Source organism: Pinus tabuliformis, chromosome 2_2, assembly GCF_031772625.1.
Source record: "Pinus tabuliformis cultivar Carrire ecotype Pingquan chromosome 2_2, CPIR1, whole genome shotgun sequence".
Lineage (NCBI taxonomy): Eukaryota > Viridiplantae > Streptophyta > Pinopsida > Pinales > Pinaceae > Pinus > Pinus tabuliformis.
Genome location: NC_142300.1, coordinates 739,085,699 through 739,374,056, shown reverse-complemented (window position 1 = coordinate 739,374,056; position 288,358 = coordinate 739,085,699). Strand labels below are relative to the sequence as shown.

The following is a 288,358-nucleotide window of genomic DNA, read 5'->3' as shown; positions in this document are numbered from 1 at the left end:
AAAGAAATTCAAGGATTACCACCCAGGAGAGACACATATATTTCAATTGAGTTAGTACTAGGAGCCACAGTAGTGTTCAAACCACCTTATAAAATGACCGTGCTTGAACTTATGGAGCTGACAATGCAGTTGCAAGAGTTATTGGATAAAGGATATATCAAACCAAGTGTTTCCCCTTGGGGAGCCCCAGTGCTATTTGTAAAGAAAAAGGATGGGACTTTTAGAGTGTGCATATATTACATACAGTTAAACAAACTGAAAATTAAAAATAAATATCCTTAACCTCAAATAGATGACATGTTCGATCAAGTCAGAGGGGAAAAAGTGTTTTCAAAAATAGATCTCAAATCAGGTTACCGTCAGTTAAGAATAAAGAATGAGGACATTCATAAGATTGCATTCAGAACAAGGTATGGACACTACAAATTTTTGGTACTACCATTCGGTCTTACCAGTGCGCCTGCAATTTTTATGTGCCTAATGAATCGTGTGTTCAACAAATATCTAGACAGGTTTGTATTAGTTTTTATTGATGATATTTTGATATATTTGAAAACCAAGAAGAACATGAATAACACTTAAGAATAGTGTTACAAACCTTGAGGGAACATCATTTGTACGCTAAGTTTGGCAAGTGTGATTTTTATAAAGATAAAATTCAGTATTTGGGACATGCCACCTCTAAGGAAGGCATATATGTTGACCCTGAAAAGGTCAAGACCATTTTAAACTAGCTAGTACCAAAGAATATAACAGATATTAAATCTTTCTTGGGCATTACTAGGAATTATAGAAGATTTATAAAAGTATTTTCTAAGCTAGCCTATCCCATCACTTCTTTGTAGAAAAAGGGAGTGAAATTCAATTGGACACCAAAGTGTCAAGAAAGTGTTGACATATTAAAGTACTTATTAATAATCCCCAATCTTAAAAATTGTTGATCTAGAAAAAGACTATTGTATGTACAGATGCATGACTCGAGGGGCTAGGAGGTGTGTTAATGCAGGAAAATTATATGGTTACTTACAAATCAAGAAGATTAAAGACTCGTGAGAAAAACTATGCTATTTATGATCTTGAATTGGTTGTTGTTATACATACATTAAAAATGTGGAGGCATTACCTATTAGGAAAAAAGTTTAGTCTTATTAATCACATAAGTTTAAATTATTTTTTTAGCCAATCATACCTGAATGCTAGACAGACAAGGTGGATGGCCTTCTTGAGTGAATTTGAATTTGACATCAAGCATATAAGAGGGAAGGAGAACGAAGTAGCAGATGCTTAGAGTAGAAGTACAAATCAAATAGCTGAAATTGTTGTTAGTAGTGCAAAGACAAACTTTATAGAACATATAAGGACAACAACATTAAAAGATGAAGTTTATGAGTGGTTACAAAAAAAAGTACACCATGCAGAGTTGCAGAAAACTAAGATGGATTATTAACTTTCAGGAACAAAATATATGTTCCAAATGAGTTTTCCTTGAAGTAGCTAATTTTGAATGAACATCATCGGAAACCTTTATCAAGTCACCTTGGATATTAGAAGATGATCATAGATTTAATAAAGGAATTTTATTGGCCAGGCATGAAGTGGGAGGTGGATGAATATTTGGCCAGGTTTTTAGAGTGCTAGTAGGTTAAGGTGGAACAATAACACCTACCTAGACTACTAAACTCTTCACCCATTTTAGAGTGGAAATGGAAATTCATTTCGTTGGATTTTATCACAGGTTTGCCTAGAACCAGGCGACAACATGATTCAATTATGGTGGTGTTGTGCTATACAACAACCCTCCCCATTTCAAAAAATTTCATATAAGACTTTAATAAGAAATGGGTCCCCTATAGAATATAAATAAAATCAATAAAACGTTTGAAAACATATTTTATTAATAGGTCATATAAAATTTTGCTTTTAGGGTAGGTTAGATCACAATCGCAATTTGCAAAACTTTTGAACCCATGGAAGTCCTTTTACGAAAACCCAATCCGATTTGAGTCATAATAAAACCTTATTGTAAAAATCTTTATCAAAGGAAATAATTATAAAAGTGAATAGTCGCATCGCACACATCATTTATCTCAATAGTGGACTTGAAGTGTTCCATTGAGATCCACCGATGCGATAACTCTATCGAAAATCGCATATCGCTACTCATTAAGAAAACGTCCCAAGTGTTCCATGGAAAACCTCCGATGCGATAAGCCAATCACAATCGTGCATCACTAAAATGATAAGACACATCCCAAAAGATCCTTTGAAATCTTTCGATGTGATTTCATTATCGTATAGTGCGCATTCGATAAAGGCAAAATATGAAATATTACGAACATGTGTGGTTTAAAATTATAAGTCAATTATAAGGAAAATTTAAACGATTTATTGATTTAAAAGCATGCCGCCTCCCCGTGCCAGCTCACTACTGATCGCAATCGCAACCACGCAAAGGAACCATTTAAGCATGGCACTTGTAACTCCCGATCTCAGATATGCGATTATTGCTAAACGCCGATCAGAAAGTCATGATACCCATTCTAAAAACGATCGTTATAAATTTATGATGCGACATAACATCACGACATTAAAGTTTCACGTTGGAAGTTACGGGGAAATCATTAAGAAGCAGTTATGGTTGAATCCTTCAAGGATTTCATCCATGGTGGCTTAATATATCATAGATCCGTAGCTTAATTGTTGTTAGTCTTGTGCATTGTGTATTAGATTTTAACGATTTTTTCCACTGTTATGTCCTTCTGTTTCATTTTGCAGAGCGAATCTGAAAGCATCAGTCCAACAAAAATGTCTAATAAATCTCAGAAAGCAAAGGTATCTGTCATAACAAAATATGAACCAGCAAAGTTGGTGCTAATAGTTGATACTACCTGTCTAGGCCTCGGCAAGATTTCATGGGATGGCATATATAATCTACTTGAAGCTAAGGATCCAACTGAAATTGAAGAAGAAGGAGCAACGACTAATGCAAGTGATAAATCAAAAAATACTCTTAAGGATTTAGCCAACTCCTTCCTCCACAAAATAGCAGCCCGTGCGAAAGTGTTACCATACAATGACCTGGTGAGATGGGTAATAGAGAGTATCAACATAACCGACAGAGCATTCTATACAGCTGATGGAAGGATGTTTGGGACATTCAAGGCAAAAGATGTCAAGAAGATGTATCATTTTCTGAACCCCTAGAAACATTACAACAAGGCATTTTTAGAAGCTTTCGCCAAGGAGAACGATGTAGAGTCGGACCCTATCAAGCAATGGAGACATTTCCCAAAAAAGCATAAGCATGAATCCTCTGGTATGTACTCCATGGACTCCTTAGCATCTCCCTATTGCTATGTTGGTGCTATGATATGTAGACTCTTTGGAGCCTCTGATTCAGCTAGATTTTCCATAGAAATGGTGCCTTTAATGGAAGCAGCAATTAACTCTTTTATCATGGATTGGGCAACCATTTTATCAGATAAAATGGCCAACCAAATCCTTGATTATAGAAGAAATAGGTATGTAACTACCCGGATAATACCCCCATTCTATATGAGCACCTACATTATGGATACCATCTGTTTCAATTCTGACTTCCCCATTCTAGGTTGGAAATGGACTCCTCAAGACCCAACTCCTATTCACATTTATCATAAGTATTTGTGGAAGGCCCATTATAAAGATCATATATATAGAATTTGCCATGGTTTTGTTTTACTCGTCCATCAAGCCATATTCAACAGACATGCTCCTCGGTTATCTGATGAGGCCAGCATTGACCTAACATCAATCGACAATTGGTTTGGTGAAGAAAAGTTCACCTATGTTAGACTTTTTGGTAGCACCACAGATCCACATGTTCTCCCATTTTACATTCCTAATAAGCTATTGGCCAGAGAAATAGATTACCAGATAACGGAGAAAGGAATGTCCAGGAACCTCAAAGAGTCCAAGAAACAAATGTGGCCTGCATTTCCCCTCTGCTGTGGTACTTATTCACTGCATGATTGCAAAAATACCGAGAAAGAAGCAGAGAAGATAAAAATTCTGAAGTTAGGAGTCATCCTTAAGAGACAGTATGACCTAAACAAAGTGGCTTACAATTTTACCACTCAGGTGAAACTTGCCAAATTTGATCATGAGAAAGATGACTATGATGACTTGTTCACTTCGGCTAAGTTGTTTTCACAGGTAAAACATCTAGCAGGGATCAAATTGGGAGCAGGGGGGATAGATAAGTTTATGCAATTCAGGACACAGAGGTTACAAACACTACCTCTGGATTTATTGATCATTACCCCTATGGTGCAACAAGAAGGCCACAGTGAAGAACACATTACTGAGAAGACTCCCAAAAAGAAGCAGACAAATGAAAAGACCAGCAAGCTCCTAGATACCAATGTGCATATTGATGCCAACTTAATCAAGGAATGGGAGCAATTCGATCAGCAGATCAAGAACCAGAATGACTCCCAAAACATCATTATACCAAAATCGCCCGCAACACAGGAGCCTATTGTTACTAGTATAAAGGGAAGTCGGCACAGTTATATCTCAGCATGATATTGAAATAATTCCAGAGAATCCTTCTGAAGAGATTGTATTGAAGGTTGAGGAAATACCACCCTGGATGTATTTTACAGTCCAAAGCATAGGGTTGTGGTTAAAAGACAGAGAAAAATGAGGAAAATTGACCAGGGAACATTCTCAACTCCTCAAGATGAACTTATGAATGTGGTATGGAAAGACTCAAAAGTCAATCCTTCTGAGGATTTAACTAAGTTATCACAATATGTAGGTGCCTATACAACCGCTACAATGGACGAGGCCTCCAAAGTTAGCCAACTGATCAAAGAAAAGGATCTAAGGATCACCCAAATTGAAGAGAAAACGACAGTGGAAAAACAGAGGATCGGTCAGCTTGAGCAACAGCTAGCAGAGCAAAAACAACAAAATGAGCAACTGAAAGAACAGTTAAATCTGGAGAAACAAAAGACCGATCAGCAGGCTCTCCAGAAACAACAAAAGTTGTCTAAAGAACTTAGAAATCTTCAAGTGGCACCCCAGCAGGAAAAGAAGGCCAAAGAAGAACAAATCGCACATCTACAATTACAGGTAGAGAAATTCAAAGTCTATCCGAAGATTGATGAATTCAAGAAAGAAGCCTTGGAAGTAACTAAAGCCTTATCTAGGCAACTAAATATCCTTTGCCATAAAATATCATTGGTTGACCCATCGTGCATTATCACTACATCATTCATTGAATAGGCAATTGACACCAGGCTAGAATTTGAAAACGCAGATGATAAGGTCACAAAATTTCCCTCTTGGAAAAGTTCAGAAGAAGGCATGGCTGCTAATCTACCGAAAATCCAAGAATCAAACAAAGAAGTCTTGATTTCGGAGTGGGAATCACAATTAATAAAGGCTAAAAGAGCTACTTCCAGTGCCAGGGCTACAATGAATAGTGTGATAGAGTTGGTAAATGATAGCTTATATGGAGCTAACTTGATCTCTGATTTCTCTCCAGGAAATCTCCCGAAGGCAAAAGCACTAGAAAATCAATGGAGATAGGATCTGGCCAGCAGAGAAGAACAAATCGGAAAAGTGAAAAACTTGACTTGGGATGCATTTTGGTTCTTCCTAGTCAAGCCGCACAGCCAGCAGATGGCCACCAAATGCCTTGCCGACGCTGTCAATCACATGGTTCCCGAGCTTTTAGATGCCACATATACAGGTCAACTACATTCAAGGCTGAGTCATCCTCCAGAAATTCGAGAAATTCTCTCAATTTTTCAGTTGCGAGTGCAAGAGGAGAAGTAGATACAATGAATCAATTCAAAGGCTATTGCACTGTTATTTTCATAAATCAAATCCCAGATTTTCATGTTTGTAGTTTCAACAGCTCAAAGCGATTTTTATTGACAGTTAGTTTTTATTTTATTATTTAAACCCTTTCATGTCTTTGAAGAAAGGGTCCTCAATTTGTATAAAATTTGACTTGAGAAGTTACACTTTTGTACTTCTGAATATGTTTTTATCAGTATTGGATCAAGGCTCTACATTTTTGTGAAGAAACTTTTTCAAGACCTGCACTTTTGTATCTCCCGGAAGTTTTCTCAAATAAGAAAGTGGAATCAGAGTGTTATTTACATTGGAAAGATTCAAATGCATGCAGTATTTATATCATTGTTATTTTGTCTTGTTTCCTTACGTGATGAAGCATTCCTTCTGAAAGTTTCTATTGTTGATATATGTATGCACTTATAACAATCCTTTATCATGTCATTTCTGAATATTTATAATTGTTATACTTTAAAGATATATGTCAACAATATACATTGTTATGAATGCAATATGTTTTTTATAATTACTTTGTTTAACTTCCTAAACAAAGTAATCATTATATATGAATGCATCTTTCTATTGATATGTAAGCCATATATATGATAATTTGTCTATTAGGAATAATCAGAAATCGCATTGTTAATACCCTACCCGGGTTAGACAAGTATATTTGCATATTTTTGGGTTATAGGTTAAAGCACTTATCATCTTTATTATACATTATAAAACAATCATCCACCAAACCATTCATTATATGGGAAACTGGTCCCATAATATCCAGTTGGACCCAACATACCAAACGGAAAAGGAGTTGTACTAAGGTCCAGACAGGGTGGTTATCCCCAATGTTGGTGTTAGGATTTTAGAGGCATCAACATTTTTGGTGCTATAAGGAGGGCGCAAACTGTGAATGGAAAGTGAAACCAAATCCATAGGCCATTCTAAGAGTAAAACTCCCTCACCATTTCCTCCAACTTCTCCTTCGCATTCTAAATATCCTATTTTTAAGTGAGAAGTTGAAAATGAAATACAACACCCACTGCTAAAAACTTAAACACACCTGACAATTCTTCTCTTGAACCCCCTGAAGTACAGTCCTTGATTTATAAACTCCAAGGGGTTTCGATATCCCAAGAACAGTCTGTGTTATCCCAAGGCAGTGTGAATTTGCAATATATTCCATCCCAGCCTCTTACTAGAGCATAGAGTGAAAAGCTTGGTATTCCACCAACTGAATTTCCTCTGCCAAGTAGAAAGAAAAAGAGCTAGGAAGATGCCTTTAGAGTCTGACAGTGAGATTCTTTCCTCATCATCATCCATTCCATATAAACCATTACAAAGTCATCCATCTGTTTCACAACTCCAAATCATAGTCCAAAAGGGTACAGGTACTCCAACATCCTCTACCCAATCACTTTCAACTTCCTCCTCACCTTCTTCTACCGTTAGCACAACAATGGCACAACCTCAACCAAGGCCATGGACCAATCCAGGAGCTGTCGCAATGCCTGCACCTTTGAGTCAATTACCAGCCCATCCTGAAAAATGGTTACCAAAATTTAATCCTAACATTGGCATATTAACAGAAGAACATATAAACAATTTCATGTTGTCAATAAACTTGAATGGGGTAACAGAAGAAGACATTGTTGTTAGACTATTTCCATACACTTTACAAGGAGTAGCTGGATCGTGGTATTTTTCATTACCACCAGGATCCATCAATAGCTGGGATGCTTTTCAGGAGCAATTTTTAACCAAGTTTGGAGACGATAGGTCCACAACGACTTTGATTAATGACCTCTCCAATCTGAAATCTGAATCAAAGGAACCCATCAAAGACTTCAACTCCCGATTTAATAAACTGCTGAATAAAATTCCTACAACATCTAAGCCTAGTGAAGAAGTCCGAAGCGAATGGTATATTTATGCCTTGCCTTCAAACATAGTCATCTTCATTGATAGGATTGTGAAACCCACATTAGCAGAAAATATGAAGGAAGCGATCGTTGTTGAAAAACGTATCATTGCTTTGGAAAAGAAAAACACTCTTGAAGAAAGAAAATCCAAAAAGGTTACTTTCAAAGATGATTCAAAAAAGAAAGCAGTTAAAGATCCATATGACATGGAAGGTTTACAAAAGGTTCTGAAAACTATGTCCAATGAAATGGTGGAAATAAAAAAGCAGGTAGCTGAAACTTCTACTAAAAAACCATTTAGAAATTTTAGAAGAAATCAGTCAACTGACCCTAAACCACCTAATGTTATATCCAATGCAGAATCAGATCTAGATGACGATGAAGATGAAGACACAGTTTTATCATCAGAGGAAACGGAAGAATATGAAACAATTGAATGTCATGGAATGTGGGACTTTATCTTGCCTAACTATGATAATGAAAGTGAACAAGAAGCTCTCCCAGTAAATACCAGAAGTAAAAATGCAGCAGAGCTTGTTCAAACAAATCCAAAGCAGAAAAATTCAAGCCCTGTTACTAAAGATAAAGCTCCCATGAAGAAAACTTCAGTTGTGCCTACCCAAAATACCATCATCCTCTAATCCTCCATCATCATCACGTTAGTAGTTTCCGACACTATGGATTATAACATTGTGGAAGACATGAAGAAGACTCGACCAAATTTTTCTTTACATGAACTTAGCAAGCTCAAACATCAATAGAAGTTGTTACTAAAAGAATTGAATGCGGTACCTTCTTCTCCTCTTCCAACTAGTGTATTATCCAAGGCAGCTAAAGGATCAGGTAAGCCACCATCGGATAAAGTAGATGCTACTGATGCTGTTTTGATTGGAGATAGGTCTAATTCTCATACTCCTCCTTTTATCTTGACTTATGAGATCTATAATAGAAATCTGCATAACTGCCTGATAGATTCATGGGCTTCATCAAACATAATGCCAGCCTCAGTTTTCTCCAAATTAAACATTGAGCCCTAGAAATCTGCAGTTCATATTGTTCAATTAGATCGGACTAAAGTGAAAGTTTTAGGAGAGATTAATTCAGTTACTATTAGATTATCAGCTGATCTCAGAGTAGTTCAAAGAATTGATATATTGATTGCTGACATCCTTGAGTTTTATGGTTTAATTCTAAGCAGGGATTGGTCTGAGAAACTCCATGGTTACATTTCCATTGATTGGTCTCCCATGTGGCTTCCCTATAAAGGGAAATCAAATCAAATCAAAATAGATCGGGAAAAAAACATGACTCATACAGTAACGGAGTTTGAACAAGAAAACCAGCCTGTAGCTTTCAATAACAACAGTCTCGGAAATTACTCAACTAAGTCATTCTTTGGAAATTTTAATGCTCAACAATTGCCTTTTCCTATTAATAATATCGCATCACAAATTGAAAATTTCTCTCATACTGATACTTCAAGATGTGTTGGTATTGCTAATGAACTTATAAATAAATATGTAGATAAGCCTTTATTTTGGTCTTTATATTTTGATGGATCAAAATCCAATGACGGTGCAGGATAAGTGTGTATTTTAGTTAGTCTAGAAGGGGAAAAAGTTATGCTATCATGCAGACTAGAATTTGAGTGCACCAATAACACTGCTGAGTATGAGACATTGATTCAAGGGCTCTATAAGGCAATAGGCCTGAATATTCAATATCTAAAAACATTTGGTGATTCTGAAATTGTCATCAAACAAGTAAGGAACACTATCCATTGTCTCTCATGACATCTCAAACATTATCAATCCCTTGTTCAAGATCTCATAACTCATTTTCTGGCATTCAACATTTCTCCTATTCCTAGATCTCAGAATGCAGTAGCTGATTTATTGGCTAATGTTGCTTCTAAGCTCCTTCCATCCGAGGATTATAGTCCAAATAGGTTTTCAATTGAATTAATTTTTCGGCCATCTATCCCAGACAATGTCACCAATTGGAGGGTATTTAATCATGATGAAGACATCTTAAATTTCTTGACTTCTGAAAAGTCTTATGATTATCAGATTATCGATGAAAATGATCATGATCTTCAACTAAAACAAAGAATAAATGAGAATTTTATTCCTAAATCTGTGGTCAAGCTAGAAGATCTCTATGATATCAAAGATAGATTCAAAAAGGTCACTAATTCAAAACTTCAAAGTTCTACTTTAAGGTTTGAATTAGTAAATCTTGGAAATGAGGCCAAACCACAAAATGTCAATCTAGGACTTGAACTCACATCAAAATAAAGATTTTTTTCATCAGATTATTAAACAAATACAAAAATGTTTTTGCTTGGAATTACGAAGATCTGAGAACTTATGATACTTCTATCATTCAACACAAAATTCCAATGACTTCTGATGAGAAACCTGTACAACAAAAGTTAAGGAAAATTCACCCTAATCTTGAAAGTAAAATCAAAGCAGAGTTGAATAAACTTCTGAAGGCCAAAATAATTTTCCCGATCTGACATTCTAAATTGGTTTCAAACTTGGTACCTGTAAGAAAAAAGAATGGTGATATTAGGATTTGCATAGATTTTAGAAATCTCAATAATGCATGTCAAAAAGATAATTTCCCATTACCAACAATGGAACAGATACTTCAATCAGTAGTTGGTTCAGAGTTAATGTCCTTTCTTGATGGTTTTTCAGGATACAACCAAATACTGGTGCATACAGATGATAGACTAAACACTACATTCATAACTAAATGGGGAACATACGCTTATCAAAAAATGCCTTTCGGTTTGATAAATGCTGGAGATATGTTCCAACGAGCCATGGATATAGCCTTCAAAGGTTTGATCAATAGGTCAGTTGTTGTTTACTTAGATGACATAATTGTCTTTTCCAAGAAAAGGGCCAATCATCTACATGATTTAAAACATATCTTTGAACGATGTAAAAGGTATGGGATTTCTCTAAATCCCAATAAATCATTCTTTACTCTTAACGAAGGTAAACTCTTAGGGTTTATTGTATCCAAAGATGGCATATATATTGATCCTGATAGGATAAAAGAGATTTATGATATTCCTTTGCCACATAATAAGAAATCAATGCAATCATTTTTGGGACAGATAAATTTTGTAAAAAGATTTGTTCCTGATTTTTCTCATATAGTCTTACCTTTACAAACTATGATTAAGAAAAAATCAGTTTTCAAATGGGGACATAACAAAAAAGAAGCCTTTGACTCAATCAAACAGGCAATCATTAATGCTCTTGCATTGAATACTCCCAATTTTTCTAATCATTTTATTTTGTATACTTTGGCCACTGAAACATCTTATGTTGTTGTTTTAACACAAATCAATGATCAGCAAGTAGAAGCACCTATATCCTTCTTTAGTTCCAATTTGCAGGGTGTTGAACTCAACTATTCGGAAGTAGAAAAACAAGCTTTTGCTGTGTTTAAATCTATCAAACACTTTAGACCATTTCTCCTAAAAACACACACAAAAGTAATAGTCCCATTCTCCATAGTGAGGCAATTGCTAGTGCAAAGGGAAGTAGGAGAAAAGAGAGCTAACTGGGTAACAGCTTTACAAGAGTATGATATTGATATTAAACCAATGAAAATTGTGAGAGGGCAAGGTTTTTGCAAGTTATTAGCAGGAGCTTCTAATATTCCAGAACGAAGATTCAGATAAGACTCTTCAAGTGAACGAGATAAGTATCATAAATTCTTAATCTTAGTATGCTGATCTGATATTTTACTTGAAAAATGGATATGCTCCCCCTGATTTCAGTTACAAAAAGAAACGTGCTTTAAAATTAAAAGCAAAACACTTTGAAATCATTGATGACGTGTTATTTAGAAGAAATTATGATTCAATTTTATTAAGATGCCTTGAAAAAATTGAAGCACAAAAGGTTTTGCAGGAATTACATGATGGTCCAGCAGGTGGACATTTTGGAGGAGATACTACAGCTCACAAAATAATACATGCTGGATATTATTGGCCCACTTTGTTTAAATATGCCCATGATTATGTCAGGAAATGAAAGATATGCCAAACTGCTAGTGGGAGACAAAGGAAACCAACCTTTCCTTTACAACCAGTAAACATTGAGCAACCATTTGAACAGTGGGGGCTTGATATCATAGGAGAGATTGTTCCACATTCTTCCAAGCAACACAGATACATCCTTACAGCCATGGACTACTTCACAAAGTGGGTAGAAGCAATTCCATTAAAGGTAGTCAATTCTGATGCAATCATTGAATTCATTAATCAATTCATCATTACGAGGTTTGGTGTACCTAATGCCCTTATTTTTTATAATGCATCTTATTTTTCTGGGAGTAGTATAGTTGAATTTGCTCTTAAGAAAGGTTTTAAATTAAAATATTCTGCAAATTACTATCCTCAAGGTAATGGTTTGGCAGAGTCAACTAATAAAAATCTCATTAAGATTATTAAAAGAACTGTTGATCAAAATCAAAAGAATTGGCATAAATCTTTAATATTTTCATTATGGGCAGATCACATAACTTAGAAGGCCTCAATAGGTACTTCTCCTTTTAACTTAGTGTATGGGAAAGAGGTTGTAATACCTTCAAACTTAGCACTTCCATCTCTAGCCCTAATACAATTTATTGAAGAAAATCCTTCTTCCTCTATCCAATTAAGATTTGATCAAATCCTGAAATTAGATGAAGAAAGAGAAAAGGCCAAAATCATTCATGCTAAACATCAACAAGTCATTAAATATTCTTTTGATGCAAGTTCTACTGGCTCAAAAACATTACAAATTGGTGATCTCGTGTTAAAATGGGACAAAGGACATGAAGACAAAGGTAAACATACCAAATTTCCAAAGATGTGGCTTGGACCATTTCAAATTATTGAAAAGATAGGCTCATCAACGTTCATACTGCAAGGTTTATCAGGAAGGAGAGGTTCTCTTCCTTTGAATGGGCATATCTTAAAGAAATTCTTTTCTTAAGGAGGTAACCCCTTCTTACCTGTATATATTCTTTATGCAAGTTTGTTTATTTTTAAAAATAATGTTGTAAATAGTCTTCCATTGGCCTTTTTACAATTGAAAAAACTCTTTGAGAAAATATTGTGAATACTTGCTTTCAATAGGTGGAAACTTTTAAGGAAATGATTACAGTTTTGGAAAGTTGAATAAAACATGAAACTCTGAAAACCTCTTTAAAGTTTGTAAAATCTTCCAAAACATTGAAAATATTGTAAATCATTCTAAGTTTTATAAAGTCAAGAAAGGTTATTCATAAAAAGTAAAGACTTTTCCAAGCTTAGCATCCATAACTCTAAAAATGTCATCCATAACTCTTAAGGAGAAAGTCATTCACCCCATCCACTAAGTTTATGATTTTTCAGAGTGTAATTCTAAAATATGTTTGATATAAAAGATAAGAGGTCTCATCATGAGCCTATTTACCATGATCATAGAGAATTAATTAAACTGACATTACCAATACTACATATCAAGATAGGGTAATGGCTTATAATCATAAGACAAGGAGTCTCAGTATGAGCCATCTTGTTTAGTTCAATTACAACTAGTGAATGGCATTGTTATAAGCTGGCTCCCAAACCAAGCCAATGGCTTTTCATCTTAAAAAAGTTAAAGAATATAAAATATATATATAAACATATCTTTATGAATTTATCTTTAAAAAAAAAGCTATACTCTTAGATGGATGGGACAATGAATGATTTATGGTCAAAAGGTAACCCTATCGAGAATGTAGATGTTTGCTGGCAGTAGAGGTACTACCTATAACAAAAGAGTAAATTTAAAAGCTAAGTTGGAGGAGCCCCCTACTTTATCTTTATCAACCAATCAATGCTGGAAGAAACTAAAAATGTTTTTATTTTTAAGGGATTGTAAAAGAAATTGCAAACAATTGTTATTTTATTCAGAGTTAATTTTTATTTAGCTATTATTAGATTATTTTTTTTATCCTCAATTATTTCTAAACTAAGAAAGTTATAGATATTGCATTATTTTTTTAGAGATAATTGTTTCTCCTAGTGAATCGCCAATTATTGTGCTATACAACAACCCTCCCCAAATTTTTCATATGACTTTAATAAGAAATGGGTCCCCTATAGAATATAAATAAAATCAATAAAACGTTTGAAAACAAATTTTATTAATAGGTCATATAAAAATTTGCTTTTAGGGTAGGTTAGATCACAATCGCAATTTGCAAAACTTTTGAACCCATGGAAGTCCTTTTAAGAAAATCTGATCCGATTTGAGTCATAATAAAACCTTATCGTAAAAAGCTTTATCAAAGGAAATAATTATAAAAGTGAATTGTCGCATCGCGCACATCCTTTATCTCAACAGTGGACTTAAAGTGTTCCATTGAGATCCGTTGATGCGATAACTCTATCGAAAATCGCATATCGCTACTCGTTAAGAAAACATCCCAAGTGTTCCATGGAAAACCTCCGATGCGATAAGCCGATCGCAATCACGCATCACTAAAATCATAAGACACATCCCAAAAGCTCCTTTGAAATCTTCCGATGCGATTTCATTATCATATAGCGCGCGTTCGATAAAGGCAAAACATGAAATATTACGAACATGTGCGGTTTAAAGTTATAAGTCAATTATAAAGAAAATTTAAACGATTTATCAATTTTAAAGCATGTCGCCTCCCCATGCCAGCTCACCATTGATCGCAATCGCAACCACGCAGAGGAACCATTTAAGCATGGCACTTGTAACTCCCGATCTGCGATATGCGATTATCGCTAATCGCCGATTAGAAAGTCACGATACCCATTCTAAAAAGGACCGTTATAAATTTGCGATGCGACATACCATCACGACATTAAAGTTTCACGTTGGAAGTTACGGGGAAATCATTAAGAAGCAATTATGGTTGAATCCTTCAAGGATTTCATCCGTGGTGGCTTAATATATCATAGATCCGTAGCATCTATTACGCTTAATTACTATTAGTCTTATGTGATGTGTATTAGCTTTTAACAAGTTTTTCCACTGTTACATCCTTCTGTTTCATTTTTTAGAGCGAATCTGAAAGCATCAGTCCAGCAAAAATGTCTAAGAAATCTCGGAAAGTAAAGGTCCTCATAACGAAAGATGAACTAGCAAAGTTGGTGCTAATAGCTGATACTACCTGTCTAGGCCTTGGCAAGACTTCATGGGAGGGCATATATAATCTACTCGAAGCCGAGGATCCAACCGAAATTGAAGAAGAAGGAGCAACGACTGATTCAAGTGATAAATCAGAAAATACTCTTAAGGATTTAGCCAGCTCCTTTCTCCACAAAATAGTAGCCCGTGCAAAAGTGTTACCATACAATGACCTGGTGAGATGGGTAATCGAGAGTATCAATATAACCAACAAAGCATTCTATACAGTCGATGGAAGGATGTTCAAGACATTCAAGGTAGAAGATGTCAAAAAGATGTATCATTTGTCGGACCCCCAGAAACATTACAACAAGGCATTTTTGGAATCTTTCACCAAGGAGAACGATATAGAGTCGAACCCTATCAAGCAATGGAGACATTTCCCAAACAAGCATAAGCATGAATCCTCTGGTATGTACTTCATGGATGCCTTAGCATCTCCATATTGCTATGCTGGTGCTATTATATGTAGACTCTTTGGAACCTCTAATTCAGCTAGATTTTCCATAGAAATGGTACCTTTAATGGAAGCGACAATTAACTCTTTTATCATGGATTGGGAAACCATTTTATCAGATAAAATGGCCAAGAAAATCCTTGATTATAGAAGAAACATGTATGTAACTACCCAGATAATACCCCCATTCTATATGAGCACCTACATTATGGATACCATCTGTTTCAATTTTGACTTCCCCATTCTAGGTTGGAAATGGACTCCTCAAGACCCAACTCCTATTCACACTTATCATAAGTATTTATGGAAGGCCTATTATAAAGATCATATATATAGAATTTTCCATGGTTTTGTTTTACCCGTCCATCAGGCCATATTCAACAAACATGCTCCTCGGTTATCCGATGAGGCCAACATTGACCTAACATCAATCGACAATTGGTTCGATGAAGAAAAGTTCACCTATGTCAGACTGTTAACTTTTGGTATGTTCTATGCTTATAACAGTTTACATATTTTTCTTATTATATTCCACAAATTAGCAATCCCATGTACATAAAGTAAAGTGCAAATAGAACATTAAACGATTGACAGAAAACAAGCCAAGACAAGAGACACAAGATGTGGCGGCTAGCCAGGGACAAACCCCACAATATGTGGGGAACCCTTTGATCAAATCTTCTTTTATCTTCAATAATTTAGCAAAGAGAAATAGTACAATAAATCTGATTTTTATCAGCAGTAGCAAACCCTAGATCAGCGGCATCAGCATTAGCAGCTTCATCATCAAAACTAGGGCAGTCGATATCTCACAAACCAACCGTCGGATCGGCTTGATTCCACCACCAAAAGTTGCAGCCTTCAGAGGAGGTTTAGATGAACCTACAACACAGATCAGATGAGGAGATATTCTGGTCCACGCAGGTAAAACTTCACTTCTACAGTTGCAACTTCAGTTTCAGCAGCTTCCTTCAAACTAGGGCAGTCGATATCTCGTAAACCGTCCACCAGATTGACTTGATTCCACCACCAAAAGTTGCAGCCTTCAGAGGAGGTTTAGATGAACCTACAATGTAGTTCATATGAGGAGATATTCTATTCCACGTAGGTCAAACTTCACTTCTGCAGTTGCAACTTCAGTTTCAGCAGCTTCCTTCAAACTAGGGCAGTGGATATCTCGCAAACCGTCCGTCGGATTGACTTGATTCCACCACCAAAAGTTGCAGCCTTTAGAGGAGGTTCAGATGAGCTTACATCATAGTTTAGATGAGGAGATCTTCTTGTCCACGTAGGTTAAACTTCACTTCTGCAGTTGCAGCTTCAGTTTCAGCAGCTTCCGGCTTCACATGTGTGAGAGAGAGACCCTTTTCTGCGCAGTAGAGAAGAGACTCTTTTCTGTGCAGTAGAGAGAGAGAGATGTGATTAGATGAGTGAGTGCAAATGAGGAAAATTCCTTCTGTGTTTATACACAACTATTGATGTTTGAATAGATGCGACTGTTGGTCTTCTGAGCCTACATGAGTTGTAGGTCGGCTTGATAATAATTCCATAATCAAATTAAATTCATATCTCCATGAATACTTATCGGAATCGGATGATCCTCAGATCAATCCCACACCTCTCAACGAGAGGAATCTAATGAACATATTATCATCCATGAATAAGATGACCCACATGAAGTTTGGCCCTAGTTTCCAATTTTAACACAGACTTTTTGGCAGCACCACAAATCCACATGTTCTCCCATTGTACATTCCTGATAAGCTATTGGCCAGAGAAATAGCTTACCAGATAACGGAGAAAGGAATGTCCAGGAACCTCAAAGAGTCCAAGAAACAAATGTGGCCTGCATTTCCCCTCCATTGTGGTACTTACTCACTTTATGATTTCAAACATGCCGAGAAAGAAGCAAAGAAGATAAAAATTTTGAAGTTGGTAGTCATCCCTAAGAGACAGTATGACCCAAACGAAGTGGCTTACAAGTTTACCACTCAAGTGAAACTTGCCAAATTTGATCATGAGAAATATGACTATGATGACTTGTTCTCTTAGGCTAAGTCATTTACACAAGTAAAACATCTAGCAGGGATCAAAGTGGGAGTAGGGGGGATAAATAAGTTTATGCAGTTCACAACACAGAAGTTACAAACACTACCTCTGGATTTATTGAACACTACCCCTATGGTGTAGCAAGAAGGCCACTGTGAAGAACACATTACTGAGAAGACTCCCAAAAAAGAGTAGACAAGTGAAAATACCAGCGAACTCCTAGATACCAATGTGCATATTGATGCCAACTTAATCAAGGAATGGGAGCAATTCGATCAGCAGATCAAGAACCAAAATGACTCCCAAAACATCATTATACCAAAATCGCCCGCAACACAGGAGCCTATTGTTACTAGTATTACAATTGAAGGGGCAATCGACATAGTTAACACTCAGCATGATATTGAAATAATTCCAGAGAATCCTTTTGAAGAGATTGTATTGAAGGTTGAGGAAATACCACCCCTAGATATATTTTACAGTCCAAAGCATAGGGTTGTGGTCAAAATATAGAGGAAAAGGAGGAAAATTGACCAGGGAACATTCTCAACTCCTCAAGCTAAACTTATGAATGTGGTATGGAAAGACTCAGAAGTCAATCCTTCTGAGGATTTAACTAAGTTATCTCAATATGCAGGTGCCTATACAACCACTACAATGGACAAGGCCTCCGAAGTTAGCCAACTGATCAAAGAAAAGGATCTAAGGATCACCCAACTTGAAGAGCAAACGACAGTGGAACAGCAGAAGATCGGTCAGCTTGAGCAACAGCTAGCAGAGCAAAAACAGCAGAATGAGCAACTGAAAGAACAGTTAAATTTGGAGAAACAAAAGACCGATCAGCAGGCTCTCCAGAAACAACAAAAGTTGTCTCAAGAACTCAACAAGCTTCAAGTGGCACTTCAGCAGGAAAAGAAGGCCAAAGAAGAAAAAATCGCACAACTGCAATTACAGGTAGAGAAATTCAAAGGTTATCTGAAGATTGATGAATTCAAGAAAGAAGCCCTGGAAGTGACTAAAGCCTTATCTCGGCAACTGAATATCCTTTGCCATAAAATATCATTGGTTGACCCATTGTGCATCATCACTACATCACTCATTGAACAAGCAGTTGACACCAGGCTAGAATTTGAAAACGCAGACGATAAGGTCACAAAATTTCTCTCTTGGCAAAGTTCAGAAGAAGGCATGGCTGCTAATCTACCGAAAATCCAAGAATCACACAAAGAAGTCTTGTTTTCGGAGTGGGAATCACAATTAATAAAGGTCGAAAGAGCTACTTCCAAAGCCAGGGCTACAATGAACAATGTGATCGAGTTGGTAAATGACAACTTATATGGAGCTAACTTGATCTCCGATTGCTCCCCAGGAAAGCTCTTGAAGGCAAAAGCACTAGAAAATCAATGGAGACAGGATATGGCCAGCAGAGAAGAACAAATCAACAAAGTGCAAAACTTGACTTGGGATGCATTTTGGTTCTTCCTAGTCAAGCCGCACAGCCAGCAGATGGCCACCAAATGCCTTGCCGACGCTATCAATCACATGGTTCCTGAGTTTTCAGATGCCACATATACAGGTCAACTACATTCAAGGTTGAGTCATCCTCCGAAAATTTGATAAATTCTCTCAATTTGTCAGCTGTGAGTGCAAGAGGAGAAATAGATACAACGAATCAGTTCAAAGGCTATCACACTGTTATTTTTATAAATCAAATCCCAGATTTTCATGTTTTCAGTTTCAATCACTCAAAGCGGTTTTTATTGACAGTTAGTTTTTATTTTATTATTTAAACCCTTTCATGTCTTGAATAAAGGGTCCTCAATTTGTATAAAATTTGACGTGAGAAGTTACACTTTTGTACTTCTAAATATATTTTTATCAGTAGCGGATCAAGGTTCTACATTTTTGCGAAGAAACCTTTTCAAGACCTGCATTTTTGTATCTCCCGGAAGTTTTCTCAAATAAGAAAGTGGAATCAGAGTGTTATTTACATTGGAAAGACTCAAATGCATGCGGTATTTCTATCATTGTTCTTTTGTCTTGTTTCCTTATGTGATGAAGCATTACTTTTGAAAGTTGCTATTGTTGATATATGTATGCTCTTCTAACAATTATTTATCATGTCATTTCTAATGATTTAGAATTGTTATACTTTTAAGATATATGTCAGCAATATACATTGTTATGAATGCGATATGTTTTTATAATTACTTTGTTTAACTTCTTAAACAAAGTAATCATTATACATGAATGCATATTTCTATTGATAAGTAAGCCATCTATATGATTATTTGTCAATTAGGAATAATAAAAAATCGCATTGTTAATACCTTACTCGGGTTAGACAAGTATATTTGTATATTTTTGAGTTATAGGTTAAAGTACTTATCATCTTTATTATACATTATAAAACAATCATCCATCAAAACATTCATTATATGGGAAACTGGTCTTATAATATCGAGTGAAAGCCACCATACCAAATGGAAAAGGAGTTGTATTAAGGTCCGGACTGGGTGGTTATCCCCAATGGTGCTAGGATTTTAGAGGCATCAACAGGTGGTGGTGGAAAATTTAAGTAAGGAAACCCACTTTATATCTGTTCACTCCAAATTCAAAGCAACACAGATTGCATAGATTTTCATGAAGGAAATTTTTCGGTTACATGGTAAACCCAAAATAGTTATGTCAGATAGAGATGTTAACTTTACTTCAAATTTTTGGAAGACATTGTTTAGAGGAATGGATACGTAGATGAACTTTAGTACAACCTACCGTCCTCAAATAGATGGTCAAATAGAAAATAAAAATAAAAAAATACAGGAAGATATGTTGCAATTGTATGTTATGGATCAGACCACCAAGTGCGAATATTATTTAAATCTAGTGGAGTTTGCTTATAATAATAACTATCAATCATCTATAAAAATGAACCCATTTTGAAACCTTGTATTGACGGAAATGCCACACTCCCTTGAGTTGGAGTCAACTAGAGGACATGTTAATTCTAGGACCTAATGCTCTGCAAGAAATGGAACAAGTGGAAAGGAGAATCAGAGAAAATTTGAAGACTGCCTAAGATAGGCAGAAAAGCTATGCAGATAAGAAGAGAATACACAAGGAGCACATGGTGGGAGAACACGTATATATCAAATTTAAGCTAAAGAAAAGTAATTTGAGACTAGGAACCTCTACTAAGTCAGCGCCAAGGTTCAATGAATTGTTTGAGATACTAGCTAGAGTTGGGTCAGTGGACTACCAACTAACACTGTCACGTCATATAAAAGTGCATAATTTTTTTCATGTTTCTTTATTGAAAAAGTATGTTCATGAAAATAATCATGTGATTGATTGGAATGTTGTGTATTTCGAACTTTAAAGAGAATTCCAGGTCGAATCCCCTCAAATATCAGATTGGAGGGAAACCATGCTCTGGAATCAAGTCATCACCCAAGTTAAAATGCAATGGAAGAACTTCGGCCTGGAGGAAGCTACCTAGGAGATGGAGGATAAAATGCGTGAAGCATTTCCTACTTTTTTCCAAGAGAAAAGGAACTGAAAGAAGAACACTGAGGACAATGCTTATTTTGTGAGGGGGAAGATGTGACACCCTTATGTTTTGATTTTTGAAGACGTGATTATTTTAGACTATTTAATTATTTTTTAACTTAATGACCATGGAAGCCAAGATTGAAATTATTTGATTATGTAATTAAATTTAATTGATGAATAAAATGAGTCGTCTGGGAATAACCGGGAAAGAGCATATGAGTAATAGAGACTTCTTGTTATTTTAGAAAACAAAATTGTTAGTGGTCAAGTCCACATGGTGGACCCTTCCAAATATTCTCCTAAAAATCCCAAGGAGAAAATTGTCAATTAAAAAAATAACATAATGCGAGAGAAATACTATGTTAAATACTTAGCAGGAGAGAATTTCTATGTTGGGTAAAAGAAAAAAACAAAAGCACAACAGGAGAGAAAGGTGTGCTTGTTACACAACATTTTGTCACTATCCCTGTACTCCCCGTTCCATGATCCTGGAGGACCTCTACAGTGAACCCTACATGATTCCGCTTCATGAAGAAGCTCCCATTGTGTCCCTCTTCATGAGCAAAACAATTCCCTTTTGCATTATTTCCCACAAATCTTATGTTTTTCCAATTTACAAGACCGACGCTAATGACCCTTGTTCTCCTCGCACCGATATGCAGGGATTATAACTCTCCCTAGAGCTGACCAGAGTGACTGAGCCTTGTTCCAGTCATGCCAATCCTCTTTTGGAAATTTTTTAAATAAGGAGCCGAAGCTTCCAGCTCTAGAAGCTTCTTAATGAAAGTCTGGTAAATAGTTGGGCCGGATGGAGTCGAGGATGTCAATTTGGGCTCTTTTCCCCTATTAGGATGGATCTACCTAAAGAGATAAGACCTTCTCCCATGAGAAGAGGAACCATATCCCATCCATTTATGCTATATAAACCTCCCTTTTTCCCAAGCACAAGCTAGTGTTAATGTTGGTGTGCTAGTGCTAATTAAGTTTGGAGTAATCAACAAGCTATTCATAGTTGTATCTCTCTAGTTGTGTGTGAGGGAGAAGTGTGAATTTGGTTTAGTGTGAAGACTAGAGGGAAGAGCCTTAAAACTATCATTGTTGAGCCCATCATGGAATGCTAATGAAAGTGTGTGGGAACCAGGGTTTGTCAAAGGAGAACAACAACGTCAAGATAACGGTTGTAATCTCTTCTTGATTTAATATATATGCAACTATTGATTGATTTCCTACATAATGTGTCATCTCACATGTTTATGGATTAATGCTTCTTGACTTGTTAAGTAGGTTGAATTACAATTTGTCTATTATCACGGTTGTTGTTTGCTGTTGTTTACTTGTTTCAAGTGTTCAAAGAAGGAAACGGGAGATAGTTGGAGCAAGCAAGCAAGGTCATCACCAAATAGGATAAGCGTACTAAGAGGTAGGCCCTCTTAATTGGTTCTAACCTAAGGAAATCTTCCATAGAATGTCTTGTTTGTGGCTAGACCCGTTATCGGGCTAGAGGAATTGTTTGTGTCTGCACTTAGAATTTTACTTCACAATAAATTGGCGACTCCGTTGGGGAGACCAATCCTTCTGTTTGCTTGCTATAAATGTCATGGTTTTGTGTGAACTTTTCTAGTATCACCATTTCCATTTAGTTCTATATACTCTGCCTTGTTTACTATTATGGGTCTGAAATTTACAGTAGCAAGTATGGTCTCAACCTTTAATTTTTTTATTTTTTTTCCTTGCATCCTTGGTCAGCGTGCTTATTTCGCTGACAGTCACGCCGATTAGCATCATATACTCAAAAACAGTCGCGCCGACCCCCTTCTAGCGCTTGTTGTTAGTTAGGCAGTCGCATCGATGCCTGTAGGTGAAGATTAGGGTTCACCCCAGATCTCGACTAGTGTGTCTTGCTCTCTTGATTTATGCCTTGTAGCTTGTTTAGGTTGTGTTCTCCCTGACTAGAAAGCTTCATTTAGCTTGGTTTGTGTGCTTGCTTGGTTTATCCCACCCTCTGATGTGTTAAGTCTGGCCCTGTGTGAAGTTCTTTTTTATTTTTTCTTTGAATCCCTCAATCAGCACTAGTTGTCAGTTAGGCAGTCGCGTTGATCAGGCCATCAACACTAGTTGTAGTACTGGCCAGTCATACTGGTCGTGCCTATCGGTGTTGTTAGTGTCAGTCTTTGAAACCTTCCACCAGTAATCAAATATGCTCTTACAAAGTGGTCTTAAGGTGTCAAAGTCAAATTTTGTCATTTCAGTGAGTCTTCAAGTAAAATTTGGTCACTAGGTATTAGGTCTAGGGTTTGTTTTCACTCTTTCCAAAGTTTTCCAAGTGTTGGTCCATGTCACCATTCAGCTGAGTGTACCATCGTTCAGAGAGTTTTCATCATCATTTCAGGTTCCAATGGGTCATTTTACACCTTGTTCGTGCTTCAGTTGTACTTGGGTAAGGCCCATTTCCCTCTCCTAGGGTTTTGAAGGTAATTTCTCTTGGATGGTCAAATCATCAAAAAAACTTGTATCCTGACGCCAATACACCTTCCCCTATCCTTAATGTACCTTCTTAAGCACTTCCCATCACTGATATCCCTCAAATTCATCATTTTCCCACAAACCCTAGCTTGTTGCTACAATTTGATAATTTTCTAGGCTAGGCCTGTGTTTTGACCTTTTGGACCCCTTCCCCTAACTCAATATTTGAATTTCACTTTCCCCTGATTCCTAACATCCCTCCCTACTTCCTAAAATTTTCTCAAGAATTTAGAAGCCCCTTATCCCCTTCATTTCCACAAATCCCCTGTTCCACACATCGGGATAGGTTTTATTCAAATGATGTTTCTGAGTAATAAAAGATGAATTTGAAAAACGTGAGAGAGGTTTTTTTCCACCATTGACCCAGGAAGAAAAACCTCTTTCATTTTTTACACTGGTTTCATGGTTTGGAAGAAATGTCGAAAACATCATTGGCCTCAGGAGGATTGATGCACTTCTGGAGTGACCTTGGTAAAATCAATATTTCTCCTATTCTAGTTGGCCAAATGACTTTATTGATGAATCAACTAATAACTAGACAAAGATTTCTTTCCAATGAGATATCATGAGCTCAATTTGGAGTTGAGGAAGACCTTCAAAAGTTGACTACAACAGCACTTTGCATTTAGGAAGTCTCATTCTGCACATTTTGACCAGCCTTGGGAGATTTGACTTTTGACATGGAAAATGAACTCCAAATTGAAAAATTCAAGATGCTCTAGAAAATAGACTAGGCAAGCTTTCCAACGAGCTATCACACGCCCAATTTCGACATTGGAAAGGCAGTCAAAACTCACTTTGAAGTTGGCACTACGCACAAGAACAGTGGCACTGCGCATCAGAGGGTTGGCGCTGTGCATTAGAGGAGCGCTGCGCATCAGACAATTTTTGCCAGTGTTAAATTACACAGGCACTGCGCATCAGGCAGGCACTGTACATTAGGTGCAAGGCACTGCGCATTGGCCAGTAACACCTGAAAACCCTCAAATTTCACCTCCAATCACTCTCATTGCTGCTTTTCTCCTCCAAGCAAGTAAGTAAACTCTATTTTGATCTCACATAGGGTTTTTAATGCTTTGATGGTGGTTTTAGCATCCTAAAATCAAAACCTTAATTTGTCTCTAAAACTACCTCATACACTACAAATTACAGTTGTTTATTCCCTATTCCCTAATTTCATTTGCCCAAAACCTATCTCCTAAACCCATCCTCCCTAACTCCTTTTCCTTTCTCCTATCTCCCAAACCCTACCCTTCACATATCAAACCCTATACTCATATACCCCAAACCCTATCATACTCCCAAACTCTATCATTATTCCCAAACCCTATCATTACTCCCAAACCCTACGTCAGTCATTAACCTTACCTATTCCCCTCATCCCCTTCCAATTCTTGTTCACCCTCACTTGCTTTCCTTTTTAAATCTCTTCATACTCCTCTCAGTCATCACAAGGGAAACAACTATAAAGTATGGAGAAGGATAGTGAGTATGACTATGAGAGAGAAACCCTTAGTGACAGTTCCATGGAGAGACTTAAGGAGAAAAAAGGAGCATGATAAGCTAAAGATCTTGGTTGAGGCTTCACTAGCCCAACAAAGCAATCAATGAGGGACCCATGTGCCAAATTTGGAGAAATTTTGGAAAAATTTGTCATTTTACAATTTTGTAATTAAAAACACAGGGATTTTCAGCTGATGCGCAACGCCACCGGCGCTGCGCATTGAGTTGGCTCAGTATTTTGCAAAATGGCTTGCAGTTTTGGATTCCTCATGGAAAAACAATGAAACCCAAAAAGTTTCATAAAATTTGGAGGAGATCTAGGTCACTTAAAGGGCAAAAAACACTCAAAAAGTGCCCTCTCTGCCACTTTTTGGACACATAGGAACCAGTCTTGGGAGAATCCACTTTTGAAGGGGTAAATCAACTCCAAATCAGAAAATTCAAAGTGTTCCAGAAACTAGACAGGCATAGCTTTCCAACAAGCTATCTTGGGCCTAATTTGGTGAAGTGGAAGGCCTCCAAAATCAGCCTTGAAGTGGCACTGTGCATCAGGAAAATTTTTGCCAATTTTGCCTAAAAACTCATAATTTCACCCAGTTTGACTATCAGTTGACTTTTTCTCTTCTCCTTGGTAAATTTGTGATGGTAAATGATGTAATATGATGTAAATATGATGAAAAATGACTTGAGGGGGTAGATACATCAGTTAGAGGTGGTTTGAGGTTGAATGAATCAGTTTCCATAGTTTTAGAGGCAAGCTGTTACACTGCCTATTTTCTAGTTCCTAGTTTAGATGTTGTTGAAACAGCTCCTTGACTCATGGATTCGACCCCTGATGGCTAGCATAGGTGGTTTGATGCCTATATCTTGTACTTTCTTAGTCATTTGTCAAGGTTGGACTCTTGTGGATGCATTGAGCATTATTGTAAATCACTTCTGCAGTTTGGCAAGGAAATGAACCAGGGTTTTGCAACATTTTGTGGGATTCTTGTGGTAATGTGTCTTGCCATTTTTTTATCTTCTGTAATTTAGTTTATCTTATGTGTATGTGTTCCAAAATCTATTTCATTCTTCATAACTAAATGAATCAATAGAATTAGGTAGAATCCATTGATATTTAGTGCTTTGCCTAGAGGATACATTTAGTTCTTAATGTTTTCTGTTGTTTGAAGAGGACTCATGGACTTTGCATGCCCTCTCCAACTCCTCGCCAGTCTTTAGACTCACCATCACATTCATTTCAAAGTGCTAAAACACTTGCCTACCTCGCCCCGTAGAAACCCCTACCTCGCCCCGCAGAAACCTCTGCAAATCTGAGTTGATTTTCCGGACCCAAAGCTGCCTTCCTCATTTCATCCAGCAAGCAACCATTAAAATCAAACAAAATCCTCTGAACAAATATACCTAGCCTAAAATCAGCATTTACTTTCAATCATCTCAAGCCTAAGTTGCCATATCCTAATTGAGATTGACAAGGAGAGAGCCCTCTCCTGACCTGGTAGGGCTAGCTACCAGGTTAAGCGTGGTTTGATGTTACCCTAGACCTGCCTTCCTTTAGCCTGAGGTAGATTTAAGCACTAACAGGTGCTAGTTGTGAGTTAGGCAGTCGCTCCAGTCTCTGAGTTAAGAAAAAATCAAAATTTTTCCCATTCTAGCGCTAGTGTGTCTTGACCCTCAGACTCTCTTCTTCTGCCTAGAAGTGACTAGGATGCTTTGTTTGCTTCATTTTCAATTGAATGAGTGAAAGAGTCTCATTTGTTCTCTTATTTCGAGTGTCTCTTTTCTCATTCCGTGCATAGATTACATTTCTTGGTTTGTCGATTGAAGCATTTGTGTGTATGGTCTATTCGATTCAGGGAAGCAATTGCTTTTAGTTTCATTTATCATGCTTTGGGTTTTATCGATGCTTGTTTGTTCGGAATTGTGAAATTTTTCATTAAAGTGCTTTATGTGAAATATTCATTTTTCATTTTATGAAAAGAAGAACATCATTCTAGTTTACTTAAGCGAAAATATTGTATTAGTAGCGTCATTGAGAAGCTAGAATTGCATCATCATAAGCATTGGAAATGAAATGAAACTTCTTTTGTTGTTAAGGGAAGATTAAGTGCATTTAGGAGATTTATTAAAGAAAGATTTCATTCTTTGATTGTTGCATTGATTTTGTGTTCCCTATCTCTCAATTAGTGTTAACTTTCATCAAACAAAGATCTATTTTCTCATATAGCTGCATGTAGGAGTTTTGTCAGATGACAACGATAGGGCCTTGAAATTGAAACCTAATTCAAGATCAACCGTTAAAATCTATTGAATTAACCTAGGGAAGCATTGAAACTTAACGCTTACATTTAGTGGTCTAGGCTAGAGACGTGTGTTGGCATTATGATACAAGTGTTGTCCTTGATGGCAACTCACTCAGAGACAGGTACAAGTGATGGCAACTTGATCAGAGGACAGATCTCAGTACATCAGGACAAGAAAGAGATATACGCAGGTTCAGTAAGGAAAACCAGCGTGTACACGCAGGTTGGCTTCAGGAAAAGTGCGTACATGTGAAAAGTACCTTTGGTCCGTGGCGGTTAGTCCTTGGAAGTTGTGCCTATGGTTCTAGACCATGGTGTCTTGACGGGCGTGTCGATCCCTAGTTTTGAAGTTGATGGTATTATGTTACTATGGTTTTGGACCGTGGTATTGTGAAGGGCCTAAGGCTATATAAGGAGAAGATCATTAGGCAAAGAGAAGCAAGCAAGGAGTGAGAGTGTGTGAGTGACGAATATCTGATGAGGTGAGAGATCCAAATGCTGGTTATGGGTTGGTGATCTGAACCAAGGTTTCACTCATGTGGAGGATGATGATGAACGATGGAACGGGATCTCAAGGCTTGGAAATATTATCTTCATATGGTTTGACTGTGAATATACTAGATCTATTGACGCATGTTTATTGTTATGATCTGGGTATGTTTTGATGTCTGATATAGTTGCAGAGTTTTAAGGTTGAATTTACAGATCTGTACGCGGGTTGTCTTTGGTAAAAGAGCGTATACACGCAGGTTGGGTTCGTCGAAGTAGCGTATACAATGTGAAGTATGAAGATGGAGTTGGATCTGGTTGTTGTTATGTTGTCTGTGTTCTTGACAGGGTTTCAGTGATTCAGTATTGGGTGATTCAGAGATTGATGATGCAGGTTGTACTACAATGGTGATTGTTTCATGGATCCAGTATGAAAATGTATGAAACGTGGTCCCGGGAAGATCGTAGGCCGGCACCTACGTACTGGTAAACATATCAGCCAGTACAAGAGCCAGGGGGTTGTAGCTCCCTTCCAGGAGCAGCTGGAAAACGAGTAAAGGTTTAAGCATTCTGTAGGTAGGCACCTACGTACTAGTAAATGGATCGGCTAGTACAAGAGCTATGAGGGTTGTAGCCCTCTGCAGGTTGTAGCCTGCGTACTGGTAAAGGACTGCACCAGTACATTGTAAAAGAAGTTTCTTATTAAAGGAAGATAGAAACAAATTGCAGCAGGTGGTTTTCACCCACATTGGGTTTCCACCTTATATCATGGTGTTCATGTGTGTGGCTTCTGTGTGATGATCTGTTCTGTTATACTGCACCTGTTTACTGTTAATATGGTTAATAATGTTCTGATTCATTTACTGAAGATAAGCTAACTGAATCATAAGATTTCTAGATATATGCTAGTTGCTTTAGACACAGTAGCGTGTACACGTGGGTTCACTTAACTGAAGTAGCATATGTGTTTCTGAGCATAAATTGAAAAGTTTTATTGATCTGATAATACTGATTCACCCCCCCCCCCTCTCAGTATTATTTCCAACAACGTGTTCCAACATCTTTAAACCTAGCAGCTGTCATTCACTTCAACACTAGACAATGCTAGTATGGACTTGTGCTCCCCATATCGTCGTGTATATGGAGGGAGACCCCACTAGGTCTGCAATACTTTATCCATAGGAAGCCAAGTTTTCTGGCTTGTAAACGTGATACACCAAACACAACATTCGGGGAGATTTCCTGCCCATACTTCTCGGTTCGTCGGGAGGTATTCTACAGTTCACAGTTACCTGGTAATCCTTTTGCCTAGAGTACGTTGAGTAGTCATTTTTTATCTTTCCTTACTCTTTAAATTTGAAAATATAATCGAGCACTTGTCCTTTCGATCTCGTTAATTCCGAAAGTGAGTAGAGTCACCTTTCATCCTTTTCTCGACTCTTAAAATATGAAGAGGCAAAGTTTTGTTTCAGTGTTCTAAAATTAACTTCCCACGAAATATTCCTGGTTAAAGTTATATTCCTTAGTAATTCTTTAGGGTCGATTCCAATGGCAACATTTATAGAATCTACCAGTCAAAGATTTCCCTTGGATGGGAATCCCGATCCTTTTCTTTCTTTTGGAAACGTTGGTGCTCCTTATGTGGCAACGTTGTCCCTTCTTGGGTTAACCATTGGTCTACCTGTCTGGTTGTTTTCGACCTTGGTGGTCCCGAGTGTCCCGAATCCTATCCAAACGTCCCCTTCATTTGAATCACATCACGATGATTCTAAGGTTGAACTCTCCCCTTCTTCCCCTGTTTCTTCCTCTTCCTCTTCTACTTCGCCTGGTGAAAGTTTGAAACCCAATAACCAGGAGGCTAAGAAGATGAAGAAGAAGAAGTCAGATAAGCAAGAGGCCAACCGTGCAGCTGTTACTCCAAATGCACCTCCTGTAGACAAACCTTCTGATCCTCCACGAAAGGTTAGATTCCCTTGCAAGCTGTGTAAGGGTGACCATCTCCTTCGAGATTGTCCTGGCATTCCGAGAGTCTTAGAGGTATGGTCTCAATACCTGAACTGACCATCCCCGTCGACCTCTGGAGATCATGTTGATGTTATGCCTTCAGCTAATGATGGTAAGAAGAAGAGAACTCTTAGATTCACATGTAGTTTATGTGAAGGGATGCATCTTCTTCACCTTTGTCCTCTTATGGATAAAGCTTCCAAAGTTTTGGAAAACCCTACAACTCCTCAACCCCAACTTCCTATTGGTTATCTTAGGTTTTCTTCTAACCCTCTCCTAGTTGTTAAAGAGATTGACTTGGATTCATCTCTTACCCACACTACTCTTCCTGAGCATGACCCTTTTGTGTCTTTTCCCGACCAACCATTGGTCAAAGGGAGTGTTGACTTGACTTCACTTCCAGTTACTCACTCTGTTCCGGAAGAGAGTGGTGATCATATTGCTCATGTTCTTCTCGTCTCCTTAGATTCTCATGAATCGAAGAGTGATCCTCCTATCCCAGTTGTTCAGGAGAGTCTTTCTCCCTCTCCAACAGGGCATGGGGGCAATCATATGATACCCCCACCAAGTAGTTCTGTAGTTTCTTTTGATTGGAGCCAATTGACTGCATTTCGCCTTCCATCTTATGTGCCTTTCTAGATCACATTACAAGCCTATAATATTGTAGTACATGGCACTATATTAGATGAAGGCATGCCTATTAGCATCATGTCTTCTACTACTTGGCAAGATTTGGGCTCCCCACAGCTTGTGCCTGTCACTCAAAATCTATTGGCTTTCAACGGAGGAACCAGTCAACCCTTAGGGATCCTTCCAAAGTTCCCTATTACTTTGGGGGGAAAGACCGTCTATATAGACGTAATGGTAGTCCAAGGTCCCTTGGATTTCAATCTTCTCCTTGGACGCGGCTATGTTTATGTCATGGGAGCTCTTGTTTCTTCACTTTTTTGTGTGGTTTGTTTTCCACATGAAGGGAGAATAGTGACCATTGATCAATTGTCATTCATTATTCACCAGGCACCTCCTTTGCAACCATTGTCCCCTTATTTGCAAGCAGTACCTTCCCCGCCACAGGTCAATTATGTGGCTACCCGTTATGTCTCTTCATCTACTGATGATCACACAGATGGTATTGTACATTATGTACTGGGGGCACTGGAACCTAATCAATCTTTGGTACCAAATGACATGTATTCCTCTCGGAGCGTGGTTCTTCTGTCTAGTGAAGACCTCTTGGGAGCCATGTTCTCATATGGTTCATGAATAGATGTCGTGAGGATAGTTCCTGGTCTTGTGTCAACCTCGTTAAAAAATGAAACAAGGAGTCATGAGCATAGTTCCTTATCTTGTGTCAAACTCGTTAAAAAATGAAACAAGGAGTCATGGAGCAGAGTTCCTTATCTTGTGTCAAGCTCCTTAACAAATGAAACAAGGGATATGAAGATAGTTCCTGGTCTTGTGTCAACCTCATTAAAAAATGAAACAAGAGGCGAGCATAGTTCCTTGTCTTGTGTGAAACTCGTTGAAAAATGAAACAAGGGTCCGAGGACAGTTTCTTCCTGTATCTACCTCGTTAAAAAATGAAACAATTGTCTAAGGATAGTTCTTTTACTGTGTCAACCTCATTAAAAAATGAAGCAAATCCCTTTTCCAAATCGAGTCTTTGACTAATATCTCGTAAAATCCTAGTCGAGTCTTTCCATGATCTCGAAAGTGAACCTTCATTCCATCTACCTAGTTGACTGAAATGAAGCTTGGGAGGCATGTACCTCGATTGAGTCATTATGTTAGGGGCATGCAAACTTATAGCAAACATTGTTTTTCGTTTCAAGCTTGTGTAAACATGAAAACGAATACAAGCAATGTTCTCCATGGTTCAAGCTTGTGTAAACATGAAACCGAATCCAAGCAGTGTTCTCCATGGTTCAAGCTTGTGTAAAAATGAACCCATGCCCAATTTACATCTCATGATTGTCATTTTAATCAGCTGATTTCTGCTGGATGAGCCTTAGTTGTTTTATTCCATCGCCACCATCTCTTTAGCCGATCATGTGCTTTCACTTGGTTGTTTTTTCCTTTCCCGAGGAACCACATTAATGAGTAGTTTTATTAGCTAACCTCTTGACCATTACATGTTTTGAGCAGGTCCTCCATTGCCAGAAGCAGTTTCCACCCTTTATGCCACTCGTTCCTCCAAGACGAGTCCCATTTAAGCTCTTTTCTTGGTTCGTAAAACTTGTTGAAAATAGCAACAAGAAATGCTAAAAATAGCATTTCAGGATATTCCAATTTTAATTTGTCCTTGAATTAAAATTGAGAATTAAAATTTGAATTTAGTCTCACCAGCGGTTTGAAAAATAATTAATTAATTCACCTTAAGTTAATTAGTTGGAGAAATTCAAACATGAAGTCTTTGTGAAGTCATGCAATAGTTATCCCTTAATTAAGGAGATAAGGATGAGTTGTATTTGAGTTGTAATTAGTTAGCTCAGTTAACTGAGTTAAGTCCAGTTAGATTAGTTCCAAACAATTTGAGGAATTGATTATGAGTTCAATTAGTTAATGCATGCATGCATGCAACTAGTGTACTCCAGATAACTGAATATTCTCTCATAAATAACTCATGCATGTCAATTCAGACAAAGACCCAGTTGAGATTAAAGGCAGGGAAAATGTATTATCAAACTTGCATGGTTGAAGGTGAATCATCCCAGAGGAACAACACAAGGATATAGAAGGCTTGGAGGATAGAGGAGAAGGCATATGTGCTGTCTATTTTGTCTATGAGCAGCAGTGAGGGATTGTACTGAGAGCTGGATAGCTGTGACAGCTTAAGCTTTGTGTAATCCTAATATATTTCCACTTGTATGATAATACAGATAGCGCGGTTTTTAGTTGAGGCTTTCCCCAGAGTATTCTTCTATGTTTCACGTGTATTGATTCTTCTTCTCTGTTATATGTGTTCTGTTTGATCTTGCTCAAATATATTAAGCTTCTTCAAGTTTGATAGTAGAATTATATTAAGTACTTTGGCTTTAGTACATTGCATAATCAAATTAATCTACAATGAGAGTTTCTACAAAACTCAAATGAAAAGATCGCCGAATATTTTTCCCTTTTGACTCATATGCTTTCAATAGCGGTTAGGTTCAATGACTAACCCAACTCTTGAAATAGCGGGTTCAATGACTCACTCTTGAACCTCCCTTTATAAGAATAGAGGGTTTGGCTAACTCATTTAATGGCTCGCCCCGGCGCTGGCACATAAGAATTCTGCTCACTATCTAGGATATCTAACACATTCGCTATACTCAGGACTTTCGTAAACCTCTCGTATTGAAGAACCAGAGCATAAGCCTGGCAACACATCCATTACTGCAATGGTTGGGGAACAACGAGGCTCCCGTGCAACTCTTATTAATGTGTCGGACTCGACCATTCTTTCACATGAATAAAGTGGACCTCCACAACATGCTTTCAATTCCTTGGTTATGACGTGTGTAACAATGATACATGTTGGGGTTTAGAGCCAACTAGCATAAATCTTTCGATTAAAGATTAGTTGGGGAATCTCCAACTTAAAATTCCATGATTTCTTGTCGGGTCGATCTCCTCCCCTCCCCAACTTCCTTTTATTGAATAACTCTGGCTTGGGGCTACCTTAAGTGTTGGGGTTTATCTCTTCTAGTATTTCCTGCATTAAAGGTTGCTTGAAAGGTGGGTCTATTAAAGAAAATAAAATGGGGAGGTATTCTTTCAACTCTTTTCCAACATTTTAAACACGAAAATATTGCCGAGTATTTTTCCCTTTTGACTCGTAAAATAGAATAAAATGATGGGTCTGCTTTCAAGCTCTTTTCTGACCCTTTACACACGAAAATATTGTCGATCTATTGTCGTTTCGAACTCATTAACGGCTGTGAAACGTTGTGCACCCTATATAAATTTACCCATTTTTCGGGCTGGGATGCACTATTTACGAAAAAGGTACTCCTTGACTGAAATGGTCAAGCGGTTCTCTCAAGTATCATTTTCTACCTTTTTCGGCTCGAGAGACACAAATGTATGAAAAGGGACTATGTGGAGTTTTCTTTTTCATGTCTTTTTCAAACTCTCTAAATATGAAAAAGATACCGAGTTGCACCTTTGTTAGACTCGTTAAAACATACAATGACATCGGATTCGTCACCATGACAAACATGAGCTTCTCCTTCCTAGGGCTCGTTAAACTTACTATGTCGGATTCATCTGAAGGATGGACTTATAGTGTAAGCATATGCTATCCCTTTCAAGTTTGCGATTAAAAAATAATTGGGGTACCTGCCAGAAATGGTGGGGGGAAATTTGGAAATTCAATCAGTCGTGTCAGTAGCTCACTCTTGAACATGACACTTTCTGCTTCGTATCAGGTTGGGATATCCTCACTTCATCATTGACATTCCTAGTTTGGGCCATTCATTTTTTCCATCCATTTGATCTCTGTCGCGTCATCATGTCCACCGATCTTATGGATCCAAAAGCTTCCAAACTCCGAGTTGTGTCGCTGATATGTTCAAGAGTTGTCCTTCTGCAACTACACTTACACCTGATTCTCTGTATCATCTAAAATCATTTTGCATCCCTTTATCTCGTGTCGATGATTTGGGATACATTATGGCCCTCCTTTGACACAATCGCTTCCTTTCAACTTCAACTCATTATCTAGGAAGTTGACGGAGAGACTCCCTTCCAGTACCTTAGATCTTGCATGCCCTAATGGAAAGTTCTTCGCACTCGACAACAAGTTCAAATCATTGGCTTTCGATCGGGTAATTTCACAAGTGTTCAACTTCAGTCCCTTTATTCACATTCGGTGAACTGTGCTGATAGTACCTTAAGGACCATTTTCATTATTGGTGGTTTCTCTCGCGCTTGTTAACAGTTTACATCATTGACTGGTAATCAAGTGATTTTCTAGCATGTTCGACGTCAACACATCTATTCACATGTTAGAATTTGTACTTTGATCGGGTCGTGTTGGAGCGCAAAGACCCTGGGCTCAAATTACAATAGTCCAGGTTTCACAACAGTGTGACATGATTGTGCTGATATGCATTTCTATTTTAGATGGGTGGTTGCAACCATATCATGAGTTGTCATATGTGATCCTTCTCATTATTGGATGGTTGTGACCATACCTTGGTTTCGATATGATCCTCTTTATCGAATGGCTGCACCCATAACTGGATCCATATACATGATCATTTTCTAGATGGTTGCATTCATACCACGATTCATGTATCTTTTGACAGAGTTTTCAGCAATGTATGTGTATTTGTACTTGCTTTCAGGCTTTCCGACGACAGACTCCGGCTCCCCGCACTGATTCATAAATCATTTCACCCCTCATTCTAGTTTGACCTTCACGCTTTAAGGGGCATTTGTTACACAACATTTTGTCACTGTCCTTGTACTCCCCATTCCATGATCCAGGAGGACCTCTATAGTGAACCCTACATGTTTCCCTTTCATGAAGAAACTCCCATTGTGTCCCTCTTCATGAGCAGAACAATTCCCTTTTGCATCATTTCCCACAAATCTTCTATTTTTCCCAGTTTACAAGACTAGTGCTAATGACCCTTGTTCTCCTCGTGCCGACCGGAGTGACTGAGCCTTGTTCTAGTCATGTCTATCCTCTTTTGGAAAGCTTTTAAATAAGGAGCTTAAGCTTCCAGCTCTAGAAGCTTCATAACGGAAGTCTGGTAAATGGTTGGGCCAGATGGAGTCAAGGATGTTAGTTTGGGCTCTTTTCTCCTATTAGGATGGAACTACCTCAAGAGATAAGACCTTCTCCCATGATAAGAGGAACCATCTCCCATCCATTCATGCTATATAAACCTCCCTTTTTCCCAAGCACAAGCTAGTGTTAATGTTGGTGTGCTAGTGCTAATTAAGTTTGGAGTAATCAACAAGTTATTCATAGTTGTAGCTCTCTAGTTGTGTGTGAGGGAGAAGTGTGAATTTGGTTTAGTGTGAAGACTAAAGGGAAGAGCCTTAAAACTATCATTGTTGAGGCCATCATGGAATGCTAATGGAAGTGTGTGGGAACCCGGATTTGTCAGAGGAGAACAACAACGTCAAGACAATGGTTGTAATCTCTTCTTGATTTAATATATATGAAAATATCGATTAATTTCCTACATAATGTGTCATCTCACATGTTTATGGCTTAATGCTTCTTGACTTGTTAAGTAGGTTGAATTACAATTTGTCTATTATCACGGTTGTTGTTTGTTGTTGTTTACTTGTTTCAGGTGTTCGAAGAAGGAAACAAGAGATAGTTGGAGCAAGCAAGCAAGGTCATCACCAAACGGGATAAGCGTACTAAGAGGTAGGCCCTCTTAATTGGTTCTAACCTAAGGAAATCTTCCATAGAATGTCTTGTTTGTGGCTAGACTCGCTATCGGGCTAAAGGAATTGTTTGTGTCTGCACTTACAATTTTACTTCACCACAATGTTTTACAGAAAAATAAAGAGTTTTTATTATTTTAAAATAAAAGCCTAGGTAATTAAGGGGTGCAAAACCTAAAAGCATGATGTTGCTAAGGAAAAATATATTGGGAAGAACTTGTTAGGGTCCTATAATTTTTACAGGATTGTTTGATTATTACTGATGATTATTATGTTTGAGATGTTGTAAATAATATTTCACCCTTCAAATTATTTCCAAAGAGAGACGAGTATTAAATTAGGGAAGAGATTAGCATGGAAAAAGTCGAAAAAATACATGTTGCATTCTATGTAATTTATCCTAAGTACCATGTCAAAGTCATAAAGGTATGAAAATAAAAAAGGGGTCAGCGCACATGGTTAAATAAACTGTATCAAACAACCATCCGATCACCTGACGATCAAATCAACGACCATCGTTGCTTTTCGACCTCCCCTACCCCTCCTACCTTTATCGGCGGAGGGGGGTTCAAAAAGATGTTTACCACTTTGGGTCCCACCCCTACGTGTCACCTCCGCATTATTTCACACCCCCCCCTCGCATACCGTTAACCGCTCCTACCCCCCCTCTGAAAACCACCAACCCTTGTCCCTGTTGACCACCTACTCTCGCGCCAACGTTCACCCGCCACATCCCTGCTCCTCCACTGCTATTCTGCCACGCATCCTCCTCCCCTAATGTTTTTTCCTCCAACCATATTCCTCAACATTATCAATCACCTCCATGTCACCTCTCGCCTCCATGTCATATGTTCGTTTCATGGTCAGTTAAAACTATGTTTTTTCCCCTATACAGCACAATAATTTCAAACATGGTTTACAAACATCCAAGACGAATTTTAAAAAATTGAAAGAGTTCTTTTTTTTTTTTTTTTTTTTTTTTTTTTTTTTTTTTTTTTTTTTTTTTTTTTTTTTCTGATAACATACTCATGTACAAAAACCTCTCTCAATTTTCTAACAACTATTATGGTTTGGGAGATTCGGATGAGCCTTTACAGACATATTTTCCCGAATTTTCATGTTTTTAGACAGTGTTTTCAAATACCGTTTCCACGAATGTGGAAATGAATTTTCAAAAACTGAAAGAGTTTATTATTTATAGCATCATCATTTACAAAAACCTCTCTCAGGTATCTAACATCAATCATGGTTTGGGATATACAAAGGGATCACAAGACCTTATTTTTCAAAAATTCAGGAGGAAAAAGCTCAAAGACAGTTAGTGACTTGGAGGCCACCTCATCAAATAAGAGTTGCTATCAAATTCGAATTGCTCTTGTTTTTCACCAGCAATCTTCAAGGATAGTTCCAGAACTCTTAAAATAGTTTTAGCTGTCTTTATTTGTGTTCTATTTTTACAATCAGTTTAGGATATTTTGAAATGAATCTTGAAATTTTAAATCAAGATATTTTGTAATAATTTTTTATAAATACTTCATCATTTGAAGTAAGAGATGTTGGTTTTGTACAAAAGAAAACTATTGTATGTTTTTCAAGCCTTAGTGGACGTATCAGTAATAAAAATGACATTCTTCACATGATTCATGTGTTGGACTATTTTGTGAAGTACTCCTTGCATTATCTATGTGTTATTCCTTCGTTTCCATGTTTATGTTTTCTTAAAAATGAATTATCTCACAGAAAGTTGATGAACATAATTTGGTGGAAAAGACGCTATGATTTTGGCTGTAGATAATTTCAATGTTTTCCTCTGATATCATGTCAAGGAATTCTTAATTTCTCTTTAACTTCAATTGAACTTATATCTTTTCCTCCACTCCATTTCATTTTAATATAAAGGATCAAGTTATTTCAGCTACCTTGCCCTGTGAAACTCCTTTTTAAATCTGAGACAGATCCTAGTTAAGTTTGTAGACTCCATTTCCCAATGGATCTTCCCTTGCTATTCCAACCAAACCAATTTTAAAATCAAACTCTGAACTATCATAACTAGCCTAATATCTAAATACAACAAAAGTAAATCTCACGGAGAGATCCCTCTCTGAAGCTGGCAGGGCTAATCCGAGCTTCCAAGTGGTTTTGTGGTTACCTCTACAATTATTTCTCAACCTTATTAAATTATAGAGTGCTAACATAACTATAAGAAAACCACTCAATAATACAAAGATGTCGTTGATTCGTTAAGGCAAGAAGTTTGAGCTCAGGGGAAATTGTTGGTTGCAATTCTTTGGTTGAGAGGAACACACTCTCTCCCCGATATTCCTAAGCGACTAGATACGATTAGATGAAAGTAATTTTATGATTTCTTGTGGAACTAGGAGTTCGTTAATGTGATTATTGTTATGAATTTCTATTGAAAACTGTTAAATTTTATAGAGAACTACCATGATAGTTAGACAAAGTAAATGATTATGAATAGAAATTTTAAGTTATTATGTGCATGCTTAGTTAGAATAGTCACTATGATTAAAATTGTGTAGCATTACAAAGATTTTAAGTGATTTGATAGGGTTAAAGGTGCGACCTAGGTAAAACTATTTATCTAATATTATGATAGTGCATGCATATAATCATATACATGCTTATGAATTGTGAAAAGGATTCTTACATGAATCTAAGAAGAATAATTTAAGTAATTAGGTTCTTAGAATGTTTAAAATAAATAATATGAGGTTAAGGTTTAATGTGAAGTAAATAAGAAAGAAATAAAGACAAACTTCTTTCACAGAAGTGAATTGGAATTAACGTAAATGGGAAGCTGTGGAGAGTTACTATATATGGAAATAAATAAATAAATTCAGGTCAGGAAACATGGAATACCTTCATTGTTATTGTAAACTTATTGGCACACAAATTTGTGTGTGAGCCTAGTTGAATTTTTTTTATTAGGTTGAAGAGGATATGTGTGTATTTGTGTTAGCAAACTCTTTAAACAATTTATCTCCCTAGATGTATCACATTAATTTATAGTATGATGAATCAATAATTAACTCCCTAGATGTATCACATTAATTTATAGTATGATGAATCAATAATTAACTTTAAGCACTCCTCGTGGATGTAGATAATTAAAAACAATCCATAAAGTCGAAATTCGAGATAGGAATAATAATGTAAGGGTAGTATATTAAATATTCCTAGACTCTATTACAATTTCGAGGATGCATCATGAATTGTTATCATAAATAAGAGAGTGAAGATGAATGGTATAGTCATATTCGAGCCTATGGACTATAGTGGATTTTAGAATTCAGTAAATCACCTGGAATCTTAGGTTTAAATATCAAATGATAATTATTGTTCTAGTGAAGTAAATATAAACAATAAAATACAATTGTTCAGGGTTGTTCAACGTAATATGCTAGATATTGTTAATAGCTGATAACTAACTAAAGTTAGTATGTGAAGACAGGTTAAGAAAGGCTAAATCCGAGACAATATGAATTGAAGGTAAGACTATCCTTATATTACTTTAACTCAGAACAAGTGATGTATGTTGTACGAACTATAACCAAAGGAAAAAGAACCCATACTTGTAGTAGAGTAGTAATGGAAAGGAAATAATAACAGTAAGGCACAAATTGTATAAAGAGACATATAAGATAGATAAACTTGAGATTTTCATTCATTATATCAATAGATACAGTTACATAGTCTCTTCCAAAGGAAAACCATATATCAAGTTTGCTAACAAAATAATTTTAGGAGTTAAATTAAAAGTGTAGGCAAGAGAAAATGCTGAAGAAAAATTCTATGGTACATTAAGGTATACAACCTTGGAATAAACCCTAACCCTCGAAAGATTAGAAACTATAGTAAGAAAACCCTGGCTTAGGTTTAAAAAATAAAGATATTTAGTCGTTGTTACCGAGCCAAAGAAATTAACATCAAGAAGATATTGAGCAAAACAAATGTTGCCAACCTGAGATAAGAAGGTGGTTAGTTTAGTCATTGTGGGCGAGGGTTAGATTGTATTAAGCATAAAGCAAACAACACGCTTCCTCGAACCATACCTACATTCGAGAAGTAACACTGAATTATAAACCAAAAATGAAGTTGCGAGGATGAAATTATGGAAATGAATGAGAAATTAAACAAAAGAAAGAAAACCCAATTGTTTACTTGGAAAATCGAAGATACTTCGTCCTATGCTAGCTCTGTAATATCCAGTGGAAAATCTAGTTAATATAAATCCTTGAAATTAAAGATAATATATGAAGTTATGAATCTAAGAGTTAAGGAGCCTAGATGAAATTAATAAATTGTACAAAAAAATATGTACACCCTAAGACTTGCAACGGTCATGTGGAATAGACTGAAATTAGACCTAGAGTTTCATATCTAATGACGTAGGTTTAGGGTGAAGACCCTGAAGAACCAAAAATCACATTCGAGCATGGCTATACCCTTGTATACACAAATTTTCGCAACAAAACATCAAGGTTTTAGAGATAAAACCCCATATAGAAAAATGATCTCTACTATGTAGAAAAAATGTAAAATGGAGGTGGCCTTGAGGCTTACTCAAGATTTTGTGAGCCAATAATTTGTATTGATATGACCATGTCATTACCACGGGAACCTCACTCAATGAACCTATGGAATATCACATGCGTTCGCGGCATACTAAACAATACCCCTAATTTGACTACATATTGGAAAATACCTCTAAAAACCACATTATTTAACCCCCTACCAATACAAACCAAATACACCTTCCCAATTTAAACAACCCCTACTTTCACTAGATATTGTAGGTATCCATTTTTTTATTAACATTTTTTATACCCCTTTATAATTTTTCATTAACTTTGAATTTCATTTTTTATACCTGCCAATATAAAAACCCTTTAACCCATATATATCCCCCAATATATTATGTCATTTTTTCCTGAATAAATATCCCCCAATATGAACACACGTGCTATGGTATTGCTCCCCTAGTGAAGCCCTCGTGGTCATTACCAACACACAGTGAACCATAAATGTTAGAATAAACCCTTAGTTATCTAAGTGTAGAATGAAGCAAAGGAAAAAGTAATCTAAGAACAAAATAATATGGAAAGGATGCGAATGGAGGATTCATGCATGAGGAGAACATCGTAAAGATAAATTTGAACTTCTTCTGGATGAAAGTCCTTTTTATGCCACAAACCTTTCGTTGAACACGTACGAATAAGTGACCAAATGTATAGAAGACAAAAAAAGGATTACATTATAAAAAGAATGAAGAACGAGCTGCAATATAAAACTTTACCAATCTTCTAGTGCATTGATAGATATACCCTTTTTTATGAATATAATTCACAATAAAATAATAAATGTAAATATAAATATAATAATAATAAAGGATAATTAATTAACTAATGATTAATTAGTTAGTAATGAAGAGGCATGTCTTAGAGACATGGCCATTCGTGAAAGGGCACCTACCTAGGGTATATAAGCGGGCCCTCATTCTTATTTGTAATCATCCTACATCAATTCTTTATACAATATACAATTTACAATTATTGTCCTACAAAGGATGTCTTTGTCTATGAAGTATTTTAATATTTCCGTTGTGTATACAACTTTTGGTTGCTACATTGGTATTAGAGCCATGTTTGGCTGATCAACAGGCCTTTGGTCATCAACCTATTGTCAACCCTGTTGTCGTCATGATTTAGGCATTTCACCAGTCTTGGAGATTCTCCATTCCACCAGATTCGTCATGAGGCCTTTGGCCATTACAATATATATATATAATACCTGCACTTTAACTTGTGGGCAAGCAAAGAAATCCACAACAAGACCGACCACATCAGCCAACACCACCCTCCGCAGTGCACACCATTATGTCTACACCTACTGGGTCCACGTCCTTCGCAACCATCCAACCTTCCGCCACACTTGTTATTTTATCGGTTGTCAACCACCCCACAAAATCTCCATCGTACAACCAATCGGTCAGTTAATTAAACACCCGCCTTGCCAAGTCCTTCATCCCCTCTGTGTCGTCTTGTTTATGTCTGTTGACTATGCCAAAATATCACCACAGGCTCGTTCTCCCACCTAAGTCGTTGTCATTTTCCCTTGCCATCGTTGTCTTGTTTCCTACAGCTAACCCTGCGTTTAATCCATTGCTTTGCATCTCCCCGTCCCCGTCGCACGCCTCTACTTGCTCCTTCGTCCCTGCTGACCACATCGTCAAACTCTATTTTCCCCGCGTCGGCTTAGACCCACACCACGTAACCCTCTGCACTCATCGTCCGACGTTAGAAAGGATCATGTCTCAGGCTGTTGTGACCATGGTTGTGGCGTCACGTTTCGTGGATGGGCATTCTGTGGTTGTTGGGCGTTGTTATGCTTTGGAAAGAAACGTGATGGGCACCACATCCATTGGAATCACATTTTTTTCGAGATTAATTTGTTTTATTAATTTAATTAAATTATAATAAAAATATTAAAAAATTTGTTATATTTAAAAAAATTATATATATATAGTATTTAAAACCAAAAAAAAAAAAGAGGAGGAAAAGGAAGAAGAAAAGTGATTAAAATAAGAAAAAAAGGGTTATCATTAAACTGTAAGCTCTTTGACGAACACAAAAGAAGCCCATTTTTGAAGAACATATCAATGTCGATGACGAAAAATTATTGATAAACAAAATAGAGTCTAATTAAAAAATGATGAAGGAAAGATGATTTTCCTATAAAGGTTTTTCAGTTACGGATCACAGAGTAATTACATTAAAAGGAAGTATCCGAGGAAGAGAAATTAATATCACTATCAGCACAAGCAACGATAAAAATTACATCAATGTTAACTTGGAAAATCAGCTATTAATTCTAGAGCCAAGCATTGGTGCAAGGAAAAATAATTTTGACCAAAAAGAGTATAACATTAGTGATTTACAAGTGACAGTAGGTCATTATGAGTACATATCTCAATTTCATATTGTAAAGATGGATATTGACAACATACTCGGTCAACCTTGGTTTAAGAATTTGGGTACATTCATGTTAAAGATAGAGAAACAAGTTTTGACATTTCCTTATAAGGGGAAGATGGTCACATTACTCAAGACTTTGTGAGCCAATAATTTGTATTGATATGACCATGTCATTACCACAGGGGCCTCACTCAATGAACCTATGGCATATCACATGCGTTCACGGCATACTAAACAATACCCCTAATTTGACTACATATTGGAAAATACCTCTAAAAACCACATTATTTAACCCCCTACCAATACAAACCAAATACACCTTCCCAATTTAAACAACCCCTACTTTCACTAGATATTGTAGGTAACCATTTTTTTATTAACATTTTTTATACCCCTTTATAATTTTTCATTAACTTTGAACTTCATTTTTTATACCTGCCAATATAAAAACCCTTTAACCCGTATATATCCCCCAATATATTATGTCATTTTTTCCTGAATAAATATCCCCCAATATGAACACACGTGCTATGGTATTGCTCCCCTAGTGAAGCCCCCGTGGTCATTACCAACACACAGTGAACCATAAATGTTAGAATAAGCCCTTAGTTATCTAAGTGTAGAATGAAGCAAAGGAAAAAGTAATCTAAGAACAAAATAATATGGAAAGGATGTGAATGGAGGATTAATGCATGAGGAGACCATCGTAAAGATAAATTTGAACTTCTTCTGGATGAAAGTCCTTTTTATGCCACAAACCTTTCGTTGAACACGTACGAATAAGTGACCAAATGTATAGAAGACAAAAAAAAGGATTACATTATAAAAAGAATGAAGAACGAGCTGCAATATAAAACTTTACCAATCTTCTAGTGCATTGATAGACATACCCTTTGTTATGAATATAATTCATAATAAAATAATAAATGTAAATATAAATATAATAATAATAAATGATAATTAATTAACTAATGATTAATTAGTTAGTAATGAAGAGGCATGTCTTAGAGACATGGCCATTCGTGAAAGGGCACCTGCCTAGGGTATATAAGTGGGCCCTCATTCTTATTTGTAATCATCCTACATCAATTCTTTATACAATATACAATTTACAATTATTGTCCTACAAAGGATGTCTTTGTCTATGAAGTATTTTAATATTTCCGTTGTGTATACAACTTTTGGTCGTTACATTGGTATTAGAGCCATGTTTGGCTGATCAGCAGGCCTTTGGTCATCAACCTATCGTCAACCCTGTTGTCGTCATGATTTAGGCATTTCACCAGTCTTGGAGATTCTCCATTCCACCAGATTCATCGTGAGGCCTTTGGCCATTACAATTTATAGATATATATATATATATATATATATATATATATATATATATATATATATATATATATATATATATATATATATATATATATATATAGATATATACCTGCACTTTAACTTGTGGGCAAGCAAAGAAATCCACAACAAGACCGACCACATCAACCAACACCACCCTCCGCAGCGCACACCATTATGTCTACACCTACTGGGTCCACGTCCTTCGCAACCATCCAACCTTCCGCCACACTTGTTATTTTATCGGCTGTCAACCACCCCACGAAATCTCCATCGCACGACCAATCGGTCAGTTAATCAAACACCCGCCTTGCCAAGTCCTTCATCCCCTCTGTGTCGTCTTGTTTATGTCTGTTGACTATGCCAAAATATCCCCACAGGCTCGTTCTCCCACCTAAGTCGTTGTCATTTTCCCTTGCCATCGTTGTCTTGTTTCCTACAGCTAACCCTGCGTTTAATCCATTGCTTCGCATCTCCCCGTCCCCGTTGCATGCCTCTACTTGCTCCTTCGTCCCTGCTGACCACACCGTCAAACTTTATTTTACCGGCGTCGGCTTAGACCCGCGCCACGTAACCCTCTGCACTCATCGTCCGACGTTAGAAAGGATCAAATCTCAGGCTGCTGTGACCATGGTTGTGGCGTCACATTTCGTGGATGGGCATTCTGTGGTTGTTGGGCGTTGTTATGCTTTGGAAAGAAACGTGATGGGGCACCACATCCCTTGGAATCACATTTTTTTGAGATTAATTTGTTTTATTAATTTAATTAAATTATAATAAAAATATTAAAAAAATTGTTATATTTAAAAAAATTATATATATATATATATAGTATTTAAAACAAAAAACAAAAAAAGAGGAGGAAAAGGAAGAAGAAAAGTGATTAAAATAAGAAAAAAAGGTTATCATTAAACTGTAAGCTCTTTGACGAACACAAAAGAAGCCCATTTTTGAAGAACATATCAGTGTCGATGACGAAAAATTATTGGTAAACAAAATAGAGTCTAATTAAAAAATGATGAAGGAAAGATGATTTTCCTATAAAGGTTTTTCAGTTACGGATCACAGAGTAATTACATTAAAAGGAAGTATCCAAGGAAGAGAAATTAATATCACTATCAACACAAACAACGATAAAAATTACATCAATGTTAACTTGGCAAATCAACTATTAATTCTAGAGCCAAGCATTGGTGTAAGGAAAAATATTTTTGACCAAAAAGAGTATAACATTAGTGATTTACAAGTGACAGTAGGTCATTATGAGTACATATCTCAATTTCATGTTGTAAAGATGGATATTGACATCATACTCGGTCAACCTTGGTTTAAGAATTTGGGTACATTCATGTTAAACATAGAGAAACAAGTTTTGACATTTCCTTATAAGGGGAAGATGGTCACATTTTGAGACATAACAAGTAAATCAAAATCGATAACATCTTCAATAGAAGACTTCAAGGATGTCTCAGACTTTAAGTTTTAAGATAACAAAAAAAAGAAGCAAAAAGAGCTTGAAGAAGCCATCTGCAGTAAAGACAAAGAAATTTTGTGCCTCAGAGATCACAATGAAAAACTACTCAGAAGGAACTCAAGAAGCGTTTATTAGAACAAGAGGAAGAAAATTTACATTTTAAGAGCCTTAATCAGACATTATTAGAACAAATCAAAAGTTTAACAGATGATGAAGCTACTAAGAATAAAGTCAACAATTCAAAAAAGGTTGAGCTTGTACGTTTAAGGAATCATAACCAAACCCTACTTATGCAAATAAAAAAGCTTAAAAATGACAAGAAATCACTGAATGACAATCTAGAACAACTTCAAGGTGAAGTATTGAAGTCATCAATCGTTTCAGTGCAAGTTGAAGGTAAGGGAATAACTATTGATCCAGTCAATATCACAAGTAAGGAATAAGAGGAATCTAGAGAAGTTAAAACATATGCAGAAGCTGCAATCCAAACAATGGACATTCCAAATGATGATTCAGTTGCCAACTTAACAACAACAACGCCTGAATAAAATCAAGAATCAACCACTAATATGATAGAGGAAAGCCAAACCAAAGGAGTTATGTATCGACATCCAAATCATAGGAGCAGACTTTCCAATCAAGCTACGTACCAATATTTCTTAGAAAAGAAACGACAAAATTATGTTCCCAAGGATACTGAAGTTTGTAGAATTCAATCCTATGATAACTATTCATCACAAAATTTGATTCCACGGAGGATCAATCTAGGATGGTCTGATCCTTTTTCAGTGCGATAATTTTGTTTGTCACTTAGAGGATCATATCAACTACTATCAACGAAGATGACAATGCCGAGACAAGAAGACATTCGAAACAAAAAAAGATATCAAGTCTTTCATCAGTAAGCTTTGAAGAAAAATATTTTTGAAGGGGAAGGCTATGTTATGAATATAATTCATAATAAAATAATAAATGTAAATATAAATATAATAACAATAAACGATAATTAATTAACTAATGATTAGTTAGTTAGTAATAAAGAGGCATGTCTTAGAGACATGACCATTCATGAAAGGGCACCTTCCTATGGTATATAAGTGGGCCCTCATTCTCATTTGTAATCATCCTACATTAATTCTTTATACAATATACAATTATTGTCCTACAATGGATGTCTTTGTCTACGAGGTATTTTAATATTTCTGCTGCGTATACGGCTTTTGGTTGTTACACCCTTATTTATGCATGGTTATCTATGCTTGGAAAGTAATCAACGTAACACCTGTAAGAGCAAGATAAGGGTGTCAAGGAAACCCTAATGTGAAAAGAAGGGTCAAGCGATGCTCTAGTCTTAATTTCAAACAACCAAATGAATCCAATGACTCGTAGATTAGGGTGTTTACCCTCTTTGAAAACCCTTGGTGCAAATACACAGTTGGATTAAAACATTAAATCTCAATTGTTCATGGTGCGCTTGGAAAAAAGGACCATGTGAAGTCACATGGGTGGTAGCCTATGTGGACATATGTGGGCTATCAAATATGTTGCCATTTGTAATGGACGACCCACCTAAGGAGTCTTGCGCCTTCAACCATAAGAAGGAAAGATTTATTATATAAAGTAGTTGCATATAGTAGCGATCGATATGGTGCCCACATACGACTTATGGTGTGGGTATATATATACATAACCTTGAACCATGGAAAATAACCATAGTATAAAATACATGGTTGATTAAACTATGATTAAGAGGATTGACTTCTAAGGCCTTATATTCATATAAGGATCCATGCAACCTATGTATACATGAATAGAAGAATAATAATGGAATAAAGGTTATTAAATTAAGAGTTTTCCTTGTATTGTTTGGATTTATAGGATATATGAATAATATGTATGGATTAGTCATGAAGTCTCATTCATACATTAATAGGCATTGTATGTGTGCATGATCAGGTGAACAAATAACAAGCCTTATGATTTATACATAGTGTTTATTTATTTGACCAAGTATCATAACCTTGTTATGAATAAAGTGGCAGAGAAAATAGTAGATACCTTAATTATCATACAATGAAGACAATGGAATGATGAGAGGTATAGAGTATTTAGAAATAATATCTCACTTGCTATTTATGTCAAAAAAATTTATAGCGAATAAGAGTTATGTTACAATATATGAGGTACAATTGAGTATGGGTTGAAATATACTCAGGGAGATGGTGTTAAGTTGATTGGCTACACTGATGCAGATTGGGCAGGTAATGCAATGGACCAGAAAAGCACTTCAGGGTGTTATTTCAGCATGGGATTAGGGCTTGTTTGTTGGTACAATAAGAAGTAGAAGTCAGTTGCATTAAGCTCTGAAAAAGTAGGGTACATGACAATATGTGAGGCCATGTGGCTTCAGAAGTTGCTAGTGGCACTACTTGGTTAGAATATAGAGTTGACCATCATTCACTGTGGCAATTAGAGTTGCATCAAGCTATCTAAGAATCCAATATTTCAGATTCTAACCACCCTTTTTTTGCTGCGAGTGCGCTCTACTGGTAGCGCGCGCCAACCCTAGGAAGATATCTGCTGCGCATCAACGCGTTTTGGGCCTTGGCCCTTGCCATGGCCCCTCTAGATCAGCCACAGGAGGACCTCGATCCTCAAAGAGCTTTCTCGGATCTGATCAAATCACTCCCTCCTCAGCAACCCAAGCCAACAACTTCGAAATTTGTGAAAAAACTTGACATTCTCCAGGAAGTTCTGCTGCCTCCAACCCTCCCCCGCATGGCAGCAATTTCTCTTGCAGAGAAAGGTCTTATAGGACAGTTTACAGGCCTCTGGCCTTCGCCAAGAACAGTTCAGAAATGGGTCGAACGAAATTGGATGGACAAGATCTCAGGGAAGATTTCGATCAAATTTTGCGGAAGAGGGTATTATACATTCCATTTTGAAACCAAAGCAGACAAGGATCTGATATTTAGAAATGGACCATACTTCATGGATTCCAGGGGTCTCTACCTCAACAAATGGACCCCGGACTTCGACCCGGAACTGGATATCCCCAATGATGTGCTAGTCTGGGTCCGTCTCCCTCATTTGCCTCTTCATTGCTGGGGAGATGAGTCGGTGCGAGCCATAGGGAACGCTGTCGGCAAATACATCGATCGTAGCGAGCCCAAGGACAACATGCAAGCCTGTGCTAGGATATGCGTTGAAGTGGACCTTGGTCGAGGACTGCCGGAAGCAATAATGTTAAAAGTGGATGACTGGAGCCACATTCAGCAACTGGATTACGAACAGATACCGTTTAAATGCAAGGTATGTCACGAGTACAGGCATTTTGCTAATAGATGTACTAAAATTGTAAATGCAGAGATGGAAGAGCAAGATGGACAATGGGAACCTGTCAAAAAAAAGAAATCAGCCCCTCCTCTTAAACCATCCAAGGACTCTGGCAATCCTGGGCCATCTGTTCAACGCCCCTTCTCCCCACCCTCCAATCCCTCTGAAACCCTTACACCTGATCCTCCCCTTCCCCTCTCTTCCAATCCTTTTTTGATCCTTTCCACAGATGACTCCGCCCCTGATATTCCTTCTTCCGAGCCCCCTCCTTCCCTTCAACCTCAGACCACCTCTTCTCAACCCCCCTTCGAGTCCCTTTCCTTAAGGATTACCAGAAGCTCCTCTAAGGAGCATGGAGCACCCAGCGATTCATTCAAAAAAACAGGCCCAGGTAGAAAAACCGCTAAACAGCATAGGGAGGAGAATGCCCAAAAGGACATAGCATTGGGAACACAAACTCCAATAGAATCTTTTATCCATGGACATCAAGAGAAAGAAATAAGTGGTAAAGACCAAGAGAGGCGAGCACCTCTTCACACGCCCAATGCGCCATGTTGAAAATCCTTTCATGGAATAGCAGGGGTTTAGGGCACCCCTCTAAAATTGCAGCCCTCAGAGATCTGATTCACAATGAGAAGCCAGAAATAATGCTGATACAAGAAACAAAACAAGATCAACATGAAATGAAAAAAATTATAGAACAACAGAAGAGATTCTCGGGCAACATTAGCGAATCTAGAGGAGCCTCGGGAGGCATTGCTACCATTTGGGACAGCAGCAAATGGACTTGCACTGCAGCAAACTCTCATCAGAACTAGATTAGAACTACTCTCGACAGCAACACAGGCAGCCAGACAGTGACCATTTACAATGTTTATGTTCCCAACCACTATAGAGAAAAGGAAACTTGTTGGGATGACTTGAAAAATAGCATTGATGGAGAAAGCAATCCAAATATTATAATTGCAGGTGATCTTAACCTAATACTGCATGCAAATGAAAAAAGGGGAGGCACTTTTACTACAGATCCGTTTAGAGAGCGCCTGGAGGACATCATCCAGGACAACGATTTAGTGGATATCATTCCCAAAAATCGCAGATATACCTGGAGCAATCGCAGAATTGGCAGTGGAAATATTATGGAAAGATTAGACAGGTTTTTAGTTAATATATCGCTCCTCTCAAATTTCTCTGTAGGATACTCTAATGTCCTCAGCACATCTGCCTCTGATCATTACCCAATCACCTTAACTCTGGAAAACCACCGCCCTCTTGGGCCCATTCCATTCAAATTCAGCCCTCTTTGGAATCAGATACCTGCGGTCAGAGAAATTGTTAAGGAAACGTGGATCCAGCATGTGGAAGGCTCGCCAAGTTTCATTTGGGAAACGAAATTAAAAAGAACCAAGAAGGCTTTAAAAGATTGGGCCAAAGAGAGATACCAAGAACCAGAGGAGAACAAAAAGAGAGTTAAAAATGAGCTAGAAGAAGTGCAGGCAAGAATTGAAGAACATGGATTAACACACCAAAGCAAAGAGCAAGAAAGTGAATTATATGAACAGCTGAGCAGAATAAATAGGGAAGAAGAAATCAAATGGCGCATAAAATCCAGACAATTATGGCTTCAAGAGGGAGATAAAAACACTGCTTACTTTCACAAACAGGCCACAGCCCGGAAGCTTAGAAACAATGTCAATACAATCCTGGACAGTGAAGGAAATCAACATAATACTCAAGAGGCTATAAAGAAGGCAGCTTCTAAACACTATAAGGACCTGCTGACTGAGGATAAAGGAATAGAAGACTATGCCGACTTGCTTAAGCACATGCCCAAAGGAGTTACAAAGGAAATGAACGATAGCATCAACAAAGATATCGAAGAAGAAGAAATCAAAAGAGCAATCTGGTCTTTGCATCCTGATAAATCGCCAGGGCCTGACGGTTTCCCTATTTGTTTCTACAGGGAATACTGGAATGTGATAAAAAAAGACCTGTCTAAGATGATCCGATGGGTCCAAAGAAAAAGGAAGATTGGAGGATTCACCAACTCTACATTCTTAGCCCTCATCCCCAAAGAAAACCGCCCTTCTTCCTTCTCCAGATTCAGACCCATATCCCTTTGCAATTCTTCATACAAAATCCTAACCAAAATTTTAGCCACAAGATTAAAACCCCTTCTTCCCACCTTGATATCTGAAAACCAAGGAGGCTTTTTGCCGAACAGACATATCACTGACTCCATCCTTCTCGTCCAAGAAGCCATCCATTCAAGTCTATCCAGAAAAGAAAAAGGATTTGTCTTAAAGCTTGACCTAGCGAATGCCTTCGACAGAGTTAGGCATTCCTTCTTATTTGTTGTCCTTACAAAGATGGGCTTCAGAACCTCCTTCATTAATCTCATTGCAGCATGCATATCCGGTCCCTGGATATCCCCCTTGATCAATGGTAGACCATGTGAAGCTTTCCAATCCTCTCGGGGTCTAAGACAGGGATGTCCTCTCTCCCCCTACCTTTTCATTCTTATGGCAGAATCTTTCAGTCAAGCTCTGGATCACAACAGGAGAGTTGGACTCATAACTGGCATCAATTATGGGACTGGAGTTAAAAATATTAACCACTCCCAGTTCGTTGATGATACCTTGCTAATAGGAGGCGCCTCCATCACAATTGCAAAAAGGTTCAAGAAATTACTAGATCAGTTTATGGATTACTCGGGAGGACTGGTAAATCAGCTCAAAAGTTGTATCTATGGATGGAATACGACAAATCAAACTATCCACAGCATTGCCAACATTTTCGGGGTTCCTTGTAAAATCGATTGGACCCATTTCTCATACTTGGGCATGCCAGTTAGTCTGGGACCTTTGAAAGCTGATACCTGGAATGGGATCATAGATAAAGTAAAAAGGAAAGTGCAGCAATGGGGAACAATATGGCTCAATCCTGCGGGCAGACTCATTCTTCTTAAGTCAGGTATCACCTCCTTACCTCTTTATCGTTTCTCTTTATACCAGGCTCCTGTCATCTTCCATGATAAATTGGAAGCTGCCCTTCGCCAATTCCTATGGCAAGGGGGCAAGAGCGACAAAAGCAAGTTCAGTTTAGTCAAATGGAAGCAGGTTATACAGACTCAAGAAAGAGGAGGACTTGGTATAAGAGCACCAAAATTCCTGAATTTGGCTTTTGGTGCGAAAATTGTTTGGAGGCTAATAACAGGGCCTCCAATGTGGTGGAAAAGAGTATTGGAGGTCAAATATCTAAGCTTTCCCAGGCAGCAGCTGCTTGAATCCAATATTCCAAATAGAGAATCAACCAAAATCTGGAGGTTATGCAAACAGTCTCTACCTATGATGATCCAGAATATATCGAAAGTCACAGGGGGAGGAGATAGCATAAACTTTGGGGTTGATAAAATATTGGGACACCAGCCTCTGAATACGCACAAAGAAGCCAAGCCAATCATCAAGTTTCTTAACGAGGAAGGTATTTACAATCTAGCCCAAATCTCCAGTTGGGATCCTCACTCCCGTACCTGGATAGGCTGGACCTTCCCTGAAATTCCTAACGCTTTAGAGCCCAGCCTCAGCTGCCTAAAGACCCTCCTTCACAACAAAGCCCCTATTAAAGAAAATGAAGCAGATGGCTTCCGTTGGGACTCTTCTGGGACCGAATACACAGTCAAAGCAGGCCATCAACAAATTTGCAGCAACACCTTCCAATTCAATATATGGCCTCATTGGAAATTAGCTTGGAGAGCAGAATCTATCCCAAAAATAAAATTCTTCATATGGCTTCTTCTGAGAGGCAAAATTTTAACAGCAGAAAATTTAAGAAGAAGGGGCATCAATGGACCCTCCAGATGTCCCAACTGCTGCCAAGCTGAAGAGATGATGTATCATCTATTCATAGAATGTCCATTTGCTGCCGATTGCTGGAGAAAAATGTCTCTCATTGGAGCTATAAACTGGGACCCTCAAAATACCATAACAGAGACAATATAAAAGTGGAGGAAAAGTTGTCCTTGGAAAGAAAAAAGAAATCACTTGGTGAAAAGAGTATGGAATGCTCTTCCCCACACCTTGCTGTGGCGAATCTGGCTTGCCAGGAACAATTTTTTTTTTCAAGATAAGAGTACAAATACTCGAACCACATGCAACAAAGCCAAAACTCTTGCCTTGGAAACTATCTCAAACAACACCAAAGACAAAATCGATGCCACACAGTACAGTGTTGAGGAGCGAGACATAATTAGTTACATCTTGCACAAGCAATGCAAAGTACCAGAAGGCAATAGGAGAGAAGCTCAGAACAAAGAAGAAATCAAGTCTTGGAAAATCAGACTAAAAGAGTAGGACTTCGCCAATTGGATTCAAAAGAGTAACTGCTATTCCCTGTTTTTCGATGGGGCTTCCAAATCGAATCCTGGGATAGCTGGAGCAGGGGGATTGATCACAAACCCCAAAGGGGAATGCATCCTCCACTACGAGTGGAGTCTTGGGGAAGTCACGAACAACAGAGCTGAAGCTGTGGGTTTGTTCCAAGGTCTAACCCAGTTAGGCAAAATGGGAATTAAAAAAGTTCAGGTATTTGGGGATTCCTCAATCATAATCCGATTAATGGCGCAGCAACAAAACTCCCCCAACATTCTGCTTCAACAAGTAAATAAACGAAACCATATCCTTCATCATATGATGGATGACATCAAATATTTCCATATCCTTCGAAATCTCAACAAAAAGGCGGATGAACACGCCAACAACGCGTGTGGAAGACCCGCCGGCACCTTCAGATGCAACTCCAGGGAATCGATCCAATATCTGCCATGATCTCAATGGATATCTCCCGCTTCAAGATTAAATCCGGTGTCAGGCCTGATAATTGTCCTTTTTATTGGGCCGGCAACTGGACTGTCATCAGCATAGGGGTAATACATGGACGCGACGGCTGCAGAAGACACAGCAATCAGGTTAACTTCATCATGCCCGCCGGCATATCTTTCACCAGATTTGTTTCTCTGAGACTCTTGGACTCTTTTCAGATTCGCCAGCAGACTCCCCTTCAGCCTCCCGTGACTAGTCATTCTTGCTCCCGCCTAATTTATCCCCAGCTCTGCTATATAATTAACATCCCTCTTCCCTTCTCTGGCACTATCTTACTCTCTTTCGTGAATCCCTCTCTTTCCCGCTGTAAGCCTCTCTTGTCCCCTGGTTCTTGCAGAAAGCTCCTTCTACTCTGTCTTAATCTCAGCGATTGCTTGGGTTCGAATGTCTGGAGTATAGCAAGCAGGTGCTCCTCTCAGCTGATCTGGATCTATGTTGCGCTTCTCATCCATAGCGCCCCAAAGTCCGCTTCTCTGTATACTTCCCCTGCTTTATGTGCTATCTGGTCTCTTCTAATCTTAATTCCCGCTGCCCTTCTTATCTCCCCCGCTCTGTTTGACTGCCGCGTTTTTACCACTCTGCTCCCTCCTTCCTGTTTCTTTACCCCCTTATCAATCCCAATGGACCGAAGTGAAGACTGCCTGCATTGTTCAGATTTGCAAGCTGAACTCGAAGAAGTTAGAGCCCAGCAACGCATTTTGGAGAATCAGCAAAAGATCCTCGAAACAAGGCTGGAAGACCAGAACCGCATTCTGAATGAAAAATACAGAGCTGAAATAGATCTGCTTTTGCATAGGGTGTCTTCATTGCATGAACAGTTTCGTCATTTAGCACATCGCTGCAGCCATGCAGAAGAATCAATTTCAATTCTGCAATGGATGATGGATAAACGAAACAAAGCGGCACCCAGCTCCTCATGTGCCAAACAACCTGAAGCGGACCCGAACCCAGAGGAATCTACTGCAAGACAAATTAGCCATATCGAAATCGACTAAAATGGTCTTTAAATGTAAATTTTGGTTAGGTCAGTTCGTAAGAACCTATAGCAGCTACAGTAGTTTTAGAATCAGAACAAGTAGGAAAAGGGTAATAGAGAGAGTCTCATTTTGTAACTCTATTGACCCAGGCTTTTTCCGGCATTTATTGTATCTTCGGAGATCTGACTCCTCTATTTTATTTCAGACCTTAATATAGCACCCGAATTTGTAAAAAAAAAAAAAGAATCCAATATTTCATGATCGGTTGAAACATATCAACACACGTTACGGTTTCATCAGGGATTGTATACAACATGGATCAATTCAACTATAATATGTGCTTACAAATTAGTAGGTGGTATACATTCCAACCAAGGCCTTGATAAAAGGAAAGTTTGATTTCTTTAGGTATAAGTTTGGTGTTGTGGAGAACAACTTCGTCACTAAGAGAAAGTGTTAAAGACATGTGTTCTAGCCTTAAGAGGCCAAGAACATAGAGAAATTAATTATCTCCAAGGCCATGTAATTTTTCCTACGTTCCACCTAGGGAAAATGTCTTAATTAAGATAATTAATGTTTTTAAAATATTTCCTAAGTTAAAACTTAGGAAAATTGGTTAATTAATTGACATTAGTTGAGATAAGGTCAATTTACCTCTAGAAGCTTCTTGAAAGTTTCCAAGATGATCTTAGCCATTGCTAGGACAAGATAACTTCTAATCTTGGTCGTTCATTTGTGAATGAGATATTAAAAATGGAATTCGATGGGAAGCATTGGAGCACATTGAGTTGAGTATTGTTCGGTGAGTTTTCAGAGAGCCACCATGAAGGTTTTGATAACAGTAATTGAGGAATTTTTTTCTGAGTTTCATTCTTCATCTAAGAGACTTCTAGCTTATGAGTTTCAGAGGGAGGTTTTGCTGGCCGAGTTATTTTCTGTAGGAGGTCGTGAGCTTCAGGAGGAGGTCGAGTTGATTAGAGAAGCCACACGTGTTGAGGTTGAGACTTCTCTAGAAGGCCACGCGAGTGTAGAGGGAGGCAAAGAGGCCATTTTTGTCCATACCATGTTCTAGGAGGCCGCACGAGGCCATGCATGAGGGTGAGTTTCTCTAGAGGACCAATTAGATTTGCAAAGGGAGACCGTGAGGTTTCTTAGTTCATTTTGATTAGCTGAGGTGAAGATCAATTTTACCAGATATTTGCTAGTGCCAAGCAAACAATAAATGTAATTTCTCATTAGCAGATTTGTTGAACATTTAATAATAAAACCCTCATTCTGAAAATTGGTTTTGCCCATCTCGGGGATTTTCTAGGGACATTTGTCCAAAAATATTTGTGTCATTTATGTGATTGATTTATCGTATATTTCACTACATTTTAATTTGGTGAATGGTGTTGTTCATGCTTTTATTCATTAATTTTAACTGCAAATTTAATTTTGTTGTGCATAAGTAATTAAAATAATTTACTAGGTTAATAACACCTTTTGGGTAGTGGAAATTTCACATGTGAAAATCAATTGTGTGTGGGTACTAGTTTTGTCTCCCTCACATGTTTCCTAAGTTTGGAACCCAGTCTTGGATGGTGGTTCTAACTTCAAAATCATAGTGATACCCTTTTTCACTGGTAAAATCCTCTTTAATTTCCTTGAGCTCACGTTGAATGTCTACGAGGGTTTGCATCCTACATAGTCTCGTTGAAGACTACACTTGGCAGTGAGCATGGACATTGACACGTGGGTCTTTGCTACCGACTCCGTGCTTGGAGCATGAACGCTACCTTGCCATTGTGAAAAACCAAAGCTGTATAGTGGAATTCCAACCAAACTAAGTCATGAAGTGGTCCTAGAAGGAAAAGTTGATTGGTTTGTTGTTATGCTTTGGTCATATGCAATGACTGGACTTTGACAATTCTGCTAACTCACTCAAATGTATACACCAACTTGCCACCTGCAAATAAAATTTACTTGAGAGAAAGCCCCAAAGGTAAGTTGAAGATGAAGAGCTAAGGGCAACAACGGGCTAGACGAGGGGGACTGGACTAAGAAGGATCAAATTGAAGAGAGAGAAGATAGATAGAATGGCTAAGCCTTTAGGCTTACAAGAGCTTAAACAATTTGAGGAAAACCATAACGACATCCAAAGTGAGAAGGAAAAAATGAAAATGCTAATGCGAGCTAGAGAGCTAGGCTGTGCAACCCACAAAGAGAAACCCACAAAAATCAAGACACCGTTAGGAATGGAGGGGAGAAATGAAAAAAGGGACAGAGGAAGGTTAAGAGAGGGGAGGATAGGAGGGCTTGGTTCCTCTAAAATTCGATACTAAAACTAGAATACCCGCCCCCCGAGAAAAAGCTTAGACAACTAGCAAACAACAGGAAAATATGAAGTGGATCTAAACCTTCATGAATATAAAGGGAAAATACTAAACCAGGAGCCTATTTACCATCATGGAAATCAAATCCTTGACATTGAGAAACTTCCCCAATTCATTAGGCATTCCATCAAATGATCCACCACATGCTCGAGTCAATCTGTAGCCATAACTACCCATTATAGATCATGAAGGAGGTTATCCACTTGTGATTAAGCACATTAGAGATGGGCACATTTTCCATACTCACTGCTCATGTTCTCCCCACCATCCCTTGTATTGGTTGCTTCCCTATCCGCTTGATTCAAGGAAAATGAAGTTAATATTATAAAACATATTACTTTATGGATGCTCAAAAGAACTATATGAAATACACTATTAAGTTTGTGTATAAACTTCAATTATATTTTGTTTTTGCAAGTTAAGTAGCCATTGCATATTAATTATAAAAAGACATATACATGCCTATAACCATTGGTTGCCACAAACGAAACTAGACCAACAGTACAAATAAAAAGCTTTCATTAAAATGATAATATGAGTTTCTATGCATCCATAATTTAGCAAAAAGAATATTAAATTATTTATGGAAGCACTTAATTTCCTATTGTTGCACCTAGACAAAGGAGAAAATATTTTTCTCGTAAGAAAGTAAACCAAAACATTATTAGGTAGTAGGAGAGTCCATTGGGATGGGACTTGGGCTATCTTCCTCTTCATTTGAGGATGGAAGCTCTAGGCCTACAATTTTTTTTACTAGGAGAGTGAACTTATTATCTAACTTCTTGACTTGAAGTTGCGGAGGATTGATGCAAAGTAAGATCTTGTATTGTGCTTCGCCGCGTTACATAAGCACCTTCCCCATGATGGTCTTGATTTACTAGTAAAGGTTGATAATTTGATGATATTTTATGGGACGACTATGGGCATTTCCTATATCCAAGAGCTCATGCCCCATATCTTTGTCTACATCATCATAACGAATGAAGTTGTGCTCCACATAAGCCTTGAAATTTGCAATATTAATCTTGGCACAAGCAAATGGAGGAGTGAACTACCTATATTTGGCTACTGTAGCCTCAACATTGCTTCAGGCACATGACATAGATGTGACACAACACCCATTTCCATGATGGCATTAGCCCTGACTATAACTAGCATTAGAGAAAGGCATTATGAGAGGGTAGGCTGGGGAGTAGGGCGAGGAATAGAGCCAAAGATGAGGGATGGTTCTCTGAGTTTCAGGGGAAGCCCAAGGAACCCATGGGAATGAATATAAGAAACTGCAAAGGAACTAGAGGGGTGAACTTGAGGGATACATATAAATAGAAAAGAGGCCAGGGTGCAGAATGGGTGAGGAAAACCCCACCACCACAATTGAGGATCACCTTAACTAGATAGTAGAGATAAAAAAATTAAAGAAATAGGGTTAGAGAAGAGAGCATACCCAAAAAAACTGTAAGATCGATGACCAAGGGAAAGAGCTCGAGTCCTTATAGCTTACAAGTTAGGTCACTGTATGCATAACTATCATGTGAGAACAACACACATAAGTTAATCTAAAATAATGGTTAAGTTTGGAAGGAAACATCATTTGAACCAACTAAATTGTAGACTTAAAACTACCTCCCATCGTAAATGTCTACATATTACATATATGACTTGGAGGCTCTAGCTGTTCAATGAGCATGGGGGTGATAGTGACAAACGATGACTGAACATCAATGATGTAGGGGTTTGCCGGAGAGTTCACTTGATGTGGTGAACTCCTACTATTTCATTAAAGAATAATCTAACTTTTAATGAGAGGCCTTACAAAAATATATGATAAGTTTAGGTTTGATATATATTTTTAAGGAAATTTTGTGGGGAAACTTCAAAGCACTTTCTTGCATTTGTATATGGTGTGCATGCAAACTTATTGATAGCAATTAATGACATTTGATCCAACATGATACTTTTTCTAAACCATAATTCAAAGATTTTATATTAAGTAAAATTTTTAGGAGAGCTTGCACCAAGATTACATTAAAAGCTTGCTTCAAAAAAGTTGTAAGCTAAAAAAAAGGAAAGCTATCTTTTAAGATATAGTTGTTTCTATCTAGTTCAATGATTAATACATCCTTGAATATCTTAGTGGCATATATTTTACAAAATAAACTTAAAAACATAGCTACTTTGCAAAACAGATAAAATTAATTAAAAACATGATGACTGATTACTTTTCCAGTGCTACTTTAGCTAAATATGAGTCCAACTTGACAATCCCCACATCCTTTACAAGTTGGTGCACAGCTTCTTCTTCCCTTAATCCCCCATATTTCAAACTAACAAAGGATTAAAAAAAGAAAAGAAAAAGAAAAAGGATTTGTTTTTGAAGTTAAGAAATCTGAAGTAGAGCTTCCTAAGATTGTACTACAAAAGAGGATTAAAACCACACATACAAGCCAAACTAGAATGCAAATACTCACTAAACTAAAGCTTGAACTTGTAGGCTTGAACCTTTGCACAAGATAGACAAACCACAAAGCCATAATCCCACAATGTTGAGGAGATTTACCTTCCATGAATTCAAACTCGTGTGGAACTAGATGTTTCGACATGGAGGAAGATGTAATAATCTCTTCTCATAAGGCACATTGCCATATGATGAGTTTGCCTTACAATATGCCATATGCCTTCTTAAATTATTGATATGTGCCATGTCCTCCAATAAAATGTTAAAGGATAAGCTCATTGTATACCTTGCCATTGATAACCAAGCCCATGTTAAAAAAAATGGTTTTGTTAACATAATTGTCTACTAAAAATAACAAAGGATAATTTTTTTGTTCTTGTTTTGTCCACTTTATCATTGATGCCAAGAGAGTATTAATAGAAATAATATTTGAAGACCATATACTTCATAACATTCTTTGAGCTCCCGACTATGATAAGTTTCATATAGCAATCTTCATAGCTTGCAACAATATATAACCTTAGATCTAATTATCATAGCTTGCAACAATATATAAGCTTCAACCTAAGTTATTTGTTGATATATTGAGATCCCAAGCAAATAAAGTTTCTCAAACATTTTTTTTTTCTTCGATTTATAATAATGCCGCTCTATTGATCCAATAGAAACTTTGGAAATGCAGCAAAAATAGCAAACCCAAAAAATAACAGTTTTCTTCGCAGAGCTGCTAACCATAACAACACTCAGACTAATCAAAATAACCCACCAAATTAAACTTAATTGTAAACAAAATACTATATTCTAAATTCTGGCTCATATATTTCATTATCGCTATAAATACCAAAAAACAACCCTTAGACAAGGAAAATTCCGCCTCGAAATTCATTAAAATAACGGTCATACGTGGAGGGAGCCAAGGGACGAGGTGATTCAACTTGAATCTATGATTGTACAATGAAGTGTTCAGCGACTCAAATATTTGATGTTTCAAATATTTAAAATCTGCGTCACGCGAGGAGTTGAGTGAACTGCCGAAGTCAGTTGGTCAGTTTCTGGGTTTATGATTTTGTCACCGAGGGCACTGCCAAGAATTCTCAGCAATAGCCCAACTCACAGAGCCTGGAAATGGAGGGTGATAGAACCGAAATGAATCCTACTACACACAATGAAGAACAACCCACTAAGGGCAAGAAGAAGAAGAAATTGGAAAATCCGGAAGTGCAGTTAAAATTAGCTTTGGGCAATTGTTCCAAGCTCAAGGATCTGACACAAGCAATTTCACTGTACGAGAAAGCAATGTCTGAAGGGATAAAATTCAATCAATATCTCTACAACATGCTTCTCTATCTCTGCTCTTCAGAGGCCACGGGCCTCTTGAGGTCTGAACAGACCACGGAAGAAGCTGCAAAAGAGTTGGCATTGAAGAAGGGATTTGAAATATATGAACAGATGGTAGCTTCTAACATCCCTCCAAATGAGGCTACATTCACAGCAGTTGCCAGGTTAGCTGCTGCCAGTGAGGATGCAAATATGGCCTTTGACATGGTGAAGAAAATGGTAAGTCATAATCTATCCCCTAGGCTGAGGTCTTATAGCCCTGCTCTGTTTGTTTTCTGTAAGAAAAAAGAGGCGGATAAAGCATATGAAGTGGATGACTGCATGGTGGGTAGAGGTATTCAGCCTGAGGAAGACGAGTTAGAGGCACTATTGACGCTGAGTGTTGAAGTGGGCAGAGGGGATAAGGTGTATTCATTGCTTCATAGATTGAGGGTTAAGGTGAGGCAGGTCTCTGCATCTACTTGTGATGTTATTGAACAATGGTTTAAGAGCAAGGTTGGTTGTGAGGTGGGCAATGAGAACGGGGACGCAGACAGAATTAGAGAGGCGATGATTAGTAGGGGTGGAGGTTGGCATGGGCAGGGATGGTTAGGGAAGGGGGGCTGGAAAGTTGAGAAAACAAATATGAGTTCAAAAGGAGTTTGCAAGTGCTGTGGGGAGCAGTTGGTTAGCATTGATATCGAACCGGCAGAGACAGACTATTTTGCGAAGTCCTTGGTGGATTTGGCATGTGCACGGGAGGGCAATTCGAATTTCAAGAATTTTTAGGTAAGTACTTCATGGTTTTTTTTTCTTCAGGGGGTTGTTTCAAGAAACACGCCCCAAGGTTCGGGGCAGAACCACATAACATAGGCTTCCTTTGGCTTTGGTGTGTCAGGTCTGAGGAATACCAATTGTCTCAAATTAACAAGGCACTTGCAACTCGGCTCACCCCTTATTTGATATGCCATTTAGACGGGGTAAAATTACAAACCACAGTGAAAATGTCACTGCAGTGTAGACAGTTTAGTATTCAGTCAACCATACCTGTGAATGAAGATCTCATCGGGTATGTTTACTTTTTTTTGGGGAGGTTGTTTATGAAATGTCATAAAAAAAAAAATTATCCCTTCTCTTTGAAAATGCACCTTATGATAGCATGTTCACTCTGGCTTCGATCTCAAGAGACTCTACAAATTTCCTGAAAATGCCAATCTGAGCAGAAGCTGTGCAGCCAACTGGGATCTAAAAGCCGTGATTGCCTCCAAATGGAATGGATTAATCTCTTTATGAAAATTTTCACGACATCACCATTTCCATAAAAAATATATGCCTTTCAATCTCATCACGTTCCAGATGCTTCTACCTGCCCATCGAATCTTGCAGCTTGTCCTCATTAAGGATGGCAACAACAAAAAATACTGTACTGAGCAACAGTAAATGCCCAAAAGGCTCTGGCATTTGTTTTTCCCCAACATTAATAGTAATGGTTTTAGAAGCCCTGGAAAAGGGATTGATTTGGAATTATTTTTTTGGAAGACTACAGTAATTATCCAATGTTCCACCAAGACTCCAGGACAGGGAGACGTGGGTGCGGGCAGATGCACAGGGGGGCTTGTGGCAGTACTCTCAAATTTTAGGGAAATTTAGGGGGATGGGGAGACGTGGGTGCGGGCGGACACATGGGAGGCTTGTGGGAGTACCCTCAAATTTTAGGGAAATTTAGGGGGGATGGGGAGACGTTGAGATATATATTTTTTTCATATATATATATATATAACTCATATTGAAAAATGAAAGCATTAATATATTGATTCATATATAATTAAATTAAATGATGAAATACATTGATCTGTATTCATCATTCATAGTGGTACATACATCATTCATACTCATCATTCATCCATACACCACGAGATTCAATAATGAAATATATTGATCCACATTCCTCATTCTAGAATCTAATTAGTGCTAAGCAAAATAGACTTAGATACGAATGTTATCAAAGCTGAACCAGAAAACCCTCTAAATTGAGAATCAATTAGAACCAGTAAAAACTACTTGACCAAAAAACTGGTTGACCAAAAATACATAAAATATTCAGATTTTAAAGAAAAAAACATTTATATTCATGTGCATCCATATGAATCCAAACTCCATTTATACACAAATAAGCAAAAAATCTCATTTTAAGGGTGCACACTGCACATAACCAAAATAGCACCAAGTCCAATCGATCTCTGAATCGAAAATACATCAACAAATAGGCTCTAGATGGCCTTTAACATAAAAAAAACATGCTACAACAAATACCTACATATTATCAAAATCATTACATATATTGGGATCTTCATCATCAATATCACCCTCTAAGCATTAAAATAAGATAGAAAAATGTAGCATGTCAAGTCAAGATTTTGTTTGAGTGATGGGCACATTTTAGTAGGGTCATGATAGAGGAGCTTGGAAACCAATGCCACTAACATCAAGGTACATAGAGGGCTTGGTTCTCTTGATTATATACTAGTTCCATGCCCTCGTACATGACAAGACCGAATGGAAACATTGTAATTCCATACATCCTGAAATCTTGAAAAACTGTCAAGTCTACTGGATTTTGAGTGAAATCTAAAATTCTACTTTCTCCATATGAAATCTAATGAGGTCGAAACCACTCTCAAACATCATAAGTCATTTCATGGTAATGTTAAAATTTAAGTAAAAGTGACATTCTCCTTTATCTTTCATTTTCATCCTTCCTTTTTACTTTAAGAATTTAACATTACCATGAATTACATAACAATAATAGCGTCTTAGGCTTCAATATTATGCTTCCTCACACAAACAGTCTTAAAACTCAAAAGGGGTACTTTTGGGCGCCCCCTCAAAAGGGATGCTTTTGGGTGAACCCCCTCAGAAGGGGGTGTGCCTAGAAGCACCCCTTTTGGGAAGACATGTCCCCCACACTAGAGAAATGTTTACCCCTATGTCTCCCCAAAAGGGGGACGTGGGGAAACATTTCCCCACATGTCCCCCCATCCCAGGTGCAATGGAAGCATGGGATGCGTGCACCCCACCCTTCGGGACACGTCCCTGTGAAACCCACATTGTATCTACACTCGATGTACCCTTTAGTCCCATTGACCTACTTTTGTGGTCAGTTGTGGGACGTTGATAATTTTATCTTATCTTATCTTCTTTGACTTTGATGGGATTTGAAGTTGTGAATGTTAATGCTTCCAAATTCTTTCTGACCTCTAGATCACAGTCTGGTGGACCACCAACATCCTGAAATGGGCATTGCTGGATTGTGAAACACTTTTAAATGGAAAATCATGCGATATACTTCTTCCTGGTTGGATAAGTGCCTGGGAAATTAAATGTGTTTACATTGGGAAAATGCAAGAAGCTTACAGAAAGTTCGATTGTAATTTGTAATTTTATGTTGCTTGAATGTCATGTTTTAAAATCAATTTAAGTCACCAGTTTAAACGGTTTACCTATGATTTAACCTATATGTCAGAATAACATGGTCCCTTTCATCCAGGAGTGGTTGGATCACAATGGGCCATATGACTTTATTGTGGATGGTGCAAATGTAGCCCTTTATGAGCAAAACCTTCGTGACGATGGTTTTAGTTTCTCTCAGGTTAGTAAGAAAATAGTGTGTTTATGCATTTTTATATTTGCATCACACTTTGCAGGATTGTGTGCCCATTTAGATTTTGTTGGTATGGAAGAGATTTCATTGTTGTCAATATACCGTACTCACAATGCACTATTAAACTTTTGCTGTACGTGCAACTTGTTTATTACTTTACAGTTAAGCTCTGTAGTCAATGTGTTGCGCCAAAAAAGCCTGAAGAAGAAATGGCCTCTCGTTTTATTGTACAACAAGCGTGCCACAGAAGAGCCAGCTGACAACCCTTACAATAAACAGCTGATTGAGGATTGGAGAAAAGCTGGTGCATTGTATACAACACCATGTGGGTCGAATGATGACTGGTAAGATTAAAAATGTGTTTGGTTTGTAAGTTTTTCTTTTGTTCTTTTTTCATTATCAAACATATTCTTCTATTTGGAATTCAGCTTACATTGGCACAGAAGCAGGGGGAACTTGTTTTCCCTCCTCTTTTTTATTTTTTCCAAGGAAAACGTTGTGGGAAACCCCGTGGTGCTTCCACACATATGTGGATGACATCCCTAGTAAACACTTTGGTGTAGACTAGTGTGCCTCACTGAAGGGGATTCAAACTGGGCATATACCTGCTGGCGTGGAAGTAGCCAAATGCCAACATTGGCAACAACTCGTTGAGCTAATCTCATGGGTTATTTCCCTCCTTTGTTGTATAGAAATTTCTGGCTTTTATATATTCTATACCAGCTCAAGCCAGGGGAATTTTCATTATGCTGAATGGTTTCAAGGAGGTCTCCCCCTTTTTCACCCAAGATTGCCAAAATTTTAATGTGTCTTGCTGCCATCCAGAAAGAAGACTGGATTACATTTGTCTAATATTTTTCCATTTCATACAAGGCGGGAGAAAACTAGAATGAAGACACGATAAGAGAAAGAGGGAGAGAGTACTGCATACTAATGGTTTTGTCTAGTCAAGAGGCTCTTTGGTTTTTCTCTCCTTTGGGCTTGCGCTTCCTATGCCTATTTATCCACTCCCCTGCTGCATTCACTTTTTATATTGTTGCGTCGCTGCCACGAGTTTCCCTCTGTTCTATTTCCCTTTCAATGCCAATGGTTTGCTGTTTCTGATCTGTAGACAAAGTCCTGGCATTAATATTCTGCAAATGGTGCCATCATGCAATTAACGGCCATCACTGTGTTCTGTCCTGTCATTTCCTTTGATGTTTTCCTCAATCAGATGACTGATCTTATTTTCCCTCTTGTCTTGTCCATGTGTTCTTCGGAATTCTTGTCATCAAGAGGTGCCTTAGTATTGGTTTTTAGCTTGTGTTTCTTTGTAATATGTTCTTGGGATTACTTGCTTGTAAGATATGTGTTAAAAATTCAAAAGAACTAGAATCATATGTATTCTATCGTAGTTCTAACTTCTTAGTATTTATGACATGGGTATTGAACTATCAAAGGTTTGCTTCCTTAAGTACGCTATTTTAAAGAGAAAGGGTATGAATTTAGTATGAACCCAAATCACATGTGAGTGAATCTAGAGTTAATGAGTTAAATTAAGCGTCCATTGCAACATACACATTAAGCATGGGTCCAAAATCCCTAGGTGTCATATTTCAGGCAATCACTTGCAGGTGTGTTTTTCCAATAAGTGCTCTGGCAAACCTTATACGGACACTGAAACAGTCAAAGCCCTTGATTGATGCAAGTCGTACACATGCTGTCTGGTTCTGTAATGTCAATTCCAACTTTTTCTGGAAGCAACTTTATTAAAGGTAAATGCTTGGGCATATTCAATGGTTAAAAGTACATCATATCAAGCCATGATACAGGAGAGCTTTTATCTGTACTTATGACTGTACACCCTATGCTCATGCAATGGTTGCAGATTATTACAGTAATGAGTAATACAGTCAATATTTGTAACAAAAGCATGCAAAGGAATGCATCCAATAGCTTGAAGGCTACCTCAAGCATGCGTTTAAGCCTTAAGGATGTAAAATGGACATAAAACAATAACATTTTGATTAGAGTGCATTTTAAAAGAAGATTTCCATGTGGAGAATTCTTGTAAAATGATATCAATCTTTTGAACTTTCTTTTTCAAGTTTAATGATGCATGTTGTGGTTGATTAGGAGAAAAAGAAAAAAGTGAACTCTTGTTTAAAAATTATATCAAAATTGTCTAATCGTATAATGACTCATGGAGTGCCTATAGATAACTTCTATATAGACCCTTGCATAGTTTCCTATATTATGTCTTTTAAACAAAAAAGTTTAGTAAAAGATAAACTTTGCCTTATTGCTTGGAGTTTCGGTGACACCAACAAGACAATATTAGAGGAGGGATTGACAAATGTAAGCTTGTTTAATATGTTGTGAACTTCTGGAATATTATCTGTGTTTAAAGTATTCTATAATTAGGAGCAACTTTAGATTCCATGCACTGGATCATGTATTATCTGTTTTTAGTGCATTCTCATCTTATATGCTTCAGACTTTTATATGGCAATCAATTGAGGGCATGATCAAAGATATTTATGCAGAAATTTGTTGAAGAGATCGATAACTTCACACATTAGTGTAGTTGAAATCTACCTTAAGTCAAATGCCAAATGATTCCTGTTCCTTCATGCTTGCAACATAGTCAAAAAGAGGCGTGTCAAAATCTTCTCAGATAATTTGTGAACCTCCTATGCTTCAACTATTCATAGGTTTAACTTTAAACTACTGAGCTTCCAAATGTAGAAATTTCATGATTTGAGGTTTTTTTTTGCAAATTTAGAATTTCATCTCTTTAGAGGTTCTATAGATTCAATCCTTTTAAATTGTTAGCCTTAGGGCTCAACTGAAATATAAATCACAGCAGCAAGCAACGGAAAATATACATCAACACCAACCACTAGGCAATCCAATAGAGAAGATACCAAATATATGCCAACATGTTTTAGTCCTTTAGAGCAATCTTTTCATTCATAAACCAGATCTGAAATCATTGCAATTCTTGCAGATCTACTGCTGTAAATTTGTCTTGTTATCCTCAATGTAAATGTTAAGTTCCTTAACAATTTCAGCTTTAATTTATGTCAAATCAGCAGGACTTGTAAGTTCTGGAACTTTTCAAACCATGAACACAATGATAGCTGAAAATCAAATCTGCAATAAGACAATTTTGGACAGCTGAAAACTTCATATGTATAGATAAGAGATGAAGTTTAAGTACACACTCTTAGATTATCACAACCTGGTACAACCCTCCAAGTTCTCCAAAACCCTAGCTAAGGTAAACTAAGAAAAACCCTATCTCCACCAAAGATTCCCCAAAAAGTTAGAATCACCACTAGCAAGTCCTCGGCCTCATGCAAGGCTTTCCTTCTTTTCCTCCACAGCTAGTGCAACTTAGGGTTTATCATCAAACCTTAACTCTAATGCCCCTTTAGGCATTAAACCCTAGCCCTAGACTTCGAGAATGCTCCAGGGAATCGTTAACTCCATAAGGTAGAGAGTTACCATGTAAAGAATAGAGAGATAATGTGCAATGGAGATGTGTGTGAGAGAGAGAGAGAGAGAGTAGCACTCCTTTTACATCTATAACCCAAGTGTAAAGAAGAATAACCATGGGTGTGTAATGACCCTCTCCTTATTTATATGAGAGGTAAGAGAGCTCTACTATGACAAGTGGACCTAGTTCATTGGAAGCAACCTACAAGACACAAGTGGGTCCACACATGTGAAGCTCTCTACTACAAGTGATACATATTAAGTTCCAAGGTGATGATGGTCAACTAGAAAGGTTCTAATGTGTGAGCGCTACACGCAAAGGTGCAAAACTCCTTCAAGGCTCCAAAGCTCCAATGCATTTCTAAGGGCACACACATCCTTAGGGACAACCACGCACTACATGTCCACTCTTTCAATCCAAGCATCCTGTCATCAAGTGTAAACCTCTGTGCAAGAAATTGAGCAACTTTATGCTATCTAGGGCTCAACACCCTACTTTGGAATTCCCAATGCTCCCCCTCTAGTTGAAGGCATCCTCCAAGCAAGCAACCTCACTTCACGTGCCAGTTACATGAAGAAGTCACCATGCTCCATAGGTTTCCAATGTTCTAAGAAAGGATCTCACGACTTGAGCATTCCTACCTACTCTTGTGCCTCTTGCAATGTTTTGGCAAGCCATCTAAACTTTTTACATGTTGGAGTAGAAGGTGAGTGCATATCCATCCCTAATTTCACTTTGATTACCCTTGACTCTGACTCATCTTGATTCTCTAAATCAATCGCCAAAACAACAATCTCCTCTCTCCTCAGCCTTTGAGGGTGAACCTTGTGAACTACAAGATCTCCCATCTTGATTGAACTTCTCATCTCTGCTTGCTACTATCTTCCATTTGTGAAAATTCAGAATCCCCGAATCATTACTGCAGTAATGGATTATATTTCTCCTACTGAATTAAGTTATTTATAGTATTATACGGTAAACATCGATATAAATACAATTGCAACCTTTGCAAATTAAATAATATGCGGAAACAAGAACTGAGCAAGAAAGAAATAGCACACACAAGTGACACTGTTGTTTTTGGACAAATATCCCCGGAAAAACCCAATGCAAGAAAACCGGTGCAACATCGTAGGGTTTGTATTATTATGCAGTAGTTTCTGAATACAATTTTTGGATGCCTACTAGCTATCCGATATAGGGAATCTGACTAGCGGAGAAATTAGTGAGAAATACCTCACACTATCACTGGCGAAGCGACATTGATCCAGGCCTTGGATGGCTGGCCCCACACTAACTCTGTGTCAGCTTCTCTAGGGTCTGCGTCACCTCTTCCATGAATCTACTGTTTGGAACTTCGTTCCTCTGGCCCTTCGGTCTCACACACCGACTTTTGGCTCTGAAACTCGAATTCCCAGCTGAATCTCAAAATCCCTCTAAAGCTTTGCGCTGCCTTTGCGTGGCACTGCGCTGCCTCTTCTGGATCTCTCTCTGCCTTCTCTGCAATGTATCCCCAGATCAGGAAACTCTCCAACCATAAAACTATCCTTGCCCCTCACTGCAAGAATCTCCTTGATGATCTCTCCGGCTGCTCTGTGCAACTCTCTTGAGAAATCGATCTCTTGATCCCACTCGATGTGTTTTCCAAATGCCCATCAAGCCTCTTCTTATAATCCTCTCGTTGATCAATCAACGACCCATATTAGATTCTAATCAATGGCCTAGATCATTTTGACTTGATCCCCATCTTCTTCTAGAAGTTTCACCCCCAACTTAATTAATACCCTTTAATTATTTTAATTTCCTCAGTTTAGACTCGGGCATCCATTAAAAATAATTAATTATTTTAATAAAACCGTCTCCGGGTGGAATTTCCCAAAACGATTTATGGGTATTCTGGAATACATGTGTCCTAGCCTCCCTGCAAATTTTGAGGCTTAGAGCACATTCGATGCTACCAGAAATCAACACTCCCTCTTAGCGAGGAATGTGCTCTAGTAATGCAACCTGTTGAAGCATCACCCTGACTCTGTAACATCTCCCTCTGCGCTGCTGATGTCTGACATCATTGCCCACCAACTACTGCGCAAATGCTGCATCCGTGCTGCTGCTGACTCTGCATGTTGCTGCCAACTGCATCTGCACTGCAACTCTGCTCCAACTGCTGACTCTGCATGCTGCTACCAACTACATCTGCACTGCAACTCTGCTCCAACTGTTGCTACTGCCTTCTGCAACAACTGCAATAGAAAAACATCCAAAATACTGAACATGTGTTCAGCATGATGCATCTGTTGCTGGAGTTCTGACTGCTGCTAGTCTTTGCGTTGACCCTCTGAATCCTCTGTGTTGACCCTGACTCTGCACTGTGCCAACTACATTGCTGCCAACTCTGCTTTGCGCTGCTCAGTCTCTAGCGCTCCTAGCCACTGCAACCGTCACTTCGACATTCCTTTGCACCAACTGACACTGGTCCATCCTACTACTTCTGATATGGGCTCCCGTAGCAAGGTATTGATCCAAGAGGTGGAATCCTCAAGGATCCTGCCCATCTGCAGTTCTTTCGAACTATAGTACTAGATCACCCCACTTCTCCCCTAGAGGTATTTGGGCAATCATGGAAAACTCCTCCTCGATCTTAGCGGTTGCAGCGTGCGGATCATGTTTCTCGTCCTTGTCTTTCTTCTTGAGAGGACACTGTGTAGCGTAGTACTAGTAACCAAATTCCACCCGGAAACATTTGATCTTTGAGATGTCCTTCTTCCGCCTCCGCTGCTCCTGCTGCCCCTTTGATGCAAGGGCTGCATTCTCTTCCTCCTCCTTGGGCTTCGTCCCACTGTTGCTGCTGCTATCAAGTTTGCACTTGACTAAGTCTCGACTCATCTCTTCCTGCTGAAGAGTGGTCCACATCCCTTCCCAATCCAACAATCTCTCTCTGCCCAAGATACTCTGGACAAACACTTGCCAGTCTTCTGAGACTGAATTCAAGGCCAACCTCACCATCTCGGTGGGTTGAGGTGATGACCCTACAACTTCCAATTGATCTCGGACTTCCTGAAGCTTTGATAGGAACGGATCAATGCGTTCCCCCTTTTGCATCCTCGCAGATCTCATTTTCTCCTCCAAGTACATCTTCCATTGCTTGGAAGATCCCTGATACAACATAGCCAAGGCATCCCACATCTCCTTGGCAGTCCCTTTACCAGCAATGTGACATACAACATGATCCCTCACTCCATCGAGGATCAATCGCTTGGCCTTTGCCATTTTTGCCTTGTACTTCTTGAGTGGATCCGCATTTGCAGGTTCAACTACCACACTATCGACATCGGCCTTGAGATTATGCTCATCCAAAAGGCAGGAGATCCTTGCCTTCCAGATCACATAGTTGGATGCTCCGTCCAACCGATCTTGATCTCTCAGCCCATTAGCTGCCATCTCTGCCAACACAATGTCGAACTACCTCCTCTCTCCTCTTCGCTGCTACTAGGTTGGCCTACGCAATCACTGCTGGAGTTTGTAGATCTGCTCCTCTCTACAGATGCTCAACAATTGAGAAATCGAATTCCCTGGCTCAGAATTCTCTGAGGAAAAAATTCCCTCAAAAAGTGTTTCCTTCCTTCTTCTGACGTTTTTCTGCCCCAACAATTGCTGCAGAAAACTGCGTCTCACTTGAAGGCTGCTCTGCGCTGCTCCCTCTGCTGTTGAAAAATGTTGATCTAGAAATCTTACCTCTCTGTCAACTCACTCAGAGAGAGATCTTCCTTGAGACTCTTGCCCTTCTGGCCTAGACTGCGCAATCCCTCTGGGATTCGTTCTGCTACCTGTGCAGCACTTCGATCTCCCTCCTTCTCTTCAACGCTAGGCTCTTCCGGTCTGCTCTCTTTCTTCACCTGCGCTCTGATACCATGTGAAAATTCAGAATCCTCGAATCACTATTGCAACAACTGATTATATTTCTCTTATTGAATCAAGTTATTTACAACATTATATGGTAAACATCGAAATAAATACAACTGCTGCAGCCTTCACAAATGAAACAATATGCGGAAACAAGAACTGAGCTAGAAAGAAATAACACACACAAGTGACACCGTTGTTTTTGGAAAAATGTCCCCGGAAAAATCCAATGTGGGAAAACAGGTGTAGCAGTTGAGGGTTTGTATTATTATGCAGTAGTTTCTGAATACAATTTTTGGATGCCTTACTGGCTATCTGATACAGAGAATCTGACTGGTAGAGAAATTAGTGAGAAATACCTCACACTATCACTGGCGAACTGACACTAATCCAGGCCTTGGATGGATGGCCCCACGCTGGCTCTCTGTTAGCCTACGCAGATCTGCGTCAACCTCTCTGGGGTTTGCGTCACCTCTTCCATGGATCTTCTGCTATCTGGAACTTCGTTCCTCTGGCACTTCGGTCTCACACCCCGACTTCTGGCTCTGGAACTTGACTTCCCAGCTGAATCTCAGACTCCCTCTGAAGCTTTGCTTTGCCTCTGTGTGGCACTGTGCTGCCTCTTCTGGATCTCTCTCTGCTTTCTCTCCAATGTATGCTCGGATCAGGAAACTCTCCAACTGGAAAACTATATCTGCCCCTCACTGCAACAATCTCCTTGATGATCTCTTCGGCTGCTTTGCGCTGCTCTCTTGATCCCACTTGATGTGTTTTCCAAATTCCCATCAAGCCTCTTCTTATAATCCTCTCGTTGATCAATTAATTGCTCAGATTAGATTCTAATTAATGGCTCAAATCATTTTGACTTGATCCTTGTATTCTTCTAGAAGTTTTACCTCCAGTTTAATTAATACCCTTCAATTATTTTAATTTCCTAAGTTTAGACTTGGGCATCTATTAAAAATAATTAATTATTTTAATAAAACTGTCTCCGAGTGGAATTTCCCAAAACGATTTATGCATATTCTAGAATACATGTGTCCTAGCCTCCCTGCAAATTTTGAGGCTTAGAGCACATCTGATGTTACTAGAAATCAACACTCTCTCTTACGAGGAATGTGCTCTAGTAATGCAACCTGTTGAAGCATCACCCTGACTCTGTAACATCTCCCTCTGTGCTGCTGACATCACTGCCCATCAATTACTGCGCAAATGTTGCATCCGTGCTGCTGCTGACTCTACATGCTGCTGCCAACTGCATCTACGCTACAACTTTGCTCGAACTGTTGCTACTGCCTTCTGCAACAACTGCAACGGAAAAACATCCAAAAATACTGAACATGTGTTCAACATGAAGCATCTATCGCTGGAGTTTTGACTGCTACTAGTCTCTGCGCTGACCCTCTGAAGCCTCTGCGTTGCTGCTGACTCTGTTTTGTGCCAACTGCATTGCTGCTAACTCTACTCTGCGCTGCTCAGTCTCTGGCGCTCCTAGCCACTGCAACTGTCACTCCGACATTCCTTTGCATCGACTGACAATGGTCCATCCTGCTACTTCTGATATGGGCTCTCGTAGCAAGGTATTGATCCAAGAGGTGGATTCCTCAAGGATCTTGCCCATCTGCAATTCTTTCGAACTATAGTACTAGATCACACCACTTCTCCCTTGGAGGTATCTGGGCAATCATGGCAAACTCCTCCTCCTCAATCTTAGCGGTTGCAGCCCGCAGATCATGTTTCTTGTCCTTGTCCTTCTTCTTGAGAGGACATTGTGTAGCGTAGTGACCAAATTCACCACACCGGAAACATTTGATCTTTGAGACGTCCTTCTTCCGCCTCCGCTGCTCCTGCTGCCCCTTTGATGCAAGGGCTGCATTCTCTTCCTCCTCCTTGGGCTTCGTCCCACTGCTGCTGCTGCTATCAAGTTTGCACTTGACTAAGTCTCGTCTCATCTCTTCCTGCTGAAGAGCGGCCCACATCCCTTCCCAATCCAACAATCTCTCTCTGCCCAAGATACTCTGGACAAACACTTTCCATTCTTCTAAGATTGAATTCAAGGCCAACCCCACCATCTCGGTGGGCTGAGGTGATGACCCTACAATTGCCAACTGATCTTGGACTTTCTGAAGCTTTGATAGGAACAGATCAATGCATTCCCCCTTCCGCATCCTTGCAGATCTCATTTTCTCCTCCAAGTACATCTTCTGCTGCTCAGAAGATCCCTGATACAACGTAACCAAGGCATCCCACATCTCCTTGGCAGTCCCTTTGCCAACAATGTGACATACAACATGATCCCTCACTCCAAAGAGGATCAACTGCTTATCCTTCACCATTTCAACCTTGTACTTCTTGAGTGGATCTGCATCTGCAGGTTCAGCTACCACACCATCGACATAGGCCTTGAGATTATGCTCATCCAGAAGACAAGAGATCCTTGCCTTCCAGATCACATAGTTGGATGCTCTGTCCAATCGATCTTGATCTCTCAGCCCATTAGCTGCCATCTCTGCCAACACAATGTCGAACTGCTTTCTCTCTCCTCTGCGTTGCTGCTAGGCTGGCTTACGCACTCCCTACCTGAGTTAGTAGATTTGCTCCTCTCTATAGCTGCTCAGCAATTGAGAAATCGAATTTACTGGCTCAGAATTCTCCGAGGAATAAATTCCCTCAAAAAGTGTCTCCTTCCTTCTTTTGATGTTTTTCTACCCCAACAATTGCTGCAGAAAACTGTGTCTCACCTGAAGACTGCTTTGCGTTGAAGCTTCTGTTGTGCTGCTCCCTTTGCTGCTGACAAATCTCGATCTAGAAATCTTACCTCTTTGTCAACTCACTCAGAGAGAGATCTTCCATGAGACTCTTGCCCTCTTGGCCTAGACTGCACAATCCCTCTGGGATTCAATCTGTTGGAAATACTGAGAGGGGGGGTGAATCAATATTCCTTAGCAATTAGCATTTTTAAATCTTTTTAGAGCATTAGTTAATATTCAATTATTATTAATGTGTATGCAGTAATAACAATAAATAAAAGAACGCAGTAGACACAAGAATTTTAGGCGGAAAACCCCCTTCGAGTAAAAAACCACCAAACTCCTTTTTAATAAATTCTTTAATCTTTATCCCCAACTGAAATGAAAGCAACAACTTCCTAGAATTCTAGAAAAGCGTTCTCTCCAGCTCCCACTGGAAGGGCGCCCCAACACCCTGGTTTCTTCAGTAGTCAACTGAATGGATGCCCCAACATCCTAGACCAACCTACCACCCTGAAGTGTTGGTGCAGGGCTACCCCCGCACATACCCATAGTATGCATTAATATGCATCCACACTTCTGTCCCAGGTATTTAACTCTGCAATGGAGTCAAATCTTCAATATACATGAATGGTTAAGGTCCTCTATAATAGTTCTTTTTATCGGAACACAATCACCCCGCCAAATCTCTCTATCGAAACCTTTAAACAGGCCTCAAGCCTTTGTTTGTGACTTTGTTAGTCTTCCTTTAGAATCCTTCTATCGAAATTAAAAACCCTTCAGCAATGCACCTTTACATATCCCTTTAACTGTATGCACATAATCACCTCTCTAAATCCCTTTATAACCGATTTACAAAGGAACTTATACACATAACATACCTTTCTCCGCTTTTATACGGATTCTGCATAGTCCCCGAGGTTAAACCTCATCGCAATCGGCCATCGCATTCTCCCCAGCCTTACCACATATGTGGTTCATCACCCCTCCGACTCCGATATGCGACTATCTAGTCATTAAATCTATGTTCTGGCCTTAAAAGGTTCGACACAACAACTTATCACAAACACACGGAATACGGGAATACAAAGGAAATCCTTCTTCGGCCATATATAGCGGAACTCAAATCTATTACAACCACGACTATAAATATCGTCGGGTTTGGTTCACCACTGGCTCTCCACACTACTGCTTCGACCTCTGTCTTCTCCGATCGCCAATACCTTTTACCTCCGATCATCGACTAACGACGCTTCTCTTCATCGCATGAAGTTCCAATGCGATTATATTCTCGGACTCGGTAGGGATTTAAATCTGCTATTATGGAGCTTCGGGTCCAGTTATATCGTCCTATCGGAGCTCGGTAATTCCATAGGCCGGTTCCTCTTCCACTGAACTGGTGCGATGTGATATTCTAGTCCCGATTCGATCTCAGCCGTTGATCTTCCCAGATCTAACGGTTCCTGAGCATCAATCTTCGCCCTTCCGCTTGTTCCTTTTACTTAGAATTTTTCCGCCATTTTCAATGTTTCCTGTGGTTTCTGGGTTTTCACAAGGTTCCGGCTTTCCGTTCTTCTGTTGCTCAATTCATTCTCGTTTGAGCTTAACTCTGCGTACTCCTTCAATCACTGTCCTTTTGGACTTTAATTTCTCCTTTGAATGCATTCAAAGATCCATTATAACTCTCTGTCTCGTTCTTCTGCTCTGTGCAGTTCTTCAGAACGCTGTTGTCTGCTTCCGCTGCTCAACTTTCTCAAAGCTTGCTTTTATGTGAAATCTCCCTTCGCTATTTCTCTCCAGAGTTTTACTCCGCTTCTTCAATTGGATTCAATGTTTCATTGTGATTCCTCTGAATCACTTCGTTTCTCTGCGTCCTTCAGAATTTTGCCTGCAACCTATTGTAGAGCCTACGAATTCACAGTAATTCATTCATGAAATACTCCCCAATGCACTGACACAGTCAGGAACAAACTTTGCATATATTAATGTAAAAGCAAAGATTACATTCGAGACTCCTCGGTCTCGCACAGGCCTGATTTTCAACTATCAGTGTCCTCTCCCCTGACTCTGCCCGTAGGCTTACATATATGCCAGGAGTTCTGTTGAACTATCCTGGTTCGACTCCTATATCCACTGAACCGACTCCTAAATCTATTGAACCGACTCCTAGATGTACTCTATCCTCTATGTCCACTTCTATTCTCCATTTAATGCCTAAAAACTCTCTCTCGCTCCTAGAATCATGAACTGTTCTAAGAGTCCTAATTGACTTTAGGCTCTTTTGTCATTATTGCCACTCATGTCCTCATTTATTCGAGAGCACTTACAATTTCCTCTTACATATTTAATTAAATCACTTAAAGGCCTAGATATTACATTAACTTGAAACTAAGGAAAACTATTTCCTAAAAATACATGACCCCTTATGTCTACTATTTACAATGATTTTCCTTTGGGTGAATGCTCCTGCATCAGACTCCCAAAGTAGAAAATATTCATGATCTCCTGATCACGTGTCTTCTGGTCTTTGTCTTCCTGGATCCCACACTTTGTTCTGTAATTGTCCACATGCTTTGTTCCCTTGTTGCTGCTACACTTCTGCTGTCTTTTGCTCCATCTTCTTCTTCTTGTCAATCAGGTTCAAGTTCTGATTGATCATCCTTCCTGCTGTCATCAATTTTGCTCTCTATGGCCTGTTTCATCATCAGTTACCACATTTCTTCAATCTCTGTCTCCAGTACATCTTTGGACTGGTCCATATTCTGCTTCATATTTCTGCCTCCTTCTCTTTGTTTTAGGTTGCTGTTGCTGTCCACTAATTCTTTAAACTACTGCTGGTTACTTTCTCTTTGTAGTTGCTGGTTTACTTTTTCTTCTTCTTTTGCACTTGCTCCAACTTTTGCCTTGCTTGCTATGACTTCTATGCTGACTCTTGCTTTGCTTGCTTCAACCTTTGCCTTGGTTGCTTTGCTGACTGCCTCCCTATCATCCTTACCCTCTTTCATGATTGAATCATGACTGTTCAACACTTTCTCCAGCAAATTAATTTCTCTATTCCATGGATTGAGTTCTTCCATAGAATTCTTGTCTTTCACTTTTATTTGGCAATTCACTTGTGCCAAATCTCCTCCAACAATTGCAACAAAACCTGTATTCACAAAACACTTGTTAAAATAAAAAACATAAGGCTGCTGTGCCTTATCTCCCTTTGGCAACAATTTAGTTTGTTGCTCTGTTTCTTTCTCCTCTGTCAGCACATCAGTATGTTGATTTGAACTCTCAAAAGAATTCATGAGACTGTCCATTAGTCTCTCTTTCATACCATCTGTTCTAATGATGTCTTCCTTCTCTTGTTCACTGTAGTGAACTTCTTTTTCTGCAATCATACTATCATACTCTGAATTCTCCAGCAAATATTCCAGCAATGCAATTTCTCTATGACACTTTGCCAGTGTTTCATCATCACTTCCAATCCTAAGTTCTTTCTACTGCAATAATTCACTGCTTTTCTCATTTAAGAGACATTCTTCATCCTCCTTTACTTCAGAGTTTTTATCTTCTAAAAGATACTTCTCCATACTTCTGACAGTTTCTAGAGATTGCTCATCCTCTGCAAAACACTCTTTTGTTAGTGTTCTTTCTCCCTTTGCTAAGTCTTTTGCATAGACTTCTTCCTTCTTAACATCTTTCAGTAGATGTCCTTCTTCCTCAACAGCTTCCATGGCTATTTCCATTGTGCCTATCATCATAGTGAATTGATGATCCTTTACTATGTTTTCAGCTAACATAGTCTCTTTTCCAAGCTTGCCTTCAATCTCTCATCATCTGCATTATCATTCTCCTGCATTTGATTTCCATCAATAACATCAATCAAACTCATTTGATTACCTTTCTGAGACAGTATTCCTTCATTCTTCATCAGAATAAGATCCTGATTCCTCATCTCCATGACAGCTTCTATAGACTCATCCATAGACCTTTTCTTCTGTATGCAGTCAAATTTCTCCTCTTCTGAGAAGTTTTCTTTGTCACCTTTTGCTTCTAGATCTTCATCTCCTCTGAAGATATCTTCAAAAGGCTGCTTTTCTCCTGCAATATCTGCCATCATACACAAACTATCAGTTTTAAAATTATAAGACCCTATGGTCCCACTTGATGGTTCAACCATCATATCTCCTTGCTGTTCTAAATCATTCATATGATTCAGAAATTCTTTGATAGTCTCTTCTTCAATCTCTTCAAGCCCTTCACTTGGTTGCTTGATATCTTTCTCCAACTGCATATGAGACCTATCTATCTCATCTTCTTCCAGAACAGAATTTAGATTTTGCTGGTCTTCTTTCTTCTTTATGATAATATCAACAAATTGTCCTTCTTTACATGTTTCACCTGCAAACATACACAAATTGTCAGATTTAAAATCATCAGACCTTTTGGTCTCACTTGAAGTTTCAGTCTTTAAGTCTTCATCTTCAGTCAGCATCTCCTCATGCTGTTTTGAACTATCCCAATAGTCCATGAGATCTTCACTTGATCCCCATTCTTTAGCTTCAGTGTACTTTTCACTTTCTCCCAGAATTTTTCCCTGTTCTGGTTCACAAATGTACTCTTCCATTTCCATTTCCAACTCAACTTCCTTGAGTTTTCCCATCAACCACTTTACTTGCTTTTGCTGTAGCCTTCTCTGCATCTCATGCGACTCCACTAACTTCTTTCTCAAGACCCAATCTAGTCTCTGGCTTTCCTCAAGCATTCTCCTTAATGCATTGAGTTGTTCTTTTAATTGAGTAACCTCTTTGTCAATTTCCTCTTGTCTCATCCTCTTGCCATTTGCTTTGGCATTCTTCTTCTCATATCCTCTGTTGTGGCTTCTCTCTGAACCTCTGCTATGATTATCAGTAGTCATCTTCTTCTCCTCTTTTTTTATGAACTCCTCACTCATCTACAACAAGCCTCTGCTACAGCTAGTCCTCCTCTCTGCAATCTTACCTCACTAAGCTCTCCTCACTCAGTCTTTTGGTAAGCACGGTCCTCTATTTGGAACCTCCTCTTGAGCAACACCTTTTCTCCTTCTAGGCTTCTGCAGTCTTTCACTTTCTCTTGAGAACACTTCAGCTGTCCTCTCTGTCCAATCTCTTGTTGGATTCTTCAGGTTCACTGCCACCTTTCCTTTAGAGTATTTTCCTTACTCTGTCTTCAAGAACTCATCTGGTTTTCCTCTCACAGCTTCTCTTGCTGTCACCTGTGCATTAGTATAAAAACACACATTCTCAATTTAAAACAGAACATATTACCTCACCTTCAAGATCTCAGCATGATCTTGTTTCACCATTCCACCTGTGCTTTGAATGGATTGCCCTCTGTCTTGTCTCTAAGTCCTCTTTCCTTTAGAACTTGCATTAAGCAATCTTGCTTTCTCTTTCCTTCAAGGAATCCTCTATTCCTGTCTACTCCAAGCCTCTGCTGGAACTACTACAATCTTCCAGAACTTCAAAAGTTCCCCTTGCAGTCTTCTATTGTAGCCTTATGCACATTACCTTCTTCTGTGTGCAACCTCCCTTTCATAGAAATATTTCCTCGCTTTGATTTCAATTTTGCTCTGATACCACTAATGGTGTAGGGCTACCCCCGCACATGCCCACAGTATGCATTAATATGCATCCACACTTTTGTCCCAGGTATTGAACTCTGCAATGGAGTCAAATCTTCAATATACATGAATGGTTAAGGTCCTCTATAACAGTTCCTTTGTATCAGAACACAATCACCCCCGCCAAATCTCTCTATCGGAACCTTTAAATAGGCCTCAAGCCTTTGTTTGTGACTTTGTTAGAGTCTTCCTTTAGAATCCTTCTATCGGAATTAAAATCCCTTCAGCAATGCACCTTTACATATCTCTTTAATCGTATGCACATAACCACCTCTCATAACCTTGGTTATACATATATATTAACACACATTATTACATATCGACGCTAAATCCCTTTATAACTGATTTACAAAGGAACTTATACACATAACATACCTTTCTCCGCTTTTATACGGATTCTAAACAGTGCCCGAGGTTAAACTTCATCGCAATCGACTATCGCATTCTCCCTAGCCTTACCACAGTTGTGGTTCATCACCCCTCTGACTCCGATATGCAACTATCAGAGTCGTTAAATCTATGTTCTAGCCTTAAAAGGTTTGGCACAACAACTTATCACAAACACACAGAATAAGGGAATACAAAGGAAATCCCTCTCCCGCCATATATAGCAGAACTCAAATCTATTACAACCACGACTATAAATATCGTCGGGTCCAGTTCACCACTGGTTCTTCGCACTACCGCTCCGACCTCCGCCTTCTCCGATCGCCGATACCTTTTACCTCCGATCATCGGCTAACGACACTTCTCTTCATCGCATGAAGTTCCGATGCGATTATATTCTCGGACCCGATAGGGATTTAAATCCGCTATTATGGAGCTTCGGGTCCGGTTATATCGTCCTATCGGAGCTCGGCAGTTCCATAGGCCGGTTCCTCTTCCACTGAACTGGTGCGATGCGATATTCTAGTCCCGATTCGATCTCAGCCGTTGATCTTCCCAGATCTAACGGTTCTTGAGCATCAATCTTTGCCCTTCCACTTGTTCCTTTTACTTAGAAATTTTCTGCCATTTTCAATGTTTCCTTTGGTTTCTGGGTTTTCACAAGGTTCCGACTTTCCGTTCTTCTGCTGCTCAATTCATTCTCATTTGAGCTCAACTTTGCGTACTCCTTCAATCATTGCCCTTTTGGACTTTAATTGCTCCTTTGAATGGATTCAAAGATCCATTATAACTCTCTGTCTCGTTCTTCTGCTCTGTGCAATTCTTCAGAACGCTGCTGTTTGCTTCCGCCGCTCAACTTTCTCAAAGCTTGCTTTTATGCGAAATATCCCTTCGCTATTTCTCTCCAGAGTTTTACTCCGCTTCTTCAATTGGATTCAATGTTCCATTGTGATTCCTCTGAATCACTCCGTTTCTCTATGTCCTTCAGAATTCTGCCTGCAACCTATTGTAGAGCCTACGAATTCACAGTAATTCATTCATGAAATATTCCTCAATGCACTGACACAGTCAGAAACAAACTTTGCATATATTAATGTAAAATCAAAGATTACATTCGAGACTCCTCGGTCTCGCAAAGGCCTGATTTTCAACTATCAGTGGCCTCTCCCCTGACTCTGCCCGTAGGCTTACATATATGCCAGGAGTTCTGTTGAACTATCCTGGTTCGACTCCTGTATCCACTAAACCAACTCCTAAATCTATTGAACCGATTCCTAGATGTACTTTATCCTCTATGTCCACTTTTATTCTCCATTTAATGCCTAAAAACTCTCTCACGCTCCTAGAATCATGAATTGTTCTAAGAGTCCTAATTGACTTTAGGCTCTTTTGTCATTATTGCCACTCATGTCCTCATTTATTCGAGAGCACTTACAATTTCCTCTCACATATCTAATTAAATCACTTAAAGGCCTAGATATTACATTAACTTGAGACTTAGGAAAACTATTTCCTAAAAATACATGACCCCCTATGTCTACTATTTACAATGATTTTCCCTTGGGTGAATGCTCCTGCATCAAGTGTTCACAGGCTCCAACATGTAGGCGAATTCATGCACCAGCCTAGCACCTCCTTGCCACCCTATAATGACTGAAATGAGACAAGAGTGTGGATTCCCATACCAGGGACAACGATCCACGATACAATATGATTTACAATGATTTTGACTGAACACCCAATCACACTATGACCTCCAACCCAACCATGACATCATTCCAACAGAGAACTCCTATACCTCCCAATAATGCCTTTTCGACTTAGGCATATTGACTCTTTTAAATAATGACTCTTCAATGATGACACTTTTACAACTTTACAATGATGACTCTTGGCCTTGACACTTTTTCACAATATACGGATGGTTGTAATGTCTTCAAAGGATGTCCCGTTGCAATGCTTCCTTTCATTTGATACTTCTGCTCTTGAATTCTTGCTTGAAGTTGTACTTGAATCTTCTTCTACCTACGTGCAAAATTTTCCTTGCGAAACCAATCCCAAAACAAAACTAAATACCCTTCAACTTATCTCTGCATGCAAAATACATGTAAGTGCATAATAATGAATAAATACAAATTGAAATTACAATGCATACCTGAAGTATGCTTGTCACTTTTGTTGTCGACTTGTTGCAGCAGTAGACAAAGGCTCCCACTCTTGATATAGGCTTGGACTCTATGCAAGACTATACCCAAAACTGACCTAAAGATATATACAATAAAAACTGGTGACAGACCCTAGACTTGTGATGGATCAAGTTCTAAGTACAACAACAGAGACCATTCTATCAACTATGAGAAGACAAGTAACATGAACTTACAACAGCATATAGATTTAGCAGACTTGGAGTAGCATCAAGAATTTGTAGCATAAAATGTGTAGTATCAAGAGTAGGACATTTGAAAAACTAATTGTGACATATAGAGACATAGAGATATAACCGAGACACTGTATATACTTACGTTGCCCTGCAAAAACATATGTCAAAGATGATACTGAAAGTTCAAATGTAAACACTAATCATACATACCTTGCTGTAGGAGACTTACCCTTGACTGTTGATGTGTGGTCCTTACTGCAGTGATCCTTGAATGCATGCTTTTTCTTGCCTTCTAGGAGCTCGATATTGAATCTGTTGTATCTATGTAATTTCAGATCTCCAGGGTCTGAAATTTCGTCCTGTGATAGCCCTCTGAGTCCTCTTTCCAAACCCATAGGTCTGATCAAGATTGGATTCTTCAAGAAAGAGTTATGCCCAATCTCCCACGATGACCTGATTATAGACTGGTTCAGTAGAGCGAACTTGTACGAAGTGCCACATGTCACTGTTGCAACCTTCAGCCCTAAAAACGCTACTCAACAAACTACAATCCGTCCTCTTTCTGTGACTATTTACGAAATTTGAATCCAATGCTCAGAGAGAAAGTTATGACGATTTTCCCAATGTCACCTGTTTGACATGGAATTCGGGAGCCTGCAAAAACCCTAACTTCCTTAGATCATATCTCTGAAAATATAGTGAACCAAGATATGAAATTCGGTCACGAGGTTCATCACGATTTCGGCTCAAATGGGTTTTAATTTCAGCTTCTAAAGCTTCGCAGAAAAAAAGTTATAGCGAAAATGCCACGATGACCTGTTTGAAGCCACAAAATCCCTACTAGAGGAGGATATGAGGGTCATTATTTATATGAATGTCTTGAGTTGAGAGGGTCCTCAACAAGTGAACGTTGGAGGGATTTTAGGAGATTTTTTCTTTATTATTAATTATTGACTATTCAATGACCACAACCAATTATGAGTGCCATGCCACAACCCCATAGGGTTTTAGCCCACTAGCTAGGGTTACTAACTTCAAACATGAATATCTCTCAAACCGTGAAGAATTACTTGGCGTGCCATATATCAACGGAAACATCTCGACGATTAGAATCCATCTTAGAGATCCTTGACTCAGAATAGAGTAAGCTGTCAAGTCAAAATGCCCAAGCAAGATTGGGGTAGCCCCTGGTGCTGCTTGGGTTGACATCATTGAAAACCACTGGTCAACAATCTCTCCCTTTGGCATTGATGGCAACACAAGTACTCTCCTTGCGATCATGACACCTCGTCCTACTTCCTTCTCCCCCTTTGTCATCAATGGTAAAGGGTAACTCCCCTTGACAAACAATCATCATGCGGACCTATACACACCTCCACTCCCCCTTTCTACTTAGTTAGATAAGAGAAAGAGTCTAATTAGAACTTGGGAGAATCCCAAGCTTTTGGCGAAGATACGCAAATGCTTCACTGATCCAAAATGGATTTTGGATAGACTCCTAAGTCTAAGTGTTCCTCACAGAGGAAAATGAAAGTCCAAGGAAGTTCCTGGACATAGCCCCATTGCAGAGATCTTTTCATTCTAAATCTACTGCAACTTGAATGGGCAAAAATGGACTTAGGATGCAGAAGTTATCGCTCAAAGAAGATGCCCTTTGTTCTTTGGAAAAAGAGGCAAAATCCCCTAAAAATGGCAAAAAACCCTTAAAAAGGGAAATCACATTGGAGAAGGGTCAAAGAGGTGGACTTAAGCGGAGGCGGAAGAGACTCCGATTCACGGATTTGATGTATCGGATTGGAGGCAGACATATATGCGATATTGGGACCCTGGACCTGACGATTGCGATCATGCCATACGCCGATCGCCGATGATCGGATCGGCGAATCGACATCGACAATGTACAGAACCCTTGGGCCGTCCGCGACACGATATGTGATAGCGATCGCAACGGGCAATCTCAATCGTCGGATCACGAGAGGAATGGACGACTAGGATTAAATCGGCGATCGGCGATTGCCGGACCCAACAGATTTCATAAGTGCAATTCATAAAATTTGAAATCCGATAATAGGGAAAATTCTGTGTATTAATGTTTTTCGGTGTAAAAACCGAAATACAAAGGAACAACGCTCGAAGCAGTAAAGCCAGACCTGAAGGGATTTAAAAGCCTGATTGCATAGGATTTGACTTCTGTAAAGGCGGATTTCGGGCGGGTCTCAAGCGGTAAATGGTTTTGGGTTGGCTCCGCTCGATCCTACACACTGGTCGACATGTGGCTGGTGGAGGAGAGAGGAAAACAGCCTTTTCAGGCGGGTAACCCCCGTACTCCTAAGCCGCCCGAAATTGGATATCGACCGTTGATCGGAGGTCCCATAGATCGACGGTGGGGATTGCGCTAGCGGCAAAAAGCGGACCCGAAATGATTATAGGGTGGATGCGATACATTTTCAAATCCGATAAAAAGGATTTGTCGGGTTTTTTCATCGTTTTCTCGTGTATTTGGGATTTTACCCTAAACACTTATGCGATGCGATATAACACCTAATGGTGGATCCGATAGGGATTTTAGGGGCGATTGAATGGAATTTCACGTCTAGATTTCACGTCCTACAGTGTATTTTCCAGAAATCTATGTGTAATGGGATTTTCTCCAATTTTTGGGTTTTGCCTATGAAACGACCTCGATTCTTTCTATAACCGGTCCTGATCATCATGCCACGCTGAAGTAGGCGTTTTTACAGGCAATGATGCATTTTGCAGCTGAGGGAGCCACAGAGCCAGATGGCCAGTCTAACCGACATGGAGCAGAGAAGCCGCAGAGCCACAAAGGGATAATGAAACACAGAGAAACGACCAGGGAAGCCAAAAAGCCGGAAAGGTACCTCAAAGGAGGCAAAGAGCTCAATTGAGAGAAGGCAGTTGCAAGCTGAAGGCAGAGAGCAGAGAGAGAGCGAAAAGCTACTACGCAGAGCAGTTGAGGGAGTCTCTGGGGTCACTTGGAGTTCAAGTGAAAAGCCAGAGAGCTGAGAGTTGCAGAAAGCCAAAGTCAGAGCCAAAGAAGCCAGAGTCGAAGAGCCAGAGTCAAGACCTAGAGCCACGAGATAGAGCCAAGAGCTAGAGCCAGAGCCAGAACCAGAGCTGAGAGCCAGAGCGAGAGCTAGAGCCAGAAAGCCGAGAGCTTCAGAGCTAGGGAAAAGATGGTGTTCTAAGCCCACTGAGTTCTGTTTAAATTAGTGGAGTTGAGTGTGGAGCTTGTAAAAGAACTCAGACCATAATCCCAGAGAGCCTAGTTGATTTGACTAGAGCTCAAGGAGATGTAGCCCAAGAGTTTGGGTGAACTCCATATTAAATTGCTGCCTTATGTGTTTGTTAATTGCTGCACTGTTGCACTGTTACATGTATTTACATATTAGCACAAACAACAAAATTTAAAGCACATAAACAGTTAAAATAAACATAAGCATACACCTATTTTCAAGCATATTTAATTCCGCATTGGTTAATCATTTGTGACTTGAGAATTTTTAAGCTTTGGAAGTGGGAGAGGTGCTTGTAAGTTAGACAAGAAGCCTAAGTGCCCCATTTTCAGATCAGGTGGTATCAGAGCTTAAGATTGGTTAACCCCACCTTCCAAGAAGGTTATATCAGATTGCTTGTCTGAAAGGTGTTTATATAGTCAGAGGTTGATTGTATGTTTGGTTGCAGACTGACTATTGTTTAAGTTTGCAGAGGTGAAGGGAAAGCTAATGATAGCTCAGTCTAGGAAGGACAAGAAGGAAGAAGGGCTGAAGGCATTCTTCTATCCCAAAGGACCTCGAGGCAATCCTTGAAGCACAAGAGGTTTGTTGCAAAAGGTTGCTGAATAAGCTCTTTATTAATCTTGTTTGAAGTTCTTTTGTTCATTAGCATAATGACTACTTCTACAAGTGAGTCCTCAAATTCTTCTTTCTTCATCACAAGACTCTTTGATGAAGACATGAAGCAAGACTTGTCCACCATGATGGATATGGTGAGAGAAATGTATGAGGATGGAAGAAAGAGCAGCATACTTAGAGAGCAGTTGAATTCCATGAAGGAAGAGAAGCAGTTGCTTACTGACAAATTGCAGGAAATGGAGAGGCAACTTCATATTGCAAATATGAACCTGAAAATGATGCATGAGTTGGAGACACAGCTCTTTGTTGCCCAAGAAGCCTTAGTCAAGTATCAGCTTGAAGAAGAGGTAAACCATTCCAGTTTGTCTTCAAATTCCTCTAAGAATGCTTATATTGGTTCTTTTGAAAAGCATACCAAAGGCATGGGTTCCAAGCCAATGTCCAAGATGGGCTATGAAGGAAGAGGCTTGGGCAAGCATGTACAAGGTATTGTTGAACCAATAATGGTTGAGGAAAGGCCTAAGTATTTGGGTCTTGGCTATGGACAGTCTTATGGAGAAAGTTCCAAAGCTGCCATGAAAGCCATTAAAACAGCTCCAAGAAGGAGTTGCATTGCAGAGTGTGAAATCTGCCATGAAGGCCATTAAAACAACTCCAAGAAGGAGTTGCATTGCAGAGTGTGAAGATTGTCTTTAGGAGGAATGCAATAGCTTGAAACATCATTTGCAGGATGTAGGTGTTCAGAAGCACACACTTGAACCAGAGAGTTGGGGAGACTCTAACAGCCTTGAAGAGATTGATGGTATTCCAAAGGGAGCCACTTCTTCATTTGATTCACCTCCTCATGAAGGCAAGAAAGGTGAAAGAGAAAGGTATAAATCTGGTTCTAATCATATTCCTTTTGATTTTGCAAAGCATGATAAATTTCCACATAGATATGGGAAAAAAATTGCATGTTCCTTTTGTGGTTTGGATAACCATAATGTTTCTAGATGTTGGAAGAGAATGGCCACATACAGGAAACTTTTGAAGGAAAAGAAGCAAGAAGTCAAAGGTCCATCGGACAAGGCAAATCATGCTCTCTAGAAGATGCACATGCAGTGCACTTACTACCATAAGCAGGGACATCTTGTTGCAAAATGTTGGACACTGAATCCAACAATGCTTCCACCAAAGCTGAAGAAAGTGGAAAGAGAAGATGGCAGGCATGGAAAGGAAGATTCCATGGATGTGTCTCAGGATGATTCACATGTTGATGCTGATGTGCAGACAAAGGTAGTACCTTTGAAAGGGATTGGTAAGAAACGGTTAGAGTTCTTATCCGATTAACATTGCATGTCTATTGATGCATCTATTTGCATTTCTTTGTTAATGGAGATGCAAGTTGCAGGATTTTACCAAGTAGGTGAATGGAGAAGTTGAGTGGGAGACTCACTTTGTTGCTGCAACATTATATGTTCATTTTAGCTTCGAAAGTACAGTGTGCTTAAGCGAAAGTTGAAGGATGAAATGCATGCATGAGAATATTGTGCATGAACACAGGGATGTTGATGTTGTCCTTGTATTTGAACATGTATGTGTAATTAACTTGCAGGGTTGATTGCTTTGACATGCATGTAATGATGAAGTGTTTCATCTTTTGAAAAAGAGTCCTAATGGTCTTTTTCTACATGCTTGACTTGAAGGGTCATTTAAAGGCATGTTTTGTGGGCTTGTTATCTAGTCCATCATTTGTATGCAGATGTAAGACATGGAGGTGTTCACAAAATGTGAAAATCTGTTTCTTTTGTTGAAGTAGGAGGTTAAGCCATCCAGTTGTTGTCTGTATTTTTGTTGTTGTTAACAGTTGTTGTTGACAGCTTGTCAAACAGGTACAAATGAAAGTTTTGTGGAGCAGATGTACTTCACATTGGTTTGAGCCACCTTGGATCAATGATCAAGGCAGAGAAGTTCAAACTACCTTCTATGACCATTTCAGCAGAAGTTCTGCAGGAAGGCAAGGAGGAAGACAGTTCTTCCCAGGAAGACCAGCCCATCCAGGAAGGGAAGTGGTCAGAGACTTTGGTTCAGAGGCACTATGCAAGGCAAGTGTATGGAGGTTGAAAGAAGAGGGTGTTGCTACTATCATTTACTGTTCATATCAGTATATCAGTCTTTTGGAGACCAAAAGTTCTTTTAGTGGGAAGACGTGATCCAAAATGGATTTTGGATAGACTCCTAAGTCTAAGTGTTTCTCACAGATGAAAATGAAAGTCCAAGGAAGTTCCTGGACATAGCCCATTACAGAGATCTTTTCATTCTGAATCTACTGCAACTTGAATGGGCAAAAATGGACTTAGGATGCAAAAGTTATTGCTCAAAGAAGATGTCCTTTGTTCTTTGGAAAAAGAGGCAAAATCCCCTAAAAATGGCAAAAAACCCTTATAAAGGGAAATCGCATCGGAGAAGGGTCAAAGAGGCGGAAGAAACTTTGATCTGCCAATCCGATGTATCGGATCGGAGGCAGACATATATGCGATATTGGGACCCTGGACCTGGCGATTGCGATCATGCGATACGCCGATTGCCGATGATCGGATCGATGATGTACAAAACCCCTTGGCCGTATGCGACGCGATATGCGATAGCGATCGCGACGGGCAATCTCAGTCGTCGGATCGCGAGAGGAATGGACGACTAGGATTAAATCGGCGATCGGCGATTACCAGACCTGACGGATTTCATAAGCGCAATTCATAAAATTTGAAATCCGGTAAAAGGGAAAATTTTGTGTATTAACGTTTTTCGGTGTAAAAACCAAAATACAAAGGAACGACGCCCAAAGCGGTAAAGCCGGATCCAAAGGGATTTAAAAGCCCGATTGCATAGGATTTGAGTTCCGTAAAGGCAGATTTCGGGTGGGCCTCAAGCGGTAAATGGTTTTGGGCTGGCTCTGCCTGATCCCACACACTGGTCGACACGTGGCTGGCGGAGGAGAGAGGAAAACTGCCTTTTCGGGCGGGTAACCCCCGTACTCCTAAGCCGCCCAAAATTAGATATCGAGTCCTGTAGATCGACGGTGGGGATTGCGCTAGCGGCAAAAGCCAGACCCAAAATGATTATAGGGTGGATGCGATACATTTTCAAATCCGATAAAAAGGATTTGTCAAGTTTTTTCATCGTTTTCCCATGTATTTGGGATTTTACCTAAAACATTTATGCGATGCGATATAACACGTAATGGTGGACCCGATAGGGATTTTAGGGGCGATTGAATGGAATTTCACGTCCGGATTTCATGTCCGACAGTGTATTTTCCAGAAATCTCTGTGTAATGGGATTTTCTCCAATTTTTGGGTTTTGCATATGAAACGACCTTGATTCTTTCTGTAACCACTCCTGATCATCATGCCACATTGAATTAGGCGTTTTTACAGGCAATGATGCATTTTGCAGCTGAGGAAGCCGTAGAGCCAGATGGCCAGTCTAACCGACAGGGAGCAGAGAAGCCGCAGAGCTGCAGAGGGATAATGAAACGTAGAGAAACGGCCAGGGAAGCCAAAAAGCTGGAAAAGTACCTCAAAGGAGGCGGAGAGCTCAATTGAGAGAAGGCAGTTGCAAGTTGAAGGCATAGAGAGTGAAAAGCTACTGCGCAGAGCAGTTGAGGGAGTCTTTGGGGTCACTTGGAGTTCAAGTGAAAAGCTAGATAGCTGAAAGTTGCAGAAAGCCAAAGCCAGAGCCAAAGAAGCTAGAGTCAAAGAGCCAGAGCTAGAACGAGAGCCAGAGCGAGAGTCAAGAGTCAGAGCCACGAGCCACGAGCCAAAGCCAAGAGCCAGAGCCAGAACTAGAGCCGAGAGCCAGAGCCAGAGCCAGAGCCGAGAGCCAGAGCCAGAGCTAGAGCCAGAAAGCCGAGAGCTTCAGAGCCAGGGAGAAGATGGTGTTCTAAGCCCACTGAGTTCTGTGTAAACTAGTGGAGTTGAGTGTGGAGCTTGTAAAAGAACTCAGACCATAATCCCAGAGAGCCTAATTGATTTGACTAGAGCTCAAGGAGATGTAGCCCAAGAGTTTGGGTGAACTCCATATTAAATTGCTGTCTTATGTGTTTGTTAATTGTTGCATTGTTGCACTGTTACATGTATTTACATATCAGCACAAACAACAAATTTTAAAGAACATAAACAGTTAAAATAAACATAAGCATACACCTATTTTCAAGCATATTTAATTCCGCATTGGTTAATCATTTGTGACTTGGGAATATTTAAGCTTTGGAAGTGGGAGAGGTGCTTGTAAGTTAGACAAGAAGCCTAAGTGCCCCATTTTCAGATCATTCACAAGGTAATGGTGTAGTAAAGATGTCTGCAATTTGTTCCTTTGTGCCAACATATTCAAGCTTGATATTGTTTTCGGCAACCTGCTCTCTAACGAAATGACATTTGATAGGAATGTGCTTTGTTTTGGAATACATCACATGATTTTTGGAGATACTGTTGGCACTGGTGTTATCGCAGAAGATGGGAATAGGCTCATCAAATTTAACTTGAAGATCTTGCAAGGTTTGCTTCATCCAGAGATCTTGAGTACAACAAGCTGCTGCTGCGATGTATTCTGCTTCCGCTGTGGATAACGAGATTAAAGGCTTCTTTTTACTTAACCATGAGACAAGGCCACCACCTAGGTAGAACGCTGCTCCACTGGTACTCTTACTATCATCAACACTTCTTGCCCAATCTGCATCGTATAAGCTTGGATAACCAGATCATTTCCTTTGGGATACCATAGACCATATTCCGTTGTACCTTGAGGTATCGAAGAATTCTTTTGACTCCAATAATATGAGATTCTTTTGGTGTTGCTTGGAATCGTGCTACTTGTCCAACTGTCTGCATCACATTTGGCAGGGAGACTGTCACATATAGGAGACTACCAATCATGGATCTATACAACCTTTAGTCCACATCCGTTGACGAATCTTCTTGTAACCTATTACCATGGGGCTAAGGATAGGCTTGCAATCTTCCATCTTGGATTTCTTGAGCATTTCCTTGATGTACTTGATTTGATATATGCATATTCCTTTATCCTGTTGAGATATCTCGATAATCGTTAGATTGTCTTGATCCACTTTCACATAGAGATTGTTTATCAACGCTTCCTTTCTTGAATCTGTAATACTTCAACTATTGTTCTCCCCCTGAACATGTAATGAAACTACCATCTTGTTCAAACTACCTGTCTGTCAATCATAGACTTGTGTCATATATTGTTGCATAGACTCCTCATCTTCAAATTTCTAGGAATCGATAAGTTGAATTGTTCAGAATAGTGTGCCATTTAACAGACCGTCTTGACTTGAGTCATTAGCCGAAGCAGCTGCTGATTCCTCACAATCCGTTATGAATTGTGAAACCATAATTGTTGGGACCTTATTGCCTTCTTGCGCCTTCTTGCTTTCTTGCTCATCTTGTATTGTTTTCCTTTCCAAACCTTCTTATTCTCGTCGTCAAGCCTTTCATTCATGGTTGATTCCATCTTGTACCTGTAATTACGAGCTATGTGTCCATAGTTATGACATTTGTAACATCCGATGTTATTCATAGAAGATTCATTTGGTGTCTATCTCGTGATCCTGCAAATTTGCTTCTAGGGTTTTGCCAATAATAGTTGTACCTGTCTGGAACTTCACAATCCCTAGCCTTATGTCCAAAATTGTTACATTTGTAACATTTGACATCATCTCTCAAATGATCAAATTTGTTGATATTATGTTGAGTTTTGGAATATCCATTTTGAAGGATCTCCTAGAATTATATTCATTTCAAACATACATGCGACATTCTGCAACTCTATGTCCAAACCTTCCACATGAATAACAATGACCATAAAAGATAGGTTGGTACCTGGGAGGAAATCTTCTTCGAGGAATTGTCTTCCAAGGTTCTTCCTGCGAGTCTTGATCTCTTGATTTAGCTGAGAGATCTATCTGCTTGGTAGATTTTGCATATCCATCTTCTTTAATTGTCATAGAAGGACTCGACTTCTTTTCGAATTTTTCTTTGTAACCAAGACTAGTCTTGTTGTTGTATGATCGTTGGTTGCTGATGAGTTCGTCCAAAGTCTTTGAACTGTTGGCGTAGTTTTGAAAAGTTTTTCTTTTTTTTACTTCCATTCATAGAGTATCTATTTTAGCTTCAAATGCTTCTCTTTCCTTCTTGTTTTCCTTTAATTCTGTCCTTAGAGATTCTTCAATTCTCTTGTATTCTTCAACCTTGATTTTAACATTGAGGATATGTTCTCTTTCTGTCTTTAATTCATCTTCAAGAGTGTTGACATGCTTCTTCTCGACTTTGAGCTCTTTGATAACCCTGATCACTTCGTTTTGAAATTCAACCTCAGTCATTTCTTCTTCTTCGTCAGGTGCCTCTTGCTTATTGTGCTTGGCCATAAACAATACTCTTCCGTTGAATTATTCTTCGTTATCACTGTCTTCTTCGGATGAGGAACTATCTTCTTTGGTGAAGAAACTTTTCTTAAACCATTTCTTCTTGCCTTGCTTATTGAACTTCCTAGGACCTTTCTTTCCATTCGTAATAGCCTCATTTTTGTGAGGACATTTGGCTGCAAAATGCCCAACCTCACCACAATCAAAACATATTAATGGAAGTTTACCTTTGAATTTTCCCGTACTTGTTCTCATTTTCCACGTGAAGTAGGCGAATTCTTTATCTAAGAGTTCTTCCTCTTCTTCCTTTTCTTCATCCTTACAACTGCAAGTTTTTGCTTTCTGAGTCTGCTTGTCCTTACTATTCTTCTTGGATGCGACAAATGTTGTTTCTAAGTGAGATGTGCCATCCTCTTCTTCAATCCTCATTTCATATGCCGTAAGAATTCCGTGCAATTCATCTATATTGAGATTGGTTAGATTCGATCTATCTTCCAATGTATCTTTCGAAAAACAATTTTTGTTTCAACAGGTTTTCCCAAACCTTCCAATGTATTTGTGTTTCATCAACACGCTAAAAGTATGCAACAATATCTTCATCTTCCCTCATTTTGACTTGCTCAAATTTTGCCCTGAAAATTTGAATCTTTGCTTCTTTCACCTTTGAGTCACCTGCATATATATTTTCAAGCTTGCCCCATACCTCTTTAGCAGTTTTGCAACTCAATACCTTAAGATAAACAAATTCGATAAGCCCACTGATAATAAGATCTTTAACCTTTGCATCATATATCATATTTTTCTTACCTTGTTCATCCTGGGTTGGTGTGAAGCCTTTGTCAATGATTTCCCATACTTCGTATCCTTGCGCCAACAAATGAACCTGCATTCTTCCACTCCAAAGTGCATAGTTATTTTCATTGAACAAAGGAACTCTATTCTTAGTATACTCCATGATCTCCTTCTAGTTGTTAGACTGTTATTGAAGGAACCAAGCTCTGATACCAATTGTTGGAAATACTGAGAGGAGGATGAATTAGTATTCCTTAGCAATTAACACTTTTAAATCTTTTCAAAGCATTAGTTAATCTTCAATTATTATTAATGTTTATGCCTCTACTGGATCTCTCTCTCTCCTTTGCTGAGTATTGTCTGACTGGGAAAGACTTTTCTTCGGATACTATCCCTGCCCCTCACTACAAAAGATCACTTTGAATTTATCTCCGGTAGCTGCTCTGCTTCAGAAATTCGATCTTCTGATCTTCACTCGATGTGTTCTCCAAGTGCCCCTCAAGCCTCTTCTTATATCTTTCTGTTGGACAACCAATGACCCAAATTAACTTCTAATCAATGGCGTAGATCATTTGGCTTGATCCTCGTCCTTTTCAAGAAGTTACACCCACAATTTAAATTAATACCCATTAATTATTTTAATTTCCTAAGTTAGACTTAGGGTCCCATTAAAAATAATTAATTATTATAATAAAACGATTTCTGGGTATTGGAGAATGGATGTGTCTAAGCCTCCCTACAAATTTTGAAACTTAGAGCACATTTGATGCTACCAGAAATCAACACTCCCTCTTAGCGAGGAATGTGCTCTAGCGATGCACCTTGCTGGAGAATCACCCTGTTCTGTAACATCTTCTTTTGGCGCTGCTGATGTCCGACATCACTACCCACCAACTACTGCGCAAACGCTGCATCTGTACTGCTGCTGACCCTGCCACTGTCAACACTGCATATGTACTACAACTCCCTCTCAATTATGCATCCATGCTGCTGCTGGCACTGCCACTGCCAATACTGCATTTGCACTGTAATCTTCTCCAACTGATGTTGCTACTGCATCAACAACAGAAAATCATCCCAAATCATTGAACAAGTGTTTAGTATGATGCATCTCATTACTGGAGTTTTGACTGCTGCTAGTCTCTACGCTGACCCCCTAAAGCTTTTGCGTGCTGCTGACCTCTGCTCTATGTCAACTGCACTGCTGCCAACTCTAGCTTTGCGCTGCTTAGTCTTTGGCGCTTCTAGCCACTACAACTGTCAGTACGACACTCCTCTGCTCCAACTGACATTGGTCCATCTTGCTACTTCTGATTTGGGCTCACGTAGCAAAGAATTGATTCGAGAGGTGGGCTCCTCAAGAATCCTACCCATCTGTAGTCCTTTCGAACTACAACTCTAAATCACCCCACCTCCCTCCTGGAGATGCCTGGGCTGTCATGGCGAACTCCTCCTCGATCTTTGCGGCTGTAACCTTCAGATCATGCTTCTCATCTTTGTCCTTCTTCCTGAGAGGACACTATGTTGCGTAGTGACCGAATTCACCACACCTGAAGCATTTGATCTTCGAAACATCTTTCTTCTTCTTCCGTTGCTCCTGTTGCCCCTTGGATGCGAGCGCTGCATTCTCTTCTTCCTTCGGCTTCGACCCACTACTATTACTTCTGTCAAGTTTACACTTGACCAAGTCTCTCCTCAGCTCCTCTTTGCTTAAGAGCTACCCACATTTCGTTCGAGTTTGGCAAAGTCGCCCTGCCCAGGATGCTCTGGACAAAGACTTGCCACTCCTTAGATAATGAATTTAGGGCCAGTCTTACCATCTTAGAACCTTGAGGTGTTGACCCCACAACTGCTAGCTCATCTCGGGTCTCCAAGTACATCTTCCGCTGCTCGGAAGATCCCTGATATAATGTCGACAAAGCATCCCACATCTCCTTGGTAGTGTCTCTGCCAGCGATGTGATAGACTATATGATCCTTCACTCCATCGAGGATCATTCTTTTTGTCTTTTCCATTTCTCCTTTGTACTTCTTGAGCGGATCTGGATCCGCAGGCTTAACCGCCACACTGTCGACGTAGATAAGTCTCATCCAGAAGGCATGACATCCTTGCCTTTCAGATCACATAGTTGGATGCCCCATCCAACCTATCCTGATCTCTCAGTCCACTGGCTGCCATCTTTGCCACTTCGAAAAAGTTGAATGGCCTCCTCCCTCCTGCTGCTTTTCAGCAAATGAGAATTCGAATTCCCTGGTTAGGAATTCTCTGAGGAAGAAATTCCCCCAAGTGTCTCTTCTTCCTTCTGACGTCTTTCTACCCAGCAACTGCCTGCAGAAAACTGCGTCACGCTAGAAACCCCTCTTCACTGAAGCTTCTGCTGCGCTGCTCCCTCTGCCACTGACAAATTTCGATCTGGAAATCATACATCTCTGTCGACTCACTCAGAGAGAGATTTACCATGAAAATCTTGCCTTCTTGGCCTGAATTGTGCAATCCCTTTGGGGATTCGAATTGCTGCCTCTGCAAGAATTTCAAACTCCCTTCCTCCTTTATTGCTGGGCTCTTCCAACACCGCTCTCTTGTTTCACCTGCAACTCTGATACCATGTGAAAATTATGATGCCCAAATTCCTACTGTAGCAATTGATTACGTTTCTCCTATTTGTTAATTACTGAACGAAATTATTTACTGCTTCCTAGAGTAAACATTGGAACGAATACCCTGCAACCTTCACCATTTAAATAAAATATGGAAACAAGAAACTGAACAAGAAAGAAATACAACACATCTACACAGTGATTTTTGGACAAATGTCCCCAGAAAAACCCAATGCGGGAAAACTGGTGCAACAACTCTGAGGGTTTTATTATTATGTAGTGGTAATTTCTAAATACAATCTTTGTATGCCTTCTCGGCATCAGCCCAACGTCACACCCTCTGGGGACAACGTCACCCCTTCAGCGGATTGATTTGTTGCCTAGGAACTTCGATTTGCACCTCCCGGTCTCACACCCCGGATTCCAGCTTCTACAATCGATTCCTTCAGCGAAATTTCGGATTCCCTCTTTGTTAAAATTGGCAACTAGGGCCAAACTCCATGTGGGTCATCTTATTTATGGCAGCTGATATTTTTCTTGGATCCCTCTCATTGAGAGGTATAGGATTGATCTAAAGATCATCCGATTCCGATAAGTATTCATGGAGATATGAATTTATTTGTGTTATAGGACAATTCATCAAGGTCGGCCAACAACCAAATAACCCCCATATGTGCTCAACGTTTTAGTATAAAAGGAGATGATTTGAGAGTCATTTCACACACACTTCACTCTTGATTTCTCTCCACTCGCTTTGGGTTTTAGTGGAAGAGAGATCTAGGAGGATGAAGCCCTAGACGCAGGAGGAAAGAAGGCTAAACAAGCAGCCCTAGCCGCAGTCCTAAAGGATGCCCTAACTGCAATCAACAAAAGGTCTTGGCCGCAACAAAGGAAGGTCTGTTTCATGGGTCTTTTGGAGGGCCAAGGAGCTGTAAGGGAGGTCGAGGTAGCTCCTTTGAGGGCCGAGACAAAGGCAGGTTGTTTCAGGACATCATGGAGGTGTTCTTAGGTGCCCAACTCTTGGTGAAGAGCAGTGTAGGTTGCTGTGGGTAAGCCGCAAGCCCTACGAACTGTTTGGAGGGCAACATATGGTGGTTTGAGTGGGCTGTAGGTGGCAACATAGGTCTGTGGTAGGCCGTAGGCTTAGCCATTCCAAAGCAGGGCAGCGTGGAGGTGTATTGAGGGCTGTCTATGCCCAAAACAACAATGAGGGGAGCCACCACTTCTCCAAGGGTAGGACACAGCTACGGAGGGATGTCTTGGTGACTGATTAGAGGCTATTACAACAATCATATATACCCTAACCAGTCACAGTGATAACAACAACAAATGCATTCTCAAAATTGTTGACTTACAACAGATAGGTGGTGTCAGAGGTTTCATGGTGGATACATGGGACAACAAGTACATACTGCTGCAATGGTTCATGGTGGATACATGGGACAACAAGTACATGGTGCGGAAATGGTTCATGGTGGATACATGGGGCAACAAGTGCATGGTGCAGCAATCATAGTGCAACAATGGTACTTAGGACAACAATGGTACTTGGTGTAGCAACTACATGGTACAACAGTATGGCACATGGGACAACAGTGTGGCAACATGGTGCAACAATGGCACATTGGGATAGCAGTGTGGCAGCATGGTGCATCAATGGCACATTGGGACAACAGCGTGGCAGCATGGTGCATCAATGGCACATTGGGACAACAGCGTGGCAGCATGGTGCATCAATGGCACATTGGGACAGCAGCGTGGCAGCAATGGCACATGGGACAACAGTGTGGCAACATGGTGCAGCAATGGCACATTGGGACAACAGCGTGGCAGCATGGTGCATCAATGGCACATTAGGACAACAGTGTGGCAACAATGGCACATGGGACAACAGCGTGGCAGCATGGTGCATCAATGGCACATTGGGACAGCAGCGTGGCAGCAATGGCACATGGGACAACAGTGTGGCAACATGGTGCAGCAATGGCACATTGGGACAACAGCGTGGCAGCATGGTGCATCAATGGCACATTAGGACAACAGTGTGGCAACAATGGCACATGGGACAACAGTGTGGCAACATGGTGCAACAGTGTGGCAGCATGGTGCAACAATGGCACATTGGGACAACAGTGTGGTAGCATGGTGCAACAATGGCACATGGGACAACAGTATGGCAACATGGTATAGCAGTGGCAGCATGGTGCAACAATGGCACATGGGATAGCCGTGGCAGCATGGTGCAGCGCAGTGAGGTGTAGCATGATGATGAGGAGCAACACAATGATAGGTGTCGCATGGTGATGGAGTCACCTTGGAGAATTAGTTGAAGCAGCATGTCTTCAACTGAGTTCAACTACCTCATGTATCATCTTCTTAGAGATGATCTATGCTCTTATTTCGATAAGTCAAAGTGTTGACTTCTGTTGTATATGTACTCTCTCTCTCTCTGTTGAACTATTGAAGAACGTATAAGAAGAATTGATCAAGGTTTCCTCGCATTAGGGTTTGTCCCTGGCTAGCGCCACATCTTGTGTCCTCTTGTCTTGGCTTGTCTTCTGCGATTTATGTTTATGCTTTATCTACAACTTACTATTATGCTGATGTGTTTGCTAATCTGGAAAAGATATTGAGCTAACTGTGAAAATTGAAATAAATTGCTCCAAGCACAGAACAGACCTAAAATTAACACTCTTGGCTTTCGCGCTACCTCTGCGCTAGCTCTACTTGATCTCTCTCTCTCTCTTCTCTGCTGAGTATTCTCCGACTGGGAAAGATTTCCTTTCGGATATTTTTCCTGCTCCTCACTACAAAAGATCACTTCGAATTTCTCCCCGACAGTTGCTCTGCTTCAGAAATTCGATCTTTTGATATTCACTCGATGTGTTCTCCAAGTACCCCTCAAGCCTCTTCTTATATCTTTCTATTGGACAACTAATGGCCCATATTAACTTCTAATCAATGGCTTAGATCATTTTGGCTTGATCCTCGTCCTCTTCTAGAAGTTACACCCACAATTTAGATTAATACCCATTAATTATTTTAATTTCCTAAGTTTAGACTTAGGGTCCCATTAAAAATAAATAATTATTTTAATAAAACCGTCTTTGGGTGGAATTTCCGAAAACGATTTCTGGGTATTGGACAATGCATGTATCTAATCTCCCTGCAAATTTTGAGACTTGGAGCACATCCGATGCTACCAGAAATCAACACATTCCTCGAGGAGCATCAAAACCTCATTTGATTTTGATCCCATGTCACTATGTTCTGAGGTCTTGATTGTCATCAAGAATTGCGGGAGTTACAATCTACAACGTTGATTTTGCTCTGACATTATTACATAAATGTTGTCTTCTTGAGATCTATTGAACCATGTGAAGGTTCCATGTTGTGTGGCTGTAGTTGTTTTCTGGTGTGGAGTGAGAAGGCAAGTGCGGGGTGCAGACATTGGGAAACCCTTGAACATTCAGATCTTTGAAAATAAAGCTGAAGCATTCTTTTTGATCTGGCACTTGTTACAAGCAAAGACCCTTGCCCTTATCCAATATTGCATCAGAGGTGTATGTCTGTGATCAGTATAGCTCTGGTATCAAAAGGATTTTTATGAGATTTGTGACTTGGTTATGCAATGATTGAAATTCTGAACTGGTGCAATGAAGCTTTAACATAGAGATCATGAACACATAGACATTGATACCCTCTGCGATACATAGATTTTGTATGCAAGGCATATTACACTGAATAATTCCAGTTCTCATACCATTGCGTTTGAGCAATGTATTGGAAGCCAAAGCCACATATAACTGAACCTATGGTGGAGAGTTATACTATGTCATGAATTGTTGTGAGTTAAATTATGTATCTTCACTATAGAATGTGAGTGGAGGCTAATTCAGTAATCTGTGTGCACAAGAACACCTGTAGCAGAGTGTCTTTGATCAAAGGATGATCCATGGTATTGCTGAAGAGTTGATCACAGTGTGTTTGACCAAGCCAAGGATAGAAAAGTAGACAAAGATCATATTGTTAACTGAGTTGTGTGATGGAGTGTAAGTGCGATTGGAGCTGCATTCAGTGAATGACAAATGTGCAGTGCATAACCTGTGCATTTGAAGGAGATCTAGTGCATTGGGGCATAGCTACATGAAAGTATGATACTTGTACAATGCGTTGTTGCAGAGATCAAAGGCAGTTGGTGTAAATGGTCAAGTGCTGTGTTTAATACATATATTACGACAGTGCTTGCAGGGGTTAAAGATTAGTGCCAAAGCTTATGTTCTTGCCATAACTATAACACTGATGTCTTGTATTGCTGAGGTTGTGACAAAGCTTGATTTGTCTTTTGATTAGAACTGAAGTCTTGCTGGATCGTATGATCAAAGGTGGTCAAAGATTGTTATTCTTGACTGTTGTCTCAACATTTGACAGTTGACAAGTGTTAGATTTATAGTGAAGATGACAGGGTTCTATGCCCTATGCAGAAGTATTTAACATACATATTGTTGCTAGTAAAATTGTTGTGATCTAAGGTTTAGAGACTTGTATGACCAAATTCTGCTGAGCTGTCCATGGACAGATGGTGTGTGACACAGGCCTGGATAAGGCATGAGCAGGCATGTTCATCAGTAGTAGATTAAGAACAAATTTATAACAGTTAGTGGTTCATCAAGAATAAGGGCAAAATCTAGATCTTTGATATCTGGTGTGAAGAAAGGATTGTGATTTGAGTTGCAGAGTTTACCTATATTAATGATGTTTGAAAATTTCACTTGACAACAATGTATGGCTGCCTGTTTCAGTGATATATGACAGTGTGGTAGCAGTAGCAACATTGACAACTGTGAATAGTGGAAACAGTGGTGGCATCAGCTGCAGTAGAAGGTGTGGCAGCAGATTGAGGAGGCAGAAGTGTTGTATAAATAAGGCAGTGGGAGTAGTGGATCAACAACAACAGAGATAGAACAAAATGCAGTGTGTGCAGCATTGGCAGCTGTAGTCTTAAGTTATGGTATGTTCTATGCTTATAACAGTTTACTTCTTTTTCTTATTATATTCCACTGATTAGCAATCACATGTACATAAAGTAAAGTGCAGATAGAACATTAAACGATCGACAGAAAACAAGCCAAGACAAGAGACACAAGATGTGGCGGCTAGCCAGGGACAAACCCCACAATGTGTGGGGAAACCCTTTGATCAAATCTTCTTTTATCTTCAATAATTCAGCAGAGAGAAATAGTACAATAAATCTGATTCATATCAGCAGTAACAAACCCTAGATCAACAGCATCAGCGTTAGCGGTTTCATTATCAAACTAGGGCAGACCATATCTCACAAACCGACCGTCGGATTGACTTCATTCCACCACCAAAAGTTTCGGCTTCCAGAGGAGGTTCAGATGAACCTATAACGCAGTTCAGATGAGGAGATATTCTAGGCCACACAAGTCAATCTTTACTTCTGCAGTTACAGCTTCAGTTTCAGCCGTTTCTGGCTTCAAACTAGGGCAGTCGATATCTTGCAAACCGTTCATCGGATTGACTTCATTCCACCACCAAAAGTTGCAGATTTTAGAGGAGGTTCAGATGAACCTACAGTGCAGTTCCAAAGAAGAGATTTTCTAGGCCACGCAAGTCAATCTTTACTTCTGCAGTTGCAGCTTCAGTTTCAGCAGTTTCCGGCTTCAAACTAGGGCAGTCGATATCTTGCAAGCCGTTCATCGGATTGACTTCATTCCACCACCAAAAGTTGCGGCTTTCAGAGGAGGTTCAGATGAACCTATAGCGCAGTTCCAAAGAGGAGATCTTCTAGGCCACGCAAGTCAATCTTTACTTCTGCAGTTGCAGCTTCAAATTCAACAGCTTCCAGCTTCACGTGTGAGAGAGACACCCATTTCAGCGCAGTAGAGAAGAGACTCATTTCTGCGTAGTAGAGAGAGATAGAGATGTGATGAGATGAATGAGTCCAAATGAGGAAAAGTCCTCTTATATTTATACACACCGTTGGTGGGTGAATAGATGCGACTGTTGGGCTTCTGAGTGTTAAGTTATGGTATGTTCTATGCTTATAACAGTTTACTTTTTTTTCTTATTATATTCCACCGATTAGCAATCACATGTACATGAAGTAAAGTGCAGATAGAACATTAAACGATCGAGAGAAAACAAGCCAAGACAAGAGACACAAGATGTGGCGGCTAGCCAGGGACAAACCCCACAATGTGTGGGGAAACCCTTTGATCAAATCTTCTTTTATCTTCAATAATTCAGCAGAGAAATAGTACAATAAATCTGATTCATATCAGCAGTAGCAAACCCTAGATCAGTAGCATCAGCATTAGTGGTTTCATTATCAAACTAGGGCAGACCATATCTCACAAACCGACAGTCGGATTGACTTCATTCCACCACCAAAAGTTTCGGCTTCCAGAGAAGGTTCAGATGAACCTACAGCGCAGTTCAGATGAGGAGATCTTCTAGGCCACGCAAGTCAATCTTTACTTCTGCAGTTGCAGCTTCAGTTTCAGCAGTTTCCGGCTTCAAACTAGGGCAGTCGATATCTTGCAAACCATTTGTCGGATTGACTTCATTCCACCACCAAAAGTTGCGGCTTTCAAAGGAGGTTCAGATGAACCTACAACGCAGATCCAAAGAGGAGATATTCTAGGCCACGCAAGTCAATCTTTACTTCTGCAGTTGCAGCTTCAATTCAACAGCTTCCGGCTTCACATGTGTGAGAGAGAGAGACCCATTTCAGCGCAGTAGAGAAGAGACTCATATCTGCGCAGTAGATGTGATGAGATGAGTGAGTCTAAATGAGGAAAAGTCCTCTTATATTTATACACAACGTTGGTGGGTGAATAGATGCGACTTTTGGGCTTCTGAGCCTACATGAGTTGTAGGTCGGCTTGATAATAATTCCATAATCAAAATAAATTCATATCTCCATGAATACTTATCGGAATTGGATGATCTTTATATCAATCCTACACCTCTCGACGAGAGGAATCTAATAAAAATATTATTAGCCATGAATAAGATGACCCACATGAAGTTTTGCCCTGGTTGCCAATTTTAACACTCCCTCTCAACCATGGAGAACTTCATCTGCAATCTGTCTATCGGTCGTTACTATTCATCCATCAAATGCACTACCTTGTACAGCCTGACCCTTGCCCTGCTCTGCTCTATTTTGCCTGTTCTGCTTTGTCTTGTTCTGCCCTGCACTGATCTGTACTGTTTTGTTCTGTTCTGCTCTGCTCTTGCATTGTTCTGTTCTACTCTGCTTTTGTCCGAATTATGAAGAAGAAGAAATGATCGAGGATGTATCATACTGACTCAAAGTCAGTCTCAGAGTATGTACCACTGGTCCCAAACCAGTCTCAACCAACCCAAAGTCAGCGTCATAGTGAGTACAACTCCAATGGTCCCAGACCATCATCCTCCACTGACTCAAAGTCAGTCTCAGAGTATGTACCACTGATCCCAGACCAGTCTCAACCGACCCGAAGTCAGCGTCATAGTATGGTACAACTCCTACCACTGGTCCCAGACCAGTATCATTGATCCCAGATCAATGAAGGTCATCCTTGCGTAGGGAGTACGGTAGTTACAACGATGCGTCCATCGGTACTACTATGGTCCCTAACTTCATTTCCCTGCTCATTGATCAGATGAGAGGTACTTCCCATGAGTCCCAGACTGCATGGGTAGGATGCCTCGACAGGAGAACTAATCAATCCTGTCCTCACAGGAGAACACATCAATCCTGCTACAATTGCCATGGAGAACACATCAATCCAGGCCTCACAGGAGAACACATCAATCTTGCTACAATTGCCATGGAGAACACATCAATCCAGGCCGCCATGGAGAACACATCAATCCAGGCCTCACAGGAGAACACATCAATCATGCTTCAATCGCCATGGAGAACACATCAATCCAGGCCTCACAGGAGAACTAATCATCCTGCTACATAGGAGAGCGAATCATCCTGTTCCACAAGAGAGCGAATCATCTTGTCCCACGAGAGAGCGAATCATCTTGTTCCAGTGTGCACTACCAGGGGAGGGTGAGTCACCCTGTGGTCGTATGTTGCTCCAGTAATAACTGCAAGCCCTCAGAGCTCCCAGAGCTCAATGTATGCAACATGCAGGACCCTTGTACAAGGGTTTCTTACCGACTCCAAGTCGTTTGGGAAAATCACAGATTAGATCTTTCCTCGGGGCTTTGACAAGGTGTATTAACCTGTACATCATCTTAATGTGATGGAGCTTCCTTGCTCATCGACTTACCATATCCCAGATGATGTCTATCTGCTGGAGCAATCGACAAATACGGGATTCCTCAATAATCGAATCCCACCTCTGGTTGCTATAGAGAATCACAGTGGTATCCAATGTAAATCCAAACAGCTCACTGAAGAGCTTTCGCAACCAGACTACCTCACACGAGGTTATGCTAGCAACAATATATCCTTCTTCGGCGGTGCTCAAAGCCACCGACTTCTGCTTCCTGCTCATCCAGGATATCGAAGCAGATCCCAAGGTGAAACAGCACCCGGAAGTGCTCTTACGGTCCACCACACTGCCTGCCCAATCAACATCAGTATATCCAAGTAGTCTCACATCTCTGACAGTGTATCTTAATTGTGTCCTGAAGACATCTCAGAAGATTCCTGGCATCAATCTAGTGAGGCTCAACCAAATATGAGCTCACAATGCTAACTGCAAAAAAATATGTTCAGACGGAGGTTCACCAAGAACATCAATGCGAATGAGTTTATGAAACTCAGAGGCATTTCCCAAATCTGGTCCGACATCACTACCATATAACTTCTAAAAGTTAAGATCCTCGAGGTAGTCACAGGCTTGCAGTCCATCATACCAAATCTTTCCAATATCTTTACCACATATTTCCCTTGAGATAGGAAAATTTCCCTTGGCTTCTGCCATACTTCAAGTCCTAGGAAGTAGTGCATCAGTCCTAGGTCTTTCATTTCAAATTCAGAGGCCAGCTCCCTCTTGCATTTGTGAATGAGAGGGTCTGCACCTTTTAGAAAGAGGTCATCCACATACAATACCAGTATGAGAGGCTTGTCATCTTCAACCTTAAAGTAAAGGTTAGGATCGGCTTCACTCGTAGTGAATCCCAGCTTCATCAAGTAGCTATCGATCCTCTCATACCATGCTCGGGGTGCTTGCTTCAGCCCATAGAGAGCTTTCTTCAACCTGCATACATGAGATTTTCGATCATAAATCTCAAATCCTTCGGGTTGCTCCACGTAGACCTCTTCTTTGATCGAGCCATGCAAGAACGCAGTCTTGACATCCATCTGATGTAGGTTCCATCCTTGTGAAGCGGCAAGGGCTATGATCGAGCGGATGGTCGTATATCTGGCAACAGGTGCAAATATCTCATCATAGTCTATACCTTCCTTTTGGGAGAAACCTCGAGCAACAAAACGAGCCTTATACTTTTCCGTGCTTCCATCTGCTGCATGCTTTATCTTGTAAAGCCATTTGGAAGTAACAACAGTCTTGTCCTGGGGTCTGGGAACTACTTCCCAAACATCATTCTTTATGATAGACTCATATTCTTCGGTCATAGCATCCTTCCATACTTGATGCTTGACGGCATCTGAGAATGATGAAGGCTCATTTTGTATGATCGTGCTCATGATGGTCAAGTATCCTTGATACCTATTAAGTTTCTTACTTTGACGGAAGGTTCCTCAGGGTGCAGCATGTCCTTTAGCATCATCAAGTATCCCCCTAAGCCATGAAGGCCTCTTCCTAGAAGAGGAAGGCTCATGTGGATGAGAATCTATCAGATCCATGGGTTCTTCTACATCAGACATTGATTCATCATCCTTTTCTTTCGGTTCCCTGGTGTTGGCTTCTTGAGAGCTCCTCAAAGTCGAAAGATTGTTCACCTTGCGATGAACTTTTCTTTAGGAGTCTTGGAACCCAATGCTTGATGAGGGCATCAATTTTGTACATATACGATGGTGATTGTAGTTTCAGCCCATAGAAACATCAGAAGTCTTTGATCATGTAGCATGGCCCAGACAGCTTCCATCATCGTGCGGTTCTTCCTTCCCACCACACCATTCTGCTCAGGAGTATGTGGTGTAGTAGTCTCCCTCTTAATGCCAACCTCAGGTATGCCTGAGTGAACCAATTGTAATATATCAGAGGTCTTGCTTTGGCTTGAGGGGAATGGTCCCCTTTTGAGCTTTCTTTCAGCACATCCTGGACATACACCTTCATTCTCTATTCAGAATTCGGGCATCCCTATCACCATTTGTCTTACACCGAGTATAGCTTTATAATGAAGGGGGGAAAACCTCTAATGCCAAAGTTTGGACTGAAGAGATGTGTCATAAGACATGACACCTAGCAGACTTCCATCGACCTGATATAATGAATCAACACTAAACCCAAGAGTAAAGGCATCTTTAACATTATTTTTCCATATACATACCTTGCCATCGCTGAAGGTTACCTTGTAGCCTTTGTCTTCCGTTCCCGAGATGGACACTAGGTTCTTTTTGAGGTCAGGTGCATTTAATACATTCTGGAATTTCTGGCCTTCTTGAATGCTTGTCCTCTTCCTTGATTCCCAGCTCTCCTCTTACCTTTGCTGTTGAATTTGTCATTCCTTTGATTGCCATCAGAGGGATTTTGATCATCGTCCTAGAGTGAGTCCTTTCTATTAGGGCACTCCCTTGCATAGTGACTTGCTTTATCGCAAATGTAACATCGTCATTTTCTTCTAGCCTTAGGTCCAGCCTTTCCTTTTGATTTAGTCCCAGAATTATTTCTTTTCTTTGCATGAAAAGAAAAGGCAGTAGGAGGACCTTTAGGCATGGGCATTTCTTACACTTCTTCCCTTGTTTCTTCTTGAATGCATCTAGCCATTAATTCCTCGAAACGAGGAATTACATTATTGTTCAGAAGAGTAGTCCTGAACACATACCATTCAGATGATAATCCTCCGAGAGTTGTGAGTGCCATTTCTCTGTCAGTAATGGTTTCCCCAATAGATAGGAGATCGTTCTTGATCTCGGTGATTCTTAAGAAGTATGCTTGCATACTTTCATCTTTACCCTTCTTGATTTCCCTCAGCTTATTTCTAAGAAACAAAACTTGATTTGCATCGTTAACTTTAAATAAACTCACCAGTCTATCGTAGATTTCCTTGGAGGTGTCCAGTTCAAAGATGTAGGCCACCAAGTGCTTGTCGATAGAGTCCCAGATGATCTTCTATTGTTTTGATTTCTCCATTTTTTCATTTGTTCCAGGCAGCAACGGATGCATTTGATGGAGGCTCAACAATATTGCCTCTCACATGATCCAACACTCCTTGATTCTCAAGGGTTAGATCGATAGACATCTTCCATCTGTGATAGTCAGCTTTCTCACGGAGCTTGTCTTCAGCAGGAAAGAGTGTTGAGGACCCCATAGTTCTTTTAGGATATCCTTGCCAATATTCTCTTCGATGATTGCTCTTGCTCTTGCTCGGGCTTTGTCTTCACCTCAGCTCCGATACCATGTTAAGTTATGGTATGTTCTATGCTTATAACAGTTTACTTCTTTTTCTTATTATATTCCACCGATTAGCAATCACATGTACATAAAGTAAAGTGCAGATAGAACATTAAACGATCGACAGAAAACAAGCCAAGACAAGAGACACAAGATGTGGCGGCTAGCCAGGGACAAACCCCACAATGTGTGGGGAAACCCTTTGATCAAATCTTCTTTTATCTTCAATAATTCAGCAGAGAGAAATAGTACAATAAATCTGATTCATATCAGCAGTAGCAAACCCTAGATTAGTAGCATCAGCATTAGCGGTTTCATTATCAAACTAGGGCAGACCATATCTCACAAACCGACAGTCGGATTGACTTCATTCCACCACCAAAAGTTTCGGCTTCCAGAGGAGGTTCAGATGAACCTACAGCGCAGTTCAGATGAGGAGATCTTCTAGGCCACGCAAGTCAATCTTTACTTCTGCAGTTGCAGCTTCAGTTTCAGCAGTTTCCGGCTTCAAACTAGGGCAGTCGATATCTTGCAAACTGTTCGTCGGATTGACTTCATTCCACCACCAAAAGTTGCGGCTTTCAAAGGAGGTTCAGATGAACCTACAACGCAGATCCAAAGAGGAGATATTCTAGGCCACGCAAGTCAATCTTTACTTTTGCAGTTGCAGCTTCAATTCAACAGCTTCCGGCTTCACATGTGTGAGAGAGAGAGACCCATTTGCGCAGTAGAGAAGAGACTCATATCTGCGCAGTAGAGAGAGAGATGTGATGAGATGAGTGAGTCTAAATGAGGAAAAGTCCTCTTATATTTATACACAATGTTGGTGGGTGAATAGATGCGACTGTTGGGCTTCTGAGCCTACATGAGTTGTAGGTCGGCTTGATAATAATTCCATAATCAAAATAAATTCATATCTCCATGAATACTTATCGGAATTGGATGATCTTTATATCAATCCTACACCTCTTGACGAGAGGAATCTAATAAAAATATTATTAGCCATGAATAAGATGACCCACATGAAGTTTTGCCCTGGTTGCCAATTTTAACACTGAGCCTACATGAGTTGTTGGTCGGCTTGATAATAATTCCATAATCAAAATAAATTCATATCTCCATGAATACTTATCGGAATCGGATGATCTTTATATCAATCCTACACCTCTCGACGAGAGGAATCTAATAAAAATATTATCAGCCATGAATAAGATGACCCACATGAAGTTTTGCCCTGGTTGCCAATTTTAACACTCCCTTTCAACCATGGAAAACTTCATCTGCAATCTGTCTATCGGTCGTTACTATTCATCCATCAAATGCACTGCCCTGTATAGCCTGACCCTTGCCCTGCTCTACTCTATTCTGCCTGTTCTGCTTTGTCTTGTTCTTCCCTACACTGATCTGTACTGTTTTGCTCTGTTCTGCTCTGCTCTTGCATTGTTCTGTTCTGCTCTGCTTTTGTCTGAATTATGAAGAAGAAGAAATGATCGAGGATGTATCACACTGACTCAAAGTCAGTCTCAGAGTATGTACCACTGGTCCCAGACCAGTCTCAACCAACCCGAAGTCAGCGTCATAGTGAGTACAACTCCATTGGTCCTAGACCAGTATCATCCTCCACTGACTCAAAGTCAGTCTCAGAGTGCGTACCACTGGTCCCAGACCAGTCTCAGTCGACCCGAAGTCAGCTTCATAGTAAGTACCACTCCTACCACTGGTCCCAGACCAGTATCGCAGTCTCAGAGAGTGTACCACTGGTCCCAGACCAGTCTCAACCGACCCGAAGTGAGCGTCATAGTATGTACCACTCTCACTGGTCCCAGACCAGTACTGCACTGACACGAAGTCAGTCTCGGAGTATGTACCACTGGTCCCAGACCAGTCTCAACCGACCCGAAGTCAGCGTCATAGTATGGTACAACTCCTACCACTGGTCCCAAACCAATATCGCAGTCTCAGAGAGTGTACCACTGGTTCCAGACCAGTCTCAATCGACCCGAAGTCAGCGTCATAGTATGTACCACTCTCACTGGTCCCAGACCAGTACTGCACTAACACGAAGTCAGTTTCGGAGTATGTACCACTGGTCCTAGACCAGTCTCAACCGACCCGAAGTCAGCGTCATAGTATGGTACAACTCCTACCACTGGTCCCAGACCAGTATCATTGATCCCAGATCAATGGAGGTCATCCTAGCGTAGGGAGTACGATAGATACAACGATGTGTCCATCAGTACTACTATGGTCCCTAACTTCATTTCCCTGCTCATTGATCAGATGAGAGGTACTTCCCATGAGTCCCAGATTGCATGGGTAGGATGCCTCGACAGGAGAACTAATCAATCTTGTCCTCACAGGAGAACACATTAATCCTGCTACAATCGCCGTGGAGAACACATCAATCCAGGCTGCCATGGAGAACTCATCAATCTAAGCCTCATAGGAGAACTAATCATCCTGCTACACAGGAGAGCGAATCATCCTGTTCCACAAGAGAGCGAATCATCTTGTCCCACAAGAGAGCGAATCATCTTGTTCTAGTGTGCACCACCAGGGGAGGGTGAGTCACCCTGTGGTCATATGTTGCTCCAGTAGGAACCGCAAGCCCTCAGAGCTCCCAGAGCTCAATGTATGCAACATGCAGGACCCTTGTACAAGGGTTTCTTGCCGACTCGAAGTCGTTTGGGAAAATCACAGATTAGATCTTTCCTCGGGGCTTTGACAAGGTGTATCAACCTGTACATCATCTTAATGTGATGGAGCTTCCTTGCTCATCGACTTACCATATCCCAGATGATGTCTATTTGCTGGAGCAATTGACGAATATGGGATTCCTCAATAATCAAATCCCACCTCTGGTTGTTACAAAGAATCACAGTGGTATCCAATGTAAATCCAAACAGCTCACTGAAGAGCTTTCGCAACTAGACTGCCTCACACGAGGTTATGCTAGCAACAATATATTCTGCTTCAGCAGTGCTCAAAGCCACCGGCTTCTGCTTCTTGCTCATCCAGGATATCGAAGCAGATCCCAAGGTGAAACAGTACCCGAAAGTGCTCTTACGATCCACCACACTGCCTGCCCAATCAACATCAGTATATCCAAGTAGTCTCACATCTCCGGCAGTGTATCTTAATCCATGAGAGATTGTGTCTTGAAGACATCTCAGAAGATTCCTGGCATCAATCCAGTGAGGCTCAACCAAATATGAGCTCACAATGCTAACTGCAAAGCATATGTTCGGACGGAGGTTCACCAAGAACATCAATGCGAATGAGTTTTTGAAACTCAGAGGCATTTCCCAAGTCTGGTCCGACATCACTACCATATAACTTCTAAAATTTAAGATCCTCGAGGTAGTCACAGGCTTGCAGTCCATCATACTAAATCTTTCCAACATATTTACCACATATTTTCCTTGAGATAGGAAAATTTCCCTTGGTTTCTGCCACACTTCAAGTCCTTGGTCCTTCATTTCAAATTCAGAAGCCATCTCCCTCTTACATTTGTGAATGAGAGGGTTTGCACCTGTTAGAAAGAGGTCATCCACATACAACACCAGTATGAGAGGCTTTTCATCTTCAACCTTAAAGTAAAGGTTAGGATCAGCTTCACTCCTAGTGAATCCCAGCTTCATCAAGTAGCTATCGATCCTCTCATACCATGCTCGGGGTGCTTGCTTCAGCCCAACCTGCATACATGAGATTTTCAATCATAAATCTCAAATCCTTCAGGTTTCTCCACATAGACCTCTTCTTTGATAGAACCATGCAAGAACGCGGTCTTAACATCCATCTAATGTAGGTTCCATCCTTGTGAAGCCACAAGGGCTATGATCAAGCGGATGGTCATATATCTAGCAACAGGTGCAAATATCATAGTCTATACCTCCCTTCTGGGATAAACCACGAGCAACAAAATGAACGTTATACTTTTCCATACTTCCATTTGCTGCATGCTTTATCTTGTAAAGCCATTTTGAAGTAACAATTGTCTTGTCCAGGGTCTGGGAACTACTTCCCAGACATCATTCTCCATAATAGACTCATATTCTATGGTCATAACATCCTTCCATAGTTAATGCTTGATGACATCTGAGAATGATGAAGGTTCATTTTGTATGAACGACTCATGATGGTCAGGTATCCCTGATACCTGTTAAGTTTCTTACTTTGATGGAAGGTTCCTCAGGGTGTAGCATGTCCTTCAACATCATCAAGTATCCCCCTAAGCCATGAAGGCCTCTTCCTAGAAGAGGAAGGCTCATGTGGATGAGGATCAATCGGATCCATGGGTTCTTCTACATCAGGCATTGATTCATCATCCTTTTCTTTCGGTTCCCTGGTGTCGGCTTCTTAAGAGCTACTCAAAGTCAGCAAATTGTCCACCTTGCTGAGAGCCATATCTTTGTCAAAGGTGACATCATGACTAATCACGACTTCCCTTTGACCGGTGGTGAACATTTCTTCAGGAGTTTAGGAACCCAATGCTTGATGAGGGCATCGATTTGTACATATACGGCGGTGATTTTAGTTTCAGCCCATAGAAACTTTGGAAGTCTTTGATCATGTAGCATGGCCCGGACAGCTTCCATCATCGTGTTGTTCTTCCTTCCCACCACACCATTCTTCTCAGGAGTATGTGGTGTAGTAGTCTCCCCCTTAATGCCAACCTCAGGTATGCCTGAGTAAACCAATTGTAATATATCGGAGGTCTTGCTTTGGCTTGAGGGGAATGGTCCCCTTTTGAGCTTTCCTTTGGCACATCCCGGACATACACCTTCTTTCTCTACTTGGAATTCAGGCATCCCTGTTACCATTTGTCTTACATCGGGTAGAGCTTTGTAATGAAGGTGGGCAAACCTCCGATGCCAAAGTTCGGACTAAAGAGTTGTGTCACAAGACATGACACCTAGCGGACTTCCATCGACCTGATATAATGAATCAACACTAAACCCAAGAGTAAAGGCATCTTTAACATTATTTTTCCATATACATACCTTGCCATTGCTGAAGGTTACCTTGTAGCCTCTGTCTTCCATTGCCAAGATGGACACTAGGTTCTTTTTGAGGTCAGGTGCATTTAATACATCCTAGAATTTCTAGCCTTCTTGAATGCTTGTCCTCTTCCTTGATTCCCAGCTCTCCTCTTACCTTTGCTGTTGAATTTGTCATTCCTTTGATTTCCATCAGAGGGATTTCGAGTTGCACCACTGCATACTGTACCATGCTTCTCTAATCATGATTATCATCATGCTGCCCATGTCCATGATTTTATCCATCATAATGCTGTTCAAACTAGTGTGCATCATCATCATTATGTCCATGATCTCATGTTGCCCTTTATGTCCATGATCTCATTCATCATGATGCTCATGATCTCATACATAGTGACTTGCTTTATTGCAAATGTAACATCGTCATTTTCTTCTAGCCTTAGGTCCAGCCTTTCCTTTTGATTTAGTCCCGAAATTATTTCTTTTCTTTGCATGAGAAGAAAAGGCAGCAGGAGGACCTTTAGGCATGGGCATTTCTTGCACTTCTTCCCTTGTTTCTTCTTGAATGCATCTAGCCATTAATTCCTCGAAACCAGGAATTACATTATAGTTCAAAAGAGTAGTCCTAAACACATACCATTCAAATGGCAATCCTCCAAGAGTTGTGAGTGCCATTTCTCTGTCAGTAATAGTTTCCCCAATAGATAGGAGATCGTTCTTGATCTCGGTGATTCTTAAGAAGTATGCTTGCATACTTTCATATTTACCCTTCTTGATTTCCCTCAGCTTATTTCTAAGAAACAAAACTTGATTTGCATCATTAACTTTCAATAAACTCACCAGTCTATCGTAGATTTCCTTGGAGGTGTCCAGTTCAGAGATGTAGGCCACCAAGTGCTTGTCGATAGAGTCCCGGATGATCTTCTATTGTTTTGACTTCTCCATTTTTTTTCATTTGTTCCAGGCAGCAGCGGATGCATTTTATGGAGGCTCAACAATATTGCCTCTCACATGATCCAACACTCCTTGATTCTCAAGGGTTAGATCAATAGACATCTTCCATCCGTGATAGTCAGCTTTCTCACGGAACTTGTCTTCAGCAGGAAAGAGTGTTGAGGACCCCATAGTTCTTTTAGGATAGCCTTGCCAATATTCTTTTCGATGTTTGCTCTTGCTCTTGCTCAGGCTTTGTCTTCACCTCAGCTCTGATACCATGTTAAGTTATGGTATGTTCTATGCTTATAACAGTTTACTTCTTTTTCTTATTATATTCCACCGATTAGCAATCACATGTACATAAAGTAAAGTGCAGATAGAACATTAAATGATCGACAGAAAACAAGCCAAGACAAGAGACACAAGATGTGGCGGCTAGCCAGGGACAAACCCCACAATGTGTGGGGAAACCCTTTGATCAAATCTTCTTTTATCTTCAATAATTCAACAGAGAGAAATAGTACAATAAATCTGATTCATATCAGCAGTAACAAACCCTAGATCAACAGCATCAGCATTAGCGGCTTCATTATCAAACTAGGTCAGACCATATCTCACAAACCGAGCGTCGGATTGACTTCATTCCACCACCAAAAGTTTCGGCTTCCAGAGGAAGTTCAGATGAACCTATATCGCAGTTCAGATGAGGAGATCTTCTAGGCCACACAAGTCAATCTTTACTTCTGCAGTTACAGCTTCAGTTTCAGCCGTTTCCGGCTTCAAACTAGGGCAGTCGATATCTTGCAAACCATTCATCGGATTGACTTCATTCCACCACCAAAAGTTGCAGATTTTAGAGGAGGTTCAGATGAACCTACAGTGCAGTTCCAAAGAGGAGATCTTCTAGGCCACACAAGTCAATCTTTACTTCTGCAGTTGCAGCTTCAGTTTCAACAGTTTCCGGCTTCAAACTAAGGCAGTCGATATCTTGCAAACCGTTCATTGGATTGACTTCATTCCACCACCAAAAGTTGCGGCTTTCAGAGGAGGTTCAGATGAACCTACAACGCAGTTCCAAAGAGGAGATCTTCTAGGCCACGCAAGTCAATCTTTACTTCTGCAGTTGCAGCTTCAAATTCAACTGCTTCCGGCTTCACGTGTGAGAGAGAGACCCATTTCAGCGCAGTAGAGAAGAGACTCATTTCTGCGTAGTAGAGAGAGAGAGAGATGTGATGAGATGAGTGAGTCCAAATGAGGAAAAGTCCTCTTATATTTATACACACCGTTGGTGGGTGAATAGATGCGACTGTTGGGCTTCTGAGCCTACATGAGTTGTAGGTCGGCTTGATAATAATTCCATAATAAAAATAAATTCATATCTCCATGAATACTTATCGGAATCGGATGATCTTTATATCAATCCTACACCTCTCAACGAGAGGAATCTAATAAAAATATTATCAGCCATGAATAAGATGACCCACATGAAGTTTTGCCCTGGTTGCCAATTTTAACATGTAGTAACTTAGAGCAATGGCAGCAGTGACAGAGAAAGTAAGTAGCAGTGACAGAGAAAGTAAGTAGTGATCAGTGGCAGCAATAGCAGGGGTGACAACAGTGGACAGAGGCAATGTGGCAGCAGTAGAAGTAGTGACAGTTGTAGCAACAACAATCTATTATCCCTGGTACGAGAGCTCAATCCTTCAGGGAGCATTTGCTTCCTTTCAGCTTGCTGGAAAACCTCTTGGGAATCCCGTACTTACTTCCAGGGCTTCCTGGTAAATGTTGTATGTACATGATCCGAATTTAAACAGAAATGCAACGAATTACAGATATAACCATAAATATAGAGATGCAGTAGAAATAACACTTCCTTTAATTAATATCAAATAATGATATATGCTTACAAACATAATGGAAATGAGACTAGCTCAGGCGATGGTAGCTTATCTTTGAGAAGAGATGTGGTGGCTACATGCCTCTGAACTGAGTTACAATGAGGCTCAAGGGCCTTTTTATTATTGAACAATAAGAGAAAACCATAAACAACCAAAACCCTAACCCGAGGAGATGTAACACCAAGAGTTTATAGGCCCCATCGGGGTTAGTTGGGCAGCCAACTTTATAGGGTCGTAACTTGGTCATATTATTTCCGTTTGACGCGCATGATACCTCGTTGGAAAGATCTCTCTGAGGATTACAACTGAAGACACGATTTCAATGAAATTGCTTAAAGGAATATTGCCAAAAAAAAGTTGTTTAGGGCCTCAAAGCGGCTCCAGAAGTTCAAGACCCGAAAAACTGCAAAAAATAGTAAACTGTGCTACAATTAAGGAAACTGAAAAAAACCAACAGAACAATGGTGAGGGTCCAAGTGGAATAGGTGGGTGGCCACCAATATCCATCTGGATCAGTACATTCATACACAATTGAGCTTATTGTTGAGCCATTCTTGTGTACAGTCTATTTGTTGTGATGATGACCATTGACGAGATGTGTTCATGTTTCTGTGTATGCTTTGAATGCTTAAGTAAATTACCTAACCAATTGTAACAAGAAAAGGAAACACTGATTCACCCCCTTGTTAGTACTTCCAAAACATCTCTCTTCTTTGGACAATCTTGGGCATAGTGACCATGCTTGTTTCAATTGTAACATTCAATATTCCTTAATCTTCTATTTGAGTCCTTTGATTTTGGGGCATGCTTTCTTGAATGAGATGGTCTCCCTCTTCCTTTTCTCTTCTTGTCTTGAGTAGCAAATGCAGAGGGCTCTCCTTCTTCATGATTTTGAATTCTCCCTCTAGAGATCATCCTGGATTCTTCTTGAGTACACTTGCCAACAAGCTCATCAAATGTCAGAAACTTGTCATTGTTGCTTATAGTGGTGTTGAAGGTTTCCCAAATAGGCGGAAGACCTTGAAGAGTGACCAACAACTCTCTGTTAGATATAGGCTCACTAGCAGTCTGTAATTGATCCCTTAATTGGGATATCCTCATGACATAGGATTGCACAAATTCCCCCTTGTTCATCTTCATGTCCTTGAGTTGATTCTTCAAGGAGAGGATGTGATTCAAATGGTTGACCTCATACATCTTGTTGACCACTAGAGTGGCACCTGATGATTATATGAAGACTCCACAAGGATGTTCCAAAGGACACTTTTACCATCAGATATCATTAGTCCACAAAGTTTTTTAACTCTACTTCTACCTTCTCATTATTTTTCTTGTGCCCAGATTCCACACCCTGCGAGGAATTGTAATAAGTGATACTATTAATGATGAGTTTTTGAGTTTGTAACAGGCCTAGGATGTTGGGACTCGATCAACAAATGAGTACACATTGAAATGTTTTTTTTTATTTGGTTAATTGTCCATTTTTCAGAGGCGGATAATTTTCTGGGTTTTTTCACTCATGTTTTACCCCAAATTTGAGGTGACGGTTTGAAGGTTGAGCCCTTAACACATCTTAGTGTCTAGAGTCGATGTATATTACCATACTAGATCACACCAAAAAAATCGCGGAATTTGGTTAGGTTTAGGTAGTCATTTTTTTTATTTTTTAGATTTTCCGCATTGTGGAAATTGCTAATAAAATTGTATTTGTAATGTAATAAGTGATGTTTGAGAAGTTGTATGGGGTATGAGTAATGAAATTTGCACCTCTCACCCACAACTTACTACTATGACACACTTTGATGGATTAAAAATGTGTTTTGAACTCTCAAAACCCACTTTTCCTAGGTTTAGTGGGAAATTTGGCAATTAATTAAGCCAAAAATTAAATAAATGGAGAAAAATAAATATCCACACATGCTAAATGTTATGGAAATGAGGTGGAAAATTATGGAGGAGTTAAAGTGAAGTCCCAAGGTGATGTGGACTCCTAAAATCAAGGAAAGGACATGTACTCAAATAAAATCAAATTTCTGGCATTAAAGGAGAAAGCTGCTTACTTGGAAATTCGAATTTGTGAAGTTAATGCACATTTGGGAGGATTTGGGAGAATATTTGGAGGATATTTTGTGAGAAATTGTCCCCACATGGGTTACCACCCATATACACTTGTCATTTTATCATAAAATTCTCATTTGGCATATATGGGAAGAAGAAAATGATGTCCACTTGACAGAATTCGATTTTTACACTTGGGATTGTCACCTCATGCCACTTGTTTAATCACTTCTAAATTGGAATTGGCTTTAATGTCATTTATCATGGTCATTCTTTGATCTGAAATTTATCTAGGACAAAGAATTAAAGGTATTACAGACTCATGTGCATGGATGTGCCTGTGTTACTTTATGCAATGGATCAATAAGATTGCTAGAATACATAGACATTGAGGCAGTTATAGAAAACATAACAGTCAAACATGTAAACACAACAATTTTAATAAGGAGTTCACCCAATGCTCCTGGGCTACGTCTCTTGGTCCAACCTTCAGTGGTGGCTTCTCTATTATGTTTTCAAGCAAAGTTTCTATAACAGAGTTGAGCTCACTAAACAGATAAAAGTCAGTAGGAATGGAGTGCACAGACTCTCCTTACTGAAACTCGACCTCTAATGGTCACGGTAGTATGACAGGCCTATGCCGAGGAGTTTGCTTGAACCTCTCAAGCCTTCTATGGAGTACACAGACTCTTTGACTCTCTCTGGCTCTGTCTGGCTCGATGCTACCTTCAGGTTAGCTCGGCTTCTACTCTCTGTTCTCTGCTCTTAGCTTTCTGTGTCTAGCTAACTCTTGTCACTGCCTGCTCTGTCTCTGTCAGTTCGTGGCTTTAAAGCCAATCTGTTCTTTGACTGTTCGTTTCTGCTTCCTAGCCTTCTGGTTTCCCTGCCTCTGTCCGTTCGAATTCCTTTGCTCTGCGTCATCATCACTGGGTAATGCCTTGCAGGGAGGTGGCCACCTATTTCCTAACGAACTGGGTGTCAGATTCCTTGAATCATATTTGAATGGTTGTTAATTCCGTTTGCTTCAAGATCGCCCGCGAAACATGAATCGTTTGCCAACTCATCATCCACGTCGAACTTCAAATCCCTTGTAATCTTGCTTTATAACTTTGCCAAATCCAGTCATTTATCGGGATGCACCTCTGCCGTTGATCTAGGCCCCCCAGATCCTACGGTCGTCGTTCGTATCGGGCGGGCAAGTTGCATGACGTTTACCCGTCCGATGCGGGTGGTTTTCTCTCATCCGCCGGACGCGTGTCGCTTGATGTGTGGCATCGGGTGGGACTCAGTCAAAACTTCTTACCGCCTCGAGGCCTTCCAATACCCTGCCGGTTTGTGGAATCCCGCGCTACGGAATTGAATGCATTACTTTTCCGCATTTCATGGCGATTTCGGGTTCGGGTACTTTGGGGCTTTCCTTCACTGAGGGGGACGTCCTGCGATACGCGATTAGCATGTATCATAATCTACCTCCGTTTCTCGAACTAGCCTCCGGTTTTGCCAATTTGTGCCAGGGCGTATTACCATGGGCCAACGGTCTGCGCGCTCGACCGAGGGTCCTCGTTGCTCCGCTCTGGTCACAATTGCAACTGTCACGAGGATTCCTTCTGATAGCTTGATTTTTCTAAGACTTGAATCTTTTGGCATAATTTGAAATAGTCATGAAAACTTAGAGAGTGTTTAGGATCCAATTCGGATCATTCTTCATTGGGATTTGCTCCCAACTCTCTATATAATAGAGTCATGGGCTCTCATTTTGTATCATGTAATACGAGTTATTGTGCTTGAGGAGACTGTGAGATTGTATTCACTACTCGCAATATAATACAACAGTCTTTGGGGTAAAGCGTGGTGGCGTTCTTCTCCTTGCATGTGTGGTAAATCCTTGACTTGTTCCAAGTTATGCTAGTATGCAACTATCTCATATTAGCATAAGAATTAATTATTTTCTTTAGGAAAAGAAATCTTCTAGTAGATAATATATGTATCTCTAAGAATTTTTTCCATTGCACTTATTTAATTTCATGTCGATTTAATGATTTGTGGTGAAGTTTTGTAGATGAATCATTATTTGGTCAAGATTTTCAAGCGTGGGGAAATTCTCGGAGGAATCAACCCATTCTTGAAAAATATTCAATGAGAACCCGCATGTTTTGAATTCCAAAGTCTCATCTATATCTTATTTGTGTCTTGTAGGGATTCTTTCAAGTTTCTTAAAGCTTTTATTTCTTGCATCAAAATATCAAACTTGGAATTTTTTTTTAATTTTTTTACGTATTGTACTTTATTTATCAATATTTGGCTATTTCAAAGAGCTAAGTCATGGCTAGTCAAAAAAGGGAGCTTGCTCATACTCTTTGGCCTAGCCTCTTGTAGATTATTTTTGTAACATACTTTGTAGTTATCTTGAGCTAACATTTGTTGTTGTAGATTTTTTTTAAACTTGTTCTCTTGCAACTACTTGCGAGATTCATCATCGGAAAATTACTTACAAGTTTGCATGCAAGACCTTGGGGCTCAGATCTATTGATTGCTTCCACATTTAGGCCAGATTCATTTTGGATAAGGTTGTGTTCTTCTTGAGGAAGGTTGAGTTCATTTTGGCCATCTCTTTCTCTCTCTTGGCTGTGGCCATAGAGGAGGCTTATCTTCTCTTATTTTTTTTCAAATAATCTGCATTTTGTTGAGCCTTTGTGGAACTCAAATTGCAGAAATTTTCAGCGAGGAAAGGTCCATGGTTTGATGCCAATTTGTTAAGACTTTCTTTGGATCTTAGAGAAAACTTTCATTCTTGTCTTTTCCTTCTTGTAACAGCTAATAAATTTTCTGATTTTAGGAGTGTGGGTTTTACCCATTGGTATCCTTATTTCTCCACCTTTTGGAGAGGCTTGGCGATTTGACTTTGTTGGTTTATTTCATTTTGCATGCTATCATCTAATTGAGAAATTAACACAACATGCATCACACTCATTTTGCATGCACTTTATTTTAACTTACTACATGTTTTAAATCCATAACAAGTTTAGATTTCTTTTGCATGCAAGCACTGTTTACTTGATCTTATTTGGCTTGAACATAGTTCCAAGTTTACTTATGCTTCACCATTAAGCACATTTTACATGCATCAAGTATTTGGACAAATTTTCTCCATAAAATAACATTTTATTTCATGTCAAGCAGATACATTTCAAGTAGAAGTTAATTCTCATTGTTTGGTTAATTTATTTACATGCCCCAAGCATCACTAAAACTTAAGTAGGTTGAATAGACTTTAGGGACCCTCTATCTCTATTGACTCCTCATTGTGAGATCCAAATATTTGGGCGAGGATGAGGTCTGAGGACTAGATTTCAATTATAACTTTGTCTTAGCACTAATTAATAAAATAAACCAAGAACTCCTTCCATCACATTTGTTTTGTTTGCAAAGTTGATAAATTTCTTGCTATTTTGATGGTTTAAAGTCTCACATGCAAATCTTATTTTAAGAGACACTTTGGATGCAAACATTTTAATCTCTTTTAATTTTGCAACAAGTTTAATTTTCTTGTACTTGGAAATTGGCTCATATTTTGGTTTAATTGCATATTTTCATAAATGGTTGATTTCACTTTCAAGTACTATTATTTTGGGTTGCAAACTTAATTGCATCTTGGTCTAACATTTGAGTTCTTTTTATCATCTCATTTCTCACAAGTAGATTTCTAATTATATCTTTTTGAGCAAGATAGTTTCTATGCTTTGATTTGTAGACTTATTCATCTTAAAAGCATTTATAATATCTTGTGCTAACAATTTAGTATTTCACTTTTTAGGGTTATTTTGGCTTTCCATTTGAAAGCATTTCACTTCATTTTAAGCAAAATACATTTTCATTTCTTAAATAGCAAATAATTTGAAGGCACTGGTTTTCTATATATTTCATGCTTATCTTATGATGGTTATTGCTCATATCAGTTTTTACTTATGAATCTTAGTGAAATAATTTGTTTAACTCTAAAATTCTCCTAGAAACTCTCATCTTTTTCACTGAACTTTTCATTAGGGACCACCCCCCTTAGTTAACCTAGGAGATAGCTCAAACAGAGAGAGTCGAGATTAGTTTGACAACCCCTTCTTTGAGTCCCTTGCCACCAACCGCACCTTGTGGGGTTGAAGGCTTTTCTCACTAACTTGTAGGTAGGTGTAGGCGGCAGGGTCAACATCTTTGGCGCCGTTGCCGGGGACAAGCTTTCTTGTACCTGGGAAATCGACTAACCTTTTGGTTTTAGCATTTTTGAACTTTAGATTTAGATTCTTGCCGAAGTGGCGACTCCACTCAATCCAAATTTTGGAAGAGTCTCTACTAGTGGAAATTCAAGTGGTCTACTTAGCCCCTCTCTTGATCCTGAAAGGGCTTTTAGTGAGAGGTTGAATAGACTTTCTCATAGTATAGCTCTTGCTAGTCTTGGGCAAGAGGCTATTTCTGATATTCATTTGCTCTTTCAAGAACAAGTAGAGCCTAGCATTATAAATGATTTTTTTGCTCCTTGTGATTTCACTAACATAAATGGCTATCCTCACAATATCCCTAACAAGGCTATTGACAAGTTTCCTTCCTTTCAAGGTAACAATGCCATTAGTGCTACATCAAATGTGAAAAACCTTAATGTTTGTATATTTAAATGGTGTAACGCCTGCTAAGAATTGTATGCTCTTGATTGGCTCACTGAGCAACCTGCTAACTCATATAAATCTTTACAAGCCATTCTAACTGCATTTTTAGATAAGTTTGGAGAGAAGGAAAATAGGCATTTGATCAATGCCATTAGCAGCATGAAGAAAAATGAGAATGAAACCATGGAGGAGTTTAACAAGAGATTCAATGAATTAGTGAAAAGCATGCCTGCTACTATTAAACCTCTTGATGAATTTCTTTTATGCTCATATCTAGATGCTTTTGGGGTTGATATTGCCTATGAGTTGAGGAGGAAGGAGCCTATGAATCTAAGTGTAGCTCAATCTGAAGCCTTGAAGATAGAAAGGGCTAGAAAGCTATCAGGAAAATCTGAAATTCCTGGATTTAATAGAGGGCCATCAAAATAAAATGATTCCAAAGGCAAGGTGAAAGAAGAGACTACACATGATCCTATTAAAGAATTAACTCAACTCATCAAGAGCATGGAAGCAAATCACATTAAAGAAATGCAAGCCATGCAAAATAGACTGGTGGCCATGGAGAGATCACAAGTGCAAATATTCCAACCTAGGCCAAATGATAGATGGCAAAAGAATAAAGGCCCTCAACAGGAGCATAGGCCTCCAAATCCATTGGAATCCACCAACATGATAGATCAGATTCCCCATTTTTGTAGGCCACATAATTAGTTCCATGAAGAAGCCACATGCCCATATGTGAAGAGAATCATGGAAAGTGGCATGTTCGAAGATGAACATGTAGGGACAACTGGTCAAATCAATATGTTCTCCATGGAGGATCAGATATACACCATTGAGAGAAATCAAGAGATTGACCATATGCCTAATAATCTTGGGGTTTACAATATGATTGCAAATTTTGATGAGGTCACTAATATTTTCGAGAAAAACCTACATCTGGTCAGATTCTTGTTGTGGAAAAACACAAAGGGATGACTTATCAGAGAAGGGATATCCAAGACTGGAAAAATCACATAAATTTTTCTCCTCCTACTTCAAAATTGAATTTTGACTTGGTCAATTGGTTGAATAATGCAAAGGTTTCTATTCCAGTGACAGAAATTTTAAAGATACCATCTCAAAGGGCCAAGTTACTAAGTGCCATTGAAGTTACTCAAAGGGAAGAAAAGCCTAGTGACGAACTAGAAGATGAGGAAATTGTATTGAAAAGTATGAACTGTTATGTGGGGAATGAAGATCATCTACCATTTTATGTTTCTTTGATAGTGAATGATCGTGTTTTACACAACTGCATGCTTGATTCATGGGCTTCATCAAATGTCACGACCAGGAAAGTCATGGAGCAATTGAATTTAAGGGTGTCTAGGCCCTATCACAACATATGTTCAATGGATTCTAAAAGAATTGAAGTGTGTGGGATAATTAAAGATTTACAGGTTTTCTTAGTTGCATACACAAATAGAATAATGACTATGGATATTGTTGTGATAGATGTTCCAGATTCATGGGGAATGCTCCTATCAAGAAAATGGGCATCAGATCTAGGTGGTAGCCTTCAAATGCACTTATCATATGCTACCTCCCCATGCCTGATAATACCTTTGTTAGACTTGATCGTGAGTTAGAGAAAAGATATCATGTTGAAGATCCAAGGAAGCCCAACAATGAGATTATCTACAGATCATGCCAGGCAGGAAGTGATGCAGCGTTGACAAATTTTCTTCCCCTTTAACAGAACAAATTCAAAACGAAGAAATTAGGCATAGCTTAAAAAGCTGGGGTACTTCAAATCTTCCATTAAAGCATTTTCAAGACAAAACAGTAGGATTGGCAATAAATGCATCACCATCACCATCACAACTAACCGAGAAGAAAAGAAAAAAAGCGAAAAAAGATATAAAAATGAACCACCAGTTTTGAGCAGGATCAAGCCTCAACGCATCAATAGTCGGAAAAGGAAAAGGAAGAGGTTTGGTATATTTGATGGCCACAAACATGTTAATACTGGAGCAAGTCATAGTCCCAAGATAGTCAGAATTGGGCAAGGCACATCAAAGAAAGAACCTATGGACTTGCCTGTGAGTAAGAAGGTTCTCAAGATGGATTTCACCGAAGACATCTGATGCCATGGGGCATCTTTTTGTATCATATTTCTAACCTTATCCCTTGTCATTTTTGTTTAATTAGTTTTATTTCATGAATAAATTATCATTTATGCTTTTAGAATAAATTTCCATTTCTTCATTTCTGTACTTTATTTCATTTGAAGATATTTTGAATGGATACTGCTGATATATGTCTTTTGTCGGTTGATGCAGATTCCAGGTTCTTGCACACTATCACTTTGTATCTAACATGCATCCCCATATGGAGCTAAATCACACTTTGATGGGTTAAAAATGTGTTTTGAACAATGTTTTAAAAACTGGAATTGGTGACCAGACCAATCCACCTAATGAATCGGCTTATCGATCAGAATCGATCGAACCGGGACTGGTTAGGTCTAAACGAACCGGTTTTAGAAAAATACATTAAATAATTATTTTTTAATGAAACAAAACTATTTTTAAGATTTAAAACCATGATTCCAAGCCAATAGAGACAAAATATGCAAAGTTTGCTCATTTATATACCATGTAAAGGTGAATATATCAAAATGGCATCGAGTGCAATACATATCATCGATAAAATAGTAAATTACATAAGCAATGAGGCTCTAAATGGCCTATAAAGTCCAAATGTAATATTCCTAATTAGCCATGGCTAATTGGAATATTCGATTTTGTTCAATTTTTGCCTTCTATAGTTATTTGTAAATAAAAAAAAAAAGTGAGGAAGGGGGACATAACTCACTTTTAGAATAAAAAGTCACTTTCTAGTAGCACAACGTTGTGACTTAAAGGGGAGCCAAGGGGGCCAAAGGGGGACGCAGAAATGGAGCCCACGCAGACACATGGAGGGACTGCGCAGGAGGGAAGAAACACGTGGCAAGAGAGGAATCATGCAGGAGGAGGTGAGCCTTGGGATTGAGAGAGGCAAAGGCTATAAAGGAGAGAGGAGCCCCCTCATTTTGGATCATTCTGTTATGAGCATTTGTGATAGCCATTTCGACTTAGAGCACGCTGGCTGTTTAGCTAGTTTGCAGCACTGTTTAGTGCATTGAGTGTCTCCGTTCGGAGATCTCACCCTTAGCCTGGGGGACTTCGAGTGCCTGCTCGGGCAAGGTATTTCCATTGGCATTTCAGCAGTAGTTTCATCAGCATTTCAGCAGCAGTTTCATCAGCGTTTTGGAGGACTGCGCAACACTGAGAGAGGGACGCAGTTCCTTTTTGCAGGAGTTCTGGGTTGAGGGTTTGCAGTAGGATTTGTGTTGAGAGATAGAGCAGGGGATCAGCCCTTGCATATTGGAGAGTTTTGGCAGGGGTTTCAGGCAGATTTCTGGAGGGTTCCATTCAGTGGCAGTGCAGAGCATTGAGGGACTGTGCAGAACCCCAAGGAGGGTGATTTTTGGGGGTCGGCCATTTCAGAAAAGCTTTCTGGGCTTTACTGGGTTTCTTGAGTAGAGTCCGATTCCAGAGTTTCAGCCTTTTTTGAGGTGGGGAGCAGCTCCAAATCCTCATTTGTTTTCTAGTAGTAGCAACAGTACAACAGTTCTCCAGCAGCTTGGACGCAGTTCAGAGAGGGGCCATTCCTTTGCTATTTTGAGTGTATTTCTTCACTTGCCTTGTGCAAGTCGAGATGCCATCTTCCTGATCACTTCCTGTACTCATTCTATTACTCAGTATAATAAAATGGCTTAGCATTCTCTCTGCATTTCTTGAGTATCTGCTTATGGTTATATTGTTATATGTTGCACCATTGTTATTTGTATCTCTTTGAGCATTCTCGGCTATTATACCACTTGTGTGTTTCTCCTATACTCTTAGACAGAGTCTGGAAAGGGCCAGGTAGCCTCTGGATCTCGTCCTCTTTTCAGAGGCGACATATCTGGTAAATGCCCTCCCAGTCCATCTCTGGTTGGAGTTTTCTTGTGTTTGAGGAATATTCCTGATAAGGGATAATACAGTGGTATCAGAGCATAGATCTGGCTCAGCCTGTGGAGCTAGCAATCTATGACACCGGGGGAAAAACCCTACATCTGTTACAGAGGTCGGAGATACAGGGACATTGGGCGTAGGTTGGAGAACACTTACGGAGAGGGAGACTGTGTTCTGGTGGTGGACGTAGAACAAGAGGAGCCTGTGGTGGACGCAAAGCAGGAGGCTCCGATGGCAGATGATGACGGGAAGAGATTTGTGGATATGCTCCTCAAATTGGTGCAGGATTTGTCGAGGTAGATTGAGGTGATGGGGCAGAGATTCACTGCAATAGAGGCCAGACAGCGTGAGAGCCCACAAGTTTTCCAGGTTGGTGAGGGATCGGGCGCATCCCACCATTTGCCAGAGTCGCGTGATACTACGCAGCAGGTGGCCTCACATGCCCCTACACGCTCTACCATGAGATCAGACCATGACGTGTGCTCGTTATGTTCCAGAGCTTTCAGTGACGATGGGCACCTACACATTGACTGACCACTTTTTCGTGGTCGATATTCCGGACACCAACATGATACTGGGTGTTCAGTGGCTTATCACTCTAGGGAAGGTCACGACGGATTGGAAGACCCTAGAGATGGAGTGGGATGATGAGAAGACAGGGAGGCATGAGAAGATACAGGGACAACACACATATCCGCCTCAGACTGTTTTGGCTCATCGGATGGAGGCAGTCTTCCGGAAGGGAGACATAGAGTGGGCAGTGGAGCTGCGTGCATCAGAGGTAGGGACTACAAGGCAGACGGTACATCCAGAGATACAGTCCATCCTTGATCGGTATGCCATAGTGTTTGGGGAGATTCCACCAAGACAGCCACCGGATCGGGGGTTTGAGCACACCATCGAGCTTGAGCAGGGCATACAGGCCGTGATTACCACCCCCTATAGGCACCCCAAGGCCTATCGGGATGAGATTGAGCAGGCTATCCAGGAGTTGTTGGCTCTTGGGCACATTCGACCGAGCATGAGTCCTTTTGCTTCTTCCGTGGTGTTGGTGAAGAAGAAGGATGGTACATTGAGGATGTGCATTGATTATAGGGCCCTGAACAAGAAGACCCTGAAGAACAGGTACCCCATACCCAGAATCGATGAGTTGATGGGCAAGTTGAGAGGAGCACGGTTCTTCTCAAAGATCGATTTGAGATCTGGGTACCATTAGATTCGCGTGAGGGAGCAGGACATTCCCAAGACCGCCTTCAAGTGTCACTATGGGCACTTTGAGTTCTTGGTGATGCCTTTTGGGCTAACCAACGCCCCCGCTACATTTCAGTCTTGCATGAATCACATCTTCTGTAGTCACTTGAGGAAGTTTGTGTTGGTATTCTTTGATGATATTCTCATTTACAGCAGGACTTGGGAGGAGCATCTCCAGCACATTGAGACAGTATTGCGTATCTTACAGGAGCAACAGTTCTATGCCAAGCTCTCCAAGTGTGAGTTTGGGTTGGCGGAGATGTTGTATCTGAGACACATCATAGGGGTGGACAGAGTGAGAGTCCCGAGGAGAAGATCAGGGCCATCAGAGAATGGCTGGAGCCGAGAAACGTGACGGAACTTCGAGGGTTCATTGGCATTTGTACTTACTACTGGATGTTCGTCAAGGGTTTCTCACAGCTTGCTGCACCCCTGACAGATTTGACGAGGAAGGGGGCATTCAGTTGGTCGGATACAACACAGCGAGCCTTTGATAGGCTCAAGGAGGTTATGAGCAGCTGCCCAGTGCTTGCGTTGCCAGATTTTACGCAGCCTTTTGTTTTGGAGTGTGATGCGTCGGGAGAGGGGATCGGCGCAGTATTGATGCAGGGAGGTCACCCTATAGCCTTTGAGAGCCGGAAGCTCCTTCCGCACGAGAGGTTGTATTCTATATATGACAAGGAGATGCTGGCCATCATGCATGCATTGGCAAAGTACCGACAATATTTGGTGCGTAATAGGTTCAGGGTGAGGACTGATCACAACAACCTCAAGTTCTTTTTGGAGCAGAAGCAGCTACAGGAGAGGCAACAGAAGTGGATAAGTAAGATCCAAGCATATGACTTTGACATTGAGTATGTCAAGGGTAAAAACAACGTGGTAGCAGATGCCCTTTCACATAGACCAGCCACGTTGTCTCTTATGAGCTTGGATACAGACTGGAGGGCTCGACTCTTAGTAGAGTACTCCAGGGACAGGTTTGCATGTGAGATTCTGGACGGGAAGGTGGCAGATGACAGGTACAGGGTGGTCGATCAGATCATTTATTACAGGGACCGGATCTTCTTGATTGAGGGGTCTCAGCCCAAGAAGAAGATACTCGAGGCATCACATGATTCACCATTGGCATGACATCAGGAGTTTACCAAAACCTACAGGGCCATTAGAGAGAGGTTCTCATGGCAGGGCCTCAAGGAGGACGTACTCCAGCACATCCGGGAGTGCGATGTTTTCCAGAGGAACAAGGGAGAGACGAGCCATCCCGCGGGTTTATTGCAGCCTCTTCCCATTCTAGAGGGGAAATGGGAGAGTATTTCGATGGACTCCATCACAGGGTTGCCCATGGTACAAGGCAAGGATTGTATCTTTGTCGTCGTTAATCGACTGACGAAGTACGCACATTTTTTTGCCATATCTGCACACCATACAGCAGCACAAGTGGCCGAGCTGTTTTTTAGAGAGATCTTTAGGCTACATGGTCTTCCTAAGACCATCGTCAGTGATAGGGACATCCGTTTCATGGGCGGGTTTTGGTAGGAGCTTTTTTGATTGGTGGGGACGGAGTTGACACCGAGTACCAGTTATCACCCACAGACGGATGGGCAGACAGAGATAGTTAACAAGTGGCTGGAGGGCTACTTGCGTAACTATGTTAGTGGGCAGCAGCGAGCATGGCTGAAGTGGCTGCATCTGGAGGAGTACTGCTACAATACTTCACATCACATGTCCATTGGTATGTCACCATTCTATGCCTTATATGGGTATCATCCTTTATCTTTTGCTGACGTGATGTTTGGTGATATCAAGGCTCCTAGAGCCAAGATTTGGATCCAAGAGAGTCAGGATATCCTTCGAGCTCTCAAGGATAACATGGCTACAGCGCAGAACCAACAGAAGCTGTATGCCAACAGAGGTCGGGTGGAGAGACAGTTCGAGGTAGGGGACATGGTCTACCTACGATTACAGCCATATCAACAGTCGTCACTGAAGCAGAAGGGGGCTGAGACGCTGAAGCCCCGCTTTTATGGGCCATACAAGGTGATACGCAGGATTGGACAGGTTGCATATGAGTTGGAGCTGCCCCAAGGCAGCAAGATTCATAACGTTTTTCATGTATCATGCCTGAAAAAGGCATTGGGGCAGCAGGTGACAGTGACAGATGAGCTACCACCCATGGATGATGAGGGGCATTTGGTATTGCAGCCGGAGGCTATCATTGATACCAGGGAGAGGTAGCTGCGGAGCAGGACGGTCCAGGAATTCTTGGTGAGGTGGAAGAATTTGCCGGATGAGGATGCCACTTGGGAGAGTGAGAAGATCTTGCAGCATCCATCACTTCAGTTGCTTGAGGACAAGCAACATTTTGCCGGGGGAGACTGTAATATTCCTAATTAGCCATGGCTAATTGGAATATTCGATTTTGTTCAATTTTTGCCTTCTATAGTTATTTGTAAATAAAAAAAAAGAAGTGAGGAAGGGGGACATAACTCACTTTTAGAATAAAAAGTCACTTCCTAGTAGCACAACGTTGTGACTTAAAGGGGAGCCAAGGGGGGACGCAGAAATGGAGCCCACGCAGACACATGGAGGGACTGCGCAGGAGGGAAGAAACACGTGGCAAGAGAGGAATCACACAGGAGGAGGTGAGCCTTGGGATTGAGAGAGGCAAAGGCTATAAAGGAGAGAGGAGCCTGCTCATTTTGGATCATTCTGTTATGAGCATTTGTGATAGTTATTTCGACTTAGAGCACGCTCGTTGTTTAGTTAGTCTGCAACACTGTTAAGTGCATTGAGTGTCTCCATTCAGAGATCTCACCCTTAGTCCCGGGGGACTTCGAGTGCCTGCTCGGGCAAGGTATTTCCATTGGCATTTTAGCAGTAGTTTCATCAGCATTTCAGCAGCAGTTTCATCAGCGTTTTGGAGGACTGCGCAACACTGAGAGAGGGACACAGTTCCTTTTTGCAGGAGTTCTGGGTTGAGGGTTTGTAGTAGGATTTGTGTTGAGAGATAGAGCAGGGGATCAACCCTTGCATATTGGAGAGTTTTGGTAGGGGTTTCAGGCAAATTTCTGGAGGGTTCCATTTAGTGGCATCGCAGAGCATTGAGGGACTACGCAGAACCCCAAGGGGGGTGATTTTCGGGGGTCGACCATTTCAGAAAAGCTTTCTGGGCTTTTCTGGGTTTCTTGAGTAGAGTCCGATTCCAGAGTTTCAGCATTTTCTGAGGTGGGGAGCAGCCCCAAATTCTCATTTGTTTTCTATCAGCAACAACAACACAACAGTTCTCCAGCAGCTTGGACGCAGTTCAGAGAGGGGCCATTCCTTTGCTATTTTGAGTGTATTTCTTCACTTGCCTTGTGCAAGTCGAGGTGCCATCTTCCTGATCACCTCCCGTACTCATTCTATTACTCAGTATAATAAAATGGCTTAGCATTCTCTCTTCATTTCTTGAGTATCTGCTTATGGTTATATTGTTATATGTTGCACCATTGTTATTTGTATCTTTTTGAGCATTCTCGACTATTATACCACTTGTGTGTTTCTCCTATACTCTTAGACAGAGTCTGGAAAGGGCCAGGTAGCCTCCGGATCTCGTCCTCTTTTCAGAGGCGACACATTTGGTAAATGCCCTCCCAGTCCATCTCTGGTTGGAGTTTGCTTGTGTTTGAGGAATATTCCTGATAAGGGATATTACACCAAAAACAATGCTGCAAGCTATGAGGCCATTGGCCTACTACAAGTCTACAATGTACACATGATCAATCATCAAGTTCATCACCACTACTAGACACAGGATCATCATCAGGAGCTTCATAGACATCATCTGGTTCAGAGTTTGAGGATGCCTCAACCTGATCTGCAACCTCAGTAGCAATGCCACTAATAACAATAGAAATGGACCTAATGGAAGTGCGAGTTTGTCGACCTGCACGATTAGTGCCTTCCATTGGTTCTTTGCCTTTCCTTGATGCCGCTACTGATCCTGGTTCCGATGCCACCACAAAATCTGCTTCATCCCCTGCTAATGCCATGTCGATATCAAAATCAACATCAAACACAGGATCTTTAGTCTCCTCCACCCATTCTGATGTTGGATCAATATCATCCAACGCAATGGGATCTAGATCAAGTGTTTTGTTCATTATTTGGTTTCTCTTTAGTCGAAGGTTTTATTGCACAAAAACAAGATCATTTAACCGTTTTTGTTCCAAATGGTTTCTCTTCTTCGTGTGTATGCGCTAAAAAACAGACCAATTGCGCTCACAACCTGAAGTACTGCAAGTTTGACTGAGGACTCTAATTGCAAACCTTTGCAATTGAGGACACTGGCCACCAAATGACTCCCACCAATGTGCTGCAAAGAAAAAGCCATTAATTAGTAACTTAGTTTATAATTTGAATTGTAAAGAACATAAACAATTTTAACTTGAAAAAAAACCAAATTGGAAATTGGAATTACTTATCTGGTTGATCCACATCTCTTGCCATGTTTGCCAAGTTTTTGCCAAAGGTACCACTTGCCATATTGAAAATAGTTGTCTATGTATTTCCAACTGGTCTGCATGGGTAGGGACCATGCTCTCCAAGCAATCAATCAATCCAGCTCTGACCTCCCCATCCTGCAGATCTCCTAGATGATCTTTATAATGATACTTTGGGTTCAAAAAATTCCCAGCTGCATGTATAGGACGATGGAGTTGATTGTTCCATATGTTATCAATGATCTCCCATATACGGCCATATTTAGCTAACCTGTCCTTGTAAGCTGCTTGTATCTGCTCCTTTGCCTGATCCATAGCCTCATAAATGTAGCCCATGGCCAATTTTTCCCCATCCACCATCCTTAGCACCTTAATAAGGGGCTCAGTAATTTTCACAAGCTCTACAGACCTTTTCCAAAAATAATTGTCAAACACTTTCTTTTTGGTGTCTTTTCCATCTTGTCTACGAGCCCACCGAGATTCAGTCCATTCATCAGAAGAAAACATTTTCTGCAAGTTTTTATGTTGACCATTGAGACATTGCAACGTGAGGAAGTGAGTTGCAAATCTCGTAATTGCAAGCCTAACAAGCTCTTTGCCCCTAGTGTTTTTCCTCATTAGGTTCAATACCCATGAGTGGTTGTAAATGTATTTTGTAATGCACTTGGCATGCTCTACAATGTTTTTTACCCACTCCACTTTACCTATGTCCTCAAGCATGAGGTCCATGCAATGTGCAACACATGTAGTCCAAAATATGGTCCTATATTTGGACTCAAGCATCTTTCCAACAAGAACATAGTTTGAGGCATTATCGGTGATGACCTGCACAACATTCTGCTCCCCAAATTCCTAAATAATGTCATACAAAAGCTCAAATAGAAGGGCTGCATCCTTCACCTTATCAGATACATTAACTGATCTGAAAAACATGGTTCCTTGAGGGCAAGAAATAAGGAAATTAATGATAGTGCTATTCTTTCCATCGGTCCATCCATCTGACATGATGGGACAACCTGTTTTGAGCCATGAATCTTTAAACTCAATCAAATACTCATCAATGGAAGATATCTCTTTTTGCAAAAGAGCTCCCCTCAAGTCATGCATACTAGGGCCTTTGAAGCCATTTCCTGCAGCTATAACAGAGTCCCACATAGCTTGGTAATAAGGTGAACGAACAACATTAAATGGGATATCTGAATCATACCACCATCTAGCAATGTATTGATGAGAAGTTTCTTTGCATTGTTCTTTTCAATGTTGATCCAAAACGGGTTGATGACTTGGCTGGGAGGAAGTGGGATTAGAAGAGGCAATGTTGGCAGAAGATGAGAAATAACTTTGGATGTTTGTTCTCTTTGTTCCTTTTGATGGTTGGCCAAAAGAAGGATGAACATAGTGAAAGGGGTCATTGGTGGAAGGGATAGAAGAGGAGTATTCAATCTGATAATCATCATACCCACTCTCTTTCATGGCTTCTAATAATTCCCTCTTCCTTGCAATGTCATCTTAGATGGCCTTCTCCCTAGCCTTATCCTCATGAAACTTTTCAAGCTTGGAAATGTATTCTGCCCTAATAGGACCTAACACTGCATTTCGTGCATCACATGGCTTTACTTGGTGTCTTACCCCAGCTAAGTGTTGTTTCAATCTAAGAATACCCCCACCTCCAATAGATTTATGGCATAATTTGCATATCATTTTTACACCAATTACATCACAATGAGCCCATGCACTGTCCTTTCCTTTTGGAGCCATGTTTGCTTGAAATAATTACAATTTGCAAAGAAATCTGCCATTTAAAAAAAAATTGCAGCTAACAAACATGGAAAACCAAAGCTAAATTTAGGAAAACAAATGCACATGTAGGCTACAAAATTTGATAGCATAGAACTAGAGATTTGATAGCATAGATGATAGAATTTAGAAGTTTATAAATTTATAACACATAAAAAAATTTAATATATGGACAACAGTCAAATAAAGAATTTTCAAGTGAAAATCCTTACCTGAAAATGCAAAATAGCTTCCTTAGCCTCCTCTTGAAGATGCCAACTCCACTGACAACTAAAAGTTATCTCCAAAATAGCTCCAACTCCAACTCCAAGCCTCCAAGATGACTACTCCAGCAAAAATTTAACCCTCTCCAAGATCCCAATCAAACTCACAAATACTCCAAATGAGATGTGTGAGACAAATGAGAGGGAGAAGGGCCTCTTAAAGGCTTGGAGAGGGTGTTTTTGGAGGGAAACGACCCTTATTTTCCCTCCAAAACACCCTAACCACCTTGGAGAAATCACTGCGTGGGTCCTCTGCGGCTATGGCAGTTAACCGGCCGGTTTAGGACGGAACCGACCGGTTTGACCACAAACTGGCCGGTTCCATCCTAAGCCGACCGGTTAGGGCCAAAAATCGGCAAAATGGAGAGGTTGACCGGGTTTTTAAGCCGGTTTGACCCAGTGGCCTTGCTGACCGGCCGGTTAGACCAGTTACCGGTTTAGATCGGTCGGTTTTAAAAACACTGGTTTTGAACCCTCAAAACCCACTTTTCCTAGGTTTAGTGGGAAATCTGGCAATTAATTAAGCCATAAATTAAATAAATGGAGAAAAATAAATATCCACACATGCTAAATGTTGTGGAAATGAGGTGGAAAATTATGGGGGAGTTAAAGTGAAATCCCAAGGTGATGTGGACTCCTAAAATCAAGGAAAGGACACGTGCTCAAATAAAATCGAATTTCTGGCATTAAAGGAGAAAATTGCTTACTTGGAAATTCGAATTTGTGAAGTTAATGCACATTTGGGAGGATTTGGGAGAATATTTGGTGGAGATTTTTGTGAGAAATTGTCCCCACATGGGTTACCACCCATATACACTTGTCATTCTATCATAAAATTCGAATTTGGCACATAAGGGAAGAAGAAAACGATGTCCACTTACGAAAATTCGATTTTTGCACTTGGCATTAGAGTTCCATTCAACAAATTCGAATTCCTCTTTGGGATTGTCACCTCATGCTACTTGTTTAATCACTTCTACATTGGGATTGTCTCCATTGCCATTTGTCATGGTCATTCTTCATTGGGATTTGCTCCCATCTCTCTATATAATAGAGCCATGGGCTCTCATAGTGTATCGCGTAATACGAGCTATTGTGCTTGAAGAGACTCTGCGGGATTGTATTCACTACTTGCAGTATAATACAACAACCTTTGGAGTAAAGCGTGATGGTGTTCTTCTCCTTGCATGTGTGGTAAATTCTTGACATGTTGTTATGCTTCTATTTATTTCCTCATGTCATTGTTTCTTTCATGCTTGTTTCAAGTTATGTTAGTATGCAGCTATCTCATATTAGCATAAGAATTAATTATTTGCTTTAGGAAAAGAAATCTTCTAGTGGATAATAGATGTATTTCTAGGAATTTTTTCCACTGCACTTATTTAATTTCATGTCAATTTAATGATTTGTGATGAAGTTTTATAGATGAATCATTATTTGGTCAATCTTTTCAAGCGTGGGGAAATTCTCAGAGGAATCAACCCATTCTTGAAAAATATTCAAGGAGAACCCGCATGTTTTGAATTCCAAAGTCTCATCGATATCTTATTTGTGTCTTGAAGGGATTCTTTCAAGTTTCTTAAAGCTTTTATTTCTTGCATCAAAATATCAAACTTGGAATTTTTTTATTTTTTTTACGTATTGTACTTCATTTATCAATATTTGGCTATTTCAAAGAGCTAAGTCATGGCTAGTCAAAGAGGAGAGCTTGCTCATACTCTTTGGCCTAGCCTCTTGTAGATTATTTTTGTAACATACTTTGTAGTTATCTTGAGCTAACATTTGTTGTTGTAGATTTTTTTTAACCTGTTCTCTTGCAGCTATTTGCGGGATTCATCATCGGAAAATTACTTACAAGTTTGCATGCAGGACCTTGGGGCTCAAATCTACTGATTACTTCCACATTTAGGCCAGATTCATCTTGGATAAGGCTGTGTTCTTCTTGAGGAAGGCCGAGTTCATTTTGGCCATCTCTTTCTCTCTCTTGGCCGTGGCCATAGAAGAGGCTTGTCTTCTTTTTTTTTCAAAAAATCTGCATTTTGTTGAGCCTTTTTGGACCTCAAATTGCAGAAATTTTCAGCGAGGAAAGGTCCATTGTTTGATGCCAATTTGTTAAGACTTTCCTTGGATTTTAGAGAATATTTTATTGCCTTTTTCTTCTTGTAACAACTAATAATTTTTTTGATTTTGGGAGTGTGGGTTTTACCCATTGGTATCCCTATCTCTCCTCCTTTTGAAGAGGCTTGGCGGTTTGACTTTGTTGTTTTGTTTCATTTTGCATGCATATCATCTAATTGAGAGATTAACACAACATGTATCACACTCATTTTGCATGCATATCATCTAATTGAGAAATTAACACAACATGCATCACATTCATTTTGCATGCACTTTATTTTAACTTACTACATGTTTTAAATCCATAACAAGTTCAGATTTTTTTTGCAAGCAAACACTTTTTACTTGATCTTATTTGGCTTGAACATAGTTCCAAGTTTACTTATGTTTCACCATTAAGCACATTTTACATGCATCAAGTATTTGAACAAATTTTCTCCATAAAATAACATTTTATTTCATGTCAAGCAAATACATTTTAAGTAGAAATTAATTCTCAATGTTTGGTTATGTTGACACCTAATCCGAAACGGATGAGGTGAAGCCGGACAGTCATCTAGAAGATGAACTGATCCGTTTTGTATTTGTATAAATAAAGTGCTAGCTAATGAATAAATAATCAATCAGTGTTTTTTCTCGTTCAAATGAGGAGTTACCCTGGCCTGACTTGGTATCAGAGCTCAGGTCCCAGTCCTTAAAATAACTGTAACTCCTGCTGGCCACCTCTGCTCTCTGCGCTGCCTCTGACATACCTGTCTTTGCGCCTCTAAGCCTGAATACGCTGCCTGAGCGTTTATCTGACACACCAGCGCTGCATATGCTCTCTGCGCCCTCTGCCATTACGTTGCTGCCAATACGTACGTTGCTGCCAGTACGTTGAATCCAGCTGCAAGGCGCTTGACACTTCCTGGAAGGACGCTGCGAGACTCTTCTCATTACTGCGTGTTGGTGAAACTGAGGTATCGTTTTGTTAATGGAGGTATGAGTATGCTAAAGTGCTGTGGACTACGTTGTTTATTTGATGGACTGCGTTTTTGTAAACCAAACAATGTTGCTGTAAAATGTTTGGGCTATTGTTCAAGTGGACTGCGTTTTTTAATGGTGCGGAGTCCTTCATCCGCTAAGATAAAACACTCAGAAATTTGTTGCTGAAGACTCCTGCGTTTTTTTTTTTAAAGACTGTTCTAAATGGTATCGCTGCGTTTTTTAAAGACTGTTCTCGAGACTGCGTTGGATGGTCACCATACTCACTGGATATTCATTATTGTTACATCGTCTTGGATTTAGAATAACTATTTGTTATTTACTCCGGATGTAAATTCTGTTGACTACTTTGATTCGGAACTTCAGATTTTGAGTTATAATTGTGCATGCATTACAGTCAATCAATTCAATCAAATGTTTCAATAACGCATGATAGAATGGCACTATAACAGTTGATGACAGGTTTTTATGATTTGGATGGTATGAAATGAGCATTATACTCTTCAGATTGCAGATTTCATTCCAGCATTTGTCAACAGGCAAAGACAAGGCCGAGTACTGGAGGAACCATTTCAGAGTGGGTATATACTTTAACTGAGACTGCGTTTTTAAAAAAAAAAGAGCTGTGGGTATATACTTTAACTGAGACTGCGTTTTTTTAAAAGAGCTGTGGGTATATACTTTGACTGAGAATGCGTTTTTTAAAAAGAGCTGTGGGTATATACTTTGACTGAGACAGCGTTTTCATGTGATATATATATGATATATATGTGAGCAGTTATATGTATTTGAGCGCCCTTTGAACAGTGATATATGTGAGCAGTGAACAGTGATATATGTGAGCAGTATTTGAGCGCCCTTTGTTTTTTGAACAATGATATATATGTGAGCAGTGATATATATATATATGCTATGGAATGTTAGAAGAAAATAAAATGCATAAGGCTATCATATAAGAATTTTTTTTTTTTCCCCAGCAGAAGTTTTCTATCAACAGAAGTGTTTCTGGCAGAGATTTTTTTTTACAGAATGCATTCAATCATTTCTATGGTCGGAATAGTTCTCACTGGCAAGGAGAACTATTCTGAATGGTCCCGGATGGTAAAACACACCCTTATCTACAATGAACTGTGGAAAGGAGTGTGTGTTGGAGAAGAAGACAGAGACCCTGTGTAGCCCACATCAGACAAAGAACTCGCCATTTGGGAAAACAAGAACAACAAAGCCTTTGCATTGATCGCAGCATCTGTAAATGAGGAAGTAAGTTGTCATATTTCATCCTATTCCACTGCCTTTGAAGCTTTACAAAAGCTGAAAGAACTCTATGATACACATTCTGCACTTGAAGTTGTTCAACTCATGATTAAACTCTTCACCCTTGAACTGAAAAATAATGATCCTCTTACTCTTGCTTCTGAAATAAAGTCTATAGTGCATGATATTAAATCCACTAAGGTTGAGCTGGATATCTCTCTTATTGCCTTTCTCAAAGCACTCTATCCTACCTACTCTAACTATCTTGAGTCTTTACAAGCAAATGGAAATCTTAAAGATATAACCTTTGACACTCTTGTGAAAAAGTTTGCTGAAAGAGAGAAAGCCTTTGGAAAGAAAACAGTCCCTGAATCTTCTGAAGAGACTGTTTGCCTTGCTCATAAAGAAAAGCAGCCTGCTCAAGATTCTACAAGAGGAAGAGGTGGACGAAGAGGAAGAGGAAGATACTTCAGAGGCAGGGGGGGCAGACATCCTCAAGCAGAAAAGGCAGATCTGCATTGCATTCGCTGCAAACGAAATGGATCACATGATGCTTCTACATGCAAGCTACCATGGGACAAAGTTGAGCAGAGAAGAAATCAGCAGAAAGGTAAAACTGATGACACAGACAAAGGTAAAGCACCTGAATCCGCTCACTATATTGAGGCACAATGTAACATTGGAGTAAATGAAGATTTGTTTAATGCTTCACTTACTTCTTCGAAAAATGACTGGTTGCTTGATTCAGGAGCAACCTGTCATATGACTCATAGGAAAGATTTCTTTGAAGATTTCACTGACAATGTTGATGGAGCAGTATACTTTGCAGATCAGTCAAAAATCAAGCCATCAGGGCTTGGCACAATCAGGCTTAAACTGCCTGGTCTTCCAGACTTTCTTCTGGATCATGTTCTATATCTCCCACAGCTGAAGAGAAACTTGCTGTCCCTGGTCCACATCCGCCGCCAGCAAGGTCACTCCATTCACATGTTTGATGGCAAGCTTGAGGTAAGAAAGGCATCTGACCACTCACTTGTCATGAGGGGTATAGAAGAAGAAAGACTCCTTAAACTGCAAGGAACCTCTGCTCATGCACAACATTTCTCATATATTTCTCATCATGAAGAAGATGCACTTCCATCAAGTCTATTATGGCATGCTAGATTTGGACATTTAAACTATGATAGTCTCCGCTTGTTGAAGAAAAATGGTGTTGCTGGTTTGCCTACAATTCCTAGAAAACATAAACAATGTGATGCTTGCATTCTAGGAAAGCACAGCAAACAGTCTTTTCATGATTCACATTCAAGAGCACATAGGAAGCTTGAACTTATTCATTCAGATTTATGTGGTCCAATGCCTGTTTCTTCTGCAAATGGAAATAAATATATCATGACATTTATTGATGATTACACCAGAATGTGTTGGGTTTACTTATTGAAGAACAAATCTGATGCTTTTCAAACATTCAAGAATTTTCATAAGTGGATTGAAAATGATGCACAATCTCATATTGGGTCTATTCGCACTGATAATGGAAAAGAATATACATCAAATGAATTTGAACACTATCTTCGCCAACATGGGATTAAACATCAAACAACTGTGCCTTATAATCCTCAACAGAATGGTGTAGCTGAAAGAATGAACAGAACAATTTTGAATATGGTACGATCCATGCTTTTCTTCAAAAATGTAAAGACAATGTTTTGGGCTGATGCTGTTCTATGTGCTGCATATATAAAGAATAGATGTCCATCTAGTGCTATAAGAAACAAGACTCCTTATGAATTGTGGTATGGACATGTTCCTTCGGTAAAACATCTCAGGATATTTGGTTCCACCATGTTATGCTTTAATACCAAAGGTACATAGAAACAAACTTGGTGCTAGAAGTCGTAAGTGTATCTTCCTGGGGTATTCAAACACATCTAAAGCATACCGCCTTTATGATGAAGTAAATAAAAAGTTTGTTTTATCTAGAGATGTCATTTTTCTTGAATCATCCAAATCTGACAGTGTTGTTGAGCGGCAACTTGATCGCTTGGATAGATTCACAAAACCAAAATCATTCCAAGAGTTTGATAATCAGATTCCACATCTTGAAGGGGGGATTCCTATACTAGATCAACATGTGAAATCTCCTTTTGAAGAACAATCTCCCCTACATGACACTCCAACAACGGATGATGCTTTAAGTGATGTAATTGATAGAATTGGGAGACTCAATCTTGATTCAGACCCAACTCAATCAACAGAGCAGCCTGGACCATCTCAGAAAGGTCCCCCAAAGTGGCTGACAAAGACACTTGAAAGTGTTCATCCTGATGAAATTGGAAAAACAGGAACCCGAAATTCAAACCGACAAGATGGAGGTGATGTAGATAACTCTAATTCACCTGTTGATATGGATGTTACTTATGATTGTGAATTGAACTTGTCTACAGATTTTGAACCAACTTCCTTCAAAGAAGCTGCTTCTCATGATGAATGGAAAGAAGCGATGCAGAAGGAGTATGATGCCCTCATAAAGAATGGCACTTGGAAGCTGGTTGATCCTCCATTTGGAACCAAACCAATTGGTTGCAAGTGGGTCTACAAGAACAAGTACAAAGCTGATGGCTCACTTGACAAGCACAAAGCTAGGCTTGTGGCAAAAGGTTTTGCACAGAAGGAAGGGGTCGATTATGAGGAAACTTTTGCTCCCACAGCAAAATGGGCCACCATCTGGACACTCTTTGCACTAGCTGCTCAGAACGGTTGGAAAGTCCATCAAATGGATGTAAAAACTGCATTCTTGAATGGAGATCTAAAAGAGAATGTTTTTATGTCCCAGCCTGAAGGATTTGCTGTGAAAGGACATGAACACAAAGTATGCAAACTTGTGAAGTCCTTGTATGGCCTCAAACAAGCACCACGAGCCTGGTATGAAAAACTAACTGAGCATCTTCTGAAACTCAACTTCAATCATTTTGATCTTGATGATGCAACTTTATTTGTCAAGAAAGTTGGCAAAACAGTTGTATATCTTGTGGTATATGTAGATGATCTTTTAATGACAGGGAACAATGAAAGCTATATTGCATCCATAAAGAAAGAATTAGGAAATTTTTTTGAAATGACTGATTTGGGCTATGTTCATTACTATCTTGGCATTGAAGTAACCCAACATCCAAAGTCCATATTTCTTTCTCAAAAGAAATACATTGGAGATTTGTTATACAGATTTGGCATGACAGAGTGCAATCCCCTTTCTACTCCAATGGAACAAAACTTGAAGCTCACATCTACTGAAGGAAAGGAATTTGAGGATGCAACAAAATATAGACAACTTGTAGGAAGTCTCATCTACCTCACTACTACCAGACCAGACATTTCATTTGCTATTGGAATCCTCTCCAGGTTTATGCAAAGGCCTTGTGAGGGACATTGGTCTGCTGCAAAAAGATTTCTAAGGTACTTGAAGGGAACTCAAGACCTTGGAATCAAGTATACACAGGTGGACGACTTCAACTTGATTGGATACTCTGATTCAGACTTCGATGGAGACAAAGAAACTGGGGTATCTACTTCAGGATATGCTATGAGTCTTGGATCGGGAGCTGTCTCCTGGAGATCACGCAAACAATCAGTACCAGCAGATTCCACAATAGAAGCAGAATATGTGGCAGCAGCTGAAGCAACGAAAGAAATTGTGTGGCTCAGGAAAATTCTTGAAGATTTGCAGGTAAAACAAATACAATCAACTCCACTCATGATTGATAACACATCTGCAATAAAGTTGGCCAAGAACCCAAAGTTCCATGATCGTACTAAGCACATCAATACTAAATATCATCTGATCCGACATCATGTTGAGGCCAAAACAATCCATCTCCGTCATTGTTCCACAAACGAGCAAATTGCAGACATCTTCACCAAAGCGCTTGGAAGAGAAAAGCCTGAAAGATTCAGAATGATGCTTGGACTCACCAACATCCCTTCAGATTAAGGGGGGGAATGTTGACACCTAATCCGAAACGGATGAGGTGAAGCCGGACAGTCATCTAGAAGATGAACTGATCCGTTTTGTATTTGTATAAATAAAGTGCTAGCTAATGAATAAATAATCAATCAGTGTTTTCTCTCGTTCAAATGAGGAGTTACCCTGGCCTGACAGGTTAATTTATTTACATGCCCCAAGCATCACTAAAACTTACCTCCAACTTAAGTTGGTTGAATAGACTTTAGGGACCCTCTACCTCTATTGACTCCTCATTGTGAGATCCAATTATTTGAGCGAGGATGAGGTCTAAGGACTAGAGTTCAATTGTAACTTTGCCTTAACACTAATTAATAAAATAAACCAAGAACTCATTCCATCACATTTGTTTTGTTTGCAAAGTTCTTAAATTTCTTGCTATCTCGATGGTTTAAAGTCTCACATGCAAACCTTATTTTAAGGGACACTTTGGATGCAAACATTGTAATCTCTTTTAATTTTGCAACAAGTTTAATTTTCTTGTACTTGGAAATTGGCTCATATTTTGGTTTAATTGCATATTTTCATAAATGGTTGATTTCACTTTCATGTACTATTATTTTGGGTTGCAAACTTAATTGCATCTTGGTCTAACGTTTGAGTTCTTTTTATCATCTCATTTCTCACAAGTAGATTTCTAATTGTATCTTTTAGAGCAAGATAGTTTCTATTCTTTGTTTTGTAGACTTATTCATCTTAAAAGCATTTATAATATCTTGTGCTAACAATTTAGTGTTTCATTTTCAGGGTTATTTTGGCTTTCCATTTGAAAGCATTTCACTTCATTTTAAGCAAAATACATTTTCATTTCTTAAAGAGCAAATACTTTTGAAGACACTGGTTTTTTATATATTTCATGCTTATCTTATGATGGTTATTTCTCATATTAGTTTTTGCTTATAAATCTTAGTGAAATAATTTGTTTAACTCTAACAATTCTCCTAGAAACTCACATCTTTTTAACTTAACATTTTATTAGGGACCAGCCCCCTTAGCTAACCTAGGAGATAGCTCAAATGAAGAGAGTCAGGAGTAGTTTGACAACCCTTTGTCTGAGTCCCCTGCCACCAACCACATCTTGTGGGGTTGAAGGCTTTTCTCACTGACTTGTAGGTAGGTGTAGGTGGCAGGGTCAACACATCCCAACCAACTTATCATAGATGTCTTTGGATTTCTTCAATTTTCCAACGTAAGTAAGCAAATGATCTTTCAATGAATCAATAAGAATTTTCTTGGCTTTGAGCTCACCTTTCTTATATTTTGACTTGGTAGTAGCAGGAGCATTTTCCGGTGGCTCAGGTACTTTTCCTTCCACATATTCCAAAACATCATTGTCATCTAGAATGACTTCCAACCTGATCTTCCAAGCAACAAAGTTTGATGAGTCACCCAATTTCTCTATATCTTTGAAGTAAGAGGTAGACATCTTGACCAAGTCAAATAGGCTCCTTTAGCTTCTTCCAAATATGATTGCTCTTGTCTCTTGATTCCTTGGGCTTGTCTTCACCTTAGCTCTGATACCATGTTAATTTTCCACTGTTCTATGCTATTACAATCACTTAGCCCAATCTTTTCTTCAAGTAGCAATCAAATTTAATCTTCCAACGATAAATAACATTTTTAGATAGAATAATAAATGCAATGTACAATATAAGACAATCAAGAGCAATGACAATAGACACAAGATTTGGTCAAAGACAAGGGAAAAACCCTTTCAATTTTTTCTTCTTATTAGATTGTCATCAAATGTTCAGTAGATAGACAATGATTCAATTCATCAACAAAAGGAGTCAAAGTCAATTCGTTGACTATCTAAGAGATCAACCAACTAATATCCAATAGATGAGCATCAAAGTCAAATTTGGTCAACAAGTCAAAGTCTGGAATTCTGCCACAGTCAACAGTGGTCAAATATGGCCTAACCAATCCACAAGTCAATGATCAAACTCCTCCAAACAACTCGGTCAAGGTAGCATCAAACTCCACCTTCAAAGATTGGTCAAACCCATAAAAACAATGAGCAAATAGTCGGTCAAAGGAGAGAGAAAGTCCATGGTCAAACTTCAGATTCCCTATGGTCAATGTTTGTGGTTAGCATAAGTCAAACTATGCAGAAAACCTTGATCTTTGTGCCAAAGAACGTGGCCTCCAAAAATAGATCCAAAACAGGTCAAAACATGTCAAAATGACAAGTCAAAGTTGGTCAACGAGCTGGTCAAACTGTCCCAAACAGAAGTCAAACTTCAGCCAAAAGAAAGAGACCTCCTCCTCCTCGCACGTGTGAGATGAACCTGCGATTTTCAGAGCTGTACGAACCATAGAAGAGAAGAAATGAATGTGTTGAGGATGCTCCAAAGTGATGTGCCTTGAGGTGTATTTATATGGGTTTTAGGAGACCCAGTTTGTCTTTGAAGCCGACCTGAACTTTTGTGCACATGGGTTTTCACATTAAAATATGTTTTTCCTTGACCAAATTAAATTCTTCTAAGGGCAAAGAGGGTCTTCTCCGGATGAGGAAGGTTGTCCAAAGGAGGGAATTTGTCCTTGAGCTGCCAAATTAACACTAAAAAATACATAAACTAGCAATATGTGTGTGTTTGTGTGTTGCACAGGGACCTACTCCTCTTTTTCCTCTCCCCTACCTTACTCCCCCCAAAAAGCAAGGGAAACCCTGTAATCGTCATTCCATCATTTTTGGGGACTTTTGAAAGCCCAAGAAACGTCCCCAATTTGCCAGAGACTTCATTGGGGATTTAGGGACTATTCTAGGTAGATTTAGGGATGTTCTAAACAAATTTCAGGGATGTTATGGGTAGATGTTGGAGATGTTTTGGGAGGATTTTGGGGATATCCCAGACATGTATATTTAGTCTCGACTATTGATATTGATGATTGGACAATATGATCATTTGTTCTAATCCATTTTTTCCTTGTATTACACCAAATCTAAATCTACTACACAAATTGCAGCTCAAAACAAGGGTTTTGTATGATGAGTTCAATTTGGGTTTCTGGTGATTTAAGTATTGTCTTTAGTCAAAACATTATTGCAAGCAAAAGTCTCCATCTCAAAAAACTAGGAAATGCAACTTTCAAAGGGTTGATCTTGGTGGTTATTGCTCTTGTTGTTCTCATTTTTGGGGTCATCTTAGCTTTTACATATTGTACATAGGCTTCCAGGAGTTACTAAGTTCAGTAGGGACTTGGATTGGATAATAAATTTTTAAATAAATTTCTATTCAATCACCTTCTTAATTTGAAATATGAATCTAATCTCATTACAAAACCAAAGTGTTTTGTAGTGGTTTTCAACACATATTGCATGTTAGGCTAGTTTAGAGCTAAGTTGAAGAAACACCTAGTTTGCTTATTTCCCAACACCCAAAATGTTTGGGAAGGTTGAAATGAGTATGAAATACCTTGGAAATGCTATTGACCTTACCGTAATTATGAAGGTGGCGAACTTGTTATAGCTCAATCTGCTATCTTTGTTTTGCCTTAAAGGGTTAGTGACATATATAAGGTGATATTTTCCTGTAAGTCCCATGCCCCTTGTGGGTACTTAGATGGGTCTGAAAACATCATCAGAAATCATTGAAATGAGTTCAAAAAAGTAGTCAAAACATCACTGGAAATGCCTGAAACACCTTGTAAACATTGTTGGTATTATTGTAAGGTATTTCGAGGTGCACCTAGGAATTTTACTAGAATCACTGAGACGAGATTAAAAAAGTGCCCAAAATCGCTCAAATGCCTTGAAAATGTCATTGGCTATTGTACGACATTTCCAAATTACACCATATGATATGATTGACAAGTTATAATGTTTCCAAGGCATTTTAGCGACTTTGAGTGATGTTTTGGGTGATTTTTTGAGCTTGTCTCAGTGCTTCTGAAAAGTTTTTGGGCCCACCTAAGTGTCTGTGAAGGGTGTTGGACCCATAGGAAAATATTACCCTATCTGGTCCAATGACCCTTGAAGGCAAAACAAAGTTCAAACTTAAGGGATTGTTGGGAAGTTGGAACATTGTATGATATGTGTGGTAACATTTCCAATGTGTTTCAATGATTCTAGTGACATTTCAAAAGATTTTCCAAGCTCATTTTGACGATTTCTAGCAAACTTTTTGAGACCACCTAAGTGTCCACGAGGGGTATGGGACCCATAGGAAAATATTGCCTTGTTTGTGGTAATGACCCTTAAGGCAAAACAAAGATAGGGGATTGAGCTATGAGGAATTTGTCATGTTGGTAATTCCTGGTAATATTAAATTCTTAGACATTCTCCTTTATCTTACCTTTTCTATCCATTCACCATTATCTTACCTTTTCTATCCATTCACCATTATCTTACATTCTCAACATTCTCTTTTATATATTTATTTTTTTACTAGAGGAATCTACAATTGGGATAGTCTCGCACTCGTGTGACACGAGGTCGATTCCAAGCGCTCCAGTGTAACCCCTAGGTGAACCATACTAGCCCTAAAACTTATTTTCATGGCAATCACCAATTGAGTTGCCCCTGAGGGGCTAACATTCTCTTTTATTTGACCTTTTCTATCCTTTTATTTAAAATTTTAACATTAACATTGATTGATTCATGGTGTTTAATAGTGGTTACAACCTCATCGGACTTCATATGGAGAAAGTAAAATTTCATATTCTATTTGAACTTCAGTAAACTTAACAATTTTCAGGATTTTATGGTTGGGCAGATTGTAGTGTTTCCACTGGATTCTATTATACATGAGGGTATGTGACTGGCATTAGTCAACACCACAAAACTATGGGATTTTGCAACATGTAATCATCTATGAAAGTTAATATAGACATGGGTTTCACTATGAAATGTCATTTATGTATATCATTATCTTTTTCTTGCAAGATAATGTGCTATTTAGAAAAAATGTACATCTATATAGTTCGTATTTTTTATAGGGGGGAGGGGGAGAGGGCGGGTCATGTTTCCAAGCCTTTTTTCTTCAAAACTTGTACATGTTTCCACATTTTGTGCAACTTAGGTTTAGAGAACATGGCATTCCAATGAAGACAACACACATAAAGGGACATCTAGTGCGTGCGAGAGCATCTAAATTCTAGAGAAAAATGGAAGTATGAAAACAAATATGATGCTTAAAAGAGCTTGAATAAAAACAAAATTTCTTAGAATTCATATTAACAGGTTTCTTACAAATAATGACTCTTAACATTTAAAGATTACAGTTTGAACTTTGAATGAACTTGTGCTGCTTAAAAAGAGAAATGTTAAACTACTGTCAAATTCATGTTTTGCTAACAGGAACTGCTCAATTCTATCTGCCATCAATCAAATTTTCATCTAGATTCTAATCGACAAGGACAAAATATCTAGTAGCTAAATCAAGCCAAGGTTGTCCTCCTTAAAAGATGAACTATAAGAAATGGTCATGAGATGTTTATATGTATGGATTGGATCTCTAAGCCCTTAGGTCAGGATGCACTACTCTTGTGCTCCACATCCCTCTGGTGCGTGTTTCTTCGCTTTTCAGAATAACCATTATTAGTTGCTTAGTATCTAAGATGGCAATTGTGTGCTTCAGGTACTGGCTATATGCAGCTGTGAGATTCAAATGTTGCTTGTAACAAATGATGAAATGAGAGATCATTTAGTCCATTTGTCACGTAAAGGGTTCTTCTCAAAATGGAAGGAAAAACATCAGGTCTGTTGATTTCCTTTCTTTCCTATTCACAGTTTTTATTGAGACCCTGAACTATGAATCTACATGATAATAATTTTGCATGTTTATTGCCGTAATTGATGCACTATTCTGTTCTCTTAATTTGTAACTTGTGTTGAAGGATTGTAGAGTGATATTGGTGCTATGCCTCTTCAAAAAGAAGAGGAAATATTGTAAAACCCAGAATTTGCAAGCAAAATATAGAACCGTCTAATGGAAAAAGTCTCTTTTTATATAACTTAGCTGCAGAGTCCATAGGTTACAAGAAAAATATGGAGTGCCTAAATGCAAAATACTTTGTATGTAGCTTGATTGTAGTTTCGTTCATAATTATTGCTTAGGTCTCAGAGGTGAAATTCTGGGTTGCATTAAAGTCTTGAAAAGCGTTGATTTTTAACACGCTTCCACCCAGAGAATCACCTTGTTGTTAACGGTGCTTTCATCTGTGAGGCACAAAATGTGACACTAATTGCAGCCTTGCTTCTGACTCCAGATCAGTATGGACTAGTGTTTTTAAATCCAACCAACTTGAACTAGGACCGAGTTGGTCCCCATCCTCAATGCAGTGCAGTTTTGAAAAGAAAAGTTAATTTTCTTTTCTTCATGTATATTTAAATTTTAGAATTCTACCTAAACCCAAAATCCTACTCCTCTTTCATCGAGCATTTGGAGTTTTGGAGCATGTGATTTAGAGTGAGCTTGGAGTTTGTTTGGCAACCCTCTTGGACTGTTTGCAACAGCTTTGGCATCTAGATGAGGAGAGAACAGGTCATCTTCAAGCTTGGAGTAGTTGTGTACTGGATTATCATGCCAACTGCCCATTGATGTCATTCAGATGTCTGTTAACAGTTATATTTGCCTTCGTTTTTCCCCTTGCAGATCTGAAATCTGTCTTACAAGGTTTGTTGCTTCAACCTTCTACTAGTTTGAAGTTTGAATGTTGCATATTATGAATAAACGAATGAAGTGTTTTAATCACGTCCAGCTAAACATTGCGCCTAAATTTCCTTTTCTTTCTGCATCTTGGATCTTCTATTGTGTATCTTGACCAGGAAGTTTGCAGTTCTTATTATCTTCATTCAAACAAATTACTCAAGTTGTTCACTTTTAGTGTCTCAATATAATTGATCTGGATATCCTTGTAAGTTGAACATTCCATGATGTAATGCCATTCTGTCTCTACCACTTCTTGAGTGCAATAACTACACCTTTTATCTACCCACTCCTCTTTGGGTATCATCCATCTTCTGGTTTCACATCTAAGTTGATGCGAACTAGTTCTTATCTGAGCGATTAACATTTTTGCTTTCCATTTTATTTCCATTCCTATGTAGGACTTTTGTGTATGGTCATATGTAGGATTGAAATGCTTGATATAGTATTCCTTTTTCCTCCCAAGCGGCCCTTTCCACATGTTTTCTTTGAATTTTCCTTGCACATACTTTTTTATTTCTTCTTTGTTATTTGGACATTCACTTATGCTAATACCCCACTTATTCATCCATTTGATGTTTTGTTTCATCCACATGCTCTTTCTTCTATCTAATTTCTCTCCAGCTGCCATTTTTGGCTAGTGACAGGTCTCCATGTTATCTAATCTTTTTAGATAGCAACCAAAACAGAGCTGATGCTTCAACGGGGAAAGCCCCGGCTTCTGCTAGGACAATTTCATATGGAATAGTTGATTTTATTAAGATAGGCTTTGCATATCTGGAGTTGCAGATTTTTCTCTATTTAAATTTTATGATGATACCAAGAGTCAAAAACTTTGCATGGATCCATGTCGATCTTGTTGATGAGGGGATGTATTGCAAATATTGCAAGAAACATATAAAAGGGTGGGGGACGAGGTGGTGAGGTTCATAGGTTGAAACAATACTTGGCTGGTATAAGAGGCCAAGTTGCTCCATCCAAGGCAGCATTATAGGAGATTGGATACTTCATATTGGAATTGAATATCAGTTTGAGAGAGTTGTTGAAGACAAGGTTAGGCAAAACAAGAGAAATGCTAAAATAGGAAGGAAGAGGCTACTTTGCCATGATGAGGACTTCTAGATATCTAGCAAACCGTATTGTTGAATTTGAAGGCTCTTCATCTATCCCTTTTAACAATGTCAGGGATGCCTTTTGTAATGTTCCTCCCCCCTCATGAAATTCAAACCAGAGAGGAGCATTCAAAGTTATTTTACAACTTCCCCCAACTTTGCCATTGCCAATGCTTCTCAACCAAGTCAAACTTTACCCACCTTAGATAACAATTCGAAGAAGCAATACAAAGAAGCTTCCTAATCAATGCTTCCTACTCACCCTATTACCAACCCATGTGGGATTCCATTATTGCCGCTAGAAAGAGCTTAAAAAGAACTCGTATGCATGACTTGAGGGGATCTCTTTTGTAAAGAAGTTTTGTCCATATAGATTAATACTTGAAGGATTTTAAAGAGTCATGGGTCGAAACGGGATGTAACATTTGTAAATTCTTGAAAACCTAGCTATAAATTTGATTTTCAACAAATATTCATAGAACATAAATGAAAAATGCTTTCTAAACTGATTTGTAACAAGAAATAATCTGGGCTCTTAACTAGCATAAACAAGAGAAGCAAAACTCACAAAGCCAAACACACATAAAAGAATGACACAAATTTACCTAGGAAACCCCAGTGTGGGGATGTTGAAATATGTAACTAGGTTCGGTCTTCGTAAAAGTATTTGAGACACAATGAAATGTACTTATCAAAAGAATGAAGAAAATATTATTATTATTATTATTATTATTATGACTTATTAAAGCATGGGTTTCATGCTTGGGTCATCTTATTTTAGGTAAAAGTCCCCATTGAGGACTTCTAGGATTTATTCTGAGTCATTAGAGTCATTGTACATTAAAAGAGACCCTTCTTGGGCTTTCGAATCATGTAAAAAGAATATTTTTTGAGTCAAAAATGAATTTAGTCTCCTCCACACCAAGTTAGCCTCAATAAGATCAAGTCGGTCTCAAAAAGGGTAATTCGACGTCATTGGAAGGCTATATATTCAAGGCAGTTTGAATTCATTTGGAGCAATTGACTCTCACACACATAGTTCAATATTTGAAGCTGGAAGCTAGGAAGTGCGATGGAGAGGGCTAGAAGGAGAACTGGAAAGGAGTGCGAGTTGTGGTAGTTTGAGTCTAGTTCAAGGAGTCTTGGATCATCTCATGAAGTTATTAAGGAAGAGTTGTTGACTGGGTTTTCCCGTAGTTGTCCGCCTACATCTGGTGTTTGTGATCTTTGTGTTATTGTTTTGGTAATTGTTTGATCAACTAAATATAAAAGAAGAACATAAGAAAACATAAGAATATCACAAGGAATTATCAATATAAAGAAAATCTTTCTACATTTCTAATTTTCTAACAAAACCAACAAACTATGTGCTTTGATTCAGCTTCAAAAATTGAATTTACAATAGATATTTACAATAGAAAATTGCTACAACAATTTATCTGAGCAAATCTAAGTGAAATCGACCCCTACATAGCACTGTACAACCTAGTCGTATGACCCAACAAATTGGCCTTTAAGCCAAAAAGTTTAGGCTTGTACAACCTAGGAAACTTGTGGTTATATAACTCCCTTTGCTTGACCTGCTCGCTGATATGTTCTTGCCCTGTACGCTGCCCTAGTGTCTCGACTTGCTCTAACTGTCAACACGTTACTAAGCGTGCAATTGAATGATCCCCTCAATAGCTTGAACTCCCTTCATAAAGCGTTTCACCGTACTCTCCAAAGAGATTTGTGGCTGAGATTTCATCTCACCCCTTGAGATCAACAACTATGACTTAAACTGTCGTTTACCCCTTTACTACCTTTTCCAAAAAGGTGGTCAACAAGTTAAATAATTAAATTAAACTAAATGTGCTTCGACTTGTCTGAATGTGCTTTGACTTGTCTTGAAACGCTAGATTCACATAGAGCTTGATGCAACTCTGATTGTCACAGTGAATGATAGTCGATTCCAATTCATGATCGCAGATCAAGTTGTTGAACACCGAGCATCCTAGTCAGAGGAAGTATGACAGTACACGATGTGTCCATCGATAGGGCTATGGTCCCTAACTAGCTTTTCTCAACTCACTGGCTAGATGAGAGGTACTTCCCTCGAGTCCCGGACTCTATGGGTAGGATGTGTGTCGGGGCATCAGCAGGAGAAGGTGAACCACTCATCTTGCTCATATGCCATAGGAGAAGGTGAACCACTCATCCTATGCATATGTCAATCATAGGGGAAGGTGAACCACTCACCCTACACACATGTCAACCATAATGGGGTATCATAGGGGAAGGTGAACCACTCACCCTATATCCAACGCACCACTACGGGAAGGTGAACCACTCTCCCTATGGTTGGTCATATCTAGCTCCAAGAAGCACCCCACGCCCCCAGGAGCTCCCAAAGCTCTGTGTCCAACTCATACAGGACCCTCATAAGAGGGTCGTTCCACGACTCCAGGTCTCTCTCGGAAGCTTAAGAATTTGATCTTCTCTAGAGGCTTTGTGAAAATGTCTGCAACCTACTCATCTGTCCTGATGTGTTGGAGCCTAATTGCTCCCCGTTGTACCATATCCCAGATAAAGTGGTACCTGATATCAATGTGCTTGGAGCGGTCGTGGAACACGGGATTCTCTGATAGACAAATCGCATTTTGGTTGTCGCAAAAGATCACGGTGGTATCTAACACGTGCTCAATTAGCTCACTAAAGAGCTTCCTCAACCAAACAACTTCACAACAGGCCATACTTACAACAATGTATTCGGCCTTGGCGGTACTTAGTGCAACCGATTTCTACTTCCTTCTCATCCAAGATATAAAGGCAGATCCCAAAGAGAAGCAACATCCAGACGTGCTTTAACGATCCACCACACTGCTAGCCCAATCATCATCTGTATATCCATGTAGTCTCAAATCCCCGATAGTGTATCTCTGTCCATAATGGATTGTGCCCCAGAGATATCTCAAAAGATTCTTGGTAGCAATCTAATGAATGTGATGAGGCTCAACCATGTATTGACTCAACGTGTTCACAGCGAAGCATATGTCAGGACGGGAGTTGACCAAGAACATTAGTGCCCCCACAAGTTGATGATACTCGGTAGGGTTTGCCAATCTGGGCCCAACAACACTTCCACATAGCTTCTTAAAGTTGAGTTCCATCGGAGTAGTCACGGACTTGCAATCCACCATCCCACATCTCTCAAGTAGCTTCACAATATATTTTCCTTGAGAAAGGAAAATCTCACCTGGCTTTTGCCAGACCTCCAACCCTAGGAAATAATGCATCAGTCCTAGGTCCTTCATCTCGAACTCAGAAGCCAACTCCCTCTTGCATTGATGAATGAGAGGGTCATCACCTGTCAGAAAGAGATCATCCACATAAAGGACCAGAATGAGAGGTTTGTCCTTTTCAACCTTGAAGTATAGGTTCGGGTCAACATCGCTTCTTGTAAATCCCAGCTTCATAAGATAGTTATCGATCCTCTCATACCAAGCCCTAGGGGCTTGCTTCAACCGAGAGGGCTTTCGTCAACCTGCAAACATGTGTCTCACGATCTTGAACCTCGAACCCCTCGGGTTGTTCCATATACACTTCCTCTTTAAGCGAACCATGCAAGAAGGCAGTTTTGACATCCATCTGGTGAAGGTTCCATCCTTGCAAGACAACAAGGGCTATGATCGAATGAATGGTCATATATCAGGCAACTGGCGCGAATATCTCATCATAGTCTACTCCTTCCTTTTGACAGAAGCCTCGAGCTACAAATCTGACCTTGAATTTCTCAGCACTCCCATCAACTCCATGTTTGATATTGTAGAGCCATTTCGATGTGACCACAAACTTATCCTTGGGTCTAGGAACCACATCCCAGACACCATTCTTCATTATTGACTCATATTCCTTGTTCATGGCATCTTTCCAAACCTGTTTCTTTACAAATTCTTCGAATGTACAAGGTTTAGATTGTACAATGGTACTCATGGAAACTAAGTACCCTTGGTACCTATTCGGCTTCTTGCTTTCACGAAATGCCCCCCTTGGTGCAATGTGTTTCTCGGTATATTCAAGAGTATCAATGAGCCATAAAGGCCTTTTCCTTAAAATAGAGGGCTCACTAGGAGGTGGATCAATGGGATCCATCGGACCCTTCAAACTTAGGCATCGGGCATCGGTTCATCGGATGGACGTTCATCCTGCTTTTCTGCATCAACATCATAATTGGCCTTCCTAGGAATAGGAAGATCTCAAATTTTTCTAAGAGCATAATCTTCATCAAAAGTGACATTATGACTTAATTCCAATTCCCTTTGACATAGATTCTATATGCCTTCGAAGTTTCATTGTAGCCCACAAATGTTCCTTTCTTCCTAGATGCATCTAGTTTGTTTCTTTTCTCTTTCGGCACATGAAAGTATATGGTACAACCAAAAATTCTGGAATGAGAAACATCAAGTTTCTTATCGGTGAATACTTCTTCGGGTGCCTTGAAGACCAAAGCTTGATGAGGGCATTTGTTTTGGACATACACAGTGGTGTTGGCAACTTCTCCCCGTAAGAACTTCAGAAGACCTTGATCATGAAGCATAACCCAAGTGGCTTCTATGATAGTAAGATTCTTCCTTTTGGCAAAACCATTTTGTTGAGGAGTATAAGCAGTTGTAGTCTCCCTCTTAATGCCAACTTCTCTACAATAGTCTTTGAATTCATTTGACTCATAGTCGGTCCCATTATCGGTCCTTAATATTTTTATATTCTTCCCTGTTTGATTCTCGACCAAAGCTTTGAAAGAACAGAACCATTTGAACACTTCATTCTTCTTCTTTAAGAAATAGATCCATGTCTTGCAAGAGAAGTCATCCACAAAAATAACATAATACAAATATCCACCCAAAGATGTCATGGGCAACATACTTGATAGATCAGAATGGACCAATTGAAGAATCTCAGTGGTTTGAGTCTCACTTGAGGGGAATGGAAACCTTGTATGCTTTCCAGTTTCACATCCCTGACAAATACCTTCATGATTTAAGTTGAATTCAGGCATCCCTGTGACCATCTTCCTTACATCGGGTAAGGCTTTGAAATGAAGGTGGGCAAATCTTTGGTGCCATAATTTGGATTGAAGAGAAGCATCACAAGTCATTGCTCCCAACAAACATCCTCCAACCTGATAAAGACCTTCAACCCTGAATCTTAGAGTGAATGCATCTCTTGGATTCCTTTGCCAAAGACGAACCTTCCTATCAATGAATGACACCTTAAAACCTTTGTCTTCCAATGTAAAAATAGAAATCAAGTTCTTTTTCAAGTTAGGTACATATAGCACTTCTTGTAAGTGGAGGGTTTGACCTTGATTTAAGTGAAGAGTAACAATCCCAATTCCTTTCACGAGATAAGTGGCATTACCCCCAAGTATAATCTCCATATTTGTCTTCTTTTCAACCAAGTTAGAGAGGGCTTCTTTATATCCAGTGAAGTGCCTTGAGGCACCACTATCAATCAACCAATGGTCCAATGTATTCGGAGGAGAGGCGGTGGAAAGGGCAGAAATAAGATAAAATTATTTTTGCTTTACAACATAAACTTCATCATACCTAAAGTTTCTTGACTTCTGGGAGTACAACCATTTCCATTTCGAGCAGTGGGAGCATTCCTCTTTCCTTTGTTGTTGAACCTGTTGTTCATTTGATTGCCATTGCCCTTGAAATTGTTGTTATTGTTGTTATCATCTCTTGGAGTATCCTTCTTGTGAGGACACTCTCTAGCGAAGTGGCCAAACCTATTACAATTGAAGCACCTTCCTTTTCTTCCTTCTTTGAATCTTAGCTTGAACCCTTGTCCTTGATTCCTTGGACCAACATTGTTCCTTCTCTTAGAATGAGTGAAGAAGGCAGTAGGATTGTTTCCATTGGAGGGCTTGTCTCTTTCCATCATCCTTACTTTTTCTTGAGTGCATCTGGCCAATAGTTCATCAAATCCCAGAATCTTGTCATTATTGAGAATGGTAGTGTTGAGCACATCCCAATCTCTTGTAAGGCCCCCAAGTGCAATAAGGGAGAGTTTCGATCACCAGTGATTTCACCAATAGATAGGAGATCATTCTTGATCCCGGTAATCCTAATGAAGTAGGATTGGATGGATTCTCCTCTATCCATCTTGATATCTTTAGCTTGTTCTTGAGAAAGAGAATTTGATTTGCATTGTTTACTTTGAACATCCCAACCAACTTTTCATACATCTCCTTAGCTGTTTCCAAATCAGAAATATATGCAACCAAAGGCTTATGAATGGAATCAACAATAATCTTCCTAGCTTTTACCTCACCTTTCTTGTGCTTGGTTTGTGCAGCAAAGGATGCATTTGAAGGAGGCTCGAATATTCTTCCTTTGACATAGTCCATGGCATCATTTTCTTCTAATGTCAAATCCAAAGTCATCTTCCATGCATGATAGTCGGATTTAAAGAAAGATGTAGTCGTCATTGGGACTAGTTCCAAGTCCTTGTCCAACAACTTCTCTTAGTGATTGCTTTGCTTCACTCTTGCTTGGGCTTTGTCTTCACCTGAGCTTTGATACCATGTTAATTTTTGATAACAATGGTATGTTCTATGCTTAAGCACAATTTACTTCAATGTTCCTTTAGCAACCCAATGACAATTTCCAATTATATCTAGTAGCAATCACATTAACTTATAAACATTGACAGTAAATGTAGATAGAACATAAAATCATATGCAGAAGACAAGCCAAGACAAGAGGACACAAGATGTGGCGGATGCTAGGGACAAACCCCAATGTGGGGAAACCCTTTGATCAAATCTTCTTATTATTCTTCAATAGTTCAGCAGAGATAGAGAGAGTACAAATATCATAGGTACAAGCCCAAAACAAATTTGCCAAATCAGCAGTCAATGCAGCCTAACCAGAAAGTCAACGGTGGCCAAAGTTGCCCCAAAACATTCTCCAAGCAACTCGGTCAACAAAAGTCCAATTTTGCCTTCCAGGAGAGACAAAGTCAGCCCAAAATAATTCGGTCAAGCCCAGTTAAAGGAGAGAGACATTGCTGTAATTTTTTGCGGTCAAATCTAAAGTCAACATTGGTCAAACTGTCCCAAACTCCTCGATTTTTGTGCCAATAAATGTGGCCTAGAGAAATTGGAGTTCTAGCCCAAAAACATAAGTCAAAGATGGTCAAATCTCCCTAGGTCAACATTGGTCAACGCTGCACTGAAGCTCTGAAATTTCACCCTGTTTTGACCAAGAAAAACTCGGCTTCCTGCCACACGTGCGAAGAAGAGAGGCTGCCTCTAATGGTACGAACCAAACAAGAGAAGAGAGAGATGATGTGATGTGTGATGATGATGTCCAAATGAGAGAAGGGTCACTCTTATTTATACAATTTGTTGAGGGTGAGGAAACCCATCCATTGGGCTTCATGAGCCTACATTTGACTGAGGCCGACTTGACAATTTGTCCATAAGAAGAATAAATTCATAATTCCATTTTTCCCTGTCAGAATGAGATGATCTTTATATCAAAGTTGTACCTCTCCGAAAGAGGAATCCAATGGAATAATCATCTCCATCATATGAGTTGTCCTAAGGTGGAAGTTGGCCCTAGATGTCAATTTTAACAACAGGTTCGGGTTTGCCTCGCTCTTGGTGAAGCCCACGCTTTGCAAGTAGTTGCCGGTCTTGGCATACAATGCCTTGGGAGGTTGCTTGGGCCCATACAACACTCTCTTCAACCTGCACAAGTGGGAATCCCTCCCATGCACCTCAAAACCCACCTAGTGTTGAATGTAGATTTCTTCCTCAACAACACCATTGAGAAAGGCGATCTTTTGTACACAATCTCTTAAGAAGTGGTACTTTGTTTGAATGTCCTTTAACTTGTCATGAAACACCAGATTCTCATAGAGCTTGATGCAACTTTGATTGTCACAATGAATGACAATTAACTCTAATTTCTGACCGAAAAGCCCAACAAGAAGTTTCTGAAGCCAAATGGTCTCATACGTTTCCTAACTAGTAGCCATGTACTTGGCCTCAATAGAACTCAGTGCAACTGATTTCTGTTTCCTACTGAACCAAGAGATTGCTTTTGATCCTAGATTGAAACTACACCTGGAAATACTCTTTCTATCAGTTGTATTGCCTGGTCAATCTGAATTGGTATACCCCTCTAGCTTCACTTGATCCTCCTGAATGTACGTCAACCCATACTCGATTGTTCCTCAAAGATAGACATGTTGCGTAGCTACCTAGTGAATTTGCCAAGGCTAAACTTACTAAGTATGTTCATTGCAAACCAGATATCTGGCCTAGTGTTGACAAGAGACATGGCAGAGCCAATCAACTGTCTATACAAAGTAGGGTCCATTGCCTCTGATCTGGAAGTATCAATCTTCTTCTAGTTGGTCATTAGTGGCATGGACATGGGCTTGTAGTCCTACATCCTGAATCATTTCAAGATGTTAGTTGTCTACTCCCTTGTACAAGGAAGATCTCTCCCTCTTTCTTCCATACCTCCAAACCCAGAAAGTAGTGCATAGAACCCAAATCCGTCATCTCGAACTTTGTTGCTGGGTCCCTTTTGCCGTCTACTATGAGCTTCTTAGATCTTATGAGAAACAGGTCATCAACATATAACATCAGTATGAGAGTTTCTCTCTTCACCTGAATGTAATACAGGTTTGGGTCTGCCTCGCTCTTGGTGAAGCCCACGATTTGCAAGTAGCTATTAGTCTTGGCATACCATGCCTTGGGAGCCTGCTTGAGCCCATACAACACTCTCTTCAATCTGCACACGTGGGAATCCCTCCCATGCACCTCAAAACCCTCTTGCTGCTCAATATAGATTTCTTCCTCAACAACACCATTTAGGAAGGCCATGTTCACGTCCATCTGGCGAATTGTTCAACCCATCTGTGCTCCTATAGGGATAATCACCCTAATGGGTGAGTACCTAACTACAAGGGTGAAGGTCTTATCTAGTCGATTCCTTCCTTTTGTGGAAACCCCTTGCCCACAAAATGAGCATTGAAATTCTCCATGTTTCCATTTGCAGCATGCTTGATCTTGTACGCCTAGCTGGAGCCAACCACTGACTTGCCCTCTGGCCATGCACTACCTTCCAAACACTGTTCTTCATGATGGAAGTGTACCCCTCCACCATGGCATCCATCCATACTTGATGCTCAGATGTCTCATGAAAATTGGCAGGTTCAACGTCAATAAGCTCACCCATCAATGCCTTGTAACCAGGATAGTGCTAAGGAGCCTTGCTCTATCTATATCTTAAAGGGGTAATCACTGCTATATCTTACACATCATGCTCTCATCCCCTTGAGCCCCAAGCAGTAAAATGAAGAAAAATCAATAAAAGGCAAAAGACAAATGAAGAAGGGTGGAAAAACAACGGACGTGATAAATCGTACCACGATTGCTCCCTCCTACATCCATATATCCAAGGTGTGGGCTTTCCTCAGCATAACTACCCTTGTACCATGGCATGTGGCTTGGAGCCTTCCCTTTGTCCCCCACTTCGTTCCATCATTATTTCACATGGCACCTGCCATTTGAAGGGTGTACCTTGGACCTGTCATTCTGTTAGAGGTTGAAACTACCTAATAGGGTCCTTCCTTAACCATTCCTACCGAGGAAGGTAACACTAGTACATGTTCAAAGCCCCAAATTTGGAAGGGGAACCCAATATGAAGGGTCCATCTCTACCCTTGATTTACAAGCTTATTTACTCAATTCCACTAATGAATCATTGTATTGGAGGGTGAGGAGACACATTGGATCTTATATAGGATTTCAGGTGGGTTTTCATCTTGGACTTGGCCTCTCTATACGGGATCCAAGCCCTCCAAAGGATCACAATGGAATTTGTAGGGTGAGTGTTGAGAGCCACGAGCCTCCATTTATGCAAAACATTGATTGCCACACCATGGGCTTTTTCAGCATCACTGTTTGCTTGTTCGTGCCCCAGCTATTCAGAGATGATGATGCACTTGGACCATATTGCCCTAGCCGGCTACACATTGCACTCGACAGCTTTGCAGCTGATCTAGGGCCTAGAGGAGGTTATGTATTTCCTAGGTAGACATGGGAGCGCATGTGTCATCTTCTAGCCCTCGTTGATGGAGCATCGACTTGATCTTGAGCTACTTGGAGACCCGTGAGACCCATTTGGAGCCCACAAAGCCGAAATAGGGGTTTGGAGTTGTTTTGCAGCATAAGGAGGGTACTACCCTCTTAATGATGATTTTTGAGGTCCTCTCCCACATTTTTGGCACAAGAGGCCTCAATGTTGCCCCTCTAGGTCTCCATGCATGCATGATGTCAGCCTTGCGTGGGCTTAGGAGGGAAATTTGATTTAATTTTGAAGCTATTATGGTTGGCTTGTAACATTGGGTGGGTTACTTAGCACATTAGGCATGTAAAGGGGCCTTGTCTTTTAAAATTTGAACTCATAACTCTTGTATAAATAGATGAGACATAGTTTCATCCTAGACACCACACTTGGGATTTTCGATACCTCATTAAAGATTTTTGGACCTGCAATTTGTGGATGGTTTTGGAGATTTATTGATGAATTTTGATATTTGGATATTTTCGCTATCTTTTTGCAGCTTCTAATTGGCATTGTTATGGATGTATATGTTCTTCACTATATTGTATGTGCTCTTTATTGATTTATTTCTGATTTTGGTAATGTCTAATGCATGTAATATTGTCTCATGGTTATTAATGTGCCCTAATTGTTGAAATATTGTTTAGAAATTGTAACTATTGGGAAATTTTGCATGTATTACCCATCGATAGTGAATGAATGAATGTTCCTAGGGGATTTATGCATTTTGGCCATTAAACTCCATTAACAAGTGTCAACGAAGTATAAATATCTAAAGGGGTAGCGAAGCTGCTTCCATTAGGTCTCCTTAAAAGAGCAAGTTGCGCATGTTGAGACTTTCCTTGACTCCATACCTCCTAATGGTTAGACACTGATCTTAAATCCTTGGTGATCACTCAAAACTCGAAAAATTTCTTTCTTTTGACCTCTATCTTCGTCCCTTTAAGGATAGGGAGGCTCCCCAAGGCTTGGTGCGAAATCCTTTGGAGGAGGACGTTTTGAATTTCGTTTAGATAGAATTTTTCTGTGTCTCCTCTAGTGATCTTCAAGTTTTGGTGGAATTCCCATGGTGGATTCTCCATATTTTTTTTCCCTAGCCATCACATCAAGAGGGAACCCTAAAAGCTAATCCTTCACTGTGGGGATTCTTGAAGGCTTTTGCTTTAGTACTTGTTGAAGTAAATCATTTGTCGTCTTTTCTCTTATCTACGTTGACCTTGGATGCACTCATATCTTGTTACATATCTCAACCTTAGGTCTCGTCACTCTTGTAGCCATCTTTCATAGGGGTTTTTCAAGGGAGGTCTTACTAGCTACCTTCCCTCACTTTAAACATATCATAGATGCACATCTATCACAAGTAACACTGGGACTCCTCTCGTCAATGAAAATCCGAGAAGAGTAGCGGACCTAGACTGTGGTAATAGTGGGCATCTGTCCTAGGTGTTGTTGTGCCCTCTAGATTTTGCTTGCTTACAAGGCCTGTTAGTTTGTGCAACAACAGGCCCTACCCTGTAAATGGACCTTCATGAGCTTCTAAAATATCCTTGAGGTTATGGCCAATGATCTGTTAAAATTGGATGTTCTATGCTATAACAATCACTTATTACAAAACTTCTTTATGCTGCAATATTAGTTAAGCAATTGTAGATAGAACATAAACGAAATGCACAAAGGAAGACAACCAAGAATAGAATGAGACACATAGAATTTAGGCCCAATGATCAGGGAAAAAGCCACAAGGGGAAACCCCAACCAGATTCTTCTTGTATTAGATATCAATTGTTCAACAGAGGTACAAAGTACAATGAGAGATCAAGAGAATGAGTAATTTCACCCAAATATGAACAAACTGTAGCATGAAGATCACTAATAGCAACAAATGATGCTAACACCGAATCAACCTTCAAGTTTTGCTCTTACTCTCCAAGTCTCTCTTCCTCACAATCCTCTTCAAGTCTTTGCAACTCTCGCTCTCAATTTCAAATCTTTCTTTCACAATGCACAAGTAATGAGGGAGAAGATATGAGGCACATATATATAGGAGGAGCAATGAATTCGTGCCATAAAGGAGGAGCATGCCTTAGGGCAACTCGTATGCCAAATAGGGAAGAGTAACTTAAGCCATTATGGAGAGAGGCAATGCATGCCTTCAATGAAGGAATCTTGCATGCCTTGAGGAGTGTAACTCATGCCCTTAAGGAGAGAGGGTAATGAATTCCATGTAAGGAGGGGTACGCATGGCTTTGTAACTTATGCATTTAAGAGAGTGTAACATATGCTTTAAAGAGTGCGTAAGATGAATCTTTTATGACATGCCTTCAATGAGTGTGTAAGAGGAATATGCCAAGTCTTTAATGAGAGAGTAAGAGAGAGAGTAACATAGAGTCATGTGAGACATTAAGGAGAGGGGTGTGAAGTATGAAGGTAAGGTGACTTGAATTTCTTTTTGATAATAATATCATAGTATCATAAGGATAATGATAATAGTAATGATAATATTGATAATTAAGTCAAAATTGAACTATTAGGATTGATTAATGATAAGTTGAGTGATTTTCCATCAACTATACTTGATTACCAATTGATACAAGGTGATTTACTATTTTTGGAAAGTCATACTTGAGATGTTAGACATGACTTTCTATTTTTAGAAAGTCACTCTAGAATTGTCAGAAATGAAATTTTATTTCAGAAAATTCATCCATGAGCTGCCAATTTTCAATACTCCCTCTCCAACAGGGAGGAATTTCTTTCCGCAACAAAAATCTCTGCTTTCTCTGCTCATCTTTGTTCATCACTGCTCTAGAACAATGATGTCTCAATCTAATGAAGAAGAATCCTCATAGGGGAGATTCATCTATCACCCTATATCCACTGATCTTCCTATCTTGACATAGGCTTGGGGGGATTACCAATTGTCAACACATGACAAGGATCGTGCACAACCAAGTCTCACCTCTGCTTGGGGAGATTACCACTTGTCAACATATGACATGGATCACGCTCAACCAAGCTTTTATCATAAGAGTCAAGTGGTAGAACACATGCATGCACAAACTTTGGGGGGATTACCACATGTCAGCACATGATAAGGATCTCGCACAACCAAGTCTCATCTCTGCTTGGGGGGTGTTGACCACTCTATGTCAACTACCCTATCGCAGTGCACATTTTTTTGCGCAGTCAAACATCCAAAGATCATCATCATCTGTTAGCAATTTTGTCGAAGTTGTTAATCCAAATTTTGTAGCCGTGTGGGCCATCATTGTAAAAATGATTCTAGTATGTTTATAAAGCCATGTAAAACACCTAGGTAAGCTTAATATTTTCAGCAAAGAGTTTCACTCTAGGGAGTTTTTTACCCTCCGCCAATTATTCGTGTTTTATAAACCCTTATAATTGGCAGAGTTTTTCTCCCAAGTATACCCCAAAGCTAGAGTGGGGCTCGATGGTGATGTCTTAGGTGAGTCCTATTGTATAGAGTCAATGTATAATGTCATACTAGATCATATCTAAAGTATTGCAGAATTTGGTCGGGATTTTAATAATTATTATGATATAAATTGTAAAATGTTATGTCTATAGAAGTTGATGGGGGTATGAGTACTCATAATTAGAACCTCTACACTTCAACTTTCTATTTAGACAAATTTCGAGGGTTGAAATTATGTCAAACCCCTCAAATTATTATTATTTCTATTTTCCAACAAAAAATGGCAAAACAATTAGTTGGAATTTGGTCAGAAAATAAAAAAGAGATAATGAAATTCTCTCCAAGCGAAAAATATTTAAAAAATGAATGTGCACTTTCCAAGAAGGGAATCTCCTCAAATCAGGCAGGCAAAAATTCAAGAAAAAATCGTTGGGCTAGAAAAGAGGAATAAATTCCTAGAAAAATCGATTTTTAAGGAAAATTGAATTTATGGTCCAAGTTGGTTAAGTGAATGGGAGTTTTTCGAGGAGAAAAAGTCAGAAAAATATTTTTTGGACCAACAAAAAAGCCATCATCAAGGAATTCAATTTTTTTCTCAAGCAATCAAGGGTGGAGATTATTTTGACATGGATCAAGCATTTAACCAACCAGGATCAAGTCAAATTTGTGCACCTTCATGGACCTAGCCGTTTTTCACTTGGAAGAGTCTCTAGAACTCTCATTTTTTCTATATAAGGAAGCATGCGATCCTCATTGTAACATCTCTTGATACTCTACTCCGGTGTTCAGCTCTTGAAGCTCTCTATTTTGAAATAATAAAACACAAGTCTTTGGGGTGAAGTATTGTGGCTCTTCTTCTATGGATATGGTAATGATTCTTTGAGTTTTAAGTTTCTACTAGTAATCACATTTGTTATTTCCATTTGCTCATGCTAGGATTATTTGTATATAGCTATCTTATATTGGTAATTGGATTTGAAGAATAATTTAGGATTGCACGTAGCTAGTGTGCTTTTTTCTAAGTTGCTAGAACTTCCTTCCATTGTATTTTTCCTATCCCATTTGGATCTAACATAGTTTCTTTGAGTTGTGTAGAAAATCATTTGATTGAATCAATTCTCAAGTGTGAGGGGATGTTTTTGTTTAAGTTAACTAACTCTTGAGTGAGGAAATAGGAGAATCCACTCTATTTCATTTGAAAGATTTAGCTGACGATTTCTGTTGTAGGGTTTCTAGACCTTAGTTAGAGGAAAATTTTATTTATCTCAAATCTCTTTAAATTATTGTGCTTAATAGAAAAAATCTGCTATTTAGAGTGGTTATTTGCTGATCATGGAATCGAGTTGTACACATATTCCATTGATCTAGCTGTTGTAAATTTGTAAATAAATTATTGCGCATAGTTTTATTTATTTTGTATATATTTTTCTTTCATCTTATATATATATATATATATATATATCTATATATATTTGTTTGGATTTTTCTCACATTTGTGTTTGCAGATTTGAAGGCTAGATTAGGTTTATTTCTTTTGCTTTGTTAACTGCTTGTGATGTTCCTTTACTTAACTTGAAGTACTTCGTAGTTAGCTTCTTCTTTACTTGATTATTATAGTGTTCTTATCATCAAACAACTACCAAACTATGAAGATAAAAAGAACAAGAGGACACAAAATATAGACTGCTAGCCAGGGCCAGAACATTTCCTCTTGAGAGGAAAACCCACACAAATTCTTCTCTTCTTATAGAATCTTCAAATGACGAATTCCAAGACCTAAGACCCTAGAAAAATACCCCTCCAATACCAAGTCAACCTCTCGTTTTGATGAGCTTGTCCTTCACAAAGTCAACCCAAGTCAAACTTACTTCAACACTTCATATTTCGGCCTCACTTCAGAATTTCGGTTGTTGGAAATACTGAGGTGGGGGGGCGAATCAGTCAGTATTCCTTTTTAATTGTTCTTTTTATCACCAAAACATATATATATATATATATATATATATATATATATATATATGGAACACAGAAATAGATAGCTGGAATAAATGCTTTTATTAACACAAACAGTGCAATGAAATAAATACAATATATAAATGGTTGCAATCAGTTGCCAAGCACCAACTTGGACTTTTGTGAGGCTCCAACCTCCAGAGCACCAACTCTATTTTGCCAAGGCAATAGTTCTGCACTTAGGAGCACCAACTCCCAAGGATTCCAATCCTTTCAATTCTGAGGCTCCAACCTCGTGGGCTCCAACCCAAACCTGGTATAAACTGTTTTGCTGTAGTTCTCTGCTCCCAAGCCTACTGAGCTTCTGCTTCACTTCTCTTCTCCTACTTCTCCTGCCTCTCCTGCCTCTACCTGAACTTCGGCTTCCTCTCACTCTGATTATCTGCATGCACTTCCTTGTTTTTTCCTGTTTTTGTATTCCTGATGACTCTGACTGTTCGTTTCCGCTTTCCACTGGCTCTTTGACTTCTTCAACGCTCGCTTCAGCTTCCTCTACACTAGCTTGTCCTTTGGCTTCCCTCTTCTTCATTGCTTTGGCTTTTCGGTTTCCTCTGCGCTGGCTTACCCTTCGGCTTCCTGGCTTTTCGATCGCTGTAGCTTCCTCTATCTCTTCATGCTCACCAACACTCCTGGGACACGTTGATTCAATGGCGAGGACCAAAATACACAGAGAAAGCTGCCATGTCACCACCGCCATCGCAATTAGCATCATTCAGGCCTTTTGAACTATCGCGAGTGTTTCTTATTCATTTTGGCCTTCAAAACCTCGCGCAATATGGATATTCTTATACCACTAGTGGTATTTCGGAAGGGGCATAAGTGAGAACTAGTATTCAGAGGATGGCTTCTGATTCCACTCGACAAGCGACACGTGGCAGTGGGAAGGAAGAGGATACCACTTTTTGAGCGGATATTCCTCAAGCTACATGTCCACCCGAAGTATATATAGACCGTTGGATCCACGAAGGGATGATCAACGATGGAGATTCGGATGCACTGGGAATGCGGACCCACCTTTTTATGGTTGCAAATGTAATACACAGGAATATATGAAAAAATGACTGAAATGTTAAAGGGCGGACTTCAAATTTATTACGCCTGCATTTATAACTTTATCGGGTCCGCTACATATATCGCAATCAACGGTCATAGCTTCCCGATGGCCGATGGCCGATTTACCTACGGATGCGATATGATATTAAGCCAAATTGTAATCCGCAACATATATCGCAATCGACACTTTTGAAGTGGCAAGGCTTTAAGCACTTGCGATATGTTGAATGCGACATAACAATAGACCAAACTGCATTGTTGCATCGGGTCCGCAACATTCATCGCAATCGACGCTTGCAGGAGTGACAGCCCTTTGGGTATTGCGATATGCGAGTACCGATAGGGTGGATGCGATATAACATTAAGTCATATTGCAGTGTCTCAGCGGGTCCACATGCTTTATCACAATTATATAATATATATGTATATATGTTGCAAATTTCGCAAGTTTTAATGCGCCAAGGCTTAGAGCCCGAAAATCTGAAATACATTGAAAAGCATGCTTCGAAACACTTTGGCGGACTTCACCTGTTTATGCACACGAACATATATGTTTCGTCGGGTTCGCACATATATATCGCTGTCGGGGGTTTGGGGTGATACATATTTTTCCGCTCTGATAGTGTATTCCTAAATATGCACTTTTTTCCGCCTCCGATAGTGTATTTGCATATATATAAGTTTTTCTGCCTGCGATAGTGTATATAGCCTATATATATGTGTTTGCGTCTCCGATAGTGTATTTGGCCTATATATATATGTGTTTGCACCTCCGATAGTGTATTTGCATGGATATACACTATATTGCTCCTGATTGCTCCCGATAGTGTATTCTTTGGCATTCTTTGCCATACTTTGCTCCGATAGTGTATTTGCATGCATATACACTATATTGCTCCCGATAGCTCCCGATAGTGTATTCTTTGGCATTCATTGCTCTGATAGCTCTGTTTGCTTCCTCTGATGGCTCTGTTTGCTTCCTCCGATAGCTCTGTTTGCTTCCTCTGGCTCCTCGAATATTGCCATATTGACATCAATGACAATCTATGTCAACAATATCCCCCTTTGTTATTGATGGCAATATTCTTCTGCTCTCCCCCTTTGACATCAATGGCAAAGGAATGCATACAGACTCCCCCTGTCGAACTGCTCCCCCTGTAGAACTGCTCCCTCTGTCCTGCAACATCTTTATGAATGAACTTGAGTGATGCTAAAGAGATAACCCCCATCTTTTGACGAAGATGTTCAAATGCTTCTCGAGGAAGAGGTTTTGTGAAAATATCAGCTATCTACTCCTTAGTATTCATATATTCCAAGATGATGTTTTGTTCAGCTACTTGTTTGCGGAGGAAATGATACTTGATTGGTACATGTTTGGTCTTTGAGTGCATCATTGGATTTTTGCTGAGACTGATAGCACTTGTGTTATCACAATAGATGGTAATTGGTTGATCTATACCTATGTTGACATCTTTTAGAGCTTCCTTCATCCGTAGTATTTGAGTACAACAGTCTGCTGCAACTATATACTCGGTTTCCACTGTGGATAATGATATGGATGTTTGTTTTTTGCTGAGCCAAGATACAAAACAGTCTTCGAGGAAGAATGCATTCCCACCAGTACTTTTCCTATCATCTACACTTCCCGCCCAATCAGCATCGGTGTATGCAATTACAGTCAGTGTTGAGCTCTTAGGGTACCAAAGACCGAAATCAGGAGTTCCTTTCCGATCGCTGATTACAGCTAACAAATGGGATTGTTTAGGAGCAAATTGAAATCTTCCCACCATTCCTACTGCCTGCATTATGTTGGGTCTTGTAGTAGTTAAGTACAGAAGGGCTCCAATTATTGACTTGTAATGAGTTGCATCTGCTGGAGGGGAGTCATCATTTTTGCTCAATTTGCAATTTGTGGTCATAGGTGTGCTCATGGGTGCACAGTCTTCCATTCCATATCTTTTAAGCATGTCTTTAAGATATTTGGCTTGAGATATAAACAATCCTGCTCTGGTTTGAGATACTTGTAGTCCAAGGAAGTGAGATAACTCTCCTATCATTGACATCTCGAATTCTCTTGACATGTTTTGAGAAAATTCATGGCTCATTTCATCATTATTGCTAGCAAAAATCAGATCATCAACATAAACAAGTGTGACTAGTAACTTACCTTCATCCGTCTTTATGTAGAGATTACTTCCTGCCACTCCCTTCTTGAAGCCTTGTTGTTGTAGATAGTGATCCAATCTTGCATACCAAGCTCTGGGAGCTTGTTTCAACCCATATAATGCCTTTTTCAACTTACAAACTAAGTCTTTTCCTTCCGTTAGATCAAACCCTTCTGGTTTCTCCATGTAGACTTCTTCCTTGAGTTCCCCATTCAGAAATGCTGATTTTACGTCCTTTTGATAGATTTTGAATATTTTTGAGCAAGCAAATGCCAAGAACATCCTGATAGCTTCCATACGAGCTACTGGTGCAAATGTTTCTTCAAAATCAATTCCTTCAATTTGTGAATAGCCTTTGCAAACAAGCCTTACCTTGTTTCTGATAACTTGTCCATCTTCATTCATTTTATTTTTGAATACCCACTTGGTTCCTATTATGTTTTTTTTCCTTTGGACGAGGTATCAGCTCCCATGTCTCGTTCTTCTCAATTTGGGACATTTCTTCTTCCATGGCTTTTACCCAATGAGGATCCTTGCTTGTGCAAATGTTTCTGGTTCTATCATGGATAGAAGAGCAATAACGTTTCTCTTTGGTGTAATTATCATCCTTCTTCGGGTTTGCATCCCTTCATCTCTATTGCCAATAATCTGCTCTTCTGGATGATATTTCTGGAGAAACTTCATCTTTGAAGGGGTATGAGGTGGTTCTTTTTCCCCTTCTTCTTCTTCTTCCTGATCTATTTCTTCTTCTTCAGGTTCTTCTTCTTCAATGAGAGGATCATCTTCATGTTCTTCAATTTCTTTTTCTGGAAGGTCTTCATCAATCTTTACATCAATGCTTTCCACTATTTTCCTTAGTTGAAAATTGTAGCACTTGTAGGCTTTGCTCCGTGTAGAGTATCCAAGGAATATCCGTTTATCAACCCGAGAATCCAACTTTCCTAGTGAGCCATCATTGATTTTTATGAAGCACTTGCTTCCAAAGATTTTGAAGTACTTTACTGAAGCAGGTCTTCCTTTCCATAATTCATAAGGAGTTTTTTCACAATTTGGTCTTAATTGAGTTCGATTCAAGGTATAGACAGTTGTCCTGACTGCTTCTCTCCAAAATTTTGGCTGCAAGTCTGCTGCTAATAACATTGTTCTTGCCATTTCTTGAACTGTTCGGTTTCTTCTCTCAACTACCCCATTTTGCTGGGATGTTCTGGCAGCAGAGAATTTTCTTTTAATTCCATGTATATTACAGAACTCATTAAATTCTTTTGATGTGAATTCTCCCCCTCTATCTGTTCTGAGGCACTTAATTTTGGAGTCTTTTTCATTCTCTACAAGAGCTTTTAGATTCTTAAAACACTCAAATGTTTCAGATTTATATTTTATAAAATATATCCACATCATTCTAGTATAGTTATCAACAAATAAAACAAAGTACCTTTCTCCTTGGAGTGGCTGATTTCTAGTTGGTCCACATAAATCAACATGGATGATTTCCAAGGGCTTTGATGTAGAGAGCTCCTTGGTTTTATGGTTGGTTCTGGTTTGCTTTCCATGTTGACATGGACCACATACTCCTTGATTTGGTTTGAATAGCCTTGGGATGTCTCGTACAACTTTAATCTTGCTGATAGTGATCAGATTTTCGAAGCTTGTATGTCCAAGTCGCTTGTGCCACAACCAACTTTCATCTGTATGACTCAGGTAGCATTTATTTTCTTGAATCTTGTTCAGAACAATGTTGCACGAAGCGCCCCCCCCCACGGTTCCAAGCCCCGAAGCGCGTCCCGTACGGAAGCGCCTAGGAAGCTTGGCCGGAAGCGTGCTTCTAAAATTCGGAAGCGCTGCTTCCAAATTTTTTGCCGCTTCCTGGAAATTCGGAAGCGTGGTACGGAAGCGTCGCTTCCGAAGCGCGCTTCGTACGACGCTTAGGGCGTCGGAAGCGTGGCGCTTCGGAGGAGGAAGCGTACGCTTCCTGTACGCTTCTGTACGCTTCCGGAAAAGCGTTTAGAAAATCGTTTTTTTTTATTTTTTTATTTTTTTTATTTTATTTAAATTTTAGGTGAGTTTGCTTGTTGGGGGTGGGTCCACCTCGGGTTAGGGTGACGAATGAAGGCAAAAAAAAATATAAATATAGCAGAAGCTCCTTCATGGTAATGTTAAATTCTTAAAGTAAAAGTGACATTCTCCTTTATTTTTCATTTTCATCATTTTACTTAAATTTTTAACATTACCATGAAATGACTCAGGATGTTTGAAAGTGGTTCTAGCCTCATTGGACTTCATATGGAGAAAATAGAATTTCATTTCCTATTCAAAATTCGGTAGACTTAACAGTTTTCAAGAATTTAGGATCAATGGGATTGTGGCATTTCATTAGATTATATCAAGTATGAAGGTATGCGATTAGCATTTAATGAAGAGCACCAAGCCCTATATGTACCCTAGTGTTGATGGTGTTAATTGTTGAACTCCTTTGTCACGCGGCACGCCCTTAGCAAAAAATTACCTTTCAATCAAGTCAAAATCACCGATCAAGCATCTTAAGCTTTTTCTACCATATTTTAAGTCTTGAATGAGGTAGTTTGATCAAAATTGTGCAATGTTGACTAATATCCCTAGACAATCGAGGTAGAGTCAAAGGCTAGACAAGAGGAGAAGAATCTAGATTCTAGATGGTTGATGCATCTAAATGGTTGATGCTCGAATAATTAATCATTAATGTACAATGGATGTTATATCTATCTTGATTTATGCAAAAATATGCATGTTTTCATGTCTTTTACAATTAATTTGCTATTTGGGATGTTTGTTTTGAGTATAAATGCAAAAATATAAAATATATATATATATATATAGCAGACGCTTCCGCGGACGCTTCGCTTCCTAGATTTTTGGAAATGACGCTTCTGCGTCCCCGCTTCCAAAAAATGCTTCCGCTTCGCCCCCGCTTCGTGCAACATTGGTTCAGAATGTAAATGTTGTCTGGTGTTCTAACCCCTTTCGCCACAAGTTCCCCTGAGGAAGAGTTCCTTATTTCACAGTCTTTGGTGCTAAAGACAAGATTATGTCCTTGATCACAGATTTCGCTGACACTCAGGAGGTTGTGTTTGAGCCCGCCTACTAGCAGAACATCTTGAGCTTTTCCTTTTCCATTAATAAGAGTAACAATTCCTTTTCCCGCAATTTTGGCAGATCCACTTCCAAAGGACACATTTCCTTCCTTTTTGCTCAATGAGACAAACTTCCTTTTGTCCTCTGTCATGTGTCTGGAGCACCCACTATCCACAAACCAATGATTTTCATTATTTTGAGCATATAGAGCCAGACCACATTTATCCATGTTGGGATTCTCACTACTTGCTTTTCCTGTTTTGAGTGGGTAGTTTTGTTCATAGTGTCCATTGTTGTAGCATAATGAGCAAATCGGATCAAATTTGGTCAAGGGATCAAATGAATTGAAGGTTTTGATTTGTCCCCCCCCTTTTGGGGCCATATGGTTTGATTATTTGATCCTTTAGCTTTGGTGTTTCACTCTTGCGAGCCATGCAATGTCTGGCTTGATGACCAAAGTTTTTATAATGAAAACAATGTCCAAGAAAGATAGTTTTGTACCTGTTGTAGTAGCCACGGTTTGAGTCAATTTCCTTCCTTGGAATTACTCCTGCTTCATTCTTTGGATTTGAGATGGGCCTTTGATGGAATACTGGTTTGTATTTGTTGTAGTATCCATGATTCGAATCCACATTCTTCTTTGGAGTTATTCTCTCTTCATTCTTTGGATCTGGGATGCGCCTTTGATGACATATTTTTTCTTCTTTTGGGTTGCTGGAAAGTGCATTGGCATAGCTTTTCACACTATTCTTAGTGCTTGATGATTCCCCTTTAAAACCTATTCCATACTTGTCATGTTGAGGTTTTTGAATTTTCAGGATAGTCTCAAGTATTTGAGAGATTTTTCAACCCTTTTTAACTTGCTCCAATTCCTTCCTCAGAGATACTATTTCGGCTTTACGTTCTTCTCAAGTTTCTTCTTTTTCTTTTAGCTTTGTTTCCAAGAGATCTTCTCTTCTTCTTGTTTCCTCGTTTTCTACCTTGAGAGAAATGATTTTATTCCGTAATTTCTCATTCTCTTCAATGGCGCTTATTAACAGTTCATCTACATTTCCTTCTAACCCTGAGTCATCATCATTTGTGAATGCCATGAATAATGTTTCTTGGCTTTCATCATGGTCACTTTCCTCATCTAATTTATTTTTGATGACTACAAATTCATCCTCATCAGACTCATCTTGCTTAGAGAAGAAGTTCTTCTTATTGATCCCTTTCTTTTTGTATACCCTTCTTTTAGAATTTCCTTCATCATCACTATCATGTTTATGAGGACATTTTGCAGCATAATGACCTATTTTTCCACATTTGAAACAGATAAGAGGGTACTTACCTTTTAGCTTAGATCCTTTCTTCAGCTTTCGTACAAATTGAGCCAATTCGGATTCCACATCGGAGTCATCACTACAGTCATTCCTTTCTTTCCCCTTCTTTGATTTTGAAGCCTTGAATGCTGCATCTTTGGAGCTTGGGCCACCTTTTCTCATCTCATAGGTAGTGAGGATTCCATGGAGTTCATCCATCTTGAGAGTATCTAGATCCTTTGCTTCTTCTATGGCGCTTATTTTGGAGTCAAATCTGTCTGGAAGAGATCTTAAGACCTTTTGAACAATGGTACTTTCTTCAATCTTTTCGTCCAATCCTTTAAGAGAGTTGACCACTTCAGCTACTCGGAGAAAGTATGATGCAATATCTTCTTCATCTTCCATTTTCAGACTTTCAAATTGCCTTCTATGAGTTTGAAGCTTTGCCTTCTTGACTTTTGAGTCTCCATCGTATAAGCCAATTAGCTTATCCCACATTTCTTTGGTAGAGTTACAATTCATGACTTTTGTAAACTCGGAATCAGTGATTCCACTAGTGATGGAGTTCAAGGCTTTTGCATTTGCAATGTAGGCTTTCCTCTCGTCTTGATCTGTTGGAAGAGTGGGAGGAATTTGGTACTCATTTAGAACGAAATGCCAAACTTCAGGTCCAAGGGACATTAAGTAGTAGGTCATTCTCTTTTTCCAGAAACCAAAGTTGGTGCCATCGAACAGAGGAGGTTTTCCTGATGCTTCGTGATTTCTCATCATGACTATGAATCCTTCTTCAAGCTGTTAGGCTAATATGAAGAAGCCCACTTTGATACCAATTGTTGGAAATACTGAGAGGGGGGGTGAATCAGTATTCCTTTTTATCACCAAAACATATATATATATATATATATATATATATATATATATATATATATATGGAACACATAAATAGATAGCTGGAATAAATGATTTTATTAACACAAACAGTGCAATGAAATAAATACAATATATAAATGGTTGCAATTAGTTGCCAAGCACCAACTTGGACATTTGTGAGGCTCCAACCTCTAGAGCACCAACTCTATTTGCCAAGGCAATAGTTCTGCACTTAGGAGCACCAACTCCCAAGGATCCTAATCCTTTCAGTTCTGAGGCTTCAACCCCATGGGCTCCAACCCAAACTTGGTATAAACTGTTTTGCTGTAGTTCTCTGCTCCCAAGCCTACTGAGCTTCTGCTTCACTCCTGCCAAGGCAATAGTTCTGCACTTAGGAGCACCAACTCCCAAGGATCCTAATCCTTTCAGTTCTGAGGCTTCAACCCCATGGGCTCCAACCCAAACTTGGTATAAACTGTTTTGCTGTAGTTCTCTGCTCCCAAGCCTACTGAGCTTCTGCTTCACTCCTGTTCTCCTGCTTCTCCTACCTCTCCTGCCTCTGCTTGAACTTCGGCTTCCTCTCACTTTGATTATCCACACGCACTTCCTTGTTTTTTCCTGTTTTTGTATTCCTGATGCCTCTGACTGTTCGTTTCCGCTTTCCACTGGCTCTTCGGCTTCTTCAACGCTTGCTTCAGCGTCCTCTACGCTGGCTTGTCCTTTGGCTTCCCTCTTCTTCATTGCTTTGGCTTTTCGGTTTCCTCTGCGCTGGCTTACCCTTCGGCTTCCTGGCTTTTCGGTCGCTGTAGCTTCCTCTGTTTAAATTTGCAACTGGGGCCAAACTTCATGTGGGTCATTTTATTCATGGTTGACAATATTTTTATTATATTCCTTTCGTCGAGAGGTGTATGATTGATATAAAGATCATCCGATTCCAATAAGTATTCATGGAGATATGCATTTATTTTGATTATGGAATTATTATCAAGCCGACCTACAACTCATGTAGGCTCAGAGGCCCAACAGTCGCATCTATTCAAACACCAATGTTGTGTATAAATACAGGAGGACTTTTCCTCATTTGGACTCACTCATCTCATCACATCTCTCTCTCTCTCTGCTACGCAGAAAAGAGTCTCTTCTCTACTGCGTAGAAAAGGGTTTCTCCCTCACACATGTGAAGCCGGAAGCTGCTGAAACTGAAGCTGCAACTGTAGAAGTAAAGTTTGACCTGTGTGGACCAGAAGATCTCATCATCTGAACTGCACTGTAGGTTCATCTGAACCTCCTCTGAAAGCCACAACTTTTGGTCGTGGAATCAAGTCAATCTGACGGACGGTTTGCAAGATATCGACTGCCCTAGTTTGAAGGAAGTTGTTGAAATTGAAGCTGCAACTACAGAAGTAAAGTTTGACCTGCGTGGACCAAAAGATCTCCTCATATGAACTGCGCTGTAGGTTCATTTGAACCTCCTCTGAAAGCCGCAACTTTTGGTGGTGGAATCAAGTCAATCCGACGGATGGTTTGCAAGATATCAACTGCCCTAGTTTGAAGGAAGCTGCTGAAACTGAAGCTGCAACTGCAGAAGTGAAGTTTGACCTATGTGGACCAGAAGATCTCCTCATCTGATCTGCGCTGTAGGTTCATCTGAACCTCCTCTGGAAGCTGCAACTTTTGCCGATCCAACGGTCTGTTTGTGAGATATCATCTGCCGTAGTTTGATGATGAAGCCGCTAATGCTGATGCTGCTGATCTAGGGTTTTCTACTGCTGATATAAATAAGATTTATTGTACTATTTCTCTCTGTTGAATTATTGAAGATAAAAGATGATCAAAGGGTTTCCCCACACATTGTGGGATTTGTCCCTGACTAGCCGCCACATCTTGTGTCTCTTGTCTTGGCTTGTTTTCTGTCGATTGTTTAATATTCTATCTGCACTTTACTTTATGTACATGTGATTACTAATCTGTGGAATATAATAAGAAAAGAAGTAAACTGTTATAAGCATAGAACATACCATAACTTAACATGGTATTAGAGCTGAGGTGAAGACAAAGCTCGAGCAAGAGCAAGAGCAAGAGCAATCATTGAAGAGAAGATCGGCAAGGCTATCCTAAAAGAACTATGGGGTCCTCAACACTCTTTCCTGCCAAAGACAAGCTCCGTGAGAAAGCTGACTATCACAGATGGAAGATGTTTATCGATCTAACCCTAGAAGATCAAGGAGTGTTGGACCATGTAAGAGGCAATATTGTTGAGCCTCCATCAAATGCATCTGCTACTGCCTGGAACAAATGGAAAAATGGAGAAGTCAAAACAAAGAAGATCATCTGGGACTCTACCGACAAGCACTTGGTGGCCTACATCTCTGAACTGGACACCTCCAAGGAAATATACGATAGACTGGTGAGTTTATTTAAAGTTAATGATGCAAATCGAGTTCTATTTCTTGGAAATAAGATGAGTGAAATAAAGAAGGGTAAAGATGAGAGTATGCAAGCATACTTCTTAAGAATCACCGAGATCAAGAACGATCTCCTATCTATTGGGGAAACTATTACTGACAGGGAAATGGCACTCACAACTCTTGGAGGATTACCATCCAAATGGTACGTGTTCAGGACTACTCTTTTGAACAATAATGTAATTCCTGGTTTCGAGGAATTAATGGCTAGATGCATTCAAGAAGAAACAAGGGTAGAAGAGCAAGAAATTCCCATGCCTAAAGGTCATCCTGCTGCCTTTCTTCTCATGCTAAGAAAAGAAATAATTCCGAGTCTAAATCGAAAAGAAAGGCTGGACCTAAGGGTGGAAGAAAAGGACGATGTTACATTTGCAATAAAGCAGGTCAATATGCAAGGGAATGCCCTAATAGAAAGGACTCTCATGGTGACGATGATCAAAATCCCTCTCATGGTAATCAAAGGGATGGAAAATTCAATAGCAAAGATAAAAGGAATGATGGAAATCAAGGAAGAGGACAACCATTCAATAAGGCTACAAATTCTAGGATGTATTAAATGCACTTGACCTCAAAAAGAACCTGGTGTCCATCTCGGCAATGGAAGACAAAGGCTACAAGGTTACCTTTAGCGATGGCAAGGTAAGTATATGGAAAAATAATGTTAAAGATGCCTTTACTCTTGGGTTTTGTGTTGATTCATTATATTAGGTCGATGGAAGTCCGCTAGGTGTCATATATTATGACACATATCTTCAGTCCGAACTTTGGCATCAAAGGTTTTCCCACCTTCATCATAAAGCTTTACCCGGTGTAAGACAAATGGTGACTGGGATGCCCGAATTCCGAGTAGAGAAAGAAGGTGTATGTCTAGGATGTGTCGAAGGAAAGCTCAAAAGGGGACCATTCCCCTCAAGCCTAAGCAAGACCTCCGATATATTACAGTTGGTTCACTCAGGCATACTTGAGGTTGGCATTAAGAGGGAGACTACTACACCACATACTCCAGAGCAGAATGGTGTGGCACCGTACGATTGTGGAAGCTGTCTCTATGGGTAGATGATGTAACAATCCCTGATGTGGAAGAACCGATGGATCCTATTTATCCACCTGAGCCATCCTCTTCCAGGAAGAGGCCTTCATGGCTTAGGGGGATACTTGATGATGTTGAAAGCTAAGTTGCCGAAAACAGCTACCTCCAACCCCAAAACGGTGTTTTCCCGTTTCAGATCTGGATCCGCGAACGAAACGTCGAAAAAATGTCGGAAAAACATTTTTTTGCCGTTTTTTCTGGAAACGGGAAGTTTTTTTTCACAGCCGTTTTTGAGGCGTTTTTGTCGAAAAAACTTGCAGTTTTAAAAAAATGAAAACGTTTTTAGGAAATTTTGAAAAGTATTTAAAAAATTTAAAAGGTTTTTCAAAAATCGTGAAACGTTTTTGGTGAAAAAAAAGCATTTTCGGCAGAATGACCGCATCTGCCCACCGGGAATGGTTGAATTTGTTTGTTTCAGCTTAAAACTACGCTCATTTACCCTTTACGTTAATCTAAAACTTAAAAGTGGAGTGAAGCATTATCGTTTATCATTTATCATTTGCATTTGGAAGCCGCCGAGAGGAAGAGTTGCATTTGCCATTTGCCGCCAAGAGTTGCATTTTCCAGTTGAGACTTGTGGCCGCGGAGAGTTGCTGCCTGTTGCTGCCATTATCGTGAAGCATTATCATGGAAGCCGCCGAGACAGTTGATCGCCACCGTGGTTTGGGTTTGGGACTTTTAAAATTTACAGTGGTTCAACTGTTTTCATCGCCCGATGCCGAGAGGTCAATGAACTTCATTGTTTTAAGTTTACTGTTTTAAAATGTGTTAATACTAAATAGCTTCTACCTGCTTGCATTTCCATCACTAGTCATAAGGCCACCTCATCATATGGACAGTACCCATAAGAACAGTTGTATGCACTTAAGAATGCAATTAAACTATAGACAAGATCACTTAAAGTCCACAAGAAGGAAAAAACATAATAAAACCATTTAGCTATCAACCTTAACAACAAATGCATTTCGACAATTCCATTAAAAATAGATGGCTAATCATAGGATTAAATATTTTAAAATTTCAACTGTACCATAATACCATTTTGTAATGAAGAATAATAAAGGCAAGACGAACTTGAGCAATCAATTACAATAGCAGATCTGAATTGATGACAATAGCAGATAGATCATAGATGATAATTGATTATGTATTTTTAGTCTTTATATCTAATCTAGATTCTAAAATATGAATGGTAATATGAAATTTTTATTTTTAATATATATATATATATATATATATATATATATATATATTATTTATTTAATATGTGCCGTTTCCTGCCGTATCGTATCCAGATTTTTTGAAAATTTGCTGCATCTGTTTCAAACCCTGTATCCGTATCCATTTTAGTGCAACTTACGCTGAAAGACATGTTGCACCTCGAGGAACCTTCCGTGAAAGTAAGAAACCCAATAGGTATCAGGGGTACCTGACCAATATGAGCACAATCATACAAAATGAGCCTTCATCATTCTCAGATGCCGTCAAGCATCAAGTATGGAAGGATGCTATGACCATTATGGAGAATGATGTCTGGGAAGTAGTTCCCAGACCCTAGGACAAGACAATTGTTACTTCAAAATGGCTTTACAAGATAAAGCTGCAGCAGATGGAAGTACGGAATAGTATAAGGCTCGTTTTGTTGCTCGTGGTTTCTCCTAGAAGGAAGGTATAGACTATGATGTGATATTTGCACCTGTTGCCAGATATACGACCATCTGCTTGATCATAGCCCTTGTGGCTTCACAAGGATGGAACCTACATCAGATGGATGTCAAGACCGCGTTCTTGCATGGTTTGATCAAAGAAGAGGTCTATGTGGAGCAACCCGAAGGATTTGAGATTTATGATTGAAAATCTCATGTATGCAGGTTGAAGAAGGCTCTCTATGGGCTGAAGCAAGCACCCTGAGCATGGTATGAGAGGATCGATAGCTACTTGATGAAGCTGGGATTCACTAGGAGTGAAGCCGATCCTAACCTTTACTTTAAGGTTGAAGATGACAAGCCTCTCATACTGGTGTTGTATGTGGATGACCTCTTTCTAACAGGTGCATACCCTCTCATTCACAAATGTAAGAGGGAGTTGGCTTCTGAATTTGAAATGAAGAATCAAGGACTTGAAGTGTGGCAGAAGCCAAGGGAAATTTTCCTATCTCAAGGAAAATATGTGGTGAAGATTCTGAAAAGATTTGGTATGGTGGACTGCAAGCCTGTGACTACCTCGAGGATCTTAACTTTCAGAAGTTATATGGTAGTGATGTCAGACCAGATTTGGGAAATGCCTCTGAGTTTCAAAAACTCATTCGCGTTGATGTTCTTGGTGAACCTCCATTCGAACATATGTTTTTCAGTTAGCATTGTGAGCTCATATTTGGTTGAGCCTCACTAGATTGGTGCCAAGAATCTTCTAAGATGTCTTCAGGACACAATCTCTCATGGATTGAGATACACTGCTGGAAATATGAAACTACATGATTATTCGAATGTTGATTAGGCAGGTAGTGTGGAGGATCACTGGAGCACTTTTTAGTGTTGTTTCTCTTTGGATTCTGCTTCGATATAATGGATGAGCAAGAAGCAGAAGTCGGTTGCCATAAGCATTGCCGAGACCGGATACATATCTACGAGTATGATCTCGTATGAAGCTGCCTGGTTGGAGAAGCTCTTCAGTGAGCTGTTTGAACACATGCCACTGTGATTCTCTGTAATAACCAGAGGTGGGATTCAATTATTGAGGAATCTCGTATTCGTCGATTGCTCCAGTAGATAGACTTGATTTGGGATATGGTAAGTCGATGAGCAAGGAGGCTCCATCGCATTAAGATGATGTACAGGTCGATACACCTTCTCAAAGCCCCAAGGAAAGATCTAATCTATGATTTTCCCAAACGACTTGGAGTCGTCAAGAAACCCTTGTACAAGGGTCTTGCATGTTGCATACATTGAGCTCTAGGAGCTCTGAGGGCTTACGGTTCTTACTGGAGCAACATACTACCACAGGGTGGCTCACCCTCCCTTGGTGGTGCACACTGGAACAAGATGATTCGCTCTCTTGTGGGACAAGATGATTCACTCTCTTGTGGAACAGGATGATTCACTCTCCTGTGTAGTAGGATCAGGGTTGCAGGAATCGCCCCCCCCCCCCCGATCCTAACCCGGAACCGCGACCCGTGCGGAAGCGTTCCGGAATCTCCACAGGAATCGCGATTCCGAAATTGAGGTGGCGCGATTCCGGTTTTTTTAAACGATTCCTGGAATTGGAACCTAAATTGCTAATTGTAATTCGTACTTCCTCGATGATCGAGCTTCATTTTGTGGATGGATGCATATGCAATCTTGTCGGATTTATCTTTGCTCTGTAGCCACCTTGGCTTCGTTGTTCCTGCATGGATTGTTGATTCGACTGATCTATTTCGTAAATCTCCGTGATACGACTGGATTTGCAACGGATTTTTCTGTGTTGGCTTCCACATAACCAAAACTGTGCAGCGTTGGATTTTTCTGCGTTGGTTTCCACATAAACAACGATGCCATGTTACGTGGAAAACCTTCTGTGGATTGCGTTGCAATCCTGTTGATGTAGACGTAACAATGGCCGTCCCCGATGGCAATGTTGACTGACGCTGAATGGGCTGTCGTGGACCAATAACTGTTCCGTTGATAACCGTTGCATATATTTACATAACCTTCAAGTTGCCTTCATTACAATGGCTTTTATATGCGACATAATAAAATTCTATAGCATATACTTTATATGCCATATTAAAATATATCGAATACATTTGCTTCCAAGGTTTACATATGCACCCACCTTACCAACATGTAGTTTGCCATGTAAACTTTGAATATGATTTTTTTTAAATGCGACATAATAAAATTCTATAGCATACACTTTATATGCCATATTAAAATGTATTGAATACATTTGCCACCAAGGTTTACAAATGCGCCCACCTTAGCAACATGTAGTTTGTCATATAAACTTTGAATATGATTTTTTTTAAATGCGACATCCATTTCAACCTTTGCACTAAGGTTTTTTTTTTTTTTGAAATAATTCCGACTTCACATTTTTATGATATGGTTTATAAACATACCATATAACTTTGCCTTAGTTTCAAGTGACATATTTTGTAAACATTATTATTTGAATTTTGGACATGACAAATGTTGACAGTTGCTCACTCGCTAGATAAATCATAATATGCTCTATGTTTTATGTTTTATAATATGCTTAAATGTTTTATGTTTTATAATATGCTTAAAAATTTGATGTATGTTTGTAATAGCTAGAATATAGATGATTGTTGTACATTACTACATACTGGTAACTACAATGGAATCATGGATGCCATATCTATCTTGATTTATGCAAAAATATGCATGTTTTCATGTCTTCTACAATTAATTTGGTATTTGGGATGTTTGTTTTGAGTATAAATGCAAAAAAATATAAAAATATATATATATATATAGCAGACGCTTCCGCGGACGCTTCGCTTCCTAGATTTTTGGAAAATGACGCTTCCGCGCTCCGCGCTTCCGCTTCGCGCTTCCGCTTCGCTCCCGCTTCGTGCAACATTGAGTAGGATGATTAGTTCTCCTGTGAGGCCTGGATTGATGTGTTCTCCATGGCGATTGTAGCAGGATTGATGTGTTCCCCTATGAGACCTGGATTGATGTGTTCTCCATGGCGATTGTAGAAGGATTGATGTGTTCTCCTGTGAGGACGGGATTGATTAAGTTCTCCTGTTGAGGCATCCTACCCATGCAGTCTGGGACTCATGGGAAGTACCTCTCATTTGATCAATGAGCAGGGAAATGAAGTTAGGGACCATAGTAATACCGATGGACGCATCGCTGTATCTACCGTACTCCCTACGCTAGGATGACCTCCATTGATCTGGGATCAATGATACTAGTCTGGGACCAGTGGTAGGAGTGGTACATTCTATGACACTGACTTCGGGTCGGTTGCTACTGGTCTGGGACTAGTGGTACGCACTCTGAGACTGACTTTGAGTTAGTGGAGGATGTTACTGGTCTGGGACTAGTGGTAGGAGTTGTACTCACTATGACGTTGACTTCGGGTTGGTTGAGACTGGTCTGAGACCAATAGTACATACTCTGAGACTGACTTTGAGTCAGTATGATACATCCTCGATCATTTCTTCTTCTTCATAATTCGGACAAAAGCATAGTAGAACAGAACAAAGCAAAGTAGAGCATAACAGAGCAAAGTCATACAGATCAGTACCGGGCATAAGAAGACAAAGCAGAACAGGCAGAATAGAGTAGAGCAGGGCAAGGGTTAGGCTGTACAGGGAATTGCATTTGATGGATGAATAGTAGTGACTGACAGACAGATTGCAGATGTAGTTCTCCCTAGTTGAGAGGGAGTGTTAAAATTTGCAACTAGGGCCAAACTTCATGTGGGTCATCTTATTCATGGTTGACAATATTTTTATTATATTCCTCTCATCGAGAGGTGTAGGATTGATATAAAGATCATCCGATTCTGATAAATATTCATGGATATGTGAATTTATTTTGATTATGGAATTATTATCAAGCCGACCTACAACTCATGTAGGCTCAGAAGCCCAACAGTCGCATCTATTCAAACACCAACGTTGTGTATAAATACAAGAGGACTTTTCCTCATTTGGACTCACTCATCTCATCACATCTCTCTCTCTCTCTCTCTCTCTATTGCGCAGAAAAGAGTCTCTTCTCTACTGCGCAGAAAAGGGTCTCTCCCTCACACATGTGAAGCCAGAAGCTGCTAAAATTGAAGCTGCAACTACAGAAATAAAGTTTGACCTACGTGGACCAGAAGATCTCATCATCTGAACTGCACTGTAGGTTCATCTGAACCTCCTCTGAAAGCCACAACTTTTGGTGGTGGAATCAAGTCAATCCGACGGACGGTTTGCAAGATATCGACTGCCCTAGTTTGAAGGAAGCTGTTGAAACTGAAGCTGCAACTACAGAAGTAAAGTTTGACCTGCGTGGACCAGAAGATCTCCTCATCTAAACTGCGCTGTAGGTTCATCTGAATCTCCTCTAAAAGCCACAACTTTTGGTGGTGGAATCAATTCAATCCGACAGACGGTTTGCAAGATATCGACTGCCCTAGTTTGAAGGACGCTGCTGAAACTGACGTTGTAACTGCAGAAGTGAAGTTTGACCTACGTGGACCAGAAGATCTCCTCATCTGATCTGCGCTGTAGGTTCATCTGTACCTCCTCTGGAAGCCGCAACTTTTGGTGGTGGAATCAAGCCGATCCGACGGTCAGTTTGTGAGATATCATCTGCCCTAGTTTGATGATGAAGCCTCTAATGCTGATGCTGCTGATCTAGGGTTTGCTACTTCTAATATAAATCAGATTTATTGTACTATTTTTCTTTGCTGAATTATTGAAGATAAAAGAAGATTTGATCAAAGGGTTTCCCCACACATTTTGGGGTTTATCCCTGGCTAGCCGCCACATCTTGTGTCTCTTGTCTTGGCTTGTTTTCTGTCGATCGTTTAATGTTCTATCTGCACTTTACTTTATGTACATGTAATTACTAATCTGTGGAATATAATAAGAAAAGAAGTAAACTATTATAAACATAGAACATACCATAACTTAACATCCTCTGCCTCTTTGTGCTCACCAACACTCCTGGGACACGTTGATTCAACGATGAGGACCGAAATACACAGAGAAAGCTGCCATGTCACCACTGCCATCGCAATTGGCATCATTCAGGCCTTCTGAACTATCGGGAGCGTTTCTTATGCATTTTGGCCTTCAAAAACCCCGCGCAATATAGATATTCTTATACCACAAGTGGTATTTCGGAAGGGGCATAAGCGGGAATTGGTATTCAGAGGATGGCTTTCGATTCCACTCGGCAAGCGACACATAGCAGCGGGAAGGAAGAGGATACCGCTTTTCGGGCGAGTATTCCTCGAGCTACATGTCCACCCGAAATATATGTAGACCGTTGGATCCACGAATGGATGATCAACGGTGGAGGGTCGGATTGACGGGGAATGCGGACCCACCTTTTTATGGTCATGAATGTAATACACAAGAATATATGAAAAAATGACCGAAACTTTAAAGGGCGGACTTAAAATTTATTACGCTTGCGTTTATAACTTTATCGGGTCTGCTACATATATCGCACTCGGCAGTCGCAGCTTCCCAATGGCCGATGGCCGATTCACCTATGGAAGCGATATGATATTAAGCCAAATTGTAATGTTGCATTGGGTCCGCAACATATATCGCAATCGACGCTTTTGAAGCGCAAGGCTTTAAGCACTTGCGATATGTCGGATGCGACATAGCAATAGACCAAACTGCATTGTTGCATCGGGTTCGCAACATTCATCGCAATCGACGCTTGCAAGAGTGACAACCCTTTGGGTATTGCGATATGTGAGTATCGATAGGGCAGATGCGATATAACATTAAGTCATATTGTAGTGTCTCAGCGGGTCCACATGCTTTATCACAATTATATAATATATATGTATATATGTTGCAAATTTCGCAAGTTTTAATGCGCCAAGGCTTAGAGTCGGAAAATCTGAAATACACTGAAAAGCATGCTTCGGAACACTTTGGCGAACTTCACCTATTTATACACCTGAACATATATGTTTCGTCGAGTCCGCACATATATATCGCTGTCGGGGGTTTGGGGTGATACATATTTCTCCGCTCTGATAGTGTATTCCTAAATATGCGCTCTTTTCCGCCTCCGATAGTGTATTTGCATATATATAAGTTTTTCTGCTTGCGATAGTGTATATAGCCTCTATATATTTGTTTGCGCCTCCGATAGTGTATTTAGCCTATATATATGTGTTTGCGCCTCCAATAGTGTATTTGCATGCATATACACTATTGCTCCTGATAGCTCCCGATAGTGTATTCTTTGGCATTCTTTGCCATACCTTACTCCGATAGTGTATTTGCATGCATATACACTATATTGCTCCCGATAGCTCCCGATAGTGTATTCTTTGGCATTCATTGCTCCGATCGATCTATTTGCTTCCTCCGATGGCTCTGTTTGCTTCCTTCGAGAGCTCTGTTTGCTTCCTCTGGCTCCTCGAATATTGCCATATTGACATTACTGACACAATCTATGTCAACATCGGTCACTCCTTCTTGTTTGCAATCTTTGGCCTTCCTGAAATCACTGCCCTTTCGCACGTGTGGGAGGAATGTGGTAATTTTGAACTTCTTCTTTTGTTTCTTTAGTGTGCTTCTCTTTCCTTGATAATTTGACTTCTAAATTGATCTTGCAAACCCAAAATTCAACCTTTATGATGGCTATAATTTCAGTCTTTTGTTGCAGCTAGGTATGCCCTAATTTTTCTCGCACGTGTGGCCCAAAACAGACTTCAATCTGATTTTTCTTCCTCCAAGTCTCCTCTTCTTCACCTTCCTTTTAGGTCTCTTCTTTCTTCTTGATCGAACCTTTTCTTGCTTGGTAGAATGTGTTTTTCAAATGAGCTCGAGGGCACACTTATATATAGGCTTTCCTTGGACCTCAAGCAACCTTAATGAGGTTGACTTCATCACTTGAGGCCGACTTATCTTGTAGCAGGCCGACTTGGTGATGGCTTGGCCGACTTGATCTTGGAGGGCCTTTCGACATGACTTTGACTCAATTAAATATTTTTGACTTGATACATGATGCCCAATAGGGTCTTTATATATTACAATGACTCTATTGACTCTTTGACTTTATGACAAAGCCCTATAAACACACAATAGGTGCTTGAGCTATAAATAGATTAACCTTGAGCATGAAATCCACGCTACAAAATAATAATAAATTTCCTTTTTCTCTTTACATCAAATACATAAAATCATGATTATATAAGACATTATGAAGACAAAACCTAGTTACATTTTCCAACACTCCCTCTTAAGTAGGGAGGCATTCATAATACATACAAGGTACATGGACATTCTCATATTGAAGAATTCTCATAAGAAGAGCCAGATTGGTATTCCATCTCATAAGCTATCTTTTTAGCTTATATCTGTGCATATCATCATATCGACCAACATTGTAATATGGAAAGGCCTTGACTAACAACTCTATCTCTCTAGAAGACAAATGATTTATAGACACCTTCATCATTGTCTCTCAAGGCACATACCCCATCCAAATGTTCACAAGGTATGTCCTTCTAGGACCATTCCCATCTTGGATTTACACATCCTCATGGAATTTCCTCTTCAACTACTCTTGCCTATTGGATGCCCTACCTTTTCTTCAAACCACTAGATGTGTTTTTCACCACTATTAAAAAGGTATATGACTGTTGTAGCAAATAGTGAGGAAAAAGATGGTTTAAAGATCAAACCCTTAGGCCCTAGGCCTTGAAGATCACTTGCCCAAGTTGCCAAAAAAAATTCAATATTTGAAACACAAATTTTTACCAAATTTTCTGCAAAAACCCACCAATGATTAGCTTCAGAAAATCAAATATTCAAATCAGAAATGGAGCAAGGGAATCTAGGGCCAATGAGAGCTAGCACTAGGCCCAATAGAACTAGCGTTGGGCTAGGAGAAGGCAGATCTGGGTTTAGGAGCCCCAAAACTTGAAATCCTTGTTCTGAAAAAAATTATTTTGCTTCAGAGGTTCAGATTTATTGAAAAATCTTTAATGGCTGGCCTTGCAAAAAGATTTGGGATAAGATATTGCCCTCCGGGGCCTAGATCTGTCTCAAAACCCCCAGATCTGAAGATTTACTTGGTTGGTTTCTTAGATCTATTCCTACAAACAATCTTTGAGCTTAGATCTTGCCCTCCAGGGTCTAGATCTAGCTCAGATCTGAATATTTTCTTGGCTGATTTCTCAGATCTATTCCTGCATAAGTGAAAAGAGAAAAACCCAATACCCAATATGTACAAAAATAGAGAAAATCCCCAAAAACTTAAGTGATAAAATTCAAAATTATGTTACAAAATTTTAGATCTACACAAGTAAATAACAGATCTATACAAATAATTTACAGATCTATACAAATAATTAACATATCTATCAGATTTGAGGAGTATGAGTCCAACTTTGCTCCCAGATCTGATAATCTAAGGCTCTTAATAGCTAGATCTATCAAAATTTCTACAAAATATTTAAAAGATTTTGAAATTTTAGAGAGGTACTAGCCCAAAAACACCCTGCAGAAAAAAGATTATCGTTAGATAAATCTTGAGGCTTATATGAAGTAGGCTCTTCAGAAAATATGTGTTGAGAGTTAGCTGGTCCAACCGAGAACTATCCTCAAACGCTCAATGAGAACCTGAGAGATTTTCTGCAAACACTAGATCAACCATCAAATCAAGTAGAGAAATAGAACAACAATAAAATTCTGAAGAAATAGAGATACCTGCTACTTCAATCAAAATTAAAAACGTTATCCTAGATCCAACAAATTGAATAAGATACTTGTATTCATATTATTCTAAGAGAGCTATTGATTGATAGTTTTCACATAATATTAAGCAGAAATTAAAACAATGTTACCATAAATTCATGAAGAGTAACACTACAACACGTTGAAACCCCAAAGACTTTTGCATTAATTCGAAAAAAGTATACAAGAGAGCTTGAGAGCTTAGTACACAATTCAAAGATCAGATGCTTTCAATTGACAAATGACCTTCTATTTGAAGATAAATCCTCCAACGACTAGTTTAAGTGATCCTCGTCAAAGCAATCTCGACTGTTGATGAGGATTAAATTTTTTTTAATCTCATCCGTCAAAATTTTAAATTATCAAGGAAATTCAAAATTTTCAATTAAATGAATTTTAATTAATTCAAAAATTTAATTTTGACTTTAACTTAACCCCAGAGACCAAAGGCTTAAAATTTAGCAAAATAGTTAATTTACCTCAGTCCTGGGACCTTTTAAAATTTGAATTTTAAGGACCCACGAATTTTGCCTTTGGAAAATTTAAATTTACCTAGGGCCTATAATTAATTAAATTTATGGCTTAGGATTGTTGACCTAGGTTGTCATTGATGTCAATATGGCAATATTCTGGATACTAAAGGATGACATGAAGCCAAGGGGAAGCAGAACAGATTCATGAAGAGACAGAGCAAGAGAGGCATTCATATATGCAAGGAGGTCTTTGAAAGACACTGCCAAGCCAGAGGAGCCACATTGGACTAAGAGGAGCTGCAGGAGGAACCATATAGCAAGGAGGCATATCAGAGTCATCAGGAGCCATCGGAGGAGCAATGGATGCGTTTAACAGCAAACAGAGGACGCAGAGAGCCATCAGAGCAAACAGGAGCAGACAGAGCCACCAGAGGAGCAGATGGAGACGAGAGGAGCTAACAGAGCATGAAGCACCACCATCGGAGCCATAGAGGAAGCAGACAGAGCTAGAGGAGCCAAGAGGAGCACACAAGAGGAGCCAAGAGGAGCCAAGTGGAGCACACAGAGTGCTGTAACACTATCCACGACATAAACATGCATATGGCGGCAAAGACCTGTATATGCATTTAACACAAACAGAGCTATTAGAGGCGAAAGACTTAGACTCATATGCAAATACACTAACGGAGTGAAAAAGGCAGAGTTTATATTGTATGAGCAGAATACATTATCGGAGGAGAAAACCCATATACATATGCTTTAACACTATCGGCGGGCACATATTAAAAAGTTGGAGAAAAGTTGCTGAAACACCAATTTCTCCGTTGCTGAAACACCGGTACTTGTAAAAAGTTGCCGATACACCAGTTTCGGTGTTGCTGAAACACCAATTTCGGCGTTGCTGAAACACCTCCGCGACGACATTATATTTCGGCGTTGCTGAAACACCTCCGTGACGACATTATATTTTCAGCACATCGTAAACATGAGGAAGTTGAAGTGAATGGAGGAGGGAAGCCAGAAGGTCGAGCGAGTGTTGAGGAAGCTGAAGCTCAAGCGAGCGAGGAGGAAGCCAAAGAGCCATTGAGTAAGCGGAAACGAATAGACAAAGGCATGAGAATGTATAAAACCGTAAAAACGGAGTGCTGCTGTTGCTGTTTCTGTTGTTGTTGTTGCTGCTATTGCAGTTGTTGTTGTGGTTGCGGTTGGTGCTGTGAAGAATCAGAATGTGAGATAGCAGAAGCAGCAGAGGTGGTTAAGCGTTGTATGAAGTTGCTGGTGAACGCTGGTGAAGACTGCTGCAGCTGTTGAATGTTGCTGAAATACGTTGGAGGAAATAGAGGCCGTGTGAGGGTCCAACAGAACAAAAAGAGGGTGCAACAGAACATAAAGAGGGATGAAGGACCAATAGAACAGTAGGCAGTCGAAGGGGAGAAACATCCAACAGAGAAACAGTCATGCTGAAGCATTCACTGTGACAATGAGAACATAAGCTTGAACAGAAAATTGTTCTTTATACAGAGTTTAGTGCAGCTAACAGAAGACTGACTAAAGCTGTGTGAAGACATTATCAGAGAGCAAAATGGCTATTGGAGACTATGTGTGGGCAGTGTGCAGAGTTGTAAAGACTCATTCATAAGAAGACTGGTTGTCATTGATACTGTAGCTTGGAGACTACAGTGAAGCTGTAAATAGACAGAACTCAGCAGAGAAGAGTTCTGAGAGCAGAAGGATTGGAGTCCTTGGGGCTGGTGCCTCAGAAGTGAGAAGGATTGGAGTTCTTGGGCTGGTGCCTCAGAAGTAAGTAGGATTGGAGTCCTTGGGGTTGATGCCTCAGAAATAGGAAGGATTGAAGTCCTTGGGAGTTTGTTCTCCTAAGTCCAAGATTGGTGTCTTGGCGAAATAGAGTTGGTGCTCTGGAGGTTGGAGCCTCACCAAAGTCCAAGTTGGAGCTTGGAAATTGATTGTAACCATCTATATATTGTATCTATTTTACTGCACAGTTTATATTAATAAAAGCATTTATTCTTGCTGTTCATCTTGTGTTCTGAATATATATGTTTTAACTGGTAAAACAATAGTGGGAAAAAGAAATACTGATTCACCCCCCCCTTAGTATTTCCAACAATTGGTATCAGAGCAGGTACCTTCATTCAAAGCTTAACAACTTGAAGGTCGACATTTAGAACACAAATGGCGAGGTCAAGGAAGAAAGTATCCAATCCTCCTAAGGATGTGTCTCCCTCTACTACTAAAATAGAAGACAATCAATTTGATGAGGGTCCAAGGCTCAATGGGAACTTTAATATATGGGAAGCAAGAATGAGAAATTTCTTACAGATTCAAGGCATTGAAATTTGGAAATCAGTGATTGCTGATAGCAGGATGGATGAAGAATCCAAGAAGTACAATGCAAAAGCAATGAAGGCAATCTTGAATGGGCTACCTGATTTTGTAAAGAACAATCTAGGAAAATATTCATCAGCAAAGGATATATGGGACAAACTTCATGATCTTCACTCAAAAGGAGCACTGATCATGACCATCAATCAAGAAGGAGATCCTGAACCCATCATAGAAGCTGAAAATGAGAATGATGACATCAAGGCTAAAGCAGACCTAGAAGATGAAGAGAATGAAAAAGACTTTGTAGAAGAACTCCTCGCTCAACTTATGACTGCCATGGAAGAGATTAACAATTTGAAAAAGGAAAATGAGGCACTTAAGAAGATAGCTCCAGTTGGTGACCAAGATCAAACAAGAAAGAAATTTGACCTCATCAAGCTTCAAGTACAAGAAAGGGATGAAGAGCTTGCCAAGCTTAAGAAGGAATATCATCAAAGCAAAAGAAAGCATCATGAAGAAGTCATATCCATGACAAATCAATTGGACAAAGCAAAGAAGCAGGAAGATATCTTGTCAAGCCAACTTGAACAAAGGCATAAGAGCTTGAGAAAACTTGAAGAAGAGATTGGTCAGTACAAAGTAGAGGTCTCCTCCCTTAAGTCTCAATTACAAGAAGCCAGGAAACATGCACAAGGAGCTGAGAAGAGAATGGAGAGCAGTCAAGCAAAGAATGAAGAAATCTTCAAAATGAAATCAGATATCATCTCCCTTAAAATAGAAGCAGATGAAGCTACTCGTATCAAGGAAGAAACTAAGGAAAAACTTGCTAAGAAGAATATTGAGTGTGAAAGATTGGAAGAAGAGATTGTCTTCCTCAAAACAAAGGTTGAAAGGATGAACAAAATCTTGAAGAGCTCTCAAGCCTTGGATGCCATGCTCAGCTATCATAGATGTCCATCTGATAAATCAGGTCTTGGATATGTAGGTGATGAAAATGCTTTAAACAAAAGAGATGTGAAGAAGCCAGAAAGAAATGGTGATGCTCCCAGCTCCAACAAAGGCAAGGAGAAAAATCAAGGCTGCAATAGAATAAATCCTTCTCCAAGAAGAAAACCAGCTCCAAGAATAAATGGAGATGATGTCAAAGATGCGAGAGGCAATGGTTATCATCAAAGGATATCAAGGCAGAAAGGCTTCAGAAGTACATCAAGGAAATCCCCATCTCCCAAGTACCGAAGTTCATTTTTTGGTTATTGTTATTCTTGTACAAACTTTGGTCACATGGCAAAAGACTGTAAAGCATATCATAGAGATAAATGTTATGGTGCCCAACCATTCCATAGAGATAGATATTATAGTCCCCAACAATCTACAAGAAACAACTTTGCAAGAAGAAATCATGAATTCTTATTCATGAACAATGTAGAATGCTTCAAGTGTCATAACATTGGTCATATGGCACGTGATTGTAACTTAACGTGGGCTCTTACACAAGCTAGAACCATGCAAAAGAAGAAAGTTACACAAGTATGGAGAAGGAAGGAAATACAATCCGAAAGTCCCTTGAGCTCTCCAACCAATCTAAGCATTTTATGAGAAGACTCTGCCAAAAGAGATGATGCATACAGTTAGGGGGAGCCTGTGATTCTTGATCATTATTGCTGAAGCTATTAGTGAAAGGGTCCTGATGAAATCCTTGCTGAACTATATTAACAGTCATTCTTTGATAAAGATCATTTCTCAGGGGTACTCCATTGAAGAATATGATCCTGTAACCATTCTTTGGACTGTTGTTAAAGAAATAGGGCAAACAACCATGGTGCTGTTATCATAGAAGTTTATGTATTAACTCAGGAATTAAATGTGAGAACAGATAAATTCTGGACACTGATAGAGGCAGTCTTCAAACAAACAGATACATCTGGAATGGAGTCTGAAGTAAGAGCAGCTGGCAGCATATAACAAACTGAAGCATTGCAAAAGATGCAGATCAGCAATTGTATTTAAAAGACAGTCACAGATTGGATATCTGAATCTGCAGAGATATGTACAAGAACACAAGGAAAAGATGGCTCATAGGAAGGAGAATGTTGTGCAGTCAAGCATAACTTAAGCTGATACAGATTACTTAAGAAATATAGCAACAGTAAGGCACAACCCCTCACATTTTTGTCCAAATGCAATGATAATTGAATACTAGATGGCAGTGACTTAAGAAGAAGCACAGAGACACAAAGGAACTCAGATCTGAAGAAAGATAGCAAGAAAGACAATCTCAGGGGCATTTTTCTCTTGATTCGGACTATGAAAGGACAACAATATTACTTGTGGAGACATGAATATGGATTGAAGCATGAAAGCCTGGACTTGGACACTTGGTGTATGGCCGTTTGCAATCTAAATGAAAGCATTAAAGTAGAGCATCCTTAAGCACTGTTGAAGCCATGATAAAGCAGTTCTGAAACATGAAGAGGGAATAATGTGCAAATTGATGATAAAATATCAATTCCTCTATCTTGAGTAAAAAGAAGAAGAGCATTATGATAGGGGGAGTCCCAGAGCACTCCTTTCCCATTGATGTCAAAGGGGGAGAGAAGAAGAATATTTCCATCAATAACAAAGGGGGAGATTGTTGACCTAGGTTGTCATTGATGTCAATATGGCAATATTCTGGATACTAAAGGATGACATGAAGCCAAGGGGAAGCAAAACAGATTCATGAAGAGACAGAGCAAGAGAGGCATTCATATATGCAAGGAGGTCTTTGAAAGACAACGCCAAGCCAGAGGAGCCACTTTGGACTGAGGAACTGCAGGAGGAACCATATAGCAAGGAGGCATATCGGAGTCATCAGGAGCCATCGGAAGAGCAATGAATGCGTTTAATAGCAAACAAAGGACGCAAAGAGCCATCAGAGCAAACAGGAGCAGACAGAGCCACCAGAGGAGCAGATGGAGACGAGAGGAGCTAACAGAGCACGAAGCACCACCATCGGAGCCATAGAGGAAGCAGACAGAGCTAGAGGAGCCAAGAGGAGCCAAGTGGAGCACACAGAGTGCTGTAACACTATCCACGGCATAAACATGCATATGGCGGCAAAGACCTGTATATGCATTTAACGCAAACAGAGCTATCGGAGGCGAAAGACTTAGACTCATATGCAAATACACTGACGGAGTGAAAAAGGCAGAGTTTATATTGTATGAGCAGAATACATTATCGGAGGAGAAAACCCATATACATATGCTTTAACACTATCGGCGGGCACATATTAAAAAGTTGGAGAAAAGTTGCTGAAACACCAATTTCTCTGTTGCTGAAACACCGGTACTTGTAAAAAAGTTGCCGATACACCAGTTTTGGCGTTGCTGAAACACCAATTTCGGCATTGCTGAAACACCTCCGCGACGACATTATATTTCGGCGTTGCTGAAACACCTCCGTGACGACATTATATTTTCAGCACATCGTAAACATGAGGAAGCTGAAGCGAATGGAGGAGGGAAGCCAGAAGGTCAAGCGAGTGTTGAGGAAGCCGAAGCTCAAGCGAGCGAGGAGGAAGCCAAAGAGCCATTGAGTAAGCAGAAACGAATAGACAAAGGCATGAGAATGTATAAAACCTTAAAAACAGAGTGCTGCTGTTGCTAATGTTGTTATTGCTGTTGCTGTTGCTGCTATGGCAGCTGTTGTTGTGGTTGTGGTTGGTGCCGTGAAGAATCAGAATGTGAGATAGCAGAAGCAGCAGAGGTGGTTAAGCGTTGTATGAAGTTGCTGGTGAAGACTGCTGCAGCTGTTGAACGTTGCTGAAATACGCTGGAGGAAATAGAAGCCGTGTGAGGGTCCAACAGAACAGAAAGAGGGTGCAACAGAACATAAAGAGGGATGAAGGACCAACAGAACAGTAGGCAGTCGAAGGGGAGAAACAGCCAGCAGAGAAATAGTCATGCTGAAGCATTCACCGTGACAATGAGAACATAAGCTTGAACAGAAAATTGTTCTTTATACAGAGTTTAGTGCAGCTAACAGAAGACTGATTAAAGCTGTGTGACGACATTATCAGAGAGCAAAATCGCTATTGGAGACTATGTGTGGGCAGTGTGCAGAGTTGTAAAGACTCATTCATAAGAAGATTGGTTGTCATTGATACTGTAGCTTGGAGACTACAGTGAAGCTGTAAATAGACAGAACTCAGCAGAGAAGAGTTCTGAGAGCAGAAGGATTGGAGTCCTTGGGGCTGGTGCCTCAGAAGTGAGAAGGATTGGAGTTCTTGGGTTGGTGCCTCAGAAGTAAGTAGGATTGGAGTCCTTGGGGTTGATGCCTCAGAAATAGGAAGGATTGAAGTCCTTGGGAGTTTGTTCTCCTAAGTCCAAGATTGGTGTCTTGGCGAAATAGAGTTGGTGCTCTGGAGGTTGGAGCCTCACCAAAGTCCAAGTTGGAGCTTGGCAATTGATTGTAACCATCTATATATTGTATCTATTTTACTGCACAGTTTATATTAATAAAAGCATTTATTCTTGCTATTCATCTTGTGTTCTGAATATATATGTTTTAACTGGTAAAACAATAGTGGGAAAAAGAAATACTGATTCACCCCCCTCCCAGTATTTCCAACAAGGATTTTAATTAATTTTTGGCAAGCAAATTTAATTAATTAACCTATGAGGGGATAAATTATTTTTTCAACCGTCAAGACACTTTACATCATCATTTTCATATCTTTTACATCACAAGGGGGAAACCCATTTGAAATAGACCCTCACAGACTATCCATTTATGCGACACAAATATAATCCAGTAGACCAAGCAATCTGTAATAAAGTAACCTAACCAAATAATTAGGATTATTCCCAAATCACTTTTACATAGGCTCGATCTATAAAACTAGGACTCACCTAAGATGGTTGACAAAATTCATTCCAGTTTTGGGGTGAGTCTGAAGGGAAACTCTGTCGACCATCCAAGAATGGATCGGTGAGACAAAAAACCTCTCAGAATGTAGATCGTCGCCAGAAAAATAGGTTTACTTAGGCAATTACATGCATGACGTAGATTTGCTGAGATTATTTACATCGATCAGGTGCTATCCTTCTTGTGAAAAAAGGGGGTGTACTGTTATGGGTCGTTGACACGTAGTGGTCAACAGGGTCCATTGGTCCTTCAAATAGGCCAAATAGCAATTTCCTCAACCAGAAAGATTCTCTGCTTACTTCACAAGCTGCAATATACTCTACCTCAGCGCTACTCAAAGCAACTGTATATTGCTTTCAGCTCATCCATGAGATCATGGAGGATCCCAAGCTGAAACATCCTCCTGTAGTGCTCGTTCCATCTTGCTCACTGTGCCCCCCATCAAAATTTGTTTATCCAATCAGGTGGACATCATTCCTCCTATCGTACTTCAGGAAGTAGTGGATGGTTCCTTGTAGATATCTCAGAATATGTTTTGCTGCTATCCAATGATCATGCTTCGGCTCCACTTGGAATTGACTGAGAATATTTACTGCAAAAGCATATGTCTGGTCGAGTATTCACCAAGTACATCAATGAGCCAATTAATTGTCTATACTTGGAAGGATCCACAGGGCTTAATTCAAAACTCCTTATTCTTTTCAAATTTGTGATCATCAGGGTTGTCATTGGTTTGCAATCCATCATGTCAAACCTCTTCAACATCTTGATCACATACTTTCCTTGACCTAGATAGATCTCATCAGGTCCTTGCCAGACTTCCAATCCCAAATAGTAATGCATTAGCCCTAGATCCTTCATGTCAAATTCTGTTGTTAGTTGCTTCTTGCATTCTTCAATTCGACCTTCTACACTTGTCAAGAGAAGATCATCCACATACAGAAGAATGATTACCGGTTCACCCTTCACAACCTTAATATAAAGGTTTGGATCAACATAACTCTTTGTGAAGCCTAATCTCTGTAGGTATGCATCCATCCTAGCATACCATGCCCTTGGAGCTTGCTTGAGGCCATATAATTCCTTCTTCAATCTGCAAACATATGCCTTTCTGTCTTTAACTTCAAATCCCAAGGGTTGTTCTATATAGACTTCTTCATCAATTGTGTCATTTAGAAATGCAGTCTTGACATCCATTTGGTGGATGTTCCATCCCATTGATGCTGCCAAAAAGACCAACAAACATTTAGTTGTATACCTTGTTGTCGGAGCAAATGTCTCTTTATAGTCGATGCCTTCTTGTTGAGAGAAGCCCCTAGCAAAAAATATTGCCTTGTACTTAGTGAACACCCGGGTGGGTATGTACGTTGAGAGACAATGACTAAGGTGTCTATAAGTCATTGGTCTCGCCAACATTGTGCTCTGGTCTGTTGAGAGATAGAGTTGTCAATCAAGGCCTTGCTGTGAAAACAATGTTGGTTACTATGATGCTATAATAAATGGATTTCCAATCCGGTTTCTCTTATGTGAATTCTTCAAGATTGAAACACAGCCAAACACCTTGAAATGTTGTATGAAGACCTCCCTAGTTAAGAGGGAGTGTTACCTTGTAATGTTGTATGAATACCTCCCTAGTTAAGAGGGAGTGTTGAAGGAAATGTAACTAGGTTCGGTCTTCATAAATGTACTTTTGATATTTGTATTTATTCAAGAAAAGAAATGTTATATTTATAATATATGTTAATGAGTTTCTTGCTCATTGAAATAGGTCTAGCAAATGTTAAAGTGCTATAGGTGAGTCAAATAGTGAAAAGAAAATGTTGAAAACATGAGGGCATGTTACAACTTACACCATGTATGTTTGTGTATTAGAGTCAAGAGAATACCTCCAACCAAAGGCACCATCAAAGAAGCTATCCGAAGCAAAGACATCTTGTTGGCCTACAAACAGCTAGTCGGCCTAAAGGAGGGACAAACCTCTATATATAGAGGTTGTCCACTCCCTCAAAAGATAACGAAATCATCTATGAAATCAGCGAAATTAAGGAGCAAAGAAAAGAACGAAATGTTAAAATTTGGGTACCCGAGGACAAGTGATTCCCCAAGGCTTTGATCTTTGGCCTAGGGAAAAGTGTCCAAATTTATTTGTACTTTTTTCCTAAGGTGGCTTTATAAGTGGTAAAGTCAATTTAATTTAAAAGTGACTTTATAAGTGGTAAAGTTACATTTTAATTTAAAAGTGACTTTATAAGTGGTAAAGTTACATTTAATTTAAAAGTGACTTTATAAGTGGTAAAGTTACATTCTAATTTAAAGGTGACTATTAAAGTCAATGAAGAATTAGAAAGTGAAAAAGTGACTATGGAAATAGAAGCCTAAGTGGGTTTTTATTTAAGTGGGTGAGTTAAAAAATAGAAAGTGAAAATTAAATGCACATTTATTCTCATCCCTAGATCTAAATTAATCTCATCCGTTAGACCTTAGGGTAACCCAAAAGGTCATTTAGAGAATAAAAGGAGAAAAGAAAAGGAAAAGATTATTCATTATTTCATGAGAATTTGAGAGAAAGAGGAGAGAGCAAGGAGAAAATTTCTGAGCAGTGAGGAAGTGAAGGAGAGCAGCAAGAATACATTTCAGCAAATCTGGACAACAACATTTATTGGCACACATCCCAAGGAAAAATCGTACAACAGGAGAAAGGCATAGAAATTGAGGAAGAGGGACATCACAAAAATAGAGGAAGAGGGATAGCAGCAAGGGCACACATTTCGAGGCATATTTGGTCACGAATTTCTAGGCAGCAGTACTATTGAAATTCGTACAACCGTACAACAAGTTATGGGCACAATTTTCGAGGCAGGCCGTACAACATTTAATGCTGTTTTATTGCTGGAAAATTTTTGTTTTTGTTGTTTGCTGATTGGCACGATTTTTGAGGTGGAGTTCAAGCACAAAAATCGAGATAAGTTGTAATTTGTGGTTGCTGGAATTTTTACTGTGTATTTCAATTTCTCTGTAAAAGCATTTTCAGAAATAAAGAAGAGCCCTCAAACTAGTTTTCCCTAAGAGTTGTAGGGGGTTTTTCCAGGGTCAAATTGACCAAAAATCACAATGTTATTTTCTGTGTGTGGCTGTCATAATTTTGCTGTGTTTTATTTCTGCAATTTTAGCAGTTGTGAAATCTCTAAATTTGTGTTTTCAAAAAATATTGTCCTTTCTAGATTTTAGAATTTTTATCATGGTTGGATTTAAAACTAAATGCATGGAGTGATAAGGAAAACTGATAACTGGAGTGGGGGTTGAAATTTGTTCATGAAAAAGGACGAAGACAAGGAGCCTCTAGTGCAGCGAAGTAAAGGGAACTATAAGCGTAGGTTGGAGGCTGGTTTCTAGGGAAAATACAGTCACACGTGCGAGGAAAAGGAAGGATGCCTGTGGTCATAACAACAGAGGCTCATAGCTAAACATACCTCATCATTTGGGCTAGAGACACAGGCCTAGAGGGCCTCCCACTCAAGCGAAGTAGCAAGGAAGAAAAGCGAAGGTAATAGGGCTGTTCTAAAGCCTATTATAGTCACATGTGTGAGGAGAAGGATGTTGTCTCTGCTGTCATAACAACCCTCCCATTACAGTCATACAAGTTCGTTGGTTGAAGAGAAGGAAGTGATCATCATAAGGAAAAGGTCTCATCAAAGGTATATCTTCTAGAGCAAGTGTAACAAGGTTTACCAATAGTTGAAAGAAGAACGAAGTGCCGAAAGAAGAAGGATGAAGTGCCGGAAGAAGAAAGTGCTAGGGAATAAAGTGCAGAAAGGAGGAAGGATTTGTGCTTGGAGGATATTCTTGTCAAGGGTCTAGGGTTTGACATTGATCAATAAGAAGCTTCAATAAGAGAAACTTACCAAAGGATTTCCTTTCAAGAGAAGAGAGGTTTTGGCCCTGGCAAAGAGCCAACATCTTGTGTTCTTGTTCTTATGTTTTTGGTAGCAGTTTGATGAAGTACACACACATGCATTAATAATAAGAAGAAGAAGATTAAGCTAACAAGGAAAAGTAAAAAAGACTCCACAAATTGTTATCAAGTCAAGAAGAATCACACTACACCTAATTTCCCTTGATTCTTCAACAAACAAACCCTAGAAGCACTCAATGGGTGCTTGACCTATAAAATAAAAGAGCTTGAGCATGAAACCCATGCTCCAAATAAAATAATAATAATTTTCTTTCATTTTACAATTTACAACAATCAAAAGTACATTTCATATTTATGAAGACTGAACCTAGTTACACATTTTTCTATAGAGTCTTTATATGTTAATTGTAGGTATGTTCTATGCTTAGAGCAATTTATTTCAATTTTCACAGTTAACTCAATATCTTTTCCAGATTAGCAATCACATCAACATTAAAGTAAACTGCAGATAGAACATAAACATAAATCGCAGAAGACAAGCCAAGACAAGAGGACACAAGATGTGGTGCTAGCGAAGGACAAACCCCAATGTGGGGAAACCCTTGATCAATTATTCTTATATGTCCTTCAATAGTTCAGCAGAGAGAGAGAGAGATAGTACGTTTACAACGGAAGTCAACACTTTGACTTATTTAGATAAGATCATAGATCATCTCTAAGAAGATGATAGATGAGATTAGTTGAAGACATGCTGCTTCAACTGATTCTCCAAGGTGACTCCTTCACCTATCGTTGTGCTGCATTTCGTCATCATGCTGCACCTCACCATGGTGCACCATGCTGCACCCATCATCACTATGCTGCATCTCATCATGCTTCATTAATCATGACTGTATCCATCATTCTACTGCATTATGTGCCATTGTTGTACCATGTTGCCATACTGACCTATGTGCTAGCTGCATCTTGCTTGCTTGTTGTCCCTAGCTTGCTTGTTGTCCTTTGCATGCTAGCTGTCCCTTGCATGCTAGCTGTAACATTGCATGCTTGTTGTATTTGTTGCTAAGTACCATACAACTACCCCAATGTTAGTTAGTTGTCCCTTGAATGTTGCTCTCCTTCGGAGACAGATGGTCTGGCTGTTCCGGTAGTTCCGATAGTTCCGGTTGTTCCTGAGAGTTCTGGCTATTCCCGACAGTTCTGGCTTTTCCTAGCAGTTCCGGCAATTCCAGCTATTCTCGACAATTCCGACTATTCTCGACAGTGCCAGCTTCTGCCCTCTGGATTAGGGTAGCGTTATCCCTTAGGATCTCTCCTCCTACTAAAACCCAAAGACAAGTAGAGAGGAAGAGATCCCAAGTGTGTTGAAATGACTTGAAGGTCACCTCTATTTATACTAAAATGTTGAGCACAAGTGGGATTTATTTGGTTGCTGGCTGACCTTGACGAATTGTCTCATAACACAAATAAATTCATATCTCCATGAATACTTATCGGAATCGGTTGATCTTTAGATCAATCCTACACCTCTCGATGAGAGGGATCCAAGAAAAATATCATCTTCCAATAATAAGATGACCCACATGGAGTTTGGCCCTAGTTGCCAATTTTAACATTATAGAATTCAACCTGCAAATTGGCCTTAACATCAAAATGTTAGATATTTTATCAATCTATTCATAAGCCCAACAATATGTCAACACTTGTCATTCTTGAACAACATCCTCATTATGCTAGAATGAGTTTTCTGATTCAGAATCATTTCTCCTATGCCTTCCTTTTGAAGATGGCTTATCTAGATCAACAACAGATGCATTATGACTTCTACTTCTTTTACGATCATCATCCCTTTCGTAGTCATCTCTTCGATTCTTTTGAGGATATTGGTTTTGATATTGACCATACGCTTGACAATGAAAGAATGGAATATTGGACAAATCTCTTTTATCTCTTCTATCTCTTTCATTTCTTCTATCTCTTTCATCTCTTCTATCTGGAGAGGGAGGAGGAGATCTTCTATGAGAGGTAGAATCCTTTCTTGAAGCAAATTTAGGACCTTGTCTTTTACCAACACTTCTTTGGAATTTGCCAAAACTTGGTTTCTTCTTCTTGTTTCACTTAACATGAGCTGCAAATGCTTCTATACTTGGATCTTCAGTTTCTCCTCTAGAGTACAGTCTTGACTCTTCTTGAGTGCATGCTGCCCATAACTTATCAAAGGTTGGAGCTTTCTCTCTAGTGCTAATACTTGAAGCAAATTAGTCCCAAGATCTAGGGAGACCACTCAAAGCAACAACTGCCAATTCCTTATCTGATACTTCTTCATCAATGTCTTTGAGTTGGTCTCTAATTTGAGATATTTTGACGAAATATGATGCCACCATGTCATTCTTTGTCATCTTAATGTTACGAAGTTGAACTCATAGATTGATTGATTGATTCGCATTATTGATGGCGTGCAATCCAATGATGGCATTGTACATAGCCTTAGCAGTCTTGTGTTCAATAGTATAGGGAATCAAATGATCCCTAACATAATCCAATAGAATGCTTCTTGCCAAAATATCATCTTCATGATACTTTTCCTTTCCTGCTTGATCAGATGGTTCAATGACTTTACCTGTGACAATCCTCAGGGCTTTGTTCCATTCAAGAATGATTTCAACTCTTGCCTTTACATGCCCTGTAGGTAGTGTCTCCTTCAAGCTTGCTTTTAGCCTTCATGAATGAAGAATTCATGATGAAAATACAGGGCAAAACCCAAAAACCCTATAATTGTTCTTCAAGCTATTTTTCAAGTGCTCTTAAGCTGATCTCTCTACTCTTTCCCTTCACCAAAGCTCTGATACCATGTTGAAATTCTAGTGATGCAGAACTAGAATAGTTTGTCAAAACTGATAACTACTTCTATTGATGCAGATTGCTTCTTCCTTTTACTTTAGTCAATAAGTAGCTATACATGAAAAACTTCAACCAATAATACTTCAACAAGAGTAGTAAATAAAGATCACAGTAGACAATGAATAATAGACAATAAACAAGAGATAGGAGACACTAGGATTAGGCTCACAGCCAGGGAAAAACCCCACATAGGGAAAACCCAAAATTCTTTCCTTATGAGAGAGAGATTGCCTATTAATAGTACATCTGAATGATCCAACTAATCGAAAATAACAAAAAATGAGTTACCCAAACACAGTCTGCACAATATAAGAGAGTGATTCCACTTTTGTCCAATAAGATCATTTGCACAAGAAGGCCAAAAATATAGGCTTGAGGTTATTGCAATAGAGGGTCGAAGTTCCCACTTGTGATTGTCAACAAACTATGTAAAGATACACCCAAAAAGGGCTCGATCAACTTTAGAATTGAGTCACAAAAGGAGAGCAAGGCTCTCTACAATTCTCGGCCACAAAAGAGGTAGCAAAACCAGAGATAAAAATGATACCAAATCACTGTAGCATCGAACATTTGAAGATAAACCAAATCACAGTCAAAGCGAACTCTTTGTAGTCTTCTTCGCATCTGAAATAGAAGGCCGAAATGTATTGTGATTGCAGATCAAATTTCTTGAGTTGATGATGAACCAAATGAATGCCAAAAATGCATTTTTATAGTAGATTCATGTGGGTTAATTTGCCCTAATGAAGCCGACTTGATGAGGTTCATGGGGCCGACTTGTAGGAGGATAAAAAATAAATTTCTCTCATCAAAATTACAATAAAAATTGACGACCTTAGCTACATATATTTTCAACAAGAGAACACTCTAGCCACAAACCTAGCTTTATATTTTTCAATACTTCTATTCGCACGATGTTTAATTTTGAACAACCATATAGAAGTCACAACAGACTTACCTTGGGGTATTGGAACTACTTCCCATACATCATTATGTATGATGGATTCATATTCTTCGGCCATTGTGTCTTTCTATACTTGATTTTGCACTGCTTCCTCGATAGTGCATGGTTTAACCTGAATAATGTTGCTCATGGCTACAACATATCCTTAGAACCAACATGGTTCCTTACTTTCTTTGAAGGTTCCTTTGGGGGCAGCATGGTTATCTGCATCTTGTAGAGTATCACGAAGCCATAATGGTCTGTTTCTAGCAGGAGGATCACATGGAGGAGGATCCAAGGGGTCCATGGGCTCCATGGTTTCCTCAGCAACATCGGGCTCAGGCTCAGGATCTTCTTGAGCATCCAAGGCATAATCTTGACTTTCAACATTAGAAGGAGGAGTGTCTCTTGCCTTTCCAAGAGTTGCATCTTCATTAAATGTTACATTGCTGCTAAACTCTATTGTTCTTTGACAAGACACGTATATTTTGTAACCTTTAGAATTTTCACAATCACCTACAAATGTACCTTTCTTACATGAAGCTTCTAGCTTGTTCCTCTTTTCCTTTGGCACATGAAAGTAGATAGAGTAGCCAAAGATCCCCCAGCGCCCAACCTCGGGCTTTTCACCAGTGAAGACTTCTTCAGGAGTCTTGTTGTTTAAGGCTCGGTGTGGAGATCTATTTTGGACATAGACAACAGTGTTAGCAGCTTCTCCCCATAGAAACTTTGGTAGCTTCTGATCATGCAACATAGCTTTGACTACTTCCATGATAGTCTTGTCTTTCTTTCGGCCACACCATTTTGTTATGAGTTATATGGTGCGGTGGTCTCTTTCCTGGTTCCAACTTCTTTGCAGAAGTCAATGAAATTATTTAAAGTGAACTATCCTCCATTGTTAGATTTGAAGCTTTTGATCTACTTTCCAGTTTTCTTTTCTACCAAAGCTTTGAAGTATTTGAACATGCAAAACGTTTGACTTTTGTTTTTCAAAAGGAAAATACATGTTTTGCGAGAAAAATCATTCACAAAAATTATATAATACAAGTAGCCACCAAGAGAAGTTACAGGCATAGGTCCACATAAATCAAAATGTATAAGATGAAGTACCTGATTGGTTTTGCTTTTGCTTGAAGGGAATGGTCCCTTTACATGCTTTCCACTTGCGCACCCTTGGCAAACTCCATCATGATCCACTCTAATCTTCGACATTCTAGAAACCATCTTTCTCACATGAGGCAATGCTTTATAGTGCAGATGAGCGAACTTTCGGTGCCAAAGTTCACATTGATGATGCGCTAGCATGGATTGGTCTTCCATTGACTTTATAAAGACCTTCAAATCTCAATCCCAGAGTAAAGGCATCTCTCATGCTAGATCTCATTGGCTAGGTGAGAACTTTTTCATTTATGAAAGCAACTTTCATTCCTTTATCTTCTAAGGCAAACTTTTTAAAGACATATAGTTTTACCTTGATCCAGATGAAAATAAACAAAACCAGATCCTTTTATGGGATCTGTAGAGTAATCTCCAAGTATTATTTTCAAATCTGTCTCCCTCTTAACCAGATTTGAGAAAACTTTATAACCAGTAAAGTGTCTTGAAGCACCACTATCAACCAAGCAACTATCACAAGAATCTGCAAGAGAGGAACTAGAAAGAGCAGAAACGAGAAAGTACTCTGATTGTGTCTCAATTGCATTATTATCATACCTTGGGTTCCTTGAAGTCTTGGAAGAATGATTGTTTTCTTTACGAGCAACAAGTGCTTCTCTTCTTCTTCTATAATCAGATTTGAAGTTGTTTCTATGATTGTTGTAGTTGGATCTTGGTTCTTTTCTATTTTCTGGACAGTCATGAGCATAGTGGCCATGCTTATGGTAGTCGTAGCATTGAATTTTTGACAAGTCCCTACTCCATTTATAGGAGTTGTTGGATTTGGGAGCAGGCTTTCTTGAAAAAGTGACCATTAGAGAAATTTTGAGGTCTAAAATGGGCCTTAAAAATGTACAACCAAAATCAACTTTATAAGAACCAATAGGATTCAAGATGATGATGTCAACCATGGGGGATGATTCACCATTTTTGGAGTAAAAAAGTAAAAAGATATATATATATATATATATAACTATTTTTTCAACTTATTTCCATACAATTTTATTTCAAATTTAGAGTGGGAGCACTCATTGGATGTAGAATTTAATTCCTCATATAAGGAGTACCCATGTTGCATATTTTCAATGGACCTTGCTACACGAAAAATGAGAAATACATGAAAAACATGATTGACTAAGGTTTGACCTGCTTGGAAGGCCAAATATTTTGACCTTTGACTGAGATCACTTGGAGACTAGTTGACCATTGACTTGTGGACGAGTTAGGGCATCTTTGGCTGTTGTTGACTTTGACCAGATTTGACTTTTGGGCTCATCTCTTGGTTTTTGGATATTGGTTATTAGAAAGTCAAAGTTTTTGACCTTTGACTCTTGGTTGAAGAATTGGATCATTGAAATCTCTTTGTTGAGCATTTTATGACAATCTAATAAGAAGAAGAATTTGAAAACGTTTTCCCCCTTGTGGGGTTTTCCCTATTCTTTGACCAAATATGGTGTCTCTTGTTATTGCTCTTGATTGTCTTCTACTGTGCATTGTATTTTTTATTCTATCTACAATTGCAATTTGTTATTGGAAGATTAAATTGATTGCTAATTGAAGAAAAAAATTGGGGTAAAGTGATTGTAACAACATATAACAGTGGAAAATCAACACCCTCTCCTCTACGATCTTTACTTCTGCTAACGGTGAACGAATGATCATTGAATTCTTCCCTTTGGCTCATCTCTTGATTTTTGGATATTGGTTATTAGAAAGTCAAAGTTTTTGACCTTTGACTCTTGGTTGAAGAATTGGATCATTGTAATCTCTTTGTTGTGCATTTTATGACAATCTAATAAGAAGAAGAATTTGAAAAGGTTTTCCCCCTTGTGGGGTTTTTCCCTATTCTTTGACCAAATATGGTGTCTCTTGTTATTTCTCTTGATTGTCTTCTATTGTGCATTGCATTTACTATTCTATCTACAATTGCAATTTGTTATCGGAAGATTAAATTGATTGCTAATTGAAGAAAAGAATTGGGGTAAAGTGATTGTAACAACATATAACAGTGGAAAATCAACACCCTCTCTACTACGATCTTTACTTCTTACGGTGAACGAATGATCATTGAATTCTTCCCTTTCTGGACGGGACATAAATAAGAAGAAACCTACCAATAGCAATTAGTGAACTTCTGAGAGATATATCTCTACTCATTTCTCCCCTTATTTTCTAGTTTATGACTGGAGCGACTATGATACGGGAGTTTATTTTCCACCATATTTGGAAAATAAAGATATTCACAAGTGTTGACCACTGGAGTGGCACCTGATGATTACATGAAGACTCCATGCCCAAGGATGATCCAGAGGACACTTGTACCATCAGATATCATCAGTCAACAGAGCTTTTTAACTCTACTTCTATCTTTTCATCATCTTTCTTGTACCCAGATTCCACACCCTATAGGGAATTGTAATAAGTGATACTAGTAATGATGAGTTTTGAGTCTGTAACAGGCTTAGGATGTTGGGCTCGATCAACAAATGAGTACACCTTGGAGTGTTTTTTTTTTATCTTGTTAACTATCCCTTTTTTCAGAGGCGGATAATTTTCTAGGTTTTTTCACTCACATTTTACCCCAAAGCCGGAGTGACGGTTTGAAGGTTGAGCCCCTGACATATCTTAGTGTCCAGAGTTGATGTATATTACCATACTAGATCACACAAAAAAATTCATGGAATTTGGTTAGGTCTAGGTAGTTATTTTTTATTTTTTTAGATTTCCTGCGGGTCAAATTTTTTAAATATAATTGTATTTAAATTGTAATAAGTGTAGTCTAGAGAAGTTGTATGGGGTATGAGTAGTCAAAATTACATCTTTCACCCTTAACTTTCTACTTTAACACACTTTGAAGGGTTAATAATGTGTTTTGGACCCTCAAAATCCACTTTTCCTAAGTTTAGTGGGAAATCTGGCAATTAATTAAGCCATAAATTAAATGAATGGAGAAAAATAAATATCCACAAATGCTAAATGAGGTGGAAAATTATGGGGGAGTTAAAGTGAATTCCCAAGGTGATGTGGACTTTTAAAATCAAGGAAATGACATGTGCTCAAATAAAATCAAATTTCTGGCATTAAATGAAAAAGCTGCTTGGAAATTCGAATTTGTGAAGTTAATGCACATTTGGGAGGATTTGGGAGAATATTTGGTGGAGCTTTTGTGGGAAATTGTCCCCACATGGGTTACCACCCATATACACTTGCCATTCCACCATAAAATTCGAATTTGGCACATAAGGGAAGAAAAAAATGATGTCCACTTGGCAGAATTCGATTTTTACACTTGACATTGGAGCTCCATTGAACAAATTCGAATTTCTTTTTGGGATTGTCACCTCATGCCACTTGTTTAATCACTTCTACATTGAGATTGACTCCAATGCCATTTGTCATTGTCATTCTACATTGGGATTGGCTCCAATGCCATTTGTCATTGTCATTCTTCATTGGCATTTGCTCCCATTTCTCTATATAATAGAGCCATGGGCTCTCACATTGTATAATATTGTTACTAGCTATTGTGCTTGCGGAAGCGCTGCTGCCTTGTACACTTTCAGAAATATCAATAAAGACTTTCGGGTTTCATTCATGAGGTGTTCCTTCTTTTCGAGTATGATGGATTGTTGAGCATTGGTATAATTCCTTTTACTAATGCTTTGATCTAATTTGCTTCCATATGCTCTTATAGATTTGTTAATGTAGAGCTATCTTACATTGACATTTGATTTAGAAGTATGCTTTAGGTATAGAATGCTCTAGTTGGTTTTAAATAAATCTCTAGAGTTTCTTATCATTGTTTATTGCCAAATCTATATGGAACTAATTCTTGATTGAAGTTTTGTAGAGGGAACATCTTGTTGGGATTACAAAATCAAGCGTGAGGGGAAGTCTTTGGAGAGACCAACTCACTCTTGATACATTCCTAAAGGAGCTCTCATTTGTTCTTTGAACCTTCATAGTCTTATCTTACAAAGTGGTTTTGCAGATATTTCGACACATCGCTTGTACACAAGCCGAGAACTTCTAAATTTAGATCTCTTTTAGAAAAACATTGTACTTCATTTCTTTCATTTGCTATCTAAGAGCTTGAAGATGGCTAAGAAAAGACGAGAGTTTACTTTCACTCTTTAGCTTAGCCTTTTGTAAATTATAATTGTACATATACATTTTATCTTGCTGATTTTTCCATTAATACTTAACTTATTTTGCAGCCATTGTTTGGATTGTTTGTTAACTCTTGTGTGGCAGATTTTGAAGAGCAACTTCCTGCAACATCTACCAAGTGTTTGCAAGACCTTTGGCAAGTGTGGGGGTTCGATTTCCAAGGATGTCGTGAGCCCTTTTGAGGCTTATTTTGGCCAAGACGAGTTCACTAGAGGGCTGCCCATTTTCCTCTTTAAGCAGGATCCTTGAGGTACCCAAACTCTTGGATCATATCCGGCGATGGGAAGCCCCAAAGAGACAGTAGCATGATGACAGATGTTGGTAGAAGTGGATGCGAATGGAGCGACAAAGAGTGCTAGAGTGCAGTAGTCCCTGACAGCACAGAGAGGGTTGCAGAAATGCGAGAGGCACAGAGGAGGTGCAGCAGTGCAGGAAGGCGCAAAGGTGTTTGTAGCAGTGTGAGGGGCACAGAGTTGTTGCAGCAACGCAGAGGCAGCAGAGGGAGCACAGGATAGCGGCAGAGAGAGCTTCAACATCGGGAGGGTTTCTAGCTTGACAAGGATGTCAGTAGTTGGGTAGATCAGTTACTTACTTCTCAGTAACTAAGTTGTAGTGCAGCAGTAGCAGTGGTAGTGCTATGGGTAGCACGATGCAGCATGATGAGAGAGAACTGCAGTGCAGATGCAGTGTTGGGAGGAAGGACCAGCAACAGCACAGATGCAGAGGGAGTTGCTGTATAGATACAGTAGTGGCAGTGGCAGAGCCATGGGCAGCAGTGCAGAGGATGTTGGGCAGGAAGGCTTAGCATCAACACAGGTATCGGTGCTGTATAATCAGGGTAATGCTTAGTGATGGAGTATTACTAGAGCACATTCCTCACTAAGAGGGAGTCTTGATTTGGGGTAGCATCGAATGTGCTATAGCCATGAAAATTGGTGGAGAGGCTAAAGCACATGAGATCTCCAAGACCCAGAAATGGTTTGGGGAAATTTTGCCCGATGAAGGAGATATTAAAATAATTAATTTTTTTAATGGGTTCCTGAGTCTAAACTTAAGAAAATAAAAATATTAATGGGTATTAATATAAAACTAGCTTAGAAGGTTCTAAATGACATGGATCAAGCCAAATCTAAACTTAGCCGTTGATTAGAGATGTAATCTCGGTTGTTGAAGGCTCAACAAAAAGGTATAAGAGGAGGCTTGAGGGTCAGTTGGAGATACACCAAGATTGATCAGTTAGTTCGATTTTTTAGAGTGGGGTTTGCTAAGAGAAATTGAACCGGTGATCAGAGTTGCAGCGAGGGGCAGTGAGTGCAAGGCAAAGAGGCAAAGATAGTGTCGGAAGACCAACGCAAAGGCAGAGAGGCAAAGATAGTGTCGGAAGACCAGCGCAGAGAGAGAGAGGCAGATGCAGAGTTAGAGGAAGCCATGCAGAGGCCAAAAGGGCCTGCATGACAGACACAGAGGCTACAGAAGTGACGCAGAGGGCTAGAAAGACTGCGCAGAGCTTCAGAGGGTTGACGCAGAGGGTTTCACGCTGACGCCGAGGCCAGGAGGGCTGACGAAGTGCCTCAGAGAGCTGCTGGAGAGGGTTTCATGGAGCAGACTTTCAAAATATTTACTTTCGAAGAGAAGTATTAGTGCTAGATTATTTTCTCAATCGGGTGAGCTAGTTTGGCACCCAATGTACTCAAGAAAAGCTTCTTAATAATAAAACCCTCAGAACTGCTACACCGGTTTTCCCAAGTTGGGTTTTTCTAGGGATGATTGTCCAAAAATAACGGTGTCCTTTGTGTGTTTGGCTATTTCTTTCAGCTGTTTATCTGTAGATGGTTGAGACTGTATTGTGTTTATTTCAGTGTTTATATGGTTAAATAACTTGTTAGTAATTAAACAAGTAGGCGAAATAAACCAAATAGTGCAGGAAAATTTTTAATAGGTTAGACTTTGAAATTTCAACACTCTCATGAAGAATGAATGCAGTCTCTCTTTTCTTTTCCCCTTTTGTTTTCTTAAATGATTTTTGGGAAACCCTAAGATCTAATGGCTGTGATTCATTTAGATCAAGGGATGAGAATAAATGTGCATTTAATTATCACTTTCTATTTTTTAACTCACCCATTAAATAAATTACTCGCTTTGTATTTTATGTCTAAGTCACTTTTCACTTTATAATTTAACATTGACTTTACCACTTATAAAGTCATTTTCAATTTATAAAGTCACCCTTAGGAGAAAAATTATTTTGCATACTTTTTCCCTAGGTAGAGACAAACCCATGGGAAACCACTTGTCCAAGGTACGTTAAAAATCAATAGAGATTTAATGGTATTATTAAAGAATTACCTCAAGATTATAAGCCTCCTAATAAATCTCTTTTGGATTTTTACATTGATGCTTTTAATGTTGATACTTCTTATGAATTGAGACGTGCTAAAAATTGTGACTATAAAGTTGCTCAGACTTTAGCTGAAGAGCTTGAAAAGGATAAGAAAGCATCTGGGAAGTCTGAAATCCCAGGTTTTGATAGGGCTTCAACCAAATTGAAAGAGCCTAAAGGAAAAGAGGTTAAAGAATTTGATGATGATCCTATGCAAAAGTTGATGCAGAAACTTGAAAGCATGGAGCTAAATCAAGCAAAGTTAATATCTAACCATGCTAAGGAAATAAGTGCCTTGCAGTCTAGGTTGGTCCAAATGGAAAGGTCTCAAGCACAAAACTTCCAACCTAGAAATAATAATAATAATCGGAATAATAATGCTTGGCAGAAGAAAGGCCCATCTAATGAGCATAGACCACCAAATCCTCTTGAATCTGCCAATCTTGTGGATGAAACTCCTCCTTATTGTAGGGCCTGTGATGCTCTTCATGAAGAGGCTACTTGCCCCACTGTTAAGAGAATCATGGATAGTGGGATGTTTGGGACAAGTAATCAAATAAATGTGGTTGGCAAGGAGTATTCATTATCTATGGAAGATTGGATGGAAGTTAAGGAAAATAGTCATGAGGTCAGGCCCTCTACATCTTCCTTTAGTATTAATAACTTTGATCACGAAAAGGATTTGATCGCTGAATTATTTGGTGAAAAGCCTTCTCCAGAGCAAGTCTTGGAGATTGTAAAAGATAAAGGGTTAACTTATCAAAGAAGGAATAAGGATCAAAGTGATAATCAAATTACCTCGTGAAGTTTTAACCCTGGTTCAAGCTCTGGATTGGATGTTGATTTGGGAAGTTGGTTTAATAATGCAAAAATATGGGTTCTTGTCACCGAGATATTGAAGATTCCTTCCCAAAAGGCTAAGTTATTAAATGCCATTGAAGCTCCTCGTGTTAATGTTTCTCAAGAGAAGGCTCCTGAGACTGTCTATTAGGATGACCCCATATATTTGCAAAGTATGGATTCAAATAACAAAGACCATCAACCATTTTTTATTACTTTGTTGGTTAATGGTTATAGATTGTATAATTGCATGTTGGATTCTGGTGCCTCGGCTTGTGTTATGACCAAGAGGGTCATGGAGCAACTCAATTTGAGAATTTCTAGGCCTTACTACAACATATGTGCCATGGATTCTAAGAAGATTGAAGTTTATGGATTGATTTATTAGTTTACCCTAGCATAATGATTGTAATCGACATAGTTGTAGTTGATGTTCCTAATGCTTGGGGCATGTTGTTGTCTAGGAAATGGGCCTCTGATCTAGGAGGAAGTATTCAGATGAATTGATCATTTGTTACGATCCCTTCTCCTAGAGGTGATGGATTTGTTAGTGTAGGAATTTACAGGGTAAATTCCCCAGACAAAACACCAAAGGACACCTAAGCAATTTCAGTCTCAAAATGAAAAATCATTTCAACAAAATGATAAAGCAAATAAAAACAAAGGGAAGAAGACTGATAGACATTGCCACTTTTGTAATCGAGATGGGCACTTAGAATCCAAATGCTTTAAGAAGATGGTAGCCTTATCTATTCCATTCTTACTAAGTTGGGACCAACCTACTCTGTGTTTGTTTCCACCTTCCATTCTACTAGAGAAGCATTTATTTATCAAGGACAAGACCACAAGTCCTCAATTACAACATCGTGAGGTGAAAATTCAACAGTTTTACCTTCACTTGAATGAGTTATCTGATATATAGATAGAAGGTTGCAGGATAAGGTTGGAACACATAATACATTATTAAATTGACCATTGTCTAGATGAACAGTTCCAGTCCCTACAACACTAAGAGAACTATGATCACCAACATATATATTTTTGGTGTTACAATCATTTAAAGAAGAAAACATGGCTTTGTTATTTGCCATGTGATAAGAAGCTCCACAATCAATGAGCCACTCATCAGAATGAAGCATAACATCTATTTGGAGCACTCTTCAATTTCAATTTCATCATCAGGAATAACACTTTCTGCATGTGGTTGTCAAGCATCTCGGTCTGGTTATGCACTAAATGTATCTTCTTCTTCTCATTCTCATGAGTGGCTCATTGATTCTGGAGCTTCTTATCACATGGCCAAAAACAAAGCCATGTTTTCTTCTTTAAATGATTGTAAGACAAAAAATATATATGTTGGTGATGATAGATCTCTTAGTGTTGTAGGGACTGGAACTGTTCATCTAGACAATGGTCAATTTAATGATGTATTATGTGTTCCAACCTTATTCTGCAACCTTCTATCTGTATATCAGATAACTCATTCAAGTGAAGGTAAAACTGTTGAATTTTCATCTCACGATGTTGTAATTGGGGACTTGTAGTCTTGTCCTTAAGAAATAAATGCTTCTATAGTAGAATGGAAGGTGGAAACAAACACAGAGTAAGCTGGTCCCAACTTAGTAAGAATGGAATAGATAAGGCTACCATTTTCTTTCTTAACCTTAACACCTTCCAAGAGAAGTCTAAGGGTCTAGAACTTAGACAAAACATCTTCAATGGAAGAAAAATTATTGGGGTCCAACGTAAGCAACTTTTTTTCGAGTTGATGGGTTCTAATTTCATTTTTAATTCCAAAAACTTTGGTGAGTTGTTTCATTACTTCATTAAGGGTATCAAGTTCTGCGATATGGAATCTAAGGTCTAGAGAAATAGACATCCTTATCAACCCACGTGCTTGATCTTGCCTATTTTCCCATTTGGCTGTCTTATCTTCATCTTTAGGTTTAGTTTCTTGGCCTGGGGCTATTCTGTAAAGACCTTTACTTCTAAGTAAATCAACAATGTAGGACCACCATTGGAAGTAGTTGGTGTTGTCAAGAATAACTTGGCATGGATTTCGATTTTAATAGAAACTGAAGCTGTAGATCTTGAAACTAAGTGTTCCAATGGAAAGATCTCGAAAAGTTAGGCCGATTAAAAAAAAGGGCTCTGAAAATAACTTCCGGATGAAGAAGTTATGGCTTTTTGAAAAAAAGTTGTTGAAGATGCCGACGAAGTGCGTGAATGTGCGGAAGTGAATGATAATGTTATATTTAAAAAAAAATCCGCCCCCCGACCCCCCCTTTCAAACTTAATCTAATTAGCTTAGTTTAAAAAAAGATTTTATGTGACTCACTTTTATAAATAAGTGAAAGTCACTTTTACAATGGTACTTTATGAGCTACTCACTAAATTGTAATTTAAATAAAAGATAAAGAGACTTTAGAATTATAAGTGACTCACTTTTTATAATGGGTGAGAACACTTTTACATAAAGTAACTTTAAAACATAAGTTACATGTGCTTTTTGAAAAAGTAACTCAAAAAAAAGAAAGACTTGAACCCAAGACCTCTATTTTCATAAAGTAACTTTGGACCAAGTAAAAGGTTAGTAATTTTTGGAAAAGAGGAAGGTTTTATTTGCGTGCTTGCTTGAAAATCTCTTTTCCCCTACAAAACAAAAAACCACACAACCCAACACGGACATGCAAAAAAAACCAAACCTTATCGTTTTAAGTTAACTTTTGCCGGAAACTAAATATTTTCCTCAATGTTTCTGATTTTCCGAGATCACATTAAGGCGCGGCGGAAAAGAGCATACGCATGAGAAAAATCCTTCCTTTCTATTTCTGATTTGCCCAGATCGCACAGAGTCACGGGACAAAGAGCATACACAGAAATGAAAGGTATAGATCCGGTAATAAAAAACAGAGAGCTAAATAAACCAAAATAAACAGAGAGATGAATAACTAAAACTGCAAATAAAGACTGTATACCTCCAGATCTTAAAAATGATGTAGCTAGGGCTACCAGAAACCTCTTTGCATGAAACGAAAGGGGTTCTTCACTGGAACATATGCTCCTAACACAATAGAGCAGTCATCTCGACCCGAAAGTAGTCAGAAACAATAGAACTAAGAAACGACAGTTGGATGCAGTTCTATCGGCTTCGGATTTGGATCACCAACGGATGTGGCCCTCAAATAGCTCTGATACCATGTAGGAATTTACAAGGTAAGTTTCTCAGGTAGAACACCGGAGGACACCGCTCACAAACAGATCACAGATCAATACACCAGTGTTCTTGACGTGGTTAAAACCCTCAAAGAGGGAAACCGTCCATAGCTTGAGCCAACGCTGCCACTTCAAGCAATTTATTATTAATAAACTAAATAAAATTTACATAAGCTTTTCTCATGAACGGTCACCCTACAAATGACCCGCCGTTCTCTTTAAATAGAGATCATGGACCAATCGGGTGTTAAGCCACGGATCAAATGTTGGTAATACCGAGGAGAGAATGAACCGTCGGATCGCTTCATGTCTAGAACATATTGTGATTGTCGGATTGTAAGTTACAAATGTACATAGTAAAGAAACACACTTTACCTAACTCTACACTAGACCAAGTTATACTTAACTATTTCCTATGTGTCGGAATATCCTAACAATTAGACTTAACAGAGAGCCTGAAAGAAGATTCCAAGTTTACCTTGACATAATGATTGTAATGGACATAGTTGTAGTCGATGTTCCTAATGCTTGGGGCATGTTGTTGTCTAGGAAATGGGCCTCTGATCTAGGAGGAAGTATTTAGATGAATTGGTCATATGCTACGATTCCTTCTCCTAGAGGTGATGGATTTGTTAGACTTAACAGAGAGCCTGAAAGAAGATTCCATGTTGAAGATCCTAAGAGTCCCCATAATGAAATAATAAAGGAACAACCTAGCCTTGGGAATTATGCCATTTTGTCTAACTCTATAATTCCCCCAGAGGTCAAGGTTGATGAGAAGGTGGGTGATTTAAAAAATAAGGTATGGTATATGTATTTTGATGGTGCATCTTCTAGGCATGGTAAAGGTGCTGGAATTGTATTAAAGTCTCCCCTTGGTCATATTTTCAAATTTGCCTATAGATTGGAATTTGAAGCGACCAACAATGTTGTCGAGTATGAAGCTTTATTGTTGGGTCTTGAATTGGCAAAAGATTTGAAGGTTAAGTTGCTTAGTATCAAGGGAGACTCTGATTTGATTATCATGCAGATTAAGAACAAATTTACTTGTAAGAATCAAAGATTAAGAAACTATCGAAATGTTGTATGGGATACTATGGAATGTTTTGATGCTCTTGATCTAGAAGCTATCCCTAGAGAAAAGAATAACTTGGCCGATGAACTTGCCGTAGCAGCATCTACTTTGCAGTTATCTGATTAATTGTTGAAGGATAAGGTTAAAATGGAGGTTTAGACCTTCTCTACCTGACAATGTGGAGCATTGGCAAGCTTTTTATGATGAAAGACAGGTGATTCACTTTCTTAATAAGTTGGATGAATTTGAAAATTTTGAGATTAGTTATAAAGAGGATTGATATGATAATCATGAAGATATAACTAATCCTACTCCCAGGAACATTGTAGCATTGGAGCGACATTTTAATCGTCATGATGCTACAAAGGAAAAGGGTGAAATTAAGATGGATCTAGGGGAGTTCATTGATTTAAACATTGGTACCTCTAGTGACCCTAAAATCTTGAGGTAAAGGTACTAGTGATGAAGAAAGAAAGAAATTGATTAAAGTTAAATTCTGGTATGTTCTATGCTTAAGATCAATTTACTTCAATTTTCTTGTTAGCCCGATATCGATGACCAGTTTAGTAATCACACTAGCATGATAGTAAAATGTAGATAGAACATAAACATAAATAGTAGAGGAGAAGAGGACACAAGATGTGGCGCCAGCTAGGGACAAACCCCAATGTGGAGAAACCCTTGATCAAATCTTATTCTTCAATTGTTCAATAGAGAGAGATAATACAAATGATTTAAAGTCAATATTGACTTGCCAAATAGGAGATCAGACATCAGAGATCTTCACCATGAAGATGACACAATGAGGTTGCAATTCTGACACCAAGGACTGAAGATTTCTATACAACAGATGATAGCCCTAGAACAGCTCAACCAATCACCCAAAGTACTGCGACTTTCCTTCCATAAGACCCTCCTTCCTTCGTTGCATCACTGATTATGTCAAAGCTGCTAATCTGGCACCTTTTACATGCTTCAAGGACTGGTGCTTTTCTTGGCAAACCTGGTCACTAGTTAGGGCACAAACTCTGTCTGCTACAACACCCTAAACACACCCAACAACCCACCTATTGACTGTGGCTTTCCTTCACACAGTCCCTCCAACTATATGTTGCCTTATAGGGCTGCTATCCTCCTTGAACGCAACTCCTAAAGGCCTCCAACTGCTGGCTATGGCTTGCGGCCTAGCCCAACTGTGGACTGTAACTTTGGTCCCCTCAATCAGTGCCCCAATCAACCCTTAAACAATAGTCCCTTGCTCCTCTTTTCTGCGGCTTCTTTTGCCTGCAAACCGAGCTCAAGAACAACCCTATCATGCCCAAACAACCCTGAAATAGACCATGCTGTCACCTACAACAATGTGGCTTTATCACAAAATTACCACACTGATTTTTCTAGACTCCTTCACGCTGTTATAGGGCTCCTTTTGTTGCGGCTAGGTCTCCTCTTGCTGGTGCTAGGTCTCTCCTCGTCTTGCTGCGGTTAGGGCTTCATAATTTGCGGCTAGGGCTTCGTTATGACAACGGCTAGGTCTCCTCTGTAGGACTACGACTAGATGTCTCCCTTGACTACGTATTAGGTGTCTCCCTTGACAGCGTATTAGGCCTCTTCCTTGATCTGGATTAGGCCTCTCTTAACTGCAATTAGGGCCTCCTTTAGTCAGCGGATTAGGGCTTCTTTAGACTGCGTATTGGAGCTCCTCAAGACAACAGATAGATCTCCCTTCAATCTGCGGCTAGAGCATCTTCTTCTTGACCTCTCTTTCCACCAAACCCAAATGAGTGGAGAGAGATCATGAGAGAAGTGTGTGTCTCAAATGACTTGAGGTCTCCTCTATTTAAATACAACGTTGAGGTTGAGCTGGGTTATTTGGTTGTTGGCCGACCTTGACAAATTATCAAGTAATATAATTAAATTGATATCTCCATAATTACATGTCGGAATGGGATGATCCTTAGATCAATCCTACACCTCTCGGAGAGAGGAATCCAAGAAAAATATCAGCTGCCATAAATAAGATTACCCGCATGGAATTTTACCCTAATTGCCAATTTTAACAATTAATTTACTTCATGAATATAGGGATGTTTTAGCATTTTCTTATGATGAGTTAGAAGGTTATAGGGGAGATGTCATGGAACATACTATCCCTTTAAAAGACGAAAATGCTAAACCCTTTTGTCAAAAGCTTAGGCAGATAAATCCTAAGATGGCCCCTTTAGTTAAAAAGGGGCTTTCAAAAATGCTTGCAACAGTTATTATTGCTCAAACTAGGCATTCAACATGGTGTTCTAACTTGGTGATTATTAGGAAAATGAATGGGACAATTATACTTCGTGTCGATTTTAGAAACCTTAATCTAGCATGTAAAAAGGATAATTACCCTTTGCCAAACATGGATACTATGTTGCAAAGAGTAACTGGTTAGGGAATGATGTCATCAAGTATGGGTTAAGAAAGAAGAGCGGCACAAAACTACTTTCACCACACCATGGGGTACATTCAAATACATTAGAATTCCTTTTGGATTAACTAACGTCGGGGCTACCATTCAAAGGGTCATGGATTATGCCTTAAGGGTTAAATTGGTAAAATCATTGAAATATATCAAAATGATTTTATGGTTTTTTCTAAGGATGGTATCAGTCATATAGGTCTTCTCTGGCAAGTTTTTGATAGATGTAGAGAGTTTGGAATCTCCTTGAATCCTGCTAAATATGTATTTGGAGTAACTGAAGGGAAGTTACTTGGTCACATCATCTCGAAAGATGGGATCAAGATCAGTGTTTTTAAAACCGGAACCGGTGACCGGACCGGTCCACCTAATGAACCGGTTTACCGACCGGAACCGGTCTAACCGGGATTGGTTTGGTCTAAACGAACCGGTTTTTAAAAAATACATTAAATAATTAATTTTTAATGAAACAAAACTATTTTTAAGATGTAAAACCATGATTCCAAGCCAATAGAGACAAAATATGCAAAGTTTGCTCATTTATATACCATGCAAAGGTGAATATATCAAAATGGCACCGAGTGCAATACATATCATCGACCGAAGTGAAAAGCTTCAAATGATGCTAGCACTGTAACATATGAGAATATGGCAGTATTGTGCCATAAGTGTTTTACACCTTGCTACACAAAAGACTCAATGATCAACTTGATGTTAGTTCATGAATTATCACAAGAGTGTAGATAATTGCTTCAGGTTTTGTGTAGATCTGAGAAAAGGTTAACTATACCACACATAACTTTTTGTCAAGGATCAAATAGCTACATAAGTGAGCTTTTTCAACAATGCCAAGTATTGATGAACCTTAGCCTCTAGATAGTGCTCAACATTGTTGCTTCTAGGTTTGTTAGGCTTTGAATTGACTTATATATTGCCTTATCAATGACTGCGAGTCGTTCTCAGGATTATTCAAGACCAATGCCACAACAATTAAGCTTCAGAGAATCTAGCAATCAAAAGACTCATAGATATGTCACAAAAACAATAAAACAGAGTCAACGAATCCCCTTCTGATTTACATTAAAAATCTTCAACTGACACTATCACTGCAAGAAATCCGAGCTCAAGACATTTCCTCAAGACGCCAAACACATGTCACAAAAATTGTCTTTCAACAAGCAAAATTTTCAAAGGTATGACAAGGGAATAGACTGTAATATGTGCTTCTTCAAGCCACCTGCGATACCCTTGTCAACCATTTTAAAAGAAAATAGCCCAATGCAAAATACAATCTCCAAGAAGATAGACGAGATCAAGGTTTGTTGAGATGTATGGTTATTGGAAACCCTAACTACAGTCACAGTTTAGTTTTGAATACGTCACAGGTCTTCACAAGATAGATGAATTGAGGTAACGTCCAAAAATTATTACAGTGAGCAATCTTGTTTTATGGTAAGGTTAACGTTCTTTTGAAGTGAGGCTGAGGAGACTTTGTGGATTAACTTCAGCTAAGCCCTAACCAAATCTCAGAGCCAAAGACAAAAAGAAACTCGCATCCACAGGAGACCATAAACCGGCGGGCTGTCCATAAACCGGCCGGTTTTGACCAGTTAGGGCAGTTTTTTGGGCAAATGAGGTGGCTAACCGGGTTTTATAGGCCGGTTCGGACCGGCCAGGCATCCAACCGGCCGGTTAGACCGGTTACCGGTTTTTGTGGCCGGTTTTTAAAACTATGATCAAGATAGATCCTGAAAGGGTTGAAGCAATCCAAAAGATTCCTCTTCCTCATAATTTCAAATCCCTTCAGTCTTTCCTAGAAAAGACTAGATTTCTTAGGAGATTTATTCCAAATTATGCAGAGATAGCCAAACCTATTCAAAGTCTTAAGAAAGATGCTAAATTTATGTGGAAAGAAGACAGTAAAAAAGCTTTTTTCTTGCTAGTCTTGATTATTTTAAGGATTTCATGGTTTTTTCTTTTGCTTCAGAAGATACAATTGTCGGTGTCTTATACAAAAGAATAAGGAAGGTCACAAACAACCTATTGCTTTCATGAGTAGAGCTCTTCAAAATTTTGAATTAAATTATACTACCATGGAAAAGCAAGCATATGCCTTGGTCAAGTCTCTTAAGCATTTTAGGACTTATGTGGGTTATTCTAAAATCATTGCTTTTGTCCCACATTTGGCTGTTAAAGATATATTAACTCAGACTGATTGCTTAGGGACTTGTGCTAGGTGGGTTACTAAGATCCAAGAGTATGACTTGGAGATTAGACCCACTAAGTTGGTCAAAGGTCAAGGATTGGCTGAAATGTTGACTGAAGGTAATGAAAAAGCTCTTGGTTTGATTTGTCTGAATGATTTATCTTCACTTGAGCTGCAAAGATTAGGAGAGCATGATTGGTACAAGGACATCATTCATTATTTGTTAAATCTTACATGTCCCGACCATTTAGTTGCTCATAAAAGAAGGGCTCTTAGATTGAAAGCAACTATTGCCTTATGAAGGATGAACTCGGATGGAGAAATCTTGAGGGAATTGTACTTAGGTGTGTTGATGAAATTGAGCCCAAGAAGTTAATTTCCGAATTTCATTTAGGATTTTGTGGAGGTCATTATGTTGCAAGAATTATCGCCCACAAAATTCTTAGAGCTGGTTATTATTGGCCTTCAATATTTTCTGATGTGCATAAGTATATTAGAAGTTGCCAAGCCTGTCAACTATTCACTGGGAAGCAGAAGTTCACTGCCCCTGCTCTTACAACCTGTGGTTGTTGGGAGTCGAGACACGTTTTCAACATTGGGGTCTAGATTTCATTGGGAATTTTCATGAAAATTCTAGCAATGGCTACTCATGGATTTTAACTGCTACTGATTATTTCACTAAATGGGTTGAAGCCATTCCTACTAAGAATGCCACTGAAAAGGTTATTATGGATTTTATTGAAAATCACATTATTACTAGATTTGGTGTCCCAACTAAAATCACCACTGATAATGCCAAAGCTTTTAGTTCTACAAAGTTTTCATCTTTTTGTTTTAAGTATGGCATTGTATTATCTCATTCATCTAACTACTATCCTCAAGGTAATGGCCTTGCTGAATCAAGTAATAAAAATCTTATAACCATTATCAAGAAGATAGTAGGAGATAATAAGTGGTCCTAGGATAGCAAAATCAAGTATGCATTATGGGCAGATAGAATTACAAAGAAAAAAGCTACTAGTAAAAGTCCCTTTGAATTAGTTTATGGTTCAGATGTAACTCTACCTGTGCACCTTAAATTGTCATCTTATCAACTCCTTTAGCATTTTTCCATTGATAAAGATGTTGTCCAAAATAGAATTGATCAAATTGTGGAGTTAGATGAAACTCGAAGAAAAGCTTTTGATAATATGTGCAAAAATCAATCTAATGTTAAGAAAATTTTTGATAAATCTTCTTGAGCTAGATCTTTGCAGGTTGGAGATATGGTACTACTTTGGGATTGCAGAAATGAGAAACCAGGAAATCACAAGAAGTTTGACAGTTTGTGGCTGGGTCCTTACATTATCAGAGGCATCGTTGGACCAAATTCATTCCACTTGAGCACATTGGATGGTGAACCACTTGAATTACCTATGAATGGCCAAATGCTCAAGCTGTTCTTCAAAGATGACATTTGTTGCCATTATGCATGCTCTGTATTTTATTTCTAACCCTACTCCTTCTTATTTATTTATGTTGTTAAAGTAGTTTTAATTTCAACATTTTATTTCATAGATTAAATTTTATTTTTAGTAGAGCTTCTATTTCATGTGCTTAATGTTATATGATGATTTTTGGATTATATTTGGATGGACACTACTTATATGATTTTGTGTGTTGCTTGGGTGCAGATTCTGGATTCTCACATTCCTTTGGTGAAGCAACGTGTCCCCAAGTAGAGGCAAATGTTGACCATTTCGTGTCAACTACCCTATAGCCGTACACTTTTTTCGCGAAGGGATTCCATCATGTTCTAGTGTTCAAATTATTTAGGATTCATCGTCAGTCGACAATTTATCAAAGTTGTAAACCCATTCTGTAAGTTTATAATATAAATGATCTTAGTAAGACCATAATGTATGTAACAACCTAGGTAAGACTATTATTTTGATGACGATTTTCATCCTAGGAGGGTTTTTGTCTCACCGATTCATCTGTGTTTCTAAATACAAATGATTGGCAAAGTTTTTCCCTCTAGCCTCACCCCAAAGCTAAGGTGGATTTTGTCATCAAAATCTTAGGTAGGTCCTAATGCTCTAGTTGAGTCTTCCGTAAAATGATTTGGGAATAATTTTAACTAATTAGCTAAATTATTTTATTACAAATCACTTGGTCTACTAGATCATATTGAGTCATAGAATTGGGTAAAATAATTGATACAAATCACTTAGCCTACTAGATCATATTGAATCGCAGAGTTGGGTAAAATAATTGAAGGTTTATAATGAATGGGTTTCCCCCATTTGAGGGTTGGAATGTAATTAGCTTATGTAAATAATATTTTAGCCATGGTGCTAAAATATTATAGGGTTGGAAAAAATTATTAATCCCCTCCTGTCAATTAATTAAATTTTCTGGCAAAAATAAATTAAAAATCTTAAGACAAATTTAATTAATTAGAGTCAAAATTAACTCTTAGGAAAAATAAATTCTCCAATATTTAAATTCTTGGGTCCTAGAGAAATTAATTTTTGGAGGTCTCCCACTGAGGGAATATTGAAAATTTCAAGAAATTTTGGACTCTTTGTCGTTGGTGGTTAAGTCAAATTCAATTTTTTGAGGAAATTAGCTCAAAATAATTAGTTTTGAGCTAATTAAAAATTAATTAAAAGAGAAATTTGAAAATTCCTCAAAAAAATAAATATTTCAATGATGGAAATTAAAAGATAATTAAATCTTTATCAACGGTCAAGATTACTTTGATGGGATCAACTCAACTAGTCCTTTGGAGAATTTATCTATGAATTAGAAGTCATTTGTCTCACAGAGAATCCGATCTTTGAATCGTGTACTAGATGTTGAAGTTCTTTTGTAATTTTTTTGGAATAATAATAGCGCAAAGTTTTTGGGGTTTTCATTGATGGTGGTGTATCTCTTCTATTTCTTATGGTAATATAGTTCCTAATGCTCTGTTCAATTATATTTTAGAAGTTGTTGATTTTTAGCCTTTGGAATAATCTATTGCACAGGTATCTTGCTTAGGTTATTGGATCTAAGATAGCATTTTAATTCGATTAAGTTAGCAGGTATCTCTAATTTTTATGGATTATGGTGTTACTTTATATCTCTATCGATTTGAAAACTTGATTTGAGTGTGTAGAGATATTTTATATTCGAAAACTTGGGCATGAGGGGAAGTCCTCGATTGGATCAACCAACTCCCAAGGCATAAGATCTGAAGAGCCTTCTTGATTGAAATCCCAAGATTTATCTTATGAAGTTTCTTTTGCAGGGTTTTTTGGTTAGTGCGTCTTTTAAACTCATTCATCTTTTAATATCGTGTTTAATTGATAGATTTGACTAGGAAGATCTTGATTCTACAGATCTGGGAGTGGAGTTGGACTCATACTCCTCAGATCTGGTAGATTCGTACTCTATTTGTATAGATCTGAAGTTTTTATAAAATAATATTTAATTTCTAACATTTGGGTTTTGGGTTTTAGTTTTATTTTTGTATATATTGGGTTTTGGGTATTTCATTTTTTACTTGTGCAGGTGTAGATCTAAGATTATTCAAGGAGATTTTTGGAATTTGAGACAGATCTAGGCCCTGGAGGGCAAGATCTAGTCTCAAATCTTTGTTTGCAGGGCCAATAATTTGAGATTATTCAGTAAAGGAAGAAGATTTGGGGTTTGACGATAAATTTTCATATGATTTGGGCATATTTTCTAAGTCTTTTGAGGCCAAAGGCTGCCCTAAACTTCTTTGTTCAACCTCAAACCCTCGTGGAAGCCTCCAAAATCTACCTTTTCTCCTTGCGGCCTTCTCCATTTCTTTGTCCCTTAACCCTCACACTGCTTTCCAAACCTTGCGCTAGCCTTTAGGGCTGAATGCAGCTCCTCCTTTTTTTCATATGATTTGGGCATATTTCTAAGTCCTTTGAGGCCAAAGGCTGCCCTAAACTTCTTTGTTCAACCTCAAACCCTCGTGGAAGCCTCCAAAATCTGCCTTTTCTCCCATGCGGCCTTCTTTGTTTCTCTGTCCCTTAACCCTCACACTGCTCTCCAAACCTTGCGTTAGCCTTTAGGGCTGAACGCAGCCCCTCCTCCTTAGTCGTTGCCTTAATGCAACCCTTAAGGCTGCTTGCTGCTACCTTCTATACTCTCGGCAGCCCTCCTTGGCTTTCGCAGCCTTACCTTAACCCTGTCGCAATCTTCATTCTCTCCACGCTGCCTTCCCTTCTCCTCTGTTTCACAAACCCAACCTTTCTCCTTAGCCGCTGCTCCCTCCTCTAGCTTTGAGTTTCCCTTGTCCCTCTCGGCTTGCTTCCCAAAGCTTGACGTTGCCCTTTCCTCTTTTTGCAGCTTAATGCAGATCCATTTGAGGATATGTAAATGTATTTACTATTATCATTTATGATATTATCTTTTTTGTTACTTTGTAAGTTTGTATGAGGGAGGATGCATCATTTTAACGTTTCATTCTTCATATTTATAATATATCTAATGGTTTCAGTTCTAAAAGTGTTTGATGATTTCAAGGAGTAATTGATTTTTGAACTTTAAAGTATTTTTTAAAATAAAAATAAAAATTTTTATTATATTTTTTTTTTTGTACTTGCCGGATCCAGATCCTGGATTTTCAAAAAACTAGCGGATCCGGATCCAGATCTTGGATTTTCAAAAAACTAGCGGATCTGGATCCGGATCCAAATCCTGGATTTTCAAAAAACTAGCGGATCCGGATCTGGATCCAGATCTGTATCCATATCCATATCCTAATCCTGGTAACTTAGGAGAAAATGGAAACAACAAAGGTATGGCTTGCACAGTTTGTTGGTATCCTGTTGGTCTCTTTAGCAATCTGCTTCTTTTGCCCCTGCTGCGCCCTTCTTCTTTCCGGCACTTTTGCTTTCTTCTCATATGAGATCAACCTCTTCCTCCCTTGTGCTATTTATCCTTTGAGAGAAATACCCCTTACTCCTAGTTGCCACCTATCTCAATCTTAAAAATGTATGGCTAAGATTAAATCCTAATCTAAGTCACTAGTAGCTAGAACTTATAGAAAATTTCATTAGATTCCTAAAAGTGAACTTCAAAACATCAAATTTTCACTTTATTTTTTATTTTTCTAGTGAAATTATGAGAGAAAATAGTGATTTCCAAGGGTGGTGACCAATGAAATGTTTTGAACCACTTTCTGCACATTCACACTGAAACCTGTGCAAGAAGTTCCCTTTCTTGAGCTACATTTCTCAACAAAATGCAGAAGTTATTTTCCAAATTTTGATTAGGTTATGCATGTAGAAGGTAATTCAACTGCTTATAGGGGTATACTCTTACTTTTTTGTTTGAAATAATGACTTAATGAATGTTGTATGTTTGATTGTTTTGAGTGGCAGGTCCACTTTACTTTCAATGAATCTAATCCACAGTTTCACATGCCACCTCCATATTCGATTGTTATTCAAGTATGTAATCTTGTCTTGGTATTTGCACTTCAAAAGGGTGCAACTTCAGTTCTGCAAATAATTCCCGTCTTTACTGTCAGTATTTTCATTTATGTTCGCTGTAAAGGTGATCCTAATATGTCATTATAATTGTAATGTAGGAGTCTGAGAGAGGCTCATGGCACATTCCCATTAAAGGAGGTGATGACATTGAAATACCAAGAAGTTGGCTATGTGTTACTAGGTCTGGAGCATGTGGACTTACGCAATGGTCTGATCGATCAACCCAGGAAAGAAATACATTGGGGCCATCTGAAGACTCAGGTTTTGAGAGTGTTGCTGATGGTATTGTTTCCAAATCAAACATGGGCGTTAGTTAGACATGAGCAGAACACTGGTGAGGCTTTATGTTCAGCTTTCTCTACACAAACTGCTCACCTAACATCAGAAGTTCCCTTTCTTGAGCTACATTTCTCAACAAAATGCAGAAGTTATTTTCCAAATTTTGATTAGGTTATGCATGTAGAAGGTAATTCAACTGCTTATAGGGGTATACTCTTACTTTTTTGTTTGAAATAATGACTTAATGAATGTTGTATGTTTGATTGTTTTGAGTGGCAGGTCCACTTTACTTTCAATGAATCTAATCCACAGTTTCACATGCCACCTCCATATTCGATTGTTATTCAAGTATGTAATCTTGTCTTGGTATTTGCACTTCAAAAGGGTGCAACTTCAGTTCTGCAAATAATTCCCGTCTTTACTGTCAGTATTTTCATTTATGTTCGCTGTAAAGGTGATCCTAATATGTCATTATAATTGTAATGTAGGAGTCTGAGAGAGGCTCATGGCACATTCCCATTAAAGGAGGTGATGACATTGAAATACCAAGAAGTTGGCTATGTGTTACTAGGTCTGGAGCATGTGGACTTACGCAATGGTCTGATCGATCAACCCAGGAAACAAATACATTGGGGCCATCTGAAGACTCAGGTTTTGAGAGTGTTGCTGATGGTATTGTTTCCAAATCAAACATGGGCGTTAGTTAGACATGAGCAGAACACTGGTGAGGCTTTATGTTCAGCTTTCTCTACACAAACTGCTCACCTAACATCAGAAGTTCCCTTTCTTGAGCTACATTTCTCAACAAAATGCAGAAGTTATTTTCCAAATTTTGATTAGGTTATGCATGTAGAAGGTAATTCAACTGCTTATAGGGGTATACTCTTACTTTTTTGTTTGAAATAATGACTTAATGAATGTTGTATGTTTGATTGTTTTGAGTGGCAGGTCCACTTTACTTTCAATGAATCTAATCCACAGTTTCACATGCCACCTCCATATTCGATTGTTATTCAAGTATGTAATCTTGTCTTGGTATTTGCACTTCAAAAGGGTGCAACTTCAGTTCTGCAAATAATTCCCGTCTTTACTGTCAGTATTTTCATTTATGTTCGCTGTAAAGGTGATCCTAATATGTCATTATAATTGTAATGTAGGAGTCTGAGAGAGGCTCATGGCACATTCCCATTAAAGGAGGTGATGACATTGAAATACCAAGAAGTTGGCTATGTGTTACTAGGTCTGGAGCATGTGGACTTACGCAATGGTCTGATCGATCAACCCAGGAAAGAAATACATTGGGGCCATCTGAAGACTCAGGTTTTGAGAGTGTTGCTGATGGTATTGTTTCCAAATCAAACATGGGCGTTAGTTAGACATGAGCAGAACACTGGTGAGGCTTTATGTTCAGCTTTCTCTACACAAACTGCTCACCTAACATCAGAAGCAGACAAAAGAGAATGGAGATCGATATCTCCTTCAAGTCTATGCAGGCAACCTTATTCATGTAAAATAAGGAGGAAGGAATCTGCCCATATGGAGATACTTGCCTTGCCTTCTCTAAAAGACTAAGCAGTTGAAGGTTCAAATTCCAAACAACCTAGATATTTGCAGAAATCTTTGCTTGCTCTTAACAATTGAAGGTTCATCTGGTTTTCAAACATCACGTGAGCTTTAAATCTTTTCAAGTTGTCCACCTTTATTTTGGAAACCTCGGTCTACCTACAAGCATAAATGCATGTCGTCTATGTACAGAAAAAGCTTCAAGCAGCAGAGTCATAAATTATAGAATTCTGGCGGCAAGCGTTTCACTTGTGACCTTGCATATAGAATCATGAACCCGACCATGGGAACACCTCTTATCTGAAACATAAATTCTGATTTTATGTTTTGGTAACTTTGAACTTTTCCGACTTCAAATGAGGAACACTATATAGGTGCAAGGATAGTCATGTTGTTGATGATGGGACTAACATGCCATGCTGGGTGTCAGCTGGCATCTCTAGTTCAAAAGAGGAAAGAGTTCCTGCAAAAAAATTCTGTGCATTCTTTCATTTAATTTGTTTTTTCATTTTTTAATAGGAATTCTTGATTTTGTAAGATATTAGTAGTCCTGAGATATTTCCAAGGAATGTGTAGTGATTACTGTGTTATTCCTATACACGGTCCATTTTTGACCAAACATTCAGCTTGTAACAATTTGTTCTCTATAGAGATAGGATAAACAAGAAATGTACTCGCAGATATAATCATGCATAACCATCTCAATTTACCATTCAAGGTGATTTCAAGTGCTTGACAATTCTGAAGTAATAAACAAGAAACCTCATTACATTTCTTTCATTAAGCTTTGTTGGATGAATTGGAAATAGACATGATCCTTTGAGATTTTATCTTATATTCAACTTGTACCCATGAAGCTAAAATTCATTAACATAAATAAAATAGGTAAAAACTATGATGACCTGCCTCAGTTAAGCTGCATAAATTGCAACTATGCATAAACAAAAAGGATCAAAATCACTTACAGAAAAGGTACATTTTGAAGGGTTTGAGTAGTTCTCCACATTATATTTATTACCTCTACATCTCGGTCCTCCTCCAGTGCCGACCCTTAATGCCTGGAAAGTTGTATATTTTTAGCTGGTAGCTCCTTCGACACATGCATAGAAATCCAATCTGTGGGAAATTGTCATGTTCTTTCTTATAATAAGCTTCCCACTTATAGTGGCTCCCAGTTCACAAAATGACTGAAGAAACAGACTCCTTGCAGAAACAGCTGGTCTCCAGGCATCTGCTAACCATCTTTTTGTCTTTTGTCACAACTCCATATGGCTTTAGTTGAACTTCCAGCTTCAGTAGTAGCGACTCAATGAGCAGTGCTTCTAACTTAGCAGAGCAGGTGTGTATCAGTCCATGGCTCCATACTACGCTGTTACCCTTCTTCATTTAGGTGCTGCTAGTCATAAACCTTGGGCTGCTCGTTCACATGGTCACTCTTGAGTTCAAAGTTACCCTGTGCTTGCAAGATATCCAATCACCCTGTCTTGCCCTTGCAAGTCAAATAAAACCTGATAGCGAAGATAATTTAAGTGTTTGATTTGAAAGCCAAAGCCAATTTAAGATGCTGACTACAACTGGCCACCTTGCTTGAATCCTGTAGGAAGGTATTCAACATGTTTAGATTCCAGCTGTGAAATTCAATTTTCAATGTACTTATTTTGTTGTGAGCCAAACATTATGATAATCTTTTCAAGTTTATTTCGTCTCTTATGCCATCCTCAATATGCTTATATTAAAGGCCTTCAACATATATGTATATAATCTCACCCTTCTACTTTTCATAGATTTTATTTATCTGTAGTTCTGGGTGTTTCTATTTTGACTTCTTTGCATCCCCTTATCAGAAGGTAAAAACGTTGGCTTTGTACTATATAAAAAAACCAGTACATAATATCCAGATGCCTCTCCATATTGCAAAAATTATATCAAAAATCTCCCCATCCCCGTGCAAACAAGCAGAGACAAATAATTGTGACCCAAATACTAAATAGTCTAAGTCCAGGCATCTGAAACAACATAAAAAAGACTGTATCTGTATCTGATCAAGTAGTAAGGCCTAAAAGGAACAAAATAAAGCAAGTAGGCACAGCAAGTTAATTAAGGGCCATCTCGCCCTCCTCCACAAACATATTCTCAGAAATTAGTCAATAATGTAGAATTCTCTGAGTTGCCAATAGGCCTTTCTTTGATAAGCAATCAGCCAATGTTTAATTCTTTGTAGACATGTATAAACGAAATGAATGCAAAGGACTGCTTCAGTTACTCAATGCGTTCCAACTAGTTGTTTAAATTGGGAGCCAAGAAATTGGTCCGACCAGTAATCCCGTCATTGGTAGATCTGGAGTCCCCGTAAATGGTGATGCTATCCATCTGGTGTTTCTTGGCAAACCACAACAGCCCCCAGAGAGCCAGAAGTTTGGCTCTAGTGTTTGTGCCAGATCCACCATGCCAGAAAAGAAGGAAGTGAGTCTGAGCACTAAATCTCAGCCAAGTTTCGCATCCGCATTTTCCATACCGAGCAGCACCATAAAAAAAACAGCTTAGAAATGGACCTGCAAAAGATTCGTTCTAAATCTGGCCACCTTGTCTTAAGTGTTTATGACCCCTCCTCAACTCCAGCCAAAGCCAGTATGTTAGTACAGATCTTGGAGGTATCCACCTGTTTACCTTCAAAGATCAGAAAGTTCCTTGCACGCCAGATCTCCCAAAAATTGGATAGTGGGACAAACCTGTGTTTTCCTCTTCTGGTTGCCCACAATTTCAAGCATGATTCCAATGAGGGGAATTGGCGCAGAGGGGGAAGTTGTAATACATATAAAACCCAAAACCACACATACAAAGAAAAGGAACACTGTAAGAAAAGGTGAAGAACTAATTCCTCTGACCACCTGCAAAAAGGGCACCAGCCCAGGCCCTGGAAGCCCCTTTTGCAGAGATTGTCCTAGGTGAGGACTTTGTTACGCCACACTAACCAATAAAAAATGATGATCTTCAAAGGCACATCCCATCTCCAAATATTTTGGTACCAACACACAGTAGTCGTGGGATAAATCTTAGAAAGAATGTATCTGTAAATATCTGAGACCACCACTGAGCCTTTTCGCATAGTCCCTAGCCAAATAAGGGAATCGCCACAAGCCTTCTGACTCAGGCCAGATGTTTGGAGAACCTGTGTAAAGTGCTCCCAGAAAGACACATTTGCTCCAACTAAGCCAATCTCCACTGCATTCTTCCAAATTGGGTAGGAATCGTTCCAATGACTAATGACTTGGTCAAGAAAGAAAAAGCCTCTGGCATGTAGTGCTTCAATTGAACAGTCAGGAAAACAGGGATAAAAACTAACCCCAATAATAGAGTCAATGCCAATCAAGATTTTATCCCCTTTGCCAAATGACCACTGTAGCATAGACAGGAACCATTTTTGACTTTGTGAAAACTCTGCCATATATATGAATCTTTCTGCACGCCAATCTCCCCTCTTTTGTACCATTCCATTATCAACTTTCACTTCATATATTTCTCAAATATAATTCACGCCAAAGAACTTTTCCATAAAATGTCGGCCATGGAGATTTAATTAATAATTCCCATCCGAAAACTCGCACAGCCAGTATGCCCCATCCGCCACTCTCCTTGTCTCTCGATATAGTATCAAAGCAAACCAGATGATATTTATGTGCCCCCATGGTTCCTGAACATAAGAAGTGTGCCATTATAGACTTAATCGTCTTAATATTATACACTGGTAACAAAAACAAGTGCATCCAATAAACCGTTAGTTGTTGCAAAACAGATTGTAAAAGAGTATACCTGCCTCTCAAAGAGAGTCACCGGTGCATCCACAATGATAATCTGTTTTGGAACTTTTCCAAAAGCCAGCTCCAATCCCTAACTCTGTATTTATTCGGTTTCAGCCTGAAACCCAAGTAAGTGAAACCTTCTTCCAGGTTCAAGATATCCATACCAAAGAGCCTGACAATGTACTCAATCTCCTCCATATGACCAGAGGAGTGAATCAGAATCGATTTGTTACCAGTAGAAATCAGACCATATGAAACACCATACCTACAAAAATGGAATGTAGTATACTCCATTGTGCCCTTGAGACCTAACCAAAAGTAAGGACATCACCCACAAAGAACAGGTGTGATACAGAAACCCGACAAATTAACTGTAAGCCGCTGAAAGCACCAAGCATACGAGCCTCACCATTCTTCTTACTTATTCCATCCATGACGAGAATGAATAGTAACGGGGATAATGAGCACCCCTATCTCAGACCTCTGCCAGCCCGAAAAAAGTTCGAAGGAAATCCATTTATCAAAACAACAAAATTTATCGATGTAACGCAAGCCATGATCCAATCCACATTGTTCCCCGTGAACCCATTTTTTGTGAGGATCAAATGCAGAAAAGCCTAGTCAACACAGTCATAGGCTTTATGCATGTCCAATTTCATAACCAAAGCCTCCATCTTTTTAGAGTGAATCGAGTGGATGCACTCCTACACTGTAGCAACAACGTCATGAATCTGACGATTAGTGAGGAAACCGAATTTCTCCAGAGATATGTGCTCTGAAAGAGTATCCTTAATCCTGATCACAATGATCTTGGAGATCAGTTGATATGTGATGTTGTAGAGGGAAATCGATCTGTAGTCCGAGAAGGAGAGAGGGCGCGAGGATTTAGGAATGAGCACTATAAAGGTGGAATTAATTGTTAAGAAATCCTAGGGAAAAATTATTAGGGCTTTAATTAAATTGATTTCTCTTATTGTTTGACAATTTCTTGTGAAATTCAATTAGATCTTTAGCATTACTTATTAGTTTTGTTCATCAAGACAATTGTCAAAATAGAAGATCTCAATGCAAACACAAAAGACACCAGAAGTAGGCTCCAAGCCAGGGAAAAACCCCAAGAGGGGAAAACCCATAAATAATCTCTTCTTATAGAATCTGTCCAATGAAGACTTCCAAGACCAACACCAAGCCAAAACCCAAGTGATGAGCCAACCAACAACCCAAACAATATCCCTGCAAAAATTTCACCTGCGGAAACCCTAGTTCCTCTCAAGGAACTCGTTGACCACTACGTGTCAACTACCCATTAGCAGTACACCCCCTTTTTCGCAAAAGGGATAGCGCTTGAGCAACGTGTCTGTGCATGTCATCATCAGCCCGATCATATTGTTTTGTAAACCCAGTCTGCATGTGTAAATTGTAAATAATCTTAGTAGATCTGAGTCATGTATGTAAATTTCCCAGGTGGACCTAATTTTCTAGTGATAATCTACGTTCTGGAAGGTTTTTTGTCTCACCGATCCATGATCGGCAGAGTTTTCCTTCAGCCTAACCCCAAAGCCGGAATGAATTTTGTCATTAGAATCTTAGAGGAATCCTAGTGTGTTAATCTGCTAGATTATATTTGGTCGCAGAACTGGGTGGTCTATGAGGGTCTATGTCAAATGGGTTTTCCCCCTTGAGATGTAAAATTGTAAAAGTCATGATGTAAAGTGTCTTGAGGGTTAGGAAATGTTTTAATCCCCTCATAGGTCCTAAGTCCTAAGTCCTAGGTCCTAGGTGATTTTTCCAAAGGCTAAGTTCGAAGATCCATTTAAAAATAAAAATTAAAAATTGAAAAAATAAAAAAACAAAAAAAAATAAAAGATATATATATATATATATATATATATATATATATAAAATAATAATAAGTCAAAATTTTGAGTAAATAAATGCAAAATTTTAATTGTTTAATATATTAAAATGCATTTAAAAATTCGACAGATGAGATTAAAAGGAATCTTGATCCTCATTGACGGTCGAGATTAGTTTGACATGGATCACTTGAACTAGCCGTTGGGAATTTTTCCTTTAAATAGGGTGCTAGGGGTCATTTGAGACGAGATTCTCGATCTGTGAGTCTTGTGCTGAAGAAAGCTCTCTTGTAAACTTTTTCTGGTACAAATAAAGAAAGACTTTGGGGTTGAAATCTTGCTGGTGTTACTCTCCTGAAGTGCTGTGAGCTGTTTTATTTTCTGCATATTTTTATTTTCAGCCATTAGTAATAGCTTGATGTGGAGTTTTGTTGAACACAAGTATCTTGTTCACTTACTAGGGTTTGAATGGTATTAGAATCTCTGAAATAATGGCAGGTATCTCCATTGCATCCGGAATCTAGTACTGTTTTTTCCTCTTTATTGATGGTTGAAGTGAGCTGTGTAGGAAACCCTTATTGAGAAAATCAGTGGGCGTTTGGGGAAGTTCTCGGCTGAACCAGCCAACTCCCGCAAAGCATTTTCTTGTAGAGTCCAGCTAGTTTCGATTTTGGGTTTATCATTTAAGTTTATTTTATGAATGCATGAGAGTTTTTCTAAAGTATCTCATAGTAAATCTGAAATTTTGAAAATATTGATGTTGATTATTGATAAATCTGGCTGTTTAAGAGTCGAAAAGTTGTAAATGTTGTAATTGTTTAGCTGATTTAGGGTTTTAGTTTCGTTTTTTGCACATATTATTTCTGGGTTTTCTATTTTTTCCATTGCTAGTTGCAGGTCTGAGGAAATTTTTTTGTTTGAAACCAGATCTAGGCCCTGGAGGGTAAGATCTGGCCTCAAAACTAGCTTTTGCAGGTGCATCGTGTTGTAGTCTAGAGTTTCAGATCCTGTCCAAATCTGGAGAATTTTTTTGGGGTTTACTAATAAATCCTGAAGCAGAATATAACATTTTAATCTGGAAATTCCAGGGTTTTGTTTGGCAGCGATTTTCCATTTTGTTTACTGTCCAGCAGATTTGTTTTTCAAAATTCATCAAGGGTTTTGTTGCTGTCATATTTCCTTCAAACCGCACCCATACTTCTTCTCTCACCTGCATTCAAAATTTCTTTTGCCATCCACGCTTCATACGCTGCTCGTGGCTCTCAATTTCTGCAGCCTTCTTCACTGAGCCTTCACGTTGTGCCTTTGTTTTCTTCAAATCTTACACTGCTCCTACCTCTGCCTGATCCCCAGTTCCCCTCGCTCATCTCCTTTACGCATTTCCTTGTTTGCAGCAACCATCTCTCTCAAGCAGCCAGCGTCCTACGCTGCCCAGCCACGTGTGTTTCATTTCTCACCCTTGCTGCCCAGCCACGCGTGTTTCATTTCTCACCCTTGCTGCCCAGCCACGCGTTTCATTTCTCACCCTTGCTGCCCGAAATTGTCTCTCTCTCTGCTACACACTACTGCAAATCCTCTGTCTGTTGCCCATCGCTGCCTTCCTACACCCTTCCTCACGCTGCTCCAGTTTCTGCTATCCATCTGCTGTTGTCATCACAGCTCCCCCATCCATTCCCGTGAGCTGCGTGCAGCATTCCTCCAGATCCGCAGCGCGTTCTATTCCCTTCAGTGGTTGCCAGCATACCCACAGCTCCAACATCCTTTGCTATCCCTCCGAGCTCCTCAAGAATTTGTCCTGCAAACAAACCTTTATCCACGTCTGCGTATTTTTTTTTGCCGTCACCTGAATCACACGATAAAATACGACATTGAAACTTCTCTGCTTTTGTAATACGTTAACAGCTAAGTTTGGTCATGCGTAAGTATTTTTTTTAAGTTTGAGCTTTTATTTAATTTGGCATTTAGATCTTAGACTTTTATGCGATTGAGTTTCGATTTCAAATTTTTTAGGTTGGTCAATATAATACGTTTAGTGTTAGTTCCCTTTTTTTTTAATGCATATCGATTAGAATTAGTTCTTGTTTACATATATAGAGTATGTTTAAAAAAAAAAAAAAAACGTAAAAAATTTCGAAGCTTCATTTTTTTTAGGTGTTAACTTTAGATTTAAATTTTGTTTGCCCCTAGTTTGGCCTAGGTTTTTTGACTTTAGATATTTAGATTTTAAATTTTATAATTATTTAATTTTGTTTAGATTTAGATTTTAAAAAAAAAAATGGAATTTTTCTTTTGTTTTATTTAGTTTTCATTCTATTTAATATTCATATTTCGTTTCATATATATTAGATAGATTTTAGATTTAATTTTACAGAAAAATCATAAAAAAATATAAAATAAAATAAAAAAAAATCATAAAAATTATAAAATTATAAAAAGCATAAAGAGTTTCTTTGCTTGTAGTTTAGATTTTGATTAAATTTAGTTTGGATTTAATCTTGTTTAAAGTAAAAAAATAAAAATAAATAAAAATAAATAAATAAAAGGGGGTTTCTTTTAATCAGATTTTAGATTTAAAGTTTCATTTAGTCTTTAGTCTTGTTTTATTTGAAATATATATATATATATATATATATATATAGGGATATTTTGTCAGATTCAATCTTGGCTCAAGGTTTCGTCGTGTTTGCGATATATCTTTCCTACTGAGGCTAAAGTTTTGATGTGGGAATTAATGTTTATTCATTTTTAACATGCTTGAATGATCATTTTGAAGATTAGCTATATGAATGTGATATATGGTTAGCATTTGAAATTATGTGGTTGTTTAAATCATTTATATTTCGAAATTTTAATTGTTGGAGTATCATTAAGCCATTGAGCATTTATTACATCTGGTAAAAGTTAATCTTTGATTGAGTTATTTGATGGTAAATAGTTGTTAGTGAGTTCATATTTCTGCAGCATTTGACAAATAATCGTTTCATCATTCATTTCATAAGGCACTGGTCTATTAACTTAATAAAATCAATTAAGTGCTTGTTTTCCCTCGTGTCTCCCAACCCAACTAGTCTCTGGTTGGTCATCCATTATCCCATAGGGTCTACCCCCCTTAGCCACGGGAGACAGGCTTAAACGTAGAGATCGGGGATCAAGGTGACAGCCCCTGGTCTGGGTGTTGTCGTGACAATCTGTGCGACAACATTTTTGGGCGCCATTGCCGGGGACATTTTATTCTCGGTGTTTCAACGACATTCATCTTCTCATTTCTCATCATTCTTTCATCTCTCATTTCAGCTGGCAGATTCAACATTTTTTGGCATCTTTTGGATCTTTTTCATCACCTTATCTTTCGTCATATTAGCAACTACTCTTCAGTTCATTTCTTGTTTGGGTGGCAACTCCATTTCGTTTACTTTTCCCAGACAAGAAGCCTCCCTCATATCTGTTTGTTGGTTTTTTTTGGATCCTAAAATTAGATTCATTGTTCAAGTGGTGACTCCATTTCTTTCATCTCTTGATTTTCTTGAGCAGAGATCTCTTTCTATCATCCATTTGGTCCCTCGTTATTCATCATGGATTATTCGTTTAAACCATGTCATTTCACTGATGATCTCCATGATTAATCGGAAGTGGCCATTTGTAAATTACCTTTGTTCTCAAGTGGTGATTTAGTCGTTGTTAAAAGACATCTAGGCTTGTTTACTCGTATAATGATCATATATTGTAGACCCCCTCAGTATAATCATGAAAATGTCAAAATGCGTCTTTTTGTCCTTTCTTTAGAGGGTGATGCTTTGAATTGGTTTAACAATTGTCCTAAGGATTCTTTCATTTCTTTACAAGACATTGTCAATGCTTTTAAAGATAGATATGGTAATCTAGATAGTTCGCCTTGTGCCCCTAAAATTGTGCAACAGAATGAAAGTAATCTTATGAAAGGTTCAGATGTCGGTGAAAGATTCCAAGATGATGGTTCATATCAGAATGTGCCATCCACATGTACCATTGAGCAAATCCATGATAGTGGAAAAGCAGGGACAAATGACAGTGAAAAGGAAAATCAAAAGCAAATTATACAAGAACTAATGCTGTTGGTAAAAAATATGGAGATAAATCAAACTAATTACGCCAATGATGTGAGAACTATATGCACCCACCTGGAAAAACGTAATACTAAGGAAATTGAGGCCATGAAGATTAATCATGACACAGAAATTAGTTTTATGCAAAGCAAGTTATCAGGCTTAGAGGAAAATATGACGACCATGAAAGCTAATCATGATAGGGAAATTAATTCTATGCAAAACAAGTTATTAACTATGGATGAAGAAATGACTATCATGACATTCGATCATAATAATCAGTTAGCTACCATGCAAGCAAATCATAAGGAAGAGATAAACTCTATGCAACATTGCTTGATGACCATAAAGGAAAAAGACGATAAAGTAATAAAAGATATGGAAGCTAATCAGATATGTCTTCAGAAAAAGTTATTGACCATGGAAGAAGACCATGCCAGGGAAATCAGTGCTATAAAGGTTGAACACTCTAGTCAGATAGATGCCATCAAAATACAGGTTCAGAAATTTCAACAATGGTCAGAAGATGAAAGAAACCAGGGAACGTTAATAGATCAGGAGCCTCCTTATCTGTTACAACAAGCTCCATCATATTATGAGGTCCTTTGTTCCATTGAAAAGTGGATAATTGAAGGTGACATGGTTAATCCACCAGTCATAGAAGATCAAGTTATAACTCATGGCACCTGTGAGATTGATCCATCATCCTTTACAGGGCAGATGCAGAATGAAGAAAGACATGTCACGCATATCTTACATACTTCATCTAAGAGCCTTGAAGCAGAAAGTTCCACGTCATCAGTGATACAACCTGCCAGGAAGAAAAAGCGCAAGAGGAAGAAAATGAGAAGAAGATTTGATGCATCAGACGGCCGCGAGCAACTTGATTTTCGGATATGTTAAGATATGGTATGTTCTATGCTTATAACATTTTACTTCTTTTTCTTATTATATTCCACCGATTAGCAATCACGTGTACATAAAGTAAAGTGCAGATAGAACATTAAACGATCGACAGAAAACAAGCCAAGACAAGAGACACAAGATGTGGCGGCTAGCCAGGGACAAACCCCACAATGTGTGGGGAAACCCTTTGATCAAATCTTCTTTTATCTTCAATAATTCAGCAGAGAGAAATAGTACAATAAATCTGATTCATATCAGCAGTAGCAAACCCTAGATCAGTAGCATCAGCATTAGCGGCTTCATTATCAAACTAGGGCAAACCATATCTCACAAATCAACCGTCGGATTGACTTCATTCCACCACCAAAAGTTTCGGCTTCCAGAGGAGGTTCAGATGAACCTACAGCGCAGTTCAGATGAGATCTTCTAGGCCACACAAGTCAATCTTTGCTTCTGCAGTTGCAGCTTCAGTTTCAGCAGTTTCCGACTTCAAACTAGGGCAGTCGATATCTTGCAAACCGTTCGTCGGATTGAATTCATTCCACCACCAAAAGTTGCGGCTTTCAAAGGAGGTTCAGATGAACCTACAGCGCAGTTCCAAAGAGGAGATCTTCTAGGCCACGCAAGTCAATCTTTACTTCTGCAGTTGCAGCTTCAAATTCAACAGCTTCCGGCTTCACATGTGTGAGAGAGAGAGACCCATTTCAGCGCAGTAGAGAAGAGACTCATATCTGTGCAGTAGAGAGAGAGAGATGTGATGAGATGAGTGAGTCCAAATGAGGAAAAGTCCTCTTATATTTATACACAACGTTGGTGGGTGAATAGATGCGACTGTTGGGCTTCTGAGCCTACATGAGTTGTAGGTCGGCTTGATAATAATTCCATAATCAAAATAAATTCATATCTCCATGAATACTTATCGGAATCGGATGATCTTTTATCGGAATACACATTTCCTTGTCCGCAGCAACCATCTCTGTCAAGCAGCCAACGTCCTACGCTGCCCAGCCACGCGTGTTTCATTTCTCACCCTTGCTCCCCGAAATTGTCTCTCTCTGCTACACACTGCTGCAAATCCTCTCTCCAGTTTCTGCTATCCATCTGCTGCTGTCATCACAGCTCCCCCTTCCATTCCTGTGAGCTGCGTGCAGCATTCCTCTAGATCCGCAGCGCGTTCTATTCTCTTCAGTGGTTGCCAGCATACCCGCAGCTCCAACGTCCTCTGCTATCCCTCCTAGCTCCTCAAGAATTCGTCCTGCAAACAAACCTTTATCCACGCCTGCGTATTTTTTTTTTGCCGTCACCTGAGTCACACGATAAAATACGACTTTGAAACTTCTCTGCTTTTGTAATACGTTAACAGCTAAGTTTGGTCATGCGTAGGTTTCTAAGTTTGAGCTTTTATTTAATTTAGCATTTAGATCTTAGACTTTTATGTGATTGAGTTTCGATTTCAAATTTTTTAGGTTGTCAATATAATACGTTTAGTGTTAGTTCCCTTTTTTTTATGCATATCGATTAGAATTAGTTCTTGTTTACATATATAGAGTATGTTTTAATATAAAAATAAAAAAATAAAAAATAAATAAAAAACGTAAAAAATTTCAAAGCTTCATTTTTTTTTAGGTGTTAACTTTAGATTTAAATTTTGTTTTGGCCCTAGTTTGGCCTAGTTTTTTTGATTTTAGATATTTAGATTTTAAATTTTAGTTTTAATTTTAGATTTATTTAATTTTGTTTAGATTTAGATTTATAAAAAATAAAAAATAACTAAAAAAAATTGGAATTTTTCTTTTGTTTTATTTAGTTTTCATTCTATTTAGTATTAATATTTCGTTTCATATATATTAGATAGATTTTAGATTTAATTTTACAGAAAAATCATAAAAAAATATATAAAATAAAAAAAAATCATAAAAATTATAAAATTATAAAAATCATAGAGTTTCTTTGCTTGTAGTTTAGATTTTGATTAAATTTAGTTTGGATTTAATCTTGTTTAAAGTAAATTAATTAAAAAAATAAATAAATAAAAGGGGGTTTCTTTTAATTAGATTTTAGATTTAAAGTTTCATTTAGTCTTTAGTCTTGTTTTATATATATATGGATATTTTGCCAGATTCAGTCTTGGCTCAAGGCTTCATCGTGTTTGCGATATATCTTTCCTGCTGAGGCTAAAGTTTTGATGTGGGAATTAATGTTTATTCATTTTTAACATGCTTGAATGATCATTTTGAAGATTAGCTATATGAATGTGATATCTGGTTAGCATTTGAAATTACGTGGTTGTTTAAAGCATTTATCTTTCGAAATTTTAATTGTTGGAGTATCATTAAGCCATTGAGCATTTATTACATTTGGTAAAAGTTAATCTTTGATTGAGTTATTTGATGGTAAACGGTTGTTAGTGAGTTCATATTTCTGCAGCATTTGACAAATAATCGTTTCATCATTCATTTCATAAGGCACTGGTCTATTAACTTAATAAAATCAATTAAGTGCTTGTTTCCCCTCGTGTCTCCCAACCCAACTGGTCTCCAGTTGGTCATCCATTATCCCATAGGGTCTACCCCCCTTAGCCGCGGGAGACAGGCTTAAACGGAGAGATCGGGGATCAGGGTGACAACCCCCGCTCTGAGCGTTGTCGCGACAATCTGTGCGACAACATTTTTGAACTCACACGTGTGAGCCTAATAAACACAGATTTGTCTTCTTTCCTCTCCACAGAAAATTCGGTCTCGTAGTCCTTGTGCTGGATCAGATTGCCTCTCTCTTTCTCGTTGAATTTCTTGGTGTATCATCAAATGATGTGAGTGTGCCTCTTTATATAGCCTTCACATGTGAGTGAATTAGCCTCTCTAGGCCGACTTGGTGTTGGTTGGATGACTCATCACTTGGAGGCTTCTAGACTCCACAAAATACATTAATAATTTTTCTTTCTTGTTACATGAGCCCTCCAAGGGCTAGTACATCATGACCTTGACCCTTTGACTTGTCAACAAGACCCCTAGAGCACTCAATGGGTGCTTTGACCTAGGACCACAACAAGATGGGCAAGAAACCCATTTACAATAATAATATTTTTCTTTTACAAATAATTTCTTTTCTTTTTCCTTTTGACAAGTACATCAATAATTACATTTTCTTTTGACAAGTACATCATCAAGTCATGACCCAGTACAATAAATGAAGACTGAACCTAGTTACATTTTCAACACTCCCTCTTAACTAGGGAGGTATTCATCACTGACAATAGGTACAAGGACAATACTTCCATTGGAACATTCTCATAAGAAGAGTCAAATTGGTAAGCCATCTTTAGCATCAACATTATGATCAATGTACCAACATTGTCAACATAGCAAGGCCTTGACTAACAAGCTCTATCTCTCAATAGATCAGAGCACAATGTTGGGAGGCTTTATGTGGGACACACACGACCTCTCAAGGCACATACCCCACCCAAATGTTCACCAGGTATGTCCCTCTAGGACTATTCTTATCTTGGATTCCCAATCCTCAAAGAATATCGGTCCTCTTCGACCACTCTTCTCTTGGATACCCTGTCAGATCCTCAAAGAGTGTCGGTCACAAGACTACTACCTATCTTGGATTTACAATCCTCAAGGAGTATTGGTCTTAGATGCTTACCATTCCCCATGGCCTTCACTAAGACTTGCAACTGTTAGTCTTGGTCCATTGCATGACGCATGACGTAGAGAACCATGTCTGCCACTCCCTCTTAACCAGGGAGGGGTGTCCAATATTAATCATCAAATATTTGACAGTAGCTCTCAGGGCTCTATCATCATCATTATCATCACACGTGTGAGCTTTCTTTGAACATCACAGAGCTCTCCAAGTGCAATAGTATCATTGTTGGGTGCAGTATAGGGTCTATAAATGTACCAACATTTATTGTCAATCCGGATGGTTCGTGAACTTTGAGACGCGGCACTGGAAATGCCAGAGAGAGCCCTTGGCAACATGCAAAACAAATTCTAGTCTATCTTGCGCATTAGTCTCAACAATAAATGAAGTCCTACACTAAAAGAGGATTCGGTAAACACCAATCCAAACACTTAAAACCATGCGGGGAATAAAAGGAAATCCTATATTATTTAACAATGCCAGAGGAAATTCTAAGTATGAGCAAACAGAAGGGAAATTCAAAACCATTCTGCCTGCACTAATTCTACTACATCTACCTCTGTGTAAAATTAACCTGAAAGCATTGGCAAAATTTACTGTGTAAATAAACTTATGAAATAAATGGATTCAATATAGATTCTCTCGCCTTCCTTGTCCCTAGAAATAAATCTTGTAAAACTGTCTAGAAGTTTAAAGGCAACTACAATGGAAAATAAACATTATCATTTTTTAAACATGAGGTAGTTTCCTTTTCATAAATGTTGGCTCTGCAACCATCATGATTTAAAATGACAGAAATATATATGTGATCTCTGCTTCTGAGTAATATATGGTTTCTTGTAAGCATATATTGAATGAATGCGTTAATACCTTGAAACCAAAAGCACTCAAGTCGATCTCAAGTTCTGGAATATAAATTAAACGAACCTGAATCAATTCAAAGGATTCAAATTGCACATTACAACTCATAAAGGCAGAGTGTCAATGCATAAAACGACCTTGTAAATTCAGACAATCTGAAGGGACACAATCTTTATTCGATTTAAAGAAATATTCTGAGTGCAAGCACAATTCTTAATGCAACAAATCAAATTAATTTTGCAGTTGAAAGGAAAATATTGCAGTAGATTTAATTAACACCAATGTGAAGAAGAGACTGAAAACAGTTAAATCCTGCGATATGAATTTCACACACAGCAAATAATAATTTAAATAAAATTTAATCTAAAAGATGCAGAGCAGTGTCGAGCTGGTCTGGTGGCCAACCCAGCCAGCTCGCACCCTCTATGAGCGACCTGGTTCACACAAGAATTAAAGCTATGAGATGCATGAAATAGATAAATAGAGCATGGCAAGAAATGCTTCGATTAACATTTAAAATCAGTCTTTACATTATGCAGACAAACACTTAACTCCAGCAAGCAGGAGAAGTGATCCATAAGCTATAATCTGTGTGATGCTACATTGGGACCAGCTTCTCCTCCCTTCTGCGCGTTCCTTTTGTGCCTGTGTGTGCTTATGCTATCGATTGATTAATTGACTGACTAACTCCCCTGCTCCAGGCAATTCTAAGCTTATATATAGGCATCTAATTACAATTTGGGCTTTTACATCAGCCAATTGAAATATAGGAGGGGCAAATCATCGATCTCAACAATTTTCCAGGAATAAAATTAGGTTTGTAACTAAATGTCAAAATAGGAATTGATTTTGGTAAATCATTCCTCTTTTCCTGGAATGATGTTGTGGGTGGACTGACTTCTTCCTCGAATTGCCAAAAACATTGTGTCATAGTGCAGCAACTTAAGATCTGAGAGTCGTTATGATGTTTATAATTCACGGAACAACTCGCCTGGAAATTAAACACATGCAATCCGTTGCAAGAACCATCCACATCGTATCCATAAGAATATCACACTGCTATTAATCCTCGTGGATTCTAAATGATTTGACTGTATGTTTGGTGTGATACCCATACCCAGATCGGAAATTTAAGTCACTGCCGACTCGCCTTAAATTTATCACATGTTTTCTGGAAAGCTCCCTTAGATGTCGGGACTGCTTTCATTCTAGCTGTGCCATACTGCCATGAACGAGTTGATCTACTTTTCGGTGATGTCAAGAGGAGACCGAAAGCTAAGATTAATCCAAACAGGCCGTTGGTGAAGCGCCATAAGCCCTTACATCTTCTTCATTGTCTTTGATAGGTTCTAATGCAGCAGTAATTTCGGAAGGAATCTTAATCCCTTATTCTTGCTCCACTCCAATCACCGCACCATTTCGTTCCTCCAGACGAAGCCCGCAAGCTTCGATGCCGAAACACATACTTTCCATCATGATTTTGTCATAATTCATCTGCAGAATTGCATGACACATCTCTAGGCTACCAATCATTCGAATGAAACATGTGTAAGTGTTTATAGGCATGATGCTAGGCCCAATGGGACATTATACCAATTTGTCGATAGTCATTTACAAACTTTAGGTAGATGTCTGTGTCATGAAATAATTGTGTAATTATTAAATTTGCACCTGCATCTACCTTCGATTTCAAATAGGCAAGGTCCTTTTGATAATCTTCGTCAGTGGCACCCATGTCATTCTTTATCATATCAGGATGGGCCTTTGAATAGCCAACAACTGTAATCCCAAAATAGTCACCATACTTTGATCTAATGTGCTTAACCAGATCAAGAGCACATGCGAATCCACCCTCAACTTGGACAAACTTTTTGGGCATTCATAATACGCTATGGTTACTTGATTCACCACATACCTAGGCAGCTCGCTGGACATGTTACACGAGCCAATGAGATAGTATTCAATGTCCAGCCAAAATCGTCTGAATTTAATCCAAGTGCATTTTGTGTTTTAGCATATGACAAATGGTTGCCCGTCTCCAGCCAACGAAGGTAAAAAATCAGAAATTCTATAGTATTAGTTTGATTTCTCCAATGATCATGATACCTGTAATATTGTCCCGACGTTCCTTTGATGACTTCGGCAAGCTGTCCATAAAGCTCCTTGAGTTTCCCAATGTGGCTCTTTGCCTTCTTCAAAATCTCAGGAGAACGAGATGAATAGTAAACTTGGAGAAGATCAGTTTGCATCACGTGAGTGACAGAGTCAAGATCAGCAAAAATAATGCGAAGGCGCTCCCTCACGTTTCCAGAATCTTCCAACTGCTGCTTGAACTTCTCAAATTGCTGCTCCATTATTTCTCTGTATGCCAAACTAGCAGAGGTGGAAAGCATTTTCCTGGAGCTTAAACCCTATTTTGCCCAAAGACCAAATGGATGATTCCACATATCATAGTTGATGCAAGTGTATGCACAACATTCAGTCTTCCCTCTGTTCCTCTCTCGTTGACGTGGAAGTTTGGAACACCCAGATAATGAAACCCAACTGAAAATTGATGTAACACTGGAACAGGAACTGTACAAGATCAGCGCACCCAAATTTGAATGTTTAACATATCTACGCATTCCTTCACTCCAGTGCATGTGAAAATTCTATCACTCAACAACTGCTTATCTATTTAGAATCTGCCCAAACTCTTTCTGGGTATTGGAGATCTCAGGTGCCCCAACTTCTCCAACAAATTTCGTGGCTAGAGCACATCCAATGCTACCCCAAATCAATAGTGCAGGAACATGAGTGTAGTCCAGAAACTCTTCAGAGTGCAGGAAGCCCACTATAACTGGTGCAGGAATCCCAATTGATACAAGAATTTGTTGCATGGTACAGGAACTTGTTGCATGGTGCAGGAATCTTCTACACTGTCCAAGAAGGTAAATGCAGGACCAAAGGCTATATATAGGCATGATCGAACCTGTTTAAACCTACAACATACAAACCTTTATTAATAATGTTTTAATCTTGATAAAACAAGGGAAGTAACAAATACTCTTGAAAAATATCATTTAGCCAAACAACAACATGAGAGACTCCGAGTAAGAATAGAACAAAACGGAGGCCCAACAATCATCATCAAGACAGGGTCCACCATCACTTTCGACATCATCCGCTTGCAACGACTGCATCGTCACGAACCAATCATCATAGAGCTCAAACATGGCTCCCTCTGAATATCAGGAAAGTGATCTAGGACATGATCATCAAACTGTCTACAACATGCTCTCATATCTATCATCATGGGGTTCAACAACTCCTTTGGACCAAGTGCCAAGGCAATGACCCATAACATCAAATCTGTCACCCATACTTCATATAGCAGGATCGTGTAGAGTCTCTTGAGATATCATGTCATCATCAACATCATGGTCTTTCATCATCATCAAAGTCTTCAGCGGAATCATCGATATCATGTCTCGGCCAGTCATCTAGTCCTGCATATCAACTCATTATGCTGCAACTAAACCAACAGGCTCCTCAGAGACCTGCTCCAAAACATATAGAGTAGATAACAATGGTGATACCATCATGGTCATTCTTCTTAGAAGAAATCACTCCATGACATCACATATAGATGATCCTCATACAATACCATTCAGCTTGCAACATAATATCAATGTCAGTTGGATGATTGCCAAGTACATACATCGGAATTTATACAATGAAATGTTCAAAATATCACATGCTATGAACCATGATGCAATGCATTATATTAGTGCAACTACATGCCCTACTCTATCTGTACAAAGTATTGATGAGATGGAGTATCATCAGAAGAACAAATCCCTATTATCTTCTTCTTGTGTCTTCTTCTCAGGTTCCTTGACCTCTTCTACTGCATGGGCTCCATCTTTTCGCTTTGTACCTTTCCTCGAATTGGATTCTTTCATCAACTTCGGGAAATTTTTGCTATAGTTTCCTAGTTCGTTACATTCGAAGCACCTTACATTTGCAATGTCTTGCTTCTTCTTCGGATGTCGAGACCTTCCAAAATTTCCTTTGCTCAACGTGTTCATCCTTGTTGCATATGCCTGAGATTTGTCGAGAGGATCAGTTTCCTCCTTGGCCTTCAAACGAGATTCTTCCATTACACATTGAGACCATAACTCATCAAAATTGTAAGTCTCCTTTATCGCGTAGATGCTAGACACAAATGAGCTCCATTCTTGTCGCAGAGGATTGGGTATAATTGTCTGTTGAAGAATCTAGGGCAAAGTAGCTATGACATGATTCTTCTAGCAATGATAACAATTTGTGAAGCACTTTTGCTTTTCTTGTTAGCTTGATCTTCTTCTTATTACTAGTGTATGTTATTTTACTTCATCAAACTACTGCCAAAATACAAAAGACAAGAACACAAGATGTTGGGTCTCTGCCAGGGCAAAACCTCTCTCTCTTAGAGAGGAAAACCCTTTTTCAAATTTCTCTTATTGAAGCTCCTATTGATAAATGCCAAACCCGAGACCCTTGTCAAGAATATCCTTCAAGCACAAGTCAAGTCCTTGTCCTTCTTCTTCTGACACTTCATCCTCCTTCCGGCAACTGATACTAGTTCTAGATATGTTAGCTCTAGAAGAGATATTCCTCTTTTATCCTTAGTGGACTCTTTCACATATGAGGAGTCCCTTATCTCTTACCCAACCAAGCTCTTTCTTGAGATATAGTTGTAGGTCTAATATGACAATAGTGCAACCCTATTTCTTCACACGTGTGAGGGGATTCCTTAGGTGAATGTCCTCTTTCTTCTTCGCTTGAGTGAGCTCCTTCTTCACTTGAGTGAGAGGCCTTATAGGCCTATTTATCTAGCCCAAACAATGATATATATATGATTGTAGTAGAGGGTTGCTATGACAGCAGAGAGACCCTCTATATCTTCGCACGTGTGGTTGTAGTTGACCTTAGAACAGTCCTCTAAGGCTCGGTATACTTTCTTCTTTCTTCGCTGCACTAGAGGCTCCTTCCTTCGCTTCTTTTTCACCCTTAACTCATCCTTCTATCTTGCTGATTTCAGAGGTGATGATGCTTGTCGTTGGAGGAGTGGACAACCTCTATATATAGAGGTATGTTCCTCCTTTAGGCCAACTTGAGGCCAACTTATCATTTACACTTCAGATTGCTTCTTTTAGTGATGTCGTTGCTTGGAGACTTGTGAATTTTCTTGGAGGAATATCTTTGACTCTAATACATGGTGTAACATGCCCTTAAGGGTCTTCAACATTTCTTTTGACTCTTTGACTTTCCTATAGCACTTTGACATGTGCTAGACCTATCCAATGAGCAAGAAACTCATTGATATAAATAAAAAAAATAATATTTCTTTTCTTTTATAAATACAAAGATCAAAATTACATTTATGAAGACCGAACCTAGTTACACTTTCTTCAACACTCCCTCTTAACTAGGGAGGTATTCATAAATCATTACAAGGTGTTTGGCCATTTTTCAATCTTGAAGAATTCACATAAGAGAAACCGGATTGGCAATCCATCTGTTATAGCATCATAGTAACCAACATTGTTTCCATAGCAAGGCCTTGACTAATAGCTCTATCTCTCATTAGATCAGAGCACAATGTTGGCGAGACCAATGATTGTAGACACCTTCATCATTGTCTCTCAAGGTACATACCCACCCAGGTGTTCACTGAGTATGACCTTCTAGGACTATTCTTATCTTGGGTTCCCAACCCTCAAAGAATATCGGTCCTCTTGTCTACTCTTATCTTGGATGCCCTACACATCCTCAAAGAGTATTGGATGCCAGATGATTAGCCAATCCTCCATTCTTTCTTCCAACTAGAAGACAAGAATGTTGTGTCTATCTCTCCCTCTCAACTGGGGAAGATATGCCCAAGCTCCCTCTGACCAGGAACTTGCCCAAGCTCCTTTGTAATCAAGAACTTGTTAGAACTCCCTCTTAGCTAGGGACTCGTTCATACATCAACAACTTCTTCTTCGTGGGTCCTTCAACTACTCGATCTCCTTCTTTCCTTGATGTCATGAAACTTTTTGTTGAACTTCTTTGTAGGGCATCAGCCATCGATCACTTTCCTTCTTTGTCATGTCATTCCTTCCTTCGTGGAAAGTGTCCTTCTTGATACATGTCAGGATCTTTTGTCATATAGCTACTCCTTTGTCATCATGCTTCGTTTCCGGAATATCCATCATTTGAGTGCTTAGTTGTGCTTGCACTTTCAATACTTCGTTCTAGTATCCCTTCGTGACTTCATCCCTGATATTACTTCAAAATTTAAATAGTATTTTGCTGGATGGATTTTCATCATGACATCTTGTTGACTTGAATCAGTAACCTGTATCTTCATATCTCCAAGGCCTTTCTAAGTGTCAAGGGTCCTTTGATCTTTTCTTCCTTTGTCAGAGTTCTTGTGCCTTATTCCGGGAGATATCTACAATGAGTTTGTCAGGTAATGATTCCTAGTGACCATGGTTTTCTTTCTTCTTTGATCTCATTCTTCATTTGTTTCTTCATATATTTTTTAGTCAACCACCTCATACTCCTTATGAGGGCACTACTTCATGTTGACCTTTACTGATGTGTGGTTCATGCCTTCGAGCATGTTATTAGTGTTAGAGATCTTTCTATTCTTGATCATGTTTTTATAACTATTCCCCATGATTCAATAATACATATGATGACATGACTTAAACATAGATGCATACATACCTCATCTTAGTTCTTCTTTTGATCATCTTAGCTTCCTTTGTTGGTCCTTCTAAATTGAGATTGCCTCAATTTCTTTTGCTTCATCTTTTCTTGCCTGCATATCATCCTTTCTTGAATCCCATGAATGGAACTCCTATTGAGACATCTGCTCCTTTATGAATCTTCTATTGAAGATTTTGTCAGAGGATCTTGATGACCCTTGTCCTGCAAATGCTTCTTCCTTGTTGATGATGGAGGCTTTCTAAGATTTTATCATGATCATTTTCTTTCATCATGGATGAGGTTATTCACTAGCTACATCCTTCCTACATGAATACCTTGAGCTATTTCTATATTCTAGAAGATGCTACTAAACCATGCATTCTATCCTATTTCTATATGCTCCTATGATACTCAAAACTTTGAAAGAAGACTTATGTAAAGAAGTTGACTTAGTCATAGTAGAGGTCTGGAGGGTCCTCCTTTTTTTGCTTCCTTTTTTTGCTTCTTATATTCTTCTTTCACTTCTTGAGTCATGTGAGCTTCTTCTCTTTTTCTCTTATTGTTGTCCTTCTTAAGCTTGGGACAATCCCTTTTGTAGTGACCATATTCTTGACAGCCAAAGCATTGGACTTTGGACATATCTCTGTTGCTTGTCCTTCGTGGACCAAATTTGCCAAATTTTCCCTTTCTCTTGGCCATGGTAGTGAATGCTTGCTCCTTTGATCCCACATCATCTTTGGCTTTGAGTCTAGTCTCCTCAATTTTGCATAGAGACCAAAGTTCACTTAGTGGGGTAGCTTCCTTCTTGGCATATATACTTGATGTGAAGTTGCCCCAATCCTCAAGTAGAGCATTGAGTACCACAATTGTCATTTCTTTGTCAAACATGACTTCTCCTAGTTCTTGAAGTTGATCTCTCATCTCATAAATCTTCATGAAGTAGGGAGCTATTCCTTCCTTTGATATCTCCATCTTGTATAATTCATTGTGTAGTGATATTACTTCTCTAGCCGTCCTAACCGAGAATAACTCTTATGAATTTATCATAGATTTCTTTTGATGTTTCAAATTTGGAAACATATGGAATGAGAGAGTCCTTGATGGATTCTATGAGAATCCTTTGAGCTCTTGTTTCATCCTTATTATACTTTGCTAAGGCTTGAGTCTGTTCCTTAGCAGGGATAATGGTATCCCCTTTGATGTGGTCTAGAAGTTCATTCTCCTTGAGAAGTAAATCAGTCCTCTTCTTCCATGCAAGGAAATTAGTAGTCCCAACCAATTTATTGCTTTCCTTGAAAATATACATTGAGATATGTTCATTAGGGGACATACAAATATTTACTTGATAGTGTTTGTGATGTAATAGTCTTGCTTCCTTCTTGAAGATTTGATGATTTGCCTTATTGGATCTTGATTATCTTCAAATTTCCTTCTTCAAAGAGACTTGCTTGATGATGAAGACTTCTTGAAGAGCGAGGCTTGACTTGGAATCCTCTTCTTTTTGAAGATGATACAACATGATGTAGGTCCTTCTTTTTAATGGATCTTCTTGTAGGTGCCTTTATATGAAAGGCTTCTCTTCTTGCTTTGTAGTCTTTCTTGATGGATAGTGGATGGTAGACCTTACTGTTCTTGATGTATTTGAGACTTTTGGCTTGATGCTTCAACATTTTATGTGTTCTTGAGATGCCCTTCCTTGATTTCACACCTTAGCTCTGATACCATGTTGAAGAATCTAGGGAAAAGTAGTTATGATAGGATTCTTCTAGCAATGATAACAATTTGGGAAGCACTTTTTTCTTGTTAGCTTGATCTTCTTCTTATTAGTAGTGCATGTTCTTTTACTTCATCAAACTGCTACCAAAATACAAAAGACAAGAACACAAGATGTTGGCTCTCTGCCAAGAAAAACCTCTCTCTCTTAGAGAGGAAAACCCTTTCTCAAATTTCTCTTATTGAAGCTTCTATTGATAAATGCCAAACCCTAGACTCTTGACAAGAATATCCTCCAAGCACAAGTCCTTGTCCTTCTTCTTCCGGCAACTGATACTAGTTCTAGATATGCTAGCTTTAGAAGAGATATTTCTCTTTTATCCTTAGTGGACTCTTTCACATATGAGGAGTCCCTTATCTCTTACCCAACTGAGCTCTTTCTTGAGATATAATTGCATGTCTAATATGACAACAATGCAACCCTATTTCTTCGCACGTGTGAGGGGATTCCTTAGGTGAATGTCTGTTAATTTTAGGTATGTACTATGCTTAGAGCAATTTATTTCAATTTTCACAGTTAGCTCAATATCTTTTCCAGATTAGCAATCACATCAGCATTAAAGTAAACTGCAGATAGAACATAAACATAAATTGCAGAAGACAAGCCAAGACAAGAGGACACAAGATGTGGTGCTAGCCAGGGGAAAACCCCTATATGGGGAAACCCTTGATCAATTCTTCTTATATGTTCTTCAATAGTTCAGCAGAGAGAGAGAGATAGTACGTTTACAACAGAAGTCAACACTTTGACTTATCTAGATAAGTGCATAGATCATCTCTAAGAATATGATACATGAGATCAGTTGAAGACATGTTGCTTCAACTCATTCTCCAAGGTGACTCCTTCACCTATCATTGTGCTGCATTTCGTCATCATGTTGCACCTCACTGTGCTGCACCAGGCTGCACCCATCATCACTATGCTGCATCTCATCATGCTTCATTAATCATGACTGTACCCATCACTGTACTGCATTATGTGCCATTGCTGCACCATGTTCCCATACTGACCTATGTGCTGATTGCATCTTGCTTGCTTGTTGTCCCTAGCATGCTAGTTGTCCTTTGCATGCTTGATGTTGCATGCTAGTTCGGCAGTTCCCGACAGTTCCGGCTTCTACCCTTTGCGTTAGCTTTCCCGGCTGTTCCGACAGTTCCGGCTATTTTCGGCAGTTCCGACGATTCCCGACAGTTTCGATAGTTCCGACCATTCCGGCTATTCCCGGCAATTCCGGCTATCCCCGGCAGTTCTGACAATTTCGGCTATTCCTGACAGTTCTGCAGTTCCAGCTTTTCGTGGTAGTTCTCGACAGTTCCAGCTTTTCCCCGCAGTTCCGACTTTTCCCGATAGTTCCGTCTTTTCCTGGCAATTCCGGCAGTTCCCGACAGTTCCGACAATTCCGGCTATTCCCGGTAGTTCCGACTTTTCTCGGCAGTTCCGGCTTTTCCCGGTAGTTCCGACAGTTCCAACTTTTCCCGACAGTTCCGGAAGTTCCGGCTTTTCCCGGCAGTTCTGGCAGTTCCAGTAGTTCCCGGCAATTCCCGCAGTTTTGGCTTTTGCCCTCTGGATTAGGGCAGCGTTATCCATTAGGATCTCTCCTTCTACTAAAACCCAAAGACAAGTAGAGAGGAAGAGATCCCAAGTGTGTTGAAATGACTTGAAGGCCACCTCTATTTATACTAAAACGTTGAGCACAAGTGGGGTTTATTTTGGTTGTTGGCCGACTTTGACGAATTGTCCCATAACCCAAATAAATTCATATCTCCATGAATACTTATCGAAATCGGATGATCTTTAGATCAATCCTACACCTCTCGATGAGAGGGATCGAAGAAAAATATCAGCTTCCATTAATAAGATGACCCACATGGAGTTTGGACCTAGTTGCCAATTTTAACACTCTGTCTCAACTAGGGGGAACTCCATCCGCTGATCCATACGTCTGACTATACTATCTCTGCCATCAGTGCCCTGCACTACTCTGTTCTGCTGAGCTCTGCTGAACCATGAAGAAGAAGAATTGATCGAAAATATCTCATACCATTCTCTACTAACCCGAAGTCAGTTTCATCTGAAGAGAGTGTCACATCACTCTTACTGACCCGGAGTCAGTTTTATTGATCCTAGATCACTATCACAAGAGAGTGTCTCAAACCACTAATACTGATCCCAGATCAATGGAGGTCATCCTAGCATAGGGAGTACGGTAGATACAATGATGCGTCCATCGATAGTACTACTATGGTCCCTAACCCCATTTCCCTGCTCATTGATTAGATGAGAGGTACGTTCAATGAGTCCCAGACTACATGGGTAGGATGCCTCGACAGGAGAACTAATCATCCTGTCCACAGAAGAACGAATCATCCTGTCCCACAGTCTCCACGGGAGAACTAATCATCCTGTTTCACAGTTGCCACGGGAGAACTAATCATCCTGGCCCACAGGAGAACTAATCATCATGTTCCACAGTTGCCATGGGAGAACTAATCATCCCGGCCACAGGAGAACTAATCATCTTGTTCCATAGTTGCCATGGGAGAACTAATCATCCCGGACCACAGGAGAACTAATCATCCTATTCTACAGTCGCCACGAGGTATCACAGGGGAAGGTTGAACCTGTCATCTTGTACATAGCGCACCACCAGGGGAGGGTGAGTCGCCCTGTGGTCGTATGTTGCTCTAGTATGTACCCCAAGCCCCCCCAAAGCTCCCAGATCTCAATGCATGCAACATGCAGGACCCTTATAAGAAAGTCTCTCAACGACTCCAAGTCGTTCAGGAAAGTCACAGATTTGACCTTTCCCCGGGGCTTTGACAAAATGTCTGCGACTTGTACATCAGTCTCAATGCGATAGAGCCTCCTCGCTCATCGACTTACCATATCCCAGATAAGGCAGTATCTGATGTCTATCTGCTGGAGCAATCATCGAATACGAGAATCCTCAATAATCGAATCCCCTCTTTGGTTGTCACAGAGAATCATAGTGGTATTTATCATGTGTACAAACTGCTCACTTAAGAGCTTTTGCAACCATGCAGCTTCACACGAGATCATACTCGTGGCTATGTATTCGGTCTTAGTGGTGCTTATAGCAACCGAATTCTGCTTCCTGCTCATCCATGATATCGAAACAGAATCCAAAGAGAACCAGCACTGAGAAGTGCTCTAGTGATCCTCCACACTGCTTGCCCAGTCAACATTTGAATAATCATGCAGTTTCATATTTCCGGCAGTGTATCTCAATCCATGAGAGATTGTGCCCCGAAGATATCTCAGAAGATTCTTGGCACCAATCCAGTGAGGCTCAACCAAATATGAGCTCACCATGATAACTGCAAAACATATGTCCGGACGGAAGTTCACCAAGAACATCAACACGAATGAGTTTATGAAACTCAGAGGCATTTCCCAAATCTGGTCCGACATCACTACCATATAACTTTTGAAAATTAAGATCCTCGAGGTAGTCATAGGCTTGCAGTTTATCATTCCCCATTCGGAATCCAACTCCCTCTTACTTCTGCAAATGAGAGGGTCTGCACCTGTCAGAAATAAGTCGTCCTCATAAGGTGCCGGTATGAGAGGTGTATCATCCACAACCTTCGGGTAATGGTTTGGATCGGTTTCACTCCTAGTGAATCTCAGCTTAATCAGACAGTTGTCAATCCTCTCATACAACTCCAGGGGTGTTTTGCTTCAAGCCATAGAGGGCTTTCTTCCACCTGTATACATGAGATTCTCGATCATGAATCTCAAACTCCTTGGGTTGTTCCAAACCTGTGGACCTGCTGCATGAGGGGAATGGTTCCCTTATAAGATTTTCCTTCGGTACATCTCAGACATGTACCTTCATGCTCTTCTTGAATTCAGGCATCCCTATCACCATTTGACTCACATCGGGTAGGGCCCCATAGGTAGACCTCTGGTGTTATAGATGCGATATGTCAATTGACATGATTGCTAATGGACCATCCTGCAACTTGATACAAATTGCCAACCCTGAACCCATGAGAAAAAACATTTTTCTAAATTCTATTTTTTTAACATGTACCTTTCCATCGATGAATGCCACCCTGAAACCTTTGACTTCCATTTTTGAGATGGACACCAGGTTCTTCTTGCGATTAGGTACATAAAAGAGATTCTTGTAAATGAATAGAGTTACCCTCATTCAATTGAGTGGTAACATTCCCTACACCCTTTCCAGGAAAGGTGGCATCGGCTCCACGTATAATCCCACGATCGCTTCCATCTCTACCAAATTAGAGAGTGCACCCTTCTATCCAATGAAGTGCCTTGAAGCACCACAATCAATAAGCCAGATTCCCAAAGAATCTGAAGGATAGGGGCAATACAAGATAACACTTCTTTATCTTATCAAAAACAACATTTGATTCTTCATACCTGGGGTTCCTTGCTTTCTTTGAAGAGTCGGCCATTTCCTTGATGACCTGCATTACCTATCATTCCTTTCATCATTGAAGATGTCCCTCGAATGATTGTTATCTTCATCAAGAGATGTGTCTCTGCCATTCGGACACTCCTTCGCATAATGGCCGAACTTATTGCAACCAAGGCATCTGCCTTTCCTTCCACCCTTAGATCTGGACTTCCCAATGAAGTGATCTTTAGGTAGGCCATCAGAAACTTTTGCTGTGCTATTCTAATAATATTCTCTGCTTCGACTTCACCCTCAGTGAATTTGAAGAGGGATGAGAAATCAACTGATCCTTTTGTCCTTTCCCAACTGTCTTCGGTGATTGCTCTTTCACTCTTGCTTGGGCATTGTCTTCACCTCAACTCCAGTACCATGTTAATTTTAGGTATGTTCTATGCTTAGAGCAATTTATTTCAATTTTCACAGTTAGCTCAATATCTTTTCCAGATTAGCAATCGCATCAGCATTAAAGTAAACTGTAGATAGAACATAAACATAAATCGCAGAAGACAAGCCAAGACAAGAGGACACAAGATGTGGCGCTAGCCAGGGACAAACCCCAACGTGGGGAAACCCTTGATCAATTCTTCTTATATGTTCTTCAATAATTCAGCAAAGAGAGAGATGGTATGTTTATAACAGAAGTCAACACTTTGACGTATCTAGATAAGAGCATAGATCATCTCTAAGAAGATGATACATGAGATCAGTTGAAGACGTGTTGCTTCAACTCATTCTCCAAGGTGACTCCACCTATCGTTGTGCTGCATTTCATCATCATGCTGCACCTCACCGTGTTGCACCATGCTGCACCCATCATCACTATGTTGCATCTCATCATGCTTCATTAATCATGACTGTACCCATCACTGTACTGCATTATGTGCCATTGCTGCACCATGTTGCCATACTGACCTATGTGTTGGCTGCATATTGCTTGCTTGTTGTCCCTAGCTTTCTTCTTGTCCCTAGCATGCTTGTTGTCCTTTGCATGCTTGTTGTTGCATGCTAGTTCGGCAGTTCCGGCTTCTGCCCTCTGCATCAGCTTTCCCGGCAGTTCCGACTGTTCTCGGCGACTATTCCTCGCGGTTACAGCAATTCCGGTAGTTCCCGGCATTTTCGAGAATTTCGGCTATTCCTTGCAATTTCGGCTTTTCTCGGCAGTTCCGACAGTTCTGGCTTTTCCTGGCAGTTCCGGCTTTTCTTGGTAGTTCCGGCTTTTCCCGACAGTTCTGGCTTTTCCCGACAGTTCCGACAGTTCCCAGCAGTTTCGACATTTCCGGCTATTCCTGGCAATTCCGGCTATTCTCGACAATTCCAGCTTTTCTCGACAGTTTCGGCTTTTCCCGGCAGTTCTGGCTTTTCCCGGCAGTTCTGGCGGTTCTCGGCAGTTCCGGTAGTTCCAGCTTTTCTTGGCAGTTCCAGCAGTTCCTGGCAATTCTGGCTTTTGCCCTCTAGATTAGGGCAGCGTTATCCCTTAGGATCTCTCCTCCTACTAAAATCCAAAGACAAGTAGAGAGAAAGAGATCCCAAGTGTGTTGAAATGACTTGAAGGCCACCTTTATTTATACTAAAACGTTGAGCACAAGTGGGGTTTATTTGGTTGCTGGCCGACCTTGACGAATAGTTCCATAACACAAATAAATTCATATCTCCATGAATACTTATCGGAATCGGATGATCTTTAGATCAATCCTACACCTCTCGATGAGAGAGATCCAAGAAAAATATCAACTTCCATTATTAAGATAACCCACATGGAGTTTGGCCCTAGTTGCCAATTTTAACAATGTCCTATTTCTTCTTTGCTTGAGTGAGAGGCCTTATAGACCTATTTATCTAGCCCAAACAACAATATATATGACTGTAGTAGAGGGTTTCTATGGCAACAATGATGCACTCTATATCTTTGCACGTGTTGCTCATAAAAGAAGGGCTCTTAGATTGAAAGCAACTAAGTATTGCCTTATGAAGAATGGCCTTGGATGGACAAATCGTGAGGGCATTGTACTTAGGTGTGTTGATGAAATTGAGTCCAAGAAGTTATTTTTTGAGTTTCATTCAGGATTTTGTTGAGGTCACTATGCTGCAAGAACTACCGCCCACATGTTGATTTTTAATGTACCTTAGACAAGTGGCTTCCCATGTGTTAGTCTCTACCTAGGAAAAAGTGTCCAAAATAATTATTTTCCTACGTGTGACTTTATAAGTAGTAAACTCAATGTTAAATTATAAAGTGAAAAGTGACTTTAGACAAAGTACAATGAGGGTACTTTATTTAATGGGTGAGTTAAAAAATAGAAAGTGAGAATTAAATGCACATTTATTCTCATCCCTTGATCTAAATGAATCTGAGCCATTAGATCTTAGGGTTGCCCAAAAGTCATTTAGGGAAACAAAAGGGGGAAAAGAAATAGAGATTGCATTCATTCTTCATGACCAGATTGGAGAAAAGAGGCTGAGAGCTGGAGATAAGTTCTAAAGGAGAAATTTGTTGCAGCAAGCTAAAGGAGTGATTTCTGGACAAAGCTAGGCACATAAATCAAGGCATAGAAGACAACAGAATGTACAATACGAACAACATTTAATGCACTAAACTGCACGCCGTTAGAGAGAAGTTTTTGAGATTTTCTTTTGAAAAATCCATACAGTGGTATGGAAATCCGTATAGCTCGTACGGAATCTATACAATACAGTCTGTATTCGTACAATACAGATTTTTAGCTTCAAATGGGCATGGAAATTGAGGCAAAGTGGGCACGATTTTCAAGGAATTTTGGGCTGAAGAGATAAGTTTTATTTTGTTGTTTTGTTTTGTCTGCAAATGCATGTTTCTTGAACTTGAAAGATAAATAAAATTGAAGAGCTCTCTAACAGGTTTTCCTCGGAGAAGATTGAAGGGGTTGTGCTTGGGTCTAAGTTGACCAAAAATCTATGTATTTTTATGTGTGTTTCTAGTTTGTTTATGTCCATATTTATTTTCAGCATGTGTTGATAGTCCCATGTGTTTTAATCTGAAAATTTCATTTCCAGAATTCTATATGTTGAATGTATGTTTATGGGAAATAGAATTTAACTGAACGGGAGTGATAAGGTGAAATTAAAACCGAGTTGGGATTGTAGGAAACCTTTTAGTCATCAAATTTCAACATGGTATCAGAGCTACAAACTGAAAATTGCAGTTTGAACAACAGACAGTAGTTTGGGACAACAAACAGTGGTTTGGACAACAAACTGAATTTTTGGACAACAAACTAATATTTTGGGACAGCAAGGTGAAATTTCACACAGACTGAACTTTTGGGACAACAAGGTGTGCTGGAAAGTTCATTTCTCCATTTTCTTGGTTTTGTAAATTTTGGACAGCAGTCATGGCTATGTTGTTAAGGATAGAGGACAGACTGGATGAGATATCCAACTATGCCGTTTGGAAGGACATAATTCAGACAGTGTTTGAGTAGGCAACAGTTTGGGACATAGTGCGACAAGTGGTTGTACCTCTTGCTGTTGCAGATGAACTTCCTAAATTCACAAAAAATAATGGAAAGTCAAAAAGGATTTTGATTGACAGTCTCGAGGATCATGTGATTCCTCGGGTGAGAGGAAACACATGCATATCAAATGTGGACAACTCTAACCACTCTCTATCAGAGTGCTAATGAGAGAAGGAAGATGGTATTCAAAGAACAATTAAAGAACATCAGGATGACAAATGCTGAAAGTGTAGTTCATTATCTTGGCAGGGTCAAACAGGTACGTGATGATTTGATTGCTATTGGTGAGGCAATTTCACCCACGGAGTTAGTCAGGATAGTTTTAGCAGGACTTCCTAAGTCTTGGGAGGTCTTGGGAGGTCTTTGGAGATGTTGTTATCTCTAGGGAGAATCTTCCCAATTGGGACAAATTCTGGGATGATTGTGTGCAACATGAGATACAAAAGACTGATAGTGGTGGGGTGAAGATAGCAGATGAGGAGGATGTAGCCTTGATAGCCAGGGGGAAGAACAAAGGGGAGGCCAAGAAAGGGGTTAAGGTAAAGGAGAAGAATAAGAAGAAAGATACGGATATGTACAAAGTCAAATGATGGGCATGTTAGAAGATGGGACACTATGCTGCTACGTGTCCTAAGAGGAAGAACAAGGGGAAGAAGGGTACTGTAGCTTCAGCAGAGGTGGAACAGTTTGCTTCACAGCTTGACAAGGACTTTGCATTAATTACTTCTACATCTAGTAGGAGTACATCATATGATGTGTGGTACATAGACAGTGGGGCTTCCTGCCATATGACAGGTGCATGGGAGTTCTTTTCAGAGTTTGCAGAGAGGGCACTTGATATTGAGATTGTACTAGGAGATGACCGCACTGTGAGAGCTGTTGGTGTGGGTAATGTGACCTTTGAGAGGGAGTCTTTGCCTCAGGTTTCACTTCTAAAACCTTATTCCTATATTTTCTAATATATCAAGGTAAATGTTAAACTTTGATGACTAAAAAAAAGTTTCATGCAATCCCAACCCATTTTTAATTTCACCTTATCACTCCGATTGAGTTAAATGCTATTTCCCATAAACATACATTCAACATATAGAATTCTGGAAATGAAATTCTTAGATTAAAACACATGGTACTGTCAACACATGCTGAAAATAAATATCGACATAACCAAATCAGCAACACACATAAAAATACACAGATTTTTGGTCAACTTACACCCAGACAAAACCCCTTCAATCTTCTCCGGGGAAAACCTGTTAGAGAGCTCTTCAATTTTATTTATCTTTCAAGTTCAGGAAAAATATATTTGCAGACAAAACAAAACAGAAAAACACAACTTATCTCTTCAACCCAAAACTCCTAGAAAGTCGTGCCCCACTTGAAGCTGAAAATATGTATTATACAGATACGACTGTACAGATTTTGTTTTCAAAAACTTCTCTCGAGAGGCGTGCATCTCACAACATTCAATGTTGTTTGTACTGTACCTTTTGCTGTCTTCTATGCCTTGATTTCCATGCCCAACTTTGCTTAGAAATCACTCCTTCAACTTACTGCGACAAATTTCTCCTTCAAAACTTTTCTCCAACTCTCAGCGTCTTTTCTCCAATTTGCTCATGAAGAATGAACATAATCTCTCTTTTCTTTTCCCCCTTTTATTTCCCTAAATGACTTTTGGGCAACCCTAAGATCTAATGGTCAGATTCATTTAGATCAAGGGATGAGAATAAATGTGCATTTAATTCTCACTTTCTATTTTTTAACTCACCCATTAAATAAAGTACCCACATTGTACTTTATGTCTAAATTCATTTTTCACTTTATAATTTAACATTGACTTTACCACTTACAAAGTCACTTTCACTTTATAAAGTCACACTTAGGAAAATAATAATTTTGGACACTTTTCCCTAGGTAGAGACTAACCCATGGGAAACCACTTGTCCAAGGTACATTAAAAATCAACACTCCCTCTTACCGATGAAAGTGTTTCTCACCACACCCATCTTGTCCCTGAAATGGACATGCTTGCCTCTTGGCAAGGACTTCGTGAGAACATCAGCCACCTGATCATCTGTTGATATATACTCTAGCTTCATTGCCCCCTTCTGAACATAGTCCCTGATGAAATGATATCTGATGTCAATGTGTTTTGACCTGTCATGAAACACTGGATTATCCGTGAGTTTAATGCAACTCTAGTTATCGCAATGAATAATCGTTGGTCTCAACTCCTGATCAAATAGACCATACAACAACTTGCGAAGCTAAATGGCCTCAAAACTAGCCTGACTAGCAGCCATATACTTAGCCTCAGAAGAGCTCAAAGCATCTGACTTTCGCTTTGGACTGAACCACGACACAACTGCCAAACCCAATCCGAAGCAACACCCTGAAGTGATTTTACTGTCAGAAGCACAGCCTGCCCAATCTGAATCTGTGTAACCTGCCAACCTCACTCCATCTCCCCGCCTATAGTCCATACCATAATCAACAGTCCCCTGCATGTAGCAAAGAATGTGCTTTGTAGCTACCTAGTGCACCTTCCTCGGCTCAACCATGAACTCGTGAAGTGTGTTCACTACAAAGCATACATCTGACCTAGTGTTGACCAGATACATCAAGGGCCCAATAAGATGCCTATACAATGTGGGATCCACCAAACTAGAATCTAAAGCATGAAGCTTCTTCCAGTTGGTGATCATAGGTGTAGACATGGGTCTACAGTCTGCCATGTGAAATTTGCTCAACACATCCACAACATACTGCCCTTGCCCCAAAGAGATATGCCCCTCGTCCTGCCACACCTCAAGCCCCAAAAATTAATGCATCAGCCCAATGTCCTTCATCTCGACCACTAATCAGTCTCTCTGCCCCAGTAATGAACAAGTCATCAACATACAACACAAGAATGAACGGATCATCCCCTACAACAATGTAGAATAGGTTTGGATCTGCATCACTCTTTGTGAAACCCATCTGCTGCAAGTAAGTATCAATCCTCAAATACCAAGCTCTTGGAGCTTGCTTAAGTCCGTAGAGTGCTCGCCTCAACGACATACATGGGTCTCCTGCCCAAGTACATCAAAGCCCTGTCGCTGCTCAACATACACCTCCTCTATAACTCCATTCAGAATTGCGGTCTTCAGATCCATCTGATGGATGTGCCAACCCATTTCTGCAGCAATAGAAATAAGGGACCATATAAAAGTGTATTGAGCTACGGGAGCGAAGGTCTCATCATAGTCAACTCCCTATATTTGTGAGAACCCTCTAGCCACAAACCTCGCCTTGAACTTCTCAACGCTGCCATCCGCAGCGTAGAGCCACCTAGAAGTCACAACTAACTTGCCCTCAGGCCTAGGCACCACTTCCCAAACATTGTTCTTAATGACAGAGGCATACTCCTCCACCATAGCCTCTCTCCATACCTCTTGGCTGGCAGCCTCCTCATAGCTAGTAGGCTTAGAGTTAACAATGCTGGTAGCCTTGGCTACATAATTGCAAAACCGCTCAGGTGGCACACTCTCCCTGTTCACCCTCTTCGGAGGACCAACGGATTCCGCTTCCTTCAAGGTGTCTTGAAGCCACTTGGACCTCCTCTTCCTTGAATAAACTTCCCCATAGAGAACCTCATCCTCTGCCCCTAGTCTGGTGAACATGAAGGTCTTCCAACTGACCCTGGTGTGCCTGTACTAACACCTATCCTCGAAGAACTTATACTGGCACTTGTTCCTATGTCAGCTGAAGTGCCATGTGAACTTTGTACCAATGGACTCCCTAAAGAAGTGCTCGGTGAACTCGCCACTAGTGCCCCAGATGTCACTGACACTAAAGTACCTCCTGTACCAATCAATCCTAAACCCTGAGGTCCTGTTCCCTATACCTGAGTTCCCTGTTGAGGAGAAGGATGTGACTCTCTCATCATACTCCTGTGATCTTCGATAGGCCCTCTCCTCCTTGAACTTCACATCCCTCCTAATCACCACTCTCCGTTTAGGAGGAATGAAGATCAGATAGGCCTTTGAAGTCTCGTTGTAACCCCGAAAAGATACCCTTCTCTACCATGGGTTCTTTGTTTGTCCTTTGCTCCTTGGGGATATAAGAATATGTGAGACATCTAAAGATACAAAGATGTCCCACATGAGACTTCTCTCCAGTGAAAGCCTCCTCCGGAGTTATATTCCCCAATACTTTGTGAGGACTCCTGTTCTGAACATAAAAAACAGTGTTGCAAGCCTCAGTCCACAAAAACAAAGGTAACGCCTGATCATGAATCGTCACTCTAGCAGCCCCAACAATAGCTATGTTGTTCCTTTCAGACACCCCATTCTATGGGGGGTTGTAAGGAATCGTGAACTCTCTCCTAATGCCCTCCTGTGCATAGAAGTCAGAAAACCCACCATCGATGTACGCACCACCATTGTCTGACCTCAAGACCCATATCTCCCTACTTGTCTGCTTTTCCACAAAAGCTTTGAAATCTTTAAAGCGACTAAAGACCTCACCCTTGGTCTTCAGGAAATATATCCAAGTCCTCCTAGAGTAGTCATCAATGAATATAACATAATTCTCATAACCACCCAAAGACACATGAGACATACAGCCACTAACATTAGTATGGATCAAGTCTAATATGCCTGTAGATCTGTTGTCGCTTGTTGGGAATGAGAACTTGGTGTACTTGCCCAAATCACACCCTCTGCAGACCTCATAATGCTTGACACTGAAATCAGGAACTCCGGTAGTGATCTCCCTCAGTACTCTCAAAGCTCCATGATGCATATGCACCATCCTCTGGTTCCACACAAGTCTCTACTACTGGTGATACTAGTTTGAGTGCTACCAAATATGCTACTCACCAATGCCACTGCTGATTGAAAACTAAACCTGTAAAATTTCCCAGAGCGGACTCCAATCACTTTGGTTGAAGTGATGGAAGCTCCCCTAGGATGCATCAATACCTTCCCTCCCGAGAAAGTGACGTCAAACCCCTTCTCCTCCATAGCAGACACTGGAATCAAGTTCTTCTTCATCCCCGAAACATACAAAACATCCATGACCTTCAAAGGAGGCAAAGACTTCCTGTCAAATGTCACAGTCCCCACACCAACAGCTCTCACAGTGCGGTCGTCTCCTAGTACAATCTCAATATCAAGTGCCCTCTCTGCAAGCTCTGAAAAGAACTCCCATGCCCCTGCCATATGGCGGGAAGGCCCATTGTTTATGTACCACACATTGGATGATGTACTCCTACTAAATGTGGAAGTAATAAATGAAAAGTCCTGGTCAAATTGTGAAGAAAACTGCTTCACCTCTGCTGAATTTGTAGTACCCTTCTTCCCTTTTTTCTTTCTCTCACGACACATAGCAGCATAGTGTCCCATCTTCTGACATGCCCAACATTTGACTTTGGATATATCCGTGTCTTTCTTCTTCTTCTCCTTTCCCTTAGCCCCTTTCTTGGCCTTCCCTTTGTTCTTCCCCTTGGCTGTCAAGGCTACATCCTCCTCATCTTCTATCTTCACCCCACCACTGTCAGTCTTCCTTATCTCATGCTGCATACAATCATCCCAGAATTTGTCCCAATTGGGAAGATTCTCCCAAGAGGTAACAACATCTCTGAAGGCCTCCCAAGACTTAGGAAGTCCCACTACAACTATCCTGACTAACTCTGTGGGTGCAACTTCCTCACCAATAGCAATGAAATCATCACATACCTGTTTGACCCTACCAAGATAATGAATTGCACTTTCAACCTTTGTCATCCTAATGTTCTTCAATTGTTCTTTGAGTACCATCTTCCTGCTCTCATTGGTACTCTGATAGATAGAGGTTAGAGTTGTCCACATCTGATATGCATATGTGTTTCCTCTCACTTGAGGAACCACATGATCAAAATCCCTTTTGCCTTTGCCTTATTTTCTGTGAATTCAGCAAGTTCGTCTGCAGCAGTAGGAGGTACAACCACTTGCCGCACTATGTCCCAAACTGCTGCCTTCTCAAACATTGTCTGAATTTTGTCCTTGCAAATGGTGTAGTTGGATATCCCATCCAGTCTCTCCTCTATCCTTAAAAACATGGCCATGACTGCTGTCCAAAATTTACAAAACCAAGAAAATGGAGAAATGAACTTTCCAGCACACCTTGTTGTCCCAAAAGTTCATTCTGTGTGAAATTTCACCTACTGTCCCAAAATATGAGTGTGTTGTCCAAACTGAGTTTTTTGTCCAAACCACTGTTTGTTGTCCCAAACTACTATCTGATGTTCAAACTGCAATTCTCAACCTGTAGCTCTAATACGATGTTGAAATTTGATGACTAAAAAACGTTTCCTGCAATCCCAACCTAGTTTTAATTTCACCTTATCACTCCCATTCAGTTAAATGCCCTTTCCCATAAACATATAGAATTCTGCAAATGAAATTTTTAGATTAAAACACATGGGACTGTCAACACATGTTGAAAATAAATATGGACATAACCAAACCACCAACACACATAAAAATACACATATTTTTGGTCAACTTAGACCCAGGCAAAACCCTTTCAATCTTCTCTAGGGAAAACCTATTAGAGAGCTCTTCAATTTTATTTATCTTTCAAGTTCAGGAAAAATACATTTGCAAACAAAACAAAACAACAAAATACAACTTATCTCTTCAACCCAAAACTCCTTGAAAACTGTGTCCACTTTGCCTCGATTTTCGTGCCCACTTGACGCTGAAAATATGTATTGTACGGATTTCTGTATCGCTATACGGACTGTACGGATTTGTTTTCAAATTTTTTTCAAAAGCTTCTCTCGAGTGGCGTGCAGCTCACAACATTCAATGTTTTTCATACTGTACCTTCTGTTGTCTTCTATGCCTTGATTTCCATGCCCATCTTTGCCCGAAAATCACTCCTTCAGCTTGCTGCAACAAATTTCTCCTTCAAAATTTTTTTCTAGCTCTCAGCTTCCTTTCTCCAATCTGCTCATGAAGAATGAATGCAGTCTCTCTTTTCTTTTCCCCCTTTTTCTTTCCCTAAATGACTTTTGGGCAACCCTAAGATGTAATGGCTTAGATTCATTTAGATCAAGGGATGAGAATAAATGTGCATTTAATTCTCACTTTCTCTTTTTTAACTCACCCATTAAATAAAGTACCCACATTGTACTTTATGTCTAAAGTCACTTTTCACTTTATAATTTAGCATTGACTTTACCACTTATAAAGCCACTTTCACTTTATAAAGTCACACTTAGGAAAATAATTATTTTGGAAACTTTTCCCTAGGTAGAGACTAATCCATGGGAAACCACTTATCCAAGGTACACACCATAACAACGACATCAATTAAACACATTGCATAGATATAACTTGGCTTAAAATGACAATTTGAATTGATTGTCTTTAGCTTTCTAAAGTCTGATCATAGCAATAAATTGCATCCTCATCTTGGTTTATTCAAGGAAATAATTAATTTAGGATTGTTAAACACATTTGGCATTAATTTAGCATTTGATATCTTAACACTATCCTAAATAATATCTCTGAAATACCAGTGTTGTTAGCTCATTGATTCAGAATTGTTTGACATATTTGGCACTAGTTTGGCATCTTGATCTCACTGCTGTTATAAACATAATCTCTGAAAATAAGTACCTTTAGTGTTGGAATTTCTAAGTCTGACACGTTAGAAACCCTTCATGCACTTTACTGATTTATTCCTACCTACTTGTTTTGTTAATTAACAAGTTATTTACCATGTAAATACCAGAAATAAATACAAGTACATGCTCAACACATTACAGATCATCAACTGAAGAAAAAAGAAAGAAGCACACAAGTGACACCGTTGTTTTTGGACTAATGTCCCCGGAAAAACCCAATGTGGGAAAATCGGTGCAACTATCTGAGGGTTTGATTTATTAAGCAGTTTTAGAATACAATCTGGGTGCCAAATCTGGCTCACCTAACAGAGAATGCTCTCAGCAGTAATACCTCTCTACTCGGAAGCAGATATTTCGGCTGAAACCCCGGATAAACACTCCGGCAGCTCCACAACTCCAATCTGCTCCATGAAACCCCAGCGCCAGCCTCTAGGGACTGTGTCAGCCTCTCTCTGGCCCAACGTTAGCCCAGCGTCAACCTCTAGGGACTGTGTCAGCCTCTCTCTGGCCCAGCGTTAGCCCAACGTCGCTCTAGCTTGGCCTGCGTCAGCCTCTGGAGGCACTGCATCAGCCCTCTGGCCCTCTGTGTCATCCATGTTGGCCCTCTGCGCCATCCATGTTGGCTCTCTGAGGCACTGTGCAACTCCTGGTTGCCTGTACGTGAGCCCTGGCTGGCTCTGCGTGAACCCTTGGCTGCTTCTGCGTCCCTCTTTCCGGCTACTGCGCTGATCCTCCCGGTGCTATCTCTGCCTCTATGCTTCTATATTCACTGCCCCTCAGTGGCAACTCTGATCACTCTCTCAACTTTCTTAGCAAACCCAGCCCTAGAAAGTCGAAATCTTGATCTCTTGGTGTGTTCTCCAAGTGACCCTCAAGCCTTTTATACTTTTCTCGGTGACAAATCAACAGCCGAGATTTCCCTAATCAGCGGCTAAGATTAGATCTGGCTTGATCCATGCCTTTTGGACCATTTTAACACAGTTTTATATTAATTCACATTAATATTTATTTTCCCTAAGTTTAGACTTAGGGACTCCATTAAAAATATTAATTATTTTAATATCTCCCAAACTGTTTAGAATCTGCCCAAACCCTTTCTAGGTATTGGAGATCTCATGTGCCTTAGCCTCTACACCAATTTTCGTGGCTAGAGCACAATGTTACCCCAAATCAACACTCCGTCTTAGCGAGGACTGTGCTCTAGTAATACTCCTCACTGAGTATCACCCTAATCATCCGGCATCGGTCCTTGTGCTAATGCTAGGCCTGCCGCCCATTATCTGCACTGTTGCATCCTGTACTGTTACCCATGGCCCTGCCATTGCCACTGTTGCATCCGTATTGCAACTCCCTTTGCATCTGTGTTCTGCCCATGGCCCTACCACTGCTACATCTGCACTGCAATCCCTCTCATCATGTTGCATCGTGCTACCCATAGCATTACCACGGCTAACTGTTGTGCTACAACTCAGTTACTGAGAAGTAACTGATCTCCCAACTCTGACATCTCCGTCAGGCTAGAAACACTCCTGATGCTGAAGCTCCCTCTGTCACTGACAAGTGCTCCCTCTCTGACCTCTGCGCTGCTGCAACAACTCCATGCATCTCACACCGTTGCACACCTCTCTATGCCATCCTGCACTGGTGCAACACTCCCGTGCCTTTCGCACTATTGCAGCCTGCTAGCCTCGCTTTGTCTTGGGAATCCTGCACTATCACTCCATCCGCATCTGTCTCTACTGACATCGCCAGTATTGCTACTCCTCTTCGGGGCTCCCGTAGCAAGGTCTAATCCAAGAGGCTAGGTACCTCGAGGATCTTGCCCCTCATCGCCTGTAGTCTTCCTGACTACAGCTCGATGTCTCCCCACTTCTTCTGAAGTGGCACATGAGCACTCATGGCACAATCATCATCTGTCTCCACTTCCTTCTCTGCCCTTGCTGGTGCTGCCTTGGTCTCGGAGGCCTCTCCCTTACTCTTCTTCCTTGGACACTGGGTCAGATAATGACCTAGCTCCCCACATTGGAAGCATTTGACCTTGGAGAGGTCCTTCTTCCGTTTCTCTTGCTTTCCCTTGGATGCTAGGGCAACATCTTCCTCCTCCTCCTTCTTGATTCTGATCCCCTTGCCGCTGCTTCTCGCCTTGCTCAGCGTTCTGATCTCTTCTTGGCAAAGAGCAACCCACATTTCCTCCCAATCTGGAAGGGTCGCCCTGCCCAGTATGCTCTGTACAAACACCTCCCAATCTTCTGAGACTTTGTTCAGGGTTGTTCTCACCATCAATTCTGGATCCGGCATTGCCCCTATGGAAGTCAGTTGATCCTGAATCTCCTTTAATCGATCGAGGAATGAGTCGATCTATTTTCCCTTCTGCATCTGTTATGATCGTAACTGATTTTCTAGTAGCATCTTCCTCTGCACGGAAGTACGCTGATACAACTTGGTCAGGGCCTCCCACATCTCCTGTGCCATGTTCTTCTCGGCAATATGTGGTACTATATGATCCTTGACCCCGTCAAGGATGATTTTCTTAGCCCTCTCCATTGCATCCTCGTACCTGTCGTTATTGGCCAAGTCAACAAGGATAGCTATCGTCCTCAAGGCGAAGTACTTGACACGATTCTTGTCTAGTACGGATAAGATTTTGGCCTTCCAAACTATGAAGTTTGAGGCTCCGTCTAGTTTGTCCTGGTCTCTTACTCCATGTAGTGCCATTTCATTGCTCCTCTACTTCTCTCCTGGAAGTTCTCGGTATGACTCCTTTGAGTCTTGATTTCCCTCCAGGAAACCCTTCTGCCAATGTCAAGATGCCCCTCTCCAATCGTCTGTGCAACTGCAACACTGATCTGGATTCCTTGGCTAGAAATCCACCTCGGTAGCAACTCCCTTTACCTTGGCCTTGCCCTATTAGGTATTGTTCTGACTACAGTACACCACGAGCTTCACTCTACCACTTACCCACAGCGTCCTAAGCCCTAATAAACTGAAGTTTAGATCTCCTAGGCTTTGCACAATCCCGACAGTGGCCCTCTTGGCCTCTGCGTGAGCCTGCCTTTGCCTCCCTCAGCCTCTGCGCTACCTCTTCCTAGCTCAATCTTGATGATGCAGGCACTGCGTCACTCCTTCATTGTTGTTACTCTACTAAGAACAACTTCTGTCACTCGGAACATCTGTTTTCTGTTGCTGCTGCTCTGTTCGACCGATGTCCTCAGTTCTCCTATGATCTGCAACCACGCTCTGATACCATGTTGGAATTTCTAAGTCTGACATGTTAGAGACCCTTCATGCACTTTACTGATTTATTCCTACCTACTTGTTCTGATAATTAACAAGTTATTTACCATGTAAATACCAGAAATAAATACAAGTACATGCTCAAAATAGAAACAAGCACACAAGTGACACCGTTGTTTTTGGACTAATGTCCTCGAAAAACCCAATGCAGGAAAACCGGTGCAGCTATCTAAGGGTTTGATTTATTAAGCAGTTTCAGAATACAATCTAGGTGCCAAATCTGGCTCACCCAACAGAGAATGCTCTCGGCAGTAGTACCTCTCTACTCAGAAGCAGATATTCCGGCAGAAACCCCTGATAAACACTCCGCTAGCTCCACAGCTCCAATCTGCCCCATGAAACCCCAACATCAGCCTCTGTCTGGCCCAGCGTTAGCCCAGCGTCACTCTGGCTTGGCCTGCGTCCGCCCTCTGGCCCTCTGAGGCACTGTGCAGCTCCTGGCTGCCTCTGTGTGAGCCCTGGCTGCCTCTGCGTGAAACCTTGGCTGATTCTGCGTCCCTTTCTCCAGCTACTGCACTGATCCTTCCGTTGCTATCTCTACCTCTCTGCTTCTGTATTCACTGCCCCTTAGCTGCAACTCTGATCACTCTCTCAACTTTCTCATCAAACCCAGCCCTAGAAAGTCGAAATCTTGATCTCTTGGTGTGATCTCCAAGTGATCCTTAAGCCTCCTCTTATACTTTTCTCGTTGACAAATCAACAACCGAGATTAAGTCCATAATCAACAGCTAAGATTAGATCTGGCTTGATCCATGCCTTTTGGACTCCATTCAAAATATAAATTATTTTAATATCTCCCAAACTGTTTAGAATCTGTCCAATCGCTTTCTAGGTATTGGAGATTTCATGTGCCTTAGCCTCTCCACCAATTTTCGTGGCTAGAGCACATCCGATGCTACCCCAAATCAACATTTAGTTCATTTTGAAAGTGATTGTTTGCAATTTTTTACATCTAGAAGTTTTGGTATGGTTATTGGCATTAAAATCTAAGTTTAAACGCTTATTATTTTATGAGTTTTGAATTTGAATTACATACACATAAGTTCTCTAGCTAAAGGAAATTCATTTCATACACTTGGTCAAGCAGCTATTGGCATCCACTATTCTAAATTGCTCAAATCTATTCCTGTTTGGTGAATGGTAAATGTTTTGAAATCTATCCTTTCTGAGCTAAGTAGCATTACTCTGATTTGATTCAGGTCTAATTGAGTACTTGGGCTATTTGAAAATCTCTTGGATAACTAGTTTTGGAAATTGTCATTAGCATCTTACATTGAGATTTCAATTGTGAATTGGTGTCAAATTGTACATTTTAGTCATCTATTTTAGTTTACAAGATTGGCATTTATCTTCGTGATTGGAATTTCCCATTGAATCTTTGCTTAAGTACTTAGCGATATAACTCAGATTAAATCGTAATCTAAGTACTCCAAGGCTTTAACAATCCTCTTTTAATAATCATCCTCTAATTCCATTGCATTTGCATCCTAAGATAGTTGTGCATATTAAAATTTACCTCCAAGCATAAGCTTGGTTGATAGAAAGATAGGAACACCTTTCCATCTTCTCTTGAGAAGTCTATCCTTTTTAGTATCTAAAACAGTGACCTTGTAGTCATTAGAGCCACAACCTCTATAGCGCCAGAGGCATCGGGTACATTAGATTTCAAGGAGAGAGATCGTTAATCACACCCTCGTGTGTTTCACCTTGACTTCTCTCTGCCATTTGCTATAAAATTTAGGCCCAATATAGACAACGATCAAATGACATACTTACACTAGGAATTTAAGTAAAATCAACCAAGATTCTTGCATCTCACATAAGTCCTAGGAATTGCATTTCATATGGGATAGTTACTCATCAAAGCAACAATTGTTCATTCAGTGCTTGGTCTTAAATTGTAAAGCAAGAGTATTGACTCTTGTTGTCACTCAAAATGTATAGGCACCACGACAACGACTCAGGTCAAGGGTGTCACCTTGATCCCCAACCTCTCCGTTTAAGCTGTCTCCCAACAATAGACTATGGGGGGTAGACCCTATGGAAATGAGATGAAGAAGGACTAGTTGGGAACCAACTAATCTGGGAGACAGTTGAGTGGCCAAGTACTTGTTTAGATTTAGCAAGATATTAAGGATTCAATTAGATTTATAAGATTTGAAACCAGTGCCTTATGGAGTCAATACTCTTGCTTTACAAATTTTAAGACCAAGTACAAGATGGACAACTGCTGCTTTGATGAGTAACTATCCTATATGAAATGCAATTCCTAAGACTTATGTGAAATGCAGGAATCTTGGTTGATTTTACTTAAATGCCTATTCTAAATATGTCTTTTGATCTTTGTCTCTATTGAGCCTAAACTTTATAGAAAATGGTAAATAGAAGTCAAGGTGAAGCACACGAGGGTATGATTAATGATCCCTCTTTTTGAAATTTAACGTACCCTGTGCCTCTGGTGCTGCAGAGGTTGTAGCTCTGACGACTACAAGGTCACCATTTCAGACACTAAAAATGATAGACTTCTCAAGATAAGAAATAAATGTGTTCCTATCTTCTTTCAACCAAGCTTATGCTTGGAGGTCAGTTATTAAATGCAAGACTAACTTAGGATGCAAATGCAAGGTGAGATTAGTGAATGATTAATGAAGCGAGATTGTTAAAACTTCGAAGCACTTAAATTACGATTTAATCTGAGTTATACGCTAAGTACTTAAGCAAAGATTCAATGGATAATCCCAAACAGAAAGATAAATGCCAATCTTGTAAAGTGCCAACAAAGTAAAATAGATGACTGAAATGCACAATTTGCCATTAATCCACAATAGAAATCTCAATGCCAATGATAGTTATTTGAAATTCCACCAATTACACAAGAGATGTTCAAATAGCCCAACTATTCGATTAGATTCAAATCAAAATGCAACTTAGAGTAAATTCCTTAGCTCAAAGAGAAATTAGATTTAAGCACAATTATCATTCACAATTAAATGGAACAAGAACTTATGAGCAAATAGAAAGTTAAATGCCAACAACTCCTTACAACTATCTCCTTGACCAAATATGTGAGACAAATTTTCTTTAGGCAATGAGCTTATGTGTGTGATAACAAATACTCAAACTTAAAATAAATGCCAATAAAAATCTTGCTGAAATGAACTGAAAGCATAAAGATTTCAGAGATAGTGTTCAGGACAACAATAACAGTAAATTATCTTATGACAGCAGTGAAATTAAAAGTTTGTAAGAGCAGCAAGTAAACTTATGACAGTAAAGAGAAGGCCTACTGCAATTAGATATATCAGCCCTCTGAAAATTCTTATGACAGTCACTTAAAATTTGTGATGAGATTAATTAATTAAATGCCCAAGTGAAATATGAGTTTAATGTCACTGCTTTAAATGTGATTAGCTTAATTAATTAGACAGTGAATGGATAAGGGTTTAGAAGTGAAACCTGAGGCCCTAGGCCTAGAAGTATTTGCCAAAGTCTTCCAAAGAATGTCACAAATTGTGACCAAATTTCTCTGCAAATTTTGAAGAAGTGCTAACACAGAAAATGACTTCTCCTATAGTGACTAAATCAAATCTGAATATACTCTGGACAGAAAGAAGAAAGGGCCAAAGAGAGGCCTATGTTGATATCCAAGGAGCCAATTGAAGGCTGAAAAGACTATTGTAGGCAGCGTTGGAGGCTTATATAGCAACACAGTCAAGGTTAAGGGTTGTGTTCAGCCTTGGAGGAGGAAAATCAGAGGGAGGCAAGGGAATGGAGGAAGGACTGCGGCAGAGGGAGATAGGTTGAGTGGATGGGAGATGAGATGGGGAAGCGAAGGGATAAGGGACTTGACCCTGCGGTAGGCAGAAAGGAGTTAGGAGGCTTTGCGACAGGAAAATCTAGAGGGTAAGGGTGTGGTGGAGAAGGAGGAGCTCGGAGAGGGCAGAAATGTTCTACAACAGGCTAGAGAGAGGGTTTAGGGCAGAGCGTTAAGGATTTGAGGCTGTGACAGGGGTTTTGGAGGGCCCTAGAGGTTTGCGTTAGGCCTTAAAAAAAATAAAATTTTGCCCCAACGTTTCACAATTTTTTTATCAAACCCCGATCTGAGATGTGAAGTTCTTTGACTAAATAATCTTTGAATTTTGGCCTTGCAAACAAAGATTTAAGACTAGATCTTTCCCTCTAGGGCCTAGATATATCTCAAAATTCCAAAATTTCCTTACATAATCTCAGATCTACACCTGCGCAAGTAAAAAATGAAATATCCAAAACCAAGTATATATAAAAATAAAACTAAAACCCAAAATCCAAATGTTAAAAATTGTTTCAGATTTACCAAATCTTAGGGGTATGAGTCCAACTCCACTCCCAAATCTGTAGATATAAGCTCTTCCTAGCTAGATCTATCTATTGAGCACAAATTATAAACTATGATTAATTTAAAAAATGAGGTACTAGCTCCAAATACCCTGCAAAAGGAAAATCGTAAAATAAGTCTAAAAATTTAGATCAGAAAGGCTTTTCAGATCTTATGCCCTAGGAATCAGTCCAACTAAGGACTTCCCCAAATGCCCAATTTTTTAAATCCAAATGATTTATGCACAACTCATATTAAACTGTCAGATTAATAAAGACATAAAATAACAATTTAATTTTTAAAGAATCAGAGATACCTGTTAACTCTTGAAGCGAACAAAGTTCGTCCTTCAAGTCAATTACTCAAGAAGACTTGGAATTGAGATACAAGAATATATATTAAAATGTATGAGTAAGAATGATGATATAATGAGAGTGAGGGTCCTGTATATATATCCAGGTAAGTACCATTTCACGGACAAGCATATCTGTAGAGACATGCCTCTTTGTTTACCTAATTATTATTTAATTAAATATTATTATGATTATTATTTATTATCTATTTTTATTATTTTTACATAAATTATATTCATAACATTGTCTTCCCCTTCAAAAAGTTGTGTCCTCAAAGCTTGTTGATGAAAAGACTTGATCTCTTTTTTTGCTACGAATGTATTCTCGTCTCGGGACAAACATCTTTGTCGATACAAGTTGATATGATCCTTTGAGTGATATATAAAATTGTTGCACGGAGGAAGAATCTGACCATCATAAATTAATTTTTTGTGGAATATTTTGATCACTCAAAATTTGTAACAAATTGTCATCATAAGACTGGATTGAAGTCACTTCAATGTTCTTTGGAACATCAGCTTGTTGTTTCCATTCTGAATGGTAAATATATGTAGCTTGATTGAGTTGTCTACTCGTGATTCGGATGTTGATATGGAACTTTTTTGGTTTGACTTTCCCTTATTGGGAGTGTGGCAATTTTTTTAATTTCTTTTAGCGAGGACGTTGTTAACTTGGTTACAGAACATTCACTTGGGATGTTCATTATCTGAACTACAACATTTAAGTTTGTATTCTCTTCAACTTGCTTGTCTTCTTCCTGAGTTGTGACATTCACTGGATCGGTATTTGTTGTTTTTTCGTCACCTTGAATTCCTACATTTGATGCTTCCTTCTCGATAAGTTGTTGTACCTTGTTCTCTAATGACTTCTTATCCTTCTTAAACTTCTTAATTTGTGTCAGTAATTTTTCACTATGGTTTATTTAAGCCGATAAACTTCTTCATTTTTGTCAGTTGTTTTCTTGTCAATTTCTCCTTGCATATTTTGTAGAACTTTTTATGTTCTTGAAAAATTACTTTTGAAATATTTTGTATGTCGTCTAACGTCACTGAATTTGGCTTCAATGTAACATCTTGAAGTGTTATTTTTTTCTTTTTGTATGAAAATGTCAAAAACTTATTTTTCATATTCAGGATGAAGGAACCTATGGTTTCTATCCATGGTGATCCCAAAATAATGTCACTTTGATCATTCCATAGGGATTGAACCGAGAATTGCGATATAAATGTATAATCTCCAATGTTTAACTGTAAATTATTTATTTCATATTGTTTTTTGTTGAAGACGTCTAATTTTTCAATTATATTTAACTCTAAAATTACTAATTGGTTTGCGATTTTAGGCATTATATAATTTTTATCTTCAGTAGGTGAGATAGCAATAGTGGCCACTTTTCCTGCAAGAGTTCCTTTAATTTTAAATAACACTTTAGCATAGCCGGGTAAGGTTTATGGAAATCTTCCTTCCTTCAGTTTTGTCTTGGAATCCATGTTGTATTCGTTAATAATTTCGTCAAATTCTGACTATGAAACTTATGTATCCTTCGTAACGACTAAGTATACAAAGTGTGATAGTCCCACTTTTTTTAAATATCCTTCAGTCTTCCTTGATAATGTTATGATAGCCTTCCTTGAAAAGCTTTCTTGCTATACCACTTAGGTACTTTGAGAGTATAAGAATATATTATATTTTTTTACTTCCTTTTTTTTATTATAGCCTTTATATATATATCCCTTCAAATTCAAGGATTAAACCTTCAATTGATAGTCAAATTGTCAAACCTTTGAACCAAAGGGTTTAACCCTTATGCCTTTTAATTAACTTTTATATAATAATTAAACTACATCTATGAATTTATCAATGAATATGACATAATCAACGTTAGTCGTATATATGTGGTGGAGACAGGTACGACCCTTGACAAAACAGTGTGGACAGTGTGTAACACATGAGAAATGGTGGAGGAACAATGATCGGAGCAGAGTAGAGGCAAGTTGGGCAATCCACGCTGTGATTGAGTTGCCGACAACTACAGAGTGTTGCAGGGTTTTAGTTTGGGAGAGTCGAATGTGGTTGATTGGTCTGCGGCTACAGGGAGTGTCAACAGTGGCGGATGGAATGAACCGTCAGAGGCAGTGGCAGCGACTGATCTTCAGACGGTGGTTGTGGTAGAGTAAATCGGATGTCGCTCTGTTGGTTTAGTTTCTCGAAGTGCACTTTGAAGTCTGCAGCTAGTGACACAATGAAACTGGTTGTGGTTGCGTTGTGGGAGGAGAGGTATGCTCGATGGCAAAGCACAGGTATGTGAGTGGCATGGACAGAGGAAACGAATGTATGACTGACAAAGGAAAAAGTGGTTGCAGAATGTTGGTCTATGACAGTGGCAACATTAACGGAGTAAAAATTTGGTCACAGGTCGTTTGTGTAGCAACCAATATAGGTGTGGGAGCTGCAGTGGGATTTGTGGCTATGTATGGGTTGCAAACGACCGTCCAATGACAGTGGCGTGTGGGGTGTAGCTGCCAACAATGGTGTTGTCACTCATTGCATTGTGGGTTTCAATTGGTCAAGGTTGCCCAAGAGCAATGAAGTTTGAAGCCACCTTCCTAGGCCACAGAAGCTCTCAGAGCCAAGTCAGTCCCACTCCATTGCATAGTGTCTAGAACGAGCTTTCCAACAGTATATAAAAGTTCCAAAATGTACTTCTGGATCAGAAGATATGGCCTGTTGAAGATCAAGAGTTCTGTTGCCCCGAAATGAAAGAAAAGAGCTTATCAGAGGACCCCGGGCATAACAAGTCAAGCATATTGGGCACCCCACAATCCCGCATCATCGCAGTCCCGCACATCGGCTTATCGGGCATATCGGCGAGCCCTGGGAGTTCATAGGCTTATCAGCGATTGTCGGTGGGCAAATCTTGCACCCGCAGTCTCGTAGTCACACATGGCCCCTGCAATCCCTAATGGGCCATCCTTAAGGAATTGCGGGGAGGGAGGGGGGATCGTCAATATAATGTGAAATCATCGGGGAGGGCCGAAATAGTTTAACAAAGGAAATGCATGCGAAGACAAGGACAGACGGGCCCTTTCTCTCTCCTCCACGTGGCAGTACGATTTATCAGAGGTCGAGGGCCCCGGGCACAGTGAATCCCGTAGGTCATCCATTTCAAAGTCCCACATCCTGCAATATCGCAGTCCCGCGAGATCAGCAAATCGGCGATCGATGTGGCGGAGGGGTTCTAACTTAAAAAGCTTGCGATATCACCGATTTGTGATATAGTGTTAGATCGTTGGGAAGGGGACGATTCTATTTAACAAAGGAATTCACGAAAAGGCCAGGGCCAGGCAGACCATTTTCTTTCTCCTCTAGAGGGGCACGTGCCGGGATATGATTGACCCTTATAGCTGACATGGCAGTATGGGTGACACATGGCATGCAGATTCAACATTTTCAGGGTCCTATGGAGGCATTTCCGGGTGACACATGTCACCAGTCACAAGGTGACACTTGGAAGTGATGACATCACCCCCCACAGATTGACGATCGGCGATAACACCAGTTAAAGCGCTCCTACACCAAAGTTCCTTCCAGGCTTGCGATTGCGATGAGCGGGGATCTTCCTGGACGTGATATATTACGTGATCTGGCCTGTAAAGCTCCCCTGTCCGGATAGGTGGCCTGCGTTGAGAAAGAAGGTAAAAGGTACCCCTCTTCGATGTTGCGATTGCAATACTTCCAGCGGGCCTGACCCCACAGATCGGTGATCGCAGGGTTCATGGGGAAATAACAATGGCAACCCTCGGAAAGCGTCGAAGTGCGGGATTTCATATAACAAAGGAAAAAGGCCCTAGATGGGACCCTGAAGGCCTTAGCTCCCGAGGACTCGGCACTTGGTTGCAATCCCTGGTCATATGAAGGAAATAGCGGAAAGGGGCTAAACCCAAGGGGGCAAAGGTGCATCTATGCTCGTTGTTCCATAATGTTTTTAAAAGGAACAGTCCTGCTACCATAAAGCCTCAGAGCATGACACAGAGCTTTAAAGGTGGATGGGTCAACAACTGAAGCAGTGAATGAAGTATGGTGCGACAGTAGATCAGTATAGGGGGACTCGGGAAGATTTAATGGCTCGTCATGGAGCCTCACTCCTCTACATAGCGAAGGATCGCCGAAACAGGCACTTACAGTTGACCCACTCCATACTCCACAGAACAAGGCATTCGAGCAGTAAAGGCAGAAGCAACAGGGTCAGTTGAGCAGCACAGGAGGTCATACCATGAGCAAATTACAGCCTAAGGTAAAGGCGATCACAGGATGGGCACAAAGACTTTTCATTTACTTTTTTGTCTGGTTTTTTTATTTTTTTTTACCTGTAACATGTCTTCCTTCAATATGGTCATTAATTCCATAATATTTTTGAGCCACAGAGCCATCCCAGCCGAGACAGCTAGTCAACTTGACAGCTGAGACTCGATTGAAGATATTTTTATTGTAATGAATGTCCATGCGCCCCTCTCCAGAATAAATAGGAGGAAGCAAGACTTCATTCAGGTTCATAAATTTACAAGAAAGACTACATGTTGTTTCAGATTGTATAATTTTAAGATACAGATCATTCAGAATATGAAGAAATGGTGGTGATTCCCCCTTTGAGTATTACAGTATGTTTTTCTCTTTGTTAAAACCCATTATGTTCATGTTTCTTCAAAGTTCATGCAATTATAGGTGCTAGACATGTTTCTTACTTCCTTACAGAGTCACAAGTATTAATTGGTTGATGCATGTGCCTGTGAGGATTGTTGAAACCACCTTTTTAAACCGCGCTGCATGAATCATGGCACCCATTTTCCCTTCAGTCCATTATATCTTCTTGTAACTCAAATAAGTATAAAATTTCTTACTTGCTTCAAGCTCTATGTGTCAAATATAGAATTCTTGATGCCGTGAGCTCTATATGATGAGTTATCCTTTCTCCTTATCCTCTTTCATTTGCTCTATAAATCTTATTGAACTGTAAGTCCTCAAACTACTTGGCCTCCACTCTTTTATGTTATATTTTTGTGCATTGTGTACGAGAAGAAATACCTGAAATGCATAACTCATATCTTTGGATGAATGAACCAACCCAATTCCTATATATATGTATTTATAGAACATAAGTGATGTCTCCAGTTTCTTGCAAATCATTTGAGACACACAAATCTAGATGCGCCCATGCACTGGTCTTGTAAGCAATCCGAGGTTGTTTCTGAGAGCTACAACAAGTGGGTTGCTAATTCAAAACGGGTGTGTTTACACTTCAGCCTTTTTTCTTCAATAAATGAACTCTTTTTTTTGCCTCTAATTTTATTTTATTTTGATTTTTTTTAATATATAGATTTTTTTTTTTGATATTTTGATTTTTTAATCATTTTTTTTTTCCAGTGGAAAAATCTGTAACCTTTTATTTAAAAAATGAAAAGTTACAATTGCAGATGCATGATGCATTCCCATAAGCTGCCCAATGGGCACCAGTGCCATGGCACCCTACGCAACGTTACATGACTAACGTGCAAAAAATGATGAGAAAAGAATAGAGAGAGAGAGAGGGAGAGTAGTGGAAGCAAGAAAAACTGAATTTCATATGTGAGTAAAACTCGCGCTTCAGGTTTTTCTTCCTTTTTTCTTTTCGACCTTGCGCCACTCTCCTTGGGTGGGCTCGATCGAGGCTATGACTAACTGTGTTTCAGCATTCTGCGAGCCTGCTTCCTTGTCTGAATCTGATGTGTCTGATTGGTGGTGCCGCTTTATCCCTCCCATGTTCTGGTCATCGTTTATCTTCTCTGCCTGATTTGGGTGGAGCTGTGGTGCCTTTGACGACATGTGAACTTGATTAGGTGCTATGGGAGAGGATACCACGGCTTCGCCTCCCATTGGGTCATCGTCATGTGCAGGTGGAGGATTGTCTTCCTCCTCGTCTTCTGTTTCTTCTTCTGGATTCACTGTATTTTGCCAGCCTCTTGGTTTTTTTGCTTGTTTCTTGTTCCTTCTGTTTTCCTTTTTGGCTTGAGGACAGTTATTACGGAGATGACCTGACATCCTCGGCATCTGAAGGCCGTGTTTTCGTAATCTAGTGGTTGTTTCCACTGGGAGTTGTTGTGGATCAAGATGATGCTATCAGGAAGCCCTTGACTGAGGTCAACTTCGACACAGATTCTGGCAAAAGTGTGAATGCATCTAGCAATTCTTTCGACATCTTGCTTGATGTATTTGCCTATTGCATTCCCCATTGCTTCAAATACTTTGGGAAGCCAAAAGTGAAGCGGGAGATTATGTAACCTTACCCAGACCGGCATTTTGGAGACCACCATAGAGGAGGGGTCAAATCCCAGAAACCAGGGGGTCGTAAAGAGCCCTGCGTTTCCCCAGAACCATGGCCCCTGATGGAGGGCATGGTCTTTTTCCTCAGCTGTGTCGAATTTTACAATAAAAAAACCCTTTGTGCATAAAAGGATGTCACAATTTGGTGTCCATGTGGAATGGATCCAATGCCGTAAAGCATCTGTTTTTGGCCAAAAGCCATTGAATCTACAAATGACTGCCAAGGAAGAGAGATCATCATGAAAGTTGTTTACCTCCGGCAAATCGATTGTCAGAACTGGGTTCTGCTTACTTTGCTCCACTATATAAGGACCAGGCAGATCTTGTGGTGGCGCTGGCTTGTTGGTGGCTTCCCCTTTTCCTTTGACAGCATCCTTGAACGAACCCGTGCCCTTTGAGCTAGATCCAAAGCTTCCTCCTCTCAGCCTCATACTTAGAAAAATTGTTGAATCTCTCACTATTCCATAATGCTGCACTGAAAATTCTTCCTGTAAAATGTGTCCTGCATAGACCAAGCTCAGCAGACTTGCTGGTATGCCTGATAATTCTTGAATTTCGTCCTTTATGTTTTTTATCAGCATCCCTGTTCTTATTTGCATGCAGATTGTATTCCCTGACAGGGTTCTGATGAAAATTTGAATCGCTTCTAGACCGTCTGGCTCTGTCCCTCCAAGCGCTGTTCGCCCTTTCGATCGTTTGATGCCGCCCCTCGTTGGATCGGTGGGAGGCAGAGGATCTGTACCCATGCATTGGCTTTTCTTTTGTTTTTTGGCCAGATCGGTTAGATCCGGGCCAGATCTGCAGTATTTGTGGACAGGGGAGGGCGGATCTGTACCATGCAGCCCCCCTTTCTTTCCTTCAACAACAGATTCTATGGGTATGCCTGCAGATCCAAAACCCGCTGCCGTCCAGTTCATGCATCTGACAGAGTCGGTTTGGCAGGGGTCGATAGGGAAGGTTGAAGCAGCTGGGCCCCTAACAGCCAGTCTACCAAACCCCTTTCCATCACGGCTTCCAGATATCAGAGGACAAAAATCATTGTTGGGCCGCTTGATCGCAGAGGCAAGGGCCGTAGCTGCGTCTCTATTCCTGTAGATTTCGTGGCCTGCGGATCCAATAAGCCGAGAGACATCGGCCCTCGCAGTAGGATCACTGGCTACGAGCTTTGCCATGCGATCTGAGATTTGCAAATCATGTTGATAACCAGCCCGTACTACCTTCAGGGTACCCGCATCGTATTGGGCCTTCTTCACCTCGTGAGCTAGCTGACCCGCCTTCGCCATTCTCTGGTTTCTCAAGCTCCTTTTTTCTCCTTTCTTTGTCTATGATTGGATCATAGTTCGATTTTTTAATCATTTTTTATATAAACTTATTTTATTTTATATTTTTCTTAATAATTTTTTTATCTTTTCAAATATATATGATTTTTTTTAATATGTTTTTTTTTTCATTTTTCTTTAATATATATATATATATATATATTATGGCCAAATGCTTGATGAAGAAAATAGAAAATAGGAAAAACTCCCAAATTCTGAGCGAAACACTTCAATTATACGGCAACAAGGTTGACAAAATGTTATAGTGGTCAAGCTTGCCAGATGATCGAATGCCTTTGATACCAATGAAGCGAACAAAGTTCGTCCTTCAAGTTAATTACTCTAGAAGAGTTGCAATATGTAAATCTTCGTTGAGATACAAGAATATATATTAAAATGTATGAGTAAGAATGATGATACAATGAATGTGAGGGTTTTGTATATATAGCTAGGAAGTACCCTTTTATGAACAAACATGTCTGTAAAGACATGCCTCTTTGTTTAACAAATTATTATTTAATTAAATATTATTATGATTATTATTTATTATCTATTTTTATTATTTTTACATAAATTAGATTCATAACAACTCTATTAAATTAAAATGCTATTTTAAATCTAATAATCTATGCGAGATATCTGTGCAATAGATTATTCCACAAAGGCTATTAACGAACAACTTATGAAAATAATATTTAGCAGAACATTAGAAAAAATATTACCATAAGATGCAGGAGAGGAACACCACTATCAATGTAAACTCCAAAGACTTTGCGTTCTTATTATTCATGAAAAGATTACAAGAGCGCTTCAAGAGCCAGCATACAATTCAATGATCAGATCCTTTGAGAAACAAATGACCTATAATTTATAGATAAATTCTTCAAACGACTAGTTGGTTTGATCCCCATCAAAGTAATCTTGACCGTTTATAAAGATTTAATTATCTTTTAATCTCTATCGTTGAAATATTTATTTTTGGAGAAAATTTCGAATTTATCTTTTAATTCTTTTTTAATTATAGCACAAAATTAATTATTTTAAGCTAATCTCCTAAAAAAAAATTGACTTTGATGTAACTATCAAAGCCCAAGGGTCCAAAATTTCTTGAAATTTTCAATATTCCCTCCAAAAATTAAATTCTCTAGAACCCACAGATTTTTTATTTTGGAGAAATTATTTTTCCTAAGACTTAAATTTGACTTAAATTAATTAAATTTTTGGCTTAGGATTTTTAATTTATTTTTGCCAGAGAATTTAATTAATTGACACATGAGGGGATTAACTATTTTTTGCAACCCTCTAATATTTTAGCATGATGACTAGAATATTATTTGTAAAAGATAATTACATTTATCCCATGAAGGGGGAACACCCAGTCGTTATAGACCCTCAATTATTTACTCGATTTTGCCACTCAAATATGATCTAGTAGAACAAATGATTTGTAATAAAATAATTTAGCCAATTGGATAAAATTACTCGCAAATCACTTTAGAAAAAACTCAACTAGAACACTAGGATTTACCTAAGATCTTGATGACAAAATCCACACTAGCTTTGGGGTGACACTAGAGGGAAAAACTTCATCGACCATTTGTGTTTAGAAACATAGATGAATCGGTGAGACGAAAAACCTCCTAGGATGAAAATCGTCATCAAAATAATAGTTTTACCCAGTGTTGCACTAATCGCGATTAAATTGGAAAATCGCGATTTTTTCAAATCGGAGATATTATCGGCCGATTAAATCGCAATTTTTTTTTTTTCGGCGATTCTTATGAAAAAGCGCGAATTTTTCGTCGAAAAAATTGCTGGAAAATAATAATAATAATAATAATAATAATTTTTATTTTTTATTTTTTATTTTTTATGAGGAGGTGACCCAAGCTACCCCTCTCACCAATAGAGGACGTGGTCTACCTCCTGTAACTCCTATTTCTTCAGCTTCTAGAGCACAGCAGAGTCTACTACCAACTCCACCAACCTCTACATCTAGAGGGGCGAAGGAAATCAATAGTATTAGACTTTAGTTATTTGGTTCATTTCATTGTATATGACATTATGACTCATGATATGAGATACATTATTATATTTTTTGTTGATATTTTGAGGCTAAGTTGGGAGTCATGAGTCAAGACTTACTATTAAGGACATGATTCGCTGTTATGTGTGATGTGACATTAGAAATGATATTAAACATCTTATTATTAGTTCTTTTATCATATTTATGTGTCGATGTATTTATTTTATGTTGTAGATGCTTTAGATATTAAAAAAATTGAAAAAAATGAATATTTTTGTATGTTCCGATTTTTTCTAGATTTTTACCAATTTTTTCCCGATTTTTTCCCCGCGCCAAATTAATCTCGATAACGTTTAGTGCAACATTGGTTTTACCTAGGTTGTTACATACATAATGGTCTTACTAAGATCTTTACATTACAAACATGCAAAATGAGTTTACAAATTTGACAAATTGTCAACTTATGATTAATCCTGGATGATCTGAACACTAGAACGTGATGAAATCCCTTTTGTGAAAAAAGGGGTGTACCGCTATAGGGTAGTTGACATGAAGTGGTCAACAACTCCATAAGACACTAGTCTACTAGTTTCAAACCTTATAAATCTAATTGAATCTTTAAAATCTTGTCAGATCCAAACAAGTACTTGGCCTTTCAACTATGTCCCCGGATTAGTCCTCTTCATCTCATTTCCGTAGGGTCTACCCTCCATAGCTTGATGTTGGGAGACAACTTAAACAAAGAGGTTGGGGATCAGGGTGACAGCCCCCGACCTGAGTCGTTGTTACGGTGCCTATACATTTTGAGCGACAACAGGGCGCAACCAACTTGCAACCGACTTGACAATTTAGGTAAGATAAATTTCAATTTAATTTTTATTTCTTTTATTTCCATTGATGGAAATGTCAACCATGGCTACATCAACACAATTCACCCCAAAATTGGAAACTGGAAAAAAATAAAAATAAAAAATAAAAAATATTCGACCAAAAAATACATAAATATTCAAAATTTGGAAAAAAATACGTAAATATTCATGTGCATCTATATGAATCCAAACCATTATATACAAATATGCAAATTTTCTAATATATATAGCAAGGGTGCATATAACCAAAATGGCACCAAGTGTAGTCCATATTTGAACCAAAAATACATCAACAAAGAGGCTCTAGATTGCCTCTATAGTCTAAAAAATTCTCGCTACAACAAATAACTACATATCATCAAAATCATTGCATATATTGGGATGCCCAACAATATCACCCCCTAAGCATTAAAATAAGATAGAAAACTCTTAACATGTCAAGTTGAGATTTTGTGTGACTGATAGGTAGAATTTTACTAGGGTCATGATAGGGGAGTTCAATAATCAATGCCACCAACATTGAGGTTCATAGAGGGCTCGGTGCTCTTGATTAAATGCTAGTTCCAAACCCTCATACATGATAGAATCCAATGGAAATATTGGAACCCCCCCAATATTGAAATTAAGAAATTTGTTAAGTTTATCGGATTTTGAGTGCGCTCTAAACTTCTATTTTCTCCATATGAAATCCAGTGAGTTCATAATCACTCTCAAACATTCTGAATGATTTAATAGTAATGTTAAAAATTTAAGAAAAATGATGAAAATGAAAGATTAAGGA

General features: G+C 39.4%; 1 protein-coding gene and 1 pseudogene across 2 annotated transcripts; both read left to right on the top strand.

Annotated features, from left to right (window-relative positions):
• Window positions 1-48,679: 48,679 nt before the first annotated feature.
• LOC149194772 (uncharacterized) lies at window positions 48,680-53,400 on the top strand. The gene is made up of 3 exons (XM_089407789.1): window positions 48,680-49,375; window positions 50,218-51,340; window positions 51,929-53,400. The coding sequence occupies exons 1-3, from the start codon at window positions 48,680-48,682 to the stop codon at window positions 53,398-53,400; spliced, it is 3,291 nt and encodes a 1,096-aa protein (XP_089263915.1).
• Window positions 53,401-61,001: 7,601 nt separating this feature from the next.
• On the top strand, window positions 61,002-229,775 carry LOC149194771 (proteinaceous RNase P 1, chloroplastic/mitochondrial-like; annotated as a pseudogene). The gene is made up of 10 exons (XR_016254567.1): window positions 61,002-62,225; window positions 64,954-65,052; window positions 65,227-65,408; window positions 149,191-149,310; window positions 227,811-227,879; window positions 228,020-228,255; window positions 228,480-228,548; window positions 228,689-228,924; window positions 229,149-229,217; window positions 229,358-229,775. The product of XR_016254567.1 is annotated as a proteinaceous RNase P 1, chloroplastic/mitochondrial-like (transcript).
• The last annotated feature ends 58,583 nt before the right edge of the window (window positions 229,776-288,358 follow it).

Excerpts from the sequence above, each read along its gene's own strand:
- LOC149194772 (XM_089407789.1), top strand. The coding sequence starts at position 48,680 with ATGGCCCCTCTAGATCAGCCACAGGAGGACCTCGATCCTCAAAGAGCT. Across the intron at positions 49,376-50,217 it reads AGATACCGTTTAAATGCAAG|ATTAGAACTACTCTCGACAG; the intron begins GTATGTCACGAG and ends CATCAGAACTAG. Across the intron at positions 51,341-51,928 it reads TAAATCGCCAGGGCCTGACG|AATCTTTCAGTCAAGCTCTG; the intron begins GTTTCCCTATTT and ends TTCTTATGGCAG.